Below are 234,749 nucleotides of genomic sequence, written 5' to 3'. Positions count from 1 at the left end.
TACCATCGTCTTGATATATGCGCAAGTGCTGACGCCGGATATGAACAATCGGAATGATCTATGCTGTAGAGTGGTCTTTATACGCGTCTTTACTTGCTGCAACCGATTGGTGCCTATCCTTCAGCAATCACCTTCCTTTTGACTAGTTTTTTCGTGTAATGTTATCTGTCTAATTGTGATTGGATCACAGTAACAGCTATTCTCATGTCGATAGACCAGATTTCATTTTGTTCCCCTTACCGCTTGTGTTCACTTATGGAGCTTGTCTTGTTTTGCGGCTTCTGGAATGTGACGGCGGTTTCCAGGCATGGCGAGAGTACTACAATGGTGTCAGGCAGAGCGTCGGATGTCGATGGACGGCCATTCGGGGGTACTTTGCGCGCCTAAATATCGTAACAAGCGGAATCCTCTTGTTTGTCCAGCTCCACAAGTAAACAAAAGTGGTAAAGGCGTAAGCTGGTTGCTTACAATATCCACCAGCGGTCACAACTTATGGCAGTGGTCAGGGGATGTCGTGTAATCGAATGTACCGAGAGGGTAGTTGCCGGCCATTGAATGATGCCGGCAGGAACGAAAAGCTGCTTCTCCCTCAAGCTGAATTACGATATTACCACAGCCATCGAGCCAATGATTCGTTGCATTCATGTGGTCGCCTATCAGGACAAGATCAATGCGAGAAGATATTGATGAGACAAGAAATAGAATCAGCTGCAACAGGGCAAAGCACATTACAAGCGACCATCGCACTACTCCTGAAACACTAGTTTGCATGCGGGACACCATATATCTGCAGCAAGGCCGACGTGTGGATTTAGTATCCTGTAGGAGATACAACTTAGTGCCTACTCACCTTAGACTCCTTAGTGCACGTAAGTGATAACTCCCTCGTCGACGCTCCTGCTGACCGAGACACCGAAAAAGATTCAATGGCGGCCATCACTGGCACTTACAAAGTAGCGTCCGAGAGTCCCAAGCGCCAACTCAAAAATGGTAACGAGATACTCGATGGCGGCAGTCCGCAGCAGACCGTCTTCAAGCCATTCGGGAAGGTATGCTAGCCAAAGGAAATTAAGCGGGAGATGAGCGGCTTCTCAACAACGTCGAGTGGATAAAGATGGGAAAGAGACGATATGTAGTGTGTAAGGAGGCGCCTTGGGATCCAGCCGTACTTTGCACAGTCGATGTCATCTCAGTGCGAGAATACCACCCGACAAGCAACGGAGACTGGCGAGGGCCCGCTGCCCCAGCAGAGCACATATACGACGCAAGGCTGTCGTGCATGACAGAGTTGCCTCACAACGTCCCATTTGCACTCGACAACGACGTAACGGCGAAAAATCAGAAGTGATTCCAAGCCAAAACTGCAGAAGGGAATGGTCTCGAGTGACGAGGGTTCTTGGCCAAGGACAGGACAGTCATACTGGAATTTGAACACAAATTTGTGAAGGTGAGCGAGGACAGGGACGGAGGAGATCACACGTTGGCAAGAGAAGACAGCGAGGACAGGGTGCATTAGAAGATAACAACATTGAAGAGTGACCGACGCACACACTGGCAGCGCGAGAAGCGTTGGACGAGTTGTCGAGGACGGGCCCTCAACGATTTATGTACGAAGCCTCTGAGACGCCAGAGCGGTAATCCGAATTTATTTGGCACTTTTTTTGCGTGAGCTCTTGCCTGATTGTGAGTATTCTTCGGAAAAGGGATCTAGCTGTAATATGTATAGATCCTTGAAGGGAGAGCATTTCATTCGCCACAGTTTTTCTGTCATAAAAGTCGATCAACGTTCCTTTCATTGAAAATGACATCCACTCACCCAATAACCGTAAATTCTAGATACTCATCTGTTCCGCCAAGCTTCGTCCCCGTCACACGGTGTACCCACTGTCCGCTCGCCTCCGGTACCGCATCGCCTCCCGCCTCCTCAACAACATCACCCTTCAGTCCTCCATCCCCTTCTTCCTCGACGGATGACCCTTCTCCATATTCGAATTCCCAGAGGTCTTGTGGAATGTGACGTCGTGGTATGGAAACGTTAAACATACGGTGGAGGAGTAGCGAGACGTGATCGGGAGAATATAGGATAACTTTACCAACTATTGAAGAATATTATTAGATTCAAGCGGTACAAGGTAAACGAAACACGTACCAAGTTTCATAGATATAATTAGGCTCCAGATCGTAGCATCGAAAGTGACATCGCAGATCGCGAAAGGACAGTCGGCATTGATGCTCGCTGTTGGACTCGGGAAATGCGAATTTGAGTGAGTCAAGAGAACACCGCACAAGGACGGGATATATCTATGTATTCAGTTCAGTATCACAAATTTGTCTACGAGATGTACCAACTCACCGCATGATCATGCTGTCTAATATTTGGGTGTTTTCGTCACCCGGAATTCACTTGTCGAAGGTGTGGTGCACAGCTTCCCCGCGTCCTGTTTCGGTTTCTTCTTCCTGGGTACATCATGATCTGCGTCGGATGCACGATTCTTCCGTTTTTTGAGGCCCGAGGCAGTCATAGTAACATACATGAGTCCGAGCAGAAAATTTCAGGCCCATCTATGGAAGACAGGACCACCGCGTTCCGTTACATGGTGTGACCACACCCATACTAGGCAGGTGTGATGTAGGGACTGACTCTGTAAAGATAAGCCGATCACGCGTACCGATCCTGGTTGCTGAACATCTTGTAAATCACTAAGATTCAGAAACGGATAAATTCACGACCAAGACGTACATTTCTCGACATATAAGTCAATGTAAGCCGTGAAATAAGATTGGTACCGAGAGAGAACTGACGAGTCAATGCAGTACAACTTGTTTTTGTTGCGGTATCGAACAAACTGCTAAAGCGTGACCGATCCATGTAATTGTAATTTCAAAACATGGACTCGGATACATGCTCATTACAAGGTTATCCCTTTTTGGCTGTGACACCTTCAACCACGTTTTTCTGCTGTACCACGAGTTGTCAGGGTATCCAGACTCGTGTACCCCGTGAACCCTTAAAAGAAGTCTTCGCTTGCTGGACTTGCGCCAACGCCTCTCTCAAGTTCGGTCTCTTTGTCTCCTCTCCATTGTGCCACACTGGCAGCCATGCAACCAGGAATTTACAAATTCATAAGCCGCCAGAGCGGTACAGCAATGCGCCTGGCCAAAACCGACTATACGTCTCAAATGGCTTCTGGCTTTGAAACATCACAGGCTCGGCGGAGCCACCCCAGTAACGTTTGCAGACCGGAAGCACCAGTGCAACTACTAGTAACAGACCCCCTTCCCCGTTAGACGTTGAAACGTTTTCCAGGCATCGGATGCCTTGCAGTTCTAACAAGGTGGTTCCCGCGTCTTTCACGCACCCGACAAACAAGTTCGTATGCTTCTAGGCTCCCGCCATTCGTATGCGCTACAGCTTATCTTGATGGACAGGTGGGGCGCTGCAAGCGGCTGCATGGAGGAGACTCTTCCAAGTCAGAAAAAACGCTTGTAAACAACTTATTTATTCGAGTTTGAAGTGCACGGAGTCTAGCTATTGCGGGCCTTATATTCCGCTTTGCGTCGTTCTTGGACAGACTCAAGTGTCTTTGAATCCAAGACTACGAGGTATAATTATACATCTGTTGATCATTGAGGAAATGAGACAGCACTAGCAACGAAGTCTGAGAGCACACTAACTTGAAGGGGTCAAGAAAAAACACTGTGCGTGAGAGTTCGAAGATGACATGCAACCAAGTCATTTGCCTGTGATCTCACTCCACTACAGGGAGCGGATACGGATTCTTCATAAGGCGCTCGTACTTCCTGTTCAACTTCATCAAACTCCCCAGATACCCAAAGATGTTTCCGCGTATCGCAGCATCGTGCAGCATTAGCGGATCCACATCATGGCGCTCAAAAAATGTCTTATAAACTTTCTTCAGCGCCTGTACCTCAGCATTTTTCCTGCAATTCATGAACCCATAATCGCACGCAACAGAATTCACCATTCTGCCCTCCGGATTTTGTTCATCAGTCTGGATGGCAAACTGCTTGAGGTCCCAGACAGACTTGTGCATATCGTGGTTTTGCAAGACATCCGCAAGGTAGCGAACATCCACGTCAATTCCATTCTTGCGGAAGAGATCGAGAATACGTGAAGAGCTGAAGGCGTCACAGAATTCGTCGAATGTGCATTTGGTAATGAGGACCTGATAACGTCCGCCCAGATACGTCTCCTCCTCTTCGCAGGCGCATGAGCAGAAACCGAAGGGGATCCAGAGGTCATCGAACGGTGCAGGATGCCATTTGCTCAAGAGTATCGTATAGAACAAATGACATATTCGCCTGTCCTCAGGCATGTTATTTATGCGGGCTCTTATGTCCGTAGGTGTGTCTGTTTCTGCACCGCCGGTAAAGCGCCATGCGTGCAAAACCATGGCGTCCCCTTTGTCATTCGACTGGTTATCAGCAGCAGACGGATTAAGAATGTGCTGGTTTTGCAGGAACCAAGGGAAGTATTCGCCTCTGAATTCGGCGGGAATCTTGTAGTATGCTGCTTTGATCTCTTCTGCAAGCACGCCCTTGACCCGCCAATCATTGATAGTCTTTGGGGGAATTCCTATGAGTCCCGAGTCCATCAGCCCTGAAAATGAGACAAGCTTTAGGGGCATTGTGATGATAATTGCAGGAACTTGGTCGACTGAGTCAACTCCACATTTACATACCGATGTACAAGCCAAGAAGTTTGGACCTGTTCTCCACCGTGAATGCACGTTCAAACCCATAATCCTCGCAAGTCTGTGTATCTTGCGGGAAAAGATTGTTTCTGACTGCGAGCGCTAGATGGTCTGCGGTGGTGATGGGGCGACGGGGTTTGCAGGCAAAGATATGCGGTACCCAATGAGACTTTTGGCAAACGACAGAGCAGTACCAGACTTTGTGACAGCCAGAGCAGCGCTTGAGAGTGCTAGAGGACTCGCCACAGGCATTGCATTCGCGAACCATTGATGATTGGTGATGGCAGGTTAGACAATGAAGGTCGTCACGATGTAGACGCTGACCCCAAAGCGCTCACCCGCTTTTAGAATCCATTCGAAGCGCCCATTTGTTGGGCCAGCCTAACGTGCACATGATATTGACAGGTAACTGAGAATCAAGATCTAAGGATCCTGCCACATACGAAGTAAGTGAAAATGTATTCGAGAGTACTAACTTGCTCTTGAGTGAAGTTTTGAAGATGTATACCTATCATGATAGCTGAGTCTTATTGACAAGATACAATCCACATTCAGAATCGCATCGGAGTCTATCGGAACCATAGTAATAGTGTATTTACCCCGGACAGCACCGGTGACCTATTGAATACAAGAATGCGCACAGCTCAAGCGACTCGGGAAACTTCAAAGTACTGCATGGCGTTCAAGTGCCAAATGTCCTGACTCATCTGTGTTCGCAAACCCATAGCAATATGAATGTCAGACTGCGTGATAGTATCATGCATAAATATATATTATCACAAGCTGTAGTATGTGAGAATGGAGACATGGAGATACTCTTGGAAACAGGAAATGCATAATGAGTAATTCAGAATCGGCTCAGGCCAAATGAAAACATACTGCAGGCCCTGGAGGGATGCATCGATATTGATTCATTGGGGACTGTTTCTTCGTTCTCTCTCTAACCCATCCAGACATCAAAGTATCTCATGCAACTTCAGGATAATCTTGCATCATGCGCCTAAGCTCCGTCTCCGGAATCCTCTTCTCAAACTCAAATTCGCACGGCCGGACATCTAGCATTGACCCGCCCATGACCCCATGACCTCTAGTGGCTTCGTAGGATCTAGAGTGAGCTTGAAGGCGAATGCCCATTGGAGTCAGAAGCGATGATAACCAACGAGAGGGTAAGAGGGGCAGCATACGTGGCAAACTGCCACAGTCGATTTGGTAGAGAACAAGACGTTTGCTGCCAACAGAACCCTCTCCCCACAGTCGGGAATCACACAGCGAAAACGGGTAGAGTCGGCAGAGGTTTTAGGGGATGGGAACACGTTTGAGTTCGACAAGAGCCCTCCTCCACTAACGCAGTGGGAGTCGGAAAGGAGGTTTAACCTTTCAGGAGTCCGTTGCGTTGGGTAGCTTCCAACCCTAGTGACGGATTCTTCCTCGTCTTGGAACGTCACTCAGGGTGTCTTAGCTTTTGAAAACGACTTTGTTATAGGGTAACTGTGACGTGGCAGAAGACAACAACAAGAGGGTGATCCATGACGTGGGTATATGGGTATACTTGTGCAACAGAGCGGACGAGTCTACACAGCGCCATTAATGGCGTCAACGAGGATATTGTTGTAGTCTCCACCCGCCTCCCACATAGCATACCCTAGCAGCCCAGTGTTTTTGATGAATGTGCCCTTGGCTGTGAACGACTCTGCGTTGTCATAGGAAATCATAACCTCCGACGTTTCATTGTAAACGTAGGGCTGACAGCAAGTCCATGAGAAACAGAAGTAGTTCCTTGTTCAGGGGTGTACGCACCGTTTGGCTGCACAAGTCAAATCGATAGTAGATGCCTTGGGCAGTCGTACCTTCCGAGTTGAGGAAGCCACCGTCGACCAGTCCCCAGAAATTAAAGGTACCTCCAGATCCTTGGTAGACACCACAGGAATCCACGCCCCCGGTACTATTATCCCATGCATCCCCTACGGGCTGATTAGATGAATTGAAGGTGGGGTAAGCGGCTAGCATTTTCGTGCCCGGCACGAATGCATCAGAGGAGTTGACACTATAAGAGTGTCCATACGATGGAACACCCAAGACAATCTGATCAACGGGCATGCCTGCATTTGACCATGCCTTCACTGCGGAAACAGCCGAACCTTGCTGCTCAGATGGGCTTGCACAGGAATCATCGAGTGGGGCGTTAGGTCCAACAGCAGGGGACCATGTCTCGGAACCCCAAACATCATAGTCCATGATAGCAATGTAGTCAAGAACCTTCGCAAAGGCAGAGACGTCAGTCGACGGATTGCCATTGGAATCACGAAATGGTGTCAAAGACACTGCTGCCGAGATGGTGAGATTAGAGCAATCCTTACGAAGTTCTTGGAGAAAGGAGAGAAAGTTCGCGGTGTCATTAGAGTTGACAATATTACAGCCAATGCCTTGTTCATTTGGATACTCCCAGCTAAATCAAAAATGGGTCAGAGATATTTATTTGATGGCTGACATACGTACTCGAGGTTGACACCATCTAGATCATACTGTTTGACAAAGTCTATCACCGTGTTGACGAATGCAGTGCGATTCTCCGCTGTTGCGACGTTGGAAGAAAAGTAGATGCCGCCGTCCCAACCTCCGATGGAAATGTGGGCTTCTACACCCTGACATGTCATCGGATCAGTAATCAAACATGTACACGAGTTATCATTCTTACGTGTGCATGTGCTTCTGACACAAAGGCAGGAAGCAACCAGCCATTTGACCCTTCAAGTGATATACTGTTCACATTTGAAGTGGTTATTCTAGAAATCGTCGATCAACGTTGTCGTCATAGGTCTGCCACGGTACTATGGTAGCTTCCACCTACGCAAAAGAATAGTACATCGTGTTGTACTTGTCCCAACTAATATCAGACAGCGGGTATCCCTCAGTAGCATGCCAGCCGGTATACCAGGCACCAGCAACCTCAGGCTTGGACGCATAGGCGGAAGACAGGAGCGTAAGGGAGGTAGCAAGTAGCAGCAACATCATGGTGTACGACGCGGAAAAGGTAGGTTTCCGTACGCAGCTGCTAGTACAGTTGGGTGATACCATGACTAGTAGCAACGACTGGGATCCGAGTAAGTGCAGAGTTGCACCCGAGATGAACGAACGTTTCTCCGATTGGAAACGATATTGTTCATGCTTGTGATGACATGCACTGACGACATGAAGCAACCTACACAGGGCAAAATCAACACTTGAACAACTGCAAAGTTTAACACCTCAGCTTGAAGTACTCACCAAACTTCAAAGTTTTAGCAAGTGATCAAACGGTCCGGTTTGGACCTTAGTACTAGTCAATGATCATGTAATTTCGCTTCACATAAGTACGAGTTCCAAGCAGTCCTTCCACAACTCATTGCAGCCCAACGGTCGGGATATTCGGCACAGGCCAGATCGGGTGTATCATTTCGACATCTCGGACGCAAACGCCGGCGGTATCTCCGAGTCTATCCGAGTCAATGTAGATAGGAGTCGACAGTCAGCGCTTCAGCGGCTACGATCAGACGCTCATCGATCGATTGACGACCATGCCAGTGTCACGACGTGTATGTTAGAGGCGGGAACGCATTCTGACAGGTGTGAATATATTCTCGAGTGAGTGACGTCGACGACGGTCTTCCATCTATTGGTCTACGTAGTGACGGGAGACTAGTGGATGCTTGAATCAGAGTACCATACACGATGAATCAGTAGGTTATATGTTTTGGAAGATAGTCCGAGTCTTTGCTGGCAAGGTGCTGGCTGGTGTTGACCCGAATTAACCCACCTGATCGGCGGACCGCATTTACATATTGTCCTGCGGAAGCAATTCATATCTCGTGATCTTAGCGCTCGTTGAACATTGAGCGCGCCAATGAGAACAAAGAAGAACTGTTCATTACTCGTGGAACCCTTGTGGACCGTGGTAAGCTTGGCGTTTGCTTATTCTTTTGTGGCCACGAGTATATAGCTGCAGCATTTACAATGATTAACTTGCACTTCCAGCCGTTCTCTATACCCTTGAGCTCTTAGCTCGGATCCAAGGTTCAACGTTGACCGTTCAACCACACATTCTAACAACACACTCTTTACAATATGACACGCACTATATGCGCCCTCCTCCTTCTGTCTCTGAATCTCGTTTCTGCACGCCACGTTCCTCGAAGCTGCCATCCTCACAGTGGCAGGTCTAACGGCAACTCCAGTACCCACCCGTCATCTGGCGTCATTTCTGTTGGTAGTGCACCTCCTGCACCCGCCCCGAGCACCAACGGCAGCTCCTCTTCGTGTTTCCCGTCTGCGAGTTTTGTCATGCCGTCTAGTGTTCCCAGCTCGACCGATGGTTGGTGGTGTTCTCCAAATACCGAATATGCATTCCTTGGATTCAGTTATGAAGTCACTGCTTGTGCGACCATCTTTTCTCCTGAGATCCATGAGCTGATGTTACTCCAGGCCAATCTCTAACCAAGCTCAACAGTGACTTTGCTGACATCAAGAACACCTTTGGATCCAGATACATCCGCCTTTACGGTGCTTGTGATAGAAATGGTTTCTAGTAATGCATTTTCAGTTCTAATTGTTCCCGAGCTGACTGGTTTTCATCTCAGTGATGATGTCGTCAGCGCTGCATGGGCCACAGGTCTTGGCGTTCACGCTCTGATTTGGGTGAGACTTTTCAAATGGAAATGGCAGTCGTGATTTTGACAGTTTTTGTGGTACACAGTTTGGATTCGATGGAGGCGATCAGTGGATGACTCGCCGTGACTCGTTGGTTTCTTCGCTCACCAGTAACCCCAAGGCCAAGTTCGTCACCCGAGGCGTCCAATTTGGTTCTGAGCCTCTGTTCGATGACGTACTGCCACATTCGGAGCTTGCATCTCAGGTCACGTCTTTGAAATCCAAGCTCCTTGGTGTCGGCATCCCTGTCACTGTCAGCGAACTCGCATATGGATACCAGGAGCGTGGTGGCGCTCAAGACGTCCTCGATGCTATTGACTTTATCAATGTTCATATGCTCCCCTTTTTCTCGGCCCTTGCAACGTTTGGTGCTGCTGCATGGCCGCTCGTTGAGACTGACATGAACTGGTTTATCCAACATGGCAATGGCAAGAAGATGTACTTTGATGAGGTGTGTCTGTCATAGTCGAGTGCAATTTTTTTTTCTTTTGCTAAAGCGCTCCACTTCTCAGAATGGCTGGCCCTCCGTCACTTCGCCTGGCGTTCAGCCTAATAGCATTCTTGCCCAGCCCTCGGTAGCTAACGAGGAGGTCAGTCGCATCATGAAATTTAACCTCTTCGGTAGTCTAATGAACTTGACGCAGGGCTACTTTTCTATGCTCGACAGCCATTGCGAGGATCTTAAACTCGGTCCTCAGGGCGGTATCGGTTGGTTCGCTCATATCTACAGCGACGAGCAGGAGCCTGGCTATGGCATCTACGACGATGCTGGGAAAAAGAAATTCCCCTTCAAGCCTCGCACGTCTTGCTAGACGTGACAACTTGCATATTTGGACATTTCTTTATTCATTCGTTCGTTTATTATATAGCACGAGGTATTGATGATTCAGTTAATGGGAAGGGAACGGCAATCTACTTATTACACTCAAACACCTAAATCGATACCCTGTCATTATCACAATTATACCTATCACAATTATACCTATTGCAATGGAGTTTGTCATAAATACAACTTTACAGTACGATGGAAGATTATTCGGTGTAACAATATCTCCAGCAGAGCCTAGTTCAAATCTCAGCCATACCACTTCCCTCCCAATCTCGTCTTAGCTGCCGGTCTCTGAGGTATCATAGACTCAGTGATCTCGAAAACTTCTATAGCACGCTGTTTGCCAGGTAAGTGAGTGTGAACCAACACAGAATGGAGGTATTTTACCCTCCATGTAGCCATGTCAAACTCCATAACTATTTGGTGGCACGTTACCCCCGTCTGCGCGGTCTTGTGCACTAGGCGCTTCGCATAAGACTACAGATATTGAGTGTACGGCCAATACACTCAAAGGGGCAATGCTCACATATGATTGGTTCTCCGTTTTCATCGATTTCGAGGGCACAAAGCCCATCTCGGATGAGGAAAGAAAGGTAAAATATGTTTTCAACCGATTGTGCAAAGTCGTTGGGGTTAATTACAAAGCGGAAGAGGTTGACAGAACCCGACTCTTCAAGGATTTCTCTGACCTATTGGGAGATTTTATCTAATGCACTAAGGGGGCTCCTACAAACCTACCTTGATTACGTTCTTCGTGGTTTCGTTCTCTGACCGCTGAATGTCTTCTTCTTTGATTTCCTGAGGTCTGCGTTCTTCCTCTTTGCTCTTCTCAAGCTTGGCACGTTTGACCGGGGCGCGCTTTTTTTGTTCTACTGAAAGAGGTCCAAGCCTGCAGTGGGCTGAGTGCGAAGTCTGAATTTTTGAGAAATAACCAACATGAATCCCATTACTGGGACCCTTCTGCTTTTTGCGAGTGCTCTCCGACCGACTTTCTCCCAATCCATTACGCAGTCACCAATGTCATCTAGTTCCGAAGCATCATCTGCAAGGTCGTGCCTGCCGCCCATAAATATAGCAAGTTTGGAGACAAAGTCATCAATGTCGAAGGCGGCAGAGCCAAGCTTCATTGCACGGGCCTTCTGTGCACTAATACTTGATACATTCCGCAGTACAGTAGAGTCAAGGGTAGCCTCGGTCGGATTTTTCACTGAAAATGTCTTCCGTCACACGAACCGAGAAACGAAAAGAAGACACACCTTTTTGGAACAGCTCATCAGCTTCTTCCACTTGTTCGACGAGTTCAGCAGCCCTTATGTCTTGTGGGCGAAGTTGTTCTTTTCCAGAAAGACCATGACAATAAGCTTCTAGCTCATGCGGAGTAGCGCCGATCACGGACCTCCTGTCCTCTTTTCAAGAGCACGATATTTTTTCCGAATGTCGCGTTTTTCAGCGGCATCCTGGTCTGGATCATATGGGAGACTGCTTGGACTGCCCATGCGCACGTTCGGATCAAATTGAACCATTTCCTTGGAGTTTCTGCTAATGTACTCGGGTGTGGTAAGAGACAAGAGACGCGTATCACGTAATCAGTGGCGCGTCGCGTCGCGGCGATGGCGCCAAAGTCGTGCAAATATACTGCTTTCCTGCCACTGCAACGCCACAGAGAAGTTAGAAGCTAGTACAACGCGTTCAGAAGACACCTACGTGTTTACTGTCAATGACGCCGCCAAAGCATTCTATCGATGTGAGCATTAACGTTGTCCATTGTGCTGACAACACGGCTTATAGGAGCTTAGTATAGTAGGAGCACCCGATCGGTTTGCAAGGGCCCCGCTCCTTGCAATGGCTCCCCAATTCCGGTCGGAAGCTTGAGATATGGGCAACTTGTTCCAGGAGAATATGGTGAAACAGTTGCCTGGCGTCACTGGTAAGCAGTGCTTCTATTTACCGTGCATTACCGAATGTTTATGCTGACTACAAAAATTCACAGGGGATGTGTCACTCCGGATATCTTGAGAAGCCTTGCAGTGGTGGACCAAAGCACAATAATCGGCTTTGGCAACATTCGGTAAGAGATCCCCTATGGTGTGCACGTTGGGTTTGTATTAACTTCTTCAGTCCGGAGGATCAAACGAAGGTCCGGCGAGCGATTGCGAACCAACGAGTGGATCCAGCGGATATTCCTCAAACTGCCAAAGTAGCTACCCCTGTTGCTGCTCATGTTGCACCTTCCACCTCCCAAGCGCCTGCTCCGAGTCGGAAAAAGCGCAAAGCTCGATTTGAGCAGGCAATCCCGACAAACTCCCGGCTGAGTTCTGTAAAGCCGACTATACGGGCCACCTGTAATCCCATCATATACAATATTGAGGATGATGAGGATGATGAGGTCACCATCATTGAAGCCGACCCTGTAGATGTCTTGTATTGCACCTTGAGTTCCAGTATTGTCGGTGTCCAATACTACAATGGTGAATCTTTCCGCAGATTTTCTTTACATATGCATTCGCTGACATGGTTTCCAAGGCCTCGTTGGTCCTGGGGAGGAAGTCAGGCTAGTTAGAGACCCGCAAAACAAATACGACAGGTATTTGTAGCAAAGTATCGATATCGAGTTGAAGGCTAATGTTGCTCCAGGAATGCCATTGAGGTCAAGAATATTGGGGGTACTAAGGTTGGGCATGTACCGAAGCAGACGGCTGCGAAGCTTGCCCCTCTGTTGGATCGCGGCGCGATTACAGTTGAAGGTGTGATGCACGAAGGAAACTGTAAGTCTGTTGCATATACAATACAGGCAAGATTCCCTGAAACAATAAAATACCTAGTGTCTGGATTTAGCTACTCACTATCGATGTAGGGATCTGTTACATTACATGTGTCGGAAGAATGCTCACTATTCACAGGACACTGAAGATTTATGGTCCGTCTGACAAGAGAGACCAGCTAGAACCCCAGTTAATTTGGGCTACTCCTCGTCAGCGCGGATTTCCACCTCGCGGAGTAGGAGGCGCGGCTGGACAAGTATCATCTACTGCATATGCTGCTGCAGCTGGGCCTTCAGCAGCAAGTTCTTCATCCACATATCAGCCGTCGTCGAGCCAAAGGTATGGAGCCACAGCAACGCAATCGAAGTCCCAGCAAGATGCTGTTAAAAAGCAGCAAGAGGTCGTTAGAAAGCATCTCGAAGCTCTGCAGAACGCATCTGAGCTCAAACAGATGTTGGGCAGTCTAGAGAAAGTAGACAATGAAGGAAGACGTGCCTCTCTCCTAGATGCGTTATGTTCTGTCGACGACATTCTTAATCTTCCGGTCCATCCCGCACCCCCTGGCGTTGCCAATGGTGATTTGGTTGTTGATTTACTCAAGCACCAGGTAGGTGATGTCGCTTATGTAGGTTTCATCTATTTGATTCTCGCATGCAGAGCCAAGCGCTGCAGTGGTGTATCGATCATGAATACCCGTCTTTGCCAACCAAGGAGTCCGACAAGCCAGTTCAGTTTTGGCAGTACAGAAAAATTGGCTCGAAGGTGAGTTAATTTTGCTTCTAAGCTTTCAGTCATTCATTCAACTATATCAGCCCCATTATTTTAACAGTTGAGTGTGTGACGTCGCTTGCTGTACTTTGCTCATCGATGTGGTAGTCGCAACGAAAACTCCTCAAGAGATATCGTCACCTCCTCTGCTGGGCCGCGGCGCCATTCTTGCAGATAGTATGGGGCTGGTCAGTAGGACTCTCAAACACTTAGACGTGATATTAAGCTTGCATGCAGGGGAAAACGCTTTCCATGCTGGCTCTCATTCTTGCAACTAAGAAGGACATTCCTACTGATCATTCGAAGAGCACGCTTATTGGTAACGTCTTTTGCTTTCTCATTCGAGGGTCTTTCTGCTGATTAAGGATACCAGTCGTTCCACTTTCGGTCATATCCAACTGGGAGAAACAGATTGAAGAACATTGTGTCAGGGGTGCAATCTCAAGTTGCACCTATTATGGTGCAACACGCGACATGTCACCTCAACAACTCTCGCAGTATGATATCGTCATCACCACTTACCAGACGGTCACTGGAGAGTCCGACGTTTCTGCAACCATGGTTGGTGATGGACCATCTAAGAAGAAAAAGAAGGTTGAGAGGGCGCTGTTTGACGTGAAGTGGAAGGTGAGTGAATAATGACATGGACACTAGTTGTAACCTATCTGTCGTTTAATTAGCGAGTCATCCTTGACGAAGGACACACGATTCGTAATCCGAAGACGAAGATGGCTAAAGCTGTTTGCAGACTCACGGCCCAACGCAGATGGGCATTGTCTGGCACCCCCATCGTGAGTGTACAAATTTCGAATGCCAAATGGTTCATCTACAATCCCGTATTTTCAGATTAATTCTCCAAGGGTGTGTTTCCCGAAGCCATGGTGGAAGAAAGTTGACTAAACCACAAATACCTGCAGGATCTTGGATCTATCTTGACCTTCCTTCAGATTTGTCGTCCACTCGACAAGGAGGACTTTTATAAGCGCCTGCTCCTACGTCCTCTGAAAGATGGAGATCCCTCTGGTGCAGAATTGTTGCGAGTGAGTAGTCTACCACCCTGTGTCGAATCCTACTGATCACTACGGCTGTAGGCTCTGATGAGTCACGCCTGTATTCGTCGCACAAAGGAGGTGAGGCACTGCAGATTACAGACGGACAATTCTGATCGAATCTGGGTTTCGTAGATGCAAGACAGATTTGGGAAGCCACTCGTGCCTTTACCTCCGGTAGTGACGACTGTTGTTTGCTGCAAAACATACAGTGGCTCTAATTTCTCCGTTAGGTCGACATTACTGTCATTCCGGTTCCACTGGGAGATGAAGCACGAGTAAGTTTTCTCTGCTCTTGCAACATCGGCCACACTCAATGTCATATAGGCTCTCTATGATGCCATTGGGTCAGTCTCTCAGCAGCGAGTGGAGAAGTTCATGAACCAACAAGGAGGGATGACCACTGCGGTACGTATTCATTGATCGTAAGGACAATTGTGTTGACTTGGGTTCTCCTTATAGTTCACGACAAACGTCCTTAGTATGTTAACACGGCTACGACAAGTAGCTCTGCATCCAGGCCTTCTTCCTCCGAACTACTTGGAACAACTTCGTGCTACAGAGGATAACGAAGAAGCTGCACGTGCCACTCTCCCGGTTACTCAAGATCAGAGGCGTCTTCTGCAGAGTCTCCTCGCCAAAGCTATTGAAGATAGTGAAGAGTGTCCTATCTGCTTCGACGTCCTAAACGATCCAAGGATCACAGCTTGTTCCCACCCTTTCTGTTTCGCATGGTTAGGATTTGTGATAGTCCTCGACAGCAACAGTATTCTAATTTAATTTCCCAAGCATTTCTGAAGTGATTGCCAGAGATCCGAAATGTCCTATGGTACAGCTATGTCTATAGCAGTCTTCAGTTTGCTGACATATCTCTAGGATCGCCGTACCATTGGAATGGGTGATTTAATAGAACCGCCACCTCTCACTGAACTTACTCAACTGCCTGTTCGTCATGATGAGAACGAAACTTATGATAGCACACTCCGAACCGGATCGTCTGCAAAGATCGATCAGTTGATCCACCTACTCCAACTCATCCCCGGTGAGGAGAAGAGCCTTGTTTTCTCCCAGTTTACTTCATTCCTGGATAAGGTATGCCTGAAGCCTCAAGGCGTTGTAATTATGCTCATGTCACTGCATTTAGATTGGCGAGGCCCTCGAGGAGCATGGGTATGATCTTACTACTAATCGCTTTTCAAGTTGACGTTAATTGCGTTGTAGCATCCCGTATGTGCGGTTCGATGGTCAGCTGTCAGCAAGGCGACGGAAAGAGGTCCTTGAGCAGTTCTCTATTCCGCTTGAAGCTGAAGAGGATCTGGCGGTCGACATCGAGACCCCCCTTCCGCTACGCAGAAGACGTACGTCGACACAAACAACTTTAGTGGAAGAGGATGTCCTTCTGGAGGACGATGATTCCAGCTTCATCGTAGATGATGCTGACGATGATGACGACGACTTTGAGGAGGACATCTCTACTATGGCAAAGAAAGGCAAGGGAAAGTCGAAGCCTAAGAATAAGGGTAAAGCGAAAGCAACATACGGCCCACGAACCGGCCAGAAAGCTAGATTCGATGGCTCCTCTTTTGGAAGCAGGATTCCCAGAGTGATGTTGATTTCTTTGAAAGCTGGATCATTAGGTCTGAACCTAACTGTCGCCAATAATGTTATTTTGTAAGTGTTGTGCCCTGGTCGCTGAAACTTCAATTTACTTGGTATCGTAGGATGGACCCGTGCGTTTCTCCATGGTAGCTAATTCCAGCGAACTGACCTTGATCCACCCGTATTAGCTGGTGGCAGGCAGGTTCTTCAGTCTACCCTTCTGTAGCAACAACTTAACGTACATAACAGGAGGGTATTGAAAGTCAAGCAATCGACAGATGTAATCGGTGAGCTGCAGCACGTGTCTTCTCCCATTAACCAAACTGACTTGAAGAAGTATTGGACAAAAGCGACCGGTTCACGTTTACCAGCTGATCGCCGAGAACACTGTCGAATCCAAAGTACGTTGGCTGAATTGGGTGTTCTATCTTACTGAAATTTTCATTAGGTCATCGAGATACAAGAGAGAAAGAAGCTTCTGATTCAACAGGCAAGTGTTGATGACTACTTGCTGGCTATGGCACGCTTCACTGATCGCACGTTTAGGCGTTTGCTGGAACCAAACGTACGGAGACTCCGAGACAAAAGAAAGAAGCGAGATTGCAAGGTACGTGTCTGATCACCGACGACACGACAGACTTTTGAGTAAGTCTTTCTAGATATCCTCGAATTGATGGGTGGCATTCGCCAGCAACCTGGACATCAAGCTTGATGGGTTCGAGTTATTTCCCCGGCAATGCATTGCTTAGTCCCATGATTTCAATAATTCCGCCCTTGGAACACTATTACGAACACCTAATAGTTGAAACAGTACTTATCAGTCCCCACCTATTATTGGACAATGGATGGTCAACGCACAATGTCATATAGAGTAATTGGGATAAACCATATTTTTGGCGTCGGCTTTGATGTCCGGAACCACGACTTCATCAAAAATAGAAATCAGGTGTAAAAGTGGAAGAGAGGTATGCTGTTGAGACCGATTTATCTGTCGTGCATTGGGCAATCTTCGTAGTTGCTTCCTCACGGCCTCATTGTCAATTTGCTCGCAGTTGCCCCCCCAGTTGGAAAGGGATCGACGTGATGCTCATACAATATACAAATGAACCGAACAATCAATGTGGTATAATCGTGGGGAGTGATAAACTTTTGTAAAATGCATCTGTACACTAGTGGACGACAGTAGGAAGAGGACTGCTACATGACCTGTTTGCTTCCTCCATGAGAACGCGAGAGCTTTCCCCAGATCCAGAGCAAGTTGGAGAAGAAAACTCAATCTCTTGAGTAAGCCGATGTTGACCTTGCATCACCTCGAGATCATAGGTGCTAACCGCAGAATACAGGGTTGACGGGCCCTCTCTGACACCGAAAGAGTCTCTGATTGGGGATGAGTCTAATAGCTGCAAGCCTTCAGAATCAGACACTGCTGATTTGAGGTCCAGAACCATCCGACATCCAAGGATGATTTCAATGACAGCCGCGAACCCCTCTGGAGCTTCGAACCAGTTATACTGTCATTGGAGTCATAAGTTAAAGGAGCGTCAGTCTGGAGCAGGATTATGCCTACCCCTAACCCTTGCCAGATTCCCGCATTCACAGCGTTCGCAACGAGTATGCTATCGGGTGCGGTCATGACAACGGATTGCAGATATAATAGACCCTACTCACCAGAAAAAGTAATGGACGTTGCCATACACGAGAGCATCAACAAGGTCTTTTCTCTCCATGCGGAAGATGTCGAAGCCAAATCTACCGCGTTTGAAACCAATGCTGGCTGCAAGCACGAACAGAAATGTTCCAAATACAATATCAGGCAGCCACACGTACGCAAGCGCAGGCGGTGCTTTCATGACGGCACAGATTCTGATACCTGGTATTGGCTCATTTGTATCTAGAAAGTAATGTCAACGTTGGAGCAATTGTGCGGATCAGTGGATACTTGCTGGTAGTCATTGCCATACCTATTCCCAAACAGATAGACATGACTATAACCTCTATCGTAAATCCAATCGCCATGGCAATTAGGACTTTTCGAGATCGACGGTATAGAGCGTACACTCGGAGCTGCAGTATGACTGAACAAAGGTCAGTGGTTTTATCTAAAGAAACAAAACATGTCTCACGCTGAACTGCCCAAAGAACGCAGAAACTGGGCCACCCTTGAATGTTGAGGAAAAAAAAACCTGAATAGCCTTATCAGACTTGGCGTCATAGCTGGAAATTCCTGCTCACAGCTAATGACATTGTTTTGGCATTAAGGTGGGGTGAACGGCTGATGCAATAATGATGTTCGTAATATACAACGTACAACTAGAAGGTGTTCAGTTCCCAGAAATGAGCGGATGCGAGTAATAGAAAACATACATTTCTAGAAGTGTATTCGCTCATAAATGCTGATAAGGACGTCAGTCAGTGATGATTCGAGGGCAGGATTACTACCTGCAGCACTGAGACTACACAGAAAGTTAGTGACTGTATTGTTCGTTTTTAACAAGAAAAAACTCACAATAGGAGTGCGCCGCCACCAAATCTCACCTAACTGACGTTCAAAGGCATTCTACAAGTATGAGAGCAATCTTACAATGATATATAACACGTTGGACGATCTCATCGGCCGTCTCTACGATAGTAGTCTTGAGCAAGTCAGATCCTGCATATACTTGACGAAGACGGACCCATATGAACTTAACCTAACGAGGAATGAGACAGTTGAACACACACGACAACGAATATCACTGCACCTCTCGATCGAGCGTGAGCACTGACCAAAAGCGTTAGCACGAACTGTTCTCGATACGCACCCTGAGACGCACAGTAATCATAACAGAAAATGATACAAGGACACACTATTATGTATCAAAAAGTAAGTCGGGATGTCGACCAAAGCATGTCTAATACTCACGCTGGCAGATACGAGTAACCCACACATTGTAAGCAGCATGCGCATAAGCATGAGCATAAGCTTGCGCGTCATATGCGAGGACTTCTGAACTGGACATGATCTATGTTGGTACCAGAATGTCCGAAAGCGAGATGTGTTGCTGAAGGGCCAAGTCTGTTGAAGAGACGACGAGGGACGTTGGTAGTCCTGCGGAAACGTTGGAAACGAGTTCGATCGGACACCCTGAATGCCAGCCAACTTTAATCAGGTCATCATGCTTTTCGAAGTCAACAATTAATGGAAAGTAGCTGCAGAAGTTTGATCAGAAAGGAATTTTCGACACGAATAAGACGTAATCAAATCCGTTTATCCTTATTACAAAGGTTCACGTACGTTACGGCCCACCGCGCCCATTACGACCTTTCGCAACCACGTACTCAATGTGCTCGCTCTCAGCTTCATCCATCGACATCGTGTTGTAAACATACCCCAACATACAGCGGTTCTGTTCAGAAGTACGAGCGAATCTCTCAGCTATGTAGATGGCACTGCAGATTGATGTCAAGGACGAGGCAGTCGAACATATTTTTCAACCTGCCCATGTAAGAGATATCTCAGTCTGTTATATGAGAACGTATCCCCGTCGCCCGAGGCCACGAGGGAGTGGACATCACTTTAGACTGCATAGAAGCCGGTCAGAATCAGAATGCCGAATGCCCCATATAGCATAGTCTGCAACAAGTGCCAAGGTCAAATGTAAAAGCAATCACTCATGCTGGGCACTCGAAATAAATACGAGGTTGTATATGTACGTACCAGAAAACATGATGTTTAATGGAGTAAAGACCTGCAACGACGTTCCGAGCATTCCTCGCTACGCTAGACGGAGACGAAGAACTCTCATCATATCTTGCAGCGCCAGAAGACAAAGAACAACTTATCATCGTAAGATGTTGGAACTTTGTTCAGAAGGTAAACTTGAAACAATCTAAACAGAAATCGAATCAGTTTAATGTCATAACGTTCACGAATCCGCGATCTGCTCGGAGATGAGGCTGCCGGCAAAGCGGTTCGGTTTGGAAGATGGACGTGACCGCATGAGGTTGACACGAGGGTTGTGACCCATATGGCAAAACTGTACAGTTCTCGGCTTTTGCCGGAGGGCTGGCAAACCTTATTCTTATGTGGTGACACAACAGGAGCAAACAGCCGCTCATCGTCGCGCAAAAGGTCCAAGGCCACCTTGCATCAAGATCCCTCAAGCACCTCAAAATGGCCACTACCCTTCCCAAGGATGTTTCAAAGCTCGGTCAGGAAATTAAATTGTTTGGAAAGTGGGACACCCAGGAGTACGCTTATACTTGGTCGGCGTATAGTCTTTATATTGACGTGATTTCGGTCCAGTGTCGAAGTGAAGGATATTTCCCTCACGGACTACATCCAAGTCCGCCATGCTGTCTACTTGCCCCACACTGCTGGCCGTTATGCCAAGAAGCAGTTCAAGAAGGCACAAATGCCCATCGTCGAGCGATTGGTTGACAGGTGCGCCAAAGATCCTTCCACGAATGTGTAGATGCTGAAAGTTGGCCTATAGCTTGATGATGAAGGGCCGCAACAACGGCAAGAAGCTTATGGCCGTCCGCATTGTTGCACATGCATTCGAGATTATCCACCTCCTCACCGACCAGAACCCCATCCAGGTCTGTCGGGCGGAAATAGCTACCCAACTCTCAAGGTGTTAATCAATACATAGGTTCTCGTTGACGCTATTGTCAACACCGGCCCTCGGGAAGACTCCACCCGTATTGGTTCTCAGGGTACCGTCCGCCGTCAAGCCGTCGATGTCTCACCCCTGCGGAGAGTCAACCAGGCCATCTCCCTCCTGACCACCGGCGTAAGCATACCCCAACCTCCATAATTATTGTCACCCAATTAATCCGATATCAGACGCGGGAATCTGCCTTCCGCAACGTAAAATCCATCGCCGAGTGTCTTGCTGACGAACTCATCAACGCTGCCAAGGGTTCTTCGAACTCTTACGCCATTAAGGTAAATTAATGTCTTTGTCGGTAATTGTGGCCTCATTACCGTCCAACAGAAAAAAGATGAGCTCGAGCGTGTTGCCAAGTCTAACCGGTGAAAACCGCTACTCGTGTACTTGGGAGGACTTGTGCAGTCCGAGTGTGACTGCTATGGGCTTTCTGGATATTCATTTTTTCCGCTTCATTATCAACGCTGCGCTCATGCTGCACCCATGCTTCTCTATGTGTATGTTAACCTCAATGACATTATGCATGCACATGATCCCGCACCAACAGAATGGGTGGTTATATTCATGGAACGTTACCACAACAACAGAGAAAGTTAACGCGTTAACGTTTGAACACTGCCTTGCATTTGAACATGTCACCGCTTATGGAGTTACTTATCTCACATAGATCGGACCCAGACCTGATCGCGGAACTATTCCGTGCGCCCTCAAAGCCAAATTCCAGAAGATTGAATTAGATGTACAAATGAGCAGAGTAATTCTCAACCCCAGGGATAAAATGAGATATGCACCCCATGCGAACTGATGGGGGCGCGGGGACCAATCCATCTCAGCCTCGAGTGTCCTGTCTTCGACGGCACTCGGTATAGTAAGTAAAAGTACATATGTACGTTTTATCTCCTTCAACAAACAGGAAAAGAGGACCGCGTTGAGAGGACGAGAGTCGTAGATCGGGATAAATACAAGGAACGAGAGGCCAGTGCTAATTGCGGTGCGATGAGAATGCAGGTGGCGGTGACGATGCAATTAGCACATCCTCTCGACCCAATGAACAAGGGTCGGCAGACCAGCAGGGAAAGGGACGGTCTCGGCAGGCCACTGGGCCAGGGCAGAAGTGATATCGATGACAAGTTGATATGAGTAATAATACAAGTTTGATCTAAAGTTGAGAGCGCTAAATGCACTGGTCTGCAGCAAGGGTGCTACGAAGGGTTGGGCGAGGTCGCTAAAGCGTAGGCAACGTCCATTGAGCTGGCGCGATAGGGCGAGAGATCCAGAAGGCTTGAAAACCTTCTCCGCAATGAAATCCGAGAAAATCCATCCAAGATCTTCCGTGGATTGCAAGTAAAATCATGACTCCAGATGATGATGCCGACAAGAAATGAGAATCGCGTGGAATGGTATGGCTCTTATGGCTTGCTACCGGAGTACGGATGCGTGTCGGGATGAATCGCCTGTTATCGGTCCAGGAGCGGGCTTAGGGACGACGCCGGCAAGTCCGAGATAGCCAATGTCTCGGCCGAATTCCTTGATCATGGCTTTACCCATCAGGCAAACCCAACCGAGACCCTCTCCAGTTACACACTGGCCAGGCCAGAACAGTTCCCCTTCTTCATCTTCAATGTCAGGCTCGTGTTCTTCGTGCGCAGTCAGACTGGAACTCATCATCCGGGCAAATGTCGTGGGATAATGGCGTGCCAATATGGGCAGGGTCAGAGTGCGTTGAGCAAACTCCATACAGTACCCCGCGGCCATAACGCCACCGGATAGCTCTTTGACGTTGAACGTGAGCGCGGGATTAATGGTCGCCGTTGCCTTGGCGGCTGCTTCGATCATGTTGTAGCTCGCGCTTTGACCCTTGGCTGTCTGAGGCAGAAGACAATGCATATACTGTGGGAGTGCGGTAGAAATTGGAGGTGCTGGGCGGGAGGGAGCGGGCGAGTTGGCCATACTGATACTATTAGAGGTGTTCACACTCGGAGTGCCGCTCGCACTGTTGTTTATAGGTGTGGAGTTTGCACTATTGGCAGGAGCTATGCTTGCGGGAGAAGGAAGCATTGGTGGTGTGGGCTGTCCGTCCGCTTTCTCCGCATTGCTGCTGAGCATCGCCATCTCAGCCTTCATTTTTGCCCATATGCGGTCCATTTCGGGTTCTATGACCGTCTTTGCTGAAAAAAAGAACTTTCGCCCGTGGATGAATCCTTCAATCATCCAGCTGTGTGCGTTAAATGCGTGAGCAGAACGGAAAACCACAGTAAGGGGGTGCTTACATCAAGCCCAAGAGGGCTTTTTCACGATCGCCGATCGTATCAAGCTCAGCGATCCATTTATTTTTACACCACCCGAGGAATGCCTCGATGGTAGCCCAAGTCTCACGGAAGCATGATTTCCTGCTGAAATCCTTGCTCCACAATGAGTAGGTGAAGCATACAAGTGCGTCTACGAGCTCGAGTCGCGCAATGAGCCCTCCATGCTTATGGTATGGGGAGTTTGGAGCCGGTGGGCTAGCCAGTGGACGGTACTCCTTGTGTGTAGCAGGATATGTCGACCAGAAGCGAGCATCGCCTGAATACTTGAGCTTCCTACCATAGTTGTGGTATTTATCATGCATTTCATCGAAGGAGGCGAGTGTTGGACGTCCGCGCCGCGGACGCCGCACAGGCACAGTGGTTGACAGAACAGCAGGCGCCGGACCCCGAGGCGTCACGGCAGTGGTATCTTCTCGTACTTCTCCATCCTCTGATGGCTCAGAACGCAAGTTGAATGAAGGAACTGCGTTTGAAGACCTGAGCGGTTGTGAAGGAGGAGGTGGTGGTGGGTGATAATGATGATGGTGATGTGAGGAGGGCTTCTCTGGCAGCCCGTTGGTTCTAGAACGCTTGACGACATCATGTTCCAGTGAGGATTCATGCTTTCTCTTAATGGCTGGTGCGGTAGGGGAGTTTGACCGGGATGCGGGGGGTGACGGTGGGAGGTCTGGTGGCAGCGGTGCTGCAAGAGGACCCAAGATCTACAATGGCAGCAAGAAAGAGTTTAATTATGTTGAACGATTTTGTAAATTGAGATGTTGAATGACCTCAAGACTCTTTAAGAGTTGCTCTCGGGACAATCTACTGAAGAGATAGGATGACGAAGGGTGAGAATTGGGGAGCATGAGGCAGAGAAGTTGACTTACCGTTTCTTCATCTTTTGGAAGGAAGTAGAGGACGAAGCCGACGAGGAAGACGACTGGGAGGGCATTGAAGAGTGATGGAGTTAGTGGGAAGAGAGAAAGCAGTGGCCAGCGCAACAATGGCTGGTAAGTTTGGGTGACCCGCTAAGACGGAAGCAGAATTTGGTAATGCCTTGCCAGGTCACAGCGCTTATGGCTTTACATTCTTCTTAAACTACCGGTCCTTTTTTCATTCCTCGTTACTGTTTCATATGGTTGTATATATCATGATTCACTACAAGCTTATTTACTTGTTTCATTCTGCATTCATGCACAGCAGACGACGTGTTTAACGGTTGTCGTCCGTGTTGTTCATTGACATGGGGCCTGGCCTGGCCAGTTACGCCATGCATAGCCTCCTTGGTTTTATTGGGTGAAGCTTCCAAAAACTCCCTGTCCAATATTATCCACTCGGTACCATCAACTAAGTACCTAATCCCCTTCGGCACATGGGATTGACATTCACCGACCGCTCCTCTCCGAGCACAACGTAGGGCGCATCCTACCTACGTGACGGTCGCTCTTTACGGCGATAGGGTCATGTGGATGCACATGAACAGTGAGAGAGAGGTAAACGGCACGTTTATATATCCACATCCAACACGTTGATTCAGATTCAGCCGGCTTCCATGACGGGTCTTGCCAAAGTTCGAATTGGAACTGCTATTAGCCACCTTTCATATATATCTACTTTCGGTGAATGACCCCGCTCATTCCCATAGGAAAGGCTGAGGACTGCCAAATTCGCAACCACCTTCAATTGCAAGGTTCCATGCTTAGCCAGAACGATGATATAAATGCCACGCCTTTCGCGGCCCTCCATCTATGGTGTTCGACGTAATCCCCATCAGTATGCACCTATTCATGTATACAGACGCACATGCGTCACTTCCCCGCCCCTTTAATCAATACCAAAATTACTCTCTAAACATCGCTCTTCAAGCCATTGGGGTTCACACATGTCTCGCCTACTACATACGCGACACATGTTTCACTTAAAAGTAGCAGCATGTTCTGGCTCAGGAACATGATCCAGATTCCACTCTGAGAAATATAGTACGATTTGTCTTCCATATATATAGATCGTGCATGCTTGACATATAGTTTAATTCTCCAAAGGTGCCACATACCAATCACCACTTACGGGAGAATGTTGTCTTCCCTGGGACTGGAACACCATACAAGTTCTTTCTATGGGGAAAACGTTACATAACTTCTGAAATAAGAACAGTGTAGCTGCTGCCTTCAAGTGACAAATCTTAGCATTCAGGGGGTTGGCAGCGTGGTTGGCTTAATGCAAACGGGAAGCCTATGATAGGAGCCCGGTGCGACTTATCGTGCCAATCTCATCTAAGCGAATTGATAGAACTTGACATACCGGCGACACCTTTGAACATCCGCCTGATTCAACCCACTGGCATTTCTGGTCATCCTTGGAAAATGCAGTCAACCTAGTGTGTGCAAAATACATACCTTACACACAGTTAACTCCGCCAGGCGGCTCGAATTGAAGGAAGGACCTTTTATTCGCAACAAGGTAATTGGCTTGCTATTAATATCCAAACCTCGCTATTCTCCCGCGGCGGTAGCTTCATCGAAGACCACTCGATCTCAGCGTGACTTCATATGATGATAAATGGTGCCGACCATACCCGAGTCTAACCTTCCTTGGGGACCCATTCCAAAATGGTCCATAGAATGATTTCGGGAAAATACTAGAGACTATCGCCGGGTAATCCTTGAACGACCTGTAAGACACCAAGTGCGGGCCACCATAAATCACCGAACTATCAGCGCTGACCCACTAACCCTACGAGGGAACAGCGCTGTCACATTTCTTACCAAGGTTCGTTCTCCGGACCGGGGACTGACAGGCGCACCGTTCCACCAGTATGATGGTTGCGTCCTAGAAGTAGTTCTTTCAGTTATTGGTAAACGGCGTCTTCAAATTCCACATAACTTGACCCCCTACTGAGGTCCAATGGCCTTTGATCGCCAAGCACAGCTAACCACGGCCAACTTGGTGAACGCGATCATAGCGTATGGATGCAGTGTCGTGGGAGCGGTACCGGAAAGCGCACGCGGTTTGCCGGCGATGCAGTCGTCAATGTCAGCCACCATCGATGGGCCATGAGCGTCCGCGTATAACATCCCTTCCCTGAGCATCGGTAGGCAATACAACTTGACATGCGGCGTGCGGAAATTGGAACCAAACGGTTTGATATCTGATGTCGGTGAATTTCGATACTCTCAGGGGGTCCGCGGATAGGTTTATGCAAAATTGGTCATCGCGTTAATATGCGTCATGTTAATTTGGACCCCGGCAGTTGGCCACGGTGACACTGCCGTTCATAACGCCTAGCCAATTCGCTCGCGCTAAGCCGAGCAATATGTATTTCTTCCTAAGCTTCGCGGGAGATTAAATTCTCGAGCGTCATTCTGCACCGTTGTTGCATGTAATTGTGCATGCAAACGTTACGATAGTCAGCGGGGACTGTCATATCTGTATACGTTTGCGTGATAAGTCTAATGGGGCTGTGGCGTGAATAGGGTAGGAACTTATCGCTGTTATCACCCGCCATTCGGTCTTCGTTTCGCCGGATTGAATGCAAAGTTGACAACGCATATCCTTATCTTCTACCTTTATCTGCGTTGAGTTAAAAAGGTATGCGATTCCTTCGCTACTGTGGACCGATGAGAATAAGTAGCATTCAAACTTCCATTCTACGAAGAATGCCCAACCGAGACGAAGAGATGCATGTCAGTGGTATGTCCTAATAAGCAAGTATTGAGAGTGACCGAGGGTTGAATTTGAAACCCAATCGAGAAAGAGAATCAATTCGAAGTAGACGTAATGCGCTCTTCTCCGGGGCGCAACCGCAGCACGACACTTCAAAGTCGTGTCAGCGCCGGCTGGTGAGGGGCACAACAACGTATGGGCATCAAGGGGGACATATGACAGAATCGGATGTCCACGTGAATCCAGCTTGCAATAGCCTGAGGGAGAAGCTCGCCAATGATCCCCGCACCAGATGTAACCCTAACGCTGGGAATCTTGCCGTAAATCGATACGTCGGCATGAAAACCGAACAACGAGAGACATTTGGGCCAGAGGTCCGGTTGAAAGCGGTAAGAACGTTTGAACGCCACTCCGTCGAACCGTAGACCAGGACAGGCAAAACGTTTTTTATAGAGTTTGGTGTTGTGATATTATTCCAGACTGAGAGCCGACGTTTTGGTGCAAGAACGAACGAACGTTCATAGAGGCATTCAGGTTTGCGGAGTCGTTGACGGGAAGGCTGTGTCAGCAGGAGATAATAATGATGAGAATCCCAGTAATACAAGAGCTCCCAGTATATCATTGAATGGTATCAATACGCCCCAGGCTTGCGATAACGTTCAGGGACCCAGAGGTATTTCATGTCGGCATAATATCGTGACAGGCGGTGGCTGGGGGTGAGTAATAACGCCAAATCCACAGATATCTCGTTCTAGTGTGTGGCACGATCGTAGAACCATAGAGCAGTAGACAGAAGCTTTCCGTACGAGCATCTGACGATCGGTCCTATTGTCTTCGCGGCCTAGTGAGGATGGCCCATGTAGTTAGAATATGCAGCTATGCCATCCGAGGGTAAAAACAGGCGCCGTGACATCATCGTGGCGGTGGGGAACGGGATACTGATAACTTGAGTATATGCGTGCTGTATGGCGTATCGAGAGCGTGATTTCTTTTTCGAGGCATCTTGGATAACACAAGGCACTTGACGAGGCGATGATAGCACCTGTCACGGTTACACAACGGTCATATCCGTCCTAGGCAATGCTAGCATGGAAAGATCCAAAATCTTGTGTAGGTCCGGAATGTAGGGACGCATCCTGTATTCTTGAAAAGGAGTTCTCCTTCGGGGTAGCCAGGGGAATGGAGCGCCACGGTGTCACAAGCTCAAGTAGGAAAAATTGAGCATGCAGTATTATACCGTACACCACCACCTCGAAGTGCATATACCTCAGCAAAGCGTTCCATGCCCTAGGTTAGGGGATCCAGCAAAGGTAGCTCTTTAAACCCATCGGACGCCGTTTTCAGGCTCAGAGTTCCAGTGTGGGATTCGGGGATATGTCGGGCACGGCGTCGATGACCGTCCACCATCCTGGTAGATATCGTGCGCCGCGGGCATGGACTGCCGCATTAATATTGACGATCCACCATCTTGGCGGATATTTCAAATGAGCCGTTAGCACGTCTCAGTTATCAAGGTTAGTCTAGGACAGTCGCCCAAAATAAACTCCTTCGCTAAGGAGACGTAACAACCTCAGACTCAAAAGCTGAATTACATTCCAAACCCGCTGTGAGATGTAAGACCACGATCAAAGAAACAAACACATACTTACATTCAAGTCCAAGTCCCAGATTAATAGTATCGATGATCAAACGGTAAGGAGGCAACGTCTTATAGGAGGCTAATTTAAACGCAGCCTGAAACAGATCAAGGCAAGAGATACAGCCATAATTGCCAATTGAACTCGAGGATCCCGTCAGGTGAATTTCAGCAGCATCAATGTAGTAGATCCGGAAGTGCATGTCCTCTGTTGTGATCGGGATCATCGTGGGTCGTGGCTATTTGAGATTCGGGTTTCCGTACGGCAGGTAGGGTCGCAGCCAAGTCACAGCCTGTCGCAGCGTGATCGAACGTTAATGTGCCATTAGCACATTCATGTGTAGATCTCTGAGAGACATACATACATCTGGTCGCAGTCCATGACGAAGGCAGGAGCTTCGCAAAGTTTTGCCAAAACGTGACGACAAACTCACACGCACGTGACTTGTCACATCGCGTCTCATCGACGCGCCGGCGCAACTCGCGAGCAGATCCTTTGTCTTGGCACGATATTAACGCACAACGTGAAAATCAAGAAATATGATATACACCGCTCTCAGCTCTGCAAGTGTGCAGCCTGAGCTCCAGCTATCTATAGGTAGCAGTCGTAGTAGTACATATAAACCAGTATCATCCCTGCCGCTACAAGGGCGATCCAGCTCGCCATGTATACACCTGCCATGTGATCACACACACAGAACAAGGCCAGAAGACAAAAGGAATCGAGAAAAAATGATAGTGATGGTGACAATGACAAAAAAAAAGGAAACGATAGCAGCGCGACAACAAACGATGGGTTCTTGCCCTTCACAAATCCAGTAACTGTGCACCTGAGCGAGAGAAAAGTTTGATCGGAAATGAAGAGGGGGAAGGGGAGAAGAAAAGAAAAGAAAGAAAGCTGGGAGATGATGGTGGGAGGATAAGGAAAATTAAAATGACGAGAATAGGAAGAAAAATGATGATGCAACAACTTCTCAGTCCTGAAAATCGATGATAGTACATTCTACGCATTCATTCCTTCAGATGCTTCCTTCCTTTCGTTAATCCTGATCCGATGGGCCAGATTATCCTGACCAATGACGAAGCGCGATGCTTGTGCGATATAATGTGATGTGATGTGTGATGTGCTCCGGTACTCGATGCAATTCGTGATATCATGGTTCGGTCCCTCCAGTGCGTTAGAAATCCATTGATGTATTGAAACAAAAAGAATCTGTGCCAAACTAACGCCTGCGCGTCCTTGGGCGCGAGCGTGACTTTGGTTTAGGCACAGGAGGTGCGGGAGTGGCATCTGCGTGCTCGCCGCCTTCCTCAGAATTGGTATTGGCCGAGTTGGTTCTCTTTGGTGGGGCCCTGGACCTCGGCTTTGCACGAGAAGCTGAGGTGCGAGATCTCTTGGCGGGAGCAGATTTCTCCTCCTCAACTTCTTCATCGTCTCCCTCGTCCTCGCCGGTATTGTCAAGACGCTTGACAGCTGTATCAATGCGCTTAACTTCCTTGTTCGCACGGCCCTTCTTTGTTTTTTCTTTGTCTGGCTCCTCCTCGCAAACAGTGCTACTTCCAGCGCTTTCAGCGCCCTCCACGGACTCTGCCGACAACTCCCGCGAGTGGATACGCGTGAGAGTAGTCGCCGAAGACGCCGGTGAATCACCTTTCTTCCGCTGGCTTCTACGCGGCTCTGGTGAGACAGATTTCTCGGCATCTTGTGCTGGGACAGGGATTTCGACGAGCTCGCGCTTGGCTGCGCGCGTCAGCATAAGCACTGGTTCCGGTTCCGGTAGTTCGGTGCTAGCTTCGACCTCATCGGGCACATCCTCTGTCTCCGGGTTGTCAGGAGGGGAGAATTCTTCCGGTTTCCTCGGGCTCCTGGCGGTCGTAGCAGTCCTGCGCGTCCTTGCACGCTTCCTGGGTGGAGGAGGCATGAGGAGATCGTCGTCATCATCTTCGATGACTTGCTCTTGGATCATAGTGGGTTTGCGCTTGCGCAGACTCATGCGGGTTTCGCTTTCAGATGGAACGTATGCGGCGTACCAGGGTTGGGAAGATAGGGCACTGGAATAGGCGTGTTGGAGGGAACCAAGAATCCATAGATTGTCTTGGATGGCTATCCAGCCGATGGGTGAGATGATGGGAGTGGGTGTTGTATCTGAAGCGGATGTTAGTACATGATTGACAGAGTCACACTGAGTGTAATGGAAAGTGGAATCGATGCGCATCAAAGGCGAGAACGCAGGAAATATGGTATAGTGAACTACATAAGAACGAACATGTCTAGTAGACTCACCGAGTACACTCTGTACAATGGCTGCAGTGTTCTTCTTCTGTTCCTTATTCCAAAAGACCCAATGCGCAGGGTGCATCGGACGATAGAACACGGCGAGAGCAGCAAGCGCTAATACTCTACTGTCGCTTGGGAGCTCGGGTGCGGCAGGTGGTGCACCGGCAGCAGCACTGAGAAACTCGCGGACGGCGGGTAGCATCACAGTGATGACGCCGTTTGCCAGGACACCAGGTGCCACCTGTAGGGGGTGTAAAAATGACTGCTTTGTGGGTGGGGGCGGGGTGGATTCTTGGGAGAGGACACGGAGAGGGTCATACCGCGGGAATACAGGCTTTGGGGGTGTGCGGGGTGGTATGGATGGAGTATTCTGTGGACCATCTGGGCGAATTGAGGAGATTGGGAAGCGAGAGGGATGGATTGGGTAGTCGTGAAGATATGTGGGGTTGGGTACATTGTTCATTGTTATAGCCAGGACCTCACGATGACGGGGATACGTTTGAGGGCGAGACAAGGATTGAATCTGAGGACAGAGAGAATCAATAGTTGGCATGGAGAGCGTGGAGGTCATGCTCGTGATATAGAGTCCCAGGAGATGATGAGCTGATGGTGGACTAGATTTAAATGTTTAAGATGGGTTGTACACGCGATGAAAGGATGTTTGATAGAGTCAAGAGTCAAAAGGCTACAATGGCAGTTTAACGTCAAAGTGAGTGAAATAATGTAAAGTAAATGCAGGGCTATTGCAAGCTTGGCTCAGCCCGCCGGCTGCACGCCACGCCTCGCACATCTTTCCCATTTCAGCTTCATCTAAAGAAACACGCGGCGGCTAATTCTCCCACAAAGCAACAGCTAATCCGACATAATGTTAGAACGATCACCATGGCTTGGTTGCTCACTAAGTACTAATTCTTTGCAACCCGCCTCCGTCGCTAGTCTCAACACCGCTGTAGTCCATCTGTCTCATGACTCTCAAACTACGTTAACCGGAACAATTTACACAGCTGTAAGTACTATTTTGGTTTTACATCTAATCTTATCAAATTATCATCATGATCAGCTTGATCTGCTAGACCGACTTATATCCGACCAAAAATTTGAATCCCTCAAGCTGCTGCTATCGTACGTATGTACACATCATATCACTTAGTATATATCGGATCGGAAGAATCATATCGATCAAGACTTGATGCCGAACTATAAGCATGCTGCACAATTTTCGTGGACGTGGTGTTAAGAGGCTTCACCAATATTAAAAGCGAGGACGTACGTCTAGGTCCAAGGGCAATTTACTCGGCCTTAACAACCAAATCAGTCAGGGGGCGCGATACCTGAAGTAACATTAATATTCGTGCACTTAGTTACTAGTCTAGTACTGTCCATGAGCATACCAGAAAACAATTCAGTATAAAAGGAACATTGATCGTCTGTACATGTTAGGCCTGCGGCCGCCCTGCGCGAAAAACTACATCCTCGAGCCTCGAGGAAACTGACAGGCAATCGTTAGACCCGATTACCAAAACAAGAGGTAATAACTATCGGGCACAGCCACACATAACATGCTGCACCTGACGCGCAGTCACTAAAACTGCTTCCATCTGGCCTCAATGGAACAAGAACGTGTGTCGCCTCCAAAATCAGAGCCGACCCCTGGCATCGTTCCTCGCTTTGTCAGGAGCTTCAGCAAGGCCAGCGCTACAATACTAGAGCAATCGACGCCAACCGCTCATGCTGACGCCCTGGGAGCTTTATCGCCCTCCGCATCAAAACTTCCAAAAGCGAAGATAAACACCATAGACAATTGGTTATTGAAGTATGCCCGCAAGGCGAAGAGGCCAGAATTTCCTCCATCCTCCTGGTTCGTAGAGGGAAGTAATCAAGGTCAACAACCGATCACTCCCACTGCTGCATCCCTTCCTGCTCCCCCCATCATTGATGATGAGATCCAGGAGGCAGGCAGCAGTGCGACTGCTGATGTGATTCCATTTGATGGTGGAGAAGTCGGAGTTGAAAGCGAACCACCAGAACCTGACACTCTCGCTCGAAAAATCCAAGCTATGATAGCATCATTGCCCTCCATGCCATCTGGGCTACCCACGTCTTTTCCTCCCTTTCATACTACACCATCTGGAACACCAGTCATAGATTCCAATGACAACCCTTCGATATCTTCCCCAGGATTTCCTGACTCAAAGTTGACGACATTCCTCACTTCATTCACCGTCATGAATGGGTCGGTCGATCGTGGGAGAGAGTCTGTTTGGTCTGTGTTAGACCGATTGCGATCCCCTCTAACGAAGAGGGATGGCACCACTGAGCCAAATGCAGAGGAACCGCGCACTGGCGCGGAGTATGAAGATGACAATGGATCAGTGATGATGTACGGACCTTTAGAGCCCACGGAGGACTCGGAGATAGAGATCGCGCGCTCTGAGATTGTCTCACTCAATGGAGATGGAGAAGAGATCCGCACGCCTCAGCTGACTTTCGTTCCCCTTCCATCAGAGTCAATCGAACAAGTCCTCGCCCAGAGCGAGAGTTCCGATAGACGCAAGGGGAAACAAAGGGCAAGCCCTGAGCAGTTTGCATCCAACAGCAGAGTCGAACCAGAGGACACGACTGCTCTTGGTGTAAATGAGCAAGTTGAATATCGTGTCTGGCTCCCATCGCCCACAAAAATATCCATTCAGGCGATGTGGTGGGGGTTCCGAATGTAGGCGTCTTTACTGATATAATCGCGCACTTTCAAAACTAATGTGGCTGATATTAGTTACCTTCCACCCCCTGTGCTCGATGCTCTCAATGATAAACAGCTTGAAGCTGCGAAACGCGCTGCCTTAATCACAACTGCATTGAAGTGGCTACTGGATCATTTACCTATCACACTCATGCCACCACAGCTGCGTACCCCGATGTTTTTTCTCCGCCGACTTGTACCATACCTTGGCTATATCGGAGGCTTCATTGCCTGGAGCTGGTCAGCAGTCAAAATATTTGATAAAGGTACCTGTTCATCAACGTGACCGAATCATAACTGATCGCTGTCACAACGTTTCCATCAAAACTAGGGTACGGAATAGTTCTCACTGCCACTTGGCTCCTTCCAATCGCCCTCATACCGGGATCGTGGGAGGCGACCGACTTTCCAGCGTTGCAAGCGGAACCACAGACCCCCGCTTGGTCGAAGTATTAACACTGATCTTGTTGTTCGATGTTTCTTGGACTTGCGATTTTTTTGCTGCTGTACATAGGGACTGTATTGTTATTCTGTAGCTGTGTATATGTGTCTTGTACTTGCCTCAATTATGTGTGTTTTGAGTTACATATGTCTGATTTCCTCTACTTTTCTCTACAACTTGTCCGGCAAATTACATTTTATCGATCGAACGTTTTTGTCTGACCAATGCAAACAGTGAACATACTCAAGGACTTGTCCCTCTATCCCAATCCGAGGGCGAAAGTTTTAACAGTCGCATTAATGAACTGCACTATCTGTTTCATAATGCGTGCCAATTAAATAAATCAACGCAGAGCTCGAAATTCTGTTCGACGAGACGTTGAAAACCGCATGTGATGAGTCCATTCAAGTGGGCAGGTATCGGTGCCATTTTCGCGTTCATCCTCGTCTGGAAAGTGTCAGTTGATGCCTTGCCCTCCAACGCTAGCTCGAGCTCCTGTAATTCCCGCGGCCGGCCTATACATGTCTTAGATTTGACGACTGTAGGGGGTAAACTGTCGTCTGGCTTCAGGGTAGACAGCGAGAGTCGCGCTTGCACAGGCTTGCACACAGAAAAGAAATGCAGGTCACTAGTTGGCAACAAATACAACTAAGTCCTGGATCCACTACGGTCACCAATCACTAACAATCTCGTAAGTCAGGAAACCAGTGAGGATTTGAACGATGGCGCATATTCTGCTGCCTGGAGACACGAGCGCTTAGCTATCGGTCTACCGGCAGCCACTGCCCAGGTATAACTTGGGTATAACCAGATTTTTATTTCTATTTTGGATCCTTGTATTTTAAAAAACAAAGCACGGTCCCAACGTCACACCTGCCTAGTATGGGTGTGGTCACACCATGTAACGGAACGCTCCTGTCTTCCATAGATGGGTCTGAAATTTTCTGCTCGGACTCATGTATGTCACTACGACCGCCTCGGGCCTCAAAAAACGGAAGAATCGTGGATCCGACGCAGAGCATGATATACCCAGGAAGAAGAAATCGAAACAGGACGCGGGGAAGCCGTGCACCACACCTTCGACAAGTGAATTCCGGGTGACGAAAACTACCATAACGCTCTCTGTACCTCCAGTATTCGCCGGCAATCTACGCGCGGGTGTGGAGGAATTATTAGACAGCATGATCATGCGGTGAGTTGGTACATTTCGTAGACAAATTTGTGATACTGAACTGAATACATAGATATATCCCGTCCTTGTGCGGTGTTCTCTTGACTCACTCAAATTCACATTTCCCCAGTCCAACAGCGAGCATCAATGCCGACTGTCCTTTCGCGATTTGCGATGTCACTTTCGATGCTACGATCTGGAGCCCGGCTGTATCTATGAAACTTGGTGCGTGTTTTGTTTACCTTGTACCGCTCGAATCTAATAACATTCTTCAATAGTAGGTAAAATTATCCTATATTCTCCCGATCACGTCTCGCTACTCCTCCACCGTACGTTTAACGTTTCAATACCACGACGCCACATTCCGCAAGACCTCTGGGAATTCGAATATGGAGAAGGGTCATCCGTCGAGGAAGAAGGGGATGGAGGACTGAAGGGTGATGATGTTGAGGAGGCGGGAGGCGATGCGGTACCGGAGGCGAGCGGACAGTGGGTACACCGCGTGACGGGGACGAAGCTTGGCGGAACAGATGGGTATCTAGAATTTACGGTCATTGGGTGAGTGGATGTCATTTTCAATGAAAGGAACGTTGATCGACTTCTATGACAGAAAAACTGTGGCGAACGAAATGCTCTCCCTTCAAGGATCTATACAGCCAGATCCCTTTTCCGAAGAATACTCACAATCAGGCAAGAGCTCACGCAAAAAAAGTGTCAAATAATTTCGGATTACCGCTCTGGCGTCTCAGAGGCTTCGTACATAAATCGTTGAGGGCCCGTCCTCGACAACTCGTCCAACGCTTCTCGCGCTGCCAGTGTGTGCGTCGGTCACTCTCCAATGTTGCTATCTTCTAATGCACCCTGTCCTCGCTGTCTTCTCTTGCCAACGTGTGATCTCCTCCGTCCCTGTCCTCGCTCACCTTCACAAATTTGTGTTCAAATTCCAGTCTGACTGTTCTGTCCTTGGCCAAGAACCCTCGTCACTCGAGACCATTCCCTTCTGCAGTTTTGGCTTGGAATCACTTCTGATTTTTCGCCGTTACGTCGTTGTCGAGTGCAAATGGGACGTTGTGAGGCAACTCTGTCATGCACGACAGCCTTGCGTCGTATATGTGCTCTGCTGGGGCAGTGGGCCCTCGCCAGTCTCCGTTGCTTGTCAGGTGGTATTCTCGCACTGAGATGACATCGACTGTGCAAAGTACGGCTGGGTCCCAAGGCGCCTCCTCACACACTACATATCGTCTCTTTCCCATCTTTATCCCCTCGACGTTGTTGAGAAGCCGCTCATCTCCCGCTTAATTTCCTTTGGCTAGCATACCTTCCCGAATGGCTTGAAGACGGTCTGCTGCGGACTGCCGCCATCGAGTATCTCGTTACCATTTTTGAGTTGGCGCTTGGGACTCGGACGCTACTTTGTAAGTGCCAGTGATGGCCGCCATCGAATCTTTTTCGGTGTCTCGGTCAGCAGGAGCGTCGACGAGGGAGTTGTCACTTACGTGCACTAAGGAGTCTAAGGTGAGTAGGCACTAAGTTGTATCTCCTACAGGATACTAAATCCACACGTCGGCCTTGCTGTAGATATGTGGTGTCCCGCATGCAAACTAGTGTTTCAGGAGTAGTGCGATGGTCGCTTGTAATGTGCTTTGCCCTGTTGCAGCTGATTCTATTTCTCGTCTCATCAATATCTTCTCGCATTGATCTTGTCCTGATAGGCGACCACATGAATGCAACGAATCATTGGCCCGATGGCTGCGGTAATATCGTAATTCAGCTTGAGGGAGAAGCAGCTTTTCGTTCCTGCCGGCATCATTCAATGGCCGGCAACTATTCTCTCGGTACATTCGATTACACGACTTCTCCTGACCACTGTCATAAGTTGATTTGGCAACCATACGGACGCGCAGCTCTACATGTGGGCTGGCCAATATACACGCGAGATTATGCATACAAGCTGTCATCGGTACGGTCTGTACGGCCTATCCGAGTCATCGAGCGATGACAGAACAATACTGTCACATGCATTCTCATTGAAGGCCACTGCTAACACCAGATTCTTCCCATGTTCGCGCACTCTACGGCTGCGCGAGCTGGTACATATAGGACTGAATCACGGTTCATGACACTACGGTTAGTGTCGTTCTCACCTGTACAACCAGCCACATCATCAGGCAGACCTTACCCATTTGGCATGTTTAACTTGAAATCATTTATCCTAACTATTCTTAGCGAAGTGGTTAACAAGTTTGATATCTGTTGCAGGTTCGAAATCTGCCCACAATAGTTTTTCTCCTTGATTGCACCTCGGGCATGAGCTCATGGAGAGGTCATCGAACGTCAACCGTAAGAGTCATGGCTAAGCCGGTAACAGATTTGAAATCTGTTCCTCCCGGATTGTGGAGGTTCGAAACTTGCTGACAACAGTTTTTCTCTATGATCGCACGGAGAGGTCTTCGAACGTCAACCATAAGACTTAAGGCCAGGTTGTTAATAGATTCGAAGTCTCCTCCTGGATGGTGCAGGTTCGAACTTGACCTGCCGACAATGTTTTTTCTCTATGATCTGAATCCTGCGTATCATACTTAGTACAATGTCAATCATTTATTGGGGGCAACATCGAATTGCACGTGTCGTCGAATACTCAGTACATGTGGTGATATGTACTCTAACGTAAAAGTTCGGAAAGGACAGAAAACCTAGCGGGAGCTAGAAGCAGCCAAACTTGTTTGTCCAGTGTGTGCAAGACGCGGGAACCACCCTATGAGAACTGCAAGGTAGCCGATGTCTGAAACATGTTCAACGTCCAACGGGGAAGGAGATTCGTTACTAGTAGCTGCACTGATACTTCAAGTCTGCAACGTTACTGGGTGGCTCCGCCGATAACATTGGATGTCCCTGCTGGTGGCGTGCTGCTGCTTGAGGCGCTAGCATAGGCTTATTGGCGAGGAGGACGTGGTGGCTGCGTCAACTTATGCCTTTTTCCACTGTTAGCGGTGCGCTACGAGGCAAATTTGGGAGAACTTACATATTTGCCCCGCGTCGCACCACAAGAGGAATCCTGCGTGTGTGGGATGGCCCTCCCATGGGAGCAGAGAAGCCAGAAAAGGGGTGATTCACCAGCCTACATCTGCCAACGCAAAATGTAATAAAATACTAGTTTGCGTGGGCGCTAACCTCTCCAAACGGCTTCTCAATACCCGATATGGAAAGTAGTACTGTAGTTCAGAGGTCTGACGTCATAGTCTATGGTTCAGCAACATCGACGTCATATATAAACCCCATTCCTTTCATCCCCAACCCACATCCTCCTTCACCTAAACTATCACATCGATTTTACAAACATGTCTGATTTGAGCCCGGAACAAGCCCGCCTCGATCCCTACTCCAGCCTCGCAGAGAACACGAATCTCACTGTTCAGCAGAAGATCACCGGTACACATTATGTTTTACGAATACCTGGTTCATCGCACTGACGACTCCTCAGACTTGCATACCGTCATCAAGAATGCAAAGATCGGAATGCTCGTCACGCGTGATGCAAACGGGAACTTGCATTCCCGAGCAATGACTCCTGCTACGCGTACGAATCCAATCCTCATTGCATACCACTCTTCAGTCTAATATGCGCGTTGCCTTGTAAAGCATACAGCGACTTACAGCTGAACCTCGTGTTCCTTGCGAATAACGTGTCTCACAAGTTCGAGGAAATCGAGAATGATGCGCACGTCAATGTTAGCTTCTGTGACCCATCCTCCACAGACTGGGCGTCCTACTCCGGTAGAGCCAGAGTGACTCAGGACAGGGATATGATTAATAAGCATTGGTCCACGATGTGCGTTTAACTGCCCTATGCGTTGGCGTATTTTGACTGAGCGCAGGATTACCGGCTACATCGGCAACCTGAAGGATGGTACCCACAAAGGCGATAAGAATGACCCACGCATTGCCGTGATCGAGGTCATTCCGGATGAGATCAAGTACTGGATTACGAAGCACCCCTCTGCGGTGCGTACAGCGCAAGTCGCCTATGGCGCTGCCACAGGCACGGCTACGGCTCCTGGAGAGTTGCGCATCATCAGCAAGGAAGATGTCAGTGTTCATGCGAATGAAGAGTCGACCACGGTTTAAATGTTTGTCCGCAGGTTCAACTTGCGCAAGGACTTCAATCCAAGTAGTTCTTTTTCAGCCGTCATACTTGTACTACCCCGTGAGGGCCTGCCCTGTATATCAGAAGTTTCTTTTCAATACATGTACCGCTCGAAGAAATTAATTTATATGTATTCCATATGTCCTGTGGAGTCTGTATCATAAGTGGCGACTTCCCTTTCTGCTAGCCCGAGGAGATGACAAGCGATGAGATGATAAGGAGTCCTGATTCTCGTGCATGGCCTCGGCGTAACTGTCGTGGATTTCAGAACCATAGCGCATGGGAAGGAAAAGGTACTGTACAGGAGTTTGTATCTAACCAATTCTTCCTCAAGCTCTTCGTTTCGTAGCCGAGCCATTACAAGCTGGTTCTGAATGATCGCTCAGTCAATGTATATACTGACAATGTTTATGTTACGACTTACAAGGATTTCGACATGCTCTGCATTTAATTGCGCCATATTCGCATCAAGTTCTTTCCTGTCATTGCAGTTCACGAATTCAAAGATGGTCAGTTGTGCTTGCCGACGAGTACTCACACTTGCGCAGACAGGCTGCGATTGTTGTTTCGTAACGTATCAATCTCGGTCGCGTGTGCATCTCGGGTCCGAACAAGGTCCTCATACTCGTGTGAGTAAGTGTCCAACATGAATGGCGTGATCTTCATAGAGATGGCATCCAGCACGAACGCATCCACATCATATTTAACGCTCTTATCGGAATCGGTGATATGGTCTTCAGGTGATTCCAAAGGCTCGACCTATCAATTTCACTGTGAAGCAGAGTGCAACGATAAGATGGCGCGACATACCTTGTACCGATCAAAAATCTTGTTCTTTATAAACGCGAGGATATCATCAAACTTGAGTGTAAGTAATTCGTCTTCATTCTTCTGGAGTAGCACGATGCTGAATGCAAAGATGGCTTCTATACCACTGGCCAAACAATTGTCGTATATCCGGACTACAATTTCTAGTGGGAATCTGAATTTCCATTACTGAGTTACGCTATGCGCCTTGAAAATTGCACGCTTACCGATAGCTGAAGAGCGTTAGAAACCACTGCGAGCAGAACATGCTAGATTTAATGCCTTGTCTAAGGAAATGAACGTGGAGCACGGGTAGTAGTTCTTCTATCAATCGATCGAACTGTTGCCGCTTGAGACAGTGGTCGCAGATCCAACTGAAGGGCATACCTGGTACTAACATCGGAGAGTAAGTGTGAATAAAAATAGTGTTTGTATTGGATCTCTACATACAAGCCGGAGCTGCAGTTTAGGCATCTCTGGGAGGAAATGACCCCGGAGATCATAAGAGTGCATCAACCTCACGAGGAGCGAGAAGGCCTCTTCATCTGGCATCTAGGTCGTAAAAAGTAAAATTAAATTGAACTGGAGCAACGAGAAGCTCACATTGAGAAGGAGTACCGCTACAACGAAAGGAAGACCTTGACAATAACCAACCTGAGGGTCATACAATGAGTATGCTTTAAGAACGTTAAAAAGATGTTCTTGGCCGATGCCCTGTCCATCGGTAAAGAATTCGTGGTGAGGAAAGGTTCTGTGAAATCAAGGTCAAGGTATGGATATGGACACCCAAAGAAAATTTGAACCTTCCGAGATCTCGCGTGATTGCCTTTTCATGAGGACTGGACTCCTTGAGGAGTGAAAGGTATGTATTCTCTAGTTCAGCGTTCTTTGACGCTGCCCTGCCTCAAGCGCCTTATTAGTGGTGGAGCTAAGTGTCAGGAAGCACCATACATTAATTGCCACATCATTCCACGAAGCGTATCCGGAATCCCTTTCTCGATCGCTTTGGCTAGTTTTTGGGGATTCGAGGCTGCGAAACCCTGATAATCTACGATACGAGATGAATACCGGATACAAGATCGCTTAGAAAGTTGTCACATTACCTGAAACGACGGCTCCCCAGAAACCTTGCACTGGAGTCAGAACTGAAAATTGGTGCATAGTCACTCTTACCCCAGTCTATGCCTCCCTGTTCAGATTCTGTTGCCTCAGCACGTCGCTCATTATGAAGGCGCAAAAACTCTTCGTGAAGCTTCTGCTGCCCTTCTCCAGCACTCCGCAATGCTTCTATACTGTCTTCATCGCGGGTACCCTGTGATCCGATGCGCGCAAGGATATTATTTCCAGGAGCAGATGGTATTGTTATCGTCGAAGCAGACTTCTTATGTGAGAAATGACGTAAAGAAGAAAAAGCTTTTGAGGGTGTCGATGAAATAGTTGTCCTGCGGCTCAGCTTCGGAAGCGGATCGTCCGTGCCTGCTTCGGTGACAAGGCTGGTATTTTCTGAGAGCGAAACGGTTGAGAAGCTTGGATCGTCATCAAGGATTACATCGTTATAGTCGGACTCCGCGACAGATCCTCTTGGGGAAAGCTCGTCGTATGTTGGACCCTTTGGGGAAAGTAGAGTATCGAGAGGTGAAGGTGGATCCGGTTTTGATGCTACCGCAGCAGAAACATCGTTTCCGGTACTTTCGTCTGACATTTGAACAGATTATGCTGGAAGATGGTACATGGGGTATTAATGGGCTCGTAAACCGAGTAGCTATAGCCTGAGCCTGGATCCAGATTCCAGAGCGTCCTCAGGCCGATCATGCATTGTCACGTGGCTCTCGCCATATCAAAACTTCAAAAAGTCAGGTTTGTGCATCACTGCCGTGTGCCCATCTTTCAAAATTCAACGTGACTGAGGCTTTGCAACCCTCATGGATCCAAAGTGCTCGCAGTGTTTTAGCCACGAGTATCCTCGATTCCCGTTGGATATGAGCCCGTACTTCATCTCGCAGTGACTTCCCAAGTTGAACGGTCTATTAATGTAATCGTGTAAGAACACGACTGCATCTGTAGCCCATTAGCTAGGCAGGTTATCATGCTTCTCACTGTGACCAGTCGCAACGTACTACTTCCTGATTTTGATCTGCCACGACCTGCGACGATCAATGTTGACCTCAGGACTGGCAAAATAATCGAAGTCCGCTTGGAGTACATTGGCGATGAAGCGTGTAAGAAAAGCGGAGATCTACATTTCGTTGATGCTGGGGACAAAGTTGTTCTTCCTGGGCTGGTCGAGTAAGGGTCATTCTTCGTTGCAAAGCACTATTGCTAATTACCATAATAACAGTGCCCATGTTCATCTGGAGGAACCCGGAAACCAGGACTGGGAAGGCTTTTGGACCGGCACACAAGCCGCAGCTGCTGGGGGCGTCACCGCTCTAATTGATATGCCAGTCGATTCAAGTCCGCCCACCACTACACCAAGGAACCTTGATATCAAACGTCGCTCTGCTCGTGGACAGTGTTGGGTAGATGTTGGATTTTGGGGAGGAGCGATTCCTCAGAATCAGGTAAGTGCACCAGTAGATCCCGGCGCGCCAGGCGTTCATCGTCTACAGGACGAATTAGGACCCCTCTTATCCGCCGGCGTCAGAGGCTTCAAGTGCTTTTTGATCGATACAGGCATCGAGGTAATTCAAAGCCAGAATTTCGTGCATATCTATGTTTATGCTTGCTTCACATAGGAATTCCCTTGCGTTTCTGAGAGTGACCTTCATACGCACATGTCCCATCTCGAAGTAGGGCTTTGTTGAGCATGAAAACAATGGCTATCTTCTAACTGGCAGCATTTTTCAAAGAACTCTGTCATGATCTTTCATGCTGAAATGCAGACCGCCTCTTCACCAGCTCGACACCGGCCTGATCCAAGGTCATACCAGGAATTCCTCTCTTCACGTCCTGAGGAGCTTGAGGTGGACGCCATCACTCTCATCACTCGCCTCCAAGCAATGTACCCCTCGGTTTCTTGTCACATCGCCCATCTATCGGCTGCAGCCGCCTTACCCATCATCCGTGCTGCCAAGGACTGCGGATCAAAGCTTTCCGTTGAAACTTGTTTTCACTATCTATGTTTATCAGCAGAGGACATCCCCGATGGCGCAACCGAGTACAAATGCACTCCTCCGATTCGCGAGGACTTTAACAGAAATCTCCTCTGGGGCGCTCTCGTGGATGGTACCATTGATTGTGTAATCTCCGATCACAGTCCTTGTCTCATTGAGATGAAGGGGCTTGAACACGGCGATTTCATGAAAGCCTGGGGTGGTGTCAGTTCCCTAGGCCTTGGATTAAGCCTTCTATGGACGGAAGGAAGGAAGAGAGGCATCTCGCTTGGGCAGATCATACGTTGGATGAGCATTAAAAATGCTGAATTAGCGGGACTGTCTAGTACAAAGGGCCAGCTGAAAGTGGGACATGATGGTGATTTAGTGATCTGGGATCCGGAACCAGAGTTCAAGGTGAATCCTAGTCATGCTGCTGCTCCCCTAATGATAATCGATCGAGTGTTAGGTCTCGAAAGAACATTTGTACTTCAAGAACAAGTTGAGCCCATATGAAGGCATGACTCTGAGGGGCCTCGTACACAAAACATTCGTTCGTGGTAGATTGGCTTACGATTCGGCACTTCAAGATGGTTTTACAGGTCTTCAACCTTCCGGAGAGCTGCTATAGGTACTTACGCGACAATTCTTACTTGTGTGCAGTGTGTTGTGAACTGGGCGGAGCTTTGCAGTCTCGAATTTGCGACGACTTGTGTTAGTTTGGTGATTGTCGAAAGTCCTTGAAATCACACTATCTGAGTACAAGCAGTGGCGGTTGGGTAGACCAATAGAAGGAAGTTTACACGGTAGAGCCGCGATTAACTGATTGGGTGGCGCCAGGGCCCAGCAAGACGTTGATATCGAACACTGCCAGCCAGTTGGGCTGGGCACCTAGTAGTACGAAGCAATATTGACCCTGGATCACTACTGCGCATATCGTAGTACATACGATGTGAGTGTTCATTCATCATCTGTATCGTATCTGCAGTCGATCACATTGTGCTACCAGTTGATCGTTTCGATAAGACCATGAGCAACCAGTCCCTAGTTGTGACTAGCCGGAATACCCTGCTGCCCGGTTCAGATCAGCCGCAACCAGCAACGATCACGGTGAACATCGACACAGGTAAGATCACAGACATCCAAACAGTGTATGCAGAACGAAGTCCGGGTGGAGAGACGACATTCATTGATGCAGGCGAAAAGTTTGTTCTTCCTGGATTAGTCGAGTGAGTGTTTTGTCCCGCATCCCCAAGAAAGCTTGTCATTTGGATGTCTTTGCAGTGCCCACGTTCATCTAAATGAGCCTGGTCGAACGGACTGGGAGGGCTTTTGGACTGGTACGCGAGCAGCTGTGGCAGGAGGAATCACCACGGTCGTGGATATGCCTTTAAACTCTATACCGCCCACGACCACTTTACGGAACCTTGAGATCAAGCGACAAACTGCACAAGGCCAGTGCTGGGCCGACGTTGGTTTTTGGGGTGGAGTTATTCCAGGGAACCAGGCAAGCTGCGCGTTCGAGACTGCCTGAGGAGATCAGCTCATCCTGGTAATAAGGCGGACCTGAAACCATTGGTGGCTGCTGGAGTCAAAGGATTCAAGTGCTTTTTGATTGAAAGCGGTGTCGAGGTGAGTGAGAGATTGCGTCCTATCTTTCAATGACCCATAACATTTTTCCAGGAATTCCCTTCTGTCTCAGAGCATGATCTTCATGCACACATGAAAGAGCTCCAGGTCAAACTGCATATGAGGACCCAGTGAGCTGCTAGCTAACTTTGTTCTCTCGCAGGATCAATCGACTGTCCTATTGTTCCACGCAGAGCTTGAGGACGACTCCTGCTCAGTGCAAAATCATGAGGAGCACGATCCAACAGCATATCAAACCTTCCTCTCCTCTCGCCCTCAAGAGCTTGAGGTCAACGCTATCTCTCTTATTACCGTCTTGCAAGAGAAATACAACTCCCTTCGTTGCCACATCGTCCACCTATCTGCGTCTACCGCTCTTCCCATTATTCGTGCTGCGCGTTCTCGTGGGTTGAATCTGACGGTGGAAACATGCTTCCATTATCTGTGCCTCTCAGCGGACGACATACCACATGGCCGACCTGAATTTAAGTGCTGCCCACCTATTCGTTCCGAATCAAACAGAGATGCACTGTGGGATGCATTGATAGACGGTACCATTGACTGTGTGGTATCCGATCACAGTCCATGTGTAGCAGAGTTGAAGAAGTTCGAGGAGGGTAATATCATGACCGCCTGGGGAGGCATAAACAGTCTCGGCTTTGGCCTTAGCCTTCTATGGACAGAAGGCCAAAAGAGGGGCATTACCCTCGGTCAGATTATTCGCTGGACAAGCGAAGAAACCGCGAAACATGCCGGGCTTTCGTCATCCAAAGGGCGGTTATCAGTAGGGCATGATGGCGACCTCGTTATCTGGGACCCTGCAGCTGAGTTCAAGGTATAATATAAACACTTTCAATCTTGCCAAGTCATTCTTTAACGTTAATGTCGTCAGGTGTCAAAGGAACACTTCCACTTCAAGAACAAATTCTCCGCATACGAAGGGATGGTGCTAAATGGAGTTGTGCAACAAACAGTTTTGCGTGGCCGCGTAATTTACGATAGGACGCAGAGCGGCTTTGATGGCTTTACTCCCATCGGCAAGCTCTTGTGATTCAAGTTGGTGCTGCAGTCGTCTTGTTAAGCCCTTCTCCCCCAATGATTCAGTGCAAGTATTAGAGTTGCACCATTTTTTATGCCAGTGATATTTCGGAACAGCATCTTTTCTTCCATCGAATTCAATACACAGAGCTTACACGAGTCGAAGTGAAACCCCTATCAACCCCGCGTGCTATAATTAGAACTACTGAACGTGTTCTTTTACATCACACGGCGATATTTGAGTCATACACTCCAACTTAAAGCTCGAAGACTCCAGAGCTCCAAGATCGTACTTCGCTTCGTCGACATACCTCAACTTGACCTTCGAAACTACACTACGAATCTACTACGGATAGCAAGATGCCTCTTCTTAACAGAGTATCTACATGCACAAGGGCCATACGTTCAACAGGCAGTTCTGGCGTCGCCAAATGTTCTGTATCTCCGGTGATTAGGTAGACATTTCACGCCTCTATAGTTACCTTGGGTTACTAAACCGTGACATCTCAGAAACGATCATGCCCGACCTTGTGAGCATGTCGTTTCTGCAGGTAGCAAGCCCAAATTACATTCGCGGGCGATGACTACCTCTGCCGATTCCCTCGTCGCCTTTGGACAACAGCATGTCGCCAGAGGCCTTGGCCGCCTCACAGAAGCTGTCATGGCGAAGGGTGAGGGTTCGTACGTGACCTTTGAGGATGGGCGTAGGATGCTAGATTTCAGCTGTGGTATCGGTGTGACAAACCTTGGTGAGTTGCCATGCGCTCCACAGTGAATCATTCACTGGAAGTTCTATGATGACACGCAACGCTAGGTCATTGCCACCCGAAGGTTTCCAAAGCTGCAGCAGATCAATGCGTGAACATTGTACATGCTCAGGTGTGTTCTAACTTCAAAATACTGTTTGAGATAAACTCACCCTTGTATTCTTCTAGTGCAGCATCTCATTCCATGGCCCTTACTTACGCCTCATCGAGAAACTCCTTCCAATTATGCCTGATCCCTCGCTTGACTCGTTCTTCTTTTGGAACTCAGGCTCTGAAGCCATTGAAGCATCCCTCAAGATGGCACGACAAATTACTGGTCGGCAGAACATTATCGGCATGCAGGGTAAGTTGGCGGTGAGTACTCGCGCAACGCAGAACTTATGAAGAATTCTCGCCATCGCAGGGGGCTATCATGGTCGAACGTTTGGTGCCATGGCTGTTACGAAGAGCAAGACGATCTATAGTGAAGGATCCTTTCCGTTGATGGTAATTTTGGTGTTCAGGACGTTAGCGACTGGACTAACATCATCGTAGCCTGGGGTATTCGCCATACCGTTCCCGTACTGGCACCAATTGGGATTACCAATCAATACGAGTGAAGAAGAGCTCGTCCGACTCTCATTGTATCAACTAGATCTAGTTCTCAAACAACAAACAGCTCCCAGGGACACAGCTGCCATAATCGTTGAGCCTGTACTTGGAGAGGGTGGTTATGTACCAGCCCCCGCATCCTTCCTAAAAGGATTGCGTGCCGTCTGCGACAAACACGGCATCCTCCTTATTGTAGATGAGGTACAGAGTGGATTCGGTAGGACTGGCAAATACTTCAATGTTGAATATAGTGGTGTCCGACCCGATATCCTGACAATCGCAAAGGTATAGTGGATTTCTGCATCAGTCATGGCTGATTGAATCATTGATTGACCATAGGGCCTTGCAAACGGATTCCCATTGAGTGGTGTAGTCAGCAGGAAGGAACTTACGGATAAGCTAGTGCCGGGTTCCATGGTTAGTTCATTTCCACTAGCCCGTGTTTTCCCGTCCCGTTGATCGCGCATTTTAAGGGAGGCACATATGCAGGCAACGCTGTATCATGCGCCGCTGCGGTGGCCGTCGCTAACGCCTTCCGTGAAGAGAAGGTGCTCGATAATGTTTCTGCTCGGTAAGATCACCACATAAGCGATCCAGAATTCTGTTATCTCACAGTTTCTAGTTCGAGCGAACTTTTCACATCCTTGAAGTCCCTCCGTGATGACCCAGAAGTAGGAAGCATGGTCGTCGATATCCGGGGCCAGGGCCTGATGATTGCTGTCGAGTTTGCATCCCCATTGTACTCTCCAAACGATCCCGCACTGGTTTCATCCGCGCCGAAGAACCTCGCAAGTCGTGTTACGAAGCGCTGCATGGAGAAGGGGCTTTTAATTCTCACGACTTCATTATATGAAGTCATCAGGTTCATACCGCCTCTGAATATCTCGCAGGGCGATCTGCAAAAAGGTTGTCAGATATTTGCGGAGTCAGTCAAAGAGGTCGTCCGAGAAGGTTGAATAGTTGTTCTTTTGTACCGAGTATCTGATACGTTTATTATGTTCGTCGAGCGTAGCAATCAGACCAAGTCTATACATTCGTATTTGTCAGGAGCGCCATCCCTAATTAGTGTAGTATAATGACCACTGACCTAAGCTTGACCTAATCTAACCCTGATCTAACCTAGTAAGCAATTGGCAAAAGCCTCGCGCCCTCACTGAGGCAAACGTGAATGACAAGCTCATCATCAATTTCAAACTCAAAATCATCAAGGCCGACGTTCTCCGCATTTCCTCTCACTGACCGTCATGTTATTCCATGCTGTGTTGCTTCAAGTCCTCCTGTCTGTGTTCTCGAGTTTCATGGGTTCAGCCTACGGCTACATACCAGCGCAACCTTCCAACGAAACGAGCCAGATAAATGGCATGAATGCATCGAGGTTGATTCTTCAGTGGTACCCGAACGGGTGAGACTCTCCAGGGCGCCTTCCGCGTTCACATTCTGAGCTGCTCCGCTTGGTTGCTTGGGTTGCTTTCTTAGCTCGGATTGGGAGTACGTGTCCTATCAGCTTGTGGGCGCAGATAGCAACGGTACTACCAAGGTGCATATATATCAGTAGTATGAGCTGACTGCAATCTCATCATTTAGCAGGGGGCACTTGTACACTTCACTGAGAGTTTAGCAATGAACGAGTCAAGTAGGCGTGCATCTTTTATCGACTCGGCGGGGACGCTCATACAGATATTCGCAGCAACCACCCCTTGGATAGCTCTGGTATCATGCGATGCTAATTCGACGAACTTCTCTGAAGAAGTCGATATATTCACGATGGCGAACAGCTCAGGTGCTCAATCTGCTGTACGTAAGAACGTTCGGTTGCTTGCATGTTGACAGTTACAATGCCAATTCCTTCATTGCAGCTTCTGTATTCTCTTTATTCTAACACGTGTCTCATCAACCAAGAGTATGCTGATCCCGCGAATTTTGACCAAGTCTTCGATATATTCTCAACTCAGTCGATATCGGTCTCGAGGTGAGTTTGACTCTGCATGTTTATGTAGGCCTGGTTTATGAGTCATTAGAAACATTCAATACGAGTTCGGGCAAGATGGACCCACGAATCTATCTCTTTATGGGAACTTCGATGCAACTACCCTAAACGCATCCGCAACAACTATCAGCCAGTTTATAACGTCAGGCTATCCTACGGTTCCTGGCTATCTACTTGCAACCTTGCAAGCTTACAATGCGACAGGAACCAACTCTACGGGGACGAGTGGCAATAATAATGGCTCCACTAGTTCGACTGCGAATCAAGGTAGTAAAAAAGAAACAGGTTTAGCTATGTGGGAACAGTTTGATAGTGTATCTAAGTTACAGGCTAAATCTGATTACAGGATCATTCTGTATGCTATCACCGGTTGTGTTTCAGCTTTATTTTGCGTCGTCATCATCTCAGGGGTATGTTGCATCGCACTATTGCTTCTTGTTGGTCTAAACACCATTCAGGCAGTCAGGGCTTTACGCCATCCCGAGAGATATGGTCCCCGAATTGCAAATGGTGATCTCCGTGGTGCACGCGGCGGTAGCCAAAGCCGAGCTGGTGGCCTTGGACGGGCCATTTTGGACACGTTTCCCATTGTGAGGTTTGGCACTGCGCCGAATACCACTTATCCAAGTCCCAAAGACGTTGAATCGCCTCCGGTGGATGCTGATACAACATTGCAACAATCAAGCGATGCAGTGGAGATGGACACCATCTTCAGTCAGGCAGTCCGGCAACCATCACAATCAGTGGGAGAGATCAACGAGAGTTCTACTACTGGTGCCACAGCAAATGTGCATGGTCAGGAGGATGCGCAGTCCGATGCACGAGCTGTACCTCGGTTGACACCTCCACAAATACCTGCTACTTCCGAAGCGCCATCATCTTCAGCACGGGATGTCGATCCGCTTATGCCAGAGGCAATCGGACGTGAGACATGTCCCATCTGCATCGTTGACTTTGAGGAGGGTGACGAGCTTAGGGTATTGCCTTGCGAAGGAAAACATCGTTTCCACCAGACGTGCGTTGATCCATGGCTTTTAGAGCTTTCCAGTTCTTGCCCAATATGTCGACAAGGTGAGTCTTACCTAGTGAGCTCGCGATACCTCTTACTAACGGACGACAGACTTTCACGCTCTTGAGACGATGTTGTCAGGGGACGCGGGTGATCGTGATGCTCTTTCTGTGTTTCCTTCCAACCGGCGTATCAGCCAAGCACCCTCGGTCCAACAAAATCGCTTTTCCCGCTATTTACGATCTGCACGGCGGCGGCACCATGAGCTTGGAGGAAACGATGATACTACAGAGCCGTCTATGGCTACTACTGTTGACCATTCGCTATGACTCTTTGGACATTTACCCATATACCCTTCACGGTCATTGAATCGTACTTAGTCACATATCTGTATTTGCCTTTTGCTGAGTAAATTATCAAGGGTTCTGCGAACAAGGGAATTCGATGGGCCAGACCTTCGGTGAATAAATGCTGTTTGATCGAGGGCTCGCCGACTACCAGTTGTTTCCGCCAAGTGCTTACGCGATTGTGAAGTAAACAACTTATCGACCGATCTTGGTGCGGGAGGGAAAAAGCTCTGTGATCCGATAATATGTGCACATGGTCGGACCCCAAGTCTCTCAAATGTGGCATCGTCATACACCGGACTCATTACGCACATATGCAGCACACGACGCACACGAGGCAGGATGCAGCCCAGAATCAGCGCGTGTACTATGATCTGAATCGGCATGTTCGTGGGTCCTTGTTCAGCTTATGTCTCAGCCTTGGCTGCGAAGCCATACTCGGCGAACATTGACCTTTCCGGTTATGTCCCAATGCTATCGTCACCCAGTTCTGAAAGATAACGGTTCAAGGTTGATTCAGTGATCGGTGACTCTACAAACTAGGACCCAATTGACGCACCCACAACATGAGCTACATGCAGCGTGTTCTTTGTGAGCCTGCATTCTAATTGCAAATAATTTCGTAACTTACATGTTATCTTTGTAGGACATGAATGGGAGGTACGGGTCACCATAAGGTGCAGGCTAACGGGCCGTCAGAAAGGGGGTAAAATATGCAATCATAGAACTTACCGTGTTAGATTACAGCAAAGCGCGAATGTTACCACGAAATATCTATCTGGAAGGACCTCGTCGACAGTTTTACCCCAAAAGATGTCGGGAAAACAATGACTTTGTCATTCTTTGGGACTCCGTGTGTCCGGTATGCGGTTACGGCACCAGGGAGTACTCCTCCTGCTAATTCGAAGCGACCGTAGTGGTAATACTGATTTGCTGTCTGTACGAAGGAGAGCCTAAGAGCGAAGATGATGCTACTCTGTACAGCGGCCCTATGCTTTTATGTCACGCGTGTATTGACCTCACATTGGCGGTCCGACAAACACCATGAGTAGTCGAGATGGGCAATGGTCACGAGCCACCTAAGAATAGAATAACACTGATTGAAGTTCCTCAGCATTGGCGTGTGGTGAACGGCGACCGTGATCACTCACTGATTAAGCTGTTTCGGTGGAATACAGCAGCAGGGCGGGTGCATTGTTTCGATCGATCAATTGATGTTATCCAATCTTGCTTGCGGTATCACCAGACTTTTGAGATCGTTTTACATGACTCGCTTACACACTTCATTCACATGCACGGCTTTATAGACGATTTCTGGAGTAGCTTGAACCCAAGGATCCTCCAAAATTTTCATCATCTCTGCCACCTGCACGAAGTCATCTCCCTGTACGGTTAACCCTCCCTAGTTACAGAATATCAGCAAGGGAAAGCAAATGAAGCCCGACAAGCTCACCAATATGGCATCACTCAGAGTCGATAATAACTAGCTTTGCGTTATTCAAGAATTTCACCTCATTCTGGCTGTCCTCCGGCTATCCAAGGAGCCATCAATCCAAACCCAAGTAATGAAGGTGAAGAGACTCGCAAGGAAATACAGATCTTTCTTGTATAATCAGACCTATGGCCTCGATCGCCGCTCCTAGACAGTTTGCGAAATGAGCTCTGTAAATAGTTTCCGTCCCACTGACAGGTCAGCTCGGGGTTTGGCAGCTCACTGCCTGGTTAGATGTTCGAGTCAATGCGCCGTACCCACGGCCAAATGCCCGGATACTATGCTGAGGAACGCTATTGTAGTGGCCGTCCTAGTCCCTGGAGGTCTTTGAAGCCGAAAGAACGGTTTTAGGACCTTCTAGGAAGCTGCAGTCAGACCAACACAGACATAAATGAAAGGTGTCCAAAAGTACCATGTTTGTGAGGGCTAGTTCGAGAAAATCCACAGATGGAGATGTATCTTGACCACGATGGGAGAAAAATTTACTCAAAATCCAATTTTTCAACGAAGTCGCAGTGCATGACTAGCCAATAGTACTTATGACTGCAAGGCGCCAGTAAGATTTACCTGCTACGTGCGTATTGGAAGTCCAATCACGCAGAACACTTTCTTTATACTAAGCCTCTGGGTGATGAAGCGTGCTGCACCCGGTGGTTGAACAATGTCAGGGGCTTCAACCATCTAAGATGAAAATAACTCACGAGGTCAAGTCCTCGAACGAGACAGTGCGGAAGGCTATCATGGACATCATTAATTCTTGTGTCAGACAGTACCGTATCTGAGGAAACTCACTGAGTTAGAACATGACGAAGACAAAGCTAAAGTGACAAATGGGTTGAGCTTGACCACACCATCTTCAACGCATTTACTACACCATAGGAATATTTAGTACTTTGTCTAGCACTATGCACTGTTTTACGCACCCGTTGAAACGATTTGATATGTCACATATATAGGTGCTGACAAAAACAATTTATGATCAGCGGTGTCGCAGATTCAAAGACGCAACGACCCCGCGTCATTCTGACCACTCGCCAAATAAGGCGAAATGATTGACTCTCCAACAACGTCATACCGGCGTCACCTTGCAGGCTTGCACAGCTTTCCCGTCACTTCCAAAGGGTATATAAGGTCGAGGATATTCGCTTTTCTTTCCCAACTTCTCTGTCTCTCTACCACATATAACTTTACACTCACAATCAAATATCATCATCATAATGGCTGACACTGGACGTCAATCTATGACCGACAAGGCTGCTACTGCTATGAAGGTCCGAACAATTTCTCCTTGGAATTTATTCTTGCGCCTGACACTGTCTTAGCCCGAGTCTCAGAAGTCGATGACCGAGCAGGCTGGCGACAAGGTCAAAGGAATGTCCGACTCGGTTGCTTCTACTCTTCAACCGCAGGTAGCCCCTAAAATGACTTAGGGTTCTGATTGACACTGACGGTCTGCTTTCAGAGCGAGAAGTCCACCACCCAGAAGGCCGGTGATACCGTGAGCGGGAATTCCAACGAAGGACAGGTGACCTGAGGCTAAACAGCCATCTCATCAATTTGTGACTGACGGAATTTTGTAGGAGTCCTTGGCGGAGAAGGCCAAGCACGCTATGGGCTTGGGTGGTGCGGAGAAGTAGTTCAGTTCTTTCAATTTGTGTCTCATATTGTATTATATGGAGGAGAGATTGTAATTTTTAACATGACGCACTTGCTAGTTGTATGACTGTTAGCCACCAAATCTTGCGAGTCTTCTTCTACGCATCTCTTCCACACTGACAGACTCTCCTGATGCTTCCGATTCGGATGCGATCGTAATAGTATCCGCTTCAGATTGATTGTCAATCTCGTTATCCTCAACAGCTGCTGAGATGTGAGGCGAAGGTGCTTGTCGTGTTCGAAGTGGTTGTACCGGAAGAGGGGTGAATTCAGATGGTGCATTCTCCAATGATGCTTTTAACGCAGCCTGGAAGTCGGCATCGTCATCATCATAAACTCGGTCCAGTTGCCCCGTGCTATATGGCATCCTTGCTTGGGGAGAAGGTACGTAGTCCAAGTCTTCGGGATCATCATCATCATCATTGTCGTCAAGTTCTCCTCTGGCATGCCGTTCTGCTAGCGAATCCGCAATTGCACGACGGAAATGCTCCTCTTCACTGTCATCTCGTGCTTGTGGTCCACGTGGCGGCTGCCGACTTCTAAACCGTGCAGCCTCCTCCTCGTACTGCTGTCTGAACCCCAATTCTTGCTCATACCGCATGCGCTCCATGAGCACACGATCACGCTCCATGGAAGCAGTAATTGGGTCAACGTCAGCGTTTCCATACGGGTCTTGGTTGGGAGGAATGCCTGGCATAACTCCTCTCGTTGAACCCGATCTGCGAATGTCTGAGGCGAATAGACTACTCTGCGCAGGAGGGTAGGAAACCGGCATAGACCATGAACCACCTGGTTCTCCAGCCCCAGCCAGTGATGCCTGCAAGGCTGCTTGCAGCTCCATATCTTCATTCTCCAAACCAGGCTCCACGTCATCCCGGGGTGATGATGAAGCCGAGGTAGGGTCTGGGAAAGTAGATGCGATATCATCTGCGTCTATGTGGGGAAGTTGAGAGGGTGAATCTGGATCGATCTGTGTGACTGTAAAGACAGAGTATCCGTCGCTCTCAGCTTGTTGCAAGAACATGCCAAGGTAGAGTTTGCTGATCCATTGTGGCCGACGTTTATTGGAATCGAGGTTGAACCAGTGGCCATCACCTGGGACAGAGAGATCTCCAAATCGTCGCAACGTGTACCAGTGCTGATTCTGGTTGAGTACGAATGCGGTTTGGTTACTTGTGGGAGGACAATGCGATGAGCAACGAGAGATGATAACTCATGGTGGACGGACATACTGCGGCTCATTCTGATATGGCCTCATAGCTTCAGAGCGCCAGCGAACGAGGCTAGAGCAGATATTATAAGGTAATGCACCAGATATGATGAAACATCAATTGGACAAACCTGAGATTCCAGATATTGAGTGCCTCTTCTAACACTTGCACGGAGAAAAATCCTGAGGAATCATTAGTGCTTCATACAGCTGAAAATCCGAAATAAATTGCCTGTATCATCCATATTGGTACTAGTACGTGCTCGATTGGCGTCGTCATAACGCGATGACTGCTCCAGCGCATCCAACTTCCGAGCGAATTCAGAGAGATCGGGCGCTGAGAACTATGGCGATCACACAGATGAGTATACGACTTCCAACTGAAAGAAGGATACAAACATAGTTTCCCTCTGGAAATGGCGAACGAAAGTCAATGAACACTAGCATCGAGCGATAGATGATGAGGCACATACGAAGTAATGAATTGAGCGCATGCTGCGCACAAAGATTTGATCCTTCCTGCTGCCTTTCATGGTATATCATATGTACAAGTTGTTCCAGCCCTGCCATGCTCGATTCGATTTCCTACAAACTTGTTAGTTCAGTGGTGAGTGATTGATGTAGCTGCCCAAGTGGAGATGACATTTAAGGACGCGCACGCGTGTCTTACGTAATTCAAGCACCACTTGCGATTTGTTCACCGTTGTTGCCCTTAACTTCATCATCTTCCCCTGGTCCCATAGCCATGATTCTCCGGTTCATACCTCAGTCATTACCTTCCACTCTGTTATCCTTACTTTTGTTATTATCTTACACAGTTCTTGTAACGGCAGAAGACTTTGATTGCCATGTGACCACTGGAGGGTTGAAATGGGACCTTACGCCGCTGGAGGGCTCGCACACACTGTCCAGAACACGAGAGACGCCGCCCACAACTATGGTGGATGAGCTCATATTCAATTTATGCAAGGACTTGGAACCAATGGATGGTGTGCCAGACGACGACCAGGCAAGTTCAATTCATGATGACTCAACCCTGTCGATGTTAACATGAATCCGCAGTGCAAAGCTGGGACAAGGGCATGTTTGAGGAAGACGAACAGGAAGGACGACGCAGACCGGGTGATTGCTGTCATACCTGTCGCGTCAACGACCACCCTTGAGCCAGAATATTCACAGCTTAATTGTATGTGGAGCTTCTGTCTGATTTTTGTTATGCATACTCAACAAATGTAACAGCACTGAAAGGTCTCTCCTTGACATTTCACGGGTCCCCATACCCCTCCTCTGGAGACTCCCAGTCTATCGTATTCTCTCTCTTTTGTGCCGAGGATGCAGACCCCGAACCCAAACTCGTCTCATATGAGAACGGAGTAGTACGTGTTGATTGGAGTACACCCTCGGCGTGTAGTTTGCCGGATGACCAACCTCCACCACAAGAGGATGAAGGCGGTGGAGAGAGCGACGAGAAACCAGCGAAGAGAGGCAGTGGACTTGGGTTCTTCTTCCTTGTGTGAGTGGTATAGTGTTGATACAGAAGGAACATGACTGACTCCTTATTTTCCAGCCTTCTTCTAGCATTCGGTTCGTATCTCACGCTGGGTGCATACTACAACTATTCCACATATGGTGCTCGCGGCGTGGATCTTATACCGTGAGTACATCACAATTCTTTTTCTGGAGCACGCCCTAACATCTGCGTAGACATCGAGATTTCTGGCGCGAAGTGCCATACATGTTGCAAGACGTTGTATCTCATCTATGTTCAACGGTTCGACCACAACGGTCGACTCGTGGAGGGTATATTGCCGTATGATGACCACATTCTGTTTTCTGGGACATGTTTCTATTCAAACGTTTCAGATATAAACATGGCACATGCATAGTGACTTAATTACCCTAACGCCTTTACACTGTTAAACTACGCTGGAAACAGAATGGAGATGCGAGGTGAATGAAGATGTAACGTCCTGAAGTCGATCCAGATGAAAATTACGAAGTCCGGTTAATTAGCAATGCTGCTGCGAACAGGCACAGCTACCAATCCGTCTCATTGAGTGACCCCTGCGCTCAATAAAACCGCTGTAACGCCACTGACTTTGAGGCCTGTTTATAACTCAAGTGCCTGTCTTGGGGCTGGTAGGCCAAGCAACAGCCGCTCCTCGGACTCTGTACTCGCGGTCCGCAGGTATTTGAGCCATCCATCAGGCACTGGAAGCTTATATCGGTAGATATGTGGGTCTGGCTACCGCTATTATCCCTCACTTCTGGACTTCCATCATGCTCACCATTTAATTGATGAAACCGTTGTCAGCGATTGGCGCAGGCGTCATTGGGACTGATAAGTACTAAATGTTTGTTCTGGGTCTAGCTCAAATCCAGTTGCTGCTGTTACTCAGGAGTGACTCGAGCGCCTCGAAAGATAGTAATGTTGGTCAATGATCAACCTTCTAGCGAAACAAGAATTCGTTCCACTTGGTTAATTGGCTGCTTCAAACCAATCATATACATGATACAAATACATTGCATTGTGGGGGATTGAGTGGGTTGTAAAGGTACAAGTGTCCTAGTATACGTGACTAGTCCGTTCCGGTAAATCGAAAACATTGCAGTGGGAGATATAGCAAGATAGCGATAAAAATGTGAGTAGGGGAGATATGCAGAAGTGATACAAAGTGAAGTAAGAACTGGCAGTGACTCCGAAGTCCAATTGTAGTCCATGATAGCGATAAACACGTGAGTAGGGTGTGGTTTATGCAAAAGTGAGTGGGTCGTGATGACGAACGATATTACAAAATAAAGGAAGAGTTGGCAGTGATGAAGTCCAATTGTAGTCCGTTGAAGCGAGTCCGATATACTGAAGTCCGATGCGTTAGAGATGACATGTGATAAGCCGATGCGCAGGGCGAGAATCAAACATTCTGGGAGAAGTGGATATTCCAGCTATCCGAACCATCTCTAGCTCTAGTGAGGCCAGCGAAGAAGATTTTTGGGCCCAAAAAGTCCAAACGTTTTACACCCAGCGCATGTTCGCGCTGGTCTGCACGGGACCTAGCCCTGAAAGAATCGATGGCGGCATTAACCGCATGGGAAGGTCTGTGCATTTGCATCTCGTGTGATGTAACACCTCGGTTGAGGGTTTCCCGTATCTTGAGCAGGACATCATTCACGGTGATGCCGTGAGGGTTCACAACTTCTATTATCCAAGCGGGAAGCTCGGAAATAATAATGGTCATACGAGAGACTTTCGGTTGTACCGCAAACTCCCAAATCCTGTTAGGCGGACAGTCTGGTCGCAGTTGCACAAATGCTAGGTCCTAGCGTGGTATTAAACATAATATTTGGGACCACGACTCAGGAGGGGGTGCAAGACTATCATGGAAGAGTGGGCCGTGGGAAAATGTTGGTCTAAGAAGCAACAGATATGAACACTGTGCAACATATGAATGAAGAGAAGAAACACATACGCGATACAGGGGGTTGGTGCAAGTGTGCATTAGGGTGCGGGAGGGACACCGTATGGAGGTGGGGTGCGTTGATAATTGGTATCGGGAGCGAAACTGAATGTAGGTTCGGCGTGTTTGGGGTCGGCACCGGGGATGCCGATGTTGAGCCCCAAGACTTGTGGCTGTGTGAAGAGGAAGAGGAACCCATACGATAGTGCATCGTTGTAGAGTTTAGTCGGGGAGTAATTAGGAGAGGGGGACTTGGATGGAAACGCAGTGACTCGACCAGTATCTTACGCCGTCTTTTATAACGTACCAGGGAGCGTCGTCGGGAAGTTACTTGAGCGCTTACGTTTGTCATCGTGAGTAGGAGACCGATGAATACGGAAGTTATGGGCGGGAGTCGACAGCGAATACCATCGTATATGGTCACAATTCAAGGTTAGACGCCAAATCATTGATGGCGCTGGGCGGGATTTCCAAATTTGGATAGGGGCGGGAGTCTTGGCGGAGCAACTATACCATATAAGGCAAGCGTCGGGAAATTTTGCGCTGATGGCGGTCTCACGAGACACTCAGACCAGTGTTATCGATGCCATCGATAAGTCTTGGGCGTCAGAAAGAGTATAATTACATCCTCCGCCGATACAATCACCCCTAAACTACTCAGCAATTAATGTTCGGAACACGTTTTCCACAAATTCACTAAATTAAATTACTTAAACCATGTAACTTAATCTGCACGACATCGTGATCCATTCACACAGGCAAACCTGAATTCAAGACCAAGTCATTCAAAAACACTTCTTCCTGGTTCCAGCCACTAATGAACGCGTTTTTTTCAGTACAACTCAATACACCGAGTGGCGCAAGTGCACGAGACCACTGACGGTCAATTCGGCAACCAATACGGTAATGTAACTTATCCTGCGTGCGAGATAAAATTTTGACGCGTGTTGGAGTCAGTGTCTGCTGACTGGTCAGATGTGACGGTCCATTACGACGACAAGACAGTGTAGTCGACACCAAAGGACGTGACTGCACGGCCCTCTTGCTCCCTCTTGTCAACAGCTCACCAAATCAGATTTCTCCAGAGTTATTCGTGCGTTCCGTATCCTTGCCTTTAGTCGACCCTGAAAAGTCCTCTGCGAGCTTTTGGGATCCGACTGCTAAACAAGGAGGACTGCATGACACAATTCAACGCCATGTATTCGGGAATAGCATCTATCTACCTATGAGAATGCATGCGCTGTCGAATGAGGATCTGTTCCCGAGGCTTTGGTGGCTTCAAACTCTAAAGAGTGATCAAGGTTCAAACTTCACTCGACCTAAGAGCGCAATCCGATCTGCGCCTCGCCCATACAGCTTGTGTCCATGATAGGCATATAACTTCAGTGCGCACAGGATCACTTTAGAGTTCTGGAAGGATGGATACCCTAGTTGTGAGGTTTGTCCAGATAGTTCAGGCAGCTTGGCAGGACTTAGGAGTACTTTTATCACGTGCTCGTCGTAACATGGATCGCGAAACTGATATGTCGCATCTTCACTCAGAATACCACCATGGCGCATACGGTCAATGCAAATCCAGCAGACGATGAAGAACTTGACAATGATCCTGGAGCATATATTGTTGGGTTCGGTGAACACGCTGGTAAACGACTCGATGACATCCCTGCTGACTACAGGTTGTGGGCAACAGGAGCCGGATGCCAACGCTTCCGCTGGGTGAGAACTCAGTATAGTGGATACGACTGTCACTGAAAATAATTGCAGTATGCGGATTTCAAAGAGGCCAATGATCGATATGAAGAACTCCAAACTCCTGAAGCCTACACCTTGTACCTTCGGAAAGCATAAAAACAAAAGACTCGACGAAGTACCAGAAGACTACATTTGGTCGGTTATTCGCCCCTCGTTTTCTAATTATATCCTGGGTAAGTCTATTCTCATGTCATTTTCACTCCTATATATATCGTTGCCGCAGTACCAAAGCCTGGTGAAGGCACATCGTCGTTACCTGGACAAGGTATACCAAAACAAATCACCAGGCTCAGTTCATATCTGGTTTGGGAATAAATATCGAGGTTCACACGCTCAGCCTTGCCTACGAGCGGCGAGGTTTTATTGAATTTTGTTTGAGACCGGAGCATAGCGATTTTAAGTGGGTGAGTCGCGGTTTTTTCCAGTGGCACCTGATAGTGCATCGCGCGACCCACCGACGGCCATACCGTAGAAGAAAACTGGCGAATGTGCAAAATTCCGCAGGAGAACTTCTGGGACCATGGGATGACGTGTGTCTGTGGAGCCGGGGTGAAGACTATATGCGGGATGGTTTTGTCGTCAACGATGGTGAGGGGGAAGATGAAGATGAATACAGCCGGTGACCTAGACGGATCAAGTCCACAGGCAGAGCGGCCTTCTCGCACGTGTGCGGGTGTCTCTCAAGCCTCGGAGTCGGAGTCGGGGTCGGACTCAGATTCAGATGACGATACGGCCTCTGGACGAATTGCCCAAGAAGATCAGGGCGAAACGTGCTTCGGGGAAAAGAAAGGCAGAGGTCGTGTCCTCGCCCAGCCCCAAAAGAAGCCATCAGTATGAAGGCGAGGGCAGTGATGATGATATCGCTGCTCAGCCCTCACGAAAACGCCGCAAAGGTGCTGATCATTCTATGAGCGATTTACGCATTTTCTCAAGTGCCACGATGGCAGGTCCCCGCCTAGTTCACGATAGGCCCGCCCACAATGATTTCCACTCTGGTGCAGAGCCCGTCGCTTCAACTTCGCATCTTGATGAACAAGAATCTCCCTATCAACTCTCTCACCCTGGATCATCCCAGGAATCTCCCTATCAACACTCTCACTCTGGATCATCCCAGAAATCCGCTGCAAGTTCAAGCTTAGCTGATGAATCGCAAACTGAAGATGAGTTTTCACAAATTGACACCGAGGAATTATCGGATGATGGTTATGATATTCCTCCTCCCTCAATTTTGGGAAGCTATTATCGTCCGTTTCCGCGTGTAATTACTGGTTCTTATTATCAGGAGATGTCTTAGCGGAGCTCTATGACATACGGGCGTTCACGTTGAACTCTGATAATAATATTCATCTGAACTGCGATGTGGTATAAGGCCACCTGAATTCATTTCCGAGCTCAGAAGTTACGTGAAAGCAGTGCGAAAATCTTAGCCACTGCCACTTTCATCGAAATCTGATGGTCTTCATCAGCTTCTACCATCTAGATACTGTCACGGCTAAGCCTCAGGCTGCAGGGATTATCTATTTTACATAGCTTTTTCTTTGCGAGCTTCTCTGTTTCAAATCTTAAGTGAGTTCGCCGTCACTGATGCGCCCTCCATAGACCGCGCCTTGTATCTTCATTGTATTTGTACTAACCAGACACAAGCTGTGATGGCATGTAGGTCCAGGAGAGACACCGACGTGTGCGGGGGCGGCAACTTGTTTATTGCGCCACTTCGTCATACCAGTCTCAGTCAAGTGTAAGAACTTTGTAACTACTAGCGCTTATTTAAACTTGCAATTAACTGCGTTGATAGGATCATATGGATGGTTGGCTAAGTACAAGAATCACCGATGAACAGGACACACCACTTGGTTGAGATGGACATTAACCCCTGCTGCGGGGAGATGCCATCCTTGTTCGAGTTGCAACTCGAAGATAAGAGCTGTGAAAACAAGAATACAACTCTTGGCGACGAGTTCTGAATTGAATCACGATGGCGCCAATGAATCACATGCACCGGTCGATGAGTAACTGTAAAGCAGTGAAAGTCTGTGAACTAGTACAAGTCAGTTAAGGTGATCCTTCGGAAAGGGTCGTATATGAGTTTTGATTGGACAATGCCGACGGCATGAATATGGATGCTTGTCGGTCCACTGACAGAACCACATCAAAATAAAAATATAGTGTGGTGACTGGCCCCTGGGCCCTGAAGGCGACCTGGGACCTCCTGGGACGACGGGTTCCCAGGGGCCAGTGCTGGCCAGTGGGGTCAATGGTCAGAAGCCTGTGTCTCACCAAAAAGGACATGATCGGACCGACATATCATGATATGACAGCGAGCGCTATGTGGCTGATTGTGCTGATCATTCTACGATAAAGACGCGATGATTCGGCTATATACCAAATAAAGATTAGGGACAGCATGGGTCTTACCTCTATGAATCAACTAACTCTAGTCCCGGTGCAGAAAAAACCGAATTATTCCTGTTGGGGAATAGAGAAGAGGAAGCAGACCTCGAGGCCCCGACGTTACGGCGGAGGAATGACAGGGAGGTTGAGCAACGGAAGAAAATTGTGTGAGTACGATAAGGATCAATGATGCGGCCATACTGGTATCAACTGATTAGATGTCCGACAGTCCATAGATGGGATCCTTTGATGAAACGATCTCTAACTTCGGGTTACAGCTGCCTAAAACATTTGTTCCCGTGCCCGCGCTTGGTTAGAAGCCTTGTCTAGTGGACTCTACACTTGTAAACCTTCTATGGCCTCCGTTATGCCGACTTTCATCAAAACGCCCGTGGCCTTTACCCTAAAATTGCCGTGTACGTATTATATCCTTCACTTATATATAAACTTCCCATCCGAGAAATCAGCCTCGTGCCCTCTTTATCGGTCCACCCGCTCTTTGCTCCCACATATTCTTTTTTTTCCGTCAGCGACACCTCCATCCCGAGTCCCTAAACAATGCCTGCTGAGAGATCCCGGGGCTCATTGAAGCGCGAGTCTTCAGATGGTATGTGTAACGTTCATTGCATAAACATACTTATGGGTGACTTACTCTAATTCAGTTGGCGCCCAATTAACTTGGACCCTTCCTTTTGAGCCTGCGTCTCCTCAGAACATTGCCTTTGCACCGAACGTAACACCCATAACTTTCAACGAACCACTTCTCACCGTTGAAACTACCTTTGAACCCGTGCTCTTTCCCACTCCTACTGGGGAATGTTCGTCTCGCCGGCCCACGCATAGCAAAAAGCGGCCCGACGATCATATTCCCCGTCCCCCCAACGCCTTCATCCTCTTCCGCTCATCCTTCATTAAAAGCCAGCACGTATCCACTGGAGTAGAAACTAACCACAGCACACTTTCAAAGATAATTGGTCTTACGTGGCAGAATATGCCTCATGACGAGCGTCAGATCTGGCACGCAAAGGCGAAGAAGGCATTGGAGGATCACAGGCGGAAGTGGCCGCAGTATGCTTTCCGTCCTTCCCATACGAAAGCGAAGGGTGGGACCGAGAAGCGCAAAGTTCGGGAAGTCGAGCCGAAGGACATGAAGCGTTGCGCGAAAATTGCTGAGCTCCTTGTAGAGGGCAAGAAGGGCCAGGAGCTCGAACACGCAATTCAAGAATTCGACCGCACGCATGTCCCTGAGGTGGTTACGCGCTTCGAGGCTCCCATTACTGCTCGGGCATATCGCCGATCTTCATCCGCTCCCATTGACAACCCAGAAACGAACAAGCCATTCCTTTTATCCTCGCCTGCGCCCCGTCGTGTACGTTCTACAAGCAGCCATCCGTCTCTATCCTCAACATGGCAATCTCAGTGCGATGGCCTTCCGCCGACATCCGATAGTTTGGCGTCAGAGCACTGTATCGATGTCTCGGCATCCTCATCATTTATTTCATCAGATTATTCTTTCCCTGCGAAACCCCAACCTTCATTGGTGAGTCGTGCCGGAATGTTTGGCTCTTTTCCGCTAACATTTTTTTTTCTGCAGGAATTTGATCCTTACATGTTCGACGTAGCGTTTGGCAATTCGATGGCGTCCGCGGGTCAAAATTTCCCTGATTTTTCTCCTTCACCGTGCGAGACGCGGGTTCAAACACCTTCATTAGTTATCGATACCACACAGGGCAGCTCGGCCTGGTCGCAAGCTTCATCGCCCTATTGTAACTCTCCCTCCACTCCTCATTTCCCCATCGATCCATCATCTTTCGATACATTGTGCACGGAAGGCGACGATCCGTATATGTCCGGTTCATTTTCATTCAACAACTCCTATCCCCTTCATTGCCATGGGGGATTCCCAGACACTTTCAACGCATTTGGTCACCCCGAAAATCTGGACACATCGTCGTTCTCGAATGAAGATTTCTTCTCGAAAAACCAATTTTCCTTGTTTGAACCGGGGAAAGTGGAGCTTGCCAGCGTGGATATGGATTTTTTCCGCTTTCATGTCGTCATTACCAGCCTTCTGATCGCGAGTGCACTATTTTTCCTTGGTTCCCATTAAGAAACTAACCGGTGTATTTTTACTGGCAAACGCGGAACTTTTCATGTAACAACTTGTAACAACTCATCAACCCTTCTCATCCCATTTTGCGATACATACTTCCATACTTGCGTCATACCCACTTGGCTTTGTGTATAGTTATACCTATCTACATGTACTTAGAACGGTTCTCCTTGCCAGCGCAACAGAGAATTGTCATAGATTGCTGCAATTAGTCTAGCTTGAAGGGTCTGATTCATGATTCATGTCTCACGAGGAGTTTACGGTGAAATGACGGCATTCGACACCTGACCTTCTTTCATATCGGGTCATTGTACATGCTAGCGTGAATCGTAATAATCGTAAGAGATCCGTAAGGTTCCAGATCGTGGAATGGAAGATAGGGCACGTGTGTTTAAACTCTTGAGATCACGAGGTCCCCGAGTCGGATGGGAAAAGGTTGAAAAGAGGGTAGCACCGGTTTATTTCCTCGCGCTACTACCGAACTCGGACTTGCTCGGGCGGCTTGAGAGCGAGGGTTCATATTTGGCGCGATCACCGGGGGGAAACAAAGGTCACATTATATTGGCCGAGCGCGCTAAGCGTTGAGCAGACTATATGGTGCGAGACGTGAGGATCGAGGAAAACCTTGAGCGATAAGAAGCAGCTGATCAGCGCATGATGCATTCGATTCGAAGAGATGACCGCTGCCGAACAACGCTCATACATCGCGACCGCCACTATTACATCGCATTTCGTAAGATCAGTTATCAGAGATATGGCAGATCGGAAATCGATGTGTAGCGCGTTGCGCGTGACACATGCTCTTCAAGATAAAGTTCCACGAACTTTGCTTCAAAATTTGAATTCAGAATTTCAAGGTCTCTGTAGGGGACATTCTGAACTTGTTAGATCCCGCGGGACAGGAACACAGGAGGACTCGTACCTTGTACCTTGTATTCCATCTAAGGATATTTGGGTTCTTCACCCGACTGGTAATCGTCATTGAGGGCTGTCATAGGAGAAGGATAGGTTCACCATGGAAACACCACGAGTTCACACAACGCCAGTTCTAGCCGTCTCTCTCCTGACCTGGGCCAAGCCAGCAAGCATGTGCACATGTTTGAAATGACCTTAGTCAGACCTAGACAAGTCGCTGATAGGCCAATTCCAAAGAGTGATTCGGAACAATATGTATGAGTTCTTAGCACATCCCGAAAAGTCGCGAAAGTGAGTTTGCTGCATCTGGGAATTGCTCACTCGCTAGCGTTATATATAGATGCGGTAAAGACTGAAGCTCCCGCAGTGTTGGGGAAGGCAAAAGACTCAGGCAAGGTACATACCTCTGAATTAGGACAGATTGGAGGAGATCCGCGTCGCGTAGCCCGCGCTTCCAGAATTCCATCCTTCACTACCGTGAAGCGCATGTAGGAACTCGGGCCCTATCCCAACTAATTTTCCAGGACCTGGAGCAAGTCACCGTCACAGCAATGTTCAAACCTTGATAATAAAGTCACTTTCCTAGTAGCAGACATGCTCGGGTGTGATCTTCCTTGCATCCGAGCAAGGCGTTGGTTCTGGAGATGCCATGATTGGCACCTCAGTTCGTCACACCCTGCTCGTCTAGTCATACGAGATCCATGATGGTAGCTCGGCAATTGCCCTCAATTCCCGTGATTTCTGTTCAAGGACTCCCATGAACAATCGGATACAGGTTGAAGCGTCACGGGACGCCAGAACGATCATCCTGTGAGATGCCGGTACTGTTGTGGCGTACTACATAGGCGTCGAATGCGAACCAAATATGGTAAGTGCAGTATTCAAACATTCCACCCCGGGCCTCCACGCTCGCGCTCAAACGTTAAACGTTGAACACATGCAACTTTAAGTGCCTCCGTTCTGCCCCCGCCATGTCCGGACTGTGCCAGTACAACGACGAAAATTTTCTTCAAGGTGTGTTGTTCCTCAGCTGAAGTCGGCAACTTTTGAATTTGTGAATCGAACTCAAAACTCCAGTGGGACATGAGAAATACAACACCCTGCAGAAATGGATCATCTTCCTCGCCGGTCATGGCCAAATAAAGTATTTGTGCTATTCTGGTATGCAATTGTCGCGAAAGCGTTCGTCCGAGTCATGAGGGAACATCATAACTTGCTTCGAATTTGATCATGACTCCCAGTGATTAACAAGGCAGAGTGGTCACTAGCTACACTGGCAGGAGTTTCCGCATGTCATGTGTTAAACACGTACTCACTGCCATGCTTGAATAAATTAACTGTTCTAGTCGCTGTTGTCGCTGTATTCATCTGGGCATTTTCCCTGTCTCATCGGCAGAAGAGCGTAACTGTATACTTATTTGCAACTAACCAGGCCACTATATGTCCATCCGTCTGGTGCAGCTTTTCATCGATCGGTGGCGCTATAGGCCGGATGGATCTCGTAGCCTCATGCCCTCGTGTTTTGGTGAGCCTTGTCTATTCTTGTCTATTTTCTCTCCATCGCATGGTTTGATAGTTACATCGAGATCCGTCGTAACTCATGGGTCTTCTTATCAGTTACCAAGCATTAGTAGCTATCAACGAGGAGGTTGTTCCGACGATTTAAGATGCTTGCCGCGTCTCACCGGCCCCCGGTATATGTATGACGTCTTTTTTTTTTGTAAAAAAAACCGACACTTAGAGAACGCCGGAGACGAAGAAAAGAGCAGCCAAAAATCCATATATTGTAATATTTGAGCGCGCTTGACAAGCTCACACCTAGACTGTAAAAATCATGAGCCCTCTGAATCTCCAAGCGTCATCTCGTCAAATTCCTCTAATAATTCCTCCAGTTTCACTGCGGGGAAGTCAGGTTCCTCCTCTGCATCCTGTTCGTCTCCATTTGTCACAGTAGTATTGCTTGTGTCCGCTTCATCAACGTCCATTCCATATTGGCCTCCTTTCTTCCGTACTCCATCAGTGGCATCACGCATTTTCGTATCCTTGGCCGCGTATAGATTGACCGTCCCACGTAACTCGGGATCTTCTTCGAGGTCCCGCAAAAACAGCTCATAATCCTCTTCCACTTTCTTCTGATCTCGTCCGCCCATACGTCCAACAACACCCCGCCCGGCCCCAGTTTCGCCCTCCTCCCCAGCTTCCTTCGCAATACTCCGCAGCTTCCAATTTCTCGTCTTAGTCTTCTTTCTGCGGTTCGGGTACGTTTTCTTCACGAGTATGATATCAGGGATGCGAGATGAAGGAAGGGATGCGAAGTCGTCTGAGTTGAAGTTGGCATTGCTGAGATGATACCCCAGCGCAGTGTCGCCGGGCTGCAGGATAGCGCCTAGATGTGTCCGCGTGTGGAAGATCTGGGTTGACACGCTAGAGCTCTCATGATCCATGATCGCGTCTTGGATCACCGTAGGATCCATGTGATTTGAATGCACCCGACATTGCTACCTGCGCGTCGGCGGAGACCCATTTGCCACGGACGGTGCCTGAGGGCTCGACGTCCAGGATCGTAAATTCAACCAGATCTGTCACCGTTGCCAGAGAGGCGAAGGGCGCCCTCCAGTAAACCTGCGCTGATATCTCGCAAGTTTGCAGTGTTGCAGGATCTAAGAGCTGGAAAGAGTTGCCGACCCGGGTACAAATGGTAAGCGGGCTTATGTTGCTCAGCTGCCGGGCCTGCTTTGGAGGAATGCAGACAAGGTCATCCTTGCAAATCGGGACAATCTCGACAGAGTAGGTAAATTTATAGTTTGCGGTGCCCGAGTGAGTGTCAGTGGAGAGCAACTGCTCGGAACCCTTCGATCTGCGTGTCATGAGAACCAAAATAGCGAGCCGCCGTGACGAAACTTACCGCACTGGAACAACCCCTGCTAAGAATTCGACCATCTTGATCGCATGACTTCGTTGACTGTAGAAGAAGTCGAGGCCATCTCTGACCTCTTTGACGGATATCGTATCCTTTTGTGTCCCGTGCTTCAAAATCAGCTGCTCGAGGTATAAAAACTGTTCGTTTGTGGGACACTTTCTGTCGCACTTGTACAAGTGCTTTCCACGTATTTTTCGCTGCCAGCTTAGTGCAGTCAGGGCATTGTCCATGCTGGACAAGATATTCGATCTCGAAGATTTGCTCCAGTATCGTCGATGTCAGAACCTGATGAATGTGAGCAACATATGGCATTCTCCAACAGACGTGCATACCTCCTTCTGAATCGTCAATGAGACTCGTAATCGCTTCGAGTGAGGCTCCGTCCATATGAAGTGAGCTTCCGTCAACCGGACTTTATTCAAGCCCTTGAGCCTCTTCAGACAGATCGCCAGTAATTCTTGGGATTCTGGTCGAGCGAGGGTCCAAGATTGAGGGGGCGATAGAAAACGCTCGCAATTTCTACAAAATGAGACCGACGCTGATCATCGAAGTCAGTACCGTTCTTCATGCTGCTCAAAAAGTTGGTGACAACACACACTGCTTTGGGATGCCCTCGGTTATGTCTACGCTATATGCATATGAGCGCTCTCAAATCATGATCTTGCGTCATGTAATGATACTCACGTATTTCGAAGACATGCCACACATAAATTGGCAGAATTTGGGACAATCGGTGTTCCTGATGATGGGGGTCAGCAAAGCAAATATTTCAAGATCTAAGACTTGCCACAATCAGCGCAGAGCACACGATGGACAGCGGGTCCTGGAACAAATTCCATCTTCACGAGATGGTGTGTACTAAAAGTAAGCAGATAACTTATGATCGCGCTTACCTGACTCGGATCTGGATTTTTCAGTTAGCTAATATTAATGTGTCACGAGTTTTATCTCCTTATCGAGTAATCTCTCCTGAACCCAAGGGCGAGGATTTGCTCTCCTACTTTTTTTTATCCGAGTCTCTTCGCAGGTTGTCTGTTCAAACATTCACCATTGGACGCAGGAATATTGCAACTTGTGTGAGGCATTGTACATACGAGAAACACATTAATACCTCAATTTATTTTAAAAAAAATGGAGGCACTTATTACATAATCTGTACGTTATCGCGTCGCGATCAATATTGGTTGACGCGAAGTTCGAACTTTTGCTTCGAGTCCCTTACTACTAGTCGCGTGTTCCAGTCATCTCTTTAACCCTCTGAGCCTTCAGTGTTTAGTGTTTGTTTCTAGCCCATTTGATGGGGAAATCGTATGTAGTGGTCGTGGGTTTGAAGCCGGGCATATATAAGAATTGGTAGGTTGACATCCTTATTCTCGCAAATTCAACGCGTCGACACAATCATGTTGGCGCATGCCAATTCCTTATGGATTTGTGAAGCTTATACGCTCTTCAGGATAGAATGCAACGGACAGATCAGAAATGTTCCACGCGCTGTTCATCAAAGCTTTGATACGTACGAGGAAGCTCTTGCAGTATTTCACGGAGCCCTGGAAAGGGGTGAAGTGGAGGCTGTCCGACCAAATCCAGGCGCTGCGTCAGCTTCTGCCACTAGAATCAAGAATGAGATGGATGGTAATATGTACCAACCGGTGACTCCGAGCAGAATGCATCGCGCCGGCGATGCTCGTACTGTGCAGTTACGCCAGACGCCATGGGATGACGTCTCCTTACTGCATTCTCCACGCCAAATGTTGTCGCCAGAACCGCCAACTGGGGTGACTCAGTACGTGGACCTACCAGACGATCCTTGGCTTCAGCTAGAAAGAGGATTGTCACCCCGAGTCACCGTGGAGGATACTACATCCTACACATCTTCAAATTCTTGCGTAAATGATGTGTCGCATTTACTGATGAGACCCCGCCCCACTCATATCAGAAGGGGCGAAACTTCCCCTACCTCATCCGTGATGTCCATAGAGAAAACAATATCCCCTCGAGATCTGCGTAGACAAGAGACTGCTCCTGCATCGTTCGAGACGGGAGCGCGGTACCCCACTCTCGAAGAAATATGCAAAGGTCAGGACTTGGATCCTCGCGTCATGATTCCGCCTTCAAGGATATTTGATCCTGCAAATGTCAAACCTCGTCCAGGAGCAGTTTCTGCTCGCAGAAAGAATGACCAGATGGATGCAGAATCGACGAATTCTCGTTATTCTGCAACGCATCTTGTGCATGATCGTCTGCCAGCCGTCGATTATCCAGAATACGACGAACAATCTATTTCCTCTCCCCCACAACACCAAGTTGCCAACAAAGGGAAGAGTCGAGCACCCGTAGATGCTGCAACTGAAGCACTATGTGCATCCGGTTATGTTTCTTGCAACAATCGGCATTCGTTCTCACAGTACCCCTACCATGTTCAAGAAGTCTACTCGCGTGATCGGCCTGAACAGCGCAGCGTTGTTGTTGTGCACTGTCCACCAGGGAACAGCTGCTGCCATAGGGACTGTGAAAGTGCGTCTGCCCGTACCGCAGTAATGAATGAACGGATTCAATCGCGCTACGCCGACGTTGGAGTCTCTCCTATTATATCAAGTGTGAGCTCGGCTCGCACAAAATCCGATGTACGAGATCCCGGAGCGCGGGTCTCTGATGCCTCAAGTGGGCGGGGGTTTCATTCGGTTTTCGGACTTTCCTCGCCTCAAGTTTCGCGTAGCAGTTACGCTGTCGAGTCGGACGTCCGTTCTCCAATTGCACGGGGGACGAGAGTCCCATCAGGCCTGTCCGAGTAAGTGCCCGCTCTGTGGTATCGCCTTTTCGCCATGGCGCGACCGTGTGCCTGCAACTATTACGCTGGACCATTTCTTTCTTAACACCCATTTGGGACACTGTTGTAATTGATTGATACCCATTGCTCATCAATTCTTCGTCTAGGCTGTCGATATTCGGACGACCATCCCCTGCGATGCGGGGATCGCCAGCGAGGGACAGGCGTCGCAGCGTGGTGATCGGTTGAGCATGATATGAGGATCAGTTCAAGCCTTGTCCTTCAGAAGGTGGTAGTTGCTTTGTTGATGCAGATTGTTGTTTATATTGATCTTGTACTGTTCGAGAAACAGGCTGGCTTCAAGGGTCTTGATTCCTGATGCCGGCTTGACCGGCACAGCAGTAGGCTTCTTATTGATACCCGGCTTTAAAGCACACATTTTTATGTACTCGGCAAAGAGGTGCAAGGTCAACTTTTCGCAACATAATGGTCGAGAACTGACAGTGAAATCAACAATGATCATTGATCATCCTAATTATGGAATTTCTCACGCCACAGACGCGTTTGGGAGAACCTCGAGGCGGGGTGAGTCAGTCCTTGGTCTCCCCTGAGAATTATGACAGAATCAATCTCAGATCCCTAACTCTGCAAATATTTCATGGGCGCAGTTTGTATACATACTGACAACATCCACACGTCATTGGAGCTCGAAGGGTGTTGGAACGATACTAAATCTACTATAACGTGAGTTATGACGTAGTAAGGGTCGCTCTGCTAGGATAGGGCGGCAAGGTGGCTGTGACTACTCTCAAATGAGGATGCCTTGCGGCAGGTAGCCGGTCGAATATCCTGATGGCAAGTTTATGGTACGGCGTGCTTCTTGCCAGTTGTTAATTCAGGCATTGTGTAGTAGTCGCGAGTTTTCTTCAAGACCTTGAAAAACACGCAGGGAGTATGGCTCAACCTCTCCTAGGTACGCCTCGCGGCAAGCCTGTTCCTCGGCCTGCAGATGATCCAGGTCTTGTTCCACCGCCTAAACTTCCGACGTTTCCAGTGGCGCTAGTTGATCGACTGCGAGGGATCGCCGATGCGGCATTCGTCGAGGCTGGTGTTATATGTGCAAAAATCAGAATATGGTCGTGACTCAACTGTCGTACTCCCATACCTGCACGAGGAATGCCTTTAGTACCTCTTGCAGCTGCCGATGTTGCTGTTGCTCTCGTCCCACGAACGCCCCGAACTCCACTTGACACACCAGTGCCTCGGCCACGAGGCGCCTTTGTGGCTGCGACTTCGCGTTGTGCACGTTCTGCTTCGTGGCGAGCAGCTTCCTCCGCAGCCGCACGCGCACGCTCTTCTGCTTCCCTCCGTTCCGCCTCTTCCCGCTCAAGGCGTTCCTTTTCTAGTCGAGCCTGTTCAAGAGCCTCCTGTCGCTCTTGCTGAAGTAACTCCTCGTCCTTGAATTAAACGTTATCAGCCACGAAGAGATCCAAAAGGTCATAGAAAATCGTTAGAAAAACGCGTCGCAAACCGAATTATGGCAAGGGGGGATACCAGGAAATGAATTGGCTGAAAGAAATATAGCTTACAGCCTCTGCGCCTTCCCATTGTTCATCAAAAATCAGCTTAGCCACAGCTTCTGACTTTCCAAGCATATTGACATATTTATCTAAAAGTGCATCCGTCTGTGCGAGTTGAGTTGCCACTTGCTACAGAAACAGACACAAGACATGACAATCATTAGCTGATCGCATGCTCAGCAGTAGTACACACCTCAGTTGCAGTCTGAGTAGATCGCAACGCGTCATTAAATAACGCAAAAGACGCGTTCAGCTTCTTGAGAACGTAGAGATCGCTCTGAAGCTTGTCTTCCCGTGCCTTTGCAGCAGCAACCCTTCCGATCATAGTTATATCAACATCGTTTTCAGAGCCCTCGTTTCCTTCTTCGTATTCGTCGTCCTCTGATATCCTGCTTTGATCAGGCCAGAATGTCTGCGATGTCGTAGCAGTTGGTGCCAGTAGACTGAAACGTGGCTTATCATGAAAACGAAAATTTTCTGTGTCTTTGTCTTCAAGTGAGAGCTCTGAGAGGGAAAGATCGGCGCCCCCAGGACCCGTATGAGGTGAGTCGAATGATTCAGGTAGTAGTGGCAAAGACCCGGACAACAGTTGTGAATCGCTAGCGTCCGGAAGCAAAGACGATGGGGTGGAAGGTGACCAAGACATCTTGCGCTGAACAAGAGTTCAGTCGACAGATCAATGAGCTTTGATGGAAGTGATCGACGACCCCATGAAGCCCCACGATCGACATTTACCAACTATGCAACACAATGCACATACATGTAGTACTTGCACTTACACTTTGTACACTTGGCTAAAATGACTCCGACTCTGAGATATATGGTGAGAAGAGTAGCCTTTACACAACTACTGCTAACGTACACCAAGTGACACTAAGGTAAAGCAAAACCACAACCTGTACGAAAGAAAAAGCGAAGTTGGGCTACAAGAAACGCTGTTAGTGCGAATTTAAAGTACAGTGTAATCGAAGTGTTCAAATTGAAGTCCAATGAGATGCCAATTGTTCGTGTCCAAGTCCATTGCCTGAGTCCATCATCCATTCCATCACCAAACATCAAATCGTACACCTCTTCCTTTCCTATCTTTCATTATGTTTTGGCATTTTGTTACGTTCACAGAAAACTCTGCAGGCAGCTTATGTGGCTGCGTCAATCAGGAACTCTTCACTCCAGTTCCCAGAGTCGCCGAATACTGAATTAACCGTTAGCTTTGTGAACCAGGTGAAGATAGCGTGACAGGATACTCACATACGATCATGTACTCCCCGGGAACGGTGTCGTCAGGGATCGTGACTTCAACTTCACCATCAGTAAGCGCAAATCCATACGCGATGGGACTGGATTCGGTTGCATCGCCCTGGCGAAGGTATACCTGGCCAGTAGGATTGGTTACTTCGGAAGGTTCTGAGGACGTATCCCAGGTGACAAGGAATGTCCCTCCGACACTCCATGTGGAGGCAGATGTAGGTTCGATGATTGTGGGTACCCAAACATCACGCTTCATCACGGCAGAAAGAGGAGCGCTTAATGCGCAGGAGAGCAGCGTAAGGATCATGAAGAGTGCAGTCAGAAGAGCACGGGGTGAAGTGCTGGTAGACATGATTAATCGTGAAGATTTCGTTAAACTGAAGAAATGATACAGAGGATAGCCTGAGGCATTCAGGTCGGTGGGCTTTACTTATATACTGCCAGCGCAGCTGACCGCATGAGGCCCACGATGTGTTTGCTTTTGTCAGCGTCATTTGGTTTATGTGATACTTTCCGAAAAGGTCGTTACTAACCTCACCGCCGAATCTCCACCGACCAGTGCTGGCTTCGGAGCCAGAGCTACATAACCGGACAAAGACCCCCGAATGTGCTGATTTTAGGATGCATCCTGCCTCATGTATGTATCTGCATAAGTAACGGATCAGAGTCATCAGACCTCAAGTAAGACTTAGGACAGCCAATTCAAACCAACTTAGAGCGAACTTGATGGTAAGCACTGGCCGCAAGTCCATGACTGTCCGACTCATCTGCGCATCGGGTATCAATATACTGGATCCGACCGTAATATTCAATATGATCTTACTGTATCAGCTGTATATGTGATGTACGATAGATGATACCAAACTTGAGAGACTCGGTTAGGACAGCCTCATCAAGATATAATATCGGATCATGGTTCCTTATCCCTCACTACTTACTTTCATGACCGCATAGCCTAGACTGTCCGACTTGGTCGCTAATACCTGTAGATGAAAGCACAGGGCGGCCTTTTGAATACCGGGTTAAAGTGGTACAGGGTTGCAGTACGTGCTTCCAGAGCTCCATATCTTGAGCCTGGCCGCTGGCACATCCCAGATATTAAGTCGGCTAATCGTTAATTAGAGCTTCTGTGGTGCCGGGGACCCGGCTCAGCGACAAGGAACAGGCTATCGCCGCGATAACAACCATGAAATGAGTGGAAAAATCGGCCTCAAGGGCGAAGTTATTGGGGCCCGTGAGCCAAAAGCTCGGCGCTCGGCGGTTGAACGATGCAGGAATGAGTGCAAACGCGTGTTCACAGGATGTGCATGTGGCAGTACTTGGTTCTGTACTGTGCCATCACATGGAGTCCGTAATAACAGTGTCTTTCAAGTGGCAGAGGTACTCCTTTCCTTATCGTGAAAGAAGGAGTGATAAGCTTAACCCTGATCATATGTAAGGGCTAGAAGCTCGATCGCGAGCTGTACGAAATATCAGAAAAAATATTCCACACTCTCAAAGGGTGAGTGAAAGAGGGCATGTGGTCGGTGGCTGTGTACATTTTAGCATGATGAAGGCCATAATCGTACATACTCGACTTGTTATACAAACATCAAAAATATTCTCGCCAAGAATTAGGAAGGCCTTTACACCATGACATCACGGAAAAGGAACAGAGTTATTGAGGAGGAGGAGAAGGAAACAAATTCAGACTTTTCACTGGCTCCACCCGCTTCAGACGACGAATTCGATGTCGACATCTCTGGTGCTCTCACAGGCAAGAGACCAAGAAAAGACGTTCCAATCGAGAATTACCCTGGTGATGACGACGGCATCGAAGAGTTAATCCACGATTCTATCACGAAGCGAAATATGAAAGGCGGGTACTGAGATGCTGAAGAAGATTAAGAGTAAAGGGAAAAGTAAGGGTGACACCGGAGGAGGAAGCTTCCAAAGCATGGGTATGCGCTCCTATTCAATGAAGATCGTGCGCTGATGGGCCTCTTTAGGTCTGCACCCATCGCTTCTGCGTTCATTGACACTCCAGGGGTATCGCACACCCACACCTATACAACGTGCATCCATTCCTGCCCTTCTTGCATCTCCACCACGGGATCTAGTCGGAATGGCCCGGACTGGCTCGGGAAAGACTCTTGCGTACATGGTACCTTTAGTACAGCGCCTTGGAGGCAGACATGCACATACCTTTGGAGCTCGGGCAATTATCCTAGTACCAGCGCGTGAGCTTGCCACTCAAGTTGTCAAAGTTGGGAAGGCACTTGTGCGAGGTTGGACAAACGATGCTGCGCAGCATGCAGGCGACGACGTTGAAGATTCGTCAAATGGAAAGGGCGAAAGCTTGCGCTGGAGTCTGATCGTCGGCGGGGAGGGTCTGGATGAACAGTTCGAAATGATCAGTAATAATCCAGATATGTACGTGCATTTCATGCATGCGGGTATTGAGTCTAATGTCGTTCTCGGTTTAGCATCATCGCAACTCCTGGCCGTCTCCTCCACCTAATCGTTGAGATGTCACTTTCCTTGTCGTCCGTGCAATATGTTGTTTTTGATGAGGCGGATCGTCTTTTTGAGCTTGGTTTTGCTACTGCACTTACAGAGATCCTTGCTCGCCTTCCCGTGTCTCGTCAGACCCTTCTTTTTTCCGCGACCCTCCCGAAATCGCTCGTAGAGTTTGCCAAAGCAGGTCTATCCGACCCCAAACTTGTGCGACTAGATGCAGAGTCCAAAATCAGTTCTGACCTACGAATGGCATTTTTTTCTGTCAAACAAGCGGAGAAAGATGCATCTCTATTGGCACTTCTCCGGGATGTTATCAAAGTCCCCTATGGAAGCACCGAATCATTCAAGGAAGATGACACCGAATCCTCAGGTAAACACAAGAAGGGGAAGTTCAGGGCCAAACATCCAACCCATAGTGCGCCTCACCAGACGCTCGTGTTCGCAGCTACAAAACACCACGTCGAATATCTCTCTGCGCTCCTCACCACAGCCGGCTACGCTGTCTCTGCTCTTTACGGCTCACTGACCCAATCTGCTCGGACATACCAAATGAATCAGTTCTTGGCGCAAAAGACCAGCATATTGGTCGTCACGGACGTTGCAGCCCGTGGCCTTGATATACCAGTTCTCGAAAACGTGGTAAACTACGATTTCCCTGTCGGTGCAAGGATATTCGTTCACCGCGTGGGTCGCACGGCCAGAGCTGGAAGAAAAGGTTGGGCATGGAGTCTCATTACCCATGGCGAGTTGCCATATCTCTGTGACCTGCAACTCTTTCTTGGTCGGCCGTTGATCACTTCGTCTTCATCCATTCCTGCATCGGCTACGACGTCAGAAGAGCCTTACACTCAATCACTACTCTTTGCTCCATTTCCACGGGACCTAATGGATTCAGAGGTCGAGTATGTTCGCACACTAGACGAGTCACAAAATACGCTGCCAACCCTACGCGCAGTCATGGGACGTGGGCACGCAATGTATGAGCGAAGTCGTGGAAAGGCCAGCCCGGCGAGTTATCGACGTGCAAAAGAACTCGGACGTAGCGGACAGGAAGGTGTCGTACATCCCGTCCTCACGTTGATGCAGGACGGCGATAACAGAAAAGAAGACACGAGAGAAATGGAGGAGAAGCGTGCCGCGATCGTCCGTGCGGTTAGCGCATTCAAGCCTGCTGAGACGGTGTTCGAGATTGGTACTCGTGGAAAAGCGGCGACTGCTAATACTGTACTTATGAAAGAACGGAGGAAGGCGCTTGCAAAGGCCGTAGAGCGGGCCGGAGATTCAGGGCCTAGCCATTCTGCTATTGTCAACACAGACCAAGGCGGTGACGACGGTCTCGGGGAAGCAGGAGATGGTGACGTGGAAATGGCGGACGAGGAAGATATTGCGGTTCGTCTCCTCAAAACTGGAAGAGTCGATACTGATTTTCTGCAGGCTGTTTTCCATGTCTCTAACAAGAGCAATAACTTCCGCGATGAGGATTATTACATGTCCCACTATCAAAAAGACGCCATAACCGAAAAAGGGTTTGTATATTCCATCTACTCCTGATCGTCCACACTGAAATATAAATGATATTTTCCTAGCTACTCGCTCACAGATGGAGCTTCTTCCTTTGCCGCTCAAGCTCAGGGTGCCATCCTCGACCTTGCAGGAGATGAGGACACTATTGGTTCGCGCCAACGCCACCAGAACAAGTTGTCATGGGATAAGAAAAAGAAGAAATTCGTCAAAGGGGGCGGAATTGGCTCTGACAACATGAAACTTCTGCGAACGGAGAATGGCACTCAATTGCCTGCTACATATAAAAGTGGCCGGTTTGACGACTGGAAGAAGAAAGCAAGGGTGTCGCTGCCAAAGATTGGAGAAAGGGAGATGGAACGGAGAGGTGCTGGTGCGGTCGGGCCTGGAGGGAGGAGATGGAAACACAACAAGGTCACAGAGGCCAAGCCATTGGACAAGCTCAGCAATGATTACGAGCGCAAATCGAGGCAACTCAAGAAGAAAGAAGAGAGTTTCGCAGGGGAAGCAGGCGAGGCAAAACCAAAAAGTCCTGGTAAAGCGAAAAAGATCAGAAGTGGCGGGCGTTTCGGAGGGAAATCAGTGGGCAGAGTCAAGACCGAGATCAAGACAGTCGACCAGATACGCAAAAACAGGATGGTTGCAGAACGGAAGAAGGCTAAGAATGCTCGGCCCAGTCGCAAAGGAAGGAGTTGATTTTTGCACTGTCTGTTCTCCTACTTTTACATGACATGTCATTATCAAGCCGCATCCGAGTACTCCCATTTCACCCCTGAGCCTTGAACTAACGGCACGTCGACACCCTGCATCAAGTCTACCCCAACGCTGCGCAGAGCGTTCACACACCATTCGGGGTATCCAGTATCACCGAAGTAATCGAAGAAGAATGACTTTAAGTACTCAGGGAATCGACCTTCGAGGATAGCATCTCTGGCACCGCCCATAACCCGGGCCTGGAAAACAAGGTTATGAATTGTGAGGGCTGACCAAAGATCAGCTAAGTATATCACAAGAAACGATATTCGAATTACCGTGGGCACCAGCTGTCTCTATTGTGACAATGTGGTGTAATACGGCTCGAGACATGCCGCTTGCACATGTCGGACAAGGGCAGTTCTTGTCTATAGGTTCCATGCTCTTCGTGTGCTTTCCGAGCTCTATTTCATCAACCAATGAGCTCTGCACCGCATTGACGTTCATGAAATAAGCGCACTGAGGTTGAGGGGCCCCTTGAAAGTCAAGGCCACACCAAATCTTGCAGTCCGAGTAGGGAACACACAATCCGCCTGAGCAACTTTCAGAGAACTTCGCGTCAAGGTGCGTCGATCTCAAGCTTACCATGTCAACACCCAATGCAACGCAAACCAGCAGATCTGGAGTCTGCGATCAGGATTAACAGCGAGGAGCAAGCGGTTCAAGCACCTTCTGCAAAACCTACGCCCATGGAGTAGCGGGGCCCTAAATGCGCAGAAGCTTGCAGGGGGCTTCGCAGAAGCAATCAATATACTCACGATCTGAAGGTAGCCGGTCTGCACACTGCTTGATACTATGCGAGATCAGGTGCACAAAGACGACGGCCCGGAGTCAAACTTACATTTTCCAAAACACCTCTCAAGAAGGTACATCAGGTCGCTAAAGCCTCCAGATTAGTTAAGGGACCTACCCTTTTCTTCTCCTCCACTAAGACCGCCTATAGCATACCCAGTGACTCGGTCCTTCCGCTCGATCATTGCATCAAGACATAGATCTCGTAAGGCTGGGTCCAACCCTCCTTGGACAATAGCAAAAAGGTTCTGTTTGTCTTTTCGGCCGGATTTTTCATGCTGTTCGATGCAACGATCGAGCCATCGAACAGATCGGTGCATGGCCTCGCCAACTCGAGGCCCGACAGTCAAACTACTGACTGAGCCAGCATTCAACACATGAAAAATATATAATATGAGCAGCCTTACCCACGTCGTCTAGTTGCATGATAATATCTGCTCCGATTGAATGCTGTATAGAAATACTTTCTTCAGGCTGCGCCATTCATCAACAGAAGAAGCGGTAGTAACCATCAGAGACCAACCGTCAACATTGTTGGCTCTCCATTGAATGGACTAGCAAACAAAGCACCATCCTCGGTGATATTGGTGAACTTGCTCAAGGAGACCAGCTGGAAGCCTCCGCTGTCCTTCGAAAAGCTAAACTTGAGCGTGACAAGCTTCTGAAAGTTGCACTTACGGTGAGAAGGTTCCGGTTCCAACCTTGGAATTTGTGAGCCCCTCCCACTTCATCAAGGACTTTAATTCCAGGTCGCAAATTCAAATGGTACGTGTTATTCAAAATGAGTGTGATACCAAGCGATTCAACCTGTTGTGGGGTCAAGCCTTTGATCGCTGCCTGTGTTGCTACGGGCATGAATGTAGGAAGCATCGTGACACCGTCTGTGAACAACAACTTGAATCTATCCTGCTCTACCGTAGTATCTGATAAGAAGCTTACTCACGGGCAAGCTTCATTCTGCAAACTCGTGCTCGGGTTGTGTGGCATTTTGCAATGACTTCGAATTGCATATTTCAAGAACAGGTGGGAGGAACTGGCCAGAGAGGTCAATTTCTGCAAATCAAGAAAGTACAAATTCTAGAAATTGCTCATTAGACTTGTGGACTTATCTCGCAAAGTTAGACCCCTGGCTACAATTCCGGGACAGTTCTGATCACGTGATTTAATTTCAAGCTTTTCATGCTTGACTCGGAAGCTTCCTTCAAAATTGATGGTGAACACGAAAGAATGCTTGAACCTGTTCGTAGATGGCCTAGTATAGCTCACCGAATGTCCCTCAGGTGGAAGGCTATCCCCCGGAATAGATATTTACATTCAGGACGAGACCTTTTGTCAGAGTTGAATGCCCGCCAACTCGTTGCTGATGTGACGCGGTGAGAACTATCATATTCGTAAAGTGGGAGGATGTATTAACGTGTTCCAGCCCAGATGATTTCGCTAAGCATTTGCAGAAAACACGGACCATCTATGCTGGGGTAGATCCAACGGCAAAGTCTTTGCATGCAGGCCACCTTATCCCGCTTCTTTGTCTGTTCCATTTCCACATCAGAGGGCATAACACGCTAGCACTTGTAAGCTTGTGCGTTCCTATGTTGGAAATTGACTAAACATACTCAGATAGGTGGAGCGACGGGACTTGTCGGAGATCCCTCTGGCCGTATGATAGAACGCTCACTGTCGGAAAAGGCTCAAATTGAATCCAACACTGTCAAACTCACCGATTCTATTCAGCAATTTTTCTCTCGCGCGACAGAGTATGCCCTCGACAAGGCACCCTCCCTGACCACTTTTACTCAACTACAAGTCGTCAATAACCTAGATTGGCTAAAGGAATTGAATCTTCTTGATTTCTTGCGGGGGTACCGGCATTCATTTCCGCGTAAACCATATGCTGGCAAGGGATAGGTCCGTCGCTTTACCTTCCTACATTTCCTTCGTCGATGATAATGTGATGTAGTGTAAAATTGCGAATGAGTGCACACAATGGCATCACGTTCACAGAGTTCACGTATCAGCTTCTCCAAGGTTATGACTTCCACGAACTTTTTCGCACAAGGGGGTGTACTATTCAAGTAGGTGGATCAGACCAGTGGGGGAATATTCTTTCCGGCATCGACCTCATAAACAAAGTCGAAGGAAATACTGGACACGACGAGGGGTGCTTTGCACTGACCACACCATTGCTAACAACCTCACAAGGCGAGAAGTTTGGAAAGAGCGCAGGGAACGCTATATGGCTTGACGAAAAACTCACAAGTTACCTAGACTTCTATCAGGTATGCTGGGTAATTATTACTGGTCATCAGCTCAATTCTTCGGACAGTTCTTCCTGCGTACAACGGACGCTGATGTTGAGAGGTATCTCAAGATGTTTACGCTGCTTCCTGTCGAAGAGATAGACGCTGTTGTGCGAGAACATGAAATTCAGCCTGAACGCCGATTGGCACAGACACTTCTTGCCAAAGAAGTGACACTGATGATACACCAGAGTGAGAGCCAGCCTGCTGTCCGCTTGTGCTCTCTGACACGTCCTGCAGAGGAAGGCCTAGAGGCTGCACGGGTAGCAACCAACGTCCTTTTTGGAACAGACTACTCAACTCTGCACGCGAAAGATATTGTGAAATCTCTCGCCGATGACCCACGGTTAGTTCTCTGTACGGAGGACGAGTTACTCGGAATCACGCTCCCAAACATTGCTGCTAAATTCGGACTTACTTCGTCAAAGTGTTCGTCCACCTTTCTCTGGTTCTACTGAACCATTTGTTGACCAACACTTTTTCAGCGGCAGCACGACAACTTGCCATTGGGAACGGTTTATATTTGAACAATGTACCTCAGCCAGACGTGCACTTCAAGCTAGAGAGGAGTCACCTGATCGATGGACAGGTAGCGATTTTACGTGCTGGAAAAGACAAGCATTTGATTCTGGCACTGCGTTGAACATTCTGGTGCACTATCGTCTCTGATACTGTTACATTCACGACGATAGTGTAACTAAGCGCCATATGGCACATCGAGACCAGACAGTACTCATAGTAAGTATTATAGCCAAAAACATGAATTAATTCGAGTGCTGGAGTGGCACAGCTTTTGGTATCGAGCATTTAATATTTAATGCCAAAGATGTCAGACCCAAGTCGTATTGCCCATCATGTCATCGTGTCTGATTACATGTAACTGAACTTTTACTGCCGGATCACTGGTTAGTAAATGCCACGAAGTTTGTGGATTTGACCACTAAACTTCGATGGAAAAAGTTTTGATCCTACGTTTTTCAGTGGATGTTGTCAACCGTGTTTCAGTGCATCAGACTACTGTGTACAAGATGTGTGGCAGAGCCCGCAATCTAATCACGCTTCTTTATGCCCGCACTTGCATGACGTCTTTCTCTGAATCAGGTGAGAGTGAAGGTCCAAGGAAACGCTCTAGTTGGAATTTGTAGTTGAAGCCTTGAAGGTATGTTGCACGAGAAAACCGAAAATACGTCACGGTATCAAAGACAACCCGTTCAATTCCGTGCGACTGCTGATGTGGTCTGTGGTCTGATCGTTGGCGTGCGCGTCTATGATAAAAGTCTTCATGTAGCGGAAGAGATAAGCAAGAAAGTCTCCAAAAACCTCGACGGTGTATGACGTGGCAGCGGAAGCGAAGCTTCAAACTGATTGGATTCATCGGAATGTTAAATTTTGATCGGTGATTGCACACATGAAGGAATGTTCAATGAACACATACAGTTCCGTTTTAATTGATTCTTTGTCTTCACTGTTCAGCGTGACGGACTATATGAGATTATATGTCGGTTTGGGTCGACAGATAGGCAGACGTGTGCTGCATAGTGATCCTATAGGGACAGCGAGCAGAAAGGTGGTGCCGGATGTTAAAGAGTACACAACCCAGCAGTGATGCGCGCCAAACAAGCTTTATCGGATTGGGTTGAGCATTTTTGTGATCAAGTTGATGCGTTGGTAGCCGAAGATTTTAGTCGTTATCGTGAAAAAGCTATGGAAGTAACCAGAAGTAACCGTTGATGTGTTTCCGATAGCGGATTCGAGCTAGCACCGACCTTGCTTCAAGATTATGGGTGGCGATCTGCTGGCATCGCATATATCATCTGTTCGAAAGGGTTTATAGGCTCACTATGATCACAATATTCAGCACACAAAGCAAGCCGTCTTCTTACTGTCCCCTTCAGATTTACTTGATCCCATATCATATCCTCACAAATAATGCGTTTCTCGTTTGTCCTCGCCGTTGTTGCTTTGATAGCATCAGTTTCGGCGGCTTCAATACCTGCCACTCGCAGTGAACTTGACAGCGCTCACTGTCCTTTCCTCTGTCTCAGTGATGATAAATGCAAAGCCTGTAATTACGGGAATAAATGCGTGAGTATAAGTAGTTTGCATCCTGTATTTAACCACATGACTCACCGGCGTGGCAGGTCTTCCTTGGATGCGAATATTGAGCTGCAGAGAAAAGTGATAGTGAAGCGGACTCGGATTACTTACACAACATCAGGTTGAATCAGTTCAGTTCTTCCTGCTCAAGTTTAAAAACTTTAACGTGGGAGCAGAGTACGAGGAGTCGGCAATTTGTTTCGAGTGTGGTAAAGAGTTGTTTGAAGAAGTGTGTCGTGGATGCATCGAAACGGATTGGAGAGTTGGATGCTGTTGGATGCGGCATGCATGTGTACATTAGTGTAATAATGAAAGCGTTATTTGAACCGTATCAGTATTATCATGCATGCGAATGGTCGAAAGATTAGCCAACAAGTGCCTACTAGTCAAGAACTCGCCTTCAGGACGCGGACGTCGTGTACACTCGAAATGCCTCCTGTATACGAGTAAACACACTATGTATCCGGAGAGGGGTACCTTTTAAGAATGCGACTCCAGTATACGTATGTGCCGCGTGCGTGATCCTGCAAAAGCTGGAGAACGACGCTTTATCAACTGTCTACGACATGGCGGAAGGAGATGGTGGTCTAGTACAACGTAGGTATTTATACGCAGTCGGGACCAAGTATCCGAACTTCATCGAACCGGGCATTCCTGTACCCTTCCGATGAGTGCTAAGTCTTCGATCAGACCATGTCCATCTTTGTGCATGAAACTCGAAACTGAAACTATTTTTTGCGCATGCCACATAATCCAATGGATTTATATGAGCGCGGAGTCCATTGAAATTATACAACCAGTACTCAGTCCACACGGATTGCACTGTACAAGCGCCGCACAGCCCAATAAGATGCGAGGAATCCAATAGTCCCTTGACGAAATTGTTGAGTTCTACTGTCATGATCATAAGACATCCCTTACCGGTGACGATAAAGTCGAAAAGGCAGATCAAGAACAAATACCCGAGGTATAATGCGACGCTTGAAAGCGAGTGCAGGGAAAGTCGGGATAACCAGTAGAAGAGTCCATAGGCCAGGATCCAAAATGCACTTCCACCGCCAGTCAAGAAAGCACGCCAATGCCACCTGCAGGGAGAATCGAGATGACAAATTACAAATTACAATAAACATACTTCTACGTACCTGTACTCTTCAGCGCAGAGGTTGAAATATATGAACAAGATTGTCACGGTGCCGGTGGTAAGTGCGACAACTCCTGCTGTTAGCGCAAGGAAACCAAATGCATAGTATGCGCGAGATGCGAAGAGGCTAGACATGACGAAGTAAAGTTCCACGAACGCAGCCCCTACGACATTGACAAGGCTGTTGAGTAACGAGAAACTGAACTGTGAGCTATGCTTACCAAATGGCAGAATCCCTGCAAGTAAAGCGGAGGCCTGCAACAGGGTTGAAAATCATGTGTACTTTGCTGGCCAAGACTTACCCATGGTCGAAGGTGTCTGGGAGCTGGTGGGATCTGACGGGGTATTTGATTAACCCTGACAGGGTGTGACACGCCCTGAAACCAAATAAATTTCAATTGCATCAAGCACGCAATACACGTACCCCTTGCCTTGACCCAATGTATGATCCAATCGAAGATAGCGGAGCAGAAATCCCAAACCAGAGGACGACGATCAAGAGCATAGTGGCTAGTGCGGGTGAAGACCAGGTGAGCTCCAAGGTCGCCGACACGATTGCTCGAACTTACAGAATGGAACGGCCCCTGAGGAACCAGCAACGAGAAGGAAAAAGTCCAACAAAAAGATCACTATGAACACCAACCTAGTGAACGGGGTCAGCCAATGAGTAATCAGAGTGAGGCTGCAGACGAGGGGGCTCACGTCGGGAGAATGGTGGCTGTGAGGAATGCATTCTTTCTGTTATCAACGCCACCAAGTGATGCATATATTCTACTTGAATAATAACCTCCTATCCTAATATCTCTGCATAAGCAGCTGAGCGCTTCGGTACGAAGAAACGACTCACCCTCCAAAAAGGGTCCAGCACACCATCATGACAGTAGCAAGAGAACCCCGGTTTGAAGGTGAGAGGAAACCCAGCAATGCGAAGACTATTTGGAGTTGATTTTAGTCAGTAAACGGAGGGCTCTAAGACTAAAGGAGCTACCAAGGGTAACAGCGCACATGGCGCACAACTGAGCACCGTTTCCTACCATAACGGAGAGCACCATTGGATAACTGGGCGCGCGGAAAACTTCTCCGTGTACAAGTTTCCAGCCCCAGTCTTCTTGAACATCTTCCTGCATTTCGTTTGGTGTCAGAACAACCACGTATAAAGTGTTAATTACCCACACTAAGATCAATGGCATTGTATCGTGAAATCTGCATGGACGTCAGCTTGGATTATGTTAGTGAAGCTACCAAATAATTACGTCTCTGGAGACAGTGCGCCACAGAATCATGGCTACCATGACGCAAAGGAAGACAACAATGACGATTGAATTGATGAGGCTGAACCAATGTATCCGGGGGTCAAAAATATGGAGATAGTTGTCCCATCGAGTGGCCTATGAATGATAAGGAAGGCTCAACGCATGTCTTGCCCGTCAAACGTACCCATGGTGTGTCAGATTCCTTAACGCAGGATGTTAGTCAGATACTCGCTGGGACCAGTACCTTCATAACAGACTTACGTCCCAAGTTACTCGGTAGGTATAACGTATGTTGTTTATTTCAGTCTCAGACAGGCCCAACTTTGGAACTTCACTATCACAGTTCGGCATACTTTCATCTTCTTGAGAACCGCCGCGGCTGCAACAAGGATGTAAGCAAAAGTAAATGATACACAAGAATTTTCGCGCACCTAGATGGCCATACCAGGACTCCAACGACGCGGTAAACTCCAGGTGATGGCTCGTGATATCTGAGCGATGCAATGAGTTTGATGAACTTCAGTACTGATAGGCAGGCAGGCATACCTCAGAACAATCTCATAATGGTTGTTTAGGTAGGGAACATCGTCATCATTATTCCCGAGGTTGAATCCCATATCAAAGAAAAGGTCCCCAGTCTTCGTGTCTCTCTTCATTTCTGCAGCCGGCAGACCATCCACCAGCCAGTTGAGAGCATATTCCTCACGGATTCGTCCATTGATGAATTGAGCATCTTCTCCAGGTATCTCGGCGGTACATAGCATTTGGCAAGTACCATTAGCCTCCAGCATTTTGATCTGTTGAAGCGGTTTGAGTCTGCATATATAGTTATCCGGCCATGACAACCTACATCATACGGAGATGAGAATATTCGGTCACCGAATAGTATCGATCCTAATGACTCGGGCTGACCCTTGGCACCTCCGTCAGGTGCGCAGAAGTGAAATTGAGGATTGTAGTAGTCGTCTGTGGTGCGTCAATGTTTGTTGCTAATTGCAATCCATAGGCGAGCTTCTCACAGTTTATGAGGGATTTCTGAAGAGTAGTAAGCGCAGTCCAATAATAACATCATAGCGAACACATACCAGCTTTGAATTGTCACTTCCAGCGAGCATGGGAGTGAGCGCATTGACATACACATCGACAGGATCGCGCAGCACATAGTTGTGGGGTGCTGCACCAGGAAGATAAAACGCGTTAGCAGCTGAGGGAAGTAAAGCAAGTATTGCGCTTCCCAGGAGACAGCTAGCTCTAGTGCCTCTCATGGCGAAAAAGAGCGCTTCGGGGTGTTGGGGCGTTAGGGAGTGGTGTAAGTAGCAAGATACTAATACTATGAGGACACGACACTGGCAGTCACGTGACGGGATCGTGTTGATAAAATATTTAAATTGTTATGTCAAATTTACGTACATACTTTTGAAATCTTGTTCCACCATCATGATGGCATCATCCTGTGCTCAGGCTGTAGCAGAGCACACCCTAGACAAATATTAATGAGCGCGGGGACGTCAGATATGATATAATCTCAACACCAGAGTAGGATCTGCGAAACTCGCACTCTCCAGAGAACAGTGGAAGGCCGAAACGACTCGGACAGGCTGCGTCGGGCGCGCAAACTCAACTCCCCGGTGTCAGCAGCACTGCAGAATACGCCATTTCCACAGTTCGGAGTGACACGTACGTGAAGAATCAAGACTACTACCCATCACCAGTACATTCTCTTTATCTCGTGGACTGCAATTCATACTCTCCTACCATCCCAGCGCACACATCTCACGGTCAATCACATCTCAGTCCTCCTCTCACTCAGGTTCTGTCGAAGTCTATTGCAACGCTATTTTTCCATGAGCAGCATAGCCAGCTACTACTCGGAGGCTCTCCGGCTCTACCGCCAGACATTTCGTCCTGGTCCGAAGATTCCGAACGTCGTTTATTTGACAGAGATAAGTAGAAATACGAGCAGCTGGTTAGGTAATAGGGATAGGGCATACTAAAATGACAAGACAGTACTGTTGAGCTCAGGTAGTGTGATCGCCAAGCGAGTCACGGTAGTCTGCTAGTCATTGTATCAACGACTCCGCGTGAAAGGTCATAGTCCGGCGACGCATTTAGAAATGTGTGACGTACCAATCAGAAAGGCGGTGAGTCTTGAGTGTGCAAAATGGAATCCATCATATATTGATCAATCATTGCACTGGTCAGCTGGCTAAATAACATATTGTCGAAGCTACACCTTTATCCTGTGGACTCTCATCATATCAATCATGCATACGCAAGTATTGCGGGCCACATGGTCTATTTACTATTTATTGTCACGGTAGCGCGTCCCTCGTTGAACGAACGAAAATACTATAATTCGTTGTTCAAGAGGAGTCACAACTTAACCACAATCATTTCATTGATCTCCGGACAACCCGCATCACTGATATCTTTCTTGGGGACAGGTTACTAAGGCAGGTCGCATCGTTTGACGAAACGCATCATCGGATCAACAGTGATATCCCGGGACCTGGGTCGTCAATAAATACCCGCAAGCATCCACTCCCTTCCGATCTTCGTCTATTCTAACTCGACATGACCTCCCCACTTGAGATTGCACTACGTCTTCAGGCTGTCAAGGTAAGTCTTTTCAATTTGCTACTAGACGAACATTTCAGTCATCATGAATCAGTATTTTAAGAGTACGTAACACAGAACTCCTATAATACTGCCGCCTTTCTAACACGCAATTATGAAAGTGGTAGGGTTGGCGGTCTTGGTAGGAAATTGAGCATATGAACCAGAACTAATCGCTGACATCAGTGGCAGGTCTTTGACTACTGTATCAAACTAGAAGCCGAGGCGCGTCCTCCATGCGCTTAGTATGCTATCGAAGTTTCGATTGACACAGATTACTAGATCAACCTCACTTGGGGGAGAAAGTGGGATTTTATTCGCATCATTTTCGCGGTGGCTCGATACATGCCTTTTGTTGACGTCCCAGTAGACTTGATCTGTACGTGTCCGTTGTATTTACATCGTTGCATTGCTCAATTGACGATAAAGATACCCTTGGACCCACATCACCACAGCTTGTGAGTATCAATATCGGAGATAGGCTATATTGCATTCATAGAAGCTTTATGCTAGTGCTTATCGCTCTACCAAGTCTCCTCATGTGAGTACCCCTCCCATCCCTGATATCTGCATCTTCCACCTTATAATTATGATTTACAATACAAAGGGCTTAACATACTTGGCACCGTTGCCGCAGAATGTAATGGATACCCCCTCCGCATTGTTTGAGTATAATTCTCACCGGATATCCAGCACTTCTTTTCGTTAGGACGTACACATTATGGGGAAGAAACAGAGTGTTACTTGTTTTCCTGCTGCTACTCGCACTGGTAAAATCATGCCCATAATCGGGAATATCTATCTCAATCAAGACATCTTGCAGGGCTGCATCGCAGGATGTGGGGTGGTCGGTGCCAGTGCTTCATCCTTGTTCAGATGTACGTTTCATTACAACCCTCCTTGGCGAATCTCTAGTCCAACGTGGTTATCGTGTAGACCAGGATCCCCCACTAGGAACTTCTGGCTGTTATCAAACTCAAAGAATCGCAATATACGCAATTAACTACGCCCTGCTGGCTCTTTTTGAGACAGGTCAAATTTCTTTCTTTCTGTAGAGTTACTAAAGCCAACCCTACACATAGTCATACTATCCCTCAATGTTTTTCAAGCCTGGCACCACCGACGACGACAGGGGAACCGTCTCCTTACGCATCTGTACTGGGATGGTATAGTCTATGTTCTGTGTATACTAGGTGAGCAAATCTCGTCGTTGGATTTGGGATGATACTCAATATATAACTGCATAAGCAATATCAATGGCCAACATCGTAGTTATAGGGTTCCTTCCGGTAAGACATGCCCTTTTCAATTAGGTTTTGCTAATCTTTTGGTGGAGTCGGAATATGCGGAGTCTATCAACACGTATGTTTCACCCTCGAATACTCTGAATGCGTTTAACTATACTACTCAGACTCCAGGCGGTGTTTCACAGCGTTTTATCCTCCCGCCTTCTTTTCAACTTACGAGCCATCATTCAACGACGACACGAGCAAACCATCGTCTCAGTTATGGAGTCAGATGTTCAGTTCAGAAATATTCCTTTGCACCAAATATCTCAACCTACACAATCCCTTTAAAATCAGCTTCTGGAGAGCAATACAGGTACAATTGACATCTCGCCATCAAGGCACTTGCAAAAACTCCGTGATCTTCTCTGTTATGAAGGCGACATCTGGCGGGTTAGCACTACCCCCTGCAACATGACCCCAGATCGATGGAATCACATGCAATTTAGCATCTCTGAGGTGCGACACTTCCGTTTCGCTATCCTCCGGCTTTGATGGTGTCAGTAGTCGACTCGTGGTTGCTTGGTGGGGGACTGACCGGAAAGTAAAGATCCGTCTTCGAAGGCATAATAAGTCCCTTTGCTTTGATGCTCTTCAGAGCCTTCTCATAGTCTCCGCCATCACGAACGATGGAAATGTCTCCCTTCTGCCATGTGTTCAGAAGTGCGATCATGTCATTTGCATCCCAGTTATTGACATATCCTCCTTCCCATCGCTCCCTGAGGAACGAGTTCAAGTCCGGGTACCTGTTCGCAAAGTTCCATAAAGAAAGATCATGAAAATGTATCGCGACATAGCTTACTCTCCGTCCATCAAGTACTTGTACTCCCGGAACCACTATAAAAGTTGTATTATCCTGATCTTTCATCGTGAGGCAACTCACAGTTTGCCCATAGGCCCACGCGCTGTAAACTCGACCAAAAGCACGGATTCCATGGTGAGGAGTGCTCTGATAATGACCGTCGGCAAAATCTTTGCTTGCTAACATCGCTGCTTTGGGCCCTTCCAGGAAGCTAGAACGCAAGTCATACGCGGGACCAAACAAGTCCAGACAAGGACTCACCATTGGTTATGGGGACTTGTGCGAGCAGACGAACATATAGAAACAAATCGCTCTACGAAGTCAGGGAAGACGACTGGCCAGTGATACGCCTTGGGATAGGACCTAAGAGAGTGCATATGATATCCTAACGAGGCGAATTACCTGTTGTCCGCCCATAGAGAATCCAACCACGCAGAAGACCTTGCGCACTCCAAGGTGCTTTGTCAAAACTGCGTGCTGAGCACGACTTGTTGATGTTAGCCCGTATTCTACTTGCAAGTCATTTCATAACTTACATGTTATCTTCGTAAGAAACGAATGGGAAGTACGGGCCACCATAAGGTGCAGGCTAAGGGGTTGTCAGGAAGGGGGTAAAATGTGCAATGAAAGAAACTAACCGTGTTAGAAGGAGAAGACGACTAGACTCATTCAGTCAGTGAAACGACAGAGCAGAAGGTAGCGCACCTCTCCATTACAGAAAAGCGCGAATGTCACCACGAAGTATTTATTTGGGTCAAGGGCCTGTTGTCAAATCATGAAGACCGCGCATTCCTCTACATGAATATACGTACCTTGCCTTCCCCAACGAGATAGTCTTGACCTGTGTGTGATTAGATGAACAACTGCCTTCATGTTCGCAGCCAACAAAACATACTCCCAAGGGCGAGTTTTGCCCCATAACATGTCGGGAAAACAATCACTCTGTCGTTGCTTGGGTCTCCGTATGTCCGGTATGCGGTCACGGCATCGGGGAGTATTCCTCCTGCTACTTTGAAGCGGCCGTGGTGGTAATACTGGGTTGGTGTCTGCATGAGGGTGGGCTTGAGGGGGGAGAGATACTATCCGTACAACGACCGCATGCTTTTATGGCACGCGTGTATGGACTCATACAGACGGTCCGACAAACACCATGAGTGCCGATAAATGGCTGAGCTGGGTAATAGATCATATGGTCACGAGCCACCTGAAACTATAAATAATGTTATTTGAAGTTCCTCGGCATTGACGTTTGGTGTGAACGGCGACCAAGAGTACTCGCCCATAACTTGTTTCTGTGGCATGTGAGTGCATTATTTCGATGGATGGGTGGCCGTTATCTTGTTTGCAATACTTATAAACAAACATTCGAGATCATTTTACAGTTGGAGATACAATGTGGACTAAATTACACACTTTATTCACATGCACGGCTTTGGAGATGATTTCTGAAGTAGAACTCAAGGTGCTTCCAAAAATTTCTTAACCTCTGCTTGGATGAACTCATCATCACGAACATTTGACCCCCCTCCAGCTACAGCATATCAGCAAGGGACAGTTCAAAGCAAATCAAGCCCAACAAACTCACCCATATGGCCCCACTCAGAATCGATAATGACTAGCTTTGCGTTATTCAAGAATTTCATCTCATTCTGACTGTCCTCCGGCTATCCAAGGAGCCATCAACCCAAACCCAAGCAACAAAGTTGAAAGGACTCACAGGAAAGTACAGGTCTTTCTTACAAGGCATGATCAGACCTCTGGCCTTGATCGCTCCTAGACAGTCCGCGAGGTAACTTTCGCCACGGACGAGAGAAACATCCCCAATCTGCCATGTTTTCAAGAGTGTCAATAAATCGTTGGCGTCCCACCCTTCTAGAAAACCGCCTTCCCAGTCCTCTCTTAAGAAGTCGTTGAGGTTCGTGTATCTAGTGGTCCTATTGAGAAAACAGAGAGCGGAATACAGTAAACGGCGTACTTTCCATCGAAGAGATAACCTTTCTTGGCAAACCACTGCAGTAATTTCAGTATAACAATCAGCTAGAGGTGCGGAAGCTCACCGCCTGGCTATATGCCCATGCGCTGTATGCACGGCCAAATGCCCGGATACCGTGCTGAGGAGTGCTCTTGTAGTGGCCATCTCGGAAGTCTTTTGAGGCTGAAAGAGCGGCTTTAGGACCTTCTAGGAAGCTGTGGTCGGATCAACACAGACACAAATGTAACTGGTGTCTAAAAGTACCATTGATTGTGAGGGCTAGTTCGAGCAGATCCACAGATGGGGATGTATCTTGACCGTAGTTAGAAAAAGAGTTGCTCACAGTCGTCAAAACATACCTTTCAAGGAAGTCGGGATACATGACAGACCAATAGTATGCCTGCAATGCTTCAGCAAAACCATCGCTACTCTCTACGAACATGTTTACCTGCTGTGCGCCCATTGAAAATCCAATCACGCAGAACACCTTCTTGACACCAAGCTTCTGGGTGAGCACAGTGTACTGTGCCCGGCTGAACTATGTCGGCAACTTCGACAATCTAAGATGGAACAAACTCACACATTGTCTTCGTATGTGATTGTAGGGAAGTAGGGACCGTTGTATGGCGCAGGCTACCGTCATTGTGAATTCTTGTGCCAGACAGTACTCTCAGGAAACTCACTGTGTTAGAGGGTGAAGAAGACTAAAGCAACAGGTGAGTTGAGCATGATCGCGCCATCTTTACATCATGTAGCCTACCTCTCCATTGGAAAATAAGGCAAAGGTCACTACATAGTATTTACGTGGATCCAAAACCTATCGCCGGCGTCAGTTGGAAAACAAAATTAAGCTACATGGCATTACCCTTGTCTTCCCCTACCATGTAGCTTTGACCTAATAGTCCATTTGCTAATTCAAGTTCCAGCCATCATAAGGGAAGCACTTTGGAAGACTCACTGTCAAGCTTTCCTCCATAACACGTAGGAAACACGATAACGGGATTCTTTGGGTCGCCGAATGTCTGGTATGCAGTGATGGCATCAGGCAGCACACCACCTGCAACACGGAAACGCCCGTGGTGGTAGTATTGGATTTCAGCGACCTGAGACATGGTTAGGAGCGAGGGATATTGAATCCATCATCAGTGAATGGGCCGAACATATAGCATTCTCAGAATAGAGACTCGGAAGAATACCAGCACTGGACCATATGACAAGTTTGTGGGAATCAAGATAATATTAAGAACGATAAGCATCAGTACTTGAGTGTTACACGACAATGTCAGGGAGGGCATAACACTGGGGGGTATTAATTTAGGGCATGACATGTGCACGCCCAGGCAACACCCGCGGGTGAATCGTGGGTCGGGTGGTACGGGTCACGGGTACCTGTGGTTGTGGTTGGTTGGTTCCCCCGCACGGGTAGTACGGGCACCCACGAGTAGTAGGAGACTTAAATATGTGGTAGTGCTGCATTAACCATGATTTAAACGTCTTGTTTGAGTTAGTCGTTCCTGGTTCGAGACGACTAGTACTAGTATACGTACTAGCTAAGCCGCACTACGTTGGAATGAATTATTATATTAATATTAATATTTGGCTATCCACGCTCACGTAATCAACAAAATACCATCACGTGATCATGAGCCATGCTGTGGCTGATAAACTGTAACAGTTATAATTAAGGTTTCGGGATGATGCCGAGCTGGTCCCCAGCACAAGTGGAAAGTTATCCTCGCCGTCCTCGTCGACTTCAAGAATGGGCTGTATGTCGCTCTCGTTATGATCACTAGTGGAATAACCATGTACTAATACACTCTTCTATCAGCCAACAAACCTCGTGGACTTCAAGCCGCTCGCAAGCTTCGCAATGACCGCCGTGTAAACCGATGGGTTCGTGCTCATAATCTCTTGGACATCACACATCTGAGACTGTATACTTTTCTCAATAGGCGGATAAGGCGTATAAGAAGCGCGCCCTCGGTAACGTTTACAAAACCTCCCCTACTGGAGGATCATCACATGCAAAGGGCATCGTCCTCGAGAAAGTCGGTGTCGAGGCCAAACAACCCAACTCTGCCATTCGTAAATGTGTCCGTGTACAACTTATTAAGAACGGCAAAAAGGTCACGGCTTTCGTGCCTGTGTGTGCTTTCATATCTGCTTGTCGCGAGTTAACTAATGCATTGACACAGAATGACGGTTGCTTAAACTTCGTCGATGAGAACGATGAAGTTCTCATCTCTGGTTTCGGTCGTAGTGGTAAGGCCAAGGGTGATATTCCTGGTGTGCGCTTCAAAGTAGTGAAGGTCTCAGGGGTCGGTCTTCTCGCATTGTGGAAAGAGAAGAAGGTCAGTTTAATCAAAATTATATTGTTATCATGGTACTCATCATTTTCGCAGGAAAAACCCCGGTCATAAGCATCATCATCTTGTCCCTGTCATTCATGTTATCGCATTACCTATGATTATGCCTGTGTCGCACATGCCGCACGCCAATGAAAAGCCGAAACCACTATGTCATAGGGTTACACCGCACGATCCTCGGGTCTCGTAATCTACCACGATACAGCGTTGGACAATGTTATATGGCAGGCGTCGTCATCATTCGCCTGATATTCAGATGCATGTCATTTCAAAAACATTTTCCACAGGAAATTGTGAATTAAAATGTGTTAATCGTAATGAGTCTTGTCCAGTCATAAATGGGCGCATAATCATGCCAGCTCATACTATCGTGATACCTTGACCTTGCATGTACTTCCTGAGGTCCTTCATCAACTCCAACTGCTCGTTAACGGTAAGCCCGCTAACGATCATCTGCAAGATAGAACCCACGCTGACGTGGTGTTCTCGAATGAGACTACTATAATAGACGTAGGTAAAGACGCCCATGAGGAATCTAGGAATGATATGAGTGTCTTGATAAGGTGCATTCGAGATTTAGAACTCACTGGCAGTCCATGCGATCGGTCATGCCTCCATGACCAGGGATGCTGTGGCCAAAATCCTTTATGTTGAAGGCGCGCTTGAAACCAGATGCGAAGAAACCTCCAAACGGTGCCACCAGTGATGCGAAAACTGCAAAGACCAGGAGATGCAGTTGGTATGGTGCATAGGGAATCACGGTCACTGATTTTCCGAGCTAATGGCAACTCTGAGCGGTTGCACAAAACAACTTTAATTTTCACTCACGAGCCGCGAAAGAAATGCCGCGAGAGGCGACCAAATTTGCCAGACCTTCCAGACAAACACAGGGTTGGGCGTGCACTGGACATTACTCCAGGCGGAGACTCCAAGATCATGCACAGGGCAAATCATGTAGTTGAAGCGCATGAAGTACGAGCCCCAGAACACACTGAACAGGAGGGTACTCCAGAAGGCACCCACAAACCCTTCGACAGTTTTCTTCGGCGAGAGCTTGATCAAGGGTGTGCGCCCCACGGACATGCCCCACACATATGCAAAGATATCATTGCAAATAACCAACGAGGCGGGGACCCAGAACCAAATCATGCCCTCGAGGATATTATTAACGATGAAGTGACTGCAAGATTCCCTTCAGGATGGGGTCTGAAAACGGACGAGATCCATACCCAGAGACAACGATCAGTAGCAGACTCATGTGAACCCAGCAGAAGAGGCCGAATTGCTGCTTGAGGAATCCACGTCTAAGAGACATGACGAAACCAACGAAGCCGATGGTATAAAGCGTAAAGCTGATAATTCTGTGATTGGTAGCGAAAGGAAGTAGTTGACCGTCCGAAAATATAACATGCTGACCCCCAATTTAGCACATAGTAATTACGACCAAAATTATCCCGTACCTTGAAGTAGTAGATGATACTCTCCCCGTATAGAAAATAGTTAGTGACGGCAAAGAAGTACCAATTTAGAGTCTTGCTCCATGGATCTTTCTTTCCCTTATTTTCTACCTCGCCAGATTCCGGAGCATGACTTTTGAGTGAGAACAGAGCAGTAACTTCGCGGTAGACAATCGTTTGACACAGCATGGCAAGCATGATCATATAAACATGACCCATAAGTAGCAAAGCTGCGCGATGGTCAGATACGATCATAACCTTCTTTTGGAAGTAGAAGCGTGCATACCAACGAAACCTCCGATCATAATGAACGTCCATAATGTTCGCGTGAGGATGCTTTGTCGTTTCTTTGTGCGTTCGACTTCTTGCGGGTCGGGTTCACTTTTGAGTGCCTGTTCGACGTCAGGTTTTGAGACAGACTGTCCTTCATCGCCTAGCAGCTTGCTCGGTAGAGGATGCAGCGTGGAGTTGTCTGGATATTCCGTCAATAAAGCACTGGACAGAAGTCAAAATGCATACTTTCCGCGACATTCACGTGTTGTATATCGCCGTTAATAGCAGGCTCCGAAAGTGACGGCTCCAATACCTGCGGCTGGGGCGCTGGCTCTTGTTGTGGCTCTGCGGTGGGCTTTGACTCAGAAACAGTATTAGGGAGAGGAGAGACATCTGCCGTTGCCTCGGCCATACGCGCAATGGACTCTTCCGGAGAGGGTGTATGTCTAGGCGAATTATCCGCGGTACCTGCCTTTGAGGAGGCTCGGAGTTGTTTTCGCCTCTCGGTGCGAGCTTGTTTTTGAGCCTTCTTTATTTGAGATTTCGACGGCTTCGTATGCTCGGTGCTAGATGGCTCAATGAGCAAGCTGCGGAGGCGCTAGGTCACAAAAGTTGGTGAAGACGGACCTGGTCACCTGTGTCTGCGGCGTTTTCTTCCTCTTGTTGTTCGTCCTCGAAGTCTTCCACGTCATCGACGGTGAGAGCGTCGAAAGCAGATCTGAAAACAAATGGCGGGTTCGCTGTTGTGCCAGAGGACCTACTCATGGTAGCAGACAGGGTAGTAGTTAAGGTTTGATGCGTGCAGTCTGCTCACTTCAAGTTCAAATGCAACACGTGAATGTGTCACGCTGAACCAAACATCGCTCATTTTTATTCGACATAAATCTATGAATGCAATTATTACTTAGGTATGTACCTCCCATAAGAAGGGGGCAGGGTTAAGCCTAGATTGAATCTCTAGGGAATAATGATAGCAGTCCCAAAACCCTTCGTAAAGCCAAAATACACTGAGGTCTAGCCGTAAAGCATAGGCTAGAATTTCCAGGCGTCGTCGACTTCCATAGCCCAGGGAACTGAAATCAGCGTCAGTATAAATTGCTATGAAATACTCTCCACATAAGCTCACATTTAACGAGAAGTGTCTTTGAGAAGATCTTTTCGATCGGTACATTGTGGACACTGCACCATGCAGCCGTTATCCTAGATGACAGAATGAGTCACTGTCCATGGTTTATGATAGAGCTGGAAACTCACCGAGGGTCCAGGTAATTAATTTTACTGAAGGAGACACAGTGAGAATGTGTTACCTGAGCGTGAGCGCGACATACCTTGTACCAAGAGCAACCTCTTTACCGGCCTCCCGATCGTCCATTTGAAGCTTGAAGGTCTTTATCTTCTCGTCCAACTTCTGGACAGCTTCCTCAATCTTCTCGGGAGGACGATCCCTCTTAAGTTTGGCTTTCCCTGTGCCGCGTTCCTTTGCAACCCTCTTGTATTCGGCTTCAGCGGCCTCAATCTTCTCCTGCAGGGCTGAGTCGGGCTGAGGTTCATTGCCTTCCTGAACAAGCTTCTCGTTATCCTTGGCGAATTTCTTCTCCGCCTTCTCTATTTCCTTATTCTTAAGGGATTTCTCGTGGTCTTCTATCCAGTCGTCATCTAAATCAGACTCGTCATCGGCGTACTGCTTCTGCTTCTTGAATTTGGGATCCATGTTGAAGAGAACATGACGAAGCTTCATTCGATCATACTTTAAGGAACGAAGCTATTGGCACTGTCAGTCACGGATCGCATCACAAGGAGTAAACGAACCCTATCGCGCATCTTGCCCATCGACTGTTCGTGAGTCTTCGGTGCGCTACGTTGATGGTTACAAAGGATGGCCACCATACGATTTGCATGATTATATGCATTCAGCTTCTCTTGGATAGTGGCATTCGCCGGCGTTCCTTCATCCAACTGCTGTTGAAACGTGATGGATGCATTGTAAGTACGAAAAACCTTTGCAGTCAGTCCTTTCATATACGATGCCAGGTGCTTATTAAGGAGCGATGTCTAGGAGAGAACCGTCAGCAGAATGTTTAAGATTTTGAAGGGTGCTGTGTCACATTGACGCGGTCAAAGAGGTTGTCACTATCCTCTTTGTTGTCCTTGAATAGCTTGATATTCTTGAAAACCTGGGGATCCACAGAGACTCGATTGTAGTACCGGATCGAGTCCTTACCCAGGAAATCAAAGATGAGGAAATCCGGCGCTTCTAACGTGACGTGTTCGCACCGCAGAGAGCAGCAGCCCACGGTGTCGGCCTCATCTTCACCCTTTTCATTTCCGGCTCGAAGAGCAAGCTTATCAATGAAGTACATTGCCGTCGCACGCTGCCTATCTGCCATAACTTTGCTGCGCAGATCGGCAGAGTAGTCTTTGCGAATGCGGTCCACGTGGTTCTGGAGAAATGTCAGTCGATGGAGCATCGGAGTCAGCAGTCGATTGCACCTTCAATTCACGGGCTTTCTCGAACTTTTGCATGTCGCTCTGACCCTTGAGGGAGCTGCCTGCAGCTAGGAAGACATATTTGTAATTGCCGTTGACATTCTCGACCCAATTGGCCAGCCAGGTGACAGTTTGGTCGTGCACTATGGCTTTCCATTGTCCGGGCATATTGGGTACAGGGATAGGCGTTCCTTCACCAATATTGATGGTGATATCGTCCGGGCGTACACGGAACTACCAGGACGTGAGCAAGTTTTGGATTTGTTCCAGATCCAAGTGCTAAGGGCCTACCTTCAACGCGCCCTTCTTCGGGTGATCGCCTCGACCCCTGAACAAGCCAGGAGGTTCAACCCTGAAGTTGCCTACCTTCTCCTTGCGACCGTCAAGGAGACATGTGACATATTTCTCTTCGAATGCGTCTTTCTGCTTCTTGAGCTCTTTCTTCTCTGCGGTGCTGAGAGCCTTCTTTTTAGCTTTCTCCGCTTCAAAGTGTTCGAACATGGGCCGAAAATCACAATCCTCAAATTTTATGATCTTGATCTTATTGCGCTGGTTCATGGTTGAGTAGGGCAGAGGCACCCGAAGTATGTTACTTACAGGAGGATGGTCCTGAAGCACTTTCAACCAGTCTTCGAAGAAGTTTTTGTTGAACGTGGCATCTTGAGCGTGCTCAGTTTCCAACATGGCGGCGTAAAAACCGGCCACTTCTTCGGACTCTAATGGCAGATCTACTTCTTTACCTACAATGCAATCAACAAACTTGTCACGGTAGGATGAATAAGGCGACCACGTACCCTTATACCTCATTTTCACATTCGAGGGCAAGGGTTCGTATGGTGGAGGAAAGATGACGCCATTATGCTCTAGCGTTTGCCACTTTACTTCACCATCGTTATTCTGCTGAGCCTCCCACCACTTGTAAACTTCCTCCTCGTCTTCCCCTTCATCTTTGACTTTGCCCTTTTTCTTGGGCTGGGGAGTCGCCGATTCGTCTGCTCCATCCTTGACCTTCTTCGAAATAGCTCTCTTTTTTGTGGGCTTGAATTTTCCAGCGTCCTCCACCTCCGCATCAGTCTCTTCCTTGACTTTAGGCTTTCGTTTCCTTGACACCTTATCTTTCTTCACAGGTGTGGACTCCTCGTCTTCAGAAGCGGGAGGTTCAGAAGTATCATGGTCCTCGCGTTTCAGTTTCTTCTGTGGGGGACCTTTCTTGGTGGAAGCACGTTTCTTCTTAGCAGTGGTAGAACTACGTTTGTCATCGCTCTCAGCTTTAACTGTTTTATGGCCGTTTGCTGTAGAGGCTTTCGATGTCCCCGGCATCGGTATAGTAGCAGATTGCTTCACCGGAGAAGAAGCAAGAGGGGTATCATCATCTTCACTGGACGAATCAAGTGCAGCAGCTCGCTTGCGCCGCAAAGACTTTGCTGGAGTTACAGGTTCGGATTTTGGAGCTGCAACTTGGGACTACGCAAAATAGTCAGCGACGCACGCAGCACATGGACAGGGGTACACGAACTAAAGGCATGTCCTCGTCCTCGCTCATGGGAGAATCACTAGCTTCCTCTTTAGCGTATCCATTCGCGCTGCCTCTGCCTGTGTTGGCCTTGCCATCGTTTTGGAGTGAGCCAAGTGGTCGGTCGTCATCTGAAGACATATAGGCGTCGCTAGACATTATTTGAAGCGATAATTTGGCACGAATGGCAGAGAAGTGTCTATGTAGCAATACAGAGAATAAGAAAGCAAGAAGAACAGTGGAAATGAAGGACAAGAAGGCCTCTCCCGCGCTGTGGCAGCTGTTATTTTTCCGAAGTCTTGATGGACCGGCCCTAAGCTTGAAAATCACATGACCACCTGATCCTGAGCGGACTCAGAATCACAGCTGAACAAGCCGAAAACAAACGGTTTCCTAGTTTCTAACGGGTATCCAAGTAAGTTGAACATATTATTCAATAACATTTTGAGTTTCATCTGCGGTTCAGTCATGTCCAACCCACCTTTATTTCGTGACCCATGGGCGAAGAGGGAAGCGTGGCGGAAACACCCTGTGTTCACGAACCGTGCCATGTTTTCTAGCATGTTTCCAGGGCTTGGGATCGCACTAGTAGCGTTTACCGCGTATGTGGTGGTTGATAATTTCTACTCCAAAGCGCAGCCAGGGGCACAACAGAAGCACTGAGTTGGTTCGGGTGATGCTGGTAAGTGACAGCAGTAAGTTGTCTGTGTGTGCATTAACGTTTAACTCCCTGATAGAAAGGAATTTACCGTTACTCTTCGCATCCTATCATTTGGTTGAGTCCGCGCTCAGTAGCATAGTGTTTACCACATTGCACACAACGTCGCATTTTCGTGCCATTATCACGGTCATTGCCGTGCAGCAGGGCTGATCTGCCAATTCATGCATTCTGTCCCCCCTGTTAGGTTTGCTTCTATAAGCAACGGCGATAGCTACTCCTAAGCAAAGTAGCTTCTCAAAAGCAATCAGGTTGAACGTTGAGCCATTCGCATTGCTGATTGTACTTTCCTAACGGTGCCATTTTTCTCACTTTCAATATCTCTCCTAAATTGCCTCGCACACATGCCTTGAATATACGACCATCGTTCCTGTTACTCAACGTATTTCTAGGACTCCCCACTACTTCGTGGAAGTGGTATCCTCGTTCGACAATAACTGATTCGCCTGGTTTAAACGTTACAGCATCACATCCATTCCCCATCTCTGTGGTAGTCCCTCGAGTGAGATCAGGTGTACTTGCTAATCACCAGTACAGGTCGTTCTTGTTCATCTTACAATGCGTTTGCTTTTGGACGGGAGTTGACCGAGTACTATTTGTATGGGAACATGCCAATGGCTTACATACTACACGGGCGCTGTGTCATCGGAGCGCAGGAGTATCGCAAGCAAGGTGACAGTTGCAGCCTTTTGATTGAGAACTCATCGTTTTTGCGATGCATGACAGCCGACCTCATCGTCGATATGCCCCGCTCCAACACTTCTCGACAGCTACAGCTTTGGGCTAGTGAATAGAAGAATCCTGGGGTAGTCCCTTGCATGAAAAGTTGGCGCCCCTCCTAAAAAGGAAGAACGAATATCTTCCTCCTATGGTCTGCTTAGAGGAGACCAACGCGCCTGGGAGACATGTCACTTTTGCCTGCGGATAGTAATTTCTGATTTGCCTGTAGGCTGGACCATTATCGATTATCAGTCGCAATCACGGAGGTACGTAAACAGCACCGAGCTCTGGTCATCGATCACCGGCACCGCTGAGCTGAAATACATTTGTCATGTAATTAAGGTCAATCTCCAAAGACCATGACCCAATCTTTGGCCAGATTGACCAAAGCTTGCCGCCACTTTCTTAATTAAAATGGTTCATAAATATATACTCACTTTGGGAACTTCGGGTCTTCCGTGATAGCACATGAATGTCCGCCAAGGTCGGTGAGCTATACTTACTAACGCCACTCAATTTTTCCTGTTTTAGTGTGGCCAGCCGGAAGTAATTTCAATGAAAATCCAGGGGGCATGCTCGCATCTCCATCAAATATCCGATACCCTCAGACAGAATTGAAGAACTCAAGCGGCGGAAGGGACACCACATTCGCAAAGTGGTCGATGATGAACCCGTGAAGCTGTAGGGTCGATTGGTGGATCAGGGTATTCTCGTCGGTGCCTTCCCCTTCAGATCTGGAAATTGTGACAGCAGATAGCAATCTCTGATCGTCTCTGGAACATGATATTCTAGTCCCTTCAATGACCAGCGAAGCGTAGTGCCTTCTTTCACCAGGACGACAGACCCATAGAGTTATCCAGCTCGGTGAAGTGTTTCTATCATATTTTATTCTTCTAGCACCGACTTATCGTATGCGATGGTAGATACAAATGCCTCAGATCGTGATCTGTGTTGGAGTCCGAAAGGATCCGAACTAGGAACGATGAGAGGATGATCGATTGCCAGCGCAACCAAAAGGGGGCCGAGCCTAGACGAGCGCTCGGAGTGAGCGATGTTTTGACGTCGGCTCGTGCTCGTCCACCTCGAAATCTTTATTTCCTTCGATAAGCATATTTTTTTCGTCTCTACGCTAACATGTATAAAGCCACCAGTAGATCCGCACGAGCATCTCGGCTCCTTCCTGAGACTGAGATGTGAGCTGTCGTTATTTTCCCGTTCTTACGATTTACTAACAGTCAGTAGATATATTGTTTTCTACTAGGTACATAACTTGTACAATGAGTTCCTTCCCGAGACTGAGATATAACTAGCGCTTCGCGTCCCCCGCTCGACAATTCGAACGCCCGGCATATAGTGACATCACGTAAAACGCCGTGACTCTCCCGCGGTCCCAGACCCCCGACCCAAAAAAAACTTGTATGTAAGATCTCTGCTTCAGATTGTGAATCTGCGGAGGTTTGTTAATGTCACGGTTAGGCACAGAGCAGCTTACCACTTCGGTCTTGGATTGTCTCCAAGCATTCAAATAGCCATCTGTGGAGGAATATATGCTCCATCGTGCACCGTTTTCCATTTTTACCTGCGACACCTAACTGATCCTGATGTCATCTACCTCGAATTACACCACTCTCATCTTCGACATTGGTGATGTTTTGTTCTCTTGGTCCCCGCAGACCAAAACCTCCATATCCTCAAACGCTCTACGTAAAATCCTTTCTTCTCCTACTTGGACTGACTATGAAAGGGGGAGGATTTCCCAGGCTGAGTGTTATGTTAGGGTCGGCGGCGAATTCTCTGTAGACCCCACAGAGGTTGGCCGTGCGTTCCAAGATGCTCGTGACTCTCTGCAGTCCAACGAAGAGCTCATATCGGTTATTCGACACCTCAAAGCACGCTCGGACGGGATGCTACGTGTCTTTGCCATGTCAAATATTTCTGCGCCTGACTATGAAGTTCTTCGTACCAAGCCTGCTGATTGGTCGTTGTTCGACGGCATCTTCACCTCCGCCGGCGTGGGCGAGCGGAAGCCTAACCTTGGTTTCTACAAGGCAGTGATTTCGAGCACAGGGGCTGACCCCTCCCGCACCATCTTTGTGGATGATAAAATAGAGAATGTCCTCTCCGCGCGTTCGCTTGGGATGTGTGGTATTGTTTTCGACGATCATCATAAAGTCGTCCGCGCGCTTTATAACCTACTTGGAGATCCTGTCGAAAGGGGCAGACAATATTTGACCGTGAATACGAAGAAACTTCTATCTGTAACTGAAAACGGCATTTTCTTACGGGAGAACTTCGCTCAGCTCCTGATACTGGAGGCGACTGATAACCGGTAAGAGGATTACCTTTCTTTCCCCGCACTCATCGAGCAGCATACCAGGAATCTCGTCAATTTGACTGATACACATCGGACGTGGAATTTCTTCCAGGGTATGTACCAAATGTTTGCTACCATTATTTAGCAGCTCATTTGGTATCAGGAAATCCATTGCTTACTACTGAAGAGTTTCCCTTTGACCTGGATACCACGTCCCTTGGGTTGACCGTAATGGGCAGCCCTGAGGACGTAGCACACTCCGTTATGGATGACATGCTTGACTACATTGATGACGATGGGATTATTCAGGTACGTGCGTTCAGATATCATTTCCCATGCGTTGGCCAACCTCCCAGCTGTAATCACAGACATACTTTGACCACCGCCGACCTCGGTTTGATCCGGTTGTGTGCGTCAACGCGCTGACATTGTTCTATTCTTATGGACGTGGCCATCAACTTGATCGCACCCTTCACTGGGTACGCGAGGTGCTCCTGCATAGAGCTTATCTCGACGGTACGCGATATTACGCGACCCCGGAGTGCTTTCTTTATTTCCTTGGCCGGCTGCTTGAAATCAGCAACGACGTATACTTGGCAGCCTATATAAAGCCGTTGCTGATCGAACGTGTTCGGGAGCGCATAGGGACTGATGGTGACGCTCTAGCGCTCTCCATGCGGCTCCGGCTTTGTGCCTACCTCGGAGTACGCAACGACGTTGATCTTCGTACTTTGCTTCCTCTGCAATGTGAAGATGGAGGCTGGGAGATCGGGTGGATCTATAAATACGGGTCCTCCGGTATCAGAATCGGAAACCGCGGTCTTACCACATCTCTGGCCATGAAAGCCATCCTGGAGATGCAACAACGCTTCCCTAGTCCCCCTCGTCCCCTTCTGCGCTACCCGCAGTTCCCCTCGTCAAGCAGGCTTATACCACTGCACAATCTCCTCCTGAGCGCTTTTTTCGTCGCAAGAGCGATTCTTCAACCACTCCCAGCTCTATTGCAGCGAGCCCATCGGCCAGTATTAGGCAACCGCTCCATTGCTTCCAAGATGATTGAAGAAATGACGAAAACTGCAGATGAGGCAGAATTCTGACGACAGAATCTCCGCCGTGGTTCGCGGCGCTTTTTGCTTTTTCTCACTGTACATGTCCAATATTTGCGACACTTTCAAAAAACCAATATAAACCAGTACTACTGTGCCTTTCTGTGACATTTATTGTCCTTGAACGGAATCCTACACACTTACAGCAATTCTAGACTTTCGTTGTAAAATCTAGACCCCTTGCATCATCAATGCATTATGGCGTAACCGTTCCATGTTATCAAGATCCTCATATGATCGCCAGAGATGTCGTGCGACAGGACTCCACTGACATCGACTCAATCAAGCAATCATGCACGCGAAGTTTCGGTTTATACTTGACCCCTCACGCGAAGACAGGACTTCCCAGCGCTGAGCGCTGAACGACCTTCTGACCTCGACCACCCTCAAAAACATTTCTTTCATCCGAGATCAAGGGTAGGAAGTTCACTGACGGTTTCTATAGAACATCATAGAATGTCCCACTACGGCTCATCTTTAATTTGATCTCTCGCCTTCAAGCGGCATTCAATTGATATTCACATCGATAGAAATGTATGCCTGCCAACGTACCCACGCTCAACCCGGACATAGATCCTATGCAGATCCATTTAGAGTAACCTGTCCTGCAAGACACCGCTTGTACACTTCGTTGTCAGTTTCCTCCACATAATGATATCCTAATTGGCCCAAAAACTCGTCGAATGCCGCGTAATCTTCTTGCGGAACTTGGATGGCCGTTAGCACTCTGCCAAGGTCTGCAACAAATTCATGAGGGAACAAAAGATGACAAAGAAGACATTGCACGAACCTGCACCGTGATTGCGGTAGTGGAACATTGATATATTCCAGCCTAATCCGGGATAAATACCCTGAAGGAACTTGCGCAGGGCGCCCGGTCGTTCAGGAAATTCTGCAGTGAGATTCCAGTAAGCACACCGTGAAGTAGAAATACCAAACATGAGAAGAATGCCTACCAAACCGGAACACTCTTTCGTTTGGGATCGCTGAGCATCCACGTATCATGTACCGCGCGTGAGATTTGGCAACTTCATCATCGCTAACATCATATCCAGTCATCCCTTGATTTTTGATTTCTTCAAGCACCTTCTCCACTTCTTTTTTGCGAGATGAGGTATCTAGCTTGAATGAGAGGAATACGTGTGCAGCGTTTGGATCGTTGTAACGGTATATAAACTCTGTTGTTGCTCGCGGATGGATGATGGAGTGTAATGCGAAGAAGCTGTATAGACACGAGAAGAAGAGGAGTCAACCAATGAACAAAGGATGTAAGGGACGGAACATGATGACTTAAATGAAGAACTTACCTTCCAGGCTTCTCTGGGATCATCACGCTCAGAAGTGCTTCACGTCCCTCACCCAATTCTGCACGCTCTGCGACGAAACGCAGCCTGTCAAAGTTCATGTTGGCTCCACTGACAACAGCAACGAATTTTCGGTTTGCGCCGACAAGATTTTGATTTATGATGTGTCGCTTTAAGCCTGCCACACTCAAGGCTCCAGAAGGCTCCGTAACAGACCTAGTTTCTAGGTTTATGAATAGAGTAAATCACCTACGAGAATGAAAGATCCCTTACCTTCGAAGATATCTTTGATAGCAGCGCATATTTCATCGTTGTCAACTAGGACTACGTCATCCAAGAGTTTCTGGCATATCCTGAATGGCTCCTCGCCAACGATTCTTACTGCTGTGCCGTCTGCAAAAGGGCCGACCTCGGCTAAAATTACTCTTGCCCCTTTTTTCAGACTCTGTGCCATGGCATCCCCATCAAAGGTCTCGACACCATGCACTTTTGTGTTTGGGTTGCCTATGCGTTTAACATATTCACAAATTCCAGAGACAAGACCGCCGCCGCCAACCGCACCGAAGATGGCATCGAGATTCTCAGAGTCTGGTAATTGTTTTAATATTTCCATGCCAACCGTACCCTGACCTGCGATTACGAGTGGGTCGTCGTATGGTGGGACAAATATCAGCCCATGGGTGGCAGCTAATCTTGCACATTCTGCCTTTGCTTCGTCGAAGTCAACACCGTGGAGTACGACCTTTGCGCCGAGGCGTTCGACATTGCGAACTTTGATGGTTGGAGTACCTTTTGGCATCACGATGGTACAGGGTATTCCAAGACGTTCGCCAGAAAGAGCTACTCCTTGCGCATGATTGCCTGAAAGCGCCAAATCAGTGATTTGGACGGGGATATCATAAGATGACACGTCGCAAGTACGCACACTAACCAGCGCTGCATGTTACAACACCTTTCCATCGTTCTTCATCAGATAGTCCTGCCATGAAGTTATAGGCACCTCGGATTTTGAAGCTGAAAACCTCTTGCAGATCCTCTCGTTTCAGCCATATCTGATTACCTAGTTTTGCACTAAGGTTTGGGGCGTAGACCAGGGGTGTTTCCTTCAAGATCTCATATACTTTCGAAGTGAGAATAAGACGAAGGTAATCGGGTTCATTCGAAGATAGTAAGTGATGTGCAGACAAACGCGGATAGCTGAGAGGCTGAGGCGCGTTAGAAGAGTACTCTAGAGTTGCGATAGCTGGTGCCATGGTTATAAGAACACATCTACGCGAGCACGAAAACCTTTTATGTAACCGACAGCGAAAATGACTCGGCCGGTGCTTGCCGGAATAATTGAAACCGCCGCGTGCACCGTGGTACCAATTAACTAGTAGTAGTCCAATGGAATGGAGATTCATATACTATATGAGTTTCATGCTATCAGCCGGCTGGACTCCATGGCGCGCAAAAACCATATAAACTGGTACAAAAACGCGAAAATGACACGTGCGTCATACACCCGTGGACGGGTCACGTGCGCGAGATATCATGACAGCGGGGTATATGGGGAGCACTGGCAAAGACGAGTACTAATGCCAACTCGACTTGCAACATATTCATTCTGTTTGAGGATTAATATTAGCTAGTCGTTAGAAAGATAGGAAGTAAGAACGCACCAAGTGTGGTCTTGTAAGTACTCAATCCCAACTGAACGACCACCATGCCTGACAAGGACCTGAATGGTCTTTAGCCATCATTCTCTCTATCAGCTGCAGCGGAAAATTGGGTGAAGTAAGATAGAAGAACGAAGAAAGAATTGAAGTGATGAAAAGAATTGAACGATTGTGCAGAGAAGAGTCGGAAGATAACAAGTGTGCTGCCAGCCCTAAATAAATGTAAAGTCAAACTATACTCAGATCCACCACAAGCTTGCCAAACAAATTCTTCCCCTCTCCCTGCTCACCACCAGTTTATGGCCCAGTCCTCAACAATGGGACCACCTCTCTCACCACGAGAAACACGACGTTCAGGAAGACGTTCTGCTCCATCTGCTTCAGCTAGTACTTCCAAATCTCCAGACTCACCGGCCTCTGAGTCCCTCCCTCGAACAAAGGAGCCTATCACACGTCCTGCTATACTTTCCAACAGCAGCAACAACCGCACAAAGCGTCTGAAGCAAGAGGATCCCGAAGAGCCTGTCCCTACTAAGAACGCTCATACCAATGGCACCAACTCTACCCATGGGAACTCAAACGGGCGCGCAAAGCGCAAGGCCAACGGCAAGGACAAAAACCTGACATCCACTGACCAGTTGATCGAATCAGCTTCCACTAAACTCAGCAATTCTAATACTGGAAGCGCCGCTGACCCACAAGACGATGACCCAGAGGAACAGGGTATCACGCGTTGCATATGTGGCCAGAATGGTATGTTATCTTCGACTACATATCGATCATTTTCTCACTTTTTCGACAGAGGAAGATGCCGATGCAGGAGAGTTCATGGTCCAGTGTGAAACCTGCAATGTCTGGCAGCATGGCCTGTGCATGGGGTACCAGCATGAAGCGGATCTCCAGGACGAATATCACTGTGAACAATGCAAGCCTGAGCGTCACCAGGACCTTCTGAAGTAAGCTGTTTTTGACTTTGTGTTCGCTATCTTGTTTTGACTAGTTTCATTTCCACAGGAGATTAGCCAAAAAACCTCGCCAATCATCTGCCAACTCACACCAGACCGCTTCGCGTCTGTCACGATCACACTCTCCAACACACCTTTTGAAACCACCCAAACGAAGGAACACGATGAACAGCCGCGACGCGGCGTTTGATGAGAGCTTAAAAGAGATCATTGAAGCGACGGCAGCAGAAGCTGCAGCCGCGACAGAACCTCATCCCGCTCAAACAAATGGGAGTGTCAATGGTCAGGCTGAAAGCCACGAAGATCAAGATTCAAACGGTCGCAAAAAGCGCAAGCGTACAGAGGACGACGTGTCAGTATTCCTGCTATATTCATGTGTTTTGGTTTGTCTGACGTCATAACATAGTCTGCCTAAGAAACGTACACGATCGGCCTCGACTGCCTCTGATCATCAGCCAGAAGTAGTTACAGTCGTGCCAGAGGAGATACCAGCTCCTCCAGCCAAAAAGGCAGGTGGCGGCGCGAAGTCCGGCAACCGCAATCGAAGAGGTGGTGGATCGCGGAAGACAGCAGTTGTTAATCAAGATGCAGTCGCTGCTGTTGTTGAAGGTGAAGAAGGTATGTCAGTAGCAATTCAGTGACAAGGATAAAACTCACGTGACTTAATGAAATTCAAGTTGCCGGCCCCAGTAAGCGACCTACGGCAAGCGTCCGGAACAAAACAAACCCCACACCCAAAAGACCACCTCCATCTTCTCACGCTGGGAGCGTGCCAGGTGACCCTACTAGGCGCGCCGGTGGAGTCACAGTTGCTAGTTCAGAGAACTCTCGCGCATACCGCAATTCCCATGCTTATGCTGTCTCGCAACAACCAATGTTTACGTCATGGAACTTACCAGACTATCTTGCCCACCTGGAACCTATGCTGCCGACAGACACGCCCCGTCCCCTGGAAGTCCGTGGTTCGGGCATTGGGCCCAGGGAGTCGGTCGACCGGACCATGGAGAGGGGTGTGAAGGTCAAATGGCCCAGTAAACGAATGAGCGTGGGGGATATGAACAAGCGCGTGCGCGCATTGGTAGAGTGGGTGGGAAGGGAACAAGCCGGAGCGCTTGACCGCGGGCGTCGGAGGGATGCACTGGAGAAGGCGCTGAGGGCATTGAAAGCACAGGCTTCTAATTCAACAAATCCCTCACCTCATGACGATCGTGAAGTCGGTGGAGGAGACACCACGGGCTCACCTATGGTTTTGGACGGTACCGCCACCATCTCTGTTGACGGGTCCTCGGACACCAGTTATGGGAATGGGTCAGCGCCATCGACGATGAAGATGATGGAGGAACTGATGGAGGAACTGATAAGCTTCCAGGAACGGTTTGGTCCGGGCGTGAAGACGAGGGAGCGGGAACGAAGAATGGTGTCAGGATAATCACGGACTGGGTGTTAATCTTCAATGTACCCCTCCCATCACGTATCACTACTCCCTGACTACTTCACTAGCATATCTTTGTATTATTGTGATATGGCACCAACTCTTGCATCCAGCGTCACACGAGTTCTCTAACACGTTCTACCCTGAGGAAACCATGTGTTGATATCCCATATGGAGGCTCGGCACTTGTAGAGCATTCGAAAATCATCATGCAAGTACTTAAGTTAGACCTTACAATAAGTGCAACATTAATGAGAAAAGTCATCGCTGAGCTTAACCCAGCTCTCGGTACTTGCGAATTGAGGAAAGCATCATATATAGAGCATGGTGCATGTTGTAAGCATGTTGGCTTATTACTAAAGTCCGCATAATCTACATAAATACTGTCCGCGATACTGAAACATAAGCTTTCAGTATCACTGCCTTTTGGCGTAACAGTTAAGGGACGACAGTCTTAGCTAAGTTACACATGTGCATGCGCATGTGCACGAGCGCTGAATTCACTGGTTCCCGTTCGACTACCTGCATGCACGTGATACCGATAAATGAAATTACCTAATTTGGAACGGAGAAATCGCACGTATGATACTTAGGTCACTGCTGCGTACGACGTCCGTGACCATCGAACATTAGCCGTCGATGTCATCAGCATCGGCACATTCGGCCAGCGAGGAGGAATTTTTACCGCCCCCTCTCGACCTTGAACATTCGCCGACATTCGCCGGCAATGAAGAAGAGGAAGTAGAAGATGATCAAGTAGGAGACTACACCACGCGAATGGAGGAATTGCTCAGCGACGGTGACGATGAGCATGGTGATGCAGAAACGGATGAAGATGATGGCGGCTTCGTCTATGACGGTGTAGACGCTGATCAAGTTACGGGTGACAACTATCGAGACCAACTGCGAGACGTTCTCGGACCTGAAGATTCATATGATGAATCTGAGGAACATGAGGTGGAACAGGCGCTTTTGCAGGAAAGCAGTAGTGCTTCCAATGACCTGCCTCGTGACGTGCCAGTAAGCCGTGGCACGCCTCATGGCTTAGACACGTACTCATGCATGTGCAGCGTGTTGATATTCAGTTGGACGTCAGCGCTTCAACATCCGCTCCCTTGGTTATGTCTTCTCTCCCACATAGCAGAGTAGGGTCTCCTGCGCCGAATGGGCCCTTCTTACAATTCCCCAAGCCATTCCTACACCCAAATGTCTCCAGACTTCGCTCCTTTACGCCAAAGGGCTCCCCTACTCCCAGCACTGGATCGCCTCACGCCCAAGCTATAAATAGTTTCCCCTCATCTCCATCTCATTTTTCAGAGATTTCGCGGACATCGTCTCCTTCAACGGGCAATAATGGACTTCTGATAGACCAGGAGAGAGAAGTGTTTCGCTGGTCGTCACTCCGGAGCGCAGGGTCTCATCTCTACGACCAGAAACCTGCAAAGGCATCAAGCGTCCTCGGGGATCATATAACGGGAGCTCCCATGGTCCTGGCTGCCAATGGGTTTATCTGCGTTGGGACAGACAAGGGCCGCATATTCGTTTTCGATTTCAAGCAAACATTGAAGTGTATATGCGGTAGTGACTCGTCGGGTAACTTTTAAACCTGTTCCGATATTGATCATCTAATCAACCCCATTCAGGATCAACTTTTGGGCCCGTCTCTGCGGTCGCGCTATCAAACGACCATACATTTGTCGCATCTGGGCATACTACGGGCTACATCCAACTTTTCGACTTGAAAAATCCCGAGGTCGCAGCTCGGACCGTGACACCTGTTGCTCTTGCCGCTGTCACGTCTGGCCGACAGGAAGGACATATTCCAGGCTCCCGTATCATCAACATATCATTCGTAGCTGGCCGTCATACAGCTGTGGTCTCCGCTGATGAGCACGGTCTGTCGTTTTATCACAGCCTAGGCAAAGTCCTATTTGTGGAGGCATCAGACACAATACGCATTTTTGGGAACTATCATGGAGAGGATGTTGAAGCTAGTATCTCTGGTCATCCCGCAGACCCACTTTCCCAACAGAATGCACTCGATCGCCCTTCCTTTCGCCGCAGAAGACGACCACGTAATACAATCCTGGCAATGAGCACTCTTCCCCTGGGACCTCTTCCACATCCCACCGATGCATATCAGATTGCTACCATACTGACGCCTACAAAACTCGTTGTCGTGGGCCTGAAGCCTACTCCGAAGACATGGCTAAAAATTATGCGCGATGAGGAACAATTGTCGTCCCCCGCTTATCGAAGGAGAGGATGTCTCGCGTGGTTTCCTAGCATCCAAGATAATTCTACAGAGAAATTGGACAAAACAGTTGGCATGAAGAACGCAAAGAGCGGAAAACGACCGCGACCCACGCCAACTCATCCTGTCCTCTCGTACTCGTGGGGGAGTCATGTATATCTCTTACGTGTACATGAACAGAAGATCAAACAGACCGTGTCAAACAGCCGCACAGGAAATACGAGCGAAATAGAAGTTGGCACGTTGGTGTTCGAGGAGGCGGGAAAGTGGACGATGGATGATGCCGTACTTGCTATCCAATGGCTTAATGTCAATGTAAGTTCGTTCCAATGTAACGTATCAGTTCTCATGCTCCTTTTTTGACAGCAAATAGCCATATTTACTTCGAGCGCCTTGAGTATCTATGACGTACGTGGCATGAAAATGGTTGAAGCCGTCCGATTCGACTCTTCTTCTCTGGTATCGCCTTCGCTAGGCTTCACGGGAAATGGTTCAATATCATACTCGGAATCTGTGAGAGACATTGCCCACAGTATTCGGACCTACAAAGGAAAACTCTTCCTTCTGGTGAGAGAGCTCCGCATTATTTCCATATGGAAGCCAAGAAAGAACTGACACCCTTGTCAGGGTCGACAGGAATTATCTGTTGGTACCTTGCTTAGCTGGGCTGACAGGATCCTGTCCTTCGTTGAACAGGGTGATTTTCTCAGTGCCATCGATCTGACCCGGACGTACTATACAGACGAAGCTCCTGGCAACCGTAATGGTCTTCCTGAAGATCCAGAAGAACGTCAAATCGTAATCGCTGATAAAATTTACGACCTGATGGTGGCGTCCTCCCGTTATGCATTTTCTGAAGACCGCATGACAGATGGCACACATGCGTCACTTGATGGACGGGGCGTTGATCGCACCTCGCTCTTTGAAGATCTGGTAGCAACATGTGCCCGTGCTAGTATTGCTTTGGATGACTTTGACTTCTTATTCGAAGAGCTATTCCAGCAGTACGAAAACGCTGGCATATACCGGATGTTCCTCCATCAACTTGAACCTTTTGTGTTGGATGGCAGTATCCCTTCAGTGCCTCCTCGCATCACACAGCGACTGGTGGCGCTGCACGAGGAGGACGGACGTCCAGATCTCGCAGAACGAATTATCTGGCACATCGAGCCATCTTGCTTGGACATCAACCAAGCCATCAATCTCTGCCGAACCCACCAGTTATGGGATGCATTGGTTTATGTGTACACTCGTGCACTGCGAGATTATGTCTCTCCTATCATTGAATCCCTTGCCCTTATCCGTGACCTACAACAGAACCCAGCGCCCACGGACACCGTTGTCACGAATGCCTATAAGATCTACTCATACTTGGCAACCGTGCTGTGTGGACAAATCTATCCAAGCCAGGAGCCTATGGAGCCAGACGAGGCTTCATTCGCTAAAAAAGATGTGTACTCATTCGTTTTCTGCGGACATTCCACTACCTGGCCCGCTGAAGGAGGAAATCTGATTTTGACATCCAAAGACGAGAGCGGTGTGGAGCCAACATATCCCTATGCTCGACTCTTACTCCGTTTCGATGCTGAATCATTCCTGGATTGCTTGGACATGGCTTTCGAGGACTCATATCTACATGACTTCTCAGACATGAGTCGGCTTATGATAGTGACGATTCTACTGGATATCATGTCCAGTAAAGATCTCTCACCATCCGATGCCACGTTTCTGAACATCTTCATTGCACGGAACGTCCCGAAGTACCCCCACCACATTGAAGTCGCACCCAGTGTCCTTCATAACATTCTTACTGCACTCGCCACCCAACCTGAAGCGGAAACACGAGAGGACCGTCAGCTCGCGACAGAGTATCTCCTGTCGGCTTACACCCCCCATGATGGAGACCGAGTTCTTCAGCTCTTTGAAGATGCTGGATTTTATCGCATCTTACGTAGTCGGTACCGCCACGAGCGACGCTGGGGTCCCCTCCTCACTGCGTTCCTTCATGATCCCGAACTCCACCCTGCAGAAATATTCAGCGGTTTGGAAGAAGCCATTGCTAGTTCGGCAAGAGACAACAAAAAGCAGATTCCTGGCGACGTCATTAATGTTCTCACCACTTCACTGGATCAACTCTTACGAGCCGACGTTCTTGCAACTGCGTCTCTTCTAGACAAGCATGCTCCTCAGCTCCACGAGACGGCACTTGAGAGATCCCCCTTGTCGGATGATCGTGACCAATTCATCTACCTCAACCACCTGGTCCCTGACAGTGAATATGATCAGTATTCTACCACTCCCAGTTCCCCGACTCATATCAACAGCCGACTTCGCCACCGCTTTATCAGCTTGCAGTGTCACTTTGCTCCTTCTGGTGTCATTCCCGTCCTCAAACGTTTGCAAGACGGCATTGACTGGCCGACAGCGTTGAGTATATGCGAGGAAGCAGGAGCGTATGATGCTGTCATATGGGCCGTGAATTACAGTGGGCAGCCACGGGAAGCCCTTTCAAAGGCCGACGTATTTGAGAAGCAGCTCACGCTAGATCTTGCGCGCACGCTAGCCTCGCCAGCTCCTGGTTCTATGGACTCGGTCAACAAATGCTTGAATGACCTGCAAGCCGTCGGACGGCGCGGTATATCAGTATGCATGGAACATTCCAGCTCGTCTTCTCCTGCAGAAGTTCCTCTCGAGGACATTTGGTACCAGCTTCTGGGCAGCCAGATTCATACTGTGCAAACCCTCTCGGCCTGCTGTTCCACTGGCAAAGGTAGCGACGCAGGGCTTGAGGGTGAAGTGTTGTCGACTTTGCGGGCTATCGTCCAAGAGACGTTTGCGTCTTTGGTTTCTGTAAGCTCGACCCAGGCAGTATCGTTTCCTCGACTGTTTAAGCGTTTGGTGGATCCTGCTATTCACTCTGGCACGTCGGGCATCCTATATACGGAGTTCCGTGCGATTCTGACTGGCATGCTGGAATCATACCGAACTGATGGAGACATGTTAATCATCTCGAAACATCTCATTGACCGGGATGTCTTCGATTCCGTAGAACTATACACAAAAGAGAAAATGCGTGGCTGGGCCCCATCTTGCGGTGTATGTTCATCGTGCGGTCAGAATTTACTTCCTTCTCAGGCAGATGTCGAGGGTGTTCAGATTAGACTTTCACGGACAGGGACTATATACCATCTCAGATGCTCAGCTTTGGATTCCTAATGGCATGTTTTGCACCTAATCTATAATCTTGCTACTGCAATCGAATAGTAATCGAAAACATTGCTCCCAGCCAAGGATATAAGTTATGGATAAGTGTCAGAGATCGCCATCAACCAATTCAGCTCGAACCATTTGATCCAGGACTATAAAGCTGTCCACGGACCGCATGTCGACCCCTAGGGCTTCGCCTTCTGTCTTGAACGCTTCGACGTCCAGTATCATCTGCGCACGGATGCGTTCTTCGTCCTTCCCATCATCTTTTCCAGCAGTGGTAGATCCAAAGATAGACAACGTCGACTTTTTCCCTTTCTTCAGTCGTCGTAGAGATTCCTCGGTCTTCTTCATTGCAGTCAAGTACTGAATGTACCTTTGAAACCAAGTCAAAATCATGTTAATCGCACCGGAAGAACATGCGAACCGCTGGCAGACGCTTTCGACTACATTAGTTGAGACATCCCTCAACAATTCCTCCTTGAGTCGTTCCCCAGGACCACCGACAGCGCCAATTCCAAAGAAGATCCTTACCGGGCGGAGGATGGTAGGTGCAAAGTAACTTGGTTCGGAGGGTAATCGTTTGTTGGACATTGCTCTAAACTGTGAAGGAATAGATCGAACTGGCAACAGGGCATCGCAACACCGCCTGGATAATATGGCTGTGGCCTGGCTGTACAATGACGTAGAAAGAGCACTGAGTTGCTCCAGTTGAGTTCTCAGGGCGACTGCAAATGTTGAGTTCAGCAGTGTGAAGACGGACGGCATTTAGGCTAACCTTCTAGCACCTCCTCCGCCATATTGTCTTCTGTTGACGTGTCGGGAAGCATCATACTAATCTCTTCTCTCCATAATTGCAAGACTTGGCTCGTCATCGCCCGAATATCAACGAGAGCCGTTGCAAACTGCCTTAGTAAGATCTCGTCAGCAGCCGTACTTTCGATAGTCGCTTCTGGCGTGAGCCCAGGTGTTGAAGATCTTGGAGGGTTGGCAATTGCTGAGGTCTAAAAAATGTTAACGAATACTCTGGCATCTATCAAAACACATGCCTTGTCATTCATAATGTTGGCAGCAGGTTTTACTGGAGACCCTCCTGCAGGTGGCAGTGAGTTTTCCAACCATTCCCGATATCGACTGAGGAGCTAGAAACGTGTTCACATTGACGCCTGATAACTAATACAGAGGAAGTACCTGAAGAGTAAATTTCCAGAAGCGATGCGCAAGGTCGGGAATGTACACTTCCGCACTCCAGCACGAATCAATTGCAGTGAAAATGTCAGCAGCCTGTGCCGTTACAAACACCTTGTGCCCTTGAGAACGGTTAGCTAGGGACATGTGCTGAAACCAAGTTAATGGTAATTCACCAGGAGTAAAGTTTGGTGCTTCAGGATCCAGGATTCGCGATGACAACGTTTCTTCCAGCTTTGTGATGATTTCTTTCCACCGCAGCTGGAAATATACAGAAAGCTGCCAACGTCGCTGAAATGCAGTGAAAACTGGATGGGAACGCATGTTTTGCACAGAATGCGTGGAAGGAGCCAAAAATTCGAGAGAACGGATGAAGGCCTGTGTTGTAGAATGATGCTGCAACCAAGGGTCGATGCATCACAAGATTCTAAGCAAGTTCCTATAGAACCTTACCTTGCGGAACTCGTTTGCGTTTCCTGGCGCAAATACAACAGTGCCAAGTTCGTCCATTATTGCCTTACCAATTTCTGCCCACACCACATTGGTCATAATCTCAAAGCCATCCACAGAAGCTTGTTGTGCGTCTCCCAGGTCGTGGTTTCCCAACGCTATACTTGATTGCGATTGAGTTGAACCCGCCTTAAGGGAAACTCGTTCGGCAATCTCCATGATGCGCCCAAAATCTCGCTCAATAAAACGAAGAATCTGGTTGTACAGTTTTGCAAGCGCATCATTAGATTCGTCAAGCAAGTGCACCGGTCCAGAAACATGTGAAGCTTCGAAGGGATTTTGCTTAGAGGCAAATGCGGTGAATGGGGTATATGGGGTACGGGGCAACAGCGCGCTCCCGTGTGATTCTGTGCGGGTAGAGAGCGCGGCAGGAAGTGGAGTATGTGGTAACACTGGTGAGAGTGATGCAGCCAGTGCATCAGGAAATATAGTCTAGATGCAAAGATGAGCAACTTCTTTTTGAGGAAGAGGGTAATATGTATCCCATACTTTCTTGATAAAGGCCTGCATTACGTCTCTTCGCATAATCTCTTCGGGAACTCTCCAAAGGTGTAGTGAATCGTAAATCCTTAGACATTCAGTCAAATCAACATAAAGTTTAGCTCGTTCGAGATCTAAAACTCTTCCTGCTTTGATGTCCGTCAGGGAGCTCAGGATCGCAGAGAAAACATGGTCTAGATCAGAGGTGAGAGTTGATTGTATGCGGTCAATGCGCTAACCGAAATAAAGAAAAGACTTCTATCAGAATCGCACTACGAAAGAAAGGCCGCAACAAACCCATCGTATTTCATCCACAAAAGCACAATTTTCTTCTTTTGCCTTCTCGATGTGATACAGAAGTTGAGTGTACTCAGCAGTGACTCTGGAAAGGTGCTTGGCGCGGTTGCCTTGGCTCCTGGAACTCTATTAGATCGTTTACACCAGCAAAAGAAATATGAATACTTGGCATCGATGGGTTGTCCTGCAGAGGCCGGAAGATGGAACTGATAATTGCTGTTGTGATTTTCAAGTGGTGACGTAGTAACTTGAGAGATGAGAAGAAGACTTTCGAGTCTGGTCACAGACTCTGATATCTTAAGCAAGAGATGTAGAAGTGCCTGAAGACCGACGCTTCAGTTAGAATTTGGACCCATAGATCGAGTATGAACCTTCTCTTCGCGTAAGTGGGTGCGGGTATCGAGCGTCTCTTGAATGCTATCTTGCGTAGCCTGGAGGCCAGCTCGCGACTCCTTGCATAGCGAATCAGCAGGACGATAGAAGACATGGAGTAATGGTAATGCTCACCGAGATGCGTTTCCGTAAGTCGTCGAGTGGGAGCTTGAGCTTCTCCAATCTCGAGCCTTCGCCTCTCAGGTCTGTACTTAGACTGATGAATGCCTCGTAGTCATCATTGATGAGTAACACCAACTCCTCCTTCAACGAGGTGAGGTAGTCTCTGAGCTCTGAGCGCAAGTCTTGTAGAGATGTGTGGGATCGGGAGAGCAAAAACTCTTCGACGTTAAACACTTCCGCAGTTAGATGAGGGTTGTCATGCGATAGTGGGACATAAATTGGTAGCTCCGTCGAGGCAGTAGTTCGGGGAGCATAGCTAGAGCCTGCGAGCTCACGCGCGACGAGCTCCTCTGCTAACCGTTCCAACTCATAAGGGTCGGGAGATTTGGCAGCGGCTTGGGAGACGCGCGAAGACATGTTAGTATGATGTCGATCAACGCGTACTACAACGCGATCCCACAGGAGTGGTCATAAGGTAAAGGTATATTATTGTGTAGTAAAAGTATACGTAGTACTGCTAATATGTAATTGCGATAACTTAAGATCAATAACCATAAACATGCCTACAGCAGAATTCTGTCAGTATCGCGTACTTTGTACTTTGGGTTTAGGTATGCAACCAGTATCCACAGAATCATCCCTTAGTGTGCGAGTGTCTGTTGATTATGTCCATTAGCCAATAAACTCGTGGCGGCAGATCGTGAGTCTATCACGATTTCTCCTCCAATTCGCTGAGAAATGCTAGCCACGTCTTCTTGTCGATTACGCCTTCATCTGAAAAGTGCAACTTCAGCAACACCAACGGGAGTGAATGAATATTCGTACAGTCACCATCAGTGTCCGTCACTACAACATAACGAGCGCCAAGTTTCACGAAAAATTGGTGAAGGAGCTCCAAAGGCGAGTTGGACTGAATCATCAATGGAGCCTACATCCATTTAAGTGTCTGCACCATAAAATCAAACGAAAGGAATATACCTGGTCCATGTATACGCTGAAGTCGAATGGATCGTCCTTCATTTGGCTCTTCCACCCAGGACGAAAATGAAGTAGTCATGTCCTCATGCGTATAGGTAGTGTGAAAGCGAACTTCCTCGGTTGCTCCCTCTGCTACGACGGCTAGATTTTTGGTTAGATGTGGTTTGTATGGGAAAATGAGGGTATCTACTGAGAGCATGCTCTAATTCGCTAGCGCCAATGTAGCCAACCAGGCGCATACCATCTTCGTCACGACCTGGCCTGAGGATGGGGAAACCACCGTCATCATGCTCAGCATTCAGAAGTGATTGCAATTGGTCCCGAAGACTTTCAACGGTATTGTGTCGGTCAACCCTGATCACATCCACATCTCGATCGGTCTAGAAGTGATAGTGAGTCAGATCTCAACAACGGGTACGGTGTCCTTACCACTTCCTTGATGGACAGATTTGACCACAGGTATTCATGTTTAGCATCTAGGTACGGAAGTTGAGATAGCCTGTGAAAAGTGTCAGGGGGACTGGTGGGGTTCGGACTAGGTTCTCACTCGATCACCAGGTCATAAATTCCTTTAGGCTCCAGGGCATCGGCTACGGTCTTTGCAACAAGAACAGACAGCATGACAGGGACAGCATACGTGAGGGTATCGGTTAGCTCGAACATGATGACCGCTAATGACACCGTTGTTCTCTGGAGATCTAGAGTCAACTTCGTGGCACCAAGGACTTGGAGCCGGTTACTTACAGTGACGCCCGACAAGGCCGCTGCAGCCCCCACCATTGCGTAAAGACCAGGCACGACACAATCCATGTCACCCTCGCATACAGCAAATACAGTGCTATCCGGGTAATGGTACTGGAGCCATTGCACAGCAATGCCAACAATCCGTCCAGCACATGCACCTACTCCGAGGGTGGGTATAAAAATCCCAGCCGGTAGTTTTATGCCGAATGTAATTATAGTCAGGAAACCCTTGACGATCATGGCAACAAGGATCGCTCGCACGACGGGCCAGACATGGTCGAAACTGCTTGGATCCAGGACGCACAAATTAAAATGGCTGTTTTTGCTGCCTGTGCGACATTCTGAGAAGAGGTTATAAACAAGCTCTGTGCCCCCCATGCGTGCATAAGGATTTAAAAAGCACAAAACAGTGGTTACGAGAGTCACCTACGTCATTGAGAAGGTTGGATAAGGGACGAACAAGGTGATGCTCACAAGAACGACTTCTGCAACTGGATGCGCCTTTAACCATGTTTTGCCACGAACGTCACGACTCCAGCGGTAGTTCAGCTTGGAAAAGTACGCGCCGTATACTCCCTGCATCTTCGTTTAATAAACTGTCCTCCAAGAGAACTGAGATACGCACTCCAAGAACTCCAAGTAGGATAAAAAATATTAGCTCATATGCATGCCAATCCTGTCGGATATAATGAGCGAGCGACCAGTCAAATACTGCGTGACAAACCTTGTCATAAGTGACCTGGAATAATACAACTTTACCAGTTCCGAAAGGGTCGAGAAACCGGAGGGTTACAGCCGCTATCATTGCGCAGAAAAAGCTAGGAAATTGGTTTCAACACAGTAATATTGGAATGTATGGTGGCTACCTTCTCCACATAACCTTGGAATATCCAACAAGAGATTTAGAAACTGATTCACGGACAATGGAAAGATACTACCTTGGGCGGAAAGAAGTAAGAGACTTCTTCCAAGCTAAACAAGGTACCGCCAATGGGTGCCCCAAATGCAACAGCGACACCTGCCGCGCATGCTGCACTGAGTATCTCACGACGTTTGGCTGGAGAAAAACATGAGCATGGAAAGAAAATTGAACACTAGGAATTAACCTTCGTTATTTTCATATTTGCTATGATAACGACTGACGATGTTGCCTACGCAGCTCGCAATGTGGACGAAAGGTCCCTCCTTGCCTGAATTTCAGGCATCAGCACTCATGTGCCAAAAGTAATTTGCAAGAGTAATCACCAAGAGACAATCCTGAGCTAACTGACAAAGCCAGTCCAAGCGCTTTAATAAATAGCACGCGCCCGCCGAGATAACCATGGATGACGAAGCCTACATCAATGGAAGAAATTGAAATTGAGAAACAGCCATTCATCTTTGACCCTCACAAACCTGATAAAATGGTCTTGATCTCCGGGATTCCACTCCCTGCAGCCTGTTATTTCAGATCATAATCAGTGTAAGCACTCTGTAGTAAGACTTGTGCATACGTAGTAGATTACACCACGCTTGGGCCGCGAAGAGCTCGAAGCGGTCCGTTCACCATTCTTGTCGAAATGAGGAGATAGAACTCCGGATTCTTTACGAGTGATGAAGGACGTTGACGCCGTGAGATAGATTGTGAGGAGCGATGAAGTACCGGCCAATAAAACCTAAGAATCCATGAGATGTCGCATAACCATGACTCAGCGACACAGCCGAGAACCTACCGCAATGATTGTATACGCAAAATACTGTACAGCACTTTCTCCACCCCCCAATTCGCTGCCCGTCCACGATGCAAAGACATCCGACCAGGTCCTCCAAGCGGAACAATGGTCATCCAAAGACCCGTACTCATCGGGCAGAGGACAGAAAAAGAGCTGTGCATGCCACCATGCGGTCTTGCAGTAGCCTTGCTTCACATCAAACAGCCATTGCTCTGCACGAACGACAAGAAATGCAACTACGGCAGTGAGGAACCCGACGATAGTGACGATGATCCATCCAAGGCTCTTGTCGAATACAAGTCGGACTCTGGAGCGGATGGACTTGCCGCGCCGGAGCCGGGCAAATCGGACCGAGTCCTTGATCGCATCATGAAGCCAGTCAATTGAGGAGAACGAGGAGTACCACACGCGGAATCCATTGGTTCGAACGTCGATGTCAGTGTCCGCGGCATCGGCATTTAAATTCACGAGTTGGGCATCGTAAGCAGATATGGGCCGCTGTTGGGAAATCCGACTGCGGAGTGTGTCCCGTGTAAATGTTGGTGAGAAGGCCGATGGAGAGTTTGGAACAGAGACGGTCACGCTTCGCGTTAGAGGAAGGCTTGGGAGAGTAACTTGGCGACGAGCGACCCAAAGATCAGGTTGGGTGCATGTGCGACGCGGGCGAACAGCGGGCAATGTCCCGTAACTGGTGCTGGGAACTGCGCGTAGCGCAGTGGTCTCATCGTCTGCTTGATTTTGTGCTGTTGGCGCTGAGTAGCTGCCAATTCGTTGCAGGCGTTGCCTGCGGTAATCGGTATCGGACGGGCCACTCAGAAGTCCAGAGGGAGGACTAGACGCGAAGAGAGACAGTGAGGCGGAATTCTTTTGGGGTGAATTTGACATCGTCACTGAGGCGGGATATTCTAGTATTAGCATTACGAAAGCATACCGTAATGCGTGAATTCATACATACTTGCAAGCCGCAGTCGATGTTGACCGCCTTGAAGAATCGATTGCTAGCAGAGCTTGTATGTCACGGTAATAAAACAAGATTTGTTTCACGGTTGCACTGTTTCTCTCCGCCTACCACGCTGTCACTACAGGAGTCTTGACCCCAATTTAGGGCGGATCAAATTGATATGTCGCCACCAAACAAGACCAAACAACACAGTTGCCAAAGAATTCAAACTCTTACACTGACAACCACTCAGAAATGGCAAACACAGGGCTTGGTGTGCCAGTCAAGCTACTTCACGAGTCCTTAGGACACATCGTTACCGTGGAACTCAAGACAGGCCAACTTTATCGTGGAAAACTCGCTGAAGGTACGTCTATTTTCAAGCATCACTGTCATAGATCCTTTCTGATTCATCTACGCTGCTAGCCGAAGATAACTTGAACATCTCACTCAGAGATATTACAGTGACAGGACGAGATGGCCGCGTATCACAACTAGATCAGGTTTATATTAGGGGAAGTATGGTCAGATTCTTCATTGTGCCGGATATGCTGCAGAATGCCCCCATGTAAGTTGCGCATGATCAGATTTCGAGATCACACTGACCTTGTTACTCAGGTTCAAGAGAGTTGGTCCAAACGCCATGCGCGGAAGAGGTATCGGTACTGCGCGTGGTCGCGCGACTATTATGAGAGGTCCGTTGTTATGTTTTGCTCTGTTTTATGATTCGCTGACTGAAAAAACTCTTTAGCGAACGGTATGGTTATTTTTTTTCGTCTGGAGCCCGTGATCTGATTGAAATGACAGCTCGTCGGGGACGTGGCGTCCCTGCCCCAAGAGGCATCAGGAGGTGATGTGATGACGTTCCTGCGACTGCGGTAAAAATGTACATATTTCATAATTCTGTAACTTGTGCAACATCCAACTGTTTTTTGACTGCAAGGGTTCCTTCGCGCAACTTTTTTTTTGCAAGCTAGGGGCTTGTACCAATGCATCTTGAAATCCACATTCGTCTGGAAGAGCTTATTACTTGCGTTGACGCTTTAGGTTTTCTTGAGCACGGAAGTGAGCTCACTCGTTTCCACAAAATAGGTGGAGAATTTTCAAAAATGCTCGTTCACGACTTTTGATGTTCGACTTGAAGATAGTCCCAGGTGAAATGAATATCTTGACCATTCAATGCAGGGCCTGGAAAGTCATGTATTCTTCATTAGTTTCCATCGATCAGATCTTCAGAAGGGATAGGCTTGGGTTATAAACGTTAAGCAAGACTGTCAGCGCTTCGAGGCAGTAAAGTCAAAGCAACCCGGCAGGATGCTATCACGATTTTGGTTTTAAAATAAGATCAAGTAAATCTATTCGTACTGAGTGGTCTGACTAGAAGTCAGAGACACGCCCTTTGAAACTCCAGTCACCGCCGTCATCACTCCACTTCCCGACGGGTTCCCTCTTCGGACCTCCTTGTTCGCCCGTTCTGGGGTTGACATCACCGTCAAACTCAGGTGTTAACGGTTTACGAGCGTCTGGGTGTAACGACATTTGTGCCTCCGCCTCACCATGGGAGAGGGTTGGAGATGAGAGAGGCATTTGAGCACTACGCTGGAGTTCTTCGAACTCCTGTTGAAGTTCGCGTGGAAGGGGAGGAGGTGAAGGTCTATTCAATTTGGATGAACTCATTCCCCGTGTCCCAATGACCAGGCGTTGTTGCAGGGCTGACCTGGTGGTAAGCGAACTGAAGCGAAGGAAGGGATGGAAAGATATGTGGGATGGCATAAGGTTTACCAAACTCAAGCTAGGCTGTGGCAGGTGCCACGTCAGGAAACACTTAGTTACAATCTGTTCATTTGGAATGACTCACCAACAAAGTTCTTTTATAGTTAAATGTTCACCAACGACAACGCCTACGGAGGCAGCGGTAATACTTAAAATACGAGGTTGCTAGTGTGGATGAATCACTGGTCAGATGACAGACAAACAGGCTGCAGGATGTTCGTACTTTACGTCAACTGAGAAGGACAAAGTGGTACAGTTTTCAAGAAGATCCTTGACGGCCCCGAATTAAAGAAGACTAGCCAGCGAAGTCGTTTGGTGTTCGAAATTTGTGATTCAGCGATCCCGTTACCGGCGGCAAAACCTTTTACAAAATGTCGATCAGCGATCGCGCAGACTGCCGGCGGGTTCGACTTAGTCCATAGGAGACTTTACTTAGGGTGTACAGGAAGTCATAATTATGTAATTTTGGTAGAAAAGAACATTACAATAACCGTGTTGGGGGAAAAACATATATGCGGGCCTTGTAGAGGGGATTGGCGCTTGCACTGTCCGTATCGGCTTTGTTTACGGCACCGGGAGTTTTAAAGTCCGACTAGCAGCACGTGAGAGTGAATGCATGTCAAGGGTGAAATAACGTTTGCTGACCAAAATATTTAACCTGGTTTGTCTTGAATCATGTTTTCCGGTCTTGATCCTTTCTTCTTGACTTTCACACCTTTGAATTCCAGACTCCCTTCTGTGACCAATATTCATTCTAGATTACCGAAGATATCAGGCCAGTTCTTGATTGTATTTCCGTGACCGTTTTATTTTAGTTCCCTCAAAGTGCTATCGTGGATCTTCCTAAATCATTCCTCTCTTGTCCCTCCTTTCGATCATCGTATCCTTGCAAGTTCGTGCACACTTCTCCACATGCATCCTACTCGTCCCTACTACTCTTCAAACGTCTATTCGTCCAATGTCGTAGATATTGGCGACCCTTATACGATATCCCAGCAACCTATGGCCAGCACGTCTATGGTTACTCTACAGCAGACCCCATCGTACTCCAGTGAACAGGCGCCTACAAAAAGAGAAAGATCGAGCGGGCCTGCGATGCCTGTCGCCGTAGAAAGACTAAATGTGATGGCCCACGCATGCCTGATAATATCTGTACCAACTGTGTACAGAATCGCAAGACCTGTACTTATATGTATGTCCGAGAATATTATACAAGCGAAAGTTGCTGAACGATTATGATCCTTACAGCGAGGCTTCGAAGCCTAGAGGTCCTCCAAAGGCGTATGTGTTACCCCCGTTCTCTGACTAATCATGACAATAGAACTGAGATCATGTGCAGATATATCACTGGTCTTGAGGACAGGTTGGAAAGAATGGAGGCACTTTTAAAGCGGGTGCGTAAATCTCACGTTTATTAATCCCGCCCGGCATGGTGGGTGTCTCGAGAATGTGTCAAGGTCCTTTAATGCAACCAGACCTTCACACTCCATCACATGTCTCCGAGAAATGATGGAAACTGCAGTCTATCTTCTGCTATTTTCTCTGTTACTCTTGTCTGACTGATGATTATCGTATAGCTCCGCCCTGAGGCTGACTTCTCGGAAGAACTTGGTTCACCAGTTGTCCGTGATTCTTGGAAACATGATGCAGAACCACAATACCGTCTTTCCCCAGATGAAAAATCATCATCTCCAGTCGCTCATTTGCGATCTCATGGGTCACCTTCTGTCGGTACTAGTCTACCCCCTGTTGGCAAATTTTTGCCTTCATCTAGCGTTAGTGTCAGGAGCCGGCGTTCCGCGGGCACCCCTCGAACTGATACAGACTTATCATCGGACGGATGTACATCCTCGGAGAGTGAAGAAGTCGGCGAATTGAGTCTTTCCCGGGGCATGAAGCGTCTAACCATTCGTGGGCTCGAGCCTGCCCAGGAACATGCCCCATTTGTGGATAATCAAGTCCGCTTCCATGGCAAGAGTAGCTGCTTCAAACTCATCGAACCAACCCGAAAACTTCGCGACGAACACATCAACCGCATATCCCAAGAGTCAGGCTTGACTGATGCCGAGAGTGGATCGGGCAGTCGCAGTTCACCGGAATCAACGAGTTCTGCCAGTTTTACACCAATACGACGGCGAGAATTCTGGACCACGCCTTCAGTAAGCATTTATTCTCATCGGGCATTAAATTGCTCATCGCTTGTTCTAGTGGGAACTTAATTTTGAAAGCTTCCAAGACAGGCTCGAGCCGCTCTGCCAGTCGCTAACAAAGGAATTCCCCCCACCTGACTTGACCGACAGTTTGATCAACTTATACTTTCTCCATATCAACCCTCAATGTCCACTTTTCCATCGACCGACATTTGAGCGCCAATGGCGGAAGGGTCTTCAAGAAACAGATCTGTGGTTTGGATGTCTGTGCTTGGCGTTATTCGCTGTTGCTAGCCGCTGGTCCGACGATCCCCGCGTATTGGATGGTGCGTACGGTATACCCGAGGCAGAGATATCCGACGAGGATTATAAGTGGCAAAGAGCAGGATGGAAGTACTTCAGCGCAGCAGTTGGTATGCCAGCAACCTTGTCGAATTATGTCCGTGGATCTCATTCTCTGCAGACGTTCATCGCGATTCTCGCAGCTTGTTTCACCCCCCTGGCCTCTTTGAGGTACAGACCATGTCTGTGAGTAACTTTACAATGACAACAGTGATTCATAAAAATATCCTATCTGCCATAGTTACTAGGCATGTTTCTACGCGGTACTGCTTATCATCCAGTGGGATGGCTTTTTATCAGTATTGGCCTCCGCAAAGCTCAGGATGTTGGCGCACATCGCAAGAAGATTTATGGAGCAAAGCCAAGTGTTGAGGAGGAACTGTGGAAAAGAGCATTTTGGGTGCTTGTGCTGTACGACCGCATAGGAAGTGCAGCTCTTGGACGACCATGTTGTTCTGGAGAGGAAGAGTAAGTCACACAATTTTTATGTGACCCTTCTGACGCATGCTTATCCAGCTTCGATGTCGACCTTCCCCTGGAAGTCGATGATGAATACTGGGAAACCAACGATCCTGAGAAGGCATTCCAACAACCACCGGGAAAGCCATCAAAGATAACAGGGTTCAACTCCTACCTAAAATTGACTAAAATCGCGGCATACGCTCTGAGGACCATCGTGCGTTTTCCCACCCCGCCGGTATCTTTTACGAGCGACTAAACCTTTATTGGCGTAGTATGCCCTTGACAGGTCCAAATTGTTGGTTAGTGCCGCGCGTCCGCGGTGGCATGAAGTTTTGAATCGCCTTAGTGCCGCAATGACTGAATGGGCCGACTCAGTGCCTCCTCATTGTCAGTAATCATTAATTATGAGCGTCGATCCATCTCACGCTTTGATTGCAGTGCAATGGTCACCTCACATAGAAGATCCGCTCTTCGCCAACCAATCGGTTACGCTGTACACCACCTATTACATCATCCACATCCTCATTTACCGTCCCTTTTTACCCGGTTCACTTCGCTCCCTTTCCAATGTTACCCCACACACAAACATGCCGGTCCCCTGTATAGGCGTCTGTGTCAGCGCAGGAAAATCCTGTGCGAAGATACTGCGGGCACAGATTCAAAGGGGTATATCCAATATACCCACGCTCATTTGTGGGTCACACATGTGCGCTGCGATTCTTCTCATGAACTTTTGGGATTTGAAATGGCAAGAGCGCGAACAACTCCAGTCTGGTGGAATGGAGGATGTGAAGCCAGCATTTGCGGTTGCGATGGCAGAGCTCCTTGACGACATCTCCTTCTTCATACAAGTGCTTGAACATCTGAAACCGCGATGGAGAAATGCCGAGATGTATCTGTACGTGACGCGATCTATTGTTTGACCATTACCGAGGTTTCCTCCAGAAAGGACCTTACTGCTTCAATGCCACACAGCCTCAACGGCTCTGGAAGCGGTGGTCACAAAGGTAATCTATCACTCCAAAGCTATGGGGGCAAAGACGACGCACGCACATTGTTACCGCCACCGGATTATCGCCCCAATCCCTCATCAGTGTACCATCCTGCGCTACCGCCTGTCACTACATACCCATACGTCCCACTGGCCGAGCCCGTCAACACCAGTCCTCATTGGTTCGACTTTCCGCACCTTACCAGACATCCAGTTCCTGGAGTACTACCCTTGTGGGAATCCCGTGGACTAGGGCAAGGCGGAGCCACCTCTTGGAGCAATCAGCTGCAGACTCGTCCCTCGTCCTTGCAGTCATCTCATTCTCACAAATATGACCATCCCGCCATTCGTTCCCTAGAAGCTCCGAACGCCTCGGTCACCAGCCTCGACTCTGGAATAATGATGCCTGCGAGCCTTGTGCACGGATCTGATACAAGATTGTCATGTAACGAGCGCCCCGTGTCACGTCCGCAGTTTGAACGTGCAACCTGTCCACCGTTCAATAATTATACCCAGCATAGTGGAAATGGCCAAATGCATGCCAACGCTACGCATCACACATATACCACTCATTCAGAATCAAGGTCTGCCTTTCATTTCGTTAACATTTACTCTTCTCACGTCGTCCTTCGGCATAGGTACGGGTGGCCAGCAGCTGAGTGGGAGCAATCGTATGGACCTCGTTCATCGATTGCCGGCTCTCCTCCACCTCGTTCCAGTAACTTCCTGCACCCCAAAGGGAGTGAATACTCGCAGGGACACATCGTCTCATATGCCGGGCAGTATTGATATCGATGGGCAGACAAGGGTTTCACCGTCTTATGTATATAACGACTTTCCATGATCAATTTCGTGTCGCTTGATGTCGAGGACTCTGTCGACGATGTATTTATTTTCTAGTTTACATACTATCCGTCCTAGTTTTTGCCGTAGATTACATCTCTTAGATTTTACCGTGTTTTCTGCATGTCATGAAGAGCCCCCTTTAATTGTTTGTAGGACTATCAAAGCCTGACGAGAATGCTTCCAATATTTCCTTCCTAGCTGTGATTTCTTTGAGCTCACTGTGAATCACAGACACGAGGCATGGGGTCCCTGCTGCAGATATTTCCGTACAAGCCTGAGACTCATGAGGCACATCGAGTGAATGGATCACAGGCTTCACATTAACTCCTCCGCGATCACGAGTCACAACAGCTGAGTCAAATAAAATAACGCTGGGGCTGCTTTTGGCGGTCCTGAGGCCTAGGCCAGGCTCAAACAAACGCCGGGAAGACGAGATAGTACGTTAGCTTATCGCCAATTCGTATTCACTATATCTCACTGAAGGAGCGGCGCAATTTGTGGACCTGTGGTGGGAACAACGTCGGTTGTGTAGTACGAGATTCGCTAGGAGAAGTATCAAACATTATTATATTAAGAATACTCATGCCAGCATTGGTACGTGATGGACTGACAGAATTATTACAATGATGTGAACTCACTATGAACAATATCATGTGAAGCTGACATCCCATATGTCAACCCCCTGTTCCCATTGAGGGAGGACAGCAGCCGCGGCACGCTTCGCTATGATTAGGGTATGGGGACGGCACCCAAGGCACTTCTGCGTACTAGTAGAGGTACTATCAATGACCTCGAGGGTAGAATCAGAACCAGTACGCCACTCTTCGATCTCTTTGCGGTGTGCCTCGTTTCCATGCACCCGTGACATGAATGACGAGAACCTTCAGTCTTCCTTCCTCCAAAACAGGTTTGATCATCTCCTTGATGGAGTTAACATTTCCATGCAACCCGTGCCTATATGTAATCGCCAGATGCGTGAGATAAGATAGTTCTCGAAGACGAGCCATGCTCTCGGACGTCGTAGCAGGCGTTAGTTGGAATCTGAGATGGGTGACTAGAGGAGAGATGATGGACATATCGATGCCATCTCGACAAGCGAGAGCTATTAGGAGTTGTTCGTGGGGTGCAATAGGAAGGCGAAATGTCGTGATTTCTGGTGGCGCGATGGGCTGCTTTAAGTTCCGGGCGCAGTGGAGGTATGAAGGCACAGAAAATCCACAAACGAGACTTGTGACGCCAGTGCACTTTTTCAGCACCTCGTCTATATTGCTGATGGGACCCAGTGCGGTGATGCTCAACCTCTTCACCAGATTATGCGCAAAGGCATGCGGTTTGGAGTTGAGGCTAGCGATAAATGCTAAGAGGGAGCGACTGGATGAAAGGGAGACTGTGTGGTAAAGGTTGCGTTCGACATGATTGCGCACCCAATGCGAGACAAGCGATAGTGCTACAGCAGTGGGGCGGTGACTAGAGGCCAGTGAGAAGACGTGGAGCAGGAGTTCAGGCGGGAGAGTAGTAAAAGGCGACGCCATGCGTACTGGCGACCAGGGCCTGATGATTGTGGAGGCTGGTCTTATCCAATGGTGGTCGTCTAAGAACCTTTATGCTTGCGGACCGCAATGCGACGTCATCATTTACTCCTCCAGTTTCTCGAGTTGCTCCACCTGCTCCACCAATGCTTGTGACATGGCTTGATGGGCGTCTACACAAAAGTCAGTCAACCCTACGGAAAAGGATATATAGATCAAGAGGTCACGAAAGAAAGATCATGCGGCATCGTTCTATAGACATATGGTTAGCATGCCCTACTTAGCTAGTAGATCAACCAGAAGATTGGTTAAATGTACTCAATCTGGAACGTTAACGGTCAGAAGCTTCAAGTTCTCATTGTTCAAATCATGATGATCTGGGCCATAAAGCACATGCACCCAAATTGTTGAAAAGACCTGTACTGAGTACTGACTCCGCGTCATGAGTATTCCTTCCGCGGCAGTCTCTCGGCAAGTCGGTCGGGCCGGGTCGGGTTCTCTCCGCAACAGGAACAGGAACAGCACACAAACATCAATTTATCGCAGTTTTTTTTCGTCCTGCTCGCTCAAAAAAAAACTGGAGAAATAAATGAGGGTTTTTTGGCTGTCATACGACACAAGTGACCGGTAAGATTAGCGAGGCTACGTTACATACGTGTATACAATCACCGGTGAGAGATGAGTACTGAGTGAATTCACCGGTGTTCACAAGAGATAAGGAGCCCATGCAATATACGTCATTAATATTGCAATTATAGACGGATATAAATTTAAAATGACCCTGCTACTGTGAAACATAACATGAGAAATATCATTTGTTGATAAATGGAGACTCGTGAAATGCCGTCCGTGTCGGTTGAAACCTTGCTTGACATATTCATTGCAGCGGCGTGATCTAGCAATCGCCTTGGTACAATATTAGCGTGTCTCGTTTAGATCGATACTTTGTTGATCAGTAAGTCAAGCACTGCAAGCAGCGAAATTGGTCACTGAAGGTGCGCAACTCAGTTGCTAAGTAACTAAATCATTGCGCTTACCTGTGTTATTTCTTAATAATCTCCCTGTGGACTAACGCTTTTTGTTGGAGACTCCAGTGAGATCTTTTGCTTTTAACCGGGACCAGTAGTCATGACTGGTGGTGTACCACGGAAGTTGCCGGTAAGTTAGGAACGCGACGAATTTCAGGGTGCTAGAAACCTTGACAATGACAAGCAGGGTAATAGCGGCGGAGCTAATGAGTTGAGAAATCCTAGAATGGCATAATCAATTAGTGGGATTCACTGGGGAGGTATTGTGCGAACCTTGTTGAGCATTCTTGTCTTCCCTGGTTATTTTGGTCATCCAAGGCTTTCATGCTTCAACCGGACCTATAAACCTAAGTGCCTAGAAGGAAGCAGGAAGCCGGAGGATTTAGTTGTCGAGTGCGAAGAGCATCTGGCGAGAATCGCCGAGCAACTAGGTTGCCGGGGTGGCTTTGCTGATAACATTGGACGTCCGTGATAGTGGGTTGGGGCACAAGAATGTGAGACAACGGTGTTAGACGAGGCAGTGCCTTCTCCCGCTGATGGGACGTTGCGTTCCAGGCATTCGAAGAAGCAATGTGTGATGATCCTCGGAAAATTACACACTTTGACCTCGTGTTACGAAGACGTCCACAATCAGGATCCAACAGAGACAAAATCGGCGTAGCGAAATGTACAAGGAACGGCTCAAGCGCTCATTCTTGATATGGAAGCATTCTCCATGTTGTTACGAGGTAGTGGGAGTACTTGGTGCAGTTGTTGCATCAAGGTGATGAGCACGCAATACCAACGGAATATGGTAATAAACTGGAAGTATACTAATAAATATTAATTAACGACATAAAACCTGTTGTGATACGAATTCAAGACTTACATCGTTTAGATCTAAGAGCCCGTGTTGGAAAGTCCAGCGCGTTATGGTCGATCGACGCGTAAGAGTTGAGATGTCTTCTAGCGATCTAGAGGTGTCACCGCCTGCTGCTAGTTTGCTCCCACCTACAGTGTATGTACGACATTGGATATGCCACACTGTCACCATCTAGATCCATTGACTGCTTTGCCCGTCCCCCCAGCACACATGCGTTGTGAACCGTGATGCACTCGCAAATTTCTTAATGTCCAAAACAACGAAACCGTCACCTTTGTGTTCGTCAGAACTTCCCAAATCCAGGACGGCCTCTATCTCTTGCATGACTAATGAATATGCTCGGTGTTGTTGTCCGAGGACCTCTGTGCGACCTGCAGTTTGTCCTCATTCCTATCGCATTCGACTATCTGCTCAACCCTAATCAAAATATTGGCGTACGTAGTGGGCACCAAGGAACAAATGTACTACCCTGCCCTGTCCTTGTACGTTTGAACGGGGTTGACAGACTGGTTACAAGTCGTACAACTGGGCACGACGCATAGACTGTCGAGAACCAATAAGTACATGTGCGCAGGAGGCACCCGTCGTACACCATGTCAATGGCCATCGATCAGAGGAGTGGTGAAACGGAGGTTGGTGCAATAGTTAATGCCTGCCGCGAAGATCGTGACCTCCCTGGCTGCATTTAAGGCCGCCTTCTGGTCATCAATCTTCATGGTCTGCAGTAAGAGCGCCATCTTCATTCCCTGACTTTTTACTTTGATAGGATGGTCGTCTATGACTTGTCATTTCTGCAATAGCCTGCTGGCGAGTCCAACTAGTCTGTGCGACAAATGCAGCTAGAGTCTAGAACAAATTGATGATGGGTCGCCGTGAATCAGTTCGGGTAAGAACCGTTGTAAGAACACTTACCAGCAATACAGCACCCATGATCACTCTCTCTTTCCACCGCTCATCACTAGCCGTATCGTCGAAATGAGGACGGCGCACCCTAGCCGACCATCGTATCGGATCTACTTGGTGAGTAGCTTCGACCGGTTCGCCAGAGGAAGATGCTTTTCCTCGAAGCATGTCGTACGCTCTAGAAATAGCTTGAAATCGTGCCTGCGACTCCTCGGGGGGATAATGACGAGCGACAGCCGAGTCCGGGTGGTAAATTCGGACAAGTTCATAATCTGCTTTGTGTTAGGACATACGAGGGCAGTGGTATAAGATGACACGTGCATCTCCGTTTCACATCCTCCTGGTTTGCACCTCGCGGCAAATGGAAGATCTGGTGTGGCTGAGGGTTTGTTTGTGTTGGATAGGGATAGGGATTGGCACTTTTGGACGCATACGAACGAGAGTTTTGCAGTGAGGTAAAGAGGGTGCACACTCGAGAACGAAAAATGGGCATTTGCTGCATCAGTGCGGAGTCCGAGTAGGTGTCGGAAGATTGAATAATATGTGCTCAGTGCTGGCTGGCCAGCCAACGTGTCTGCCTTTAGCCGGAGTGAACCATCAGGCGGTTCCTTTGCTTTTGTATGTACAGCAATTTGTACAAGCCGTCTTTGTGGCTTTAATATTAGTCTCTCCTAGTCCCGTTCCGATCCGGTCGAATCAGTGGCTTTTGAGACTAGTCAGACTACCGTGCTTGCACTTCACTACATCGTTATACACTACACCAAAACACTTCTTATAGTATCGTACACACTCGAGTATGAAAAGGGGAAGGATAACACACAAAAAAGTACGTACGCGTGTGGTGGGGCACATACATGGGGATCGCAAAAAATTGCCGTTCAAGTTAGCTGGAATTAAGACTCACAATAAGGCGGCCATCATTGTGAGGATCCACTTCAACACCCAGGCCCAAACTGCACGACATCTACAATGAGAACCAACTTATGGGGTACATTCGCGATGGACATACCTTCTCCCATATTCTTGGATTTCAGGTTTGATCCTAGGGATGTTATTTTCGGAGTGATTTCCCCTTCCTGAGCAGTTTTGCAATCAATGAGAAACCTGTGTCTGAAGTTGAGCGTGCGATGGATGATGTCTTACCTACGATCACATAAAGTGGCGATTCTCCACTGTCCCGAGCCCTTCGAACAGCGTTGCTGAAGTACGACTTGGCTTCTGAGACAAAGAGTCCGTGGAGTTCAACTGTGTCGGGCCTGAGTCCCTGGGAAAAGCGTCGGATAATGGCGTGTTTCATAAGAAGAACAACAAACTTGATTATTCTCTAGATGAGGCTGGTGGTAAGTTGGCAAATCCTGCACACTCCGTTCATCAGTCTCATACCTTGAAATATCTTCGTGCTGGCTGCCTCATCTAAGCGCTCCATGTTGGCTTTGTGCGCCTCACCATCCAGGGAAAGCTGTCTAGCAAGTGCTCCATTGTGACAAGCGAACGCTTCGCGGCTCCGGTCGAAACATTCTTCCATGAGATTCCCTTCATTTCTGGCTTTGAGACGAAGAGAATGGGCATCTTCGTGGGGGTCAATCACAATGGGTGCCACAACAACTTCTGGTGCTCTTATAGCTAACTCGGGTCTAGAAAAACGACGTGATCGCTGTGTCGAAGAGGTGAGTAGACAGCAATGCCAGATAAAGTATGTTAGGACAGACACGAGGGATGTGACTTCGGACAGGCTCGGTCACCGGATCAACATCAAAAGATGTGGGGAGCGTGGGTTGTGCAGGTAATCGTGCGCTCGGTTGGCGATCAGGCTGATAGGGTGTGTGCTGCGAAGGTGACTGATGGGCGGAAGGGGATTGAGAATATTTCGAAGAGGTGAGTAGACAGCACTGCCAGATGGACCTTGCTAAGACAGACCTGAGTGATGTGACTTCGGACGGGCTTGGTCACCGAAGGAACATCAGGAGATACGGGGGGCGTGGGTTGTGCAGGGAATCGTACGCTCGGTTGGCGATTAGGTGTTTCATAAGAAAAACAACAAACTTGATTATTCTCTAGATGAGGCTGGAGGTAAGTTGGCGAATCCTACACGCTCTGTCCACCAGTCTCATACCTTGAAATATCTTCGTGCTGGCTGCCTTATTTAAGCGCTCCATGTTGTCTCTGTGCGTCTCGCCCCTCAGGGAAAGCTGTTGAGCGAGCTCTGGATTGTTGCCATCGAACGCTTCGCGGCTCTGCTTGAAACATCCTTCCATGCGACTGCGTTCATTTCTGGCTTTGAGACGAAGAGAATGGGCATCTTCGTGGGGGTCAATCACAATGGGCGTCACAACAACCTCTGGTGCTCTTGTATTTAATTCGGGTCCAGAAATATGACGCGATCGCTGTGTCGAAGAAGTGAGTAGACAGCAATTCTCGATGGAGTATGCTACGACAGACCCGAGGGATGCGACTTCGGACAGGCTCGATCACAGGAGCAACATCAGGGGATATGGGGAGCGCGGGTTGTGCAGGGAATCGTACGCTCGGTTGGCGATCAGGCTGATAGGGTGTGTGCTGCGAAGATGACTGATGGGCGGAAGGGGGTTGAGAATATTTCGAAGAGGTGAGTAGACAGCACTGTCAGATGGATCATGCTAAGACAGACCTGAGGGATGTGACTTCGTATGGGCTCGGTCACTGAAGGAACATCAGGAGATACGGGGTGCGTGGGTTCTGCAGGGAATCGTACGCTCGGTTGGCTATTAGGTCGATAGGGCGTGTACTGCGAAGGTGACTGATGAGCGGAAGGAGATTGAGAATGTTCGGCCACTGGGCGCGGTGGCGGGTACAGGTGGCGAGTTTTTCTTTGCTGCTGTGAGCGGGTGAGTTCATATGATCTTTGATGCTGCGAGTGAGCACTTTCGTATGGTAAATCAGATAGTGAATATGAAGCCGAGGATGGTATCGGCGGTGGCGGCGGAGACTCTCTCCTGCTGGAGAATATGGAGATTACTTTCCATAGCAACGAAGTCGAGCCCTTGAATAGGGCCACGAGGGCTGATAATACAGAGGGGATGAACTTCTGCATGATGCAGTGGGGGATGGAAACGAACCAAGGGCCTTATCGATGGTTAGACTCGAGTAGCACAACGAGCGCTAGTGACGCCCGCATCTTTTTTTCCAAATGAAAATAACGTTACATATGCTGGAATCAAGGGAGAACCCTGACCAAAGCGCCATCCCGCACGGACGACCTATCAGAAGTTATGTCACAGTGGTATGCATGGAAATGGATACATGATGCATGTGCATGATCTGTCATTGATTAACCGATCGCACACACATCAATGTTCTGATCAGAGGCGAGCGCGTATAGCTGGTCCAGGATGTGCTCACAGTACTAGTACATTGAATCAGAAGGCCTGCGTTCTGTGGCCTACATCGGAAGAATATTCTTCCTTTGATAAATAGTTTAGCTAAGAGCGGGAAGTTAATACAGTAGGTCCATTGACAAGCCATAAGTATACGCGTACCGTCTTATCAAGTCAGCTCTAGGGCCGCTATGATTTTAGCGAGATGGACCCAGATGACAATTCTGATCTGAGTGTAAGTCTTTGCCACATTGTCTGTATACTTGATTGGTATGAATTCTGTACCAGACTCATATATCACGTATACGTACCGACAACCAAAGTGGATGTGAATCCCCATAGTGACTGCGGAACTATATGGCTTCTTTGGCGTAGGATCCGTACAGATCCAATTCACATGACTAGAGTGAGTCCCCGAGCTTCAGAACCAGGTTCATCACTAGCATGTAGATAGCGCACCGTCATGCAGTCATGGTGCGCATGGGCTCTGCTAGAAGCACATATAGGCTCTGAATTGTACAAGCGCTAGGGTAAGTATGTACATAAGTAATCAACGAATCAATACACCAATTAAATGCTTGAATAAGTATCCTACACACTTTGGTATGTAAAGAGGAGGTGCATCTGCATCACCAATGAGCAAGTACTTTACATGCAACGCACATGGAGATTACAAGAAAACTGGCATTCAGTGGGTTCAGCTAAAGCTCACAATAAGGCGGCCATCATTGCGAGGGTCCACTATAATCGACAATCCCAGACTGCACGACATCCATGATGAGAAAGATCTACAAAGATGCATACTGTGATGTGCGTACCTTTCCCCGTGGGCCTGAATTGCAGGTCTGATCCTCGGGATGTTGTTATCGCAGTGATTTCCCTTTCCTGAGAAGTTTCACTGTTGCTGAGCAAAGCTGAGAGGTATCATCATGTCTTACCTACGATCACACAGAGTGATGATTCTTCACGATCCCGAGCTTTTTGAACAGCGATGGCGAAATAGGACAGGGCTTCCGCGACGTAGAGTCCGTGGAGATCTACTTCATTTCTGCGGTTCTGAAAAAGGTCAGACTGCGTTGCCCTTGAAAGGAACTCAACAAACTTCAAGTTGGTTATTCTCTGTACGAGGCAGGAGTCCGAGTAAGCTTCCTGAATCCTGCATATTGATTTCGTACTACCTTGGAATATCTTTGCGCTGGCTTCCTTGTTAAGGAGCATCATGTTTACCCTGTGTGCCTTACCCCTCCAGGTAAGCTCTTTGGCACGTTGTTGCTCACTCCTAGCTTTCGCTTCTTTCCTCTCCTTCAAGCATTTCCTCATCTGACTTCCCTCCTGCATGGCCTTGAGACGAAGAGCCTTTGGGTCTTCGTGGGGGTCAATTACTACACGCGCTACAGGTACCTCCGGCACTCTTGCAACAGGACGTTCACAAGGGTCATTCACTACGGGCACTACAGGTATCTGCGGTGCTCTTGCAGCAGGACGTTCACCGGGGTCAATCACCATGGGCACCACAGGTACCGGCGGCGCTCTTGCAGCAAGACGTTCACCGGGGTCAATCGCTATGGGCACTACAGGTACCTGCGGCGCTCTTGCAACAGGACGATCGATCACTGTGGGCACTACAGGTACCTGCGGCGCTCTTGCAGCAAGAAATTCACGAGGGTCAATCGCTATGGGCACTACAGGTACCAGCGGCGCTCTTGTAGCAGGACGACTTGGCTGCTATGTGTCGAAGAGGTGAGGAAACAGCAGATGTAACGTACTGGGACAAACCTGAGGGGTGTAACAGACAGGCTTGGGCACCGAAGCATCACGAGATAAAAGGGGAGTGGTAGCTAGTGGGGGGTATTGTATGCTCGGCAGGCGATGAGGTTGATGCGGCGAAGGCTGCGAACTCGGAGGCTGCGAATTTGAAGGCGCTTGAAGTGTAGAATATCTTGAAGGGGTCTCGGGATATCGGATTGCTGGACGCAGTGGCGAGAGCTGGCGATGCAGTGGCTGGTGGTATGACCCTTGCTGCGAGATAATAGGCACATAGGGTGAATCTGATGGTGAACATACACCCAAGGAAGGTGGCTGCGGTGGCGGGGAGTCATCGATGAAGGTAAAGACTAGAGCTATTAGAGCCACAAGGGCCGTTAGTCCACAGACGATGTATAACGTCTCCATGATGATGTGGAAGACAGAGACAACAAAGGCCCTGTTATGATAGTTGAGAACCAGCTGGAACCCTGACCGTCAAAGCGCCGCCTCATGTCAATAGGCTCATGAGCGGGTATACCATCCGAAGTAGATCGGCTCCCAACAGGGTGGGAAACACAAGCCCCTGAATGCATCAAATCACATTAAGTGGCAAAGACCTCAGTCTCTCCTAGTCCGCGTTCCGATCCAGTCGAATTAGTAAATCGAAGCTTTTGAGATTAGTCAGACTACCATGCTTGCACCTCACTACATTGTTACACACTACACCAAAACCAGTCTCCTGTAGACAGAACAAAATGAAGCACACCAAAACACTTCTTATAGTATCGTACACACTCGAGTATGAAAAGGGGAAGGATAACACACAAAAAAGCACGTACGCGTGGGTACATAGGGATCGCAAAAAAATTGCCGTTCAAGTTAGCTGGGATCAAGACTCACAACAAGGCAACCATGATTGAAAGGATCCACTTCAACGTCCAGACCCAAACTGCATGACATCTACGATGAGAACCAACTTATGGGGGTACATTCGCGATGCACATACCTTTGTCCATATTCTTGGATTGCAGGTTTGATCCTGGCAACGTTATTTTCGGAGTGATTTCCCCTTCCTGTTTTGCAATCAATGAGAAACCTGTTTCTGAAGTTGAGTGTGCGATGGATAGTGTCTTACCTACGATCACATGAAGTGACAATTCTCCACAGTCCTGAGCCCTTCGAACGGCGTTGCCGAAGTACATCTTGGCTTCTAAGACAAAGAGTCCATGGAGATCAACTGTGTCGGGCATGAGTCCCTGAGGAAAGCGTCGGACAGTAGCGTGTGTCATAAGAAGAAGAACAAACTTGATTATTCTCTAGATAAGGCTGTAGGTAAGTTGGCGAATCTTGCACACTCTGTCCATCAGTCTCATACCTTGAAATATCTTCGTGCTGGCTGCCTTATCTAAGCGCGCCATGTTGGCTTTGTGAGCCTCACCCTTCAGGGAAAGCTGTTTAGCGAGCGCTCCCTCGTTACGAGCGAACGCTTCGCGGCTCTGCTTGAAACATTCTCCCATGCGACTCCCTTCATTTCTAGCTTTGAGACGAAGAGAATCGGTATCTTCGTGGGGGTCAATCACACTGGGCGTCACAACGACCCCTGGTGCTCTTGTAGCTAATTCGGGTCCAGAAGAATGACGTGATCGCTGTGTCAAAGAAGTGAGTAGACAGCACCGCCAGATGGATTATGCTAAGACAGACTTGTACAGGCTCAGTCACCGGAGCGACATCAGGAGTGCGTTGTGCAGGGATTCGTATGCTCTGTTGGCGATAAGGCTGAGAGGGTGTGTACTGAAAACGCAATTGATGGGGGAAGGGGATTGAGAGTATTTCGAAGACGTGAGTAAATAGCACTGGCAGATGAATCATGCTAAGACAAACCTGAGGGATGTGACTTCGGACAGGCTCGGTCACAGGAGCAACACTAGGAGATCCGGAGGGCGTGCGTTGTGCAGGGATTCGTACGCTCTGTTGGCGATCAGGCTGAGAGGGTGTGTACTGCAAACACGATCGATGGGGGAAGGAATTGAGTGTATTTCGAAGAGGTGAGTAAACAGCACTGGCGGATGGATCATACTTAGACAAACCTGAGGTATGTGACTTCGGACAGGCTCGGTCAGCGGAGCAACATCAGGAGATAAGGGGTGCGTGCGTTGTGCAGGGATTCGTATGCTATGATGGCGATAAGGCTGAGAGGGTGTGTGCTGCGAAGGGGATTGATGGACGGGAGGGGATTGAGAGTATTCGGCCGCTGGACGCGGTGGCGGGTAAGTTGATCTTTGCGACTGCGAGCAGGTGTGTTCATATGATCTTTGATGCTGCGAGTGAGCACTTTCGTCTACGTATGATGAATCAGATGGTGAACGTAAAGCCACGGAATGTTTTGGCAGTAACGGGGACTCTCTCCTGCCAGAGAATATGGATACTAATTTCTGTAGCAACCAAGCTGGACACTTCCATAGGACCTCGAGGACTGATAGTAGTACAGAAGGGATGGACATCTGCGCAATGCGGTGGTGGAGACGAATCAAAGGCCTTATCAATAATTAGCCTCGAGTAGCACAACGAGCGCTACGCCCACATGTAGTATATTCCACGATGAAGGTAACATTACATATGGATGAATCAAGGGAGAACCCTTGATCAGGCTGACCAAAGCGCCATCCCATGCGAACGGCCTATCAGAAGTTATGTCACGGCGGTATGCATGAAAATGGACACATTATCATTGATCGATAGATCGCACACACATCAACGTTCTGATCAGAGGCGATGGCGTGGCTAGATGTGCCCACAGTAGATTGAATCAGAACGCCTGCGTTCTGTGGGGCTACATCGGAAGAACATTCTGGCTTTTGACTAATAGTTTAGCTAATAAGCGGGGAAGGTATATATCAGGTCCATTGACAAGCCATAAGTATACGTACCGCCTCATCAAGTCCTCTTTGATATTAGCAAGATGGACCCGGATCATACTTCTGATCTAAGTGTCCTTTGCCCCAATACCTGTATGATATCCTTGATTATTGTGAATTCTGTACCATACTCATATATCACGTACCAACAGTCAATCGGATCTGTGAATCCCCACAGTGACTGCGGAGCTTCCTTGATAGTTTTATCCGAGTATGATATAGCTTCTTTGGCGTAGAATCCGTGGAGATCCAATTCACCTGGTTGTCCATCCTGTTCGCATTAGTAAATATCATGGAGGGAGCCCTCAAGTCTAGATCTCAGGAACCATGCTTCATCATGGTGCGTTCATGCTGCTTGCCCTTCTCTAAGTTCCTTCAAGTTAGCTACTAGCGCACCGTGGCGCCGTCACGGCGCGTATGGGCCTCGTTGCTCTGCTTAGAAGTATATAGACTCTACGCTTGTGCAAGTGGGGTAAGGAGCATGTGCATTCGAGAGTGCTAGTGAGAATTGGGACTCGCTACCGGCATGGGTGTTCAGTTAGGTTTGACTCAGATTACGGTATGTGCTGGCCAGCAGGGTGCGGCAGTGGTGCGGCATGTCTGTCCGCTCAGGACAGCTGCTTACATAACATTTTCATAGCAATAAATAAGAGGACACGCAGTGCCATGCACCACCTCAGAGGTAATTTACAGAAGTATACATAGTAGTTCTACACTATCTCGCATACCCGGTACACTATCATGACAAATATATTCCGGGGCCAGCACTAGCTAGACATGGAAGTGTGTCGAGAAGTAAAAAGCCCAACAACGTCCAAATTAGGTAGCGGGCTCTGCCGCACGCCGTGGGCCATGGCCATACACAGGGTATTTGCATCAGTACTGCGGCAAGTACTTTACACGAGTTGTAAGGCACATGGAGATCACAAGAAAACTGGCATTCAGTGGGTTCACTTAATACTCACAATAAGGCGGCCATCATTGCGAGGGTCCACTTCAATCGACAATCCCAATCTGCATGACACCCATGATGAGAAAAACCTGCAAAGACGCATACTGCGATGTGCGTACCTTTTCCCGTGAGCCAGGATTGCAGGTTTGATCTTCGGGGTGTTGTCATCGCAGTGCTTTCCCTTTCCTGAGCAGTTTCGCCGTCGCTGAGCAAAGCTGAAAGGTGTCATCATGTCTTACCTACGATCACACAAAGTGACGGTTCCTCGCGGTCCCGAGCACCTTGAACAGAGGTGTCGAAATAGGACAGGGCTTCCGAGACGTAGAGTCCGTGGAGATCGACTCCATTTCTGCGGTTCTGAAAAAGGTCAGACGGCGCTGCTCTTGAAAGGAACTCAACAAACTTGATTATTCTCTGTACGAGGCAGGAGTTCGAGTAAGCTTCCCGAATCCTGTATATTCCCTTTATTGATTTCGTACCTTGGAATATCTTCGCGCTGGCTTCCTTGTCGAGGAGAATCATGTTTACCCTATGTGCCTTACCCCTCTTGTTAAGCTCTTTGGCGCGCTGTTGTTCATTCCTAGCTTTCGCTCCTTTCCTCTCCTTCAAGCATTTCCTCATCTGACTTCCCTCCTGCATGGCCTTGAGACGAAGAGACTTGGGATCTTCGTGGGGGTCAATTACTACACGCGCTACGGGTACCTCTGGCGCTCTGGTAGCAGGACGCTCATGGGGACAATCACTACGGGCACTACAGGTGCCTGCGCTCTTGCAACAGGACGTTCACGGGGGTCAATCACTACGGGCACTACAGGCACCTGCGCTCTTGCAACAGGACCTCCACGGGGGTCAACCACCACGGACACCACAGGTACCTGCGGCGCTCTTGCAACAGGACGTTCATGGGGGTCGATCACTGCAGGCACTATAGGTACCTGCGACGCTCTTGCAGCAAAGAGTCGTGCGCTTGGTTGGCGATGAGGCTGATAGGGTGTGTGCCGCGAAGGTGGTTGATGGGCGGAAGGGGGTTGAGAGTATTTGGCCGCTGGATGCGGTGGTGGGTACGGGTGGTAAGTTGATTTTTGCTGCTGCGAGTAAGCACCTTCGTATGGTGAATCAGATAATGAACGACAAGCCGAGGATGGTATCGGCGGGGGCGACGGGGACTTTTTACTGCCAAAGAATATGGAGATTACTTTACATAGTAACCAATTTGGGCCCTTCAATAGGGCCTCGAGGGCCGATGACACAGAGGGGATGAACTTCTGCATGATGCAGTGGGGGATGGAGACGAATCAAATGCCTTATCGATAGTTAGATTCGAGTAGCACAACGAGCGCTACGCCCACATTTATATTCCACGATGAACTTCAGAATCCTGACCAAAGCGCCATCCCACGCAGACCGCCCATCAGAAGTTATGTCACAGCAGTATGCACGAAAATGGATACTATCGGTTAACCGTCGTCCGCTCAAAGTGCCAGAGTTGTGCCAGAGTATGTACTATGCATATGCTTACACCAGTAAATTAGTAGTGAACTTGAACTACACTACGTGACATCAATTGAGATTGAATACTTGAATAAGTACAGCTATATCGTACATACTTTTTGGTATGTAAAGCGGAGCTCGAGGGCATTTTCATCAGCACAGAACAAGTATTTTACACGAGTTGCAAGGAGATCGCAAGAAAATTGGCGTTCAGTGGGTTCACTTAAAACTCACAATAAGGCAGCCATCATTGCGAGGGTCCACTTCAATCAACAATCCCAAACTGCACGATATCTATGGTGAGAAAAACCTACAAAGAAGCGTGCCACGAAGTGCGTACCTTTCCCCATGAGCCTGGATTGCAGGTTTGATTTTTGGGGTGTTGTTATCGGAGTGATTTCCCTTTCCTGAGCAGTTTCACCGTCGCTGAGCAAAGCTGAAAGGTGTCGTCATGTCTTACCTACGATCACACGAAGTGACGATTCTTTACGGTCAAAAGCTTTTTGAACAGCGATGTCGAAATAGGACCGAGCCTCTGAGACGTAGAGTCCGTGGAGATCCACTTCATTTCTGCGGTTCTGAAAAAGGTTAGATAGCGCTACCTTGAAAAGAGCACAACAAACTTGGTTATTCTCTGTACAAGGCAGGAGTCCGAGTAAGCTTCCTAAATCCTGCACGTTCCTTTAATTGATTTCGTACCTTGGAATATCTTCGCGCTGGCTTCCTTGTTGAGGAGCACCATGTTTACCCTGTGTGCCTCACCCCTCTCGTTAAGCTCTTTAGTGCGCTGTTGTTCATTCCTAGCTTTCGCTTCATTCCTCTCCTTGAAGCATTTCCCCATCTGATCTCCCTCCTGTATGGCCTTGAGACGAAGAGACTTGGGGTCTTCATAAGGGTCAATTACCACACTCGCTACAGGTATCCCCGGCGCTCTTGCAGCAGGACGTTCATGAGAGTCAATCACTACGGGCACTACAGGTACCTACGGTGCTCTTGCAACAGGACGTTCACGGGGGTCAATCACTACGGGCCCTACATGTACCTGTGGCGCTCTTGCAGCAGGACGTTCACGGGGGCCAATCGCTATAGGCACTACAGGCGCTCTTGTAGCAGGACGGCTTGACTGCTACAAGTTGAAGAGGTGAGTAAACAGCAAATGTAACATGCTAGGACAAACCTGAGGGGTATAACAGACGGGCTTTGGCACCGAAGCATCACGAGATAAAAGGGGAGTGGTGGCTAGTGGGGGGTATTGTGCGCTCGGCAAGCGATCAGGCTGATACGGCGAAGGCTGCGAACTCGAAGCCGCTTGAAGTGTAGAATATCTTGAAGGGGTCTGAGGATATCGGATTGCTGGACGCGGCGGTGGCGGGAGCTGGCGATGCGGTGGTTGGTGGTATGTCCCTTGCTGCGATCGGATAATAGGCACGTAGGGTGAATCTGATGGTGAACATACACCCAATGATGGTGGCTGCGGTGGCGGGGACTTATCGATGAAGGTAAATCCTAAAGCTACTAGAGCCACGACCGTTAGTCCACCCAGGATGTATAACGTGTCCGAGTCCATGATGAGACAGAGACTAGTAAGGACCTGTTGTGATAGTTGAGATTTGAGAACTTGTGGGAACCCTGACCGTCAAAGCGCCGCCTCACGTCAACCTCGTGTTTACAGCATTGAAGGTTATGTAAAAGTGGTATACATGGAAATAGATACAATACATCAATATCATGTCTGTGTTCCGCAGAATCGCAGATGAATGGGGGCGAGTGTTAACCTATTGCGGCCGCAGTACATCGGATAAGATCCGTCGGGTAATTCAGTGTTCACAAAAGGAATCACACTGGATGATCAAGCAAGCTGCACGATCAGAACACCTGCATTCTGTGGATCCACCTCAACAGGAAGATTGAGCCTTTGACAAAAAGTTTAGCTAATATGCAGAGAGGACCCACGAGCCATACGTACTGTTTCATCAAGTCCTCTAGGGCAGGTTTGATTTTAGCGACCTGGCCATTGGAGTGCAAGCCTTTACCTGTATCCTCGATGTATGAGTTCTGTACCATAGTCAAAGCTCAATATATCACGTACCAACAATGAGGCGGATCTCTGGGTCCCCCCGCTGTCGAGCCTCCTTGATAGCTTTATCCGAGTATAATATGGCCTCCTTGACGTACAGTCCGTGCAGATCTAATTCGCCCGGCTTGCGCTCCTGCAATGTTATAGAAGTATCAGAAACTGGTCGAGCTCAATGATCGCTAGCATATGACAAACCGAATTGTTCTCTGTACGGTGCCAATGTCAAACTTCAAGCCAAACTGACGCCAAATAACTCAGCATACCTCGGAATTTCCATGCACTGGCCTCCGCATTCAGTGCTTCCATGGTACGTTCGTGTTTTTTGCCCTTCTCTGAGAGTTCCTTAGCTAGCGCACCCTCGCGGCGAGAATACGCCTCGTGGCTTTGCTGGAAGCATTTAGCCATAGCGTCTCCTTCCTGGTTTGCTTTAGCGCGAAGGGACGTGTAGTGTTCATCCTGTTGATTGGCTTGGTTCTGGTCCTATAGGACAAACGAACTGTTAATTTTTACGACACGTGAACCACTCGCAGCTCACTGAGCTTACTTGGTATCTTAAACGATCATGTTGGGAAGTACTAGGCCAAGCGCCTGGAAGAGGAGATAGTGGCTCCTGTGGTTGTGGTGGTCTCTGTACACCAGTAGGCTTTTCGCCTTCTGGCTGAGACGACTCTCCGCAAAATGCTTTGACGATGGAGAAAAGAAAGTCGAGCAACCCCATGTTATGATAATGAAACGAAGAAAAAACGTTGTTTACGATAGGCCCAATGGGTCAACTTGACCCAGGGTTCTATAATAAGCTTCAGGCGCCTCAAAGGCAAATCAGCCCAGTCCTTCTCAGATCATAATATGTGACAGGCCAGCTATGCCAGCGTATAATCGAACAGCCATAAAGCAGTCATTTGATTGCATACAATAATCAAGAAACAAATTGGTCCTGTATCATGCCCACTCCTACCACATAAGGTTGGTTCACATTCCCTTGACCGTCCACCTAAATCTCCACACCGATGAGGATGTACGCAGGATCAACCTGGAATGGTGGTTTAGTAACAACGCTTCCCCCGACGTACATGAGTGAATGTAAAAGTTCGCTCAGACCGTGGGAAACCTTGTTGAATGCAATTATTAAAGCCGAGCACTGGAGTTGTTCGTCGGCCAAATCGAGGAGAGCCACAATGCTACAGTGGTCATGTAAGCACCGACGTTAAATTCTAAAAAGCAACACACCTTTCGCGAAGAGATACCGCCTGGGCGTTCTTGCCATCGACGTAAAGTGTCTTGGTCTTTCCAGGGAGTTCGAGTACCACACCATCGAAAGAAACACCCATGTTTGGGGCGGCAACGATAACGCTCTTAGCATAAGGCAAAAGGCTCAATCCGTCACGAGGAAAGATGGCCAAAAGAAGATCCAAAGCATCTTTTGAATGCTTGGTAATTATACCAGTGGCACAGTTGTCTTCATCGTCATCCGGTGTCAAAGGCGGGGTGGCAATGTCGTAGGGTGAGTCTGCTCTAATAGGAATGTCGCGAGGCGGAACTGCAGATGAATAAGGCGAGTACGGTGGGTGCATAAGTGAATCATTGGATGTGTTGGAAGACGATGAGTAATGCGAGAAAGAAGAGGAAATTGAAGACGCCGGACTGCCTGTCACACAGTCTGACGACCCTCTGTCAGGAGGGCATTTAGCGTTAGGGATGTCAAACGCGCCACTGAAAAAGTCTCAGTGCTTGAGATTAATAATGACGACACCAATGACTTACCCCGGGTCCACCAGAGAACGTAGTAGAGTAGTAGTACATGTCGTCGGTGCCCTGCATGTGGCAGACGGCAAGTACACTAGGAGTAATGTCAGCAGAGAAAGCCCCATCCCCAACGGCTTGACAGCCGTTGCTGAATACCAGAATCAGCACAAAGCCAAGCGCGAGAGAGGGTGAAGAGCATACGCGGGGCAAATACTAAATTGCTGTTTCAAAAAACTGGACTTGGATATATTCGACATGTTCTGCCAACTTGACTGGGGTTAGAAAACTGTTACGTAGTTGAGAGGGAATGCTAAATGTCAGGGCTTGACTTGAGGCTTGGAAAGCAAAGAGTTGGAGGCGTGGGATGAAACCAGGCTCGTATTTATCATCAGCACTGCTTCGCCACTCCACAACCCCCCCGGTCACTCGGTAATAGTATCCCGCAGGTTGCAAGCACCTGAAGTGCATCTCACTAATTAAGCCATCTTGACGAAACTGGACTACGAAGATCATGTCCTCATGGTGTTTTTGAGCTGGAATTGTGTGATAAGAACGTGTTGCACTTGCAGTGCAAATGAGACGTGTCAGGGGGGGTTATATTACCGCTTCAGGGCAGGGCTTTTGCCGCTGCATTGAAGGACACACAGCGGTGACACTACCATCGACAGCGAGCCCAACACCGCCGAACCTTCGAGACGTGAGTTCAATCCCATACCCTTGCACACAGCTGAGTATCCAGACGGTTCTGCATGGCGGACGTCAAGTAATCGTATTTCGGATGGATGCATCGATACACTTGTCGGATGTACCTCATACATATCTACTTCTCTTGACTTCGATCGTTTCTTAAGTGCTAACCATCATCTGCACAGTAAAATTCCGGCACACAAATAATGGCTGACGCAGCACGCGGACGTGGTGGATTCGGACGTGGAAGAGGCGACCGAGGCAGAGGTCGTCGCGGTCCCCGCAGAGGAGGCCGCAAGGATGAGGAAAAGGAGTGGTCCGTATTCATCATTCTCTACTTGCGCTCGGCCTATAACGTATGGTCTCACAGGGCTCCCGTTACCAAACTCGGCCGTCTCGTGAAAGACGGTAAAATCAAATCTATGGAAGAAATCTACCTCTTCTCCCTTCCCGTCAAGGAATACCAGATCGTCGACTTCTTCCTGCCAAAACTCAAGGACGAGGTTATGAAGATCATGCCTGTGCAGAAGCAGACCCGTGCCGGTCAGCGTACCCGCTTCAAGGCCTTCGTTGCTATCGGTGACTCTGACGGACATGTCGGATTGGGTGTGAAGTGCGCGAAAGAAGTTGCAACTGCCATCCGGGGCGCTATCATCCTTGCTAAACTCTCCGTCATTCCCGTGCGAAGAGGTTACTGGGGCGCAGCCCTTGGTGAGCCCCACACTGTGCCATCAAAGGTCAGCGGAAAGGTCGGCTCCGTTATGTGCCGACTGATCCCTGCGCCTCGTGGTACTGGTATCGTCGCTGCTCCTGCGTCAAAGCGTCTGCTTCAGCTTGCTGGTGTTGAGGATTGCTACACGCAGTCGAAGGGCTCGACTGCAACGATGGGCAATTTCTTGAAGGCCACATTTGCTGCTGTATGTATATTCCAGCTTTTTTCATTGTGTTGCGCTTACATCTATTCTAGATTACGAAAACTTACTCATTCCTCACTCCTGACCTATGGCGCGAGATTCCTGTATCAAAAGTGCCTTATGACGAGCACAGTGCTCACCTACAGCTTACAGCTGGCAAGAAAGGGTACTAGATGTAGGGTTAGCACGGTTTCTGTCATGTATCTCTGAAAATTCATATGCCCATGCATGTTTCAATGAACGTACACCGGTGATCGATTGATCGGTGCCGGTGATCGATGATGCATATGTACATGACCGGTCAACGCACTTTCGCAGGTTGGCTGATTATATAATTTAAAAAAATTCCTTAATAGAATTCATCATGATTGTCATCCGTGTGTTTGGCTTACCATCATCTGGGTCTGTGCTTGGTATTTAGGGATGCGGCAGGTGTGACCTGCACCAGTACTGCTCTACTTGATGCTCTATTTCATGAGGTTGAACTTCGAGCAGCAGCAGGCAGCAGGACTCCGACATTCGCAGTGCGAACTTCGGATGATCGAAGGCAACCTCAACCCGTCCTTGTCCCCGATCAACATGATTCACGCAACGACCAAGCAGTGTCCCTGAGAGTTGTCCAGTTTCAGCCACTGAATGACGATCATTAAAGGCTCAGTGATCGTCGCACCGTGAGGACGACCACTGAGTGACTAGCTAATTTTGTATTTGTTCCTCATCCTTACTGGGCCAGTACAGTGCAGTGGTGATAATATTTTTTGGCAGTGATTACTTATCAGCGCTCAGCCTCCGAACGAGAATAGGCAGGCTCTGGCAGGTCAAATTCTTTATTTTCCGAACCACGGCGCTGGCACGGCGGGATCAGTAGAGAAAGATCTGATATAAAGTATGTCCTCAAAGTTCAGACGGTGCCCCTAGTCTCCTTTGTCCGTTGGGACTTGCGCTCGTCTGATTGGATTGAAGACGCTAGACGGTTGCTTGACGGCACGGCATTTGATTGGATTCCAATCACCCCTGAAATTCGGTGCGCCAACAGAACCGATTTGTTTCAAAGGCCACAGGTTCAAACGTTCATGTCTTCCTGCAGTACACAAGATACAAGTCTCTGTCGCGGCCCAACATATTTCTATCGTAGTCCTGGTCAAATCCCGTGCTAAACCAGCCTGCTCGTACGTTCTGTTGACTATGTGAGTGTTCCCAATTGGTAGCGTTGGAATCTTCCCTAATGATTGCGATAATTAAAGCTGAACAACACCACTCTATCATCAACCCTTCTCGTCTGGCATGTCGCCGACTAATTTTGTTATTCAATCGATGCAGGGGGATCCCTACTCCAGACCGTCCCGGCGAGTTTCGCGTTCGCATTCCTATGATCAACCTCCTTCAAACAGCCACACCATTGTGTCACGACGCCAAGGCTCTTCATCCTTCTCCATCCATGCTCGCTTACCCTCGGATGCATCACGTACATCGCGGTTGTCTGACTACCCTGTCTCTTCAGTACCGACTCTCTCTCCTACATCGACTTACAGGTTCGTACATTCCAGATGGCCTTGTATTCAAACGCTGAAATCGCTTTGTATATTCGCAGCACGTTGTCTTGGTCTGGAAGCTCTCACACCCAAGAACCACTATCACCCATAACTCCCGAACTCTTTTACTCGCCGTCGCCCACTATCACATCTCCTGAGGTGACGCCTATAACCGCGTTTCTTTCCGAATTCTATGAGCCAGATTCAAAGTCGGGCAGCGGCACCCATACGTTGATCCGCTTATCTCGAGACGATCCTCAACGACTTGATCTCTTCGGAGAGAAAGACGGAAAGGGTATGAGAAACGCAATGCTCACAGAATCTCCAGCTAGTTGCGTGGCTGATGAGGCCAGTCCGCCTCTTCCAGATGAAATACACCTGACAGAGACTCCAACACCAATATCATTGAGCGCGGCAAGCTGTGCGCCATTGAAGCATGGTTCAGAGCATACGCCTGACGTTCGCAAGTCTCGTCGTTTTGGTCGCGACTTTGGAGAGCCTAGTCGGTCAAAGGAGCTCATTTATGACGAATTTCCCACATATCTTGCAAAGGACTTGCCGGTGACACGTTTGTCCTCCTCTCCCCCATCTCCGCTGAGTCACGACCTCCTACCCCCACCTTCACGTTCAGAAGTCTGCAACCTTTTCTCAGAGGACGAAACTACTGCTGTTAGGGAATTTCTAAGGGCGTGGGGTTCGAACAAGAGGGTGAAGGAGTCTCCATCGAAACTGCAGATGGATGAAGATGAAGCCCCAGGCGCCCAGAGCGATGATGATTACTCATGGGAGGCGGCAGAAGAAGCTGAGGACGGTGTTGGAGATTCCGCGTCTTGCAGTATGCTTCTTCACGAAGTTAGCCAGATGGTGGGCATCCCGTTTGAAAGATCGACGGTGGAAGGCCAGTCCTCGATCGCATCCACACCTCCTGGGCCCGATACGCTGGGTCATTTGATCCAGGATAGTCATGAAAGCTCACAAATCCTGGTTCTACCTTCGTCTTATCAGTCTGCTGCGCTCGTCAGGAGTCCCAGTGTTCTCCCAGACGATGCCAATGTGTACGACGGGGCTCCGTCAGATTCCTGTCAGCGTGTAGATCAGCCTCTTGACGTCGTACCTCAACATTCAGTAACCTCCGGTTCAGTCATGGGAAGCAATGCTTCCATACGTGAAGATCAGGTTGATGCGGTCGCTGCCATGTCGATGGATGTGCCTGTCATCTTAGCAACTACTTCAAATGAAGCCTATTCAGTGGATCCCTGCGATTTGGTTCTGCACCGACAGCTAAGTCTTCGCAGGGCCAGATCTACCGATAGCAACCTGAGGCGCCGCGGACAGATCTTCAATGTGGAGAAACAAGTCATGCATGCTGCGTCTGGTGGCGCAGTTGATTTATACACGTCCTATGTACCCACGAGAGATCCGCCGCCGCTTCCACCTCTGCCAGCTCCCTCGGTGAGACCTGTCTCGGCACTCGACAGGCTTGAGACTAGCCTGTCAAGGCTCAAGGCGCACAATTCGCATCAGCGGAAGTCCAGTGAGGTAGCAAAAGCTAACACACCTTCGGAAGACAGAAGACCCTCTCCATTCACTACCCGACGAGAGCGCAAGCACCAGTCCAACGTCACCGCTCGTCTTCCGGACTCTCGATCTGGACACGGACGCCACTTCTCAAGCCCCATGACCGACCTGGCACCGCATCAGGATCGTCGTAAGGCGCCCCAGGCTGAAACTGGTCCCGTCAGTGCGCGCCTACAGGAGCGCGCTGCCAAGTTATTTCCGTACCCGCAGAACCAAGAGTCGACTATAAGATCTTTCATGGAGATGGATGTGGTGCCTCCCCCGCCCCCTGCCCCTCGTCGGACATCGAGATTAGGGAGAGTCGCTGCTAGATTGAGCCAGGGTATAACGAATTGGGGAAGGAATATCACTGGATCTAGATGCGTCAAGGAATCTTCGTAGGGCTCGGTGTTAAACTGGTACGCAGCCAATGTGTTGTGTATTATCTTGATTTGTACTACATCGTATCGCAAGATCTGGTAGCTATATATCGATATCGTTTTTTGTAACGTTCATGACTAAATCACAATTCTACCAGCTTTTCGCGGCCACCCGCTATTGGAATTTGATGTTCAAAAAAGGTAACTGAACGAGGAGCAGACTCCAGTGTTAAGCCTGATGTTGTTAATTTGAAGTTCCCCCCACACCCATCCTCCTTCTGGATGCAAAGCAGCGACAACATATGATGTCTTCGATGAAGTGGAATATTGCAACAAATTACAATGACCTGTGTGCCGAATCCCGACGGACGTGATTAGTTTCATGGTCTGCTAGTATTGGGTGTCCGGGAGGCGCACGCTAGTATAATATTGCCCCGTCAACTGTCATTATCGCATCGTAAGCTTCCTGGCGTGTCTTGTGTCCATCGAATTAAACGCAAACTAGTCTTGGCAAATGACCGTCTGCTAATCCTACATGATTATACTGTAGACATGACCCAGTCTCTAATAGCCAAGTGGCACTAGTAAGTGTGACAAGACATCAATCTATTGCAGAATCGAAATCTGCTCGACAACCTTTTTTCTTTTACCATACCTTAAACATTCACTCATGGATGGGATCCTTTGAATTCAACGTCTATGTTAAGTAGTCAGATTAGTCATAGCCAACTGGCACCAGAACAGATCAGAAATTCAGAAATATGGTCTCTTGTGATGATCATGGGACGGATTCGAAACCTGCTGACAATAGTTCTTCGGAAAGTCCATCTCAACTTGGGAAGTCTATTTATCTTGGACTGCGCAGGTTTGAAACCTGGTGAGGACGATTTTTTTCTTTCTATCGGAACACCTTGATGTTCACTCATGGATGGTTTTGTCGGAAGTTCATGGTAGCTAGCTTTAGCAAAGTGCCCAAAATTTTAGTACATATTGGTGTGGTTCTCTGAGTTACAAACGCGATACGCTACGTTGCATGAGGTATACAGGAATGAGTTGTGCTTGTAAAAGTCGTAAGTAAAAAATGAATATTCGGCCCACTACGCATCCAAAAATATTTTCGAGAAATACTTCTTCACGCCCTCTGCACCATGAACGATCCCCCCAACCACTCCGTCCGGCCGTATCACAAACACCTTCGTCTGGTCAGCTTCCACGAGGTAAGCCGAATAAGCATAGCCCTCCCGATCAACAAGAACGAGGTCAGCAGGAGATGCGGCAGGCGTCACTGATGCCGATGATGGCAGAACGACTGCCGATCGTACGACACTTTTGTCGTATGCTTCTAGTGCACCCAAGATCGGGGTGGCATCGGTGAGACTCGGCGCAAATACAAGCACTGTGTGGTACCAGGGTCTGTACAAACCAAAAAGCGTTGTCTCGTCAGGCTCTGTGCGCCCCACCTGCAACATGTTGGGCGCATCGGGCGCCCTATCCCCAGCCTCCAGATGCCCCTCGTCAAGCACTCCGTATGCGTTGATAGGCCTCCCCTCGACTGAAGTCACAAATTCATCGAGTACAATGGTGCTGAATCGGCAGTTGATGCCGAGCATGTAAAGGATGGGACTTCGTCCGACCGACGGGTCTCCAGACGATATTGCCTTATCGAGAATCGAGGTGGTCACCCCGAGCATCTCGGAGATCACAGGCAGACGCTCGGCGCTGTATGTCTCGAGAAGAGATTTGTCGGCGAACCCTTTCTGAACGAGCGCAAGTTTCCATCCTAGATTGAACTGGTGCGTGGTCAGTGATAACACACATGCTAGATCTACCTGACTCACTGCATCTTGTACACCTGAATTAAGTCCCTGTTCATAGCCAAATGAGAAGGTATTAGCAACAATCGGATCAATCATACCTGACCACCAGTTGGGCTGTGGACGCTTGGATATGTGTTAGTAGCAGTTTGCGAAGAAGGCATTCAAAGATAGACATACTGAGCAGCATCTACGACGACATGCATTAGCACAGCCATACACACGTCTCAAACAGAGCCACATACCGCCCGCAAGGAACACTCGACCCTTGCTAAACTTATTCACCATCCGGATATTGGCCCTGGGAAAAAACCATGAGTATGCATCGGCACATACAGAAACGCAAACATACCGGAAGTCGCTCATCCAGACCACCTTGCTGAATGTAATCTCCGTTGGTATTAACGACGCGATAGTCTCGAAGACAAGCTCTTCGCTCTGAGCGATCTTGGTTATGTCTAGTTCGTGGCCATAGAGGAAAAATTGCCAGCCGTCCTCGCCAACTTCGTCTGTTGGACGTAATGAGAGGCTACGTATCGTCAATATACACGTCTCCAAGCCTTGAGAGTAGAAACTGAACACACCCTCGTTCACTAAAGTGTCCAAATCGGTGCCAATGCTTCGAGACTGGATTAGGACAGCTTTGCATCGAATATGTAGAAAATAGACGTACCAATCTATCGAGGCCAATGCCCTTCAAACGGATATCTCCAGTCACAAGCCGGGTATCGTCTCTAGTCTCGCCCAGAAATGCGAGCCCAAGTTGCTTGCGCACGATGCCTGCAAAGTCACCTTCAGTCTCGTTCATGCCGATGCATTTAACAGCGTCTCACCTTTAGCACCATCAGCGCCGATGATCCACTTGGTATCAAAAGTTTCTGATATGCCGTTCTTTGCCAGAACAGCGGTGACACCCTCATCGGACTGCTCGAACGAGCGCAGTTCGGTGTCCATCTCGACAGAACAAGAGAACTTTTCTAAGTGGCGTCGCAGAATCACATCTAGGAGCTGTTGACCCATCAATTTTGGGGAATGCTAAAAAGCTGAATCAGAATGAATGTTTGATCAGGCAACGGTGTTGCGTACGAATGGTACTGCTGGGGTATGTGCCATAGGCGGCACCATCGATGAGTCCTTCAGAGGTTCCAAGGTCCCAGGCTTGTATGAACGGACGGGAGGGACTGGTTTTCCCAAACCATTGACTTCTGAAACATCCAAGAAGTTGTAGAGTTCGAGGGAGCGCGGCTACATAGAGAATACATTCAGTGAGACCACGGGGCGACATAACAAGTGGATGTGGACAAACCCATATTCCAGCACCACGCTGTCCGATGCGATGGTGGGTGTCTTTATCGATGATACGAACTGAGATACCGTTCTGGAGGAGCGTCAACGCTGCTACCAGACCCACTGGCCCAGCGCCTACCTAACAAGGAATTCAGCTACGTGCAAACATGTGTCAAAGGAAGATCGTAACTTACTACTAACACGGGAGGGTGAACAGAATTCATATGTAGCGCTTGAGGATTAGTTTGATGATTTGGATCATCATCTCGAGGGAAGCAGGTCGTTATAACATAGGAGCGATGCCGATCAGACCGGGCACTGTGTACGATGATGATGTGGCGTTCAGTTGCGTACTTACAAAACAACTTCTCCTTGCCGATGTTAGACGTCACTCGGCCGTACTTAATGATGTCCTCACCTTTGATTACGTAATTCCTGGATCTCCCTTTGAGGCTTTTGATCCCTTTACCGTTCCTCAAGAGACGTAAATTACACGTCCCATCAAATGATTTGTCAAAACGCTCACCAGATACTTCATGACGCTGACTGGACGGCCCGCTTAGATTTTCATGCCGCATCGGACGTTTGTCTAGTACATGCTGACAAGCGAAATGTGGGTTAGGTTCTAAGCATTCCCGCTTACACGTACCTGGCAATTATGATGAGTCAGAAAGACAGATATCCCCTTGATACATATCTGATTCATGCTCGAGTTCCATACGGATGGAATATGACTGCAAAAGTAGTAAGTCAAGAACATTCATTCGCCCTTGGCCCCTTTATATCGAAACAATGATTTCCTCGGAGGTCTATGTTAAGAGGTCCTAGATAAGTGGTCCCCGCGACAGAATCTAAATCTGTCTCTTGACTCCTGCACAGGCGCAGGTTTGAAACCTGCCGACAACAGTGTTTTTTTTTCTATTAGAACACACCCTCAATGAAGATCTGTTCATGCATGGTTTCCTCGGATAGTTAGGTGGTTATCACCACGGAATCAAAATCTGTCCAACCTGCCTACGACACGGTTGGTTTTTTTTTTCCCTATCGGAACACGCCTTCAATGAAGAGTCAAGCTTTCAAGACTCACTCATGGACAGTTCCTCGGAGATTCATCTTCACTGGTCTTAGCCAAGTGAGGACCGGACTCAAAATCTGCTACTCTTGGACTGCGCAGGTTCGAAACTTGCCGATGACAAGGTTTTTTCGAACACGCGTTGACATTGACTCGTGGATGGTTTCCTTGGAGGCTTATCTTAACTAGTCATAGCTAAGCGGTTACCACAACAGACTCAAAATCTGTCTGCTGACAACAGTTTTTTTCTCTCTCGGAGTCGAAACATACCTTGACATTCACTGATGGACAGTTCCTCGAGAAGGTCATCTTAACTGGTCTCAGCCAAGTGGTTACCACAACAGAATCAAAATCTGTTTCTCTTGGAATGTGCAGGTTCGAAACCTGCCAAATCACAGCATTTTTTTCTCTCGGGACACACCTTGATATTCACTGATGGATGGTTTCGTCGGAAGTCCATCCAGCTGGTCTTAGCCAAGTAGTTACCGCAACGGAGTCAAAATCTGTTCCTCTTGGAGTTGGTTCGAAACCTGCTGACAATCTTTTTGCGGTGTATAATAGATCCTCGGAGGTCCATCTTAACTAGGCCTAGTCATTGCCTTTTTATGGGATAGTCTGTCCATGAAAAGGAATCCACCTTCACGCCTCGCAAGGATCGTCTCGGCAACATGAGATATATCCCTGAGTTGCGTAGTACGTGCCAACCTAGATTCTCGACAGACTGACCAAACCTGTCAGAATTCACCCCCAAACGAAAAAAAAATGTTAATGGGGCCGAAGGCTACAAGAATGCATGCAAGCTAGAGACAGTCGACAACCTCCCGACCTTTAGCTTTCAAGTCGCCCTCGGTCGCATTGGAAGAACCAACGATCGAAGGAGTGTCCATCAATGAGGCTTCGGCGAGGCTGGAAGAATTGAAAGTAGCAGACCGAGCCACATCTTTCTGATGTGTGTAGTTTGCATGCGCTCCTGTTTTATGTCGATGCCGAGGCGGAACAAAAATTCGTGCATCAACAGCGACATGTCTTTGAGAAGGATGCAACAGCTGGATCAGCACTAGTAGTATACTTGTACATGTGAGTCATGTGTGCACTGTGCAGAGCAAAGATGATGTGATATTGTGGGCTAAAGTCCGAATACAATATTATTTAAATACAACTACAACACCGCCTCTCCACAAGTGTACCAGTGTCGACGTATGCAGGGGGTATGCGTGCTTAACACATGGTAGATGTTGATACACTGATATGTCTATATGTCTTAGGAAGTGGCAATCGACTCGAGAGGTGTTACAATGAGTGGGCACTGGCTTCCTTTTTTGAACTGTCCAGAAACATATGGTCGTGTAAGCACGCTGTTGAAAGAGGGTGTCAAAATGTATCCTGGATATGATGCGTGCGACTTACACGTTGGCTTTGTAGATCCTTTTGTTTGTTTCGGCAAAGGTGAAAGTCGTCAGAAGGATATAGAGAAATGTCTTCATCTCGATCATAGAGAAACGCATCCCGATGCATGACTGAAGATCTAAATAAGCGATGTCGATAAAGACTTAGGAGAACTTACCCTCGGCCCGGCGGAGAAAGTCAAAAGATTAGAGTATAGTCCTGGAAGCGACAGCACATCCTCCGAGAGATGATCCCATCGATCAGGGCTGTAAATCCCTTTCGTGAGGTAGTTCATTTAAACGGGCACAAAAAGCTTACTCAAAATCCCAGGCGTTAGGTCCCCACATGCCCTTGTCGAGGTTGAAAGCCTCTACTGGGACGTGCACGAAGCTCCCTTTCGACACACTTATAGACTTTTGCTCCGAGATCGTGCCGTCACTCAAGTGGACAGGGTATGATACAGGAATCTCGTCATCTTGCGTTGCAACTCGGAGGGAAGAATGGACTGGAGGGATCAGACGCAAGGACTCCCGACAAACGTTGTTCAAGTATGGTAAGTTCTGCAGGGTGTTGTGTAAGGACTCGATTTCTTCAGGTGACAGCCGGGATATCGGAGTGGTTGGTACGATAGAGAGAAGTTCCGTGCGAAGACGAGTTTGCATGTCTGGATGTTTTGCAAGGAGCAGAAGTGCCCATGTTAGAGCGAGAGATGTCGTGTCGGAACCTGCGAACATGAAGGTATTGATGTTGTGTAATATATCTTCGTCGGAAATTCGCTGATCTGGTGGAAGGTCTGTTGCAATATTGGATTTCACTACTAATCCGTCAGCCGACTGACTGAAGGAAATGACGGTAGACTCACGCAGCAGACTCAGTAGATCTTTGCCGGTATATGCGGACCCGCTCTTCTCCCCATCTATAATTCTGGTTTTCTTCTGCTGCACTAGCTTTCCTGCTACACGACGAATAGTTTCTTGGCATCTATGCACGGTCTTGGCCCTCTTATCGGGCTGAAAAGCTCAGTCAGGATTGCATTCATGAGAAACTGATGTAAACGTACGAAAAGACTATTTATGATGGGAAAGTAAATCCCCAGAACTGTCCTGACTCCATCTCCTTGCGAGACGGCAATCTCGAACATCTCCTTGTACGCGACAAATAGCTCGTCTGACTCGTTCTGTATAGCATTGAAGTGGTAGTCAAAGCCTGTGGGTGATGCGCAATAGTCAGGTAAAGGCTGGATATGATACCCAACACGAGTCACCTGCTAGTCCGATAACGTCGAAGGTAGCTCGGCTGATCCAGTGACAAACGTCGATCTCCACTTGGCCGGAGTTCTGGTTTTCCGAGGCTACTTGCCCTTCTTTCACTGCCCGACTCATATTCATCCACTTATCTTTGAGCTCCTCTCCCTTGCTAAAGACAAGTGGCACAAGTGCTCGCATATTCTGGACGGAAAATGCAGGGGTAGCGACGCGCCGTTGACGCTTGTGGACATGACCTTCTGCAGCCAACATACCGCAACCAATGAGGCTCGTAATAAGTCTTCGAGATTGCCAAGGTTTCTCGTAGATTGTGCTGTTCTTTAGTACGTGTGCAACAGAAACAGGGTCAAGAGGGAGCAGGCGTTCGTCCCACTATGGCGAACAGTTATTGCGGCTCTCATATTTTACAGACAAGTCACTCACAGGACCGAGCCCCCTTATACGGACGTTCCTACCGTATTTCTCCACATAGGCAGCATGAGTCTTGGGTGACCTGAATGGGCTTATGGAAAATGTGAGCAGAAAAGTCTAGTGAAAGAGGCGGAGAACTTACTCGAGCACAGGCGACATGTGGTTGTGCAGTGGCCCATTTAACGGTGGTCCAGCCAACTTTCTGAGGGGATCGAACCGGGGTGCTATGATGACATGGTATACAACATAACTTAAAAAGAATAGAGCAACAGCAGAAAAGAAACTGAAGAAAATAATTGAGAGTGAAATCATGACGCGCTCTGCTATCACCTAGAACTTGGGAAATTTAGTGGTTCGAATTCAGTGCAACGCCGAAACAACATGGATATATATCTTATGGCTATCGTAGAGAACAATAGATGATGTGACATGCGGTCACACGCGCGTGTGTCACATTTACATTTCCGATCTCATTTTGAGTTAGCATGAGGCTTGTGGCAGGCTTGCCAACGTCTGTGGGGCTGAGTCCAATTTCCCTACATTAATGCCTTCAATCCGCAGCGTGTTTCCGTTCACTGTGATAGAATGGGCTAGTTTGATTCTAATTTATGGACGTGGCAGTACAATGGAAGGAGGAAGAGGAAAGTCATCGAGGTCCACTGCACTGTAACTGCTTGCCAGGGTCGCTAGAGTCATTTGGGATCCGAGGAGGTCTCGAAGGTCGGGTCGTAGGCTTGTATCGCATCCTGGCGGAAGAAGCAGGTTTGCAATTGAGGGTGTCATCATGGTGTTATCGCTCGGAGTATGTTCGGTTGCTGTATCGAATGGCTTATCGTTATCGTCGGTCTCTTCCTCGTCACCTACTGCTTTGAAGCCCAGGGACAACAGAATAGGCTTGTCCATCTGCATGCTCCTCGTCTGAACCCTTCGCAACTCGAATATCTCCTCTCTCAAGCTTTCGCGATCTGCGCTTGCTCCGGTGTCGAGAGTCTGCAAAGATGCCATGGGTACCAGTTCCAAGCCAGAGGGGCTTACGCTTGTTCCTGTGGATACTGAGCCCGGAATGCCTACACCCTGAGCGCCTCCCCGGTCTTCACCGTATCCTTCCTCGACGACAGAGCCAGTTTCGACTGCTTTTCGGAGGCTGGTAAATGATCTGGCTTGGGATGCCCCGTGGACAGACGATGTGATGGCAATGGAATCTAGAGAACGCTGTATGGCAAGGCCCAACGTGAGGGCGATCTCGCTGCCGCTCTGGCTTTGACAATCATCTTCACATTCCTCGAGTATGCAGTGCAAAAGCGGCCTTGGATAACTTAAGGACTCCGGTTCTGGCGTATATGAAAAATCCGACCACGTCGTCCGCTTCGGCAACTCTGCCGATCGATCTGCAGGAATGTGTGATGCATGTGATGTCTCCGGTGGGGATTTCGCGTCCTTGCGATGCAAGCCTGTCTGAGCCTTCCGGAAGATCCGGGAGAACCAGGATGGCATCGTTCTCTGCACGGGGGGAGTCGCTTGTTTTAGATGAAGTGCCAGACTCTCCATGGACATTGGCGAATTTTGAAGCGACGATACAGATGACTCTAGACTCTTCTCGTTAAAGACCTCTTTCCCTTTGTCCTGCGTTGAGTCTGTTTCGTCCTTGTTACTCGCCTCTGTAGTCCCCTGGCGACGTCTCCGCCGCTTCATGATCTCCCCTGCGACGATAACGCCTACCAGGCTCCCCATGATCACGATGGCGACGGCAACTGCTACTAACACATTGCCTCCCGACCTCTCGTTGGGAATCGTAGGAGGCAATTGCTGAGCAAGAATGCCCGTTGGTGCCTGCTCTGCCGTGATGAGTTGCCCGGGCAGGAAGGCACCACTCGCAGTACTTTCCGCGTGTGGTGTAGACACCGAATGCGCTGGAAGCGTGGAAGTTGGATATGTCAGGAATGAATTGTACTCGGCAAGTGTCGTATTGATTGCCCCTTCGTAGGGAGCTCGATGCGCATGTCCGAATATGCGGTAGTGAAGTCTGCGTTTCCCCGTGCCTGTAGCGAGTGTTGTGGCGGTAGTTGGAGGCATTGCTTCTCATGCCAGGTGGACTGATAGCACGGCGGGTAGGCGGTAATTCAATGGTGGAGAGGATGATCGATGAAGGCGGAGCAACCTCTGCGGTACTGTAGTACGTACTTGCATGGTGGCTGACCCGCCCGCCAATTTAAAATACATTTATAGTTTGACCTCATTCCCCCGGCACAGTAACATTCATGTTATTCACAAATTATCAATTGGTGATCATTGGGTGACCAGAAGCAGAAGCTTGAATCCTAAGTTTCATGTGCACTCGTTAGATGCTCAAGCCAAAAACAATTAATCTAGCAGCAACTGGTTTCGATCCAGTGACCTCAGGGTTATGAGCCCTGCACGCTTCCACTGCGTCATGCTGCTGTTATCGGTTCGGCAGAATTTGCCTATATTACAATTGCTGACCATCTTGTAAGGTTAGGTTAGTCTCATGGTCATTGGACGACGAGAACCTCGAGGACATTCAAGATTATCGGTGTCATTCGATGCGTTCCCGAATAAATCCGATGCCAGTCACTCATTTGATGAGCCTGCTCAAGTTTCCCAACTCGCTCTCATCATCCCCCGTTCACATATCCCTTCAGTTATCAGACCGCGTCTTTCAACAAGTTCTTTCATTTCTTCTGCTCCATGGACTCCTCGTAGCCCAGTCGCATCTATGATTTTGACGACCCTAGCGTAAACTGGAAGGAGGATGAAGTCAGGTTACTTTGCAGGGCGGGTCGAATTTCGGTATGCGCCCCTTCTCATCTGATCACAGCTCAATCCCGCCTCCGAATCTTCCCGACAAGATTGCACGCGGTATCATTGCTGCCAAAGGCCCAAATGACTGGCCCCATTCCGTCACCGCGACGCGTACTAAATTGCTCGATCTGGCTCGCGCAAGAGCAATGGAGGAGCGGAGGAAGCCCACCATTGACGAGGACGTCATCTTTCTCAGCGGCAATGTACATCGTCCGGCAGATTTGAGCGCAACGATCCTTAACCGGATGTGCTTCAACCTACCATAAACATTCTTACGCGCCACCTACTATACAGACAATCCAGCATGGATTTCATGACCGATTGCTGAACATAACGAGAGCATTGCCGGTATGTCTTTCCCTCCGTTATATCCCCCTATCTGATTATACGCAGCCTTTCGCACCGTCTGCAACGACACGAGCACAAAGTCCACTACGTCCTCGAATTCGAATTCCACCTTTGGCACTCCTGTTTCTGCATCGGCGCCTCTCCGTCCGTCATCTCTGCGCAGATTGTCCACATTCACTCTCGCGAGATCCTGTGACTTGCGCGTGGATCCAGAAGGTGATGACGAGAATCTGTTCAAGACTGCCGAATTTCGCCGTAGTGGAGGGTATCCTGATCGATTTGTCGTTAGTATAAAGGTCAAGAAAGTCCTGCTACTCCAAGGACACCGTCAACGAAGAATATCAAAATGCCCTATTCAAAAGCAAAACCTAAAGTCCCCGCTCTTTCCGTGATCTCCCTGCCAAAGACACCTCCACCCAAACCGCTGAAGCAGCCATAGTACCTGCATTCTCCATGCAAGGAGTGATTTGAAGTTTGTATGCCTCAATGAGTGTCACCGGCATGAGTTGGCAATTGGCTGGCCAGCCGGTATCATTGACAATGTCTCTTGCCCTTATAGTGAAGGGCCAGGTATATTACAACAAGGTAAAGCGCCACAACTCAGTCATCCTGATTCCAACATACTCTTCGTGTTATACCAACATGCCGCTTTAAGAGAAACAAAGTTAACCTCGAAACATCACGATCAAGACCATACAAGTACTCACGCGATACCAGCAGTTTGGAGAGTTCTGCAGAGAAGCTCTCGTTACTAAACTAGAAACAGGACAAATCAAGAACGCACGAAATAAATCCGCAAATCATAGCGGACACCGCAAGTTTCGCAATGACTTTGCCCTGCGATGGTGCCAAAGCACCGAGCACACCAATCTGTATACCTAGAGATCCGAGATTTGCAAATCCACAGAGGGAATATGATGCAATCGTGAAGGCACGGTGCGACAGGGGATTCGGACTCGCTTGGATGCTTGATAGTTCTGCAAGGATTAAGCATCAGCTACATGTCCGTAAATTAAGGTCACGAGAGTACCTAAGTATGCAGCAAACTCGTTTTCAATTAGTTTCGTCGCTAACAGCTGCGAGACTCGGAGGATCTCAGCCGTGGGGACACCTAACGAAATATTAGCTTGGATAGCTCAAGATCGCAGGGAGGTCTGCGGACCCAAGAAAAAGGCGATAGGATACCCGATGTATCCCAAGACTAGCTGTAGAGTAAGTTGGTGGATGCCGAATCCACGACCGACCCATGTCAAGACAGCATTAATGGTAGCGACAAGCGACAAGATCGTCAACACGTTAGTGCTATGGGACTAAGCTGAGTGACTCGTCGATAACCGTTTCATGGGACTCACAGGATTTGTCCCGCGACACTCAGGCCGAACAGACCTCCCAAAGAAAATGCATGAAGAGCGTTGACTGGCTGGTTCTTTCCCGCATCCCCACGGTCCACTACTATGCGACCACGAGTAACAGGTTCGTCGACTTCGGGAATCCGCATCTTGCTGATGGCGATAGAAGCAGGTATGCTCATGACGGATGAGGTGACAAGATTCTGGGGTGGAACACCCAGGGCAACGTAGGCAGTCAAAACAGATCCGGAGATAGTGGAGAAACCTTGAATTCGTAAATATTAACGTTCCGATGGCAGAATATCGGGAACAAACCAGAAGTCATGATAAGATGAAGTTCCGAAGGGGTCATGATATCAACGTAAGGCTTGACCAAACAGGCCGACTCTCCTTGGCCCACCCAAGGAGAAGCAGCCGCGACGACCGCCTCAGCCCCGGACACGTTCATGAGCTTGAAGAAGAACCATGCACTACGAAAACAATGAACCTGACTCATCGATGAATAATGTGTTTCATGTACTTACAATCCTTTGACCATCCATTGCATGACGCCGAGCTTTGGTATACGTTAGCACTGAGGCCTCAAAGTAAAGTCTAATCACTTACATAGTAAAGCATTTGAATCGTGGCGATGAAAAAGATAATTGCGGAGAGCTGTAATCCTATCAAGTTAAGCGTTCGAGATCGAGGACACCACCCACATACCACATTCACAAAAAACCATTTCTTCGCAATGGTTTCTGTATCGAAGAAGAACTCAGCTCCAACATTGGCTTGCGACAAGAAGTCATTTGCAAGATCCGCAATATATTTGAAGAGGGAATAACCAGCGCCAGTCTTGAGCACAAAAAGAGCAATAGTTTGTTGAAGGAAAAGGCCAACTACCACAGTAGGCCTTGCATTCTAAATCAGCAGATGCAGTAGGCTGAGAGGGAGGTACCAACCAGCAAATGGCTGATCTGTTCGCGGAACACAAGTAGAAACCGCACTGGAAAACAAACAACCCAAGCACCGAAATTGCTCGATGTCCGTAATCGCTGTGCTATAGCGATGTCAGCTTATCAAAAACTCATTCAAGACAAGAGGACTCACGCCAGTGGGTGGGAATCCGAAAGCAGACCCAAACACGATGGCAAGAAGGCAAAGCCATCCAACTGTCAATCTCACTAGCCGAGGAAGCTTGTACCAAGGCACCTGGACGCACGGCATCCATATGGCGGTAATAGGCTCCGTCACCACCGAATTGGGTATGAAGCGGAATGCGATAATGCTTAACAGTGCGGGTAATCAGGAAAGGTGATAATATTGCGTAGAGATCACCACTTACAGTAAGAAAAACCACGCAAAAACTGTCTGTACGAGCCTGCGAGAACAATCAAGGTCATTAATTTGAAAGACTCGGAGATCAATCGATCACGTCATACCATTGCCCGCGTGTTGCTGTCAAAATGGTGGAAGATATCCACCACCCGAGGATGAGTGCAGCGAGGGAAATAAGGACGACAACACGGAGTCTCCTGTCGAACGTGTTCCTCGCCTGCGTCCCTTCATCCTTTTCTCCTGCACCCTCCAGATCGCCCCCAGCGTTTACAACTGGTGGGGTTTCCTGTTTTCCGTCAGAGTTCGTGGAGACGGATGTCTTTCTCTGTATGAACTTGAACTGGTTCTCTGCATCAAAACCACCTGCTGGAGCTGCCATGTTAGGGGGGCAGAAGAAACGCAGAGCGAGATAAGCGTCGATTATACAACTTACATTTAATATCGAGTGGGGTCCCGAGTAACCTCCGTGCATGTGGTCGCATCTTTACCCGAAGAGGTCGTATGCGGCGTCATGGGGTTAATATTGATCCAAAGAGTTCCTTGTACATGCGTGTTTTTTCAAATCTGAGATTATATGTATCTTAGTGCGGACACCAGAAAAAAAGGAAAAACCTATCGGAGCTATGCATTCGACGGTCTCCGATGGAGGAACAAATCACCACCGGCTCGGATTAAGTACCAGCCGAGGGAGTGTTTGAGATGTGCGAGTTAGTCCCTTTGGCATCCTAGTTGGTATTAATATGATACTTCTCCTCCTATATCGTCCTCCCTCCACCTACCCATCTCCCCGGAGCTCCGCCTCCTTCATTCCCGCAATGACAGAGCCAAGCAAAAGTGCCTGTGATATGTGAGATCTACAAACGAGTGGTGGTAGCCTGTGATAGTTGGGCAATCACATATTAATGATAAGTACTTACTATCTGCTCGAAGAAATGAATGAGGTGAATCCAGTCTATTTATATTCGTGTTCAGGGGTATCCCTGCGGGTTCAGTACGTTCAAGTTGGGGAGCTTCGAATGACCTGTGAGATATTGCAACGGTTGTTCGAGTTGTCAGAAATACTACATTATAAGGCTGAGCATAGATATCGTAACAACATTCCAGCTATTTGCAGAACACTACTATGTAGGCCAATCGTCAAAATTGAGACTAGTTGCAATGTCCGACCAGATACCGTGAATGACGGTCTGGGTATGTTACAGGACCCTGAAAGGGTACTGGTCTGTGTAGAAGAACTGTGATCATGAATAACCGTCCAGCATCGTCTCTGCACGGAGACACCTGTTCGGTTTGGAAACGGCCGAAACGGGTCCCTCGCTGCCAGCGATGGGACATTCAAGTTGTGGGGAGTGTTGTATATATAGATAAGTTATGTGGTCGTGACAGAATATATGCGAGCGGACGCAAGACTTGTAAATGGGAAACTTGATAATATTAATGTTTATATTAGAACTGGAAAGAATTTATATGCGAAGTACCGAGGCCGGCAGGAGACTCAATGTTTGGCTTTGTTAGGAATAGAAGGGCGTACTAAGTCCCAAGGTATGTACATTTTTGAGGTACATATATATACTAGAACGCTGAAGCTGAAATGCAGTGTTTTGAATCATAATATTGCTGGTAAGAATCTGACTTAGCTAGGAGTCGAGATGGAATTCGAACACATACGCTGCGCCTTAGATTGCAAAATTTACAGGTTTTTCCTTGTACAAGGATCTCTCTCTATTTGTATTACTTCAACATATCTGAAGACAGTATCGGTCACAGCATGCACAGCAACCTCGTGACCTCCTGCAAACCGGACAAGCGCCCACTCGTCCTTGAATTGTATCTCACTATCCAGCAAGCTTTACATATATTGAAACCTCCCACCCCAACTCGATTCTCCATCGCGTTTTGGGACCCCAAGTTGACAACTTACTTTGACTCCATAAGATCCTTCAAGTCTTAGTACGTCGTCCCTGGAGATAAATATCGCCCAGATGATTTCTAACCACACCCAGCTAGTATTCTCAATTTGTCCATTTCATCACGCACACCACAATCTTTGTGAATGAGTGAGGAACAATGTCAGTTTTTCCCATTATTGTCCCTTTCTTGCTTTCTCACCCTTTTGACAGTTCTTCCATCGTTTGAAGGAACTTGGGCAAGGCTGTCCCAAGTTGCTGTCAAGGGTGCTCAATATAACTCCCGTGAACGTCAGCCTCACCCGAAGTGTCTGAAAGGGACCCGGGTGGATTTCCTCAAATACATCCACCAAATACTAGACGAAGAGAAGAAGAATAAACTTATATGGCTGCATGGCACGGCAGGTGTCGGAAAGTCTGCCGTCGCGTTCACCGTAGCTGAGAGGATGCAAGATCTAAAGGTAACAGAGGAGACGAATGTCGAAAAGCGGCTAGTGGGAACATTCTTTTTCTCGCGCAAGCACACGAAACGTTGCACGGCTGGATATTTCTTTGCAACGCTTGCCTACCAACTTGCCAACAATTTTCCATCCATTCGGAAGGATGTAAACAGAGTCATCCGCGACAATCCAGCTCTACTAGACCCCGACACACCTCTACGTGACCAGATGGAGTCTCTCTTTCTCAAACCTCTCCGGTTGCTTCGATCCAGGCTGCGCGAGTGTCTGCCTTTGACGTTTGTTATTGATGCCCTTGATGAATGCACATCCGAACCCGAGCTTATCGATCTCATCCTCTCCCTCGCACGGGCTCTTCGTGACCCTGACCTTCCCGTGACTCACGTTCTGCTTACGAGTCGCTCGGAAGCGCATATTTGTAAAGCCTTTCATAACGACGAGGTGCGGCCGTTGTTGTGCGAAATACCAGTGAAAACTTCTGGGGAGGGCGTTGCTGCCATCATCTCGCTCGACGGCGCCGATGTCGACGCGGATATCTATATTTTCTTGCAGCATTCCTTCGCGGAGCTAGAAAGTCGCCATCCCGATTTTCCTCAGCCGACGAGGGATGAACTCGCACAGCTGGCGAGCCGCGCTGGCAGACGTTTCATCGTGGCGTCTACAATGATGAAGTTCATCATCGACGATGAAGACAAGGATCCCCACGATCGGTTACAGCTGATGCTCAGGCTGACGAGCGAGCTGCTAGCGGGAACGGAGGTGTACAAGTTATACGACTCTATCCTCTCCACGTGTGCTGACCCAAGGCGGGCTTACATGCACTTGTCCATCGTCACGGCCCTCGCAGACCCTCTTCCCATCTCGCAAATCTCGACACTTCTTGGCCCTGGTTTGGGCAGGGATGTGCAGACAACGCTGATACAGCTACGGTCCGTCATGGATATCCCTACAGACGGCACTCTCCCCGTGAATATCTATCACTCGTCCATTCGCGACTATGTTTCCGATCCCTCAAACTGCAGCCTCCCTCAAGTACGCGAACACAATATTGTCCTCACCCCACTCCCTACTCGCTGATTCCTCTTTTCGCCTGATGATGAAAAATATTCCGGGAACCACGGCTCTTTTGGATGCGCTCTCAGAACTGGAGAAACAGAGCCAAGCTATGCAACCTGAGGACCCCCATCGATTAAAAGATTCGCTGTCCTTCCTTGTTCGGCCACCAAAACCACTATCAGTTCTCATCTGTATGCTATGGCTTCGGGGAGATCGTATTTCAGATTTACACTATTGGTTGAGGACTGTGGACGGATGTGCCTGGGTGGAGACCACGAATGGGCGAGATTGGCTGCAGACCGAGGGAGGACGAGACTGGCTGCAGACCGAGGGAGGACAAGAGTGGCTGCAGGCTGAGGAAGGACGAGGGTGGCTGCAGACCTGGGGAGGACTAGAGTGGCTGCAGACCGAGGGAGGACGAAACTGGCTGCAGATCGAAGGAGGACGAGGGTGGCTGCAGACCTGGGGAGGACTAGAGTGGCTGCAGACCGAGGGAGGACGAGACTGGCTGCAGATCGAGGGAGGACGAGACTGGCTGGAGACCGAGAAAGGACGAGGGTGGCTGCAGACCTGGGGAGGACGAGACTGGCTGCAGAGCTGGAGAGGACGAGACTGGCTGCTGACCTGGAGAGGACGAGGGTGGCTGCAGACAGAAGGAGGACGAGACTGGCTGCGGATCGGGAGAGAAGGAGACTGGCTGCAGAGAGAGGGAGGGCTAGAGTGGTGGCTGCAGTCCGAGGGAGGACAAAAGTGGCTGCAGACGGAGGCAGGACAAGAGTGGCTGCAGACGGAGGCAGGACGAGGGTGGCTGCAGACTTGGGGAGGATCAGACTGGCTGCAGGCCGAGGCAGGACGAAACTGGCTGCAGGCCGAGGCAGGACGAAACTGGCTGCAGACCGACGAAGGACGAGACTGGCTGCAGACCGACGAAGGACGAAACTGGCTGCAGACTGAGAGAGGACGAGGGTGGCTGCAGACCGAGGGAGGACGAGAGTGGCTGCAGACCGAGGGAGGACGAGAGTGGCTGCAGACCGACGGAGAACCAGACTGGCTGCAAACCGACGAAGGACGAAACTGGCTGCAGAACGAGGGAGGACGAAACTGGCTGCAGACCGACGAAGGACGAAACTGGCTGCAGACCGACGAAGGACGAAACTGGCTGCAGACTGAGGGAGGACGAGACTGGCTGAAAATCGAGGGAGGACGAGGGTGGCTGCAGAGCTGGAGAGGACGAGAGTGGCTGCAGACCGAGGGAGGACGATACTGGCTGCAGATCGAGGGAGGACGATACTGGCTGCAGATCGAGGGAGGACGGGAGTGGCTGCAGATCGAGGGAGGCCGAGAGTGGCTGCAGACCGACGGAGGACAAGAGTGGCTGCAGACCGACGAAGGACGAGACTGGCTGCAGACCGAGGGAGGACGAGACTGGCTGCAGACCGAGGAAGGACGAAAGTGGCTGCAGACCTGGGTAGGACTAGAGTGGCTGCAGACCGAGGGAGGACGAAAGTGGCTGCAGACCGACGGAGGACGAGACTGGCTGCAGACCGAAGGAGGACGAGAGTGGCTGCAGACCGACGGAGGACGAGTGTGGTGGCTGCAGACCAAGGCAAGACGAGACTGGCTGCAGACAGACGGGGGACAAGAGTGGCTGCAGACCGAGGAAGGACGAGAGTGGCTGCAGACCTGGGGAGGACTAGACTGGCTGCAGACCGACGGAGGACGAGAGTGGCTGCAGACCGACGGAGGACGAAACTGGGTGCAGACCGAGGGAGGACCAGACTGGCTGCAGACCGTGGGAGGACGAAACTGGCTGCAGACCGAGGGAGGACGAAACTGGCTGCAGGCCGAGGAAGGACGAGAGTGGCTGCAGATCTGGGGGAGAACGAGATTGGTTGCAGGCCGAGGGAGGAAGAGAGTGGCTGCAGACCCTGGGCGGGCGAAACTGGCTCCAGACGACTCGTGGCCAAGCGTGGCAATCCACTCCTGCGGGGTCCGTATGGGCGACTATGGAAGAATTCTCGAGTACATTGGAAGCAATCAGCAACTATATCATTGTCCCAGAATTGGCTTTGCTGCCAACCTTCAAAGTAGTCCAGCAGTTCAAAAGCTTACCGGATTTCTTGATGTTTCCGACCTTCCTGGCGTTGATACCTCAAGATCATTTTAATTCTGCATCGCCAGAAGTTCCTGACAGGGAGATTATTCGTGCTATGAAGCTCTTTACAGCTTTCGCAAACGGGGCACAGGAACGAAGTCAATCATCTTCCGAAGCTCTCAAGTATGCATCTCAAAACTGGGTCGTTCACCTGTCGCGTGCTCCCAATCCATGGGACGGCACTCTCAACCATATATTTCAGGTTTTCTGGAATCGTCACCTCCTTTCCTGGCTCGAACGGCAGTGGTGCTTGAAGGGACTGCGGTCTTGTCTTGATATTCTATCCGAGGGGCAGAAACTTGCAAAGGTTATTGCCTCGCATCAGGTTTGACTCTTTTTCATTTTGTGAAACCTCTTTTAATTCTCTCTCATCCTCAGTATGAACCTTCGACGCACAGCCTAATGAACGGTTGTCCGAGCCAGCCATCGGACCCAATTCCCGGCTCTCAACAACGGAAGCTTCAGCCGCCCTTCCCCTCTCCGAGGCCCAACACCACTGCACTCCATGTTGGCACATCTAGCAAGCGAACTTTGGATGAGTTTCCGGTCAATAGCAACAATGCACTCGAATCGGACACCTCTAATAGCCCATCAAAACGTCGGAAATGAATCAAATAGTGTTTACTACACAAGACTGGCAGGAGCACTAGTAGGATGCCGGATAACACCGCGGATGTTGTCTCTATCCATCTGCCAGCGTCATGATGTATTTAGTTTGTGACCGTTTAGTCAAGTATCTTCGCGTTCATTTTTTGTTGCGTTCTGTATCAATCCACGGACTTTGTGTTTACTGTTGTGTAGCGGTATTACTTAGTAGTAGTAGCGAAAACAAAAGGAAATGTTTGCTCTATTGAAGCGAGTAGTTTTTTGAGTGGAAGCCCCGAAGGGGCGACCCGGCCGCAATAGCGGCCCCAACCTGTGCGAGGGAGAGCCGAGGTGAGCTCAAACTCCGCAAGTCTAGGTACCAGCTACTATCATTCCCGGTTATATGCAAAACTTTCAGTAAATCTTTTGTAACTCCTCAACCACATCACATTTTCTTTGAAAATTTGCCCCATCATGTATTCGTATCTCCTCTACATAGATCTGATTTTTACTGATTTTTAGGATAATGTGGTGTGGTGTCGGAGCAAACCCGATAAAACTCAGGGTCCACCTCTAATCTGCAAAAGTATGGTCACGTCTTGTCACGCCTCGGCACAGTAGCGGCACAGGTGACTTTCACTCTCCGAGCGCAGGCTTGAAACTTTGAACTTCTTGAAGCGTTGTGGATCGCGAAAGGCTCGAAAACGGTGGATACGGCAAATCATTGAGTACCATGGTTCATCTACTACTGACTATGATTGTAGTACTGGTGTTGCTGATAGCCTTCTGGATAAAATTGATGCCCTGCATACCTGTGCTGAGTCTGCACCATATCACCAACTCGGAAATCTGCGCTACTGCGACTCGCCGGTGCAAAGTGAGGGTGCGAAATATATTGAGGCTGAGGTGCAGGATGCTGCATTGGATAATGTAGGGGTGCATACCCAGGTGGGGGAAATTCGTTTCTCGACATCGAGGGTTGAGGTGCAGGCTGAGGTTGGTATCCGAACGGCTCGCGAACTGGATTTGATGGGGGAATCGCGTCCTGCGGTAATTCCGCAGTGTTATCACCGTTATCGAGACGGCGCCTGCGAGAACGGGTAGGGTTGAATAAACCCTCATACCGTGGATTTTTCTTGAGGTCAGGGTTGCCGTCAAAGTGCTGGAGAATCCGCTGGAACACCTCAGCCTTGAGTCCAGTCTCAGGTAACCGCAAGGCTGCGGCTAAGTCGCGTAGCTCCTCCAGCTTCTTGGTCTTGATTGTGCCGGTGAATGCAGCTTGGGAACGCTCCTGTTCTGCTCGCCGATCTCGCTTTGGAATTTGTGGGCCTTTGAATGAGGTTTCGTAAGGTTCTGTGCACGTCGACGAAGGGTATGGTATGGCACATTGAACTGGCCAGCTGCAGCTGAGAGGTTTTTAGCCCTCTTCTCTCTAACAGCTTGGATAGCAGCTTTGATGTTGGCCTCGCGAATGGCATCTTTTTCGGCTTTTGTCTGGACTGCTTGCCTGCGGTGTGGTGCCATTGGAGAGAATGATGCGACTCTGTGAGACTTGACTGCTGCAGAGGATAGATGCCGGATGTGCCGAGGAGGAGATTGAATTACTTACGCATCTCCCCTGTCTGGTGTCACGTTTTTGTACTCGTCGTTGATTCTACCACTGTAGCACCTCAACACAAGAGAGTAACCTTTATCGAGTTGGTGTTCTTACATCCCTATAAGGTGTTCATTATGCTCCGGGTAAAATTTTGCGAATACCTTGGCAGGATCTTTGGGATCTGGGTGATTTGTGTTGGACCAAGGTTGCAAATTATCACTATTTCATCTCTCGCAGCTGCAACATCCAAGAAATTTTTATTCTACTTGTACAAAACATCATTTCTAGGTACTCTGCATACACCTGAATTTTTTCGACACCAGTTGAGCACGATGTTGAAGTGTTATAAAGTTTTGCATATCAGCAACCGTGTACATATTACCGGGAATGATAGTACTGATAGCAATCTAGGTCGAGTGTATGCGGCGGGCTTATCGCGTGGCTTGCATTTCAGGTTTAGGGTCATTTTTACGAATACAGGACATCATATCCATTCAACGCTTACATAGCTGAGCAGGACAATGCTGGAGAACAATGGTTTGGGTGCTACTTATGTTCCATTGCCCTAATTACCACCCTCTGATAGTGCATATCATTCATACAATAGCAATGCATTATGCGTTATGCATTATGTCTGCATTTTCAGCCCACCCATGTCGGGATCCTCAAAAGTCCATGCATTACAACATATATGCAATGTTACGATATGCAATATGAACGTATCAACTGTACTTAAGTACTTAGCCTATCTGCTCGAAGAAATGAATGAGGTGGATCCAGTCTATTTATATTTGTGTTCAGGGATACCCCTGCGGATTCAGAACGTTCAAGTTGGAGAGCTTGGAATTACCTGTGAAATATTGTAACGGTTGTTCGAGTTGTCAGAAATACTACATATGAGCATAGATACCGTGACAACATTCCAGCCATTTGCAGAACACTACTAGGCCAATCGTCAAAATTGAGACTAGTTCCAATGTCCGACCAGATACCACGAATGACGGTCTGGGTATATTCCAGGACCCTGAAAGGGTACTGGTCTGTGTAGAGGAACTGTGATCATGAACACATCAGGAAATCGCCGAGGCGACGGTTTTTTGTAGTTGTAGTTGGTAAGACCAGATCAAAAATTCACGCGATTATATGTAATGACAAAAGTAGACAAAATAATATATAAGATAAGCAAATTGGTAGCGAAGGGTAAGATATGGCAAAAAATGTATAATTCTGATGAAAATAGGCAAGTGTACCAGCATTTCTCGACTGCATGGTCACCTATGGTCACCAGTGACCACTTGGGATCAAGAGGCTCGGCCCTATGGGATGCTTATGTAAGTCCGAATTTTTTTCAAAGTTCAACGTTAGAGTCTTCTTACTAGTTCCTTCTCTCAATGCTACCACCACCACTTAATTACTCTCTGAATCTCGAACTCTCACTCTCTTTGGCCTTCCCTCTTGGTCCCTCCCTCTTGGTTCCTCCCTTATGGTTCCTCCTCCTTGGTTCCTCCTCCTTCGTGGTCCCTCCTCCCTGGTGATCCCTCCTCCGCGGTTCCTCCTTGGTTCCTCCTTCGCGGACCCTCCTTCCTGGACCCTCCTTCCTGGACCCTACTTCTTGGACCCTCCTTCTTGGACCCTCCTTCCTGGACCCTACTTCCTGGACCCTCCTTTGCGGACCCTCCTTCTTGGACCCTCCTTCGCGGACCCTCCTTTGTGGACCCTCCTCCCTCTTATACTCGTTTTCTGTCTTTTGTAGTGTTATATATGTATATATGTACTTACATCTTGTTTGTTTAATTACAAAATGAATTTTTTTTGGAATAAAATGTGTGTACAAAGGTTGAAAAATTAGCTTTTGTTTGAAGCCACCCAACATTATCAAACTTTGTCATGGCTGCCAAGTGTTGGCAACATTTGCCGATTTGGTGAGAAATGGCAAGTAATTGCAGGTAGACTATCATGATTGTGCTTTTGGGAGTTTTCATCCAACTTACTCTGGGTATATAAAGCATTTTCTAGTGAACTATCATTTTGATAGATATTATACAAATTTTAAATCAGGTAAAGCTTGACAAAACTTTACCATTTTCACGTCACTTCCCTGATGGCCAATTGTCCAGCATCATCTCTGCACCCTGTTCGGTTCGGCAACGGCCGAAACGGGTCCCTCGCCGGCGGCGATGGCACATTGTGGGGAGTGTTTTATATATAGACAGTTATATGGTCGTGCATCTGCAAAACCACTGAAATGAAGGCTTCTCTCGCCTACGCTAAGCGTGTTACGAACACTTACATTCGCAGCGATGGAGGGATGTGATTGGTTGGTCAGTCCGATTATCACGTTAGCACTCAGGCGAGATTTATCAGCGAGTTGGTCATCTTATCGATCCAAAAAGCATCTAATCGAGGACCAAGATCATTGCGCCTACAGTACTGTGTTTACAAATGACGTTGCTATTGGAAAGAACAGTGGCATAAGATTAATCCTAAAGAGTATACTCAGTGTCCAATGATTCATGCAACACGTTATACATCTCCTTGTCCGCATAACGGTTAAGATAAAAGTGGTCATAGTGCTCCTGAGATGTCGCTGAAGTCAAGGAACGGTCAACCTCTTCTCTGTACACTGGGACCAACTCTGCAGCATGTGTTACCTCTGTTATGGGAATGACAAACCCGGTGCGGGTTTTGGGCTGCGTTGCAGGTGCATATACCCTCTCAAGTTTCCACAACCGAGTGTCCTCTAGATCTTCGGGGGTTTTTACAATATGAAAAGGTTGGACATAGAGAAGGGGGTGCAACAGGAAGTCAGGAAGCTTCGCAGTTGAGCGCCGGGGTGGGGCCAGCTGGAATACAATGCGAACTTGAGCAACGGGAACTAGACAGTAGATGTCATCAGTATATGGCACGATAGGTAGTATAAACCAACTTACAACCAGGGTTATTTGCGCCTTGATCCGTGTCTAAGAAAATCGCATCACAATTTCCAGATGGGAATGTATCACTTGGTGGTTCGGCCTGGACAGCTTGGCTAGGCATGATAATTGATGGGCGAAATGTCAAATGCAGTTGGATACGAAACTTGGACCAAATCTTAATGGTGCTAAACATCCGGAAACACCCTTCGACATCATCTGCATATCGCTGAATGTATTCTGTGACCTTGTGACGAATATCAGGGAGTCCATAGGTGCGCATCACATCAGGCCAGCTCAGATTTGAGCCATCAGGAGAGCGAGTGATGGTAAGCGCTGCATTGGCGCTGTCGGATAGGATGCCCTTGGTGAAATGATTCCGTATGGGCCTGGGGGCACTGAAATGATGTTGTTCGTCAGGGGCAACATGAGAAACCCATGCCATCGTCGGGTCTGTGGCATATACCTCCTCATCTTCATCAACGACGGCATTCACGAGAGCATGGTTGTGTTGGCGAAGGAGGAGATATAGATCGAACTGCCGCATCCGCTCTTCACGATCAAGGATGTGGACGATCTGCTCGCTGAAATCTTTCTGTTTGCTCGTTCTTGTGAAAGGGCTTTTGCAATGTGTGATGAGAAGTTGTTCACTAACATCCACAGTGAATTGAATCAATCCACCGTTGTTCCTAATGGCCTCTGCGAAGCTCAGCAGGAGCTCAAGTTTTGGTATGTAGAAGTCCTCCTTGATGCTGCTTTTTCCCCGACGTGCCTCAGCTTCCAGGATTGCCACCTTGCAATCGTGGAATTCGTTAAGTGACGCTTGCATTGCCTCGATACTTGATTCTGTATGGACAGGGTTCTGCGCTTGATACATGAAATCGATGAGAGCACGAATAGCTTGCACAAATTCAGGGGGAGCAGCACCCGAAATCATGGCGACAATGGTGCGCTGGATATCACGATGCTCTTGTCCAGTCATCTGTGCTACATGTGAGATCCCAGAAGAGAAGTGACGCACACCAACACCACTTGTGATGACTCTTGTAGCATGCGTCAAGCTCGTCGCTTCCGACCACTTCTTTACACCACTGCAACAGATGGTCGAAGAAGAATTTGTGCAGGGTGTGAAGGATTTCAGGGACAAGGAAAATAAAGACCTGGGTGAGCGCCCAGTCGCGCCAGAACGGAAGATGAACGCCTAGGAGGAGAAGCTCCTTCGCCTTCTTCTGGAACCGGTCAAGATTCCATGGATCGATGGACTTGCTGAGAATGTACAATAGCTCCAAGGTATGTTCCGCTGTGTGAGGATCGTGACGGTTGGCATCCCTGAATTGCTTGTGAGTGGCCAGTGTGATGGGGGATGCGTTCTTTGACACAGAGGCGATCATCAATTGTTCCGGAAGGTCTGCGATCCAAGCGACAAGAGGGGTAAAGCAATATCAAAGTTCACCAAAGGGATCAGGCATAAACTCGCCGACCTTTGCTGCGACCTTTAAGCTGGCAAAGACTAAGTCAACACACTTGTGCCAGACATGCGACTTCAGGATTGTGTGATAATCAGAATGTGTTTCAAACTTGGGGATTGGTATATATGCTACACATCGCCAAGCATGGGATGTAGCCTTCATACGAATGTCAGAGTCGATGTTGCCGATAGTGAGGAAAAGAGGGTGCATTTCCAGACCGCCCGTCTGTCTTGTGACTGGTGTCTTGTCCGACACAGCTATTATGGGCATTATGGTCGCCCCTTCGGGCAGCTGGTCCTGGAATAGTCGATAGTTGAGAATGTGAAAATACAGAACAGAAGCACATACCTGTGTCGAGAATGCTCGATTTGCTGTGAACCACTCTCCATACTCTTGCTGCGCACCCTCCCGGACATGTAAAGGATCAAAAGACATGTTTCGAGCGAAAATTGGGTTGCCAAAGAGGCTCTTCGCAACTTCAAGGCCATCACGCCATATTAGATGAATGGGAGCAGCGGTGGTGTACCCCTGGACTTCAAACTGCGTGATACACCATTTCGGCCCGGGAGGTAAAAGGTCCATCCAGGACAATAGTTCTCGAGCACTCGAGAATGAGGGTTTTTCTTTCACATTGAACTGAAAATGTAGAGTTAGCAAGTAGTACACAGACAGATCATATAGAATACCCAAGACAGTTTGAGAAAACGATCGATCTCTGTCTGTGTCATGGTCTCAACTAGAAATTTACCGAGTGACCACTCTCCATGATCGCGAAAGGGCCAGTACAGATTGTGTCCGTTTTGGCTCGTGTTCATCATTCTGAATTTGCCGAAATATGTTCTGTCCATCTCCGTAGACATAGCCTGATTGTGGATGATATTGAGCAGTCCAAATGGAATCCTCCATGGTCTTATCTGCTCCAGACTGCCCATCATGATGTTTGTGGGCTCCGCGTAACGCAGGAGGCTTGGCCATGTGTCCTTGAGACCTCGACGGCCAGCATGTCTTGGTTGGATGATTTAGGTGAGCAAGCAAGTCGTGGATGGATGAAAAATGTTGTTGGCAGTCTGAGTTTGGGCAGGTCACAGTGGGATCTCTTGCATTATCAGAAATGATTTGCTGAGGCCAAGGAATATCGTCTGCTGGAACTTCATCATTCATTGTAGTTGCGTTCCAGATCCGCATGGGAATTTCGACTGCAAAATTCCTCTAAGTCTTTCAAAGTCCGACACTTTCCGCTTTGACTGCTGACAGTCAGCACATATCATGATATCTACTCGCCAACGCCATGCCTCTCCCCCCCAGGGTTCATCTCCTCCCAGAGTTCATCTCCCCCCCAGAGTTCATCACCTCCATCCAGCGACAGACCACTTACCCCACCCACCGATTTAAATGACTGTTTTTGTGAGCCCTCATATCATTCGGGATTATACTCCATCTCTTCCAGCCCATGGTGTTGTCCGCCGCCTCTCTCAGTATACAGACCGTGCAAAATCGAAATTTACTCCTTATGCACGGCCTGCTGGGCCAAGTGCTTCAGAACTGCGCTGGACAAGGAGGTCAATACTCAGAAATGATCACACAGATATATCAATAGCTGATGCGAAAGCGGTACGTTCAATGCTTATCTATCCTATGGTGCAACATTTAATAAGAATGTACAGGCTGCTACTATTTTTCGACGCGGCTTGCAGAGCATGGACGAGGAAACTATCAAGCAAGCCGTTTCTGCAAAGCAAGCGACTCGTGAAAAGTCACGCTTGCATCTCCTTATGACTGCCTGGGAGATAGAGGAGGCTGAGCGTCATCAAACGCTTCTTAGCCTACTTCAGTGGAAGAATGCTCGTGAATACGTTGAAGCTTCCAATGAAGCCCACATGTTCGAAAGGTTCATGACCCACCGTCACGCAAACCAGCTCGAAGATGACTTTGACTTTGGTGTTGGAACCTATGATGAGGAGCTGCTAGAATTCAGCATTTCAGAGGAGCAATTGAATCAACTTGAGGCCTTTGCAATCGATCACAACTTGCACGACTCCAACCAGACAATCACCAAGGATAAGTATTCTACGGACCCCTTCATCAACAGCGCTGAATTGGAGGATGACGACGAGAGCTGTTGCGATGACATATCGGAAGTTAGTTCCAATTGATTGGGTGTCAAAGGTGAAGAGTTTGTTTTGGAGGCGAGTTCTGAGGTAACCCCCCCCCCCCTCATTTCTCTACTAATATTTGAGCGCTTATATTCATTTCTACAGTGATTAAGTATATATTCTCGACCATTCCGCGTGTAGCTTGGGGTCCTTCTATTTACCCTCCTATTTCCTGACAATTCAGTGTACTGCATATGACGTGTTTGTGGCTCATGTTTCGACAACATGTAGACGGTGTTTCCCTTCCTGTACCGATTGCTGTAGCACTCAACTGATCACACCTGATACAATTACATGATCACCATGTGTGTTCAGACTGGATTCTAGGTTCCACCCTTGATTTACTGCCTCAATGAAACATGTGTCTAACTGATTGGCGGTCAGTGCCGCTCTAAATTTAGTTGTGTTGCCCTTGCCCTTCAGATTTTCCAGCTCTCTGACCATGCCTCCCAAGAAACCATCAAAGGGAAAGCGGAAATCAAAGGTGCGATATCAATTCTTCATCGTCACTGCTAACTAACAAATTCCTAGCAAATACCGAAATTCCCAGAGTCCACAGGGAAGAACCCATGTGGCAATACCGCCAGCGCTCAGATTGGACTGGCCATAGAGCGTCCGGTAGTGCCATCCAGACTGGCTATACAGCCAGCAGCCGCTCACCCCCCTCAACCAAGGCCGCACAGTGCACAATTGATGGCAGGTCCATCGATGGCACCGTATGTGCGATCCCTGCAGCAGGGGCTCCCACATATGTACAATATGATGGTGAGTCCATTGATGGCATTGCATGCGTGGTCCCTGCAACAGTGCCCCCCACAGATGAACCCTCTTGGCCGGGACATGATGGGTGGTGCATCGACAATGTCCCATCCTCAGTTTGTGGAGCGGCGACCCCCCACAGATGGACCTCCCTAGCCGGGACTTCATGGTGGGCCCATTGACCGTACCATGTGCACCATTCCTGTCACCGACGGCCCCACAGATACCTCCCTCTAGCCACCAATTGATGGCGGGGCCCATCGACCATACCGCGCACATCATTCCTGCCACAGATGGCCCGGCAGATACCCCCCTCTAACCAGCAATCAATGGCTGGCACATCAGCCATACCACCTGCTCAATTTGAGCAGCGGATGCCCTCACAGTCCGCCACCCCCTTCCAGTACCAATCCCGCATACAGGCTCCCACGCTCAACGTGGAAGGAATCCACCAGGCTGTTGATAACTACAGGCCAGGTCTGAGGATGCAAGCAGACCACAGCGACGCATTGCTACGCGTCCCTTCAGTACGTGCAGCGAGTCGAGCAGCACCGTATGAAGCCTATCGCCTCATCATGGCATATGCGAAGCCAAGACCAGGTGAACTAGTGCGGGGTGAGGAATTTTCAACCGGCGTGATTCGTGTACGTTTTTTGTGTAGTAGTTTACATTTACTAATCTAAATGTTAGGTTGTACCCGGATCCTCGAGAGCCGTTCGCAAGCCTGTCCACCTGCGCCTCCCTCCTGTAGAACCCGCAGGCACAGGTCACATAGCCCAACCAGGCTTGGGCTCCCCTGCCATGACTGATCAACCTCTCATGTCCAACAGTACCCAACCACCTCCACTGTCATCAGCCACCATCTCACGCATTGTTGACAGTGCCCGCAACGCGTTCAAGAGGGATTTCCTTAACAACTTGATGGTGGCGAGCAACGATTTGAAAGACATGGCACTTCGCGCATTCAATCAGGGAGTGGAGATGCATTCGTCACCATCGACGATGAACTCAGTCGATGCATGGGTGGCTGGAAGCCAAAAAACCGAAGTGAAGAAGCTCAAAACTATTCCGAACAGCATTCGAAGTATATTCAAAGATGTAGGTCAATCCGCAGTCGATTTTGCCCTCCCTATTAGCGAGCGGAACAAAGAGTTGGTGCACCAGCAGGTTTACATTGATAGCCTCTGCATCGGCTTTGCTTACCTCGACGATCCAGACACTGTGAATTGCGTTCAAAGTTTCTGATATAACTGTTTCCAAAGTCTGACTTGGACTTACATAGAATGCAGCATTCAGAAACCCTGCCCTCTTCCGCATAATCAACTGTGTATTACTTGAGAAGAGGTTGTCCCGCTGGATTGACCCAAACAAGCGTGACCACGACAATATCATTGCATTCTCCGGCACAATCTTACTTTGGGCGCTGCAGGAGCATGCTAAGGGCGCCGCCGGCAAGTCAGAATTTGTTGAGGAGGACAATAGGGCAGCGTTTGATTCGATCGTCCAACATTTGAACGACCTGTCGCCGTCGGAGAGGGCAGCTGTGGATAAGCTCGTTGATGATATTTTGGCCGAGATGCAGTAAAGTATTCTTCCAATCTGTGAATCGTAGTGTTGTTCGCCAGGTGTTCGAGTAGAGTCTTTAATGTTTGTTTGCCATTCGTCTATACAGTGGCTCAAAAAACCGTCCGTATGTTTTGGCATTTTTCACTATCTATAATATTGTGTGAGAACAAACAAATGCCTCAAAAACATGCTTATACCACATTGTAGTATGGCTTCAGGGCTTTCATTTGAGCCCTACACCGTGGGAATCGGTGGAGATATGGTGGAGATACAAGGCTCACAAAATGGTGACTCATGCGGACAGTTTTTTGACTCAAGTATTTTACAGTAATAACCAGGTATTCTAGTATTTTGTATGACCTCCCTTGGCTTTAATTACTGCCTCTATCCTTCTAGGCATACTCTCAATTAATTTCTGGCAATCCTCAGCTGTGATCTTCCCCCATTCCACTGCTACTCTCTCCCAAAGCTCCCATACTCCTTTAGGGGGGTTTTCATAGGCTTGAAGCTTTTTCTTGAGTGTTCCCCAGAGATGTTCAATGACATTGACATCAGGAGACTGTGCTGGCCAGTCAAGAACATTGATGTTATGTTCTTCAAACCATTCCCTAGCTCTTCTGGATGTGTGCTTGGGATCATTATCCTGTTGGAAAATGATATCTTCTTCATCAATCCCTGATTCTGCCAAGCTAGGCAGCAAGTGGTCATTTAAAATGTCCACATACTGCTCAGCATTCATCTTCCCCTCAATCTCAGCAAGCATTCCCACACCATTCCATCCCATACAGCCCCATACCATTAAAGAACCTCCTCCAAACTTGACAGTCCCATTAACCTCTCTGTCTGTTAGGCCATCTCCCTTCTTTTTCCATACATACACCTTCCCATCTGACCCAATCCTATTGATTTTGGTCTCATCTGACCATATAACATGCTTCCAGTCCTCTACAGTCCAGTGTTGATGAGCTAAGGCAAAGGCTAGTCTTCTCTGCCTATGTTTGATGGAGAGAAGAGGCTTTTTCTTCTTTGTTACTGCCTTGAGATGAGCTGCCTTGAGAACATTCCTCACAGTTTGTGAAGAGACAGGGGTAGTGATGGTGGAATTGATATAATGGGTGGCTTGGACAGCATTATCAGCCTTTCCTGTAGTGATATGTTGGATAATAACCCTTTTGTCAGTAGAGGTAAGCTTGGATGGACGTCCTCCACAAGAGTTTTCCTTGTCTGGGTGGCTTTCTTTGATGAACTTGGCCACAGTGGACTTGCATATTCCAGTTCTAGAGGAAATTTGGCGAGCAGAGAGGCCAGCATAAGACAGAGAGAGGATATTATCTCTTTGAGCAGAGGAGATGGCTTTCATGGTGATTATGACTATGATACATGAGATATTCTGGTTTATATAGTTAGATATAGTCATAAAATAACATAATGACACCACTTTATAATTTATATAATAGTGGCATGATTTTTATGGTGTCATAAATAATGATTTATATAGTTTTAATATACACTCAAAAAACTGTCCACATGAGTCATCATTTTATAAGCCTTATATCTCCACCATATCTCCGCCGATTCCCACGGTGTAGGGCTCAAATAAAAGCCCTGAAGCCATACTACAATGTGGTATAAGTATGTCCTTGAGGAATTTGTTCATTCTCACACAATATCATAGATAGTGAAAAATGTCAAAACATGCGGACAGTTTTTTGAGCCACTGTATATTCTTGCAATGTCTTATCGATCTTATCACTTGAGCAATCTTATCGATGCATAAGCATTCGACTACATCTGCAGCGGACTTGCCATTTTGGAGTATTCCCTGAGCCTCTCGTCAGTGTACGACAGAGGTTACTGGCCTAGTCCAAACGGGGAGTGCAGTTTGGATCAAACTGGCGCGCTTAGCTTTGTAGATGCTGACAGAATGTATGCAAGCGGGCGCACACGCGCAAGGCTTGTAAATGGGAAGCTTGATAATATTATGTTAGAACTGAAAAGAATTTATATACGAAGTACCGAGCCCAGTGGATAGAGCAGATCTGTGCCACAGCCGGCAGGAGACTCCATATTTGGTTTTGTCAGGAATAGAAGGGCGTAAGTACCAAGGTACTTTTATATACTAGAACGCTGAAGCTGAAATGCAGCATTTTGAATTATAATATTAAGCTGGTAAGAATCTGACGTAGGAGTCGACACGGAATTCGAACGCATATGCTGCGCCTTATACTGCAAAATTTACAGGTTTTTACTTGTACAAGGATCTCTCTCTCTATTTCTATTTCAACATACTATCGAGATACCTAGCTTCGTTACACCGTCACACGCCTGACGAATCGAACCTATTTTGGGTGACAGCCACACCAATTTTGAGACCGTCGAACCTGAATTGTGACAAGCAGTAAAAACACAAAAAAACATCTAGTGCATCCAAAAGTCTTTGTACTGAGTGTTTGCAACACGTCTGCGCTTGCCACGACCCTCAGCCTCAACCTCCTTAGACTCATCAGCCATAGATTGAAGCCCTGTCACGTCACAAGGATCTCTCTCTCTATTTCTATTTCAACATATCTGAAGGCAGTGTACGTTCTACAGCATGCACAGCAACCCTGTGGCCTCCTGCAACCGGACAAGCGCCCGCTCGTCCTTGAACTGTCTCTCACTATCACGCAAGCTTTCCATAGATTGAAACATCCATTTATCCCATCCCATCTCCGTCGCGTTTTGGGACCCTAAGTCGACAACTTACTTTGACTCCAACAGATCCTTCAAATCCTAGTACGTCGTCCCTGGAGATAAATATCGCCCAGATGATTTCTAACCACACCCAGCTAGTACTCTCAATTTGCCCATTTCATCACGCATACCACAATTTTCGTGAATGAGTGAGGAACAATGTCAGTTTTTCCATTCTTGTCCCTCTTTTGCTTTCTCACCTGTTTGGCAGTTCTGCCATCGCTCGAAGGAACTTGGGCGAGGCTGTCCCAAGTTGCTGTCAAGGGTGCTCAATATAACTCCCGTGAACGTCAGCCTCACCCGCAGTGTCTGAAAGGGACCCGGGTGGATCTCCTCAAATACATCCACCAAATACTAGACGAAGAGAAGAAGAATAAACTTATATGGCTGCATGGCACGGCAGGTGTCGGAAAGTCTGCCGTCGCGTTCACCGTAGCTGAGAGGATGCAAGATCTAAAAGTAACAGAGGGGACGACTGTCGAAAAGCGGCTAGCGGGAACATTCTTTTTCTCGCGCAAGCACACGAAACGTTGCACGGCTGGACATTTCTTTGCAACGCTTGCCTACCAACTTGCCAACAATTTTCCATCCATTCGGAAGGATGTGAACAGAGTCATCCGCGACAATCCAACTCTACTAGACCCCGACACACCTCTACGTGACCAGATGGAGTCTCTCTTTCTCAAACCTCTCCGGTGGCTTCGATCCAGACTGCGCGGGTGTCCGCCTTTGACATTTGTCATTGATGCCCTTGATGAATGCACATCCGAACCCGAGCTTATCGATCTCATCCTCTCCCTCGCACGGGCTCTTCGTGACCCTGACCTTCCCGTCACCCACGTTCTGCTTACGAGTCGCTCGGAAGCGCACATTTGTAAAGCCTTTCATAACGACGAGGTGCGGCCGTTGTTGTGCGAAATACCAGTGAAAACTTCTGGGGAGGGCGTTGCTGCCATCATCTCGCTCGACGGCGCCGATGTCGACACGGATATCTATATTTTCTTGCAGCATTCCTTCGCGGAGCTGGCAAGTCGCCATCCCGATTTTCCTCAGCCGACGAGGGATGAACTCGAGCAGCTGGCGAGCCGCGCCGGCAGACGTTTCATCGTGGCGTCTACAATGATGAAGTTCATCATCGACGATGAAGACAAGGATCCCCACGATCGGTTACAGCTGATGCTCAGGCTGACGAGCGAGCTGCTAGCGGGAACGGAGGTGTACAAGTTATACGACTCTATCCTCTCCACGTGTGCTGACCCCAGGCGGGCTTACATGCACTTGTCCATCGTCACGGCCCTCGCAGACCCTCTTCCCATCTCGCAAATCTCGACACTTCTTGGCCCTGGTGTGGGCAGGGATGTGCAGACAACGCTGATACAGCTGCGGTCTGTCATGGATATCCCTACAGACAGCACTCTCCCCGTGAATATCTATCACTCGTCCATTCGCGACTATGTTTCCGATCCCTCAAACTGCAGCCTCCCTCAAGTACGCGAACACAATATGCCCTCACCCCACTCCCTACTCGCCGATTCCTCTTTTCACTTGATGATGAAAAATATTACAGAAACCACAGCCCTTTTGGATGCGCTCTCGGAACTGGAGAAACAGAGCCAAGCTATGCAATCTGAGGACCCTCATCGATTAAAAGATTCGCTATCCTTCCTTGTTCAGCCACCAGAACCACTGTCAGTTCTCGTCTGTATGCTATGGCTTCGGGGAGATTGTACTCCAGATCTACAATATTGGCTGGGGACCGAGGACGGGTGTGCCTGGGCAGAGACCACGAATGGGCGAGATTGGCTGCAGACCGAGGGAGGACGAGAGTGGCTGCAGACCGGGAGAGGGCGAGAGTGGCTGTGGACCGAGGGAGGACGAGAGTGGGTGCACACCGAGGGAGGACGAGAGTGGCTGCAGACCCGGAGAGGACGAAAGTGGGTGCACACCAAGGGAGGACGAGAGTGGCTGCAGACCTGGAGAGGACGAGAGTGGCTGCAGACCGAGGCAGGACGACAGTGGGTGCAGACCCGGAGAGGACGAGAGTGGCTGCAGACCGAGGGAGGACGAGAGTGGGTGCAGACCTGGAGAGGACGAGAGTGGCTGCAGACCGAGGCAGGACGAGAGTGGCTGCAGACCGAGGCAGGACGACACCGGCTGCAGACCGAGGCAGGACGACAGTGGCTGCAGACCGAGGCAGGACGACAGTGGCTGCAGACCTGGAGAGGACGAGAGTGGGTGCAGACCGCAGGACGAGACCGGTGGCTGCAGACCGAGGCAGGACGAGACCGGTGGCTGCAGACCTGGAGAGGACGAGAGTGGTTGCAGACCGAGGGAGGACGAGACTGGCTGCAGACCTGGGGAGGACTAGACTGGCTGCAGTCCTGGGGAGGACGAGACTGGCTGCAGTCATGGGGAGGACGGGAGTGGCTGCAGACCGATGAAGGAGGAGAGTGGCTGCAGACCGAGGAAGGAGGAGAGTGGCTGCAGACCGAGGAAGGAGGAGAGTGGCTGCAGACCGAGGAAGGAGGAGAGTGGCTGCAGACCTGGGGAGGACAAGACTGGTTGCAGACCGAGGGAGGAAGAGAGTGGCTTCAGACCCTGGGCGGGCGGAACTGGCTCCAGTCGCCCCATGGCCAAGCGTGGCAATCCACTCCTGCGGGGTCCGTATGGGCGACTATGGAAGAATTCTCGAGTACATTGGAAGCACTCAGCAACTATATCATTGTCCCAGAATTGGCTTCGCTGCCAACCTTCAAAGTAGTCCAGCAGTTCAAAACCTTACCGGATTTCTTGATGTTTCCAACCTTCCTGGCGTTGATACCCCGAAATCATTTTACTTCTGCATCGCCAGAAGTTCCTGACAGGGAGATCATCCGTGCTATGAATCTCTTTATAGCTTTCGCAAACGAGGCACAGGAACGAAGTCGATCATCTTCCGACGCTCTCAAGTATGCATCTCAAAACTGGGTCGTTCACCTGTCGCGCGCTCCAAATCCATGGGACGACACTCTCAACCATACATTTCAGGTTTTCTGGAATCGTCACCTCCTTTCCTGGCTCGAACGGCAGTGGTGTTTGAAGGGACTGCGGTCTTGTCTTGATATTTTATCCGAGGGGCAGAAACTTGCAAAGGCTATTACCTTGCATCAGGTTTGACTTTTTTTTTCATTTTGTGAAATCTATTTTAATTCTCTCTCATCCTCAGTATGAACCTTCGACGCACAGCCTAATGAACGGTCGTCCGAGTCAGCCATCGGTCCCAATTCCTGACATTCAACAACGGAAGCTTCAGCCGCCCTTCCCCTCTCCGAGGCCCCAACACCACTGCACTCCGTGTTGGCACATCTAGCAAGCGACCTTTGGATGAGGCTCCGGTCAATGGCAACAGTGCACTCGAATCGGACACCTCTAATAGCCCATCAAAACGTCGGAAATGAATCAAATAGTGTTTACTACACAAGACTGGCCGGAGCACTAGTAGGATCCCGGATAACACCGCAGATGTTGTCTCTATCCATCTGCCAGCGTCATGATGTACTTAGTTTGTAAACGTTTAGTCAAGTATCTTCGCGTTCACTTTTTGTAGTGTTTTGTATCAATCCACAGACTTTGTGTTTACTGTTGTGTAGTGGTATTAGTAGTAGTAGCGAGAACAAAATTAAATGTTTGCTCTATAGAAGCGAGTAGTTTTTTGGGTGGAAGCCCCGAAGGGCCAACCCGGCCCCAACAGCGGTCCCAGCCTGTGCGACAGAGAGCCGGGGTGAGCTGCGAGGGCGGGTGGGCCATCCTCGCAGCCTCGGCTGACTACCTTTAGGTACTAGTAGCAATGTAGGCTGCGAGGATCGAGAGAGAACGAGGACAAGGGAGCGGTGGGTCAGGAAAAGAAAATCAGAAGGCAGCAGGCAGGTTTGATTTTGCTGGAGCGTGGTGCGAGCTGCTGTGTGGTGTGAAGACAAGAGAGGCTGCATGTTGCACTCCTGCTGTCACACAGTTCAGAATCATTGACAATAACTCTTGCCCTTATGGTGAAGGGCCAGGTATATTATAGCAAGGTATAGTGCCACAGCTCAGTCATTTTAATTCCAAGATACCCTTCGTGTTATACCAACATGCCGCTTTAAAAGAAACAAAGTTAGCCTCTAGACGTCATGACCAAGACCACACAAGTACTCACGCGATACCAGCAGTTTGGAGTGTTCTGCAGAAAAGCTCGTTACTAAACTACAAACAGGATAAACCAAAAACGCACGAAATAAATCCGCAAATCATAGCGGACGTCGCGAGTTTTGCAATGACTTTACCCTGCGATGGTGCCAAAGCACCGAGCACACCGATCTGTATACCTAGAGATCCGAGATTTGCAAATCCACAGAGGGAATATGACGCAATCGTAAAGGCACGCTGCGACAGGGGGTTCGAACTTGCTTGGATGCTTGATAGTTCTGCGAGAATTAAGCATCAATCACATATTTGTAAATTGGGGTCACGAGAGTACCCAAGTACGCAGCAAATTCGTTTTCAATTAGTTTCGTCGCTAACAGCTGTGAGACTCGGAGGATCTCAGCGGTAGGGACACCTAACGAAATATTAGCTTGTATGGCTCAAGATCGCAGGGATGTGCGGACCCAAGAAAAAGGCGATAGGATACCCGATGTATCCCAAGACTAGCTGTAGAGTAAGTTGGTGGATGCCGAATCCACGACCGACCCATGTCAGGACAGCATTAATGGTAGCGACAAGCGACAAGATCGTCAACACGTTAGTGCTATGGGACTAAGCTGAGTGACTCGTCGATAACCGTTTCATGGGACTCACAGGATTTGTCCCGCGACACTCAGGCCGAACAGACCTCCCAAAGAAAATGCATGAAGAGCGTTGACTGGCTGGTTCTTTCCCGCATCCCCACGGTCCACTACTATGCGACCACGAGTAACAGGTTCGTCGACTTCGGGAATCCGCATCTTGCTGATGGCGATAGAAGCAGGTATGCTCATGACGGATGAAGTGATGAGATTCTGGGGTGGAACACCCAGGGCAATGTAGGCGGTCAAAACAGATCCGGAGATAGTGGAGAAACCTTGGATTCATAAATATTAACATTCCAATGGCAGAATATTGCAAACAAACCAGAAGTCATGACAAGATGAAGTTCCGAAGGGGTCATGATATCAACATAAGGCTTGACCAAACACGCAGACTCTCCTTGGCCCACCCAAGGAGAAGCAGCCTGCGACGACCGCCTCAGCGCCAGACACGTTCATGAGCTTGAAGAAGAACCACGCACTACGAAAATAATGAATCTCATTCATCGATGAATAACGTGTTTCATGTACTCACAATCCTTTGACCATCCATTGCATGACGCCGAGCTTTGGTATACGTTAGCACTGAGGCCTCAAAGTAAGGTCTAGTCACTTACATAGTAAAGCATTTGAATCGTGGCGATGAAAAAGATAACGGCGGAGAGCTGTAATCTTATCAAGTCAAGGGTTCGAGATTGAAGACACCACCCTCATACCACATTGACAAAAAACCAACCCTTCGCAATGGTTGCTGCATCGAAGAAGAACTCAGCTCCGACATCGGCTTGCGACAGGAAATCATCTGCGAGATCCGCAATGTATTTGAAGAAGGAAAAACCAGCGCCAGTCTTGAGCACAAAAAGAGCAATAGTTTGTTGAAGGAAAAGGCCAACTATCACAATAGGCCTTACATTGTAAATCAGCAGATGCAGTAGGCTGAGAGGGAGGCACCAACCAGCAAATGGCTGATCTGTTCGTGGAACACAAGTAGAAACTGCACTGGAAAACAAACAAGCCAAGGACTGAAATTGCTCGATTTCCATAATTGCTGTTCTACAGCGATGTCAGCTTATCAAAAACTCATTCAAGACAACAGAACTCACGCCAGTGAGTGGGAATCCGAAGGCAGACCCAAACACAATGCCAAGAAGGCAGAGCCATCCAATTGACAATCTCGCTGTGCGAGGAAGCTTGTACCAAGGCACCTGAACGCATGGCACCCATACAGCGGCAATAGGCTCCGTTACCACCGAATTGGGTATGAAGCGGAATGCGATAATGCTTGTCAGTGCGGATAATCAGCAAGGGGGATGATATTGCGTAGAGATCACTAGCACTACTTACAGTAAGAAAAACCACGCAAAAAATGTCTGCACGACCCTTGGAGAAGAATTAAGGTTTGTTAATTATTTAAAAGACTCGGAGAGTACGTCATACCATTGTCCGCGTGTCGCTGTTAAAATGGTGGAAGAGATCCACCACCCAAGGATGAGTGCAGCAAGGGCAATCAGGACAACAACACGGAGTCTCTTGTTGAACGTGTCCCTCGCTTGTGTACCTTCATCCTTTTCTTCCGCACCCTCCAGATCGCCCCCAGCATCTACAACGGGTGCGGTTTCCTGTTTTCCATCAGAGTTCGTGTAGACGGACGTCTTTCTCTGTATGAACTGGTTCTCTGCATCAAAATCGCCTACTGGAGCTGCCATGTTGGGGGTGCTAGAAGCAACGGAGAGAGATAAGCGTGAATTAAGTATGCAACCTATATTTAATTTAATATCGAGTGGGGGGCCGAGCAAGGATCCATGCATGCGGTCGCATCTTTATCAGAGGTTGTATGCGGCGTCATGCGATTGATCCAACTTGAGCATGCGTGTTTTTTGAAATTCATTGTAAAGGACAAGTGTGGAGCCGCATCAGAACACCTATCAGATGAATCTGTTCATTCCATGGCCTCCGGAACAAATCCCAACCGGCCCGGATTAGTATTACCGTAACTAAGTTCATTCAGCAGAAACTTCCTCCTAATACTACATCCTCCGTCTCCTCGGAGCTCCCTCCTAGTACATTCTCACAATGACAGAGCAATCGAGGCCAGGCAAAAGTACCTGCGACATGTGAGATCTAGCCTACGGTAGTCGGGCAATTGCCATATCCGAGTCAATGATAAGTTCTTATCTGCTCGATTTCCAGAAATGAAAGAGGTGGATCATGGCATTCTATTTATATTCCTGTTCAGGGGTATTCCCGCGGTTTCAGGACGTTCAAGACGGAGAACCTGTGAAATATTGTAACGGCTGTTCGAGTAGCCTCATCCTATGAGCACAGATACCGTGACAACATCACCTATTTTTACACCTCAATCGACATAATTCACGAGACATGAGGTATATAAGAACAAGCTGTGGGTGCGCCTTTGTGAGATAGCGAAGATAGCGCGAAAAAAAGAAGAGCCAGATCATATGCATCATCTGTCATGGCCATAGAGTGGACAGTTCAAAAGCCCAAGCGCACTCCCATGTGAAGTACAATTACAGTATCCATCCTCCAGTGAATTAAATTCACACCTTCAGCGCCTTGATAGACTTCCCGCTCGCAATCGCTAGCCACTCTCCAGGCGCTGTCGAATGTCCCGTATTCATCGTCATCCCTGGTATCTGCGGAGACCATGCGAGGTTGGTCACTTCGCTGCTCGCAGAATACGCCATAATCGGATCGGTAACCACACGCTTCTTCACGTCTGGACGCGGTGAATTTAAGCGAGAATTTGCAGTGCGAGGAGAGGTTGCCGTTTGTGTGTAGGTAGCAAGGTCCCAAAGTAGAACTTGGCAATCATCCCCTACATACAAGGTTCAGGTCAAACACAGGCACAGGTTGATTCATTGCAGTGCTTACCTGCGGTAGCCAGTGTTGGTCTATCCTGTTGTGCTCCATCCCATCGCGTTCACCTGCGCGCGATGCCCTCTCAGTTCTATCACCGGCTGACCAGGACTCCGCATATCCAAAATCTGCACATCCTGTCCATCCATATGAAACGTGGACATGTAATTTGAGTCAGCGGGATTGAATGCAATGCGTAGTAAGCGGTGATGTAGGTAGACGCGATGATGCTGAGGCTGCGGGCGGACCGCTTTTGGGTGCCGGCGTTTCATACAGAATGGTAGAATGTTCGAGACTCCGTAGGTCAAACGCACGAAGACTACCATCTGCTCCGACCGATACGAATATATCTGTAGATCCCGGAAGCCACGCAACGTCGTAAACTTCTCGATCGTGAGCAATGAGTTGTGTTATGGCAGTGGACGTATCGATGTTCCAGACGGTACACGTCGTGTCTATTGATGACGTGACAACTAAGCTGGGGGCTTTCTCGTTCCAGGAGAAGCTGGTTAATGGTGGTCCGGTGGATTGGCTTTGCACTTTGGATTGCTGGCACACGAGGGCATCAGTGTTTTCAATCAAGGCGTGGGTTTGCAATCACGTACCCCAGACTAGTGCCGTCTTAAGTGTCAACCGATGCCCTGCGCCCGTGGGCTGTCTCCCAACATAAGCCGACGACGCTGCTGGTGCATCTCCAAAATACTCCCATACCCTCAACGCATCTCCAGTTGTGGCAAGCAGCTCTGCAGCTGGCGCTTTACCAGTCCACGAGAAGCCGCTTGCACTCGCAGGTTGCCATTGGAGATTGGTGGCTGGGTATCCGTGGTTCGCCTCTACCAATGTTACAAAGTCGGGGTAATCGGTATAATCATCTTCAACAAGGACCCGCTCATCTTGAAGTCCTACGATAGCAATCCGATTCCGATAGTCTTCAGAGAAGGATGCAATTCCGAGACGGAAAGCCGATCGTGGACGAGATTGATGTCCAGGTGCAGTTGACTTGCACCAATCGAGCGCGTGTACAGGCCCTGATCAACGTTACCAAGTATGTTCGACAAGTGGTGATATGTATCGGACTTACAGGGTGCTTCATATTGAAGCAAAGTTGTTTGGGTCATGGCGTGTGCTGACCGTAGCAGTACTTGTTCGATGTGGCGTAGACGTAATTGTATAATTTCGATCAAACTTTCGATATACTTAGCAAATGAAAATTCAAAGGGTTTATCTTGAAACTTCGGTTGTTTTGGAATATTACTGATCAGACTAATTCACACGTAATTGGTGTCAGAGCAACAGAGCATTATAATTTATACGACGGAGCAAGATATGTACAGCGAGAGCATATTTAGCAAACGTAGGAGTGCAGCATCATGATATTTGGCCGATGTTTTGATGTCGAGTGGTTGTCAGAGGTTCGGAGATTGACCGGATGTTGAACACGAGAAGGGCGGTGAAGTCGAAGGAGGCGGATAGAGGTGATGGTAACTGTTAGCGGCGCAGGGGAGGCGGATATAGGATCGATATGTCGGAAACAGACTTGACCAGTTGAGCCAGGGGGAAAGCAAATCACGAAAGGATAATCAGCAAAATAAAAACAATAAAAAAAAAGGGTGCCAGGCACTGTCGACGACTTCAATCCGAATCCACCATGGAGATCGCGCCGCATTGTTCACAAAAGCTCCACATCGTCCTTGAGCCGTCGGAACCAGCAGAGCAGGCGACACGAAGCTTGGGTATTTGTGAGCAATGCGAGCTATAAAGCATAGCATTGTGGAGGCGGGAGGGAGTGACAAGTCAGAACCGTAATCAAGAATGAGCTTCTCCTTCCACTTACCCATGGTGAGTGAATGAACTTGCAGGCTGTAATAGCCCAACCGCCTTGTCAGGGTCATCCGGCTGGTAGTCGACGACCCGGGCAAGACGAGGGTACAAAGCTATATGAAAACGCGCAGGCACCAATGAGAGTCGGTAACATCTAAATCTCAGGTGTACATACGAGAGTTATAGTCGATGGCGTCCGAATATACAGACGAACCGCTTGACGAGCTGGCAGTAGAATGAAGGCGAGTATGATTATTTTCAGGGAAAAACGAGACGGCGTCAGATGAAGGAGATTCAGACATAGCAACGTCGGTGTCAGGTTCGTAGTTGGGGAAGGGAACCATTTTCATTTGCTTGGCGACCTGATACATATGAGCGAGCATTAGAGTGGGGAAGTAAAATAAGTTCGACAAAATAAATGACCTGAGGGCAGTCGTCAGTAGCATCAAAGTCGAATTTGCGCTTCATGGCCATGGTATGAAAGAGTACTAGTGGGTGTATGGGCAGATGAAGATATATGATAGAGTTCTTGGGAAAGGAGCAAAGTTGATATAAGCTCGAACTTATACACGATCGGATTTGTTAATGTTTGGTGCATATTCGCGGAGCGAATACCTCACAGGAAATGTCGGAGTAGAGGTATCGGTAGTCGGCTCGATCGGCTGGTATCATGCCGATATGATCCAATTGGTTGATTCCTAGTGAATATCTCATTTCCCTGCCTCCATTTGGATATTTGTTTTCTATTTACTTTTCACGTGACACCGTGTCACGTAGCCACGTAACATCACGTAACGTTCACGTCCAGTCACTTACATAAGTAATTACTTCATTGCAAGACGTGTCACGACGGCCTGACTCTTGCAACTTGAAACTGGTACTCGAGATATCCAAGGTATTAACAATCCATACCACAGAAACCATGGATCCAGCAGACATTCCACTGCCAGCGTTTCTAGACCCCCTTCTTGGTTTCCTCGCCGACCAGCTTCCCCCACCTCTGTATTCATTTCTGCTCTCATTTCTCGCGCACTCACTTGCGCTATTTACGGCGCTTCTTTCGTTGATCTCATCCTTAATTGCCTCTAAACCATGGCAATGGGATGCACAAACCATCATTCCCCCTCTCATCAGCTTCCTCGCCGCATATCTCGCACTAGTCAGCCTATATAGGACCACCAGTTGGATGATTAGAACCAGTATCTGGTTCATCAAGTGGGGAACCATTTTAGGAGCGCTTGCTGCAGGTCTAGGGTGGTACATGGGACAGAGCGCGGGCGGGAACACAAGCATCATCTCCAGCTTAGGCGGATTCATCTGGGATGTGCTGAATGAGCCTGCCCAGTCCACTCCTGGTAATCAGCGTTCATCGCGGTCACCCAAGACGCGTACGCAACACAAGTCAAATGACCGTCCCAAATCGTGGGATTCCTTTGAAAAGCACAAGCAATGGCAATATCAGGGAACGCGACGGGAACCAGGAGGGGAATGACGCTCAAAATATCATGTCAAACATCGCTAAGGCTGCCAATCGCTTACTAGCGGAAGGTGGCTGGTGGGACGTAGCTAGAGGGATTTTTGACGGGCCGAGCTCCGAGAATAAAGCCACTAACAGTGACAACGACAGGACGAAGAAGAGTCAGAGTCGATGATACCTTTTTCGAGCGTAGTCACACTTATATATCAGCGTATATGATTCCAATAAGAACGATTCATCGAGCTTTGACCAAGTGACATTGCAAGGGAAGCATGGATAGATAAAAAAAACTCTCAAGAGAAACTAATCAAGCCTTGACTGCCTCTCCATTGTACCGGTAACTTGCTCGGCCGTGAGCACAAAATTTAAACTGCTGTTCGACTTGAAACTCACTTTGCGATTCGAGCCAACTGTCCTAAACCGGTAGAGCCAACAAAGAAGTTCACCTGTGTAACACCGCATGAGTGATCATCATCGACGGAACCCAGCGACCCTTACCGCTGCCAAACTATAGTTTATCGGGGTAATGACCAATGAGTATCTAACCCAGATAAAACCTGTGCATGCGAGCGCTATCCGGGAATAATTTAAACGGAGTCCCAGTGAGCCAGTGACCCTTCTACGCACCAACGTTTTGCGATACGCTGAGTTTTTCTGCTGGCCGACTCATGTCCTTTACACCAGCAGCAACAAGACACCACTTCATCAATGGTGCCCAGAAGAAGACTGTCTTTGGGCCTGTCGTGATCACGATGTGAATCAGCGCTCATTTCTACATCAACGGACATCCCACGCACCGGCTGGATGATTCATAAACGCGGAGAGTTTCGACCCTGCGGCTGCAGACGCTGCGCCAGACATTGCTGATGACTTAAAGAAGACGAGCAAGGAAACTAATATCGAGGGGAGTAAGAAACCGAGAACTTAAGCTTTCACAGGCAAGCGTGAACTTTCACCTTGCCGTTATTCGGGGCAAATTCGGAGTGGCATGAATGTATAAATGGGGATAGCCGGGCGGGCCAAGGTGATACATTACATAATAATTTTGTGCCCGCTCGTGCCACTACTCAGTACTCCCCGCCGACACCGCATCTCAATTCGAATTGATTTTGCTTTGCCTCGCGTGATGTTGCTCAAAATATGGGTCAGTTATTTGCGGTCCAATTCATGCGCTCTACGTTGTCCTCATCCCAAATTGATATGCTCATTGTGACAAAGAGTCCAGTGCTTCAAGTTTTCAGCCGACCGTGTGAATACATGTCAGTCGAAAGTATTGAGCCGTGGAAAAAATCAGTTTAGCTTTGCACATCTTGTCACTGATGAGAATTTTTGTATTCAACAGAGCCCTCCTCCCGCCAACGTTGGGTGGCGGAATGTCTACAACTAGTGGGACAAATCGTCCGTTTTATATAGAACACGTTCAACCCATTGTACATCAACACTAACAGTGGTGCGCCGAACAAGCGTGGGGAGAGTACAGACTGGTGTCAGTGTGGCGCATCGTGTCAGGATACGCCTCAGTTCACGCTCAAAGACCCTCCCACCCACTTAGCAACCAAATCTTTCCAGCAGTCACCGATCTGCATATGCGCCCCCTGACATGCCACAAATTCAATTCCGCCGCATTCGTCAAGCTGTCGGAGGCCTATCCAGTCTTCTTTGTAAAGGGTTTGTAAACGCATCGGGATGATGTCTTTGGCGTTCGGTGGGCTGAGCATCGGCGTCTGACCGGATCCAGATAGTTGGTCCATAGTGATGTCTTCAAGAGGTTGCTCGGAGCCGAACCAAGCGCTCTCCTTTGGAATTACGGTTTTGTCTTGGAGGAAGAGGACAAGTACAAGCTTATTCAGCGAGGCAAGGTTGTCTGCATATGATGAATTGCGGGAAGATGGGAGCAAGACTTCATTGTTGATGTCCGGTAGAAAGCTCCCTAATGTCATGTATTGCGAAAGCTGATGCGGGTCTCTGAAATACTGAGCCTGGCGATGACTGAATTAACGGTAGCATGGTACATGAGGGGATTTCTGGCAAACCTGAACAAGATTCTCCTGTGCCCATTCGCTATACATACCCCTGGTTGCCGCTCGGCGCGCGACCTGGCAAAGTAGATCCCATGGGTTGCAGGCTGGCAACTCTGATACACCCATGTGCTGGGACCCAAAGGTGATCAGGTTGTGCACCGGCGGGCTGTTATTGCGTTCCACGTAACCACGAAGGAATTGACCTCCTTGTGAGAACCCTATGGCATCAAAACCGCGGCTGAGCTCGGGTATGTCAGCGAGCTGCTGGGCAACTTGTATGATTTGTTGGTTCACATTGCCATACTGATGAATATCAGTTATAAACCCATATAATAGCAGTATGGATACTTACAAAGGTTGCACGCTGGTCTGCATTTGGGTCCTCGTCGATGAAGATGGAGTGGATGAATATGCCGGGGTGCATTTCCTTGATTTCACTCTGAAAGCTGTCCATACCAGGAGATGCGTAGGTGTCACCCATTCCATGCCATATTACTAGGGGTCGTATATCGTTCACAGCCGCACTAGAAACAAGGTTGACGAGACCTGCGAAGAGTACAATTGAGGAGAGCATGATGGCCACAAGCACTTGCTTTTGAGCCGCAGCGGCATATGGACACCATTTTCAGGGACAAGTTTATGTAAGCAGTCCAACTTCGGACCGTGCCGACTGAATCGTTGACTGGATTCTGCAGTGACCACGTCTTCCAGGACTCCTCTGGACTTACTCGAGCAATTTGTACAACGCTTGAACGCGAAACGAAATGATAATCTGATCGATCGAAGTAAGTGTTTCAGCATGAATTTTGACGTAGAAAGGGAATATGCATCCAGGGATATCGATGGAATCAAAATCTCGTGTCATCACAAGGTATCTTGTCTTCCTTTTCTCGCGGTCACGATCTAGTGGACATCACGCACACTTGTTTACAACAACTCACTGTGATAAACCTGTAAATTTCCTTGGGGGCTCACCATCAGCTTTAGAAACTTTGTAGCTATGGAATTCGCCCCTCCTGTCGACTGTCGGACGGTTTCCAAGGTGAGAGAATGCCTGTCTAACCCTGCGGGTATCGGTCGGTTGATTGTGATCAGTGCGCACACTCCCAGGACTTTACGTGTCTGTCAACGTCGGGTCGAGGAGACACCGCAAATCAGCTGTCCGAGTGCTATCATTTGACAATTCTGTAGCGTAAAGCGATACTGTGACCTTGTAAAGACTTTCACAGTGACTTGCGGACGTGTTTCCAATCCTCATTGTTCCTTTGCAGATCGCAGATGAGTCACCTAGATGTTCATGGGGTCCTTCGAGCTTGGCCAAATGCTGGGGCATGGAGAAGTCACCGGGAAACTTGAAGTACTGTAGCGCGGACTGCTCGATCACAGAGATGGACGCTTCCGTAAGTAGTCTGCTTCATATTTATGCATGTCTATCAACTTGTTGTAGGTCTGTCCCTTTCACCCATTCGTAGTGTCTACCCATCTCTCACGCCGAAGGTCGGACTCGCATAAACCAGGAGGGTGCATCACTTGATGTAAGCAACACTAGCCCCACGCCTTAGATTTCCACTAACAAAAATTCAATTTGTAGTCCATTCTTAGATCCAGGAATGTTCGATGCATCATGCAAGCCACATGATTTACTGACTACTCAACAGTCAAGAGTCTCCGTGACATGACCAATGCGGTAGAGAACTTACACTTTGTTCTATACCAGTGTCCGGTTGACCATCCTGGTCGTGTCGTCGCTCTCATCAACCTAGCGTAGGCCCATTTTCAATGCCATATCCATAAGGACGCTCACAATTTGACTCTATTACATCTCTAGGCTGCAACGCCCTTGCATTGCATCTAATGCTTGGACTCGATTGAGATGTAGCCTGAACAACGAGTCAAAGTCCTGCTAGAGGTACTCAGTGTGTAACCCTGGAGCAGCTAGGATGAACAGGGGTGCTGGAATGGTCCACAGCCACCACTTGAGTGGTCGAGTACTTCTCTGAGGTCCTGGAAAGTTGAAACAGCCATCTTTCAGCGATGGCATCAGGATGAACAGACTTCCACCAGCCGCCACGATCTTGACAGCACCGCTGAGATCGAGTGCGTGAACCTCGGCGTTAGGGAGAGATCTCTGGTCATAGTTGACCAAAACTCTTGCATGACCTATATCTACTTCGCAACTTACACAAATAAGTACCACGACAAAACCTGGAATAAATAAAAACAAATTCTCCCGCTCCCTGTACACTACCCGCCTATCGCAAATTAATCATATCGAGCATCTCCCGCACTATAGACTACTGCTAGTTGACATATGGACGCGCTCTTGATAAGCAATTGAAGGCATAGTGGTTGCCGTATCAGAGTTGGCCACGAGCTCAGCGTGATAATCTCGAACACCGATGATAAGGCGCGGTCCCAGCACAAACAACTGCACGAAAAGGAATATCTGAGCGAGACCAGAATAAGTCTGAGTGGCCAGGGAATATCCGTCCTGTAGAAATAGTGAATCATCGTCGCATGTAGAGGTCGGTGACAGATCGGCATACCGCTGAGAGCGTTGGAGAGACTAAACCGATCCGGAAGCAAGAGATAGCAAAAAAACTAACACGTGCAAAACTTCAGCGGAACAAGAGAACCGCATTCACATTATGAGCTCACCTTGCAAAGTAACTAACGTGAATTTGCATTAACACCGTGAGACAGTCCCCGATAACACCTCTTGTTGGGTGTCGTCGTAGTTCACGGAAGTACTTCACAACAATCCAGACCGCGAGACACGGTGTAACGACCTCCCATACAGTGGCAGGTATCCAAGTCATGGGATACAGAAGTTGGGCATCTCCCACATAGCCAATCATGCACTGATAAGTGCCGGAGAGAACGAATTCCGCTGGTATTTGTCAGTGAGCCTGATGCACTTAAACATCTCATACATAATCAAAGCTTACCCCCTGAAGTCTGCATCATCTCTATCGCGAGCATTACTGCGTTGGTGATTGTGATGGCCAGGAAGATGACAACGAGAAATATTAGCACCTTTCTGGATCGCTGATACATGGCATGTAACCAAGCGATCATGATGACTTGCATGATGTCTCAGTCGAGTCAATATCACGGAGGTGTATGGCTCACCGCCCAGTATTACATTTACAATCTCACTCGTCCAATTTAGTGATTTGTACATGATGATGCCTGACAAATCCAGCAACATTAGTTATCAGCCTCGGAGGATCACAGGTTCGAAACAAACTCACAACTGTGGGAGTCGTTAAATTGAAGCAACGAGTTGTTCGAGAATCTCACTCACCCCTGCATGGTAGTTCAGTTGTTTGGACGGGAATGGAAAGCATGGGTGTAGAATACTCACTGCATCTGTCATCGAAATTGTTGGAAGACTGACTGTATGCCACTCGTCACAACAAAGAAACAGAATCTATGCGAGGAGACATACTCAACATGTTAATCCTGATTGTGAATGATGGGTCATGAGCGCAACATCGGCTTAAACGTCGAAACGTACACAGCATATCCTATTCCAACATATCGTACCTAGGATATGTTCACGTCAGTACAACTTGCTAACTACGCTCAAAAATACAAACTACATACAATGAGGTACAGAACGGTTATCAGAGACCAGCGTTGCCTCTGCCGAAATTAGCTGTTGCACATCGTTCTTTTCATGTGGGAGTCCGCTCACCCAGACCAGTTCCACCTATAAAACTGTTCTTAGCGAGATGGCTGCTCTGGTAATGGTGTCAACCTACCTCTTGTCCGAATGTAAGTCCTAGAAATACCATAATGATGTCACTGGTCTTTTCATACTTAATGTTGCTCACCCCAATCGTACATTATCCCGATAGAAGAGGCAACTGCGAAACCGCAGCCAAAGTTAATCGAATCATCAACGTCGTCATGCGGCTGACTCTCCACGAACCTGCAAAATAGCTGAAAATAAGATTCGCATTGATGATTGGCCACCAAATGGGATCGTTCGAGACTATGCCAGTGGTCATACTATTAGAGGATGGGAGTGAGCGAGAGGGGAGCTTGGTGGAGGTATTACAATCGCATTCGTGCTTCATATACCACCATCTCGCGCGGAATGTTTGAACGCCGCGAAAGATCGAAGAAGTCAAGCGAGGGGTTCAGCCTCGACCCATCAATAACACCATGTGGTTCATTGATCCAACACAGGCTTGAACGGCGCCTAATTCGACCCCGTGGCAGACATTGTCAACCGCGACACATGCAGAATTCACAACCTTTTTCTAATTCACGTACATGCTGATTAGTATAAATGCGACCAAAAGTACATACATGTGTCGCATCCAATTCCTTGTCATAAAACACGATCGACGTGTAGCGACGAGGGCAGTCGTACAAAGAAAGTGGGAAGTTGTACAAAGAAAGAAGATCAAATGATGTGGACAGGAACGAAAGCAATCATGGAACGAAAGCGATGACGAAGGGTCGGTGATGGTATACGTTTCGAATGTGAATTTAACGAAAGTGTGATCACTCCAGTTTCGGTGGTTTCATAAGTAATGACGCCGGATGGGATTAATGCACTGGTGAAGATCAAGATCAAGGTCGTCGAGGAACTTGAGGAGCGAATAGTCGGTTGAGGGAGGGGGGATTTCCCACAAGCGTAAAAAAAACCCGTTCCGAGGGGACGCAGAGACTGATATTGATGAGATCAAGAAACCGAAAATAGGGAGTGTGAACTACACGTTTCATGGCACGATCGCGAACGAGAGCGACAATGGCCGCAAAGTGGAGAACGAAGGAGTGTGCAAACGTGCATTATAGGTCAAAGCACTGTGGGGTGGAGGCAAACCTAGGATGAACAGAAAATAACTTGCAAACAAAGTACTGAAACCAGATCAGCTTTGCAGATAGAGCCGCAGTATGTAAGTTATGTAAAGTTACAAAGCTATGTCAATTCCCTGATCATCGATCTTGATCAATGCTCGTGCTCGTGGACTGCACAGTCATTTCCCTATCCCACACGAGACGTGTACGAACCTAAACTTTTGCATGGCTTGTGAGAGTGGACACTACCGAAATGCATATGTGTACAGCAAATGATGGAACCCGCCATATCCTGTCATCAAAAGGTGTCTGGTCTCCCTTTTCTCGCGGTTAAGATCTAGCGGACATCACGAACACTTGCCTACAACAACTAAACCTGTAGTTTTCCTTTTGGGCTCACCATCAGCTTTGTAATGTAATACATCCCTCCCGTCGACTCTCGGAAGGGAGAGAATGCCTGTCTAACGCTGCGGGCATCCGTCGGTTGACTGTGATCGGTGCGCTCTATCTTCAGGGATCGATAACGTGGTGATAGATGTTTTCGAGGTAGACTTTGATATTTAGAATAGTCGCACCCTAGTAACGTCGATGGGCTCCGCTCCAGCACACCGCGGTGAACAGTGTAAAAGATTAAAGCTTCTGTCGTATCGTTGATAATATTATGTAATAATATCAATTGTTATTTTTGTTCGGGATAAAGCTAAGTACGCTGAAGCATCAATGTTCCGTCCTGCTAATGGTGCTATTACCGCGCTAGGCTGTGACATACGCGCGAAATACAACCAAGTTGGAGTCTCCGGTAGTGATCTTTATCTTTGTTTCAGCTCCCACGAAGATGACGCTTCCAGCCTGTAAATCTAACTCGCCGCCACTCCAGCTTACCCAGCCGGAACCTTCGGTGACGATGGCGATTGAAGGACCTGGAATAGCCTCGTGAGTTTCAGTCTCGCCCTTTGGGTTTTGACCTGGAGAACCGTGAAGTCTTGGATTGGAGGGTCATATTTGCGAGTGTGTGGTGCGATGTCAACTGGTTTGACCATATGTTTCTGCCAACCTGATGGCGTATAGGTCAAAACCGATACAAGATTGGGAATGTCTTTGGGCTTAGGGGTAAGACCTGCGCGAATGACATTGTCCGAATTGGCCATGCACTCCATAATATCTTCCAAATCATTATTAAAGTGAGCTGAATACCAACAGGGGAAGACATACCGCCTTCAACGTAAGCATGGGGCTCTCCAGCTCCCAGGAAAATAGCCTGCCCAGGAGTCATTCGGACGTAGTTCAGCATAAATGCGCAGAATACTCCGACGTCCCCGGGATATTGCTCACTCAATGTCAGGACAAGGTCCTTGACATCCTCTTCTAGAGGTTTTTGACCTCCGCGTTGGTAACGCGCAACGAGTGTCTGAAGTTGTGTTGCAATATCGGAAACGTCAGCGGTCATGAGTGCTGCAAAGAGCTTCTTAAGGACTGCCTTCCGCTCCGACTCAGACAAATTGGTACAGTTCAGGAATTCTGTCACGATAGATGGATCGATTAGTGAATTGAATTCGGGAACGGCTTTGACGTATTCAGCGATCCTCTCGATCGGCATGAAACCGCACAGCGCCTTGAAATCTGTCAACGCCAAGGCCATCTCAGGCTTGTGGTTCGGATCTTCGCAGAACTTATATGTGAGGACTCGAGGGCGACGTCAACAAGAACGCTCACCAGTGTAAACTGTTGGTTGCTCGGCATGAAGTTTCTCTGATGTCTTCTTGTCAGGATGAGTTTGTATGCTTAGGGCCTTGCCAATGGCCAAGACCTTGAACAAGAAGGGGAGGTTTCCGTTTGTCGTGTCGAACCGCTGGGATACCTGGTCCCCAATCAAGTCTGGGTTCTCAGTCAAGATCTGGGTAAGGTTCTGCTGCCTATCAACCACTCCTGACGGCGATTTCACATGTGTGCCCATCCAAAGCTGGTGGTTGCACGCCCATCGGTCAGATCTACTGCAGACCATGCTTCTAGATCACCTACTTCTGCGTAAGGAACGGATTGGTTCAAAGTAAATCCACGTATTCCAGCCCCAGAAGCAAACTCCGCAACCTTGGAGTCCTTTCCCTTCTTCCCCCAATCGTAGTTCTGAATAGTGGGAATGATGCGGAAAACTGGCTCGATTGTACTCATCGTGAATACAGATTGATCGTTATCGATGATGGTAGTACAAGTTGAAATAGGCACCCTGACCGGGAGCCTGAGGTGGTACGAGGTGAAATATTAGGTACTCTGACCAGGAGCCAGTGGAGGTTACGTATATAAGTAGGTGAACGTGCGTTCATCCCAAGTTCATCCTTTCGCATCCATGAGCCTTTAAAAGGTTGTGCTTCTCCGTTCGCTCTGAAATTCGGCTCTGGAGGATGGAACTTGATAAGACGGCGTCATTTGATCCATCGATTACTTTCTTCCTGCGGCCACGAACACGGTAATGACAAAAAGAAGCAGCTCAGTAGAGTTGTGATCCCTTCATTGGGTCCGGGGTGGAAACGAGTTGCTGGTAACAATGTGCCATAAACAATCCACGAGTCAAATCTTCACTCTCGCTAATATCCTTTAACGGTACCAGGACCTCCAATAATCAGTCCTCTTGCCTCATGAGTTACTGGAGACTTGAAGTTTCCTGTGGTTCGGAAGGCCCACCCGCTCGATGCCATTGCACGATCAGTCGGCAGAAGAGAAGGAGATACTCCACGACAAATGCAAGTGTCTTCCATACTATCTAGTATGCCTCGAGGCCATCCCATGCCACGATCATATCTCTTAGTCCTCGTCATCATTGCCTCGTGGAAATCAGATAATGGACAGCTGGTCAGGTCCGCCCGTCGATGATCAAGCCAAATCCTGAAAGAATCACATGCGCCCATTCATGCACAAATCTGGGAGTCAGCCAAGACCTCCAAGCTTCACTTTCTCCAACAGGTATCATTTGGAGATGGCATCGTCATCTCCGGCGCAAAGTGAAACGTCTCCAGGAGGATATAAGCCCACTGACGGCGACACAAACAGCCCCATTCCAATTGTCAACTTTGCATAGACTCTAGCACAACATGATTGATACCTGGCAACCTGGAACTCAGTACTATGACGGTTCAAGGGTCCTTTATGAAGGTCCGTTCTCATCTACCTTTTACTCTGAATAACAAATCCATCCCCTGCAGGTGTCCAGTACAAGATCATCCAGCCTCACCGATCTCAGGTAACCCGCTGTCAGTGCTACTCTTTACCAGACTGACCAACGGGCTTCGCCTGTAGAGTGACTGGACTCCGCCCGTGACACCTGCCCTATGGGGACGCTTGGATGATGGCGATTGCCACCGCAGTCCCCATCACGAGCAATCTGGTCAATGGGGCGGAGACTGCAAGTCCGAACCGTGCGCTCCATCATGCGACCAACCTCCTCAGCAGCAGCAACAACAACAGCAACAGCAACAACAGCAGCAGCAGCAGCAGCAACCCTACCATTCCCCTCAAGGCGGCGTCCAACCGACTCATGGGCAGAGTCAGACGAGCTGGTTCAACATTGACGAAAAAAGGAAGACAGAGCTCGAGGTATGTTTTCTCCCTTGTATAGACTGCTCACATCATCACATGTGTCTTTTCCATTAGATCGGAGGGGGCATCGTGGCCGGTGTCGGTGCCCTTGCTGCTGGCCTTTTTGCCCACAATCAACACAGCAAGAAAGAGGAGGAGGTATGCTCAGTGCGCATCATGGTTTGATACAGAACTGACACTCCGGCTTTCTCCAGAAAAAGGCGCATGCCTGGTCGCAAGGCAACTGGCTCCGTGATGCAGAGCAACGTACCCAGGCTTTCCGAAGCGGAAATTACCCGGGTCCAGTAGCATGGGTCCTCAATCAGGGCAAGCACATCCCATCGAATGCTATCGAAGGTGGATTTGAGCGCGGCGCGCCTTTGTATATCTGCCGTGCTTACTGCGAGGCAAGTCCGACAGTCTTGCTTACTGGTCAGCCACTTATTGTGATTCTTATAGGGTGGTCTCAGTAGGTCTCGAGTGATGCTATCCGTAATTTTGACTGAATGATATCTACTCCAGTGATCGGAAAGGCATCCTCTGTCTTCAAAAAAGGCGCTGTGGTCGGCTTCAAGAAAGAAGAGATCCACGTAAGCGCAAACCTAACTGGGCTGTTATCATCTGCTGAACTCGTTGGAAAGCTTGATACATATGAAATCCTTGTTGGGAACTCTCACGCGGTGCGATGGGTTAACGTTTCCGGCCAATTCAACTTGGCAGCTCTCAATGGACTTCGACCTGTTGAAGGTGGCCGGGAGCCTGGAGGTGCTCCTCAGTACATTGCCCAAGCTCCTTACCACGGAGCCGTGCACCCAGGGAAGGCGTGCGAGTCGTTCGGTGATGGTTGCTTCATCCCTTACGACTCCACAGAGAAGAAGGTCGGGGTAAGTACAAATGCCAGCAAGGTTGACATGATCTAATTTGATATGGCATTGCAGGAGTACGCGGTGCTTTGCTACAACTGATAGGACACGTCGAAAGAAGATATGGATTAGCAGCGTTGGGTTGGTGTGTAAGACGTAACGATTAGTTCTGCCCATGTAATAAGTTTGCTTTTCGAGAACCGCTTTGAATGTTTCTCCTTAAAGCACTGGAGAATTGTGCATACTCACTTTTTCACCAGTGATCTGCTGTCTACATCGCTGTAACAACAAGCTCATATGTCTGTCAGCGGGACTGGCTACACGTTACTAGCTTATCGGACCTCTTCAATCAGCAGCTAGATTCGAACGAAGTGAACGGACCAAAGGTATGGAAAAAAGGAAAGATTCGCAAGGAAAAGATAGGGCGGGGAAAAGACTTGAATTATTCGTAACTATCTTCCTCAACGTCGAGCTCTCGCGACGTGACCTCGTTCGTTGGAGAAATCAGGGACCACTAGAAGCGATGGATATGCGTGAAAGGTTGGTGAAAGATATCCCGAGGGGAGAAATCACTGCATTGGTATGAATAGGCTCCGGTTTGCCTCTGGTAAACTCTCCGGCGAAATTAAGTTGGCACATTTGTGAGCGTTAAGTAGATCATATCCTGCCCTCGTACAAAGTTATCCGAGTGATTTGATTTGTTTGGCAAACAGTGTTAATGGAATTTATTTCCTAATTTATCACAAGCTCACAAGAGCGCGTCGTACACGCCGGAAACACGCTTCACGCGCCAGTTGGCCGACGAGGTCGCCGATCATGGACACGCCTTCATCAAATTCACTGTCAAGGCCTCGTCTAAGGCTTAATCGCCATACACCAATTTCCCGTGTTCAGGATAGTAGTGATATGGACTTTACCCCAGTCGCAGTTCCTTCCTCCGCGCGATCGCAGCTCAATGTTGTCGATGATGAAGACGACAATCAGCCTACCCCTCGTATGCCACTCAGGCATATTTCTTCTTTTTCAAACAACTATGGTCCAAATTCAGAATTTGGGCCATCTACTTCTTCTGTGGCACCCTCCGAGACTCCTGCAGCACGCCTCCGCGCCTTGCTAGCACGTTCATTGGATTCGCCCAACGGAAAATCGCCTCCTACAAGACCCTCCGCGCAACTGTCAGACTCGGAAGATGGCGCTGGCTCTGTGTTATCTCGTTTTACACCTGCCACTCCAAGCGTTACTCGGGACAGCCTGAAGGATTTGTTCTCTCGAGCCAGACGTGAGCCTGGGGACACACCACAGAAATCGAGACCGCGTAGAAACAGTTTCGACACCAGTGAGATGGACATTACCCCTGTTGTCGACCGTGAAAGGGAACAGCATAAGGGTAAAAGAAAAAGTCTCAGTGATGATGAGGTTGATAAACCAAGTGCGTCAATTCCCTTTACTTCATCATCTTTGGCATCTCATCACAATATGTATCAAAGAATCCAGCAAAGGATCCGAATCGTCATTTCGGTCTTCTCATGCAGCAACGTTTGATACCCTTCGTGCACGTCTAATGTCTTCTTCCCACTCGCGGCTCCTCGATCAAAATTTACCTACAGCGATGTATGACGGTCAGCTTATTCATATTATTGTGACAAGTGCACCTGATTGAAGTGTATCAGTTACTTCTCAACCCTCCGAAACAGGTTCATTACTTGCAGATGAGCCTCGTTTGGAAGGACATGCTAATGTTAATTCGACGACGACTTTGTTACCACCGCTTGATTCCACTTGGTCATCACCTCCAAGAAGCGCAAGTTCACATCAAAGGACCTTCCAATTGCCTTCCCAGCTAGCGTCTCACTCTAGTAAGGTCATACATCTGCAATGTTTGCACACCCCTGACCATTCAATCAGATCTGCTGGATCAAGATTCGGATATGCAGCATGCTATGGGAGATCTCGATACATCTGAAGATGGTGGGCAATCACTCTCAAAATAGCTTACCGCAACGTTTCTCATTGTTGTTTAATTAGTACCAGCACCGATGCCCGGGCCAAGCACCAGTCGCGATCGCCCGTCAACCACTCCGTTGCGGCCCCGTTCCTCCCTCTCATTACACGGAAGTTTGCGACATCATGATCAGTCTCGGCGTGCCAGTCTCGAATTGCCAGGTAGGTAATGCCTTTTCGCCTTTACGTCACTCCGCCTATGGTATCCACAGGGCCAAGGGCAAGCTCATCACTTTCTGATGCTGATTGTGAGATAACACTTGCTATTTTTTTTCGAGGCGAGCTCATCGTGGTAATCTAGTCAAAGAGCAACATCACTCTCGTGAAGAAGATCGGATGCATCAACGCGAACGCGAGTGGAACCGTCCTAAAGCACCATCACGTTCTGTCACCCCTGAGCTGCATCATCAACATTCATTGGAGTTCCACCGACGCCACTCTCAGGAGGTGCCTTGGACGTCGCCCTCTCACGTCAAGTCCCTTTCGAACGGAGTAACTTCACCGCTCAGTGGCAGGAGTCTGCATAGAAGGGGTAGCGTTGCGTCGCTTCGGAGTTTTGATGATGATCGGAGCTCATGGTCAGGTTCCATGAGCTCACAGGTGGATCGTAAGTGATCGTTTCTTTCTACTTCACATTATTTTAATGATCTCCAGATCGTGATCGGATGGCTGAGCTTGACAGAGACCGCTACCTCGAGCGTGAACGAGAATGGAATAAACGACACCCACCACCTCGACCGTCTTCAAGTCTTAGCTCGCATTCGAATCACTCCCACCCCAGTCGACCTCCATCGGTCACAGCGTATGCGACACCAACGCTTGCATCCCTTCAACGAGAACGTCCCAATTCTCGACTATCTGGTGCCAGCTCACCTGCCGGCTCACAGGCTAGTCACGACTCATTACGAGATCCAGAAGAAGTGGAAGAAGAACGAGAGGTAACGCATGAACGGGAGCGAAATTGGAACTCGCCACAGCCTAAATGGAACACGACGAGGCATCATAGTCATGACAGCAGTGGAAATCAAGTGACATCTGCGAGTGTTCATCTTTCCCAAAGCAAGAATGGGAGGAGTTTGCGTGCATCGCCTAGTTTACCTCACCTCACTCCGGAGGCTCAACGCAAGGGCTCACCGACGGCTGTAAAGTCACATTTTCAAAAAGGCAAAGTGGATTCAGTGCTTGATGCACCAACGTCAGTTCGTTCGCCTCAAGGTGCAGTTCCGTCATCTCCTTCCAATGGGGGTGAAGCTTCACCCAGTACTACACCACTCAAGCTTGCGGCCGCTTCAAGATTTGGCTGGGGTTTTTCGCGCAGTCATCAGCTTTCCCCTTTTGGTCTGGAGAGTTCGCCTAAACGAGGCGGACACACCAATAAGGAGCCCGATTCCTCACAACACCACACGCCAACCATCTCTTCGCCATCACGGACTCCAAGCTCGCGCCCATCCAGCCGGGCATCGGGCGTTAATAGGTCGAGCTTGATTCCAGTAGCCTCGACATCTAAGAGGAATGGTCTTTTCAACAGCGGCAGCTTTGCTTCTTCCACTCCTAAAGCCGACGATGAGGAGAAATTCAAGAAGGGTCATCGCAAGCGGTCGATGGAGTTTACTGATTCAGTGGGGAGTATTCACCCTCATACTAGCATTCATGATGCATTTGGGGATGAGGATATGGTTTTAGGTGAGATCCGTATCTCCCTTGGTTTGTCAATATACCTTCTTATCTGAAAATATGCAGCGAGCGATGAGGAATCCGTGTCGGAATTTGCTCCGCGATCGACTACTCCAGACACACGACCTTCAAATTCTTTTCCAGAAGATCCTCCCAGCGAGACAGAGACAGAGGTTCTGGTGTCACCACCATCCTCGCCACCAAGACAACGCTCACCCGTTCAAATACATGGTGTTTCTTCCAATGATGAAGCACGTCTTCACAGAGCTCTTGCCTCGACTTCAGCGACCTCGTTCCGACCTCCTACTCCGGACTCTCCATTAGATACCTCTCAGCCGCAAGAGCAGAAGATGCCATCATCTTTCACTCCTCCGGGAACGCCGCCAATGAGCAGTCCCACTCCTCAGGATGAATCTTCTTCCGAAGTCATTCCCACTTTCGCGCTCACAACTCCGCCACGTCGTCTTTCGTCAAGCACTTCTATTCTTGACGTCCGCACCCCGTCTCCACCCCATGACCTCTCCAATCTTTCTGTTCTCCCTTCATCTTCTGAAGATGAAGCAGAGATACGCGAGGCGGATGTCACACCCGTGCGAGTGGATGAGGATGGCCTTGCCAATCCGAACTACACCGCGATGAAGACTCCGAGACCTCCTGGAGCGTGGGCTGCTACGCCCATACCGCCCAAGCACCCGAGGGAAACATCACCACCTCCTACTTCATCTGAGTTGGCTCCGACTACGTCATCGACGCCTTTGCCTCGAGCCAATTCTGAACCCGAGCGGAACTCGAAGACTGAGGCCCCGGCAGGCAATGGACTGCTCACACCAATACCCTCTCTGTCGCGTGCGAACTCTCTTCCTCTACGCACCCCGGCACCCCCTGGTGCATGGATGCTCACCCCAAATCAACCCACAACTCAGAATGGACAGAATGGTTCTGCAGATCAGTCCCAGTTTGGTTCTATCGGAAGGAGAAAGAGCATTCTCAAAGTACGCTTTGACGTCACGGAATCAGAGGCTTCAACTGCTGAAGTTGAACATCAAAAATCACCTCTATCTTCCGGGCGCGTATCAGCGCCTGACTTTCTGCCTGATGGCCACTCACGACGGGCGGAGAGCGTCCCCTCAAAAATGACCAATGGTTCTGCCCACGTTGATGCCGTACAAGATCCGGTGCCAGCGAGGCCCGTCACTCCTGAACGCCCTACAACACCCATATCTCGTGCTAACATACCATCGCCACGTTCGCTGAGAAAATCCCCCACCGTCAAGGTTGTGGATGCATTCGGTCGAGAAAGGATTGATGACCATCCAACACCGGCTGATGTCCAGGATATTGTGGACGAGCATGCGGATGGGAAATACACGATTCGTTCGCTGTTATCAGCCGAAACTCCTCATACTCCTCGTGCCCAACACAAGAGTAATATTCGTATTGTCGATGCAATGGGAAGAGAAATTGAGGAAGAAGAAGTCCCTGTGATTGAACCCCTATTCGAAGAAGAGTTGTTAGTCCTGCATGATGATTCACCTGTTGGTCGCACGGAAACATTGGCTCAGATGCGGCAAACGCTCCGGGAGTGGGCAGATGGGCTAAGTGATGGGGACAGGTGATGTCGCCAGCGTACGTTCAAGAAAAATGCTGATTGATGGGAACTGCAATAGGTCTGCTGATGATCTCGCTTTGAACACGAGCCACCTCGAAGAGTTGGAAGAAGTTTCGAGGGCAGCGCGGCATGCTCGGAACCAGTTGGCTCAGACCCTTCGTGTCGAATCTGTGAAAGAGCGTGACCTGATGCACAAATATGCCAAGGACGCCGTAGGCCAAAGCGGGCTTTTGGTAAGATAACGTGTATATGCATTTGGTGTAGTCGCATCTGATCTATTCTATTAACCAGCCGGCTATCGTTGGTGACAACAGTTCTTTCCATCGTGGTATGGTTTTGCTCGGGGTTGTGGTCCAAATAATCTTCGTCCTTGCGATGTGGCGGTAGGTTTCTTCACTTCGTATGGAAGTTTTCTCACTGATCCATTGACTGTCTGCATAGATTCGCACATGTCCTAGCTCACCGACTATTTTATACCGTCTATTATGATCCTCTCTACCCAGAATTGAATCCCTTACCTGGACACTCCCGTCAATTCTCGCCGTCCTATCCCTCATTTCCATGGTCGCTTTCGAGCGCGTATGAGATTGTGAGACACGAAGGATGGTCAGCTTTGAAAGCGGAGCTACAGGGCACTGTGCGCCGTATCGGTGAACACGCTTGGGAGAAGTGGGGAGAACGCCCTTACACCGGAACATGGCCACCTACGTGACCATTATTATGACGCTGCACGCTATCTATTTTTCATGATATTTTTCTCTGTCTATGGTATCGTCGAAAGGCTTGGCTGAATGCTGTCTAGTATTAGTACTGTATATATCGCATGAGTACTTCTCGATCTTTATGAATTCAACGATCCGTGATGAAATGATGCCCCCTGATGATTCAGAGCAGCTAGGTTAAAGTCTGAACCTTGCGCGTCGTCGTCGGGTGCGGTATGTTACAGTGTAGTGCGACCGAGCGCGAGCTGATGGAGCTTGGCGTAATAACTCCAACTTCTGTCACGACTGCTGTGATAGTGGAAGGAGGCGTCAGGTCGTAGAGCGGATTGAGGATCTCTAGATTGGGCTGTTTGTTGAGGGTGAGCGTATCTTTTGACGGAGTGAGGGGGAAGAACGAAAATATATCGCCAGCTGGTGCTACAGGATCATAATATTAGATCGAGATGAAAGATAACGACTACGGGGAACATACCGAGCTCGTTCTTGGTGAAACTATCTAGCTGGATTGTTTTCGCGAACTTGTACGTCTCGCAGCAAACGACGACAGGAACGCTGTATTGTTTTGCCATCATAGCTACGAGGGCCGTGCCTGTACGGGAAATACAGCGCCGTTCGAATGTAGGGAGTGAGCGCCCGCTAAGACTGTCGACACCTCTGTGATGACAGATTCAATGGATGGCAGAAGGATATAAGTGCAGGGGATACCCATGGCAGAAAGTACGGAGAGAAGCTTCATGCCTCGAGAGCGTATTGTTAGGAGGAGTGCCATAGTCTTGTATCACCTTGATAAAGGTCAGCAATATTTGGTAGACCAGGACGATCGCAGCATACAGTTTTGAATGCAGTCAGGGTCGCGCATGTGCTCCTGCGATCTTGAACTCCGAAAATTGCAATCCGAGGCGGATGATAGCGGGATGTACTGCAGGCGGAATGTCCCAGCATTGTCATAAATCATTCATGTTAAGCTGGATTTACAAGCATACATGGGTATGTATGTGCAGCTCAAATTGCTCGCAATATACAAGCTAATATTTGGCGGTAGCAGAATTAAATCGTGCTATACTTCCCACGGCTACAATATCGAGGACTCATCAATTCATTTGGGGAGTCCAAAATGGGAGAATATCTGCAAACCACGAGCAGAGTGATTTCTTTTGTCTCCTTTGTCAATTTTCCATCAGGACCCTTTCCACCTTTCTTCGCCTGAGCAGAATTTTGATTAGATCCGCTAGGTTGGGGACCAGCTGCTTTAGTAGCAGCTTTTGCAGCTCTCTGACACTCTTGTTGCTCGCGTCTCTCCGCTTTGGTCACATCTGCTTTTGAGACTTTGGGGGCTGATTAATGATTCTGGGCCTGAGATAATGATGCTCCGGCATGAGATTGAGCAGGAGCGAGCTTGATTGTAGATTTAGAGGGAAGAGCGGTCATTGTAATGGAGTTAGGGTTTGATCACACATGTTTGAGTCAAGCCCATCAAATACTAAGCACGAGATACCGCCGGCATCGGGTGCAATTGTGTCCATCACGTCATGCTGTGTTGCAGTGCGTTGATAGTTTGGTCTCCTTTCTGTTTCCTCTTTGCTCTTCTTTCATTCACGACTATGGCGACGTCCGCTTCATTTCACGGAGTAGTTGGTCTTCAAAATGGAAATCGGTATCAGATTGACAGAAAGAACTTTTGGCGATGCTGTACTATTAGACCTCACTGCTCCCCGCCGCAGATTGGTGACTGAGTACTGAGGGCTGGCACCTTCGCGTCAATGTGTTCACATTCGGTGCGAACATTGCCTCAGCTGAAGACGGCATCTATCTATATTCTGCGCGCACAAGAACAAATTGTGCTTATTGCCGGAAGCAGTGCGTTAGCTGCAACTGCATATGACCGTGGACGCACCGCACATCACATGTCTGGCATACCGGTAACTGACGACAATGTCGACTTACATAGTTCCATTCGCCCTCACTCACCTCGTGCGGATCTCATTCAAAATGCTAGTGCAATCATTTGGGACAAACTTCCTGCCATCAACAGAGCCGCGTGGGAGCGCGTCGATGAACTTTGCCGTATCGTATGCAATCGCCCGCGAATCCCATTTGGAGGAAAAACTTTCTTAGGATTAGGAGACTTTCGACAAGCAGGTCCTGTCGTCAGTAGAGCAGGAGAAACTCTCGTCCCATCGGTAAAGTCATCAACGCTTAACATTCGAATGTTGAATCTCAACACACCAATGCGCAGCATGGGGGACCCAAGATTCACGGCCTTCGTAGATCACATTGGAGAGGACTGCTCCGGAAACCGACAGAATCTCGCGCTCATAGCTACAACCACAAACTTTGACGATGGCATCAAATTCCTATTCCCTGAACACTTTCTTGAAGACCCTGAGACGTGTCTGCAGCTCTCCCCTCTCAATATTATGTCGATGAATTCAACGACAGAATTTTGGAGAAATTGCTGGGTGAATTTCGTAATTAAGCATCGCTAACTTACATTAATCGCAAATGATACAACTGACGAGAATCCGCAGATAGTTCAGATAGCTTAAAAGACGCAGAGCACGCTCCATTGAATGGACCAGGAAAACACGCCTGATTATGTCGCGATGTTGACTCACCCTGGTCAGAAATGCGCGTGACCGCACTCCACCATCGATTTGTCGAAGTCCAACTTCTCAATACACACGAAAGCCACTGCATCCCACGCATCAACTTCTCATTTCATCCACACCGTTCTTTGTGGACAGTAAGCCGAAGGCAATTTCCGCTGTGCGCTACGTACGCAACCACATTCAATGGTTGCCAAGGATTGACGCTGGCGCGCACATTACTGGAGCTGCGGACCGATCCGTTTGCTCACGACCAATCATATACGGCGTTGTCCAGGGTGAGAACGCGAAGAGATACGCTGTGTTTGTTTGTAGAGACGAACGAAGAACAGGACTGTGCGAATATCGGGTTTCCTCACTTGCTACTGTAAATACAATTTGTCGTCGAAGAGCAGACCGAAGGCGTGTCCTTGTATATGATGAAGGATATAACCGAATGGGACAAGACGGCTCGGCTTATGGAAATATACACTCCCCGCTACCTGTCTCAGCTCTCGCGAGATTGGTCCTTGTACTGTTTTGCCCACTACAAAAGAGTCAGCAAGACTAGGAGCACACGAGGTGGAAGAACGTACCATCATGGACGGGATAGGTCGGTCAGGTTGAATGTGTCTGACCTGCTCAAGCAACGCGAAATAAGGACGACCGCAAGAAACGAAAAATCAAGTTCCGCACCTCACGGTCTGCGCTGACAGTCCAGACTCCGTATGCAATGGCAAATATACCAGCAAAAGTTACGACCGTGTTGCTCCGCCAATTCGCAGGACGGGCCCACCAGCCACCTGAGGCATCGTTAGGTTGAGTAGCTCGGAACTAGCCGCTTGGACATACCAGCGGGGGACCACACATGCTTTGGGTATGGATATCTAGCACCACCTCCCTAAATGCATTTCAGTGTAAGGTAACATGCACGTTGAGATAACCTCACCATGTTTTTTGGGTTATGCGGAAATCGAGTGTATCGAAGTGTTGAACGAAAGCAGCGAAGAGTTCAGATTATGTAAGACTATTCCCGTCAATGTCCGAAAGCAATCTTTCCTCCTGCCTGGAACAAACGTTAAGGTGCAGCCTCGTCACGACTTACAGTCACTGCGGAAACGAGAAAATGACCCGACCCTATCTGGACCTGGTTGAACCTTCTGCCTGTACACAATCCGTACCTTGTAGACTATCCGTACTCGAACCAGACGTGGAGAATTTGATGGTCGCAATTGTTTTACTTTGGAGAAAACCGGACCAACGGATAGTTCAAAGTTGTCGACGATCAAGCAACAGCTGGGTCCTCAGCAGAAACTCCGTATAATGCTTCTTTCCTGTACATTCGCAAACGCAAACATTCCGGCTCCGAAAAGACACACGGGAACCGGGTATCCTTCAAATTATCACAGTGAAAGCTCTCTTCAGTCCTCTATGAGTCGGGGATTACAATTGAGTCATCGGAAAAACTTCAAGTTGCAGTGCCCGACTCACGTTACTCATCAATGTCCGATTGATACGTATGTGTTTATTATGGACCTTTCATTGGCCGCCCTTTCACTGTCTCTCTGTTTTCGTTCGCCTCATCCCTTCCTTTATACATTCTCAATTTGGCTGTTGAGCCACTCACCAATGTATAAAGCCTGGGCATTTACCCTCGAAATCGATGGCAGAACTACCGTGACACTCAGTGCCTTCTCTCCCAGCAGGTCCGATATCTTCAGAACTTCCGTTCCACACCGTAACCGTGATCTAGCGCACAAAGCCCTTCATCTCATCTCATCTCATCTCATCTCGATCAGCAATTAGTCACCTTTCGAACTCGTATCACGTTTCTAGCAACAAGTATGCAGGCATTCAACCCAAAAGTCGATGTGTCAGCGGTCTCAGATACCGTTGCTGCACTGCAGAACGTTGTAAGTGCTAGGTAGAACTGGCATCGGGATATAATATAACAACCATTCATTTCAGCTCGCGCGTTCGCAAGTGATCGAGTATCAATTCCGTAGCGGGTATATCAAGCCATTTATTGATAATGACCAGACGTCAGACCTTGGAACCCCCTACTCTCGAGCAAGTCATATCAACCACACCATCCAACCCAGAAATTTGCCCAGGGGATTTTCATCGACTATTTGGCGGTTGCCAACAGAAATCCTCTCATACAAGACAAGTACTTGTTACCCGCATTTCAACTCCATCCTCCACGGACATGCACCGCCAACCGGAAGTGCTGATAGGAGACTTTCTTGCACTCAAGGAGCTCACTACCCGCTCTGCTTCCTCCTTTATACCTCAAGCAGTTAGTGTGTCGGCCAGTAAAAACCGCGCGTCACGGATGACGGCGAAGTCAAGCGACGTAAAGTGCCATTCGGAGTGACCCGTGCTTTGTGAGTTTTCGTTTCATCTTGTGAGGTCGTTTTCTCAGTCCTTAGGCCAGAATTATGTTTCAAGGATGGCAAGGAAACTATCATACTTTCAAAAGTTCCATGGGCGCGTCGATGTCCAGTAGCTCATCGACACCAAACGTCATAGAGAACGTGCACATCTCGCCGCCAGCAGATGAGATTACGCAGTCGCAGGCAACAGCCAGTCTTGCCGATCCCGCATTTACCCTCTCCGAGTCTTCGTCACCTCAAACACCAGATACCATGGTCACAACGACATGCTCCAAGCCAAACAATCAAGGTACCTGCCGACGCAGGCGACGATGCTAAATCCCATACGGAACGTATGTAATGGTGGCTTGAGTGACGTTGCTTCTTGGGACTGTAAAGCAATTCACGCTATACAGTCCTGAGAAGCAATAGAAGTGAGCTAAAGTTTGAAAGCAGTAGTAACCTTGACTGACTACTCACTTGCTCTCTGAGTGATAATCAGACCAAGGCCGACATCGTTCCGCGCGGCGGTCTCGCTCACCAGATGCAGACAAGTGGGACACGCTACTGTTGCCAATCGCACCAGTGTGAGCGCCGCGACGTGTTAGACAATTGAAATTCTAATATCAATTTGTGAGTCAAGTTCGCAATGCCATTTCTTTTTCACGTCTTGTACCTATGATGCATGTCAAACCTACATATACAGGAGTCTGGGAATCCATTCATGCTCCCGGGTCGGCAACATCAGGCGAGTCATCGGGGTCTCAGGATTATCCTTGAGTTGCATGACCGCATTGATCAGGCGTGATAAAGAGGCCTGTAGTAGGTGTCGCTCGTCATCTAGATGTGTTGCGATGAAACAACAGTGTCTTCGCCGGTCGCGAACCCATGTGAACTCCTGTCCTTTCAGTCCGGTGTGGAAAACACGCAGGATTGGTCGAATATCTGAGGAACAGACACAGTGCTGGTCGTGAAGCATGCAATCGACCATTGGTCTTCTGAGTTGATTTTGATCAAATATGAGTTCGAGTTTGTGGATTTCTTTGTCAGTGTGTATTATCACTGGTAGAGAAGAGCAGTGAAATAGAACGACATGGTCCAAGCAAGCCAACGCAGGCGGCGCTTCCAGTGACGTCTACGTCGATAGTAACCAAATCTGCGAGATTCCACACGGACCACACCACACAGCTGAGGCCTATAGGCATATATATATATATCAAGTTGTGGTTCGTAATGGTACAACACCATGACGAGATGTATTAAAGAACAGGAACACAGAACAACAATACTTCTAAGTACAACACTCGATTAAGTGACAAATAGGAGCTGCGGCTTCATTTCGTACCACCTGCCTCCGACTGTGCCAAACGTGCCAAGAAAGCATGAAGCATAGCACCTGCATGAGGCTTTTCTCCTTGTAAAACTGCATCAACAATTCGCTCCAGAGGAGCTGCCACTTCAAAAGCGCTCCTGAATTCCAGTAGGAGCTCTAGCTCCATTTGTCGAATGTCAGAGTACCTGTGATAATCAACAATCAACGGATATCGCGGGGTAAAAAAGAAAACCATACTGGGCCGTAAACCATGAGAACGCCTCGTCCAAGATATTGCTCTCGGATAAGCTGGACTTGATTGCCTGGAATGCCAGAGCCTCCAAACGTGTATGCTTCAGCTTCGGGACTCTTGTTAATGTGTACCACGGAGGAAGGAAGCTATACCGACCTTAACCGCAAGTCGATACATTGACTTGGGAGAGCAGCGTAGAGTCTCGGTGGTCTTATCACGTCGGCTGTATGGATCTTTAGACTTCAGAGGGTAGAAGGAGACCTGGCCAGTGTAGCAATAGTATACATAGCACGCCCAACTGCAAGGTTGGTTTCAGTCATGTCGTGTTAATTAGAGCAGCCTTATACGACTTACGTTGGAAATGCTGTATTCCGAACTAGCACCATTCGCTGGGTCCGGAGGGAAGGTGGAGGTAGCGGCTCAGGAACCAACGTGTCTGTCGAGCTGAAACCTGGAGGCAATGGTCCAGCTGCATAAACCGTGGAACTGAGGTCTAAGGGGTAGACTCAGCACGTCACACCCGCGGGGAAAAGGAAACTGGACCCACCACCACAGTCATCATCCGAGCTTAGAGCACTGCTAGAAGCAGTATCAGACACATCTGAATCGGACTCAATACGTGCCGTCCCAAGGGAATAATGATAAGGATTATAAGGCGAGGGTGTGCTAGGCCACGCCCCTTGTCCTTCTTGTCCTTCTTGTTCTTCTTCCGCATTCTCATTTTCTTCCTCTTCATCAATATCGCTGTCACTGTCCAGGTCATAATCAAATTGTTCGACGTCCCTATCCAGGCTAGACTCGCTCTGGTATTCCGCGAGTATACAATCTGTATGTGCAAATGTCGCTTGTCCATCAGGCGATGTAACAAAGAACTTGCACAGGGGGAGCATGGGGTGTCTACGTACAAGCCACCAGGTGACGCTCGCGAGGAAGTGCGTAAGCAAGAGGAAAAATTGGCTGGGGTACGAGAGGTGAGGGCAAATGGACGGGAGTAAGAGGCATGTGACGATGTGCAAGACGACAAAACTCGACAATCTACGAGGAAGGGGCCCAAGTTGCCAGACGTCAACGTCTTGTGTTAGGAGTGTATGATTCGCGTATAGGACACGAGTTTTTGCTGGAGATCTCCCATTCCTATGCCTGGACATGACATAGTATTTTGTGTCGATGAGTGCACCATCATTCATGGACCGCCTGAGAGCAGATGCAGTACCGGCGAGAGGGTCGGCGATAGCTTGAACGATGTTAACTTTTGCAGTCACCGTAAGCCACATGTAGGGGTGTGCAATTATCCTGGACGGCGAGAAAGAGCCAAGAAGTGCGGGCGGCCCATCATGATGGCCAAAGTCAGCGATTGAGATTGTCTTTCTGTCAAAGGATGGGCCCTCTGAAGTAGACCCATCTTTGAGGCAAACAGTCACCGTAGCGGTATCTGTCTCTGAGATGCAATGGGTGTGATCAAGGTAAACATTTACTCTGGCAAAGATCCAGCCTCTTTTTGCGTACTGCAGCCCAAAACGCCACCCCAATCCAAACTGCTCGCTGTAAACTATACCAGTTAAATCCCCTTTCAGGCAGGCGGCAAGGATTTTGTCCTCAGTCTCCAAATGAAAGATTGATGTCACTGCATCAGGTACTATTCTCTGCATGTTGGATGAGCGAAGGATGCGTAGGCGCCAGAAGACTGTGAGTAGTCTCGCATCTGAGAACTAAGGCTAAAGCCGACATTAATTCAGTGATGGCATCCGGTGCTCTTTGTACTTAACCACAACCACGAAGTCTCCTTGCAAAGTTTTTATCTGCTCACTTGTCCCACTCAGACTCAGGCTTTATCTCATGCTTCGACCTCCACTCAGCTAATACATGTTTATTTCGGAAAAAGTCCACAAGTATCGTACTTCGTTTCCATTATCTTCGATATGCTGTCAATTAGCTAAGCCGCACCCTATATCTGACCACCATGACCTCCGCAGGAATTGTGAATATTTGTCGCGACGTTGACGTCAAGTTCTACCGCTACCGCATGCCACTAAAATCGAGGGCAAAGGCAATGACATCAAAACTGTCGTCCCTAACATGGCGGATATCGTTCGTGCCCTATCTCGCCCTCCCATGTACCTTAGCCAAATTCTCCAGCTGTGAACTCGGTGCACAGACCCCCTTCAATGACAAGAATGAACGCTACATCATCGTCAACGGCGCTCATCACGCCTCCGGGAGTCGCTTGACGTCTTCATCGACAAATTTGTGCTCTGTCGTTCATGCAGGATCCCTGAGATGGACCTTTTCATCCTCAAAATGGTCGCATCGAGGATGTTGTCAGGGATTGTAAAGCCTGTGCTAAAGGAACGGGTGTCAACATGAAGCACAAGCTCGTCACCCTCATTTCGAAGAACCCGAAGAAGAGCAAGAAGAGTGTCAAGGTAACAATGAACTAGTGGAGTCATGCATCGGCTCCGTGGGTCAAGAAGAAACGCTGGACTGTCCTCGTTCTTGTTCAAATGCCGTTCACCGTGTAGGTTGCGAAAGAGATCGATCTGTACAAGACCCTGCTCGCAAAGGTTCGCGTTTTTCTAATGTACGTGGCATTCTACTAACTCGACGTATAGATGGTCACTTCCGAGAAGCACCAGAAAGCTCTGTTGGGTGGCATTGAGCACCCCGTCAGGCTCACTCACCCCAAGCTTATCCCTTCCATCCCAAGATTCTCATGGCCCTGTATCATACCGACGTTTTGAAAGAAGACGTTCAATGGGGTACTCATGTCAGTGAGAAGTGCGTCAATAAGGAGACGAGCGAGAAAGTGAGGAAGCGAGCCCTTCTTGAAGTGGCTTAAGGAGGACGATGATGATTCGTCATACATGATATGTAGACCCCGACTATATTTCCGTTTTTACGTCTTCCTGTTCCTATATTTCTTTTCCCTTTGGTAGACAGGACTTCAAAGCGCCAATAATATTGGCGCAATAGCAAGTTAGACCAAAGTACTACTAGTATATGCGTCATTCCGAAAGCAATCAAGTTTTCCAAATTTTAACATGTGTAGATTTCGTCAAGCAAGTCGTTAACAGTAGTAAACGTTACAGCAGGTCGGTAAACCTTGTACATACATAGCAAATTTCAACACCGTGACGTACGATGAGATGTGAAAAACAAGACAACAACACAAGGACAACATTGAAATAACACGACTTACAAGTACAACACTGATCAAGTGATAGAATGCCTATTGTGACTTCACTGTGTACCACCCGCCTCCTGCCGTGTCAAACTTGCTAAAAAGGCCTCAAGCATAGCAAGTGCATAAGGCTTTTCTCCTCGGGAAACACTTTTAAGGACCTTCCCCAGACGATTTGATACTTCAGGTGCGCTGCGGAACTTCAATAGGAGTTCTAGTTCCATTTGTCGCATATCGGGGTACCTGTGGTGATCGAGGATCAACATAGATCAGGGTGTAGAACAAGAAAGGCGTACTGAGCTGTAAACCATGAGAACGCCTCATCCAAAATATTGCTCTGGGATAAACTAGATTTGATTGCCTCGAACGCCAGAGCTTCCAAACGTGCGTTCTTAAGCTTCAGAATTCTTGTTAATCCGTGTGCCACAAAGGACGCGAGATACACTAACCTTGACGGCGAGTCGGTACATCGACTTGGGAGAACAGCGTAAAGTTTGAGTTGTGTTGTTGCGCCGGCTGAGCGGATCTTTGGACTTCAGAGGGTAGAAAGAAACCTGGCCAGTGTAGCAATAGTATACGTAGGATGCCCAGCTACACAAACAGTTTGAGTCATTTTGAGTTCGTCAGAGTAGCTGTAGCTTACGTTGCGTATGCCGTGTTCCGAACCAACACCATTTGCTGGGTCGAAGAAAAGGGTTGAGGCAGTGGCTCAGCCCTCAATGTGTCCGTCGAGCGGAAACCTGGATGCCGCGTAGCCGCCCATTCCGTCCAGCTGAAGTCTGAGTAGCAGATTCAGCACGAGGGATCACCCCAGGCGCAGGGAGAAGGAGAAGGACTCACCGTCACCATCCGAACTTAAAGCACTGCTATCGGAAGTGGTATCAGATGCATCGAACTCAGATTCAGAAGGTGCCGCTCCAGGGGAATAGCTCTGGCTATAACGATATGGTGGGGGCTGGCTAGGCGCTCCTTGTTCTTTTCCTTTCGGTTTCGGTTTCGATTTCGGTTTCGGTTTAGATTTAGATTTGGGTTTCGGGTTCTCTTTCACCTCTTCTTTCTCTTTCTCTTCTTCTTCCTCGATGTCGCTGTCGAGGCTATAATCATACTGCTCGGCGTCCCACATCAGCTCGGATTCGCTCTGGTAGTGAACGAATAATGCTAAAAGATAGATTCATTATTATTCGACCACCAGGAAAAATGAGAAACCACCAACAAGGGAGAACTGGCGCGAGGCTAGCGCCGTAGCCCAAAACTACATTATTCGCATATACGAAACAAGTTTTTCCTGGAGATCTCCCAGTTTTATGCTTGGACATGGCATAGAACTTGGCGTTAGCGAATTCACCGTTGTTCATGGACTGCCTGAGAGCAGACGCAGTATTGATGAGGGGGTCAGCAATAACTGGAGTAAAGTTTGCTTTCGTAGTGACCGTAAACCACATGTAAGGGTGTGCAATAATAGTGGACGGCGAGAACGAGCCAAGAGGTGCGGGTGGGCCATGGCCAAAGTCAACAATCGAGATCGTTCTGCTATCAAAAGAAGGAACCTCTGCAGATGAACCAGACCCATCCGAGTCTTTAAGGCAAACAGTCACCGTGGCGGCGTCTGTCGCCGACGGGCAATGGGTGTGATCAAGGTAAACCTTCACTTTAGCAAAAGTCCAACCTGTGTACTGCAGCCCAAAGCGCCACCCCAATCCAAACTTTTCGCTGTAAACTATGGTCGAACCCCCTTGCAGGCAGGTGGCAAGGCGTTCGTCCTTAGTTTCCAAGTGGAAGATCGATGTAACTGAATCAGATACCCTCTGCATGGTGGATGAAGTCAACAAGAGAATGCTTAGGCGCCTCTCCGAGCAGCCTCTTATCTAGAAGGCAGTGCCACACCTCTATATTTAGGCATAACTGGCAATAATCCCATCCCGTAGCAGATCGCTAACAGTGAGCAGGATTCCAATTTTGACACCGTGACGAGTTCGACAACACGCGAAATATTAACAACAGTAAACGGTAGTACAATCGGAAGTCCACGCAATGAACAGACCCGAACGACGTACGTCATCGGGATCAATTCTAGCCAGGTATTTGTGTGAGCTGCTGGTACAACGCAGTGAGGGCTGATGCAGCGTGGGGCAGATTGCCCGTGGCCACAGCTTTGATTTTAGCTGGGAGACCCTGCAAAACTGCTGGCGCGCTCCTATGTTGCAGGAGGAGGGCAATTTCCATCTCTCTGATGGCGTCATGCCTTTGAGTGGGGTCAGCAGCAACAAGAAGTATGAGGAGGTCATCAGCACCTGGATGTAAATTTGGAGAATGCCTCATCCAGTATGTTGGCTGCGGACAACGGCCTTAAAAGCAAGTTGAGATAATGTTTCATTTTGAAGCTGTGATTTCGAGTTCATCAGATGCATCAACACAAGTTTCATGGAGTTACCTTCATAGCCAGTTGATACATCGACTTCGGGGAGCAATGTGGTCTCTGCTGTAGCGTCACATCAGATATACTTTGAGATCGCAAGTTTGCAAAGTCGACGATGCCGGTGTAACAATAATAAATAAAGGCGTGCCACCTGCAAATTCGGTTCAGTAGCGCCTCTGTGACACAAAAAATTACACCTACGTCCTCCAGGCGACGCCTTTTACGAGGACCACTCGGAATCCACGTGTCAAGTTCTCGCCAATCATCTTAACATCTTCCAAAAGCAATGGCCGATTATCTGGCTGCTCTTGAGGTCCAGCTGTAAGAATACATAACAACGTTAATTCGACATACATATTATGTTTCACATTTCAGTACCTTCAAAGTTGGAGAAAGACGAGATTGAACCAATATCAGTCGTATCTTTCGGATGACAATAGATGAAACAATAAGATCAAAACTTCAACAGATAAACAAACCTTCAGGAGATTCTGGGGTGAGAGATCGCTCGTCATGACTTGCTGAAGCTTCATCACCAGTGGTAGATTCCTCCGCAGGTTGCACCACCGCCGAATTGTTGTGGTTGCTGCTGTTGCTGCTGTGATTGTCGCTGTCGTCTTCCAGATCGCTGTCAGATTCGTATTCATAACTTTCTAGGGAAGTAAAAGGGAGAGTGTCGCCTTCAGATAGTTCAAAGAGGGAGGAGAAATCAAGGTCTTCTTCGGCTTCAATCGGTGCTCAGCGGTGAACATGAAGAAATAAGAATATAACGTACCAAAATCTGGTAAAAGTGTTGTGGTTTGCAGCACAGCGGTGTTCGCATAAATTGGGATTGGTCTAGTGACGCTTCCGGGAGATAAGCGACGAGTGTAAGCTTGGAATATTATGTCAAATGATGTCCCTGTCTTGAGCGATTGCTCGAGGGCACGAAGGGCGGAGCAGGCCTGAGGCACTCTGGGCTCTTTAGCACTGGCTGCCAGTGGTGCGTCTGGTATGAGCATGACGTTGGCAAGCACATTGAATAGATTGCACGTTAGTGGGTTGGTAAAGGTAACCTCCAGTGAAACGAGAGCGTCCTGAAGCTGCATATAGGAACATGTAATGAGCAGCTGGGTGCCCAAGACCGTGCCGTCAGATCTGACGCAGAAGGGTTTATCACCATCAAGATACGACGGAATAGAAACCTTAATGTTAACCGGTGTACCACGCCATGTACCGGGACAATCACAGGAGTTAAAAGATAGCTGGCACCTCCAAGGTCTATCATGATTGCGGCGGTACGGTGGCCCTTTTTGTCTCACAACCAGGTGCCAGCTGAAACCCGCAACCGGGAACTGAAGAGCCTGCTTGGGAGAGATGTCGGCTAAGGAGCCTATACGAAATGATGTCGTGATGGAACTTGAAGTCCAGGTTTCTTGTAGCTTTTCGATGACGGACATTGGTTATAGACCTGATATGAGTAGACCTGGGACCACTCCTACAACAAGTTTATAAGTGTGGGCATCCAGAGACCCCTGATGCTGCATCGTGGCCTCGGTATGCAGTCACTATCTTGATTACTCAAGGCATCCAATGGGACTCGGATCTACAGTCGATTATGATCGTGGGTCAACGAAATGGTTCTTGCCAATGTCTAGCATGTGAACCGGCACCCACACAAGGAAGATCGTTTTCTCCCCAAAGTGTGAGGAACGAGCACGTGGTTAGAATGTAGTCTATGCCTATTCCGAGTAAGGAAGACTCACGCCTTCTTTCTTTTCTCCACCACTACTCGCATTACTAACGCTAGTTATCATCGTCTCGCAATAGTCTTGCACTTGACCTGCCTGTTTCAAAACACATCAATATAGACTAAACTCTTGCATTTACTACTATTCAAACATAATGGACAGACTTTTCTCTGACCCAAGTCTTTAGTATGCCTAGACTTTATGGGTGCAAGGTACCAGGCCACTTGTATGGCTATGGTCACACCTACCGTCACAGAGGTCCAAGTGGCTGAAACCCTACACACCACTTGGGTGTTGACTAACGAAGACTTATGTCTCCAATGGCAAGATCAAGTAACAGAAGATGAGCGTTTGAGTGCTGAACGCAAGTGTGCTACCAAAGAAGCCGAACATGAACATCTGACTCTTCAACTCGAAGAAAACACCGTGAGAGCAGATGAAAAGAAGAAAAATCGCTCAAAACACTCTGCAATAGTAATGCACCCTCATCCTTTTGCCAATGACAAAGAGGCCCTAGTCTCCGAATTTGCGTTACGAAAGATAGATAGTGGGAAGTACATTGAGCTCTACTACTGGACTAACAATGGCCTGGACGACGCCTTAGTCAATTACCGCACTCGCGATGACGATAGCATGGTACCTTCCATCGGAGAGGACGGTTCCACCATATGGGTCAGCGCAGCGACCTCGAAGCCAGCAGCAGGAGTTATAGCGGACAGAAACCTCACTCCGGTAGACTTTGCCCAAGCCATCCCACGCATCATGGCAGCTATTGAAGAATGCGACTGGACAAAACAGCGCATCCAGATGCTTGCGCAATTCTGAGGAGCCATCATGCTACATCGCTATTGGAACTCCAAGGATGTGCTAGCTAGTCGCGCCATCCTGCTCTATCAGGAGGAACAGTGCTGGGCATGGCACAGCGCTATTCTCTCCTCCAGCGGTTCCTGGGACCTCTCTATAATAGATGAACCCACTCTCCTGCGAACCTTTGAACGTGTTTACTGTGCTTCTCTCATATGCACAACAAATGTAGCACCAGATGTTCAGGTACGCATTTTGAACTACTCAGTTAGAAAAATCTCTAATTTACCTTTTTACTCCATCTCTTGTGCATATTGGTCCCCTTTGACCTTCGTGTTGCATTTATCGCGGTCAATGACATCTGATTACTGCGTTTTGCATTTGTGTGGGCACTTCATCTCAAACATGTACACCATGTTGGATGTACACAGGCCCAGAGCAGTAGCTCCCACTCGTGAGGTGGACACAGTTCCAACCGTCGCTTGAGGCGGTCAAAGTGTTTGGCTTCCCCACCAGCTCAGAGATGCTCTGCCTCTCTGGGGGTAGGAAGGAAGACCAGTGGTCCACACACTCCCAAACCGGCCTCGCACCGGCAGGGTTTTCAGGAGGGCGCACACAGCAACCGCTCCTCAGCAGTGTGTGCCGTCTGCCTTGGGAGCCACAGTCACACCTTCATCGAATGCGTGGCCAAACGTCTCTGGGACAACAAGTTCCAAGCAGTTACCACTTGCACAAACAGGTCACTCACCCTGCGAGGATCCGACAAACCCCTGTGTGTCAATTGGCAACGTGCTCGAGGCTGTGGCAGTCACTCACACGACGAGCGACACATATGTTCCGGTTGTCTCGCCACGTCTCATGGAGCTCAGAACTGCTCTCGAGCTCAGACGACTCCATCCGCTGTCTCCGTATAATGTGGCAGTCTGGGGGGATAGACTATGTCAATACGATCTACTACTCGACTACCCCCATCTACTACACGGTCTACAACACAGTTTTCATATCAACATCCCAACCATCACCTGTACTCAATCCCTGCCTAATAGCCCATCACTTACCATCTTCCAGGACACTTTTCAAAAAATCCTACTTTGTGAGCTCACTACCAGCTGTTACCTGGGTCCCTTTTCAGATATGGAGCTACTCGCCTTGCTCGGTCCTTACCAATCATCCCCCATCTCCATCATCCCCAAACTGGGAAAAGTTGGAAAATCACATACTGCAGTCACGTTACCCTTGATAAATACATACAACTAATGTTGAAATATCCATGTTCTACACATGCCAGCCAATGTGGGCCCATCAATGTATTGTTGTGATACATACAGGTGGGCCCATGCCAAGTATGTATGTGATACCAACAGTGGGCCCATAGTATGTGGTATAGTAGATAAGTGTACACTTTCCTATTGCATTTGGTAGGTATTGTGTGGTAGGTAGTGTATGAAATATGTGCCCGATATGAACAGGTCGGCCGAGTGGGCAGTGGTACCAATATATACAAATGGGCCGACACCCAAAGCATATAGATGTGTCATGGACACTGCTCTGTCAATGGATCGGTCTTACAAATATACTTGCCCATGATAGACTCGGGAAGTCGGTCAATCGGTCAGTCAAATATGTGAACATTGGGTCTGTCCCCTGAGTCACTTGTGCAAAATATACTTGTCAGGACTACGTCGGTCAAGTATGAGGTGGTCGGTCAATAGCTTGGTCATATGTGATGTATGAGAGACGTGGTCGGTGGTAATGGAATGGCTTACAGAATATACTGGCTCCATGATAGATGAGGTGGTCGGTCGGTCGGTCGGTCGGTCGGTCGGTCGGTCGGTCAAAACATGTCAGGTCAAATATGATGTATCATGGACTAGCTTACAACATATACCTCTGTGAAGATAGACAGGGTGATCGGTCAATAGCTCGGTCAATAGCTCGGTCATATGTGATGTACGAGAGACATGGTCGGTGGTAATGGAATAGCTTACAGAATATACTGGCCTCATGATAGATGAGGGGGTCAGTCGGTCGGTCGGTCAAAACATGTCGGGTCAAATATGATGCATCATGTACTAGCTTACAACATATACCTCTGTGACGATAGACAGGATAGTCGGTCAATAGCTCGGTCATATGCAATGTAAGAGACACGGTCGGTCAAATATATGGTCGGTCAAATACAATCTATTACCGAAGCGCAATTGCTACTTGGAATCACACTATCAATCACATTCAATCCAGGCCAAATCAATTTCATTCAATTCATGTAGACAACAGTATCTAACTAACTGATGTGTGCTACATAAGGGTATATTTGCAATCAAGGGAGGGAGGAAGTAGTAGAAGCAGGGCATGAAACACTCAAATCACATTGGATGGGGGGAGCAGATGAAGGACCGGCCTGCACCGACTCAGATGATGGTTGCCCACTGGTGAATGTCCTGTCTTGCACATCAGGGCGACCGAATGGGTGAGATGCTGAGGGTTGACTGACGGCGACAGAATCAGCATTGGGAGCAACCAAAGGGCCGAACACACCAGTCAAGTATCTGATGCCCATGTCTGTGGCCGTGGAAGCACCGGTTGGGCCAATTGCTGGTGGTGGGAAGGATGTGTTCAGGACCGAGTGTTCCTGCCTCATTTTCTCCACCATGTTGGCAAGACCATTTACCACATCCACCGTGGCATTGAAGCTCAGTTGGACGTCGGAAAACTTGGCCTGCATAGAGGAGATGCAGGAGTCGAAGTCGTGCTCCATCGCATCCACCCTAGCGAGGGTGTTGCGGTTGGCCATTTCCATGGCAGTGACTCTAGCCGCCAGAGAGACCACACGATTGTGGATAGTCGGTTTGGCCAACGAGGTGGTGGGTTTGGCTGCAGGAGCAGGTGGTGGTGGTGGTGGTGGTAGGATGGGGGTGTCGTCAGTGACCTCCTGCCAATGGTCAGCAGGAAAGTCTTTCGCCGATGCCATGGCTGCCAGCCAATCGATGGTCTCACTTGGCGTCACTGCAGCGACATCAGTCTTCTGCTCGGTATTGGCCGCATGAGACATGGCGATGTCTTCATCAGCCTCAACAGCGACATCTAAAATCGAGGTCAATATTGTTTACCTTTACAAAAAAACAGGTGACTCACCCTCATCATCCATGGCGTCCTCAGATTCTACCACAGGCGGTGGTAGACATGCATGGGAGGCCGCCCTTGTCGCCCTGGGCTGCGGTTTGGATGTGGAGGTGAGTGGGGCCTTTTACCGAGGACATGATGACCGCATCAGCTCAGCCATTTCTGGAAGCTTGTGAGGTACCAGTCGGTCACACTTCACCTTCATCTCGTAGCACCTGGCACAGGACTTGGTGATTTGGCCCTTGCGACCGAGGGCAGCAAGACATTCGAACTGGGCAGAACACCTCTTACAGGGTGGATCATACTAATTAATCGTTAGTAATCAGTCATGTATAGAACCGGCAAAACTCACCACATCACCCTCGGCGATCGTCACAGCCCGTTCCTTCTCCTTCTCCTTTCCCTTACCCTTCGGCATCGGTCGGCCAATGCGCTCCTTGGTGTCGGCCTGGACATCTCTGAGTGGTGATGACCGAGGGGACGAGGTGAATCTCACCTGCTTCACCTTCTTGGCTGGGGCTGGAGTCTGAGGCACCGCCGCCTTAGATGGCAAAGGTGCTGTGAGTGATAGAGTAGAAAAAAATGAATTAGAGGCGCGCCTTTACCATGATGATGGTCCCGCCCGGCTGGCCATCATCATCTTCGGTGTCAGAGATGATAGCCTTCGACACAATCCTACACTTCTTGCGCAAGACGTTGCCCGACTCACCCAACTCATCCTCCCTGGCTCGCCGAGTCCCCCGAACTGGCTACTTCCCCTTATCGGCCGTCGGCTTGGCAGCCTCGACGGGAAGTGAGTCGATCGGTGGGACCGACATCACCTTGGGAGCTGGGGGCGGGACTGGGACTGGGACTGGGACTGGGAGTGGGGTTGGCACTGGCGCCAGTGCAGGTGCAGCTATCACAATGTTAGCAAAAATGGTGAATTGAGAAAGAGGAAGACTCACCAAGCCCTTGTGTCTTGGGGAAGAAGGGGTGTGATTCCATGCGAGAATCATCCACCCGCACACATTCCCATTGGGGGACCTGACCAATGTTCATTGTCGCCTGAACCTCGGCGGCTGCAGAGAGCAGCAACGGCAGAATGACTGATGCATTCCTGCCGTGTTGCTGGAGTGCTTGTGACTTGAGAGAGGTGAGTATCTTGCAAAGAAAGAAAGAATGACTTACTACTAGCTTGGCAACTTCATGTGCCTGGTCAACCACCACCCGGCCATCTGATTGAAACAGTTTGATCCAGTTGAGGTGTGAACGCAATGATTTGTTGGCGACCGACAAGGCATCGTTGGATTGTTGGGCAGACATGATGATTATGATGGTGATGGTGGAGGTGGTGACAATGATGATGATGATGATGATGATGATGATGATGATGAGGGATGTCGACACAGTTATATAGGGAACGACTAGCTGTGGCCTTTGATGTGGACTTAGCAACAGTCAATGCAAATTGAAGTTGTGCCACCGCTGTGATTAGCCGAAATGATTAGCTGAAATGAACTGTGGACGCAACAATTGACACCGCCGGGTTTTGCCGAGTTGTGGCCTCGGTGGTCTAGTCATCCATTGTCGTATATATACTCCCAACTACAACCATTGCAAGTACATGGATTCTTGTGAAAATATCACTGACAAAGCTAGGAGACTACAGGACAAGCAGATCAAAACCAACAGCAATTTCTTTCTCATGTGGGACCAGTGGGTGCCACCAAAGTTAGGCCTGACTCGATCATTTCC

At 48.5% G+C, this 234,749-nt stretch overlaps 94 protein-coding genes and 1 non-coding gene across 95 annotated transcripts in view; 40 read left to right on the top strand and 55 right to left on the bottom strand.

Annotated features, from left to right (window-relative positions):
• Positions 1–329, top strand: part of DFJ58DRAFT_42596 (uncharacterized protein) — a 3,656-nt gene extending 3,327 nt beyond the window's left edge. Inside the window, exon 10 of the mRNA XM_041380343.1 lies at positions 1–329. This exon is cut by the window's left edge and continues 76 nt beyond it. Coding sequence (XP_041248774.1) covers positions 1–14 — 14 coding nt within the window. The 3' untranslated portion in view covers positions 15–329.
• Positions 330–1,812: 1,483 nt separating this feature from the next.
• Positions 1,813–2,364, bottom strand: DFJ58DRAFT_723076 (uncharacterized protein; the record flags this gene model as incomplete). The annotated part of the gene is made up of 3 exons (XM_041384946.1): positions 1,813–2,096; positions 2,150–2,301; positions 2,354–2,364. 3 exons carry the CDS (start codon positions 2,362–2,364, stop codon positions 1,813–1,815), a joined length of 447 nt encoding a protein of 148 aa, XP_041248773.1.
• Positions 2,365–3,749: 1,385 nt separating this feature from the next.
• DFJ58DRAFT_837558 (uncharacterized protein) lies at positions 3,750–4,983 on the bottom strand (the record flags this gene model as incomplete). Its single annotated transcript, XM_041392381.1, has 2 exons — positions 3,750–4,621; positions 4,704–4,983. 2 exons carry the CDS (start codon positions 4,981–4,983, stop codon positions 3,750–3,752), a joined length of 1,152 nt encoding a protein of 383 aa, XP_041248772.1.
• Positions 4,984–6,193: 1,210 nt separating this feature from the next.
• On the bottom strand, positions 6,194–8,090 carry DFJ58DRAFT_764991 (glycoside hydrolase family 18 protein). The gene is given in 8 exon segments (XM_041388729.1): positions 6,194–6,457; positions 6,513–7,161; positions 7,212–7,357; positions 7,397–7,399; positions 7,414–7,498; positions 7,564–7,765; positions 7,888–7,913; positions 8,001–8,090. 6 exon segments carry the CDS (start codon positions 7,722–7,724, stop codon positions 6,287–6,289), a joined length of 1,215 nt encoding a protein of 404 aa, XP_041248771.1. The 5' UTR covers positions 7,725–7,765; positions 7,888–7,913; positions 8,001–8,090; the 3' UTR covers positions 6,194–6,286.
• Positions 8,091–9,032: 942 nt separating this feature from the next.
• On the top strand, positions 9,033–10,210 carry DFJ58DRAFT_653256 (glycoside hydrolase superfamily; the record flags this gene model as incomplete). The annotated part of the gene is made up of 6 exons (XM_041381733.1): positions 9,033–9,126; positions 9,174–9,276; positions 9,329–9,386; positions 9,445–9,849; positions 9,911–9,988; positions 10,043–10,210. 6 exons carry the CDS (start codon positions 9,033–9,035, stop codon positions 10,208–10,210), a joined length of 906 nt encoding a protein of 301 aa, XP_041248770.1.
• Positions 10,211–10,473: 263 nt separating this feature from the next.
• DFJ58DRAFT_837555 (Nse4 C-terminal-domain-containing protein) lies at positions 10,474–11,750 on the bottom strand (the record flags this gene model as incomplete). Its single annotated transcript, XM_041392380.1, has 7 exons — positions 10,474–10,563; positions 10,615–10,685; positions 10,754–10,916; positions 10,966–11,116; positions 11,164–11,434; positions 11,484–11,561; positions 11,624–11,750. 7 exons carry the CDS (start codon positions 11,748–11,750, stop codon positions 10,474–10,476), a joined length of 951 nt encoding a protein of 316 aa, XP_041248769.1.
• An 80-nt stretch (positions 11,751–11,830) lies between these two features.
• Positions 11,831–17,311, top strand: DFJ58DRAFT_742349 (SNF2 family N-terminal domain-containing protein). Its single transcript, XM_041387189.1, has 31 exons — positions 11,831–11,971; positions 12,024–12,154; positions 12,218–12,295; positions 12,346–12,695; positions 12,751–12,811; positions 12,862–12,992; positions 13,050–13,077; positions 13,128–13,596; positions 13,647–13,751; positions 13,802–13,817; positions 13,866–13,945; positions 13,995–14,076; positions 14,131–14,384; positions 14,438–14,548; positions 14,604–14,618; positions 14,675–14,797; positions 14,849–14,887; positions 14,942–14,983; positions 15,040–15,084; positions 15,134–15,214; positions 15,269–15,540; positions 15,596–15,635; positions 15,683–15,898; positions 15,951–15,976; positions 16,028–16,477; positions 16,528–16,536; positions 16,594–16,627; positions 16,655–16,692; positions 16,743–16,806; positions 16,854–17,012; positions 17,065–17,311. The coding sequence occupies exons 1-31, from the start codon at positions 11,945–11,947 to the stop codon at positions 17,077–17,079; spliced, it is 3,591 nt and encodes a 1,196-aa protein (XP_041248768.1). The 5' UTR covers positions 11,831–11,944; the 3' UTR covers positions 17,080–17,311.
• Positions 17,312–17,451: 140 nt separating this feature from the next.
• DFJ58DRAFT_854105 (uncharacterized protein) lies at positions 17,452–19,404 on the bottom strand (the record flags this gene model as incomplete). Its single annotated transcript, XM_041393864.1, has 13 exons — positions 17,452–17,916; positions 17,973–18,021; positions 18,074–18,296; positions 18,367–18,469; positions 18,529–18,588; positions 18,638–18,715; positions 18,770–18,798; positions 18,845–18,858; positions 18,912–18,940; positions 19,000–19,095; positions 19,147–19,166; positions 19,219–19,251; positions 19,308–19,404. The coding sequence occupies 13 exons, from the start codon at positions 19,402–19,404 to the stop codon at positions 17,575–17,577; spliced, it is 1,173 nt and encodes a 390-aa protein (XP_041248767.1). The 3' UTR covers positions 17,452–17,574.
• Positions 19,405–20,410: 1,006 nt separating this feature from the next.
• On the top strand, positions 20,411–21,717 carry DFJ58DRAFT_764966 (ribosomal protein S7 domain-containing protein). The gene is made up of 6 exons (XM_041388728.1): positions 20,411–20,635; positions 20,691–20,828; positions 20,881–20,986; positions 21,040–21,180; positions 21,234–21,335; positions 21,385–21,717. Exons 1-6 carry the CDS (start codon positions 20,559–20,561, stop codon positions 21,424–21,426), a joined length of 606 nt encoding a protein of 201 aa, XP_041248766.1. The 5' UTR covers positions 20,411–20,558; the 3' UTR covers positions 21,427–21,717.
• Positions 21,718–22,180: 463 nt separating this feature from the next.
• On the bottom strand, positions 22,181–24,457 carry DFJ58DRAFT_42242 (uncharacterized protein). The gene is made up of 4 exons (XM_041380326.1): positions 24,233–24,457; positions 24,134–24,170; positions 23,328–24,067; positions 22,181–23,272 (listed from the first exon to the last, which is right to left on the bottom strand). Exons 1-4 carry the CDS (start codon positions 24,295–24,297, stop codon positions 22,477–22,479), a joined length of 1,638 nt encoding a protein of 545 aa, XP_041248765.1. The 5' UTR covers positions 24,298–24,457; the 3' UTR covers positions 22,181–22,476.
• A 5,209-nt stretch (positions 24,458–29,666) lies between these two features.
• Positions 29,667–31,696, bottom strand: DFJ58DRAFT_42231 (uncharacterized protein). Its single transcript, XM_041380321.1, has 2 exons — positions 30,929–31,696; positions 29,667–30,790 (listed from the first exon to the last, which is right to left on the bottom strand). Exons 1-2 carry the CDS (start codon positions 31,491–31,493, stop codon positions 29,868–29,870), a joined length of 1,488 nt encoding a protein of 495 aa, XP_041248764.1. The 5' UTR covers positions 31,494–31,696; the 3' UTR covers positions 29,667–29,867.
• Positions 31,697–32,371: 675 nt separating this feature from the next.
• On the top strand, positions 32,372–34,323 carry DFJ58DRAFT_764954 (uncharacterized protein). Its single transcript, XM_041388727.1, has 3 exons — positions 32,372–33,635; positions 33,693–33,925; positions 33,991–34,323. The coding sequence occupies exons 1-3, from the start codon at positions 32,530–32,532 to the stop codon at positions 34,113–34,115; spliced, it is 1,464 nt and encodes a 487-aa protein (XP_041248763.1). The 5' UTR covers positions 32,372–32,529; the 3' UTR covers positions 34,116–34,323.
• A 701-nt stretch (positions 34,324–35,024) lies between these two features.
• On the top strand, positions 35,025–36,079 carry DFJ58DRAFT_42201 (uncharacterized protein). The gene is made up of 4 exons (XM_041380317.1): positions 35,025–35,293; positions 35,346–35,497; positions 35,551–35,830; positions 35,883–36,079. The coding sequence occupies exons 1-4, from the start codon at positions 35,058–35,060 to the stop codon at positions 35,992–35,994; spliced, it is 780 nt and encodes a 259-aa protein (XP_041248762.1). The 5' UTR covers positions 35,025–35,057; the 3' UTR covers positions 35,995–36,079.
• Positions 36,080–36,627: 548 nt separating this feature from the next.
• On the top strand, positions 36,628–37,389 carry DFJ58DRAFT_42207 (uncharacterized protein). Its single transcript, XM_041380318.1, has 2 exons — positions 36,628–36,787; positions 36,851–37,389. The coding sequence occupies exon 2, from the start codon at positions 36,867–36,869 to the stop codon at positions 37,269–37,271; it is 405 nt and encodes a 134-aa protein (XP_041248761.1). The 5' UTR covers positions 36,628–36,787; positions 36,851–36,866; the 3' UTR covers positions 37,272–37,389.
• A 1,221-nt stretch (positions 37,390–38,610) lies between these two features.
• DFJ58DRAFT_714022 (uncharacterized protein) lies at positions 38,611–39,397 on the top strand (the record flags this gene model as incomplete). The annotated part of the gene is made up of 4 exons (XM_041383973.1): positions 38,611–38,701; positions 38,754–38,849; positions 38,912–39,101; positions 39,148–39,397. 4 exons carry the CDS (start codon positions 38,611–38,613, stop codon positions 39,395–39,397), a joined length of 627 nt encoding a protein of 208 aa, XP_041248760.1.
• Positions 39,398–39,556: 159 nt separating this feature from the next.
• DFJ58DRAFT_42120 (rab-GTPase-TBC domain-containing protein) lies at positions 39,557–42,045 on the bottom strand. The gene is made up of 13 exons (XM_041380309.1): positions 41,397–42,045; positions 41,327–41,350; positions 41,175–41,271; positions 41,027–41,122; positions 40,827–40,974; positions 40,674–40,775; positions 40,611–40,616; positions 40,451–40,563; positions 40,227–40,398; positions 39,955–40,175; positions 39,841–39,895; positions 39,719–39,786; positions 39,557–39,668 (listed from the first exon to the last, which is right to left on the bottom strand). Exons 1-13 carry the CDS (start codon positions 41,923–41,925, stop codon positions 39,575–39,577), a joined length of 1,725 nt encoding a protein of 574 aa, XP_041248759.1. The 5' UTR covers positions 41,926–42,045; the 3' UTR covers positions 39,557–39,574.
• A 42-nt stretch (positions 42,046–42,087) lies between these two features.
• Positions 42,088–44,089, top strand: DFJ58DRAFT_42079 (allantoinase). The gene is made up of 6 exons (XM_041380308.1): positions 42,088–42,509; positions 42,562–42,784; positions 42,833–42,904; positions 42,959–43,012; positions 43,073–43,732; positions 43,785–44,089. Exons 1-6 carry the CDS (start codon positions 42,310–42,312, stop codon positions 43,944–43,946), a joined length of 1,371 nt encoding a protein of 456 aa, XP_041248758.1. The 5' UTR covers positions 42,088–42,309; the 3' UTR covers positions 43,947–44,089.
• A 255-nt stretch (positions 44,090–44,344) lies between these two features.
• On the top strand, positions 44,345–45,995 carry DFJ58DRAFT_653348 (uncharacterized protein; the record flags this gene model as incomplete). The annotated part of the gene is made up of 6 exons (XM_041381737.1): positions 44,345–44,544; positions 44,600–44,833; positions 44,854–44,947; positions 44,999–45,052; positions 45,108–45,779; positions 45,837–45,995. The coding sequence occupies 6 exons, from the start codon at positions 44,345–44,347 to the stop codon at positions 45,993–45,995; spliced, it is 1,413 nt and encodes a 470-aa protein (XP_041248757.1).
• Positions 45,996–46,562: 567 nt separating this feature from the next.
• DFJ58DRAFT_714018 (pyridoxal phosphate-dependent transferase) lies at positions 46,563–48,296 on the top strand (the record flags this gene model as incomplete). The annotated part of the gene is made up of 8 exons (XM_041383972.1): positions 46,563–46,731; positions 46,797–46,861; positions 46,918–47,092; positions 47,153–47,235; positions 47,284–47,625; positions 47,680–47,757; positions 47,814–47,911; positions 47,963–48,296. 8 exons carry the CDS (start codon positions 46,563–46,565, stop codon positions 48,294–48,296), a joined length of 1,344 nt encoding a protein of 447 aa, XP_041248756.1.
• Positions 48,297–48,458: 162 nt separating this feature from the next.
• DFJ58DRAFT_764932 (uncharacterized protein) lies at positions 48,459–50,805 on the top strand. The gene is made up of 9 exons (XM_041388726.1): positions 48,459–48,742; positions 48,817–48,877; positions 48,928–48,973; positions 49,028–49,134; positions 49,197–49,309; positions 49,359–49,622; positions 49,674–49,737; positions 49,786–50,398; positions 50,448–50,805. The coding sequence occupies exons 1-9, from the start codon at positions 48,585–48,587 to the stop codon at positions 50,663–50,665; spliced, it is 1,644 nt and encodes a 547-aa protein (XP_041248755.1). The 5' UTR covers positions 48,459–48,584; the 3' UTR covers positions 50,666–50,805.
• A 339-nt stretch (positions 50,806–51,144) lies between these two features.
• Positions 51,145–51,969, bottom strand: DFJ58DRAFT_854075 (uncharacterized protein; the record flags this gene model as incomplete). Its single annotated transcript, XM_041393863.1, has 5 exons — positions 51,835–51,969; positions 51,489–51,636; positions 51,315–51,367; positions 51,243–51,280; positions 51,145–51,173 (listed from the first exon to the last, which is right to left on the bottom strand). The coding sequence occupies exons 1-5, from the start codon at positions 51,876–51,878 to the stop codon at positions 51,145–51,147; spliced, it is 312 nt and encodes a 103-aa protein (XP_041248754.1). The 5' UTR covers positions 51,879–51,969.
• Positions 51,970–53,343: 1,374 nt separating this feature from the next.
• Positions 53,344–53,825, top strand: DFJ58DRAFT_764929 (heat shock protein 9/12-domain-containing protein). Its single transcript, XM_041388725.1, has 4 exons — positions 53,344–53,446; positions 53,498–53,584; positions 53,638–53,700; positions 53,756–53,825. Exons 1-4 carry the CDS (start codon positions 53,393–53,395, stop codon positions 53,810–53,812), a joined length of 261 nt encoding a protein of 86 aa, XP_041248753.1. The 5' UTR covers positions 53,344–53,392; the 3' UTR covers positions 53,813–53,825.
• On the bottom strand, positions 53,826–55,696 carry DFJ58DRAFT_764928 (Josephin-domain-containing protein). Its single transcript, XM_041388724.1, has 6 exons — positions 55,515–55,696; positions 55,441–55,451; positions 55,274–55,385; positions 55,173–55,224; positions 55,064–55,114; positions 53,826–55,003 (listed from the first exon to the last, which is right to left on the bottom strand). The coding sequence occupies exons 1-6, from the start codon at positions 55,609–55,611 to the stop codon at positions 53,902–53,904; spliced, it is 1,425 nt and encodes a 474-aa protein (XP_041248752.1). The 5' UTR covers positions 55,612–55,696; the 3' UTR covers positions 53,826–53,901.
• Positions 55,697–55,729: 33 nt separating this feature from the next.
• On the top strand, positions 55,730–57,190 carry DFJ58DRAFT_678159 (autophagy-related protein 27). Its single transcript, XM_041383159.1, has 5 exons — positions 55,730–56,050; positions 56,104–56,227; positions 56,281–56,554; positions 56,609–56,695; positions 56,746–57,190. Exons 1-5 carry the CDS (start codon positions 55,787–55,789, stop codon positions 56,855–56,857), a joined length of 861 nt encoding a protein of 286 aa, XP_041248751.1. The 5' UTR covers positions 55,730–55,786; the 3' UTR covers positions 56,858–57,190.
• Positions 57,191–57,953: 763 nt separating this feature from the next.
• DFJ58DRAFT_911142 (uncharacterized protein) lies at positions 57,954–58,837 on the bottom strand (the record flags this gene model as incomplete). Its single annotated transcript, XM_041395222.1, has 2 exons — positions 58,509–58,837; positions 57,954–58,358 (listed from the first exon to the last, which is right to left on the bottom strand). Exons 1-2 carry the CDS (start codon positions 58,536–58,538, stop codon positions 57,954–57,956), a joined length of 435 nt encoding a protein of 144 aa, XP_041248750.1. The 5' UTR covers positions 58,539–58,837.
• A 1,210-nt stretch (positions 58,838–60,047) lies between these two features.
• Positions 60,048–60,344, top strand: DFJ58DRAFT_723053 (uncharacterized protein; the record flags this gene model as incomplete). Its single annotated transcript, XM_041384945.1, has 2 exons — positions 60,048–60,212; positions 60,261–60,344. The coding sequence occupies 2 exons, from the start codon at positions 60,048–60,050 to the stop codon at positions 60,342–60,344; spliced, it is 249 nt and encodes an 82-aa protein (XP_041248749.1).
• Positions 60,345–60,535: 191 nt separating this feature from the next.
• DFJ58DRAFT_911141 (uncharacterized protein) lies at positions 60,536–61,542 on the top strand (the record flags this gene model as incomplete). Its single annotated transcript, XM_041395221.1, has 3 exons — positions 60,536–60,652; positions 60,674–60,867; positions 60,894–61,542. The coding sequence occupies exons 2-3, from the start codon at positions 60,809–60,811 to the stop codon at positions 61,540–61,542; spliced, it is 708 nt and encodes a 235-aa protein (XP_041248748.1). The 5' UTR covers positions 60,536–60,652; positions 60,674–60,808.
• A 1,464-nt stretch (positions 61,543–63,006) lies between these two features.
• Positions 63,007–65,064, top strand: DFJ58DRAFT_904145 (uncharacterized protein). Its single transcript, XM_041394898.1, has 3 exons — positions 63,007–63,246; positions 63,302–64,179; positions 64,234–65,064. Exons 1-3 carry the CDS (start codon positions 63,198–63,200, stop codon positions 64,747–64,749), a joined length of 1,443 nt encoding a protein of 480 aa, XP_041248747.1. The 5' UTR covers positions 63,007–63,197; the 3' UTR covers positions 64,750–65,064.
• A 2,309-nt stretch (positions 65,065–67,373) lies between these two features.
• On the bottom strand, positions 67,374–69,460 carry DFJ58DRAFT_764903 (NMD3 family-domain-containing protein). The gene is given in 7 exon segments (XM_041388723.1): positions 67,374–68,099; positions 68,170–68,524; positions 68,573–68,706; positions 68,726–68,872; positions 68,920–69,106; positions 69,146–69,199; positions 69,371–69,460. 7 exon segments carry the CDS (start codon positions 69,424–69,426, stop codon positions 67,500–67,502), a joined length of 1,533 nt encoding a protein of 510 aa, XP_041248746.1. The 5' UTR covers positions 69,427–69,460; the 3' UTR covers positions 67,374–67,499.
• A 283-nt stretch (positions 69,461–69,743) lies between these two features.
• On the top strand, positions 69,744–72,007 carry DFJ58DRAFT_764901 (uncharacterized protein). The gene is made up of 4 exons (XM_041388722.1): positions 69,744–69,940; positions 70,041–71,375; positions 71,522–71,939; positions 71,990–72,007. Exons 1-3 carry the CDS (start codon positions 69,885–69,887, stop codon positions 71,601–71,603), a joined length of 1,473 nt encoding a protein of 490 aa, XP_041248745.1. The 5' UTR covers positions 69,744–69,884; the 3' UTR covers positions 71,604–71,939; positions 71,990–72,007.
• DFJ58DRAFT_764898 (uncharacterized protein) lies at positions 72,008–73,840 on the bottom strand. Its single transcript, XM_041388721.1, has 4 exons — positions 73,128–73,840; positions 72,944–73,063; positions 72,520–72,811; positions 72,008–72,459 (listed from the first exon to the last, which is right to left on the bottom strand). The coding sequence occupies exons 1-4, from the start codon at positions 73,578–73,580 to the stop codon at positions 72,314–72,316; spliced, it is 1,011 nt and encodes a 336-aa protein (XP_041248744.1). The 5' UTR covers positions 73,581–73,840; the 3' UTR covers positions 72,008–72,313.
• Positions 73,841–74,070: 230 nt separating this feature from the next.
• Positions 74,071–74,489, bottom strand: DFJ58DRAFT_653248 (uncharacterized protein; the record flags this gene model as incomplete). Its single annotated transcript, XM_041381730.1, has 2 exons — positions 74,071–74,126; positions 74,183–74,489. 2 exons carry the CDS (start codon positions 74,487–74,489, stop codon positions 74,071–74,073), a joined length of 363 nt encoding a protein of 120 aa, XP_041248743.1.
• Positions 74,490–75,814: 1,325 nt separating this feature from the next.
• On the top strand, positions 75,815–78,898 carry DFJ58DRAFT_723046 (P-loop containing nucleoside triphosphate hydrolase protein; the record flags this gene model as incomplete). The annotated part of the gene is made up of 6 exons (XM_041384944.1): positions 75,815–76,044; positions 76,073–76,122; positions 76,171–76,594; positions 76,648–78,070; positions 78,116–78,207; positions 78,268–78,898. 6 exons carry the CDS (start codon positions 75,815–75,817, stop codon positions 78,896–78,898), a joined length of 2,850 nt encoding a protein of 949 aa, XP_041248742.1.
• A 39-nt stretch (positions 78,899–78,937) lies between these two features.
• Positions 78,938–80,871, bottom strand: DFJ58DRAFT_41753 (tRNA-guanine(15) transglycosylase-like protein). Its single transcript, XM_041380294.1, has 12 exons — positions 80,691–80,871; positions 80,426–80,628; positions 80,271–80,375; positions 80,155–80,221; positions 79,866–80,105; positions 79,797–79,812; positions 79,714–79,748; positions 79,625–79,660; positions 79,541–79,575; positions 79,416–79,488; positions 79,234–79,359; positions 78,938–79,184 (listed from the first exon to the last, which is right to left on the bottom strand). Exons 1-12 carry the CDS (start codon positions 80,755–80,757, stop codon positions 78,943–78,945), a joined length of 1,245 nt encoding a protein of 414 aa, XP_041248741.1. The 5' UTR covers positions 80,758–80,871; the 3' UTR covers positions 78,938–78,942.
• A 78-nt stretch (positions 80,872–80,949) lies between these two features.
• On the top strand, positions 80,950–82,899 carry DFJ58DRAFT_764890 (uncharacterized protein). Its single transcript, XM_041388720.1, has 8 exons — positions 80,950–81,120; positions 81,171–81,318; positions 81,365–81,606; positions 81,647–81,652; positions 81,705–82,023; positions 82,071–82,236; positions 82,285–82,473; positions 82,530–82,899. Exons 1-8 carry the CDS (start codon positions 80,975–80,977, stop codon positions 82,685–82,687), a joined length of 1,374 nt encoding a protein of 457 aa, XP_041248740.1. The 5' UTR covers positions 80,950–80,974; the 3' UTR covers positions 82,688–82,899.
• Positions 82,900–84,499: 1,600 nt separating this feature from the next.
• On the bottom strand, positions 84,500–87,860 carry DFJ58DRAFT_764882 (uncharacterized protein). Its single transcript, XM_041388719.1, has 19 exons — positions 87,621–87,860; positions 87,555–87,570; positions 87,386–87,501; positions 87,082–87,332; positions 86,967–87,026; positions 86,797–86,914; positions 86,720–86,737; positions 86,536–86,670; positions 86,456–86,485; positions 86,271–86,403; positions 86,130–86,214; positions 85,985–86,077; positions 85,852–85,925; positions 85,707–85,792; positions 85,585–85,659; positions 85,504–85,537; positions 85,284–85,446; positions 85,063–85,226; positions 84,500–85,012 (listed from the first exon to the last, which is right to left on the bottom strand). The coding sequence occupies exons 1-19, from the start codon at positions 87,798–87,800 to the stop codon at positions 84,945–84,947; spliced, it is 1,899 nt and encodes a 632-aa protein (XP_041248739.1). The 5' UTR covers positions 87,801–87,860; the 3' UTR covers positions 84,500–84,944.
• Positions 87,861–88,929: 1,069 nt separating this feature from the next.
• DFJ58DRAFT_41426 (uncharacterized protein) lies at positions 88,930–90,822 on the top strand. The gene is made up of 15 exons (XM_041380284.1): positions 88,930–89,154; positions 89,207–89,216; positions 89,274–89,293; positions 89,344–89,376; positions 89,434–89,530; positions 89,581–89,609; positions 89,665–89,692; positions 89,759–89,791; positions 89,845–89,921; positions 89,975–90,029; positions 90,088–90,183; positions 90,234–90,344; positions 90,400–90,440; positions 90,488–90,513; positions 90,563–90,822. Exons 1-15 carry the CDS (start codon positions 89,110–89,112, stop codon positions 90,726–90,728), a joined length of 867 nt encoding a protein of 288 aa, XP_041248738.1. The 5' UTR covers positions 88,930–89,109; the 3' UTR covers positions 90,729–90,822.
• Positions 90,774–94,323, bottom strand: DFJ58DRAFT_714008 (Alpha/Beta hydrolase protein; the record flags this gene model as incomplete). Its single annotated transcript, XM_041383971.1, has 23 exons — positions 90,774–90,926; positions 90,976–91,183; positions 91,240–91,274; positions 91,321–91,450; positions 91,501–91,589; positions 91,642–91,726; positions 91,776–91,828; positions 91,878–91,898; positions 91,945–92,001; positions 92,052–92,080; positions 92,135–92,273; positions 92,724–92,770; positions 92,825–92,903; positions 92,957–93,164; positions 93,215–93,249; positions 93,297–93,426; positions 93,476–93,490; positions 93,601–93,744; positions 93,792–93,844; positions 93,895–93,915; positions 93,972–94,028; positions 94,093–94,106; positions 94,170–94,323. The coding sequence occupies 23 exons, from the start codon at positions 94,321–94,323 to the stop codon at positions 90,774–90,776; spliced, it is 1,956 nt and encodes a 651-aa protein (XP_041248737.1).
• A 647-nt stretch (positions 94,324–94,970) lies between these two features.
• DFJ58DRAFT_723039 (ribosomal protein S12/S23) lies at positions 94,971–95,631 on the top strand (the record flags this gene model as incomplete). Its single annotated transcript, XM_041384943.1, has 5 exons — positions 94,971–94,977; positions 95,040–95,104; positions 95,164–95,355; positions 95,407–95,562; positions 95,614–95,631. 5 exons carry the CDS (start codon positions 94,971–94,973, stop codon positions 95,629–95,631), a joined length of 438 nt encoding a protein of 145 aa, XP_041248736.1.
• A 306-nt stretch (positions 95,632–95,937) lies between these two features.
• DFJ58DRAFT_714006 (phosphatidate cytidylyltransferase) lies at positions 95,938–97,719 on the bottom strand (the record flags this gene model as incomplete). The annotated part of the gene is made up of 7 exons (XM_041383970.1): positions 95,938–96,112; positions 96,165–96,355; positions 96,406–96,757; positions 96,807–96,988; positions 97,038–97,264; positions 97,321–97,467; positions 97,554–97,719. The coding sequence occupies 7 exons, from the start codon at positions 97,717–97,719 to the stop codon at positions 95,938–95,940; spliced, it is 1,440 nt and encodes a 479-aa protein (XP_041248735.1).
• Positions 97,720–98,107: 388 nt separating this feature from the next.
• DFJ58DRAFT_41307 (DNA topoisomerase I) lies at positions 98,108–101,686 on the bottom strand. Its single transcript, XM_041380281.1, has 11 exons — positions 101,311–101,686; positions 100,589–101,258; positions 100,392–100,534; positions 100,086–100,343; positions 99,798–100,028; positions 99,413–99,748; positions 99,117–99,359; positions 98,636–99,069; positions 98,562–98,585; positions 98,434–98,507; positions 98,108–98,380 (listed from the first exon to the last, which is right to left on the bottom strand). The coding sequence occupies exons 1-11, from the start codon at positions 101,464–101,466 to the stop codon at positions 98,340–98,342; spliced, it is 2,610 nt and encodes an 869-aa protein (XP_041248734.1). The 5' UTR covers positions 101,467–101,686; the 3' UTR covers positions 98,108–98,339.
• On the top strand, positions 101,648–102,144 carry DFJ58DRAFT_41299 (NADH dehydrogenase 1 beta subcomplex subunit 3). Its single transcript, XM_041380280.1, has 3 exons — positions 101,648–101,722; positions 101,774–101,989; positions 102,045–102,144. The coding sequence occupies exon 2, from the start codon at positions 101,776–101,778 to the stop codon at positions 101,968–101,970; it is 195 nt and encodes a 64-aa protein (XP_041248733.1). The 5' UTR covers positions 101,648–101,722; positions 101,774–101,775; the 3' UTR covers positions 101,971–101,989; positions 102,045–102,144.
• A 2,039-nt stretch (positions 102,145–104,183) lies between these two features.
• On the top strand, positions 104,184–106,494 carry DFJ58DRAFT_764840 (HAD-like domain-containing protein). Its single transcript, XM_041388718.1, has 4 exons — positions 104,184–105,074; positions 105,123–105,172; positions 105,223–105,368; positions 105,428–106,494. The coding sequence occupies exons 1-4, from the start codon at positions 104,347–104,349 to the stop codon at positions 106,154–106,156; spliced, it is 1,653 nt and encodes a 550-aa protein (XP_041248732.1). The 5' UTR covers positions 104,184–104,346; the 3' UTR covers positions 106,157–106,494.
• Positions 106,495–106,552: 58 nt separating this feature from the next.
• DFJ58DRAFT_764836 (tryptophan synthase beta subunit-like PLP-dependent enzyme) lies at positions 106,553–108,740 on the bottom strand. The gene is made up of 7 exons (XM_041388717.1): positions 108,401–108,740; positions 107,743–108,330; positions 107,473–107,692; positions 107,122–107,387; positions 106,956–107,057; positions 106,718–106,902; positions 106,553–106,659 (listed from the first exon to the last, which is right to left on the bottom strand). Exons 1-6 carry the CDS (start codon positions 108,720–108,722, stop codon positions 106,742–106,744), a joined length of 1,659 nt encoding a protein of 552 aa, XP_041248731.1. The 5' UTR covers positions 108,723–108,740; the 3' UTR covers positions 106,553–106,659; positions 106,718–106,741.
• A 625-nt stretch (positions 108,741–109,365) lies between these two features.
• On the top strand, positions 109,366–111,642 carry DFJ58DRAFT_697427 (uncharacterized protein). Its single transcript, XM_041383501.1, has 5 exons — positions 109,366–109,880; positions 109,930–110,083; positions 110,142–110,444; positions 110,499–110,710; positions 110,770–111,642. The coding sequence occupies exons 1-5, from the start codon at positions 109,427–109,429 to the stop codon at positions 111,519–111,521; spliced, it is 1,875 nt and encodes a 624-aa protein (XP_041248730.1). The 5' UTR covers positions 109,366–109,426; the 3' UTR covers positions 111,522–111,642.
• Positions 111,643–113,008: 1,366 nt separating this feature from the next.
• On the top strand, positions 113,009–117,077 carry DFJ58DRAFT_854016 (Golgi CORVET complex core vacuolar protein 8-domain-containing protein; the record flags this gene model as incomplete). Its single annotated transcript, XM_041393862.1, has 4 exons — positions 113,009–113,105; positions 113,168–114,093; positions 114,145–114,345; positions 114,406–117,077. 4 exons carry the CDS (start codon positions 113,009–113,011, stop codon positions 116,992–116,994), a joined length of 3,813 nt encoding a protein of 1,270 aa, XP_041248729.1. The 3' UTR covers positions 116,995–117,077.
• DFJ58DRAFT_764832 (oligomeric golgi complex component, COG2-domain-containing protein) lies at positions 117,009–120,436 on the bottom strand. Its single transcript, XM_041388716.1, has 12 exons — positions 119,968–120,436; positions 119,832–119,912; positions 119,626–119,780; positions 119,461–119,578; positions 119,173–119,397; positions 118,627–119,115; positions 118,350–118,569; positions 118,177–118,295; positions 118,035–118,127; positions 117,764–117,989; positions 117,413–117,713; positions 117,009–117,361 (listed from the first exon to the last, which is right to left on the bottom strand). The coding sequence occupies exons 1-12, from the start codon at positions 120,370–120,372 to the stop codon at positions 117,091–117,093; spliced, it is 2,703 nt and encodes a 900-aa protein (XP_041248728.1). The 5' UTR covers positions 120,373–120,436; the 3' UTR covers positions 117,009–117,090.
• On the bottom strand, positions 120,423–124,484 carry DFJ58DRAFT_904132 (chloride channel). Its single transcript, XM_041394897.1, is given in 19 exon segments — positions 120,423–120,729; positions 120,781–120,883; positions 120,934–120,969; positions 120,989–121,074; positions 121,124–121,313; positions 121,363–121,432; positions 121,481–121,623; positions 121,678–122,103; positions 122,152–122,253; positions 122,303–122,353; positions 122,402–122,495; positions 122,544–122,557; positions 122,616–122,734; positions 122,784–122,867; positions 122,923–123,012; positions 123,073–123,115; positions 123,171–123,332; positions 123,390–124,279; positions 124,345–124,484. Coding segments are annotated over 19 exon segments (2,769 nt in total). The 5' UTR covers positions 124,346–124,484; the 3' UTR covers positions 120,423–120,664.
• DFJ58DRAFT_764823 (uncharacterized protein) lies at positions 124,485–125,557 on the top strand. The gene is made up of 5 exons (XM_041388715.1): positions 124,485–124,696; positions 124,756–124,897; positions 124,948–125,024; positions 125,081–125,086; positions 125,137–125,557. The coding sequence occupies exons 1-5, from the start codon at positions 124,585–124,587 to the stop codon at positions 125,181–125,183; spliced, it is 384 nt and encodes a 127-aa protein (XP_041248726.1). The 5' UTR covers positions 124,485–124,584; the 3' UTR covers positions 125,184–125,557.
• DFJ58DRAFT_764822 (uncharacterized protein) lies at positions 125,548–126,208 on the bottom strand. The gene is made up of 2 exons (XM_041388714.1): positions 126,188–126,208; positions 125,548–126,041 (listed from the first exon to the last, which is right to left on the bottom strand). Exon 2 carries the CDS (start codon positions 126,004–126,006, stop codon positions 125,707–125,709), a length of 300 nt encoding a protein of 99 aa, XP_041248725.1. The 5' UTR covers positions 126,007–126,041; positions 126,188–126,208; the 3' UTR covers positions 125,548–125,706.
• Positions 126,209–126,741: 533 nt separating this feature from the next.
• Positions 126,742–131,081, top strand: DFJ58DRAFT_764816 (fungal-specific transcription factor domain-containing protein). The gene is made up of 13 exons (XM_041388713.1): positions 126,742–127,145; positions 127,178–127,294; positions 127,351–127,383; positions 127,442–127,496; positions 127,680–128,261; positions 128,311–128,665; positions 128,716–128,780; positions 128,836–129,062; positions 129,111–129,270; positions 129,329–129,443; positions 129,495–129,954; positions 130,002–130,631; positions 130,686–131,081. The coding sequence occupies exons 1-13, from the start codon at positions 127,015–127,017 to the stop codon at positions 130,834–130,836; spliced, it is 3,081 nt and encodes a 1,026-aa protein (XP_041248724.1). The 5' UTR covers positions 126,742–127,014; the 3' UTR covers positions 130,837–131,081.
• A 397-nt stretch (positions 131,082–131,478) lies between these two features.
• On the bottom strand, positions 131,479–132,749 carry DFJ58DRAFT_764812 (uncharacterized protein). Its single transcript, XM_041388712.1, has 2 exons — positions 131,760–132,749; positions 131,479–131,737 (listed from the first exon to the last, which is right to left on the bottom strand). The coding sequence occupies exons 1-2, from the start codon at positions 132,423–132,425 to the stop codon at positions 131,543–131,545; spliced, it is 861 nt and encodes a 286-aa protein (XP_041248723.1). The 5' UTR covers positions 132,426–132,749; the 3' UTR covers positions 131,479–131,542.
• A 2,001-nt stretch (positions 132,750–134,750) lies between these two features.
• Positions 134,751–135,843, bottom strand: DFJ58DRAFT_40722 (uncharacterized protein). Its single transcript, XM_041380250.1, has 3 exons — positions 135,537–135,843; positions 135,225–135,487; positions 134,751–135,158 (listed from the first exon to the last, which is right to left on the bottom strand). Exons 1-3 carry the CDS (start codon positions 135,715–135,717, stop codon positions 135,018–135,020), a joined length of 585 nt encoding a protein of 194 aa, XP_041248722.1. The 5' UTR covers positions 135,718–135,843; the 3' UTR covers positions 134,751–135,017.
• Positions 135,844–136,098: 255 nt separating this feature from the next.
• Positions 136,099–136,773, bottom strand: DFJ58DRAFT_653127 (uncharacterized protein; the record flags this gene model as incomplete). The annotated part of the gene is made up of 4 exons (XM_041381721.1): positions 136,099–136,168; positions 136,225–136,291; positions 136,359–136,471; positions 136,577–136,773. Coding segments are annotated over 4 exons (447 nt in total), but the record flags the coding sequence as incomplete, so codon positions are not given.
• Positions 136,432–137,820, bottom strand: DFJ58DRAFT_764795 (uncharacterized protein). The gene is made up of 6 exons (XM_041388711.1): positions 137,677–137,820; positions 137,329–137,611; positions 137,133–137,269; positions 136,599–137,053; positions 136,529–136,539; positions 136,432–136,479 (listed from the first exon to the last, which is right to left on the bottom strand). Exons 2-4 carry the CDS (start codon positions 137,468–137,470, stop codon positions 136,850–136,852), a joined length of 483 nt encoding a protein of 160 aa, XP_041248720.1. The 5' UTR covers positions 137,471–137,611; positions 137,677–137,820; the 3' UTR covers positions 136,432–136,479; positions 136,529–136,539; positions 136,599–136,849.
• A 996-nt stretch (positions 137,821–138,816) lies between these two features.
• On the bottom strand, positions 138,817–140,868 carry DFJ58DRAFT_40910 (uncharacterized protein). Its single transcript, XM_041380257.1, has 7 exons — positions 140,345–140,868; positions 139,744–140,293; positions 139,671–139,687; positions 139,507–139,624; positions 139,387–139,453; positions 138,880–139,329; positions 138,817–138,823 (listed from the first exon to the last, which is right to left on the bottom strand). The coding sequence occupies exons 1-6, from the start codon at positions 140,738–140,740 to the stop codon at positions 139,266–139,268; spliced, it is 1,212 nt and encodes a 403-aa protein (XP_041248719.1). The 5' UTR covers positions 140,741–140,868; the 3' UTR covers positions 138,817–138,823; positions 138,880–139,265.
• Positions 140,869–140,983: 115 nt separating this feature from the next.
• Positions 140,984–142,046, bottom strand: DFJ58DRAFT_40716 (uncharacterized protein). Its single transcript, XM_041380249.1, has 4 exons — positions 141,690–142,046; positions 141,620–141,630; positions 141,321–141,570; positions 140,984–141,263 (listed from the first exon to the last, which is right to left on the bottom strand). Exons 1-4 carry the CDS (start codon positions 141,829–141,831, stop codon positions 141,211–141,213), a joined length of 456 nt encoding a protein of 151 aa, XP_041248718.1. The 5' UTR covers positions 141,832–142,046; the 3' UTR covers positions 140,984–141,210.
• Positions 142,047–144,347: 2,301 nt separating this feature from the next.
• DFJ58DRAFT_764762 (uncharacterized protein) lies at positions 144,348–145,071 on the bottom strand. The gene is made up of 2 exons (XM_041388710.1): positions 144,661–145,071; positions 144,348–144,595 (listed from the first exon to the last, which is right to left on the bottom strand). The coding sequence occupies exons 1-2, from the start codon at positions 144,818–144,820 to the stop codon at positions 144,576–144,578; spliced, it is 180 nt and encodes a 59-aa protein (XP_041248717.1). The 5' UTR covers positions 144,821–145,071; the 3' UTR covers positions 144,348–144,575.
• Positions 145,072–145,667: 596 nt separating this feature from the next.
• On the bottom strand, positions 145,668–147,330 carry DFJ58DRAFT_764758 (uncharacterized protein). Its single transcript, XM_041388709.1, has 7 exons — positions 146,850–147,330; positions 146,659–146,798; positions 146,372–146,604; positions 146,296–146,306; positions 146,133–146,250; positions 146,013–146,079; positions 145,668–145,955 (listed from the first exon to the last, which is right to left on the bottom strand). Exons 1-7 carry the CDS (start codon positions 147,237–147,239, stop codon positions 145,892–145,894), a joined length of 1,023 nt encoding a protein of 340 aa, XP_041248716.1. The 5' UTR covers positions 147,240–147,330; the 3' UTR covers positions 145,668–145,891.
• Positions 147,263–148,600, bottom strand: DFJ58DRAFT_764754 (DUF1771-domain-containing protein). The gene is made up of 6 exons (XM_041388708.1): positions 148,294–148,600; positions 148,013–148,229; positions 147,945–147,955; positions 147,762–147,882; positions 147,639–147,705; positions 147,263–147,585 (listed from the first exon to the last, which is right to left on the bottom strand). Exons 1-6 carry the CDS (start codon positions 148,465–148,467, stop codon positions 147,522–147,524), a joined length of 654 nt encoding a protein of 217 aa, XP_041248715.1. The 5' UTR covers positions 148,468–148,600; the 3' UTR covers positions 147,263–147,521.
• Positions 148,601–148,740: 140 nt separating this feature from the next.
• Positions 148,741–149,749, bottom strand: DFJ58DRAFT_653334 (ornithine decarboxylase antizyme-domain-containing protein; the record flags this gene model as incomplete). Its single annotated transcript, XM_041381736.1, has 4 exons — positions 148,741–148,927; positions 148,977–149,415; positions 149,507–149,640; positions 149,661–149,749. The coding sequence occupies 4 exons, from the start codon at positions 149,747–149,749 to the stop codon at positions 148,741–148,743; spliced, it is 849 nt and encodes a 282-aa protein (XP_041248714.1).
• Positions 149,750–150,140: 391 nt separating this feature from the next.
• Positions 150,141–151,467, top strand: DFJ58DRAFT_764749 (ribosomal protein S5, N-terminal domain-containing protein). Its single transcript, XM_041388707.1, has 4 exons — positions 150,141–150,189; positions 150,365–150,495; positions 150,550–151,096; positions 151,147–151,467. The coding sequence occupies exons 2-4, from the start codon at positions 150,386–150,388 to the stop codon at positions 151,264–151,266; spliced, it is 777 nt and encodes a 258-aa protein (XP_041248713.1). The 5' UTR covers positions 150,141–150,189; positions 150,365–150,385; the 3' UTR covers positions 151,267–151,467.
• A 565-nt stretch (positions 151,468–152,032) lies between these two features.
• Positions 152,033–155,019, top strand: DFJ58DRAFT_40609 (uncharacterized protein). The gene is made up of 4 exons (XM_041380241.1): positions 152,033–152,280; positions 152,338–152,625; positions 152,685–154,763; positions 154,818–155,019. Exons 2-3 carry the CDS (start codon positions 152,378–152,380, stop codon positions 154,582–154,584), a joined length of 2,148 nt encoding a protein of 715 aa, XP_041248712.1. The 5' UTR covers positions 152,033–152,280; positions 152,338–152,377; the 3' UTR covers positions 154,585–154,763; positions 154,818–155,019.
• Positions 155,020–155,487: 468 nt separating this feature from the next.
• DFJ58DRAFT_853948 (FAD binding domain-containing protein) lies at positions 155,488–157,887 on the bottom strand (the record flags this gene model as incomplete). Its single annotated transcript, XM_041393861.1, has 12 exons — positions 155,488–156,352; positions 156,401–156,427; positions 156,478–156,502; positions 156,557–156,566; positions 156,622–156,677; positions 156,729–156,905; positions 156,961–156,995; positions 157,050–157,156; positions 157,210–157,411; positions 157,463–157,621; positions 157,683–157,802; positions 157,858–157,887. The coding sequence occupies 12 exons, from the start codon at positions 157,885–157,887 to the stop codon at positions 155,660–155,662; spliced, it is 1,641 nt and encodes a 546-aa protein (XP_041248711.1). The 3' UTR covers positions 155,488–155,659.
• Positions 157,888–159,826: 1,939 nt separating this feature from the next.
• On the bottom strand, positions 159,827–162,208 carry DFJ58DRAFT_764727 (cytochrome P450). The gene is made up of 9 exons (XM_041388706.1): positions 161,940–162,208; positions 161,810–161,888; positions 161,386–161,758; positions 161,182–161,327; positions 160,984–161,131; positions 160,440–160,935; positions 160,300–160,387; positions 160,143–160,252; positions 159,827–160,090 (listed from the first exon to the last, which is right to left on the bottom strand). The coding sequence occupies exons 1-9, from the start codon at positions 162,107–162,109 to the stop codon at positions 159,997–159,999; spliced, it is 1,704 nt and encodes a 567-aa protein (XP_041248710.1). The 5' UTR covers positions 162,110–162,208; the 3' UTR covers positions 159,827–159,996.
• Positions 162,209–162,299: 91 nt separating this feature from the next.
• On the bottom strand, positions 162,300–164,039 carry DFJ58DRAFT_764725 (uncharacterized protein). Its single transcript, XM_041388705.1, has one exon. The coding sequence runs from the start codon at positions 163,868–163,870 to the stop codon at positions 162,404–162,406; it is 1,467 nt and encodes a 488-aa protein (XP_041248709.1). The 5' UTR covers positions 163,871–164,039; the 3' UTR covers positions 162,300–162,403.
• Positions 164,040–164,164: 125 nt separating this feature from the next.
• DFJ58DRAFT_t41 lies at positions 164,165–164,236 on the bottom strand. Its single transcript has one exon. It is a non-coding gene; the product is annotated as a tRNA-Met (tRNA).
• Positions 164,237–164,337: 101 nt separating this feature from the next.
• On the top strand, positions 164,338–165,076 carry DFJ58DRAFT_764723 (uncharacterized protein). The gene has a single exon (XM_041388704.1). It carries the CDS (start codon positions 164,608–164,610, stop codon positions 164,881–164,883), a length of 276 nt encoding a protein of 91 aa, XP_041248708.1. The 5' UTR covers positions 164,338–164,607; the 3' UTR covers positions 164,884–165,076.
• A 672-nt stretch (positions 165,077–165,748) lies between these two features.
• On the bottom strand, positions 165,749–168,067 carry DFJ58DRAFT_853928 (Na+ dependent nucleoside transporter C-terminus-domain-containing protein; the record flags this gene model as incomplete). The annotated part of the gene is made up of 12 exons (XM_041393860.1): positions 167,739–168,067; positions 167,642–167,677; positions 167,407–167,584; positions 167,259–167,356; positions 167,020–167,209; positions 166,921–166,968; positions 166,839–166,870; positions 166,630–166,784; positions 166,318–166,579; positions 166,128–166,267; positions 165,996–166,076; positions 165,749–165,942 (listed from the first exon to the last, which is right to left on the bottom strand). Coding segments are annotated over exons 1-12 (1,689 nt in total), but the record flags the coding sequence as incomplete, so codon positions are not given.
• Positions 168,068–173,630: 5,563 nt separating this feature from the next.
• On the bottom strand, positions 173,631–173,890 carry DFJ58DRAFT_764702 (uncharacterized protein; the record flags this gene model as incomplete). The annotated part of the gene is made up of 1 exon (XM_041388703.1): positions 173,631–173,890. A coding segment is annotated over one exon (219 nt), but the record flags the coding sequence as incomplete, so codon positions are not given.
• A 294-nt stretch (positions 173,891–174,184) lies between these two features.
• On the bottom strand, positions 174,185–175,858 carry DFJ58DRAFT_837505 (uncharacterized protein; the record flags this gene model as incomplete). The annotated part of the gene is made up of 7 exons (XM_041392379.1): positions 174,185–174,286; positions 174,346–174,373; positions 174,608–175,124; positions 175,157–175,302; positions 175,405–175,455; positions 175,554–175,629; positions 175,768–175,858. The coding sequence occupies 7 exons, from the start codon at positions 175,856–175,858 to the stop codon at positions 174,185–174,187; spliced, it is 1,011 nt and encodes a 336-aa protein (XP_041248705.1).
• A 2,017-nt stretch (positions 175,859–177,875) lies between these two features.
• DFJ58DRAFT_713988 (uncharacterized protein) lies at positions 177,876–180,588 on the bottom strand (the record flags this gene model as incomplete). The annotated part of the gene is made up of 6 exons (XM_041383969.1): positions 177,876–178,267; positions 178,323–179,291; positions 179,326–179,604; positions 179,758–180,070; positions 180,122–180,409; positions 180,460–180,588. 6 exons carry the CDS (start codon positions 180,586–180,588, stop codon positions 177,876–177,878), a joined length of 2,370 nt encoding a protein of 789 aa, XP_041248704.1.
• Positions 180,589–181,470: 882 nt separating this feature from the next.
• DFJ58DRAFT_837503 (uncharacterized protein) lies at positions 181,471–184,270 on the top strand (the record flags this gene model as incomplete). Its single annotated transcript, XM_041392378.1, has 7 exons — positions 181,471–181,911; positions 182,350–182,410; positions 182,458–182,691; positions 182,734–182,801; positions 182,991–183,329; positions 183,376–183,906; positions 183,968–184,270. 7 exons carry the CDS (start codon positions 181,471–181,473, stop codon positions 184,268–184,270), a joined length of 1,977 nt encoding a protein of 658 aa, XP_041248703.1.
• Positions 184,271–190,806: 6,536 nt separating this feature from the next.
• On the bottom strand, positions 190,807–193,492 carry DFJ58DRAFT_742298 (Na+ dependent nucleoside transporter C-terminus-domain-containing protein; the record flags this gene model as incomplete). The annotated part of the gene is made up of 15 exons (XM_041387188.1): positions 190,807–191,099; positions 191,159–191,182; positions 191,234–191,426; positions 191,480–191,560; positions 191,610–191,749; positions 191,800–192,061; positions 192,112–192,211; positions 192,240–192,267; positions 192,322–192,353; positions 192,404–192,451; positions 192,503–192,692; positions 192,742–192,839; positions 192,890–193,067; positions 193,131–193,166; positions 193,224–193,492. 15 exons carry the CDS (start codon positions 193,490–193,492, stop codon positions 191,084–191,086), a joined length of 1,695 nt encoding a protein of 564 aa, XP_041248702.1. The 3' UTR covers positions 190,807–191,083.
• Positions 193,493–193,866: 374 nt separating this feature from the next.
• DFJ58DRAFT_764667 (WD40-repeat-containing domain protein) lies at positions 193,867–195,873 on the bottom strand. The gene is made up of 6 exons (XM_041388702.1): positions 195,745–195,873; positions 195,276–195,691; positions 194,960–195,212; positions 194,732–194,913; positions 194,679–194,703; positions 193,867–194,622 (listed from the first exon to the last, which is right to left on the bottom strand). The coding sequence occupies exons 1-6, from the start codon at positions 195,779–195,781 to the stop codon at positions 194,345–194,347; spliced, it is 1,191 nt and encodes a 396-aa protein (XP_041248701.1). The 5' UTR covers positions 195,782–195,873; the 3' UTR covers positions 193,867–194,344.
• A 272-nt stretch (positions 195,874–196,145) lies between these two features.
• On the bottom strand, positions 196,146–197,010 carry DFJ58DRAFT_764664 (uncharacterized protein). The gene is made up of 4 exons (XM_041388701.1): positions 196,908–197,010; positions 196,660–196,846; positions 196,498–196,597; positions 196,146–196,416 (listed from the first exon to the last, which is right to left on the bottom strand). Exons 1-4 carry the CDS (start codon positions 196,956–196,958, stop codon positions 196,296–196,298), a joined length of 459 nt encoding a protein of 152 aa, XP_041248700.1. The 5' UTR covers positions 196,959–197,010; the 3' UTR covers positions 196,146–196,295.
• Positions 197,011–197,320: 310 nt separating this feature from the next.
• DFJ58DRAFT_764662 (uncharacterized protein) lies at positions 197,321–198,225 on the top strand. Its single transcript, XM_041388700.1, has 2 exons — positions 197,321–197,906; positions 197,947–198,225. The coding sequence occupies exons 1-2, from the start codon at positions 197,407–197,409 to the stop codon at positions 198,134–198,136; spliced, it is 690 nt and encodes a 229-aa protein (XP_041248699.1). The 5' UTR covers positions 197,321–197,406; the 3' UTR covers positions 198,137–198,225.
• Positions 198,178–198,896, bottom strand: DFJ58DRAFT_764659 (mitochondrial pyruvate carrier). Its single transcript, XM_041388699.1, has 5 exons — positions 198,759–198,896; positions 198,589–198,699; positions 198,460–198,533; positions 198,355–198,407; positions 198,178–198,302 (listed from the first exon to the last, which is right to left on the bottom strand). The coding sequence occupies exons 1-5, from the start codon at positions 198,820–198,822 to the stop codon at positions 198,269–198,271; spliced, it is 336 nt and encodes a 111-aa protein (XP_041248698.1). The 5' UTR covers positions 198,823–198,896; the 3' UTR covers positions 198,178–198,268.
• Positions 198,897–199,274: 378 nt separating this feature from the next.
• Positions 199,275–200,568, bottom strand: DFJ58DRAFT_764657 (Alpha/Beta hydrolase protein). The gene is made up of 3 exons (XM_041388698.1): positions 200,335–200,568; positions 199,995–200,285; positions 199,275–199,940 (listed from the first exon to the last, which is right to left on the bottom strand). The coding sequence occupies exons 1-3, from the start codon at positions 200,554–200,556 to the stop codon at positions 199,479–199,481; spliced, it is 975 nt and encodes a 324-aa protein (XP_041248697.1). The 5' UTR covers positions 200,557–200,568; the 3' UTR covers positions 199,275–199,478.
• A 1,317-nt stretch (positions 200,569–201,885) lies between these two features.
• Positions 201,886–203,072, bottom strand: DFJ58DRAFT_723002 (uncharacterized protein; the record flags this gene model as incomplete). The annotated part of the gene is made up of 6 exons (XM_041384942.1): positions 201,886–202,110; positions 202,165–202,234; positions 202,292–202,473; positions 202,529–202,583; positions 202,641–202,872; positions 202,931–203,072. The coding sequence occupies 6 exons, from the start codon at positions 203,070–203,072 to the stop codon at positions 201,886–201,888; spliced, it is 906 nt and encodes a 301-aa protein (XP_041248696.1).
• Positions 203,073–205,550: 2,478 nt separating this feature from the next.
• DFJ58DRAFT_853920 (mannose-6-phosphate isomerase) lies at positions 205,551–207,259 on the bottom strand (the record flags this gene model as incomplete). The annotated part of the gene is made up of 5 exons (XM_041393859.1): positions 206,817–207,259; positions 206,511–206,757; positions 206,010–206,456; positions 205,763–205,959; positions 205,551–205,742 (listed from the first exon to the last, which is right to left on the bottom strand). Exons 1-5 carry the CDS (start codon positions 206,964–206,966, stop codon positions 205,551–205,553), a joined length of 1,233 nt encoding a protein of 410 aa, XP_041248695.1. The 5' UTR covers positions 206,967–207,259.
• A 624-nt stretch (positions 207,260–207,883) lies between these two features.
• On the top strand, positions 207,884–209,332 carry DFJ58DRAFT_723000 (carbohydrate-binding module family 12 protein; the record flags this gene model as incomplete). The annotated part of the gene is made up of 9 exons (XM_041384941.1): positions 207,884–207,944; positions 207,995–208,032; positions 208,089–208,385; positions 208,443–208,526; positions 208,583–208,786; positions 208,827–208,836; positions 208,890–208,957; positions 209,009–209,251; positions 209,306–209,332. 9 exons carry the CDS (start codon positions 207,884–207,886, stop codon positions 209,330–209,332), a joined length of 1,032 nt encoding a protein of 343 aa, XP_041248694.1.
• A 714-nt stretch (positions 209,333–210,046) lies between these two features.
• DFJ58DRAFT_653199 (uncharacterized protein) lies at positions 210,047–211,193 on the top strand (the record flags this gene model as incomplete). Its single annotated transcript, XM_041381725.1, has 3 exons — positions 210,047–210,659; positions 210,730–210,793; positions 210,893–211,193. The coding sequence occupies 3 exons, from the start codon at positions 210,047–210,049 to the stop codon at positions 211,191–211,193; spliced, it is 978 nt and encodes a 325-aa protein (XP_041248693.1).
• A 2,098-nt stretch (positions 211,194–213,291) lies between these two features.
• DFJ58DRAFT_653178 (uncharacterized protein) lies at positions 213,292–215,226 on the top strand (the record flags this gene model as incomplete). Its single annotated transcript, XM_041381723.1, has 4 exons — positions 213,292–214,517; positions 214,573–214,726; positions 214,779–214,897; positions 214,956–215,226. The coding sequence occupies 4 exons, from the start codon at positions 213,292–213,294 to the stop codon at positions 215,224–215,226; spliced, it is 1,770 nt and encodes a 589-aa protein (XP_041248692.1).
• A 91-nt stretch (positions 215,227–215,317) lies between these two features.
• On the bottom strand, positions 215,318–215,989 carry DFJ58DRAFT_39910 (uncharacterized protein). The gene is made up of 2 exons (XM_041380205.1): positions 215,709–215,989; positions 215,318–215,653 (listed from the first exon to the last, which is right to left on the bottom strand). The coding sequence occupies exons 1-2, from the start codon at positions 215,806–215,808 to the stop codon at positions 215,409–215,411; spliced, it is 345 nt and encodes a 114-aa protein (XP_041248691.1). The 5' UTR covers positions 215,809–215,989; the 3' UTR covers positions 215,318–215,408.
• Positions 215,990–216,812: 823 nt separating this feature from the next.
• Positions 216,813–217,722, top strand: DFJ58DRAFT_911102 (PIF1-like helicase-domain-containing protein; the record flags this gene model as incomplete). Its single annotated transcript, XM_041395220.1, has 1 exon — positions 216,813–217,722. The coding sequence occupies exon 1, from the start codon at positions 216,997–216,999 to the stop codon at positions 217,720–217,722; it is 726 nt and encodes a 241-aa protein (XP_041248690.1). The 5' UTR covers positions 216,813–216,996.
• A 482-nt stretch (positions 217,723–218,204) lies between these two features.
• On the bottom strand, positions 218,205–218,722 carry DFJ58DRAFT_653273 (uncharacterized protein; the record flags this gene model as incomplete). The annotated part of the gene is made up of 3 exons (XM_041381734.1): positions 218,205–218,459; positions 218,518–218,624; positions 218,674–218,722. Coding segments are annotated over 3 exons (411 nt in total), but the record flags the coding sequence as incomplete, so codon positions are not given.
• Positions 218,723–219,060: 338 nt separating this feature from the next.
• DFJ58DRAFT_39886 (uncharacterized protein) lies at positions 219,061–220,275 on the top strand. The gene is made up of 4 exons (XM_041380200.1): positions 219,061–219,527; positions 219,575–219,734; positions 219,790–220,208; positions 220,254–220,275. Exons 1-3 carry the CDS (start codon positions 219,145–219,147, stop codon positions 220,123–220,125), a joined length of 879 nt encoding a protein of 292 aa, XP_041248688.1. The 5' UTR covers positions 219,061–219,144; the 3' UTR covers positions 220,126–220,208; positions 220,254–220,275.
• Positions 220,276–221,385: 1,110 nt separating this feature from the next.
• On the bottom strand, positions 221,386–223,482 carry DFJ58DRAFT_764619 (uncharacterized protein). Its single transcript, XM_041388697.1, has 5 exons — positions 222,309–223,482; positions 222,116–222,254; positions 221,918–222,059; positions 221,767–221,867; positions 221,386–221,714 (listed from the first exon to the last, which is right to left on the bottom strand). The coding sequence occupies exons 1-5, from the start codon at positions 223,408–223,410 to the stop codon at positions 221,531–221,533; spliced, it is 1,668 nt and encodes a 555-aa protein (XP_041248687.1). The 5' UTR covers positions 223,411–223,482; the 3' UTR covers positions 221,386–221,530.
• Positions 223,483–223,514: 32 nt separating this feature from the next.
• Positions 223,515–224,184, top strand: DFJ58DRAFT_39835 (uncharacterized protein). The gene is made up of 2 exons (XM_041380199.1): positions 223,515–223,849; positions 223,898–224,184. The coding sequence occupies exons 1-2, from the start codon at positions 223,722–223,724 to the stop codon at positions 224,091–224,093; spliced, it is 324 nt and encodes a 107-aa protein (XP_041248686.1). The 5' UTR covers positions 223,515–223,721; the 3' UTR covers positions 224,094–224,184.
• A 608-nt stretch (positions 224,185–224,792) lies between these two features.
• On the bottom strand, positions 224,793–226,762 carry DFJ58DRAFT_764612 (uncharacterized protein). The gene is made up of 6 exons (XM_041388696.1): positions 226,153–226,762; positions 225,780–226,097; positions 225,583–225,718; positions 225,389–225,530; positions 225,236–225,336; positions 224,793–225,182 (listed from the first exon to the last, which is right to left on the bottom strand). Exons 1-6 carry the CDS (start codon positions 226,748–226,750, stop codon positions 224,999–225,001), a joined length of 1,479 nt encoding a protein of 492 aa, XP_041248685.1. The 5' UTR covers positions 226,751–226,762; the 3' UTR covers positions 224,793–224,998.
• A 22-nt stretch (positions 226,763–226,784) lies between these two features.
• Positions 226,785–228,825, bottom strand: DFJ58DRAFT_764610 (uncharacterized protein). Its single transcript, XM_041388695.1, has 8 exons — positions 228,131–228,825; positions 227,835–228,080; positions 227,734–227,778; positions 227,557–227,674; positions 227,371–227,506; positions 227,279–227,320; positions 227,231–227,253; positions 226,785–227,181 (listed from the first exon to the last, which is right to left on the bottom strand). Exons 1-8 carry the CDS (start codon positions 228,792–228,794, stop codon positions 227,010–227,012), a joined length of 1,446 nt encoding a protein of 481 aa, XP_041248684.1. The 5' UTR covers positions 228,795–228,825; the 3' UTR covers positions 226,785–227,009.
• A 461-nt stretch (positions 228,826–229,286) lies between these two features.
• On the top strand, positions 229,287–229,910 carry DFJ58DRAFT_837490 (uncharacterized protein; the record flags this gene model as incomplete). The annotated part of the gene is made up of 1 exon (XM_041392377.1): positions 229,287–229,910. One exon carries the CDS (start codon positions 229,287–229,289, stop codon positions 229,908–229,910), a length of 624 nt encoding a protein of 207 aa, XP_041248683.1.
• Positions 229,911–230,288: 378 nt separating this feature from the next.
• DFJ58DRAFT_837489 (uncharacterized protein) lies at positions 230,289–231,262 on the bottom strand (the record flags this gene model as incomplete). The annotated part of the gene is made up of 7 exons (XM_041392376.1): positions 230,289–230,539; positions 230,560–230,586; positions 230,638–230,659; positions 230,706–230,812; positions 230,948–230,961; positions 231,054–231,083; positions 231,216–231,262. 7 exons carry the CDS (start codon positions 231,260–231,262, stop codon positions 230,289–230,291), a joined length of 498 nt encoding a protein of 165 aa, XP_041248682.1.
• A 947-nt stretch (positions 231,263–232,209) lies between these two features.
• DFJ58DRAFT_722991 (uncharacterized protein) lies at positions 232,210–234,317 on the bottom strand (the record flags this gene model as incomplete). The annotated part of the gene is made up of 8 exons (XM_041384940.1): positions 232,210–232,973; positions 233,025–233,133; positions 233,212–233,316; positions 233,365–233,553; positions 233,618–233,687; positions 233,766–233,910; positions 233,960–234,137; positions 234,183–234,317. 8 exons carry the CDS (start codon positions 234,315–234,317, stop codon positions 232,210–232,212), a joined length of 1,695 nt encoding a protein of 564 aa, XP_041248681.1.
• Between the last annotated feature and the right edge of the window lie 432 nt (positions 234,318–234,749).

The sequence above is a fragment of the Suillus subalutaceus genome (genome assembly GCF_016647625.1).
Source record: "Suillus subalutaceus strain FC151 chromosome Unknown DFJ58scaffold_11, whole genome shotgun sequence".
NCBI lineage: Eukaryota > Fungi > Basidiomycota > Agaricomycetes > Boletales > Suillaceae > Suillus > Suillus subalutaceus.
Note: the sequence above shows the minus strand (reverse complement) of the source record. Positions and strands in the feature narration are given on the sequence as shown.

What these genes read in the sequence shown, in the direction of transcription:
- DFJ58DRAFT_764991 (XM_041388729.1), bottom strand. Translation starts at nt 7,724, where the DNA reads ATGTTGCTGCTACTTGCTACCTCCCTTACGCTCCTGTCTTCCGCCTAT. An exon ending in ACGATGTACTATTCTTTTGC is followed by an intron (nt 7,499 to 7,563) that starts GTAGGTGGAAGC and finishes GACGATTTCTAG; the next exon opens with AATAACCACTTCAAATGTGA. An exon ending in TTGACTTGTGCAGCCAAACG is followed by an intron (nt 6,458 to 6,512) that starts GTGCGTACACCC and finishes ACTTGCTGTCAG; the next exon opens with CCCTACGTTTACAATGAAAC.
- DFJ58DRAFT_742349 (XM_041387189.1), top strand. Translation starts at nt 11,945, where the DNA reads ATGACGCCGCCAAAGCATTCTATCGAT. An exon ending in CCGCAAAACAAATACGACAG is followed by an intron (nt 12,812 to 12,861) that starts GTATTTGTAGCA and finishes ATGTTGCTCCAG; the next exon opens with GAATGCCATTGAGGTCAAGA. An exon ending in CACCCTTTCTGTTTCGCATG is followed by an intron (nt 15,541 to 15,595) that starts GTTAGGATTTGT and finishes TAATTTCCCAAG; the next exon opens with CATTTCTGAAGTGATTGCCA.
- DFJ58DRAFT_764966 (XM_041388728.1), top strand. Translation starts at nt 20,559, where the DNA reads ATGGCCACTACCCTTCCCAAGGATGTTTCAAAGCTCGGTCAGGAAATT. An exon ending in CCGACCAGAACCCCATCCAG is followed by an intron (nt 20,987 to 21,039) that starts GTCTGTCGGGCG and finishes ATCAATACATAG; the next exon opens with GTTCTCGTTGACGCTATTGT. An exon ending in TCTCCCTCCTGACCACCGGC is followed by an intron (nt 21,181 to 21,233) that starts GTAAGCATACCC and finishes ATCCGATATCAG; the next exon opens with ACGCGGGAATCTGCCTTCCG.
- DFJ58DRAFT_42242 (XM_041380326.1), bottom strand. Translation starts at nt 24,297, where the DNA reads ATGCCCTCCCAGTCGTCTTCCTCGTCGGCTTCGTCCTCTACTTCCTTC. An exon ending in TTCCAAAAGATGAAGAAACG is followed by an intron (nt 24,171 to 24,232) that starts GTAAGTCAACTT and finishes CTATCTCTTCAG; the next exon opens with TAGATTGTCCCGAGAGCAAC. An exon ending in AACTCTTAAAGAGTCTTGAG is followed by an intron (nt 24,068 to 24,133) that starts GTCATTCAACAT and finishes CTGCCATTGTAG; the next exon opens with ATCTTGGGTCCTCTTGCAGC.
- DFJ58DRAFT_42231 (XM_041380321.1), bottom strand. Translation starts at nt 31,493, where the DNA reads ATGACCTCCACGCTCTCCATGCCAACTATTGATTCTCTCTGTCCTCAG. An exon ending in CATTGTACAGAGTGTACTCG is followed by an intron (nt 30,791 to 30,928) that starts GTGAGTCTACTA and finishes CATCCGCTTCAG; the next exon opens with ATACAACACCCACTCCCATC.
- DFJ58DRAFT_764954 (XM_041388727.1), top strand. Translation starts at nt 32,530, where the DNA reads ATGGAACAAGAACGTGTGTCGCCTCCAAAATCAGAGCCGACCCCTGGC. An exon ending in ATGTGGTGGGGGTTCCGAAT is followed by an intron (nt 33,636 to 33,692) that starts GTAGGCGTCTTT and finishes GGCTGATATTAG; the next exon opens with TTACCTTCCACCCCCTGTGC. An exon ending in AGTCAAAATATTTGATAAAG is followed by an intron (nt 33,926 to 33,990) that starts GTACCTGTTCAT and finishes CATCAAAACTAG; the next exon opens with GGTACGGAATAGTTCTCACT.
- DFJ58DRAFT_42201 (XM_041380317.1), top strand. Translation starts at nt 35,058, where the DNA reads ATGTATGTCACTACGACCGCCTCGGGCCTCAAAAAACGGAAGAATCGT. An exon ending in TTAGACAGCATGATCATGCG is followed by an intron (nt 35,294 to 35,345) that starts GTGAGTTGGTAC and finishes CTGAATACATAG; the next exon opens with ATATATCCCGTCCTTGTGCG. An exon ending in CTAGAATTTACGGTCATTGG is followed by an intron (nt 35,831 to 35,882) that starts GTGAGTGGATGT and finishes CTTCTATGACAG; the next exon opens with AAAAACTGTGGCGAACGAAA.
- DFJ58DRAFT_42207 (XM_041380318.1), top strand. Translation starts at nt 36,867, where the DNA reads ATGCAAACTAGTGTTTCAGGAGTAGTGCGATGGTCGCTTGTAATGTGC.
- DFJ58DRAFT_42120 (XM_041380309.1), bottom strand. Translation starts at nt 41,925, where the DNA reads ATGTCAGACGAAAGTACCGGAAACGATGTTTCTGCTGCGGTAGCATCA. An exon ending in ATCACGCGAGATCTCGGAAG is followed by an intron (nt 40,975 to 41,026) that starts GTTCAAATTTTC and finishes TTGATTTCACAG; the next exon opens with AACCTTTCCTCACCACGAAT. An exon ending in TTGGTTAGATACAAACTCCT is followed by an intron (nt 39,669 to 39,718) that starts GTACAGTACCTT and finishes AATCCACGACAG; the next exon opens with TTACGCCGAGGCCATGCACG.
- DFJ58DRAFT_42079 (XM_041380308.1), top strand. Translation starts at nt 42,310, where the DNA reads ATGCTTCTCACTGTGACCAGTCGCAACGTACTACTTCCTGATTTTGAT. An exon ending in GTTCTTCCTGGGCTGGTCGA is followed by an intron (nt 42,510 to 42,561) that starts GTAAGGGTCATT and finishes CCATAATAACAG; the next exon opens with TGCCCATGTTCATCTGGAGG. An exon ending in ATCCGGAACCAGAGTTCAAG is followed by an intron (nt 43,733 to 43,784) that starts GTGAATCCTAGT and finishes ATCGAGTGTTAG; the next exon opens with GTCTCGAAAGAACATTTGTA.
- DFJ58DRAFT_764932 (XM_041388726.1), top strand. Translation starts at nt 48,585, where the DNA reads ATGTTATTCCATGCTGTGTTGCTTCAAGTCCTCCTGTCTGTGTTCTCG. An exon ending in GCTCAGGTGCTCAATCTGCT is followed by an intron (nt 49,135 to 49,196) that starts GTACGTAAGAAC and finishes CCTTCATTGCAG; the next exon opens with CTTCTGTATTCTCTTTATTC. An exon ending in GCGTCGTCATCATCTCAGGG is followed by an intron (nt 49,738 to 49,785) that starts GTATGTTGCATC and finishes AACACCATTCAG; the next exon opens with GCAGTCAGGGCTTTACGCCA.
- DFJ58DRAFT_764929 (XM_041388725.1), top strand. Translation starts at nt 53,393, where the DNA reads ATGGCTGACACTGGACGTCAATCTATGACCGACAAGGCTGCTACTGCT. An exon ending in CTTCTACTCTTCAACCGCAG is followed by an intron (nt 53,585 to 53,637) that starts GTAGCCCCTAAA and finishes GTCTGCTTTCAG; the next exon opens with AGCGAGAAGTCCACCACCCA. An exon ending in GGAATTCCAACGAAGGACAG is followed by an intron (nt 53,701 to 53,755) that starts GTGACCTGAGGC and finishes GGAATTTTGTAG; the next exon opens with GAGTCCTTGGCGGAGAAGGC.
- DFJ58DRAFT_764928 (XM_041388724.1), bottom strand. Translation starts at nt 55,611, where the DNA reads ATGGCAGGGCTGGAACAACTTGTACATATGATATACCATGAAAGGCAG. An exon ending in TACCAATATGGATGATACAG is followed by an intron (nt 55,225 to 55,273) that starts GCAATTTATTTC and finishes ATGATTCCTCAG; the next exon opens with GATTTTTCTCCGTGCAAGTG. An exon ending in CTCAATATCTGGAATCTCAG is followed by an intron (nt 55,115 to 55,172) that starts GTTTGTCCAATT and finishes TATCTGCTCTAG; the next exon opens with CCTCGTTCGCTGGCGCTCTG.
- DFJ58DRAFT_678159 (XM_041383159.1), top strand. Translation starts at nt 55,787, where the DNA reads ATGATTCTCCGGTTCATACCTCAGTCATTACCTTCCACTCTGTTATCC. An exon ending in GTGTGCCAGACGACGACCAG is followed by an intron (nt 56,051 to 56,103) that starts GCAAGTTCAATT and finishes ATGAATCCGCAG; the next exon opens with TGCAAAGCTGGGACAAGGGC. An exon ending in CTTGGGTTCTTCTTCCTTGT is followed by an intron (nt 56,555 to 56,608) that starts GTGAGTGGTATA and finishes CTTATTTTCCAG; the next exon opens with CCTTCTTCTAGCATTCGGTT.
- DFJ58DRAFT_904145 (XM_041394898.1), top strand. Translation starts at nt 63,198, where the DNA reads ATGCCTGCTGAGAGATCCCGGGGCTCATTGAAGCGCGAGTCTTCAGAT. An exon ending in GAAGCGCGAGTCTTCAGATG is followed by an intron (nt 63,247 to 63,301) that starts GTATGTGTAACG and finishes ACTCTAATTCAG; the next exon opens with TTGGCGCCCAATTAACTTGG. An exon ending in CGAAACCCCAACCTTCATTG is followed by an intron (nt 64,180 to 64,233) that starts GTGAGTCGTGCC and finishes TTTTTTCTGCAG; the next exon opens with GAATTTGATCCTTACATGTT.
- DFJ58DRAFT_764903 (XM_041388723.1), bottom strand. Translation starts at nt 69,426, where the DNA reads ATGGAATTTGTTCCAGGACCCGCTGTCCATCGTGTGCTCTGCGCTGAT. An exon ending in TTTGAGCAGCATGAAGAACG is followed by an intron (nt 69,107 to 69,145) that starts GTACTGACTTCG and finishes CTCATTTTGTAG; the next exon opens with AAATTGCGAGCGTTTTCTAT. An exon ending in CATTGACGATTCAGAAGGAG is followed by an intron (nt 68,873 to 68,919) that starts GTATGCACGTCT and finishes CACATTCATCAG; the next exon opens with GTTCTGACATCGACGATACT.
- DFJ58DRAFT_764901 (XM_041388722.1), top strand. Translation starts at nt 69,885, where the DNA reads ATGGGGAAATCGTATGTAGTGGTCGTGGGTTTGAAGCCGGGCATATAT. An exon ending in CCGGGCATATATAAGAATTG is followed by an intron (nt 69,941 to 70,040) that starts GTAGGTTGACAT and finishes TACGCTCTTCAG; the next exon opens with GATAGAATGCAACGGACAGA. An exon ending in GTCCCATCAGGCCTGTCCGA is followed by an intron (nt 71,376 to 71,521) that starts GTAAGTGCCCGC and finishes TTCTTCGTCTAG; the next exon opens with GCTGTCGATATTCGGACGAC.
- DFJ58DRAFT_764898 (XM_041388721.1), bottom strand. Translation starts at nt 73,580, where the DNA reads ATGTCTTGGTCACCTTCCACCCCATCGTCTTTGCTTCCGGACGCTAGC. An exon ending in AATGGGAAGGCGCAGAGGCT is followed by an intron (nt 72,812 to 72,943) that starts GTAAGCTATATT and finishes GTTTAATTCAAG; the next exon opens with GACGAGGAGTTACTTCAGCA. An exon ending in TAAAGGCATTCCTCGTGCAG is followed by an intron (nt 72,460 to 72,519) that starts GTATGGGAGTAC and finishes ATATAACACCAG; the next exon opens with CCTCGACGAATGCCGCATCG.
- DFJ58DRAFT_41753 (XM_041380294.1), bottom strand. Translation starts at nt 80,757, where the DNA reads ATGCAATTCGAAGTCATTGCAAAATGCCACACAACCCGAGCACGAGTT. An exon ending in GGAACCGGAACCTTCTCACC is followed by an intron (nt 80,376 to 80,425) that starts GTAAGTGCAACT and finishes AGCTTTTCGAAG; the next exon opens with GACAGCGGAGGCTTCCAGCT. An exon ending in AGACCGGCTACCTTCAGATC is followed by an intron (nt 79,661 to 79,713) that starts GTGAGTATATTG and finishes CTGCGCATTTAG; the next exon opens with GGCCCCGCTACTCCATGGGC.
- DFJ58DRAFT_764890 (XM_041388720.1), top strand. Translation starts at nt 80,975, where the DNA reads ATGCTTGAACCTGTTCGTAGATGGCCTAGTATAGCTCACCGAATGTCC. An exon ending in CTCGTTGCTGATGTGACGCG is followed by an intron (nt 81,121 to 81,170) that starts GTGAGAACTATC and finishes AACGTGTTCCAG; the next exon opens with CCCAGATGATTTCGCTAAGC. An exon ending in GGCATAACACGCTAGCACTT is followed by an intron (nt 81,319 to 81,364) that starts GTAAGCTTGTGC and finishes AAACATACTCAG; the next exon opens with ATAGGTGGAGCGACGGGACT.
- DFJ58DRAFT_764882 (XM_041388719.1), bottom strand. Translation starts at nt 87,800, where the DNA reads ATGAGAGGCACTAGAGCTAGCTGTCTCCTGGGAAGCGCAATACTTGCT. An exon ending in ACATTGGGTCAAGGCAAGGG is followed by an intron (nt 85,660 to 85,706) that starts GTACGTGTATTG and finishes ATTTGGTTTCAG; the next exon opens with GGCGTGTCACACCCTGTCAG. An exon ending in CTCTGCGCTGAAGAGTACAG is followed by an intron (nt 85,227 to 85,283) that starts GTACGTAGAAGT and finishes TTCTCCCTGCAG; the next exon opens with GTGGCATTGGCGTGCTTTCT.
- DFJ58DRAFT_41426 (XM_041380284.1), top strand. Translation starts at nt 89,110, where the DNA reads ATGACCTCCCCACTTGAGATTGCACTACGTCTTCAGGCTGTCAAG. An exon ending in GTATCAAACTAGAAGCCGAG is followed by an intron (nt 89,377 to 89,433) that starts GCGCGTCCTCCA and finishes ACAGATTACTAG; the next exon opens with ATCAACCTCACTTGGGGGAG. An exon ending in TGCTTCATCCTTGTTCAGAT is followed by an intron (nt 90,030 to 90,087) that starts GTACGTTTCATT and finishes GTTATCGTGTAG; the next exon opens with ACCAGGATCCCCCACTAGGA.
- DFJ58DRAFT_41307 (XM_041380281.1), bottom strand. Translation starts at nt 101,466, where the DNA reads ATGTCTAGCGACGCCTATATGTCTTCAGATGACGACCGACCACTTGGC. An exon ending in TGCTTCAGGACCATCCTCCT is followed by an intron (nt 100,344 to 100,391) that starts GTAAGTAACATA and finishes ACCATGAACCAG; the next exon opens with CGCAATAAGATCAAGATCAT. An exon ending in ATTAATTACCTGGACCCTCG is followed by an intron (nt 98,508 to 98,561) that starts GTGAGTTTCCAG and finishes TCTGTCATCTAG; the next exon opens with GATAACGGCTGCATGGTGCA.
- DFJ58DRAFT_41299 (XM_041380280.1), top strand. Translation starts at nt 101,776, where the DNA reads ATGTCCAACCCACCTTTATTTCGTGACCCATGGGCGAAGAGGGAAGCG.
- DFJ58DRAFT_764840 (XM_041388718.1), top strand. Translation starts at nt 104,347, where the DNA reads ATGTCATCTACCTCGAATTACACCACTCTCATCTTCGACATTGGTGAT. An exon ending in CTGGAGGCGACTGATAACCG is followed by an intron (nt 105,075 to 105,122) that starts GTAAGAGGATTA and finishes GCAGCATACCAG; the next exon opens with GAATCTCGTCAATTTGACTG. An exon ending in ATGACGATGGGATTATTCAG is followed by an intron (nt 105,369 to 105,427) that starts GTACGTGCGTTC and finishes CTGTAATCACAG; the next exon opens with ACATACTTTGACCACCGCCG.
- DFJ58DRAFT_764836 (XM_041388717.1), bottom strand. Translation starts at nt 108,722, where the DNA reads ATGGCACCAGCTATCGCAACTCTAGAGTACTCTTCTAACGCGCCTCAG. An exon ending in TGTTGTAACATGCAGCGCTG is followed by an intron (nt 108,331 to 108,400) that starts GTTAGTGTGCGT and finishes TGGCGCTTTCAG; the next exon opens with GCAATCATGCGCAAGGAGTA. An exon ending in TATCAAAGATATCTTCGAAG is followed by an intron (nt 107,693 to 107,742) that starts GTAAGGGATCTT and finishes TCATAAACCTAG; the next exon opens with AAACTAGGTCTGTTACGGAG.
- DFJ58DRAFT_697427 (XM_041383501.1), top strand. Translation starts at nt 109,427, where the DNA reads ATGGCCCAGTCCTCAACAATGGGACCACCTCTCTCACCACGAGAAACA. An exon ending in AAGCGTACAGAGGACGACGT is followed by an intron (nt 110,445 to 110,498) that starts GTCAGTATTCCT and finishes GTCATAACATAG; the next exon opens with TCTGCCTAAGAAACGTACAC. An exon ending in TGTTGTTGAAGGTGAAGAAG is followed by an intron (nt 110,711 to 110,769) that starts GTATGTCAGTAG and finishes ATGAAATTCAAG; the next exon opens with TTGCCGGCCCCAGTAAGCGA.
- DFJ58DRAFT_764832 (XM_041388716.1), bottom strand. Translation starts at nt 120,372, where the DNA reads ATGTCTTCGCGCGTCTCCCAAGCCGCTGCCAAATCTCCCGACCCTTAT. An exon ending in TGCAGGCCTTTATCAAGAAA is followed by an intron (nt 119,116 to 119,172) that starts GTATGGGATACA and finishes CTTTGCATCTAG; the next exon opens with ACTATATTTCCTGATGCACT. An exon ending in GTCGAAAGCGTCTGCCAGCG is followed by an intron (nt 117,362 to 117,412) that starts GTTCGCATGTTC and finishes TTGGTTTCAAAG; the next exon opens with GTACATTCAGTACTTGACTG.
- DFJ58DRAFT_904132 (XM_041394897.1), bottom strand. An exon ending in ATTTATGACCTGGTGATCGA is followed by an intron (nt 121,433 to 121,480) that starts GTGAGAACCTAG and finishes CACTTTTCACAG; the next exon opens with GCTATCTCAACTTCCGTACC. An exon ending in TCAGCGTATACATGGACCAG is followed by an intron (nt 120,884 to 120,933) that starts GTATATTCCTTT and finishes AAATGGATGTAG; the next exon opens with GCTCCATTGATGATTCAGTC.
- DFJ58DRAFT_764823 (XM_041388715.1), top strand. Translation starts at nt 124,585, where the DNA reads ATGGCAAACACAGGGCTTGGTGTGCCAGTCAAGCTACTTCACGAGTCC. An exon ending in TCGTGGAAAACTCGCTGAAG is followed by an intron (nt 124,697 to 124,755) that starts GTACGTCTATTT and finishes CTACGCTGCTAG; the next exon opens with CCGAAGATAACTTGAACATC. An exon ending in ATGCTGCAGAATGCCCCCAT is followed by an intron (nt 124,898 to 124,947) that starts GTAAGTTGCGCA and finishes CTTGTTACTCAG; the next exon opens with GTTCAAGAGAGTTGGTCCAA.
- DFJ58DRAFT_764822 (XM_041388714.1), bottom strand. Translation starts at nt 126,006, where the DNA reads ATGAGTTCATCCAAATTGAATAGACCTTCACCTCCTCCCCTTCCACGC.
- DFJ58DRAFT_764816 (XM_041388713.1), top strand. Translation starts at nt 127,015, where the DNA reads ATGCATCCTACTCGTCCCTACTACTCTTCAAACGTCTATTCGTCCAAT. An exon ending in CGCAAGACCTGTACTTATAT is followed by an intron (nt 127,295 to 127,350) that starts GTATGTCCGAGA and finishes TGATCCTTACAG; the next exon opens with CGAGGCTTCGAAGCCTAGAG. An exon ending in AGAAATGCCGAGATGTATCT is followed by an intron (nt 129,955 to 130,001) that starts GTACGTGACGCG and finishes GGTTTCCTCCAG; the next exon opens with AAAGGACCTTACTGCTTCAA.
- DFJ58DRAFT_764812 (XM_041388712.1), bottom strand. Translation starts at nt 132,425, where the DNA reads ATGGCGTCGCCTTTTACTACTCTCCCGCCTGAACTCCTGCTCCACGTC.
- DFJ58DRAFT_40722 (XM_041380250.1), bottom strand. Translation starts at nt 135,717, where the DNA reads ATGCAGCAAATGCCCATTTTTCGTTCTCGAGTGTGCACCCTCTTTACC. An exon ending in GGAGGATGTGAAACGGAGAT is followed by an intron (nt 135,488 to 135,536) that starts GCACGTGTCATC and finishes AACACAAAGCAG; the next exon opens with ATTATGAACTTGTCCGAATT. An exon ending in TCATGGGTGCTGTATTGCTG is followed by an intron (nt 135,159 to 135,224) that starts GTAAGTGTTCTT and finishes AATTTGTTCTAG; the next exon opens with ACTCTAGCTGCATTTGTCGC.
- DFJ58DRAFT_764795 (XM_041388711.1), bottom strand. Translation starts at nt 137,470, where the DNA reads ATGGAAGGATGTTTCAAGCAGAGCCGCGAAGCGTTCGATGGCAACAAT. An exon ending in CAGCACGAAGATATTTCAAG is followed by an intron (nt 137,270 to 137,328) that starts GTATGAGACTGG and finishes AGCCTCATCTAG; the next exon opens with AGAATAATCAAGTTTGTTGT. An exon ending in TCCGAAGTCACATCACTCAG is followed by an intron (nt 137,054 to 137,132) that starts GTCTGTCTTAGC and finishes TCCGCCCATCAG; the next exon opens with TCACCTTCGCAGCACACACC.
- DFJ58DRAFT_40910 (XM_041380257.1), bottom strand. Translation starts at nt 140,740, where the DNA reads ATGGAGACGTTATACATCGTCTGTGGACTAACGGCCCTTGTGGCTCTA. An exon ending in CTGTCTGTTACACCCCTCAG is followed by an intron (nt 140,294 to 140,344) that starts GTTTGTCCCAGT and finishes TTCGACACATAG; the next exon opens with CAGCCAAGTCGTCCTGCTAC. An exon ending in ATTCAGGCCCACGGGGAAAG is followed by an intron (nt 139,330 to 139,386) that starts GTACGCACATCA and finishes GATGTCGTGCAG; the next exon opens with TCTGGGATTGTCGATTATAG.
- DFJ58DRAFT_40716 (XM_041380249.1), bottom strand. Translation starts at nt 141,831, where the DNA reads ATGGGAGAATGTTTCAAGCAGAGCCGCGAAGCGTTCGCTCGTAACGAG. An exon ending in ATCCAAGAATATGGACAAAG is followed by an intron (nt 141,264 to 141,320) that starts GTATGTGCATCG and finishes GATGTCATGCAG; the next exon opens with TTTGGGTCTGGACGTTGAAG.
- DFJ58DRAFT_764762 (XM_041388710.1), bottom strand. Translation starts at nt 144,820, where the DNA reads ATGCAGGAGGGAAGTCAGATGAGGAAATGCTTGAAGGAGAGGAAAGGA. An exon ending in CAGCGCGAAGATATTCCAAG is followed by an intron (nt 144,596 to 144,660) that starts GTACGAAATCAA and finishes TGCCTCGTACAG; the next exon opens with AGAATAATCAAGTTTGTTGA.
- DFJ58DRAFT_764758 (XM_041388709.1), bottom strand. Translation starts at nt 147,239, where the DNA reads ATGGACTCGGACACGTTATACATCCTGGGTGGACTAACGGTCGTGGCT. An exon ending in CCGTCTGTTATACCCCTCAG is followed by an intron (nt 146,799 to 146,849) that starts GTTTGTCCTAGC and finishes TTCAACTTGTAG; the next exon opens with CAGTCAAGCCGTCCTGCTAC. An exon ending in ATCCAGGCTCATGGGGAAAG is followed by an intron (nt 145,956 to 146,012) that starts GTACGCACTTCG and finishes GATATCGTGCAG; the next exon opens with TTTGGGATTGTTGATTGAAG.
- DFJ58DRAFT_764754 (XM_041388708.1), bottom strand. Translation starts at nt 148,467, where the DNA reads ATGGGGTTGCTCGACTTTCTTTTCTCCATCGTCAAAGCATTTTGCGGA. An exon ending in ATGATCGTTTAAGATACCAA is followed by an intron (nt 148,230 to 148,293) that starts GTAAGCTCAGTG and finishes TTTGTCCTATAG; the next exon opens with GACCAGAACCAAGCCAATCA. An exon ending in AGAGATCCGCCTCATTGTTG is followed by an intron (nt 147,706 to 147,761) that starts GTACGTGATATA and finishes TCGAGGATACAG; the next exon opens with GTAAAGGCTTGCACTCCAAT.
- DFJ58DRAFT_764749 (XM_041388707.1), top strand. Translation starts at nt 150,386, where the DNA reads ATGGCTGACGCAGCACGCGGACGTGGTGGATTCGGACGTGGAAGAGGC. An exon ending in AAGGATGAGGAAAAGGAGTG is followed by an intron (nt 150,496 to 150,549) that starts GTCCGTATTCAT and finishes ATGGTCTCACAG; the next exon opens with GGCTCCCGTTACCAAACTCG. An exon ending in TGAAGGCCACATTTGCTGCT is followed by an intron (nt 151,097 to 151,146) that starts GTATGTATATTC and finishes CATCTATTCTAG; the next exon opens with ATTACGAAAACTTACTCATT.
- DFJ58DRAFT_40609 (XM_041380241.1), top strand. Translation starts at nt 152,378, where the DNA reads ATGTCGCCGACTAATTTTGTTATTCAATCGATGCAGGGGGATCCCTAC. An exon ending in TCTCCTACATCGACTTACAG is followed by an intron (nt 152,626 to 152,684) that starts GTTCGTACATTC and finishes GTATATTCGCAG; the next exon opens with CACGTTGTCTTGGTCTGGAA.
- DFJ58DRAFT_764727 (XM_041388706.1), bottom strand. Translation starts at nt 162,109, where the DNA reads ATGATTTCACTCTCAATTATTTTCTTCAGTTTCTTTTCTGCTGTTGCT. An exon ending in CACATGTCGCCTGTGCTCGA is followed by an intron (nt 161,889 to 161,939) that starts GTAAGTTCTCCG and finishes ATTTTCCATAAG; the next exon opens with CCCATTCAGGTCACCCAAGA. An exon ending in AGATCTACTGAGTCTGCTGC is followed by an intron (nt 160,936 to 160,983) that starts GTGAGTCTACCG and finishes ACGGATTAGTAG; the next exon opens with TGAAATCCAATATTGCAACA.
- DFJ58DRAFT_764725 (XM_041388705.1), bottom strand. Translation starts at nt 163,870, where the DNA reads ATGCCTCCAACTACCGCCACAACACTCGCTACAGGCACGGGGAAACGC.
- DFJ58DRAFT_764723 (XM_041388704.1), top strand. Translation starts at nt 164,608, where the DNA reads ATGCGCCCCTTCTCATCTGATCACAGCTCAATCCCGCCTCCGAATCTT.
- DFJ58DRAFT_764667 (XM_041388702.1), bottom strand. Translation starts at nt 195,781, where the DNA reads ATGACCCAAACAACTTTGCTTCAATATGAAGCACCCT. An exon ending in TGACACTTAAGACGGCACTA is followed by an intron (nt 195,213 to 195,275) that starts GTCTGGGGTACG and finishes CTCGTGTGCCAG; the next exon opens with CAATCCAAAGTGCAAAGCCA. An exon ending in ACCAACACTGGCTACCGCAG is followed by an intron (nt 194,623 to 194,678) that starts GTAAGCACTGCA and finishes CCTTGTATGTAG; the next exon opens with GGGATGATTGCCAAGTTCTA.
- DFJ58DRAFT_764664 (XM_041388701.1), bottom strand. Translation starts at nt 196,958, where the DNA reads ATGGCCATGAAGCGCAAATTCGACTTTGATGCTACTGACGACTGCCCT. An exon ending in CGCCATCGACTATAACTCTC is followed by an intron (nt 196,598 to 196,659) that starts GTATGTACACCT and finishes GTTTTCATATAG; the next exon opens with CTTTGTACCCTCGTCTTGCC. An exon ending in AGTTCATTCACTCACCATGG is followed by an intron (nt 196,417 to 196,497) that starts GTAAGTGGAAGG and finishes TATGCTTTATAG; the next exon opens with CTCGCATTGCTCACAAATAC.
- DFJ58DRAFT_764662 (XM_041388700.1), top strand. Translation starts at nt 197,407, where the DNA reads ATGGATCCAGCAGACATTCCACTGCCAGCGTTTCTAGACCCCCTTCTT. An exon ending in TCAAATGACCGTCCCAAATC is followed by an intron (nt 197,907 to 197,946) that starts GTGGGATTCCTT and finishes TGGCAATATCAG; the next exon opens with GGAACGCGACGGGAACCAGG.
- DFJ58DRAFT_764659 (XM_041388699.1), bottom strand. Translation starts at nt 198,822, where the DNA reads ATGTCTGGCGCAGCGTCTGCAGCCGCAGGGTCGAAACTCTCCGCGTTT. An exon ending in CAGCGTATCGCAAAACGTTG is followed by an intron (nt 198,534 to 198,588) that starts GTGCGTAGAAGG and finishes ATTCCCGGATAG; the next exon opens with CGCTCGCATGCACAGGTTTT. An exon ending in CAGTTGGCTCGAATCGCAAA is followed by an intron (nt 198,303 to 198,354) that starts GTGAGTTTCAAG and finishes CGGCCGAGCAAG; the next exon opens with TTACCGGTACAATGGAGAGG.
- DFJ58DRAFT_764657 (XM_041388698.1), bottom strand. Translation starts at nt 200,556, where the DNA reads ATGCTCTCCTCAATTGTACTCTTCGCAGGTCTCGTCAACCTTGTTTCT. An exon ending in CAGACCAGCGTGCAACCTTT is followed by an intron (nt 200,286 to 200,334) that starts GTAAGTATCCAT and finishes GATATTCATCAG; the next exon opens with TATGGCAATGTGAACCAACA. An exon ending in CACAGGAGAATCTTGTTCAG is followed by an intron (nt 199,941 to 199,994) that starts GTTTGCCAGAAA and finishes AGTCATCGCCAG; the next exon opens with GCTCAGTATTTCAGAGACCC.
- DFJ58DRAFT_39910 (XM_041380205.1), bottom strand. Translation starts at nt 215,808, where the DNA reads ATGATGGCAAAACAATACAGCGTTCCTGTCGTCGTTTGCTGCGAGACG. An exon ending in TTTCACCAAGAACGAGCTCG is followed by an intron (nt 215,654 to 215,708) that starts GTATGTTCCCCG and finishes ATGATCCTGTAG; the next exon opens with CACCAGCTGGCGATATATTT.
- DFJ58DRAFT_39886 (XM_041380200.1), top strand. Translation starts at nt 219,145, where the DNA reads ATGCTTCTTTCCTGTACATTCGCAAACGCAAACATTCCGGCTCCGAAA. An exon ending in AGTGCCTTCTCTCCCAGCAG is followed by an intron (nt 219,528 to 219,574) that starts GTCCGATATCTT and finishes ACCGTGATCTAG; the next exon opens with CGCACAAAGCCCTTCATCTC. An exon ending in TTGCTGCACTGCAGAACGTT is followed by an intron (nt 219,735 to 219,789) that starts GTAAGTGCTAGG and finishes CATTCATTTCAG; the next exon opens with CTCGCGCGTTCGCAAGTGAT.
- DFJ58DRAFT_764619 (XM_041388697.1), bottom strand. Translation starts at nt 223,410, where the DNA reads ATGCAGAGAATAGTACCTGATGCAGTGACATCAATCTTTCATTTGGAG. An exon ending in TGTATCGACTTGCGGTTAAG is followed by an intron (nt 221,868 to 221,917) that starts GTCGGTATAGCT and finishes AGAGTCCCGAAG; the next exon opens with CTGAAGCATACACGTTTGGA. An exon ending in TTCTCATGGTTTACGGCCCA is followed by an intron (nt 221,715 to 221,766) that starts GTATGGTTTTCT and finishes TGATTATCACAG; the next exon opens with GTACTCTGACATTCGACAAA.
- DFJ58DRAFT_39835 (XM_041380199.1), top strand. Translation starts at nt 223,722, where the DNA reads ATGACCTCCGCAGGAATTGTGAATATTTGTCGCGACGTTGACGTCAAG. An exon ending in TCCCTAACATGGCGGATATC is followed by an intron (nt 223,850 to 223,897) that starts GTTCGTGCCCTA and finishes CAAATTCTCCAG; the next exon opens with CTGTGAACTCGGTGCACAGA.
- DFJ58DRAFT_764612 (XM_041388696.1), bottom strand. Translation starts at nt 226,750, where the DNA reads ATGCAGAGGGTATCTGATTCAGTTACATCGATCTTCCACTTGGAAACT. An exon ending in CGGAACACGGCATACGCAAC is followed by an intron (nt 225,531 to 225,582) that starts GTAAGCTACAGC and finishes CTGTTTGTGTAG; the next exon opens with CTGGGCATCCTACGTATACT. An exon ending in TGTACCGACTCGCCGTCAAG is followed by an intron (nt 225,337 to 225,388) that starts GTTAGTGTATCT and finishes AGAATTCTGAAG; the next exon opens with CTTAAGAACGCACGTTTGGA.
- DFJ58DRAFT_764610 (XM_041388695.1), bottom strand. Translation starts at nt 228,794, where the DNA reads ATGTCCGTCATCGAAAAGCTACAAGAAACCTGGACTTCAAGTTCCATC. An exon ending in CACCCCAGAATCTCCTGAAG is followed by an intron (nt 227,779 to 227,834) that starts GTTTGTTTATCT and finishes GTCATCCGAAAG; the next exon opens with ATACGACTGATATTGGTTCA. An exon ending in GTCTTTCTCCAACTTTGAAG is followed by an intron (nt 227,675 to 227,733) that starts GTACTGAAATGT and finishes GTATTCTTACAG; the next exon opens with CTGGACCTCAAGAGCAGCCA.